The sequence below is a fragment of the Xiphophorus maculatus genome, chromosome 11, assembly GCF_002775205.1.
Source record: "Xiphophorus maculatus strain JP 163 A chromosome 11, X_maculatus-5.0-male, whole genome shotgun sequence".
Classification (NCBI taxonomy): domain Eukaryota; kingdom Metazoa; phylum Chordata; class Actinopteri; order Cyprinodontiformes; family Poeciliidae; genus Xiphophorus; species Xiphophorus maculatus.
This window is the reverse complement of record NC_036453.1, coordinates 28,586,379-28,868,329: the sequence shown is the minus strand read 5'-3', so window position 1 is coordinate 28,868,329 and position 281,951 is coordinate 28,586,379. Positions and strand designations below refer to the sequence as shown.

At 38.0% G+C, this 281,951-nt stretch overlaps 16 protein-coding genes across 28 annotated transcripts; 12 read left to right on the top strand and 4 right to left on the bottom strand.

Moving 5' to 3' along the window:
• The first annotated feature begins 64,052 nt into the window (after positions 1–64,052).
• On the top strand, positions 64,053–71,225 carry cd96 (CD96 molecule). The gene is made up of 7 exons (XM_023342951.1): positions 64,053–64,222; positions 64,461–64,805; positions 65,082–65,191; positions 67,115–67,271; positions 68,988–69,407; positions 69,979–70,081; positions 70,242–71,225. Exons 1-7 carry the CDS (start codon positions 64,150–64,152, stop codon positions 70,375–70,377), a joined length of 1,344 nt encoding a protein of 447 aa, XP_023198719.1. The 5' UTR covers positions 64,053–64,149; the 3' UTR covers positions 70,378–71,225.
• A 2,472-nt stretch (positions 71,226–73,697) lies between these two features.
• Positions 73,698–79,480, top strand: LOC111610158. The gene is made up of 6 exons (XM_023342952.1): positions 73,698–74,001; positions 74,579–74,674; positions 74,762–74,804; positions 74,929–75,053; positions 75,432–75,490; positions 77,371–79,480. Exons 1-6 carry the CDS (start codon positions 73,992–73,994, stop codon positions 77,863–77,865), a joined length of 828 nt encoding a protein of 275 aa, XP_023198720.1. The 5' UTR covers positions 73,698–73,991; the 3' UTR covers positions 77,866–79,480.
• A 4,064-nt stretch (positions 79,481–83,544) lies between these two features.
• Positions 83,545–87,870, top strand: timm10b (translocase of inner mitochondrial membrane 10B). The gene is made up of 3 exons (XM_014471783.2): positions 83,545–83,820; positions 83,896–83,991; positions 84,211–87,870. Exons 1-3 carry the CDS (start codon positions 83,794–83,796, stop codon positions 84,682–84,684), a joined length of 597 nt encoding a protein of 198 aa, XP_014327269.1. The 5' UTR covers positions 83,545–83,793; the 3' UTR covers positions 84,685–87,870.
• A 207-nt stretch (positions 87,871–88,077) lies between these two features.
• LOC102231522 (integrin-linked protein kinase-like) lies at positions 88,078–99,242 on the top strand. Of its 2 annotated transcripts, none has more exons than XM_023341662.1 (13): positions 88,078–88,185; positions 88,598–88,747; positions 92,534–92,699; positions 92,780–92,875; positions 93,043–93,139; positions 93,266–93,349; positions 93,439–93,524; positions 93,614–93,723; positions 95,474–95,601; positions 97,329–97,450; positions 97,909–98,008; positions 98,096–98,226; positions 98,722–99,242. In XM_023341662.1, exons 2-13 carry the CDS (start codon positions 88,659–88,661, stop codon positions 98,869–98,871), a joined length of 1,359 nt encoding a protein of 452 aa, XP_023197430.1. In that variant the 5' UTR covers positions 88,078–88,185; positions 88,598–88,658; the 3' UTR covers positions 98,872–99,242. The 2 variants fall into 2 exon arrangements, with proteins under 2 accessions (XP_023197430.1, XP_005807118.1); XM_005807061.3 differs by having other exon boundaries at positions 88,105–88,185; positions 88,622–88,747; positions 98,722–98,889.
• A 1,365-nt stretch (positions 99,243–100,607) lies between these two features.
• smpd1 (sphingomyelin phosphodiesterase 1) lies at positions 100,608–108,121 on the top strand. Its single transcript, XM_005807095.2, has 9 exons — positions 100,608–100,806; positions 100,958–101,200; positions 102,744–103,064; positions 103,224–103,504; positions 104,547–104,720; positions 104,997–105,168; positions 105,384–105,460; positions 105,783–105,928; positions 106,707–108,121. The coding sequence occupies exons 2-9, from the start codon at positions 100,982–100,984 to the stop codon at positions 107,123–107,125; spliced, it is 1,809 nt and encodes a 602-aa protein (XP_005807152.1). The 5' UTR covers positions 100,608–100,806; positions 100,958–100,981; the 3' UTR covers positions 107,126–108,121.
• A 468-nt stretch (positions 108,122–108,589) lies between these two features.
• Positions 108,590–116,639, bottom strand: LOC102231788 (phosphatidylinositol 3,4,5-trisphosphate 3-phosphatase TPTE2-like). 4 transcript variants are annotated; one of them, XM_023342466.1, is made up of 19 exons: positions 116,311–116,639; positions 115,899–116,057; positions 113,912–113,992; positions 113,762–113,809; positions 113,527–113,670; positions 113,023–113,142; positions 112,553–112,652; positions 112,384–112,447; positions 111,443–111,507; positions 111,290–111,350; positions 111,122–111,203; positions 110,845–110,933; positions 110,691–110,752; positions 110,520–110,600; positions 109,686–109,791; positions 109,500–109,597; positions 109,323–109,418; positions 109,172–109,242; positions 108,725–109,082 (listed from the first exon to the last, which is right to left on the bottom strand). In XM_023342466.1, the coding sequence occupies exons 2-19, from the start codon at positions 115,940–115,942 to the stop codon at positions 108,977–108,979; spliced, it is 1,518 nt and encodes a 505-aa protein (XP_023198234.1). In that variant the 5' UTR covers positions 115,943–116,057; positions 116,311–116,639; the 3' UTR covers positions 108,725–108,976. The 4 variants fall into 4 exon arrangements, with proteins under 4 accessions (XP_014327262.1, XP_023198234.1, XP_023198235.1 ...); XM_023342467.1 differs by having other exon boundaries at positions 115,899–116,052; XM_014471776.2 differs by lacking the exon at positions 116,311–116,639 and having other exon boundaries at positions 108,590–109,082; positions 115,899–116,054.
• A 1,356-nt stretch (positions 116,640–117,995) lies between these two features.
• LOC102217786 (fibrinogen-like protein 1) lies at positions 117,996–120,887 on the top strand. Its single transcript, XM_005807096.3, has 9 exons — positions 117,996–118,048; positions 118,128–118,223; positions 118,365–118,620; positions 118,932–119,091; positions 119,205–119,302; positions 120,027–120,115; positions 120,201–120,326; positions 120,423–120,487; positions 120,578–120,887. The coding sequence occupies exons 1-9, from the start codon at positions 118,013–118,015 to the stop codon at positions 120,756–120,758; spliced, it is 1,107 nt and encodes a 368-aa protein (XP_005807153.2). The 5' UTR covers positions 117,996–118,012; the 3' UTR covers positions 120,759–120,887.
• On the bottom strand, positions 120,887–132,993 carry thsd1 (thrombospondin type 1 domain containing 1). Of its 2 annotated transcripts, XM_023342464.1 has the most exons (8): positions 130,926–132,993; positions 129,462–129,576; positions 128,225–128,619; positions 127,474–128,110; positions 123,898–124,059; positions 122,920–123,331; positions 122,303–122,822; positions 120,887–122,191 (listed from the first exon to the last, which is right to left on the bottom strand). In XM_023342464.1, the coding sequence occupies exons 2-8, from the start codon at positions 129,511–129,513 to the stop codon at positions 121,541–121,543; spliced, it is 2,829 nt and encodes a 942-aa protein (XP_023198232.1). In that variant the 5' UTR covers positions 129,514–129,576; positions 130,926–132,993; the 3' UTR covers positions 120,887–121,540. The 2 variants fall into 2 exon arrangements, with proteins under 2 accessions (XP_023198232.1, XP_005807154.1); XM_005807097.3 differs by lacking the exon at positions 130,926–132,993 and having other exon boundaries at positions 129,462–130,449.
• Positions 132,994–133,087: 94 nt separating this feature from the next.
• Positions 133,088–140,261, bottom strand: vps36 (vacuolar protein sorting 36 homolog). Its single transcript, XM_005807063.3, has 14 exons — positions 140,100–140,261; positions 139,820–139,888; positions 139,368–139,438; positions 138,938–139,052; positions 138,731–138,820; positions 138,248–138,334; positions 137,920–137,952; positions 135,431–135,508; positions 135,120–135,254; positions 134,948–135,013; positions 134,760–134,824; positions 133,874–133,958; positions 133,687–133,763; positions 133,088–133,555 (listed from the first exon to the last, which is right to left on the bottom strand). Exons 1-14 carry the CDS (start codon positions 140,193–140,195, stop codon positions 133,474–133,476), a joined length of 1,149 nt encoding a protein of 382 aa, XP_005807120.1. The 5' UTR covers positions 140,196–140,261; the 3' UTR covers positions 133,088–133,473.
• Positions 140,262–140,481: 220 nt separating this feature from the next.
• proser1 (proline and serine rich 1) lies at positions 140,482–152,721 on the top strand. 2 transcript variants are annotated; one of them, XM_005807098.3, is made up of 12 exons: positions 140,482–141,071; positions 141,146–141,211; positions 142,376–142,444; positions 142,637–142,731; positions 142,841–142,934; positions 143,099–143,209; positions 143,567–143,668; positions 144,402–144,480; positions 144,705–144,797; positions 146,848–148,183; positions 150,445–150,589; positions 150,707–152,721. In XM_005807098.3, the coding sequence occupies exons 1-12, from the start codon at positions 141,027–141,029 to the stop codon at positions 150,818–150,820; spliced, it is 2,349 nt and encodes a 782-aa protein (XP_005807155.1). In that variant the 5' UTR covers positions 140,482–141,026; the 3' UTR covers positions 150,821–152,721. The 2 variants fall into 2 exon arrangements, with proteins under 2 accessions (XP_005807155.1, XP_023198429.1); XM_023342661.1 differs by lacking the exon at positions 144,705–144,797.
• Positions 152,722–155,122: 2,401 nt separating this feature from the next.
• Positions 155,123–160,164, top strand: LOC102232466 (erythrocyte band 7 integral membrane protein-like). The gene is made up of 7 exons (XM_005807065.3): positions 155,123–155,280; positions 156,916–157,022; positions 157,108–157,180; positions 157,272–157,354; positions 157,443–157,646; positions 159,280–159,414; positions 159,519–160,164. Exons 1-7 carry the CDS (start codon positions 155,217–155,219, stop codon positions 159,705–159,707), a joined length of 855 nt encoding a protein of 284 aa, XP_005807122.1. The 5' UTR covers positions 155,123–155,216; the 3' UTR covers positions 159,708–160,164.
• A 1,111-nt stretch (positions 160,165–161,275) lies between these two features.
• On the bottom strand, positions 161,276–208,007 carry LOC102218556 (microtubule-associated tumor suppressor candidate 2-like). 2 transcript variants are annotated; one of them, XM_023342637.1, is made up of 16 exons: positions 207,828–208,007; positions 190,931–193,190; positions 189,747–190,005; positions 185,998–186,255; positions 176,595–176,759; positions 173,774–173,872; positions 170,545–170,732; positions 170,310–170,435; positions 168,667–168,733; positions 168,006–168,220; positions 167,783–167,888; positions 167,614–167,687; positions 167,417–167,515; positions 166,695–166,814; positions 166,455–166,555; positions 161,276–165,862 (listed from the first exon to the last, which is right to left on the bottom strand). In XM_023342637.1, exons 2-16 carry the CDS (start codon positions 192,947–192,949, stop codon positions 165,439–165,441), a joined length of 4,320 nt encoding a protein of 1,439 aa, XP_023198405.1. In that variant the 5' UTR covers positions 192,950–193,190; positions 207,828–208,007; the 3' UTR covers positions 161,276–165,438. The 2 variants fall into 2 exon arrangements, with proteins under 2 accessions (XP_023198405.1, XP_005807156.1); XM_005807099.2 differs by having other exon boundaries at positions 166,455–166,552.
• Positions 208,008–210,498: 2,491 nt separating this feature from the next.
• On the top strand, positions 210,499–217,580 carry kptn (kaptin, actin binding protein). Its single transcript, XM_014471781.2, has 12 exons — positions 210,499–210,918; positions 211,001–211,083; positions 211,883–211,967; positions 212,039–212,093; positions 212,313–212,391; positions 212,792–212,865; positions 213,584–213,690; positions 214,483–214,587; positions 214,665–214,728; positions 214,803–214,938; positions 216,584–216,757; positions 217,127–217,580. Exons 1-12 carry the CDS (start codon positions 210,714–210,716, stop codon positions 217,283–217,285), a joined length of 1,326 nt encoding a protein of 441 aa, XP_014327267.2. The 5' UTR covers positions 210,499–210,713; the 3' UTR covers positions 217,286–217,580.
• A 2,590-nt stretch (positions 217,581–220,170) lies between these two features.
• On the top strand, positions 220,171–254,354 carry LOC102232996 (RNA-binding protein Nova-1-like). Of its 2 annotated transcripts, none has more exons than XM_005807067.3 (4): positions 220,171–220,588; positions 229,372–229,515; positions 244,681–244,847; positions 245,355–254,354. In XM_005807067.3, exons 1-4 carry the CDS (start codon positions 220,396–220,398, stop codon positions 246,372–246,374), a joined length of 1,524 nt encoding a protein of 507 aa, XP_005807124.2. In that variant the 5' UTR covers positions 220,171–220,395; the 3' UTR covers positions 246,375–254,354. The 2 variants fall into 2 exon arrangements, with proteins under 2 accessions (XP_005807124.2, XP_005807125.1); XM_005807068.2 differs by lacking the exon at positions 220,171–220,588 and adding an exon at positions 226,201–226,880.
• A 10,640-nt stretch (positions 254,355–264,994) lies between these two features.
• Positions 264,995–270,431, top strand: LOC102233422 (calpain small subunit 1-like). 2 transcript variants are annotated; one of them, XM_005807069.3, is made up of 11 exons: positions 264,995–265,196; positions 265,877–265,926; positions 266,016–266,052; positions 266,400–266,492; positions 266,582–266,639; positions 266,810–266,874; positions 267,031–267,099; positions 267,406–267,484; positions 268,348–268,464; positions 268,555–268,613; positions 268,688–270,431. In XM_005807069.3, the coding sequence occupies exons 2-11, from the start codon at positions 265,880–265,882 to the stop codon at positions 268,712–268,714; spliced, it is 651 nt and encodes a 216-aa protein (XP_005807126.1). In that variant the 5' UTR covers positions 264,995–265,196; positions 265,877–265,879; the 3' UTR covers positions 268,715–270,431. The 2 variants fall into 2 exon arrangements, with proteins under 2 accessions (XP_005807126.1, XP_023198546.1); XM_023342778.1 differs by having other exon boundaries at positions 265,082–265,196; positions 265,880–265,926.
• Positions 270,432–271,306: 875 nt separating this feature from the next.
• Positions 271,307–276,621, top strand: LOC102233860 (nuclear apoptosis-inducing factor 1-like). 4 transcript variants are annotated; one of them, XM_023341629.1, is made up of 5 exons: positions 271,307–271,414; positions 273,324–273,519; positions 273,627–274,040; positions 275,408–275,461; positions 275,579–276,621. In XM_023341629.1, exons 2-5 carry the CDS (start codon positions 273,384–273,386, stop codon positions 276,034–276,036), a joined length of 1,062 nt encoding a protein of 353 aa, XP_023197397.1. In that variant the 5' UTR covers positions 271,307–271,414; positions 273,324–273,383; the 3' UTR covers positions 276,037–276,621. The 4 variants fall into 4 exon arrangements, with proteins under 4 accessions (XP_023197397.1, XP_023197399.1, XP_005807128.3 ...); XM_005807071.3 differs by having other exon boundaries at positions 271,314–271,414; positions 273,321–273,519; XM_023341630.1 differs by lacking the exon at positions 271,307–271,414 and adding an exon at positions 271,429–271,504.
• The last annotated feature ends 5,330 nt before the right edge of the window (positions 276,622–281,951 follow it).

Below are 281,951 nucleotides of genomic sequence, written 5' to 3'. Positions count from 1 at the left end.
CCAGTGTGCCACTTATCTTATTCCTTCTATCATCCACACAACACTTACTGAATGCTTTATCTTTTTTAAATCATTTTGTTTGAGCTTTAGGGATGGTTGTGTGTGAAAATCGCAATAAATCAAAAGTCTTTTAAATAGTTAAAACAGTCTGTCAAGCATGGCACATTTCACATCACTTACACCCCTTCCATCCTCAATCTAAAGCTCAGTTTAAAATTCAGCAAGCTGCCCAAACCATGTTTAGATTTCTAAATGCATTGAGTTAATGCCATGTGATTGGCTAATTCTCTATCGCTGTTAACAAGCAATTTATTAAACAAGTGTATCTGATAAATTGACTGTCTCAGCTTTAACTTTCAGTCCCAACTGCTTCTCTTAGTAACACTTGTAGAAGATTCCATGTTGGATGGATGAAAGCCACTGGCAGGGACAAGACCTTATTTTCCTCCAGTTTGCCAATGCGTAACTCCTGCTCAACATATTTTACAGTACACCATAGTTATAGTTTTAACAAATCTGAGTTTATTTAAAGCAACAAATACCAATTTTACTGCCTCCATATTTATAAATAAGTTAAAAGACATTCCTTAACAGAAAAACGCTGCAGTCATTTTTGGCATTTTGTATTTGGAAAGTCAAACAGTAGGACAGAGACTTCTCATTAAAGAGCTCTGTGCACTGATGTCAATCACCAACTAAATCTAAATGCAATAACTATCTTTCAATTTCACCAAAAAGCCCAGTGCAGCTGCATGGGCATGATTCTTTATGCACACCAACACATCACTATGCAACTCAAATGCAGTGTTTGTCACAGTTCAAGGGATTCACAGCGGTCGGTGTGAACTGATAACAGAGTCCATCAGCTTAGGACAGCTGTATTTCCAGATGTCACAGCAAATCACAGATTTATCATGAAAAAGATATGAATGATGTTGCTGGTTTCCAGTCTGTGTCATATGAAAAAGAGGTCAAGATTTGTCCTGGTCTACTAAGTTAGTATATATTCCGTACCAAAACAATCAACCGTGCTTAGCAACATCTATATTGGTTTCAGACAGTATATTGGTTTCCTCTGCATTCTACATAATATGCTGCACAATATGTAGACGTCTCTTGCAGTTTGAGTTCTTACTCTTAAGTCTAATACTTATATGCAAAACATTAGGCTTTCATTTTTAAGATATTTTTTTCTTTTCTTTTTTTTAACAAACAAAACCAAACTATATTACCAGGGATGTAATATTTCAATCCTTTCACTGTGGATTTAACACAAAGAAATATGATCAGCTGTTTAAGGAAAAGTGTAAGGAGTTGGTCTCTTTGTACTATTAAATTTGACTAACTGATATTTATCACTTCTTTATCAAAGAGTGATTCAAACAACTTGGATTGTGGAGAACATACAGCTCATATCTGTATTCCCATCTCAGGGTGCCTATTGAATATTTTGTTGTTTTACACACTTGTCCAAACATTCGCAGTTGATCAGCTGCAGCAAAAGGGAGTCTGAAGACATTTAAAAGGAATATTTTGTAAATTAGTGTCAGTGTGGTTTTTAACTGTTGTATATTGCTATTGGAGATGTATTTAAAATGTGCTTTTAAAGAAATATATATATGTATATATATCTATATATAGATACAAATATCTATATATAGATATATATATATAAACTCAGTAATCCCTACGCAGTTAAATGTATGTTCTTGAATATTACTTAACCTCTCCTCCCATTATTGCATTGCATTTGCTAAGTGCATCTAAAACATGTCTTGTACATTCATCGCATTTGTACAATGTAAATTGATTTATATAGAAAAAAAGATATCTCTTAAAATGGAAAGTTTGAAAAGTAAGGAATGGCAAAGTAAGTGTGTAAAACATGTTGTTGTGTTATTTTACTTTAATATGTAAATTGCTTTTGAGAACATCTTACATGCTCTTAAACAGGGTTAACAAAAAGTGCAAGCCATAGGTCAGAATGTTGCTTTGATAAATGCAGAGCTCACAGCCAGTGTTGTAGTACTAGACCATTTTTTGATAGTCTCAGTCTTGTCTCAGACTCGGCCACATTTGGTCTCGGTCTCGGGCGCTGAAGACTCGGGATTTTATTTCAAGACCAGTCAAGACCGCAACTGTGAAAATATCATTAACTTACAGCATGCTGTCCAGTTTATTTGTGAACTTTTTTTTTTCTAATGGATGCAAAACGCACCGATTAAAATCCAAGCAGTAAAGTGACTTACCAATTACGTCATTTTCTGACATAAATGATATGGACAAATGTCCAGACCATTATCTTTTTTAATATTGGTTAAATTTATTTCAGCTTTAAGTATTTAATATCTAGAAGTTTTTATGGTAATGTGAATCTTTCAGATCAATTTGATTAGCAATTTTGATCATATTTCACATTTTATTGTGTCATGTAGCTCTGGGCGCTGGTCTTGGTCTTGACTCGGTCTCGGACCCTAAAAGTCTTGGTCTTGATACAGTCTAGTCTTGGTCTCGGATTAGGTGGTCTTGACTACAACACTGCTCACAGCATTAGTGAAGCAGAAAAGAAGTGAAGCAATTGTAGTTTGGATGAAAACAGTGACTTTTGTGATACACAAATGGCTAAAAACAATCTGTTGGAAAATAATTGCTTTGTTGAAAAGTCGGGAGTAGATCAACATCAGCAGTTACGTCAGAGGTAAGAGAAAATCATTGAAAAAGTGATGTTGCTACTTTACAATGACACATTAAAGCGGCTACAGAATGTTTTAGATGCACTTTGAGGGAGCTAAGAGATCAATCTAAACCAAAGAAATGTGTATAGATAATGGAGATAAGATGTACATACTCTACGTCATGACGTTATGGGGAGAAATCTGAAAAAGAAAATACACATTTACCCCCTAATGTCTGTTTTATTTGTTGTTTTGGGTTTTTTTTTAAGAATACTGCCTTACAATTGATAAAATTGTGCCATAGTTCCTTGTATGTACCAATTTAGCAAGCCTGGTTTGCCTCCATCCTGCTTTTTTGTGACACCCTCAAGACCGTTGTCTATTAAATGTTTTTTCTCTCTGCAGTTTCGTGCAGACACTTATTTGCTGAGCTTACAGGCATGAGATGCAATTAATGAACCAGAGGAAAAACTATTACCTTTTTTCTCTTCTGTTTTTTCTATCTCTGCCCTTTGATAGAATGATGTATTTGTATTTATGTTCCTTTAAAGTGCGTTCTATGTCAGCACGCTTACTTTACTGGATTAATGTATGTCATCTCAACAAATGGTTTGCCAACTCCAATGTTCTGTTTGGCTAGTTGTCACCGAGATGCTGTATCTGACATGTAGTAAAGCACAAGCTTTTCTCAAAAATACATTTTCTCTGCTGCCAGTTCAAATAGATGATTACGTTCCAAAAAGTTAAATAATGCGTCTTTTGTTGATACAGTGCCTTGTAAGTGTATCCGTACCATTTTACTTTTTCCACATCATGTCACATTACAACCTTAAACTTCAATGTATTTTTTGTGGGAAAATTTTCATTGTTCAAATAGAAACAATATAAGTCCCATTTGCAGTTTGGCATAAGCCACAAAGGGACACTGGTCAGAAGAAACCAAAGCTGAGCCTCTAGACCAGTGGTCTTAAATTGCATTCCTCGAGGACCAGAATCCTGCAACTTTTAGATGTGTCCCTTGGCCTGCACACTTTAATTAAATGGTGAAACTGCCTTCTTAGCATGCAGTCAAGCTCTACAGAGCTCTACTAATGGACTTATATTGGAGTCAGGTGTGCTGAAGCAGAGAGACATCTAAAAGTTGCAGGATAACAACCCTTGAGAAATGCAATACGAGTCCACTGTTCTAAACCTACATGCAAAATGCAATGTGTGGTGGAAAATGAACACTGCACTTCTCCCTGAGCAACACTATGCCCATTAGAAAGCATGATTGGCAGCCTCATGCTATTATTCTTTTCTTCACCAGGTACAGGGAAGCTGATTAGTTTATTGGAGGATGGATGGAGCTAAGTATATGGCAGTGCTGAAATACAACTTGTTAGAGACTGAGAAGGACTTGAGATTGGTGCAGAGTTTCACCTTTCAATAGGACCATAACTCTAAAACAGTTTCAATTAAATGGTTTGAATCAAATGCTCAAATGCAAGAATGACCCAGTCAAAGTCCACACATCAACTTATTGCAAAAGCTGTCCAAAGACTTGAAAATTGATGCACACATGTACTTTCTATCAAATCTAAGTGAGCTTAAAAGATTTTGCAAATATCTACGGACAAAACCCTTTAAACTTCTGGATGTACAAATACAGTAGACACTTACCCCAAAACTCTTGCATATATAATTACAGTAAATGGCTATTTTCCAAAGTATTGAGGGGAATAAAATACACAAGCCACAATTTTCAGATTTTTGTTTCTATGATGTATTTTTCTTCCATGTCACAATTAGGTGATACTTTGAGTTGATCTGCCACTTATAATCTCAATTAAATATATGGAAATTTGTGGTTTTAATGTGACAAAATGTAAGATAGCATAATGCTACGTATACTTTCACAAGATACTGCATGACAAGTCTTGGAATTGAGCTGGTTGCACTATAAGTACAATACGTGGTCCCAGTTTCATAAAAAAAAATTACTCCCTTGTATTTAATTAGAGATCTACATTTTGGTTAAAGCCAGTAAAATGGTGCTGCAAAATGTTGTGTTTGGTAACAACTGATATGTTTGCACTGTAACTGTCACAAAATGTAAGCATTTGACTTGCTGATTAAAGTGTCAAACTTAGTTTAGTTTTTGTATTAAGTGAACTGAAAAAGCTATTTTTAATTTACTTAGGAAGGCTGTAAATGCTTCTCTGCCTCCAAGAAGAAGATTAACGGCAACTCTTCAGTATGCAACTACTTCGTTTGAATGGCGTACTTTGTGAGGTCATACACGCCTTGAATGCCTACTAAATTCTGTATTTAATTACAGTTGAGGCAAGCTTTTACTAGATGCTGCATGCAGTACAAATACATTGTTTTGTTCTCCTAAAAGGATTGGACTTTTTTACCTATACCACTTAACAGAATCAACAGATATTCTAACTGAAGTAATCAGAATTTCAGATAACCACGACATAGCACGATCCCATACAGTCAGAGTGCTTTGCAAAGTATTAAAACTCTCAATCTTTCTCACATTTTTTCCAAATTGAAACTACAAATTTCAATGTACCTTACTCTGTCTTTTATCATTGTTGAAGTTTAAGGAAAATTATATATTATTTTCACAAATAAAGCAAGGCTAAGCGACAGGCTTGCATTTGTATACATGTTCTATTTAGTAGAGCCATCATTTCACTGCAGTTAGATCTGCAAGTCTTTTAGGATGTGTCTCTACCAGCTTGACACATTTGGGGCTAAGGTTTTTGCCCATTCATCTTTTTCAAAATGGCTCAAACTAATCCAGTTGGAGGCAGCCATTTTCCAGATTGGCCATAGATTATCATAAATATAATCTATTCCCAATACTCAGATTAAATTACATACATTCAGGCAGTTTGCTGTGCTGGGTTTTATTTAGGGCATGAGATTAAACACGAGGTTAACTCAAATCTTTTCTAATTAGGTGAGAAAACAACATATCCTTTTACCTTCACCTCAGAATTATGTACTAGTTTGTGTTGGTCTATCATAAAATGATCAAAAAATATACTGGAGTTTAAAATATATTACTTTTGCAAGTCATTGTATGTACTAGGCACCAAGCCAGGTACTCTGTTTCAAAGAGGAGACATTTCAGCACTGGAACCTCTGCGCTTTATTGACTGCATGGCATGACAAAACTGAATATGTCACATACCTGGCAAATGATTAACATGTCAGTTGTGAACCATTGCTTTTCGTGTCCTTTATCTTAATAATGAAAGGACATTGTTGCGTGTGTGCTTGAGAGAGACAGAGCCTGTTTGTGTGGGGGTGTCATTAAAGGATTATTTAACAGCATGACAACACCAGCTGACTAGGGAAAACAGCGGAGGGTGCAACACTGATCAAATTATTTGCAACGTACCTTTGCAAAGATGAAAATAAAATGATAAGCCTTGGAAGCATAATTGAATTCTCTGCCGTCAGAAGAGTGACATGAATGGTGAAGTGTTGAAACGCTCCGTACCTCCTGTAGTTTTTCCAAACAAGACACTAATACATGGTACACTCTTCAGGCCTGCAACCATATTAATGAAAGCTAGACTCAAACATCGGCAAAGCACAAGCTCTTCTCTGCTGATGAATATTAACACTCACTGGCCCCCTAATTGTCTGTAGCACATTGCACACAGGTAGCATTTTTTCCTGAAAACTTCTAGGGATGCACTGCTAGAAATGTTTGCCAAGATATCTTGTTCATACCGACCTGATGCTGTTATGAAACATCCACCCAAAAGATGTGGTATCTTTAAGCCCAGTATGTAATTAATTAAATATGGCAACCTGACCTTTATGTCATAAAAGGCTTTTAGGAGTAATTAATTTACAAAATGTCTTTTTACAACCAAAATAAAGAAGAAAGTTGAAATGTTGGAAACTGTTGACTGAATTTGCATTTTCAGCATTTAGTCACCTGACTTTCTGTGTCATGATGCATTTCTTTTGTTTCAGAGGCTGTGTGAATGCTCATGCTTGCTTGGTGTTATTTGCGGCCGTTGGCCGCCGACAAGAATTCTCTAACAAGGCCAGGACGATGCCCGGAGGAGGGTCTGAGTAACCAAAGGGAAAACACTGGAATGTAATGGAATTTAAAATTTCAACACTTGAGAGTCAGTGGTCAGAATGACTCTCATTAAATGAACTATGTGTGTGTGAGAGAGAGAGTGTAAAAATATACATTGTATGTACAGTTTTCCTGAAAAACAGTGTTATGAAAAAATAAAATTGGTACATCATACTCTGTTGGGTTTTATTGGTCAAGCGTTTAGCACATATTTATAGTTATATACTTTAGTTTTCACAATACATTATAACATTCATACAATTTGTGTCATATAATGTAGATTGTGAGGTCCTAATGGTATGGCAATAGTGGAAAAAGGATTTTATAAAGACCTTCAAAACTTTCAAACCCGACATTAGAGAGAACAAGATGTGGTTGACTGTACAGAAAAATCCATTGACAAAACAATGAAAGACAAAGGATTACATACTGAGGTAATGTAGAATAGCTTTGGCAGAATGATAGCAGAAAGTCAGAGGGAGGGATAGACCAACATGGATTAGTATTTACAGCTGCAAGTCTTTTGAACTGCAGAGCTGCAAATATTTCATTCCTGAGAATTAAGTTTTTGCCTGTTCTGATTTGCAAAGTAGCTGAAACTCAGTGTCTATAGACACTGAGTTTCACTTTTTCTCTATAGAGATCCACTTTCATGTCTTGGTCTGAACTTTGACAGGTCCATTCATATATACAAATATGTTTTTTTCTAAACCATTTCATTCTACCGTTGACTGATTGTTTAAGGCCTGCTGGACAGTGAGCCTCTGCATCGGTCTTAAATCTTTTGCAGCATGTAACAGGCTTTCTCTACTAACAAATCCCTTGTTTGCTGCCAGACTTTTAACATGTAACAATGACGGTTCAAGCACTGTTCTATGAGATATTTCAGGCTTAAGGTCTTGTTTATTATAGCCTAGCTCTGATATAAATTGGTGTTCAACTTTTTATATCAGGTAATTTGTTCTCTACTGTTATCTAGCAAACCAGTAATACTTCACAGGTGTAAAATAATTCACACAGATGGACTTTATTTACCAATAGGGTGCTGTAGTTAGCTTAATGAACAGACATCACAAAGTGACATTAATCAAAAATTAAAATGTGCACAGCATTTTGAAAGACGTTGGTTACACTAGATTTAATTTTAAACATTTAGTGTAAAAGGACCAAACACAAATGTGCACCACACTTTTTAGACTTCAACTTGTAGACAAAAAGTGAAAAGTCTGTAACATGCTTCTTTTACCTTGCAATTATGAGCTAATTAGTGCTAGGTTATCAGACAAAATCGGTTTTAAATACATAAATAAACTGTAGTTTTGCAGTCGTAATGTGATTTTGTTTTTTAAAGCAAAGGTTTGGCAGGTTTGAATATTTTTGCTAAGTACTGTGCATATATTACTGCTTTTATGGATAAAGTATAACATTTCACTGTGTGACCTACAACCCCACAATCCAAACACTGACCTATGATAGTTAAATCTCTGAATGAGCTGAAAAGCTTCAGCCAGCAGGTGCATACATTAAGCCCCACAGTGTCATCAGGCACAGCTGCTTTGCTTTAGGAAGCACACATCTGGCTTTTCATACATATGGGACGAAATATGTGAACGGTTTGATTAGGGATGCATGTTTGTCTGGGAAATTTAATTGGGAAGTGAGATGTAAAAGCATGTGCAATGCACTTGAGACAGGATAAAATATTCACCTCTGAATTAGATTGTTTTTTTTAAATAAACCTCTATGTTTCATAATAAGCACTATGTTGTAAAAATGATTTAGCACTAGACAGAATCCATCAGACTGTTCTTTTTTTAGTGTTGGGAGTGAGAAGCAACAGAGCTGCAAGAACATGTGGAAGTAACGTCAGATTAGATTTTATGCAGAGGGAAGGACAGTGACAAGTGGCTGGAGGTGATCCAGCACCAGGGAGCCAATGATTATGATTAAGAATGGTGGGAGTAGTTAAAAGAAGTTGCCCCTTGATCATAATGAATAATTGCAGGGTCTCATCCACATAATCAAATTCACTGCGCAGATCACCATTCCAATCAGCCTCTTCAAAGGTATGAGATAGTCACACAGTGTTTAACATTCAGCTCTCTCTCTCTTTATGACTTTCTGCACATGACGTAGTAATTTTGGGGAAGTTTGCATTTGGGCTGCATGCTTCCAGGATGTGCCCTTTTCATTAAAAGGCGGCCCCTGAAACCGTTGGCTTACCCCGGATTAAAGAGTCATCTGATGTTCAAGTGATTAATGGGAAAGTTTCGTAATTGGGTTCCACTTATTCGCTCTTCAACAAAAAAACGTTGCCCTTTTGACACTGTCTATTAGGAAGTTTAATAGATCAGAAAAGAGTTTCCTTCCCAGATCTGCTTTGAAGATCTGTGATGAGCCATCAATGTGCCAATAAAGACTTTTAATGGAGGCTAATTGATGGATTAACAGACACTCTCTAGTTTATAGTACTTTGTCAATCCAACTAAACAATAATAAATTGCAAATTTTTGGTTAGTGAAATACTGACAGCTGATTAAAGTCGTTACTGTATCATCACTGAAAATATTGAGATAAGATGTCACTTGACGATATATAATTTTGGGCTCAGACAGCCATGATGCATACTGTAGTTTGAGGGGAAAATACGCTCAAGTTCAGTAAGTAAACACGTGCTCTCAACTCGTGTGCCCTTTTGTACTCATGGACCCCTTCACATTTACGACAGGAGCAGTGTGCCTGTTGTGCAGGTCTCAGTGGGCTTCTGGAAAGGAAAGGGATCAAAGGACTTTTGGATTTATTTTCAGTAATATTACAATTTATATGTAAGCTGCATGAGAAAGGAGCTCTGCATGGGTCTTTTATAAAATTCAACCCTAACAATAGCGGCTTAAATTGTGTTTCTACCTGTCTTTGTGTAGCCTTGACACATTTGGCGTCAACTTACAAAACAACTAATGTAGAAATAGTGATAACTGAAATTGTTATTCTTGGATTGTAAATTCTCATCTCTCTTCCCCATATCCCTTACTTTACAACATCTGACTGTATAGTCATGGTTTATGTTTCTGTATCTGATTTTTAAGTACGCTATCTAATATTTATTTTGAATTAGGTGATAAAATCCATGAATGTGGCTGAATGTGAGTTTCAGTTTTACTTTAAAGCACTTTTCAGAGTTTGGGACGCCGACTTAAAAATTGAACAAGGGAGGTAGAAAAATCTGACAATAAAATAAAACAATTCAAAATATGATTTAAATCTCTAAGATGGTTTATATTGCAAGGCTTAAAAATTGAGTCTTTGGTAAGGATTTGTAAATTGTTAAGGATTGGTGTAGATATGATATGAAATAGTAATCCTTTATAAAGCTTACACAAGGACTACTGAAAATGTACAATCACCCTTTGCTTTTTTCAGTTGTATCCTGCTTACAGAAACACAAAAATTCTAAATGTATTTTTTAAAATAAGTCAAATCAAAAAGGTGTTTGGCACCAACTCTACAAACAGACCAAACCATTGGAACATAAAACTATGAAATCTATGAAGTGATACAAGAACACTGAAAGTACATCCTAATCTCTACAAAACCCTCAACTAACTTATCAAGGACGTAGATTTTTCTCAATTCTAATGGAAAACAGGAGAAAGAGTTTTATCTGTTTGTCTAACAACGTCTAGCAGATCCTATATCAATTCAAGGTCTAAGCTGTGTGTCTAACTAAACAGACACATTCTTGGCTGTTTTGAATTGGAAACTGACAATGTGAGTCGACCTGGGAAAAAAAGGAAAAAGAAATGTGTTGCATGTGATGGTTGCTAATGGTCAAGGAAATGGCACTTTTGAATCGTGAAAAATTATAGTCTTGAACCATGAAGATTTGATTGGTGCACACAGATATTTTTCATACTTGTTTGGCAACAAAAACATCTCTATAGACTAAATAATCTAGTCAATGTGATGATACAACCAATAACCTGGATTTTGGAGATGGTTCATTTAGGATTGGAAGGTCATAGCAATTGTCTATCCTTGCCAGTGTTGGCTGTAGAGAAAACCAGTAAACAAATCAGGAAATTGTAGGAAGTGTGCTCTGGACTCTAAAGCTATGTTCACTTTGTGAAAATTTTATCCGTTTCACACAAAGAAACTGTCGTAAAGGAAAGTCCCTTGTCACAAACAAATCAATAAAAAGAGGTATGGCCTTTTTTCCACAACAAGAAATTACTAGAATTATGGTTATTATGGAATTGTACAGTAATCCTTGACTACTGACCTTATAATCCTTCCAACCAGAGTTAGAATATTTTCTTGGAGTAAGTTTTGTTCAACATAAAAATCCATCTAAATCTGTTGACTTTGAGCTGCTCTGTCCAGATTACAGCCTGTGTCCATCTGCCAGTCAGCCTCTATTTGACTTTTGTCAAAAACATATACGGTGTCATTACTACTGCAGTATTTCAGTCTTTACATTACTATTCTTTGTAACTGCAAAAAATAAAAATAAAAAAGTGCAGCAGCAGTTGCCTGCTCTTCGCAGAGGACCATGGGAGCCTGAAGACAGCTGATAGCGGCTGAGACCTCCACTATGGCCCTGTGGTTGTCATGAGAACAGACACCGGGCCCCGCTCTGTCAGCATCAGCTGCCCAAAACAAACAGAAACTTGGCTGTATAGCAGCCAACTTGTCATGCTCCTCTGAGGCTGGCTGAGTGTTCAGCAGCAGTGATTAGGTATTTCACCTCGTATCGCATTTGAAGTCTGTCTTTTTTAAACTCAAAGTAGGCAGATTCAGCTGCTGTCCAATAAAATCATGTTGTTCTATGGCAGATCTTGCCCTGATATTCTGGTAATAAAAAGGTTTGTTAGCTTATCATTAGATGTACCTTTAGCTATGTGTTTTTGAAATCCCCTTTATATCATTACACTTTAAATTTAATGCCGTGTTCGAATCACGAGCCAAAAAATAAATTCTTATAATCAAACAAAATTTAAAATAAGACTAGTGTGATTCCCTTGTGCTATTCACAAAGGTCTACATAAATTAATAAAACTGTTTCTCGTTGAGTGTTGAGGATGAATTTAAGAGCCTCATGGCCTGAGGGGAACAAAGTGCTCTGAATTCAGGAGGTACAGAAGCAAGGTAGATATTATTTTGAACTACTATGAGGTCTCTCAGCAAACAATTCATTTATAACAGATACCACCAGTGTTCCCAGGACATGTACGAAATGATGTTCTCAGCCAGTAATATCACCTGCTGCAGAGCCAAGCTGTCTTGGCTGTGCACCACCTTGTCTTTATGAAGCCAACCGCAACAATCCCTCCCCTGACAAGCCAGAGCAGCTTTTTGTCCCTAGGACTGTATTATTTGTTCTTTACTGTTTCACTGCTAAATCAATTTGCATCAAGTTGTTGCTATCATTAATTTTATGCCTAAATATGCATTAACATCTGTGTGTACTGTGAATTCCTCAGAAATTTGTTTAAAAATGTCAGTGAAAAAACAGCACCACAAAGACCAATCTGTTCATGGGACAAAGACAAGTGAAGGAATCCTTTTAAATTGTTTTGTTCGCTTACATAGAGAAAATTGAATTTTGTTATTGGGTTGATATAAACATTTCACATTCATCTTTGGGATACAGAACCCTTTTTCTTCTTGAGTGGTATGAGAGGTGGACATTCCCATTTTGTTTGTAACTGTGCATAATTCTTTGTACAGATGAACAAAGCACCTTCAGGTATATGGAAATTCCACCCAAGGATGAACCAGACTTGTGTAAGTCCACAATCCTCTTCCTGATTTGTTGGTTGATTTCTTTCAATTTGCCCATGATGTTACATGAGGAAGAAGTGTTTCAGGTGTGCTTTACATTACATCAACATTGTGTGGTTTTAAGCATATATTGATATTTAAATATCCATACAAACCCAAATTATGTTTTTTTTTTATCTTTTTTCACAGATTCATTTCTCTTAACAGTAAATTTCACAAAAGAACATTTAGACCCAGCAAACTGGTGTAATTTAGCTGGAAGTGAAAACAATTATTCTGGTGTTGAAGATACTTTAATGGTTGATAAATTAAATGATGACACATTATGCACTGTGGTTCACACTGAAAAAGCAAGAATACTTAATTTTAAAGAGCAAAACTAATAATGCCAACTGTATCTAAGAAATTAGAAACATCAATAATAACCACAGTGTTGTTAACTCTAGCTCTGATTTACTATTCTACATTATCAACAAGCTGCAGTTAAATTTGTGTTCAATATATTCCCACAGAAAAGTAAAACTAGGGAAGCTATTCTTCAAACTGGCTTGCACTGTGTAAAGTTTATTTTAGAGTTTTTTCCAGAACAGTTTGACTACTTTACTCTGAAAGTGGCAGCAAAGACGATGAAGAAAAAAAAATCTGTATAAAGTATGAAATGTGCACATAATTTAACCCGTGGCATAAAAACAGTTTTAATAGGGCAGCCAAAGTTCACCAATGATCTAATCAAGAATGAAAAGATAATGCAACCTCTACTTTTGTGGGGATATTATGGTCTTTATCCCAACTCCTTAGTCAGGCATTTGACTAATAAATGGCAACTTTCTTGTTGGTTACACATAGGAAATTCTTCAAATATGACTAAATTAAAGCTGAAGCTGTCATTAGAGCTGTTATACATTGGCATGTCTACTTCACCCATTTGCTAAATACCTAATGAAGCATGTGTGTCACTTATGATGTTTTCCATATTGTGTGTTTTGGGATAGGGTTTATTAAATGCATAGTATACTACTGGAACAATATCAGACGTGTGGAAAACTTAATCCGGTGTATTTTTTTATTGTAGTGTTAGATAATTATCTAACCCGTGGCATTGAAACAATGGGCAGTGAACTGTCACTTTCACTGATGTCAAGGCCTAAAATTATCTATGCCAAAATTATATAAAATTTAAAAATACTTATAGATTCACATGCCAAAATTAAAATATATATTCACTGAAAAGTTACTCAGTTGGCAGCAAATGTATTTACACTAACAAGAAATTTCTTGAAATTATGCAATCTGTTTTACTGTTGATACTTCATGTTCTACATATTTCATACATTTCTTGCAAAACTATAAAATAGTCTTGGCATCAGTACAGTCAGCACGTGGGCGCTTTTAGAGTGAATAATTAAGTTTTTTTTCCCCTCTTTCAATTTGCATTGAACATGCAAAATGTTGAGATTTTTTTCAGACATATTTTGATTTCAAATTTAATCCAAAGAATTACACAAAATCAAAATGGTCTACAACTGGTGTGCAGGTTATGATTAATGAATCTGCAATTTGTACTCTTTAATTTATCAAATTTACTTTGATTTCTAAAGCATTTCTTGAATATAACCTGAATGAGTAACTGTTCATTTGCTGAAAAGTCACTGGTGCTGATTGACAGGAAGTTTCAGCTCTGCTGCTCTAAATCTGCTCAGTAGAAGCAGTCCATGAGGTATCTCAGTGTCCTGACTGGAAGGATTAAAGACAACATTGAACAGTAATCTGCAATCTGTTCATTACAGCTCCTCTGATAAAATGGAAATTTGGATAGGGGTTATCCAAGTTGAACAGAAGGGGCTATTTGCTGAAAACTGAGGAAGTAGTCAGATAGTCTGAGCACAATGAGAAATCAAAAACAGCTTCATCAACATATTGTAGGTTAATTTGCCTTCAGTTATGCAGCACATCATAACCCTCATCCTTCGCCACTTTCAAGTATATGTGTAAGACATACTGTATTTTCTATTCATTTATGTCTTACTGACCTTCGCAAGTCTTCATAGCATTTTCTTAGGAATTTGATGCTATTACAAATAAAAATCTGAAAAAAGGTGTGTACAATTGTGGATAATAGTGTTTATTGAAGAATGACTAGATGAAACCCATCGTTACAAGAAAGACAAATTGTCTGAAGTTTGACATATGCTGTAGATGAGACCAAAGCTGTCTTTTTTGGTCCAATGAATACGCATTTCAGAAAAATTGTCCTCTATAGATCATCTTGACTAACCTGAATCACGTGGTGATATTTTTGCTAAGACTACCTTGACATGTACAACCAACATTAATGGACATTGAGATTATTTTGCACTGTATAACAAAAATTGTGCAATTTGCATTTGCTGTAAATTAGTGCTAAAGAGATTAACTGAATTTTAAACTTAATCTCAGCATCTATTCTACTTTTCTATGCATTTCTCTACATTTGAGTCCTATGGCTGCATGTGATTCTTGATTGTACTTGTAGTCACTTCTCCACATCCATGTAAACCTCCTCTTCCTTGCCTCAGCAAAGGATCCCTGGGTCAGATCCCCAGGACAGGTAGCCTGTGCATCACAGTGCAACTGAGAGACACACTGGACAATCAACCCTGCGCACACACACTAAGCACAATTTAGAGAGACCAGGAAATCTAACAGTCAGGTTTTTGGGCTGTAGGAGAAAGCTGGTCTACTCAGAGAGCTCCATGCAGAAAGACCCAGGCTGGGATTCAAGGCCAGGACCTTCTTACTGCCAGGTAAGAAATACTACCAGCTGTATGGGTGTGCAGCCCTAGTCACTTCCTGTTTTAATCTAAACATACATTTGTCTATTTGCATTTAAAAAAATGAAAATTTGCTTCAGTGTTTTTTTTTTATAGCAGAATGCTACACATGCTACTTCTTTTCTCTCAGACATAGTTTTTCATGTAGCTCGGAACGTTTTATCTGACTAGAGCACCATCTCCTACATGTTTCTGTGTCCTTGACATAACTTGTGTCAAACTACAAATCAGATGTCTTGTATGAGCTAATAGCCTTAACCTGGAGCCCTTTTCTATTTTATTGTTGTTTTGAAACCCTCAGCCTTCCTGTATCTCTTTAAACAACTAGTTTTTCTTTAAAGGATTTATGCAAAAATTAACATCTTGGTGTGAATTGATATTTTCTGTAGTTAGCTGGGACAAATTAAACATATTACATACAGTCAGAGATTTGTTAAAACTGCTTCCTCTACTCTGACATTTTCTGAAAAAAAAAATACAGCATGGTACCAAAGTGATAAACATAAAGCAAGAGTTTGGTGGAGTTTTGCTAAAGCATCCATTAACAGTTTATCACAGCAGGAGTACAAAGTAAAATTGATGAGCTGTCACTAGTGTATAAGAAGATAAAATAAGCTTTTTGTAGAATGAAACATGAAGGGTTGTGTTTGTTCAGCAGAACCACAAACAATAAAACACATTCAGGTTTTGGGATAACAAAGCTCCCTGAAGACAGTGTGGTAACAGTCCCTAAAGACTTGGCAAGTTATGTGGAGGGTGTTTTTTTTTTTTAAAACAAAACATAAGGCTGTGAAATGACTTTCTGGAGACAAACAAATATTACTGAGGAAATGTTGCACTGGATTTCAATGTCTTTTTCTGTCACTCGTTCGGTCACAGAACTGCTTAGAATCGTTCATCAGATTAATATAAAATTGATTGTTCCTCTGCTTGTTACTGGTTAAATTGTGTTTAAGATTTAGCGCACCCTTCAGGCACTGCGTGAAATCCAGTTTCGCTGCCTGCCCTGAATCAATTAGCCAATCAGATGGCTTTGTTCTCCAGCCAAGGAGTAGATATATGGGTTACTTTTCTCCTGAGTTATTTAATCAACCATTAAACCCCAAACTTCAAGTCCTTCCTCATAGAGGAGCCAATTACATGAACAGGCACAACTAATTTTCAAACTTGTCAATTGCTTATTGCTAAACCTACTATTTCTGCCAGAGCTCACAAGTGAAAAAGCCCTTCAGTGTTACTGCTGAAGTGGAACGGCATGGGTTTGCTACTTGCTATTTAACAAAGATAAACTCATTTTATATGGGGAGCTGAAAGCAGGGCACAGATTTATCAAGAACAAATTGACTCAAGATATTATTGCATGCAACAATCAAGAGTTGGAGAAATTGAATTTTGGTTAGGAGACTAGCTTAAAGTTTTGCTCGTTTGAGATTCAAATGTCACATAACTGAATTTATTTGACTATAGAAGTTGATATAACCTGTTAAAGATATGCATCTTTTGGCCACACAAACAGCTTTTTAATCAAAGGTGAGATAGAGACTTAGATGGAAAGCTAAGAACGAGAAGTGAAAAAATGTAATTTGTCTTTGTCACTTTTGATCAAATGAGCTGCAAATCAAGTCCACAAATGCCATTAGTGGTATCCTTCCCCTGTGTCCTTTACCTTCAGCTACTAATGTCTGCAAGGTATGGGATACAAAATTGGCATGTACTACACACTGTATGCCTTTTTAAAATACAGTGTCTTGTAAAAGTATTGATACAACCTGAACTTTTACCACATGTCACACAACCTATCATCTATTTTAATGAGACTGTGCTACCATGACCCCATTAAATCAATGCTGTGAATATTTCCCTGCAAGTGTCTTGATGTTTGTCTTTTACACCTACGCCCATTAAAAGTTTCAGATGATTTCCTATTTTTTTTTTCCTTTCAAAATAGCTGTGGTTAAGTCAGATTCAATGGAGGGTTTTAGTGAAAATCGCTTTCCAACTCTTGCAACAGTTTGAATTTTCTTAAAGATTCTTTTGGTTTTAGACTCTAAAATAGTGTCTAATTACAGACAAAGCTTTAAGACTGTATAATGACTTTCATTGATATTGATTTTGAATTGGATTTAACAATGGACAAATACAAATCTCAGAAATGTTCTTCAGTCATTAGCCAGTTTGAACATATTATTGATCAGATTCTTATTCTCTTGGAAGAAATATTTCTAAGTGTGTGGTTGCAAGGCAAATCTTACCTGAACATTTTATAAGCCATTTTCTGACAATAAATCCGTATCAGACGTGGATTTTTAAAATGCACCACCTACTCATGAATATTTTCCCATGACTTAAAATTTGAAAGGCAGTTAACCAGATCCATTGAAAATATTAAAAATGTTCTTCCTCTTCCTGTGCTGCCTTTGCAAAGCTTGATGAAACCCAGGCTGGGAGTTTTTGCATAATCTTGCTGGCACACAGACAAACAAAGAGGACTAGAAGCATACCTGCTTCTCAGCTCTGCTTTAGTGTATTATGTTAAATCAGAGAGCATTTGAGCATGCCTCTCCATAGAGCTGGGAACATAACACAGCCTGCTAGTGTTTCTTCACATGTATACACACACTCAATGTTGCACAGTGTAAAAGCTAAAGTGGAACACAGTTCTTCATCTTTTCCTGTTTTGTTTTTTTTTTACAAAAACCTCCTCATATTCCAAATTCTGTACCTAACACTTTTACGATCTACGTAAACGTTATGGATATTTTTTTGGTGTGTATTCTACTCTGTTGGTTTAAGCGAACAATTTATCAGACAGTAAACATGTGTCAAGCTTTGCCATAAGCATACTTCTGGCAATAGAGCGATAAAGATATTCTTAAAATTATTTATTTTCTTTTTCCACAAGGGTTTTGATTTTTTTTTTCTCCTCTTTATAGGTAGCAATTAAAATTTAACTTCTTTCAATTTGGATTTTATTCATTTTTATGAAATCCATTGATTGGTGTTTGAAGTCCAGTCCATAAAATATGCATTATTGTGAGCAAGATGAAGAAATGTGAAAACCTTGTTCTGAAAGCACAGTGAGGATCTATCCAGCCAGTCAGCAGGCATCAACATCCTGAAGACCTTGGCAGCTCTCATCCTGACTCATAGTCACTTCATATACAGTCTTATCAAAAAGTAATTGTCCCTCTTTCAGATTTCTGTCGTTTTTACTTTTTTTGCTATCTTTGACTATTGCTGTAGGCTAACAGGGGGCTCTCCAATGATCAATGGTCAGAAAAGCCAATTGGTCATCTGTATATCGCAGATGTTTCAAATGATCAAACAAATATTAAAATAAAAAAAATCAAAGCATCTCTAACCCCACAACATCGCATTGGGGATTATGTACTCAGGGTCATTTTATTTGATTTTTTTATCAAAGCACCTTCTTTTTGTGTGGCGTGTGTGCCTTGTTTTGGTCTATCACATGATGTACCAATAAAATAAATTTAAGATTGTAATAAATGTAAGAAAAATAAGAAATTAGGATGCAATAACATTTAAGCAGTTTACATGGCAAACAAATAAGAATGCAGATAAAAGCGTTGCACCACGTTGTTTAATTTAATTTTTTTTTAAATTCATTCGAATTTTTCCATGTGCTTGATGTAATTGTATATTTTTCAGCTAGGTACAAAAACCTTTCCAATTCAATTTACAATAGAAGGCCTCTCTCTAGTAACAAGTTGCATTCAAGTCACCTTCTACTCAAAGTTAATTTTTAGAAAATTAATAACAAGCAAACATTGCTCTGCTCCAGCTCATTTGAATTTCTTTCACGATTTCTGTCTTGTTTGGCTCAGTGTGAAGTAGCATCATAGGTTGAAATCAACACTGCAGATTGCTCCAGGTCAGCCTGAGGTGTTTGAAATGTCTGATGCAGTATTTTTTTTTCCCATAGTGTTTAGAAAAAATCTTTTTTGTTTTGGGAGAGAGCGATACACTGAATCAAGCAGAAAAATGCACATTTGTCTTTAGATATTTTATTTAGAAAATCAGAGTAAATATCAGCATCTGAGAAAAGAAAAGCAAGAGAGAAAAAGGAAGAAGTGAAACTTAACACATACAATTCTACTTTTATATCTTATCAGTCACGTACACAGTGCCTTCCACCCATCTCTCTCCTGTAGGGAGCTTCTCTAAGTTTCTCCCATCTCTGGTTAATTGGTACCTCTGTCCCTAAATCAAACCTGGTACAAAGGAGTTTTGGCTGGACAAGGAAGAAAAACATCTTCACTGAAAACTCCGTTACCAGTTCCATAAGTATAACACTTGCTCAGAAATCTTCATTATCAATTCATTCTTCCCAGTAAATAAGCAAAAGTTAGACGTGACTTACTGAGATTCCATCTAACACTGGGTCCTTGAGAGTTTCAGAGCTGTGAATCTTTCTGGTAACACAAAGAATTTCTATATCACCGTTATAGGGGACCTTGTACCTTGTAAAACTTTCATAAAGAAAATATCATTTTTGAGTTCTCTTTAGTATTTCTGAAGAGAGGCTGGTAACACTTTAAATAACATGTAAATAACAGATTAATGTAAAGGGTGTCTGAAAATATATGTTAGTATTATCCAATTTCCAACACAAAAGAGGTTGCTAACCGGTGGGTACATTGAATCCACCATGGCTTAAAGAGCAAGAGCAATGCTGGTGCTACAATTTTTGAAAATTCTGAGAAAGCTTTGTATTAAAAGCAGAGTAATATTTTTGGTAATTATCTTTTAAAAACACAGTTGTTTTCCATAATAGAGTGGCACCCTGCTCGGTGGTTGCACATCAACTGGATTTTTTAATCCCACAGAGGAGTCAAAAAGTCAAACGCGAATTGGGGTTTTGCTTAGTGTCTTTATACCCGAGGTTGGCTTATTGTGTAAGAATAAAGATGACATATCTCGACGTGATTAAAAATGCTAATGTGGAGAAACCCACCTTGTGCATGTCCGCTACTATGTGTGCTAGCAATTGCAACAACAATGGAGGCTATTTATGCTCCCCCCCCCATCTGTCTTTTTTCCAAACTCCAGCTTGATTAAACTCGACATGTAAGATAAGCAGGTAATTACTGAGAGGACGGATCAGACAGTGCCACATAAAGCACAAACTGCAAATGTTTTGGAAATTCTTTAACTAAATATTTCAATCCATGCTCAGTATTTTTTTGTTTTGTTTTGTTTATTTAGAATTTTTATATTCTAATTGTGAACATGATTTCTACCTTCTTGTATGAAATAGGTACTACCTGGAATTCCATAACTGCAAAGCCAAATATAATTAAGTTTCAATTGAATGTTACTAAACTCGAAGGTTTACTGACAGTCTGTTCACTAAAAAGAAATTCTAATGACTCATGATTTACTCTACATCCATTCATCACTTGACTGATACATACAGTAGGTGTACAATCATCAATCAAGGCTACAAAGTGATGGATTACGATTTTTAAAGCTATATATATATGACTGTCAAATATATACCTTTGTTCCTCAGCTGATAAAGAGTTGCACATTGTTGGCGTTAAGAGATAATATCAAAGTTTTTCTTGGGCTGAAAAGTTTGGATGAAACCCAGTAATAGTGGAAGAACAGAAACAGACGGTCTCTCAACAGGCAGTCATTTAGTAAGACAATATTCAAAGTAAGTATATTAAAATGGTCAATTTGTTATACTTGCTTTAGGTTTTACCATCTTAAATGGTAACTTTAGTTTAAGTCAGAGTTTTGTGATCAGGAAAAATGCCTAAAGCAAGAGATTGCAGGGGGTCTATAAAAAAAGAGGATTCAGTATGGAGTTGGTGAGAAGCATGCTGAACAGACTAAAAAACACTGAGTTTGGTCACACTGGGGGGCAGAGAGACCATTTTGTGCTGGTGCCCTTCCAAATAAACATGAAAATAAAGGCATTTAATTTCAAAGTACTTAATATCAAAACATGCACAGAAAATGGGTCAGTTTAATTTTTTCTTTCAGTAATGGAATTGAAAGAAAATGAAACATGTTTAAAGCCTCAATTGGTTTTTGCTTTCAAGGTTTCATTGCAGGTGAAGTAATTCTCTTCCCTTCAAACTTTTGTTCAGATAATATATTTCACTTTTTTCACCAGGAGGAACGGTGGGCTTTTAAATTATTTAATAATACTAATTAGCAGTGTAACTAATGGTTAATCCAATTGTCAGCTTGAAAAACAATTAACTCAGTTTAAATTTTCCAGTTTATTAAGTTTGTCAATGTACAAAACCCTTGTTTAACTAGTCCCAGTGGAAGACAGATGACCCACTTTTTTTCTTTTACACAGCTGCATGGAAGCAATTTAAGTTGTTTTTTTTTTTCATAACTTTAAATTCCTTCCACCACCCGACTTTCTCACCTTTGCTCTCTGCCTTGCTTCACATCATCCACACATTGTCCTGCAACATCATTCTATGTTGAATTGGACATTAATCGTCTGCTTCAGAAAATGGGCTGCCGCTGTGCCAACTGCTGACCCTGTAATTTTCCATCTGTTCAGGACCAATCAAAAGCACGCTTTCACTCCTCAGTTTTCACCATCGTCACTGACTACTGAACTGATCGACAGAGCTGCTCTCTATTTACCCTTGAGTTGCTGCATGGCCCAATCACTTCTTGTTCCCGTAACTCCTGCTGGAAAAGCAGGGCATCTAATTTAGCAGGGCACATTTTTAATTTAGTTTTGGGTTATTTTTCGGCAAGCTGAATAAACAGCTCATTTCACTTTGGCACCAGCAGCTCTCTAGCCAATGTTGTATCTGTTTTTTCTTGGCTTGTGCAAGCAAGCAGTAAGGTTCAATCAATCACTATCCGTTTTCCTGTTCTTCTTGATTCTTATTAAAACCTCCCAAAACAGGAATATGAAGAGGCTTATACAGAAGGCAGAAGCTATCAATTTAAATTTAGTAAGTTTGTAACATCATTTTAAAAGTGAATACATTATAATTGGAATTATGATCCGCTAAATTGAAACAACCACCACTGAAAATCAATTTAAGCATACTCATCTGCATGCCACTGTCCACTGTCTAAGAAAATCAACAGATTTTGCACTTTTGCATTAATGTTCTATGTGCTATTAATTTGTTTTATTGTTTTTTTGTTTTGTTTTTTACTTTTACCTCAACCTCTCTCTTCATTCCTTCTTGTTTTTCAATGCAGACTCTCACGTGGCTCTGGTTCCTTTATCTCTCCATCTCCTCCTCTGCCTCGTCACTTCCTTCCACCTGCGAACACAGTAATACTACTGTAATATCTTTCAAATATTGTATAAACAATGATTTAAATTAATATTTTTCTAAAACAATATGTTTTTTGTTAAACAATGGTGGTTACCTCAATTTTTATATACTTGCTGAGATCTTTTTTGCACAGATGATTAGAGATTTGTTAAGCTGGGGATATTTTCTTTTTGCAAGCTGATATGTGTACATATAAAAATATATTGTAGGGGTGAACACTTCACAATGCAATGCACTACCCTCCCTGCATTCATTTGGCAAGACTCAATAATAAACAAGGAAGGAATTGCAGCCCATAGCCACTAGAGCACGTGCCAAGTAGAGTCATGAGTGTTGAAGTGGCCAAAGCTACAAGCACCAGCTCCCGTCTTATACAAAATTCATCAACATTTGCCTCTCTCTACTACCCCAGGACTATTTGCAACCCTGCTCAGTGTTACTGTGGAGAGAAAGTTGTTTGTGTCCTCGAACGTCACCACATGTTCAGTAAAACACAGGGTTTCCTTTGTTACAAGAGACATGGAAGGTTTGTGGACCTGAATTCCACTCTTCTATCTCAGAGGAAAAATATCAGGGAGAGAGACTCTTGAATGTAAAGGACATAGCACACAGGAAACACACTGTGTGTTACAACAGTAACAAGACTGGCGTAAAATGCCTAATACACTTGGTCAGAGATGCATCTCATTGACGAGAGAACTTTAACATCGGTGGTTAACACAACTCAAAGAAATTCACTGTGATGCAATCAGTGAGCTGAGCTGTAAAGCACAGTGACCTGTTTTTCTGTAGGTGTTGGTCTGCAAAGTGTCGAAGTCTGTCACATAAACTCACCACACACATACAGCTGTGTTCAAGAGCAGGGGTGTGCATGTAAATGCCAGAAAAGCTTAAAATCTTTATAAAGGATTTTATTTCCATGTGCAAATTCTGATTAGAACTCTGTATATTCTATTCGAAAGCATTACATCCAAAAACAGCTGGCAAGATTGTTTAATCAACAGAGCCTGTTCAGAGCAACATTAAGGTCTACATTTTGCAGAGATCACAATGTAGACTAAAAAATTGTTCTATATTTGGCTTGCCTTTGAGTGTGTAAATAATATTTAGCATCTCCTGTTTCTGAAAACTTCTCAACATCTGTGTTGTATGGACTCGACCAACCTGTGAATGGAGAATAAGTTCACTAGTCTAGCAAAATCAAATATTCCACTAATCCTATCCTATCAATTTTCCAACATGTTTGGTTTCCACTGCATACATTTTGGCACGAATTAAGATTTGGAATTTGTCTGATCATTTATTTTTATATTTTCCCCCAGATATTTCTGACTATGGTTTCAATTTGAATTCCTTTGAGAATATTTTCTGATCTTCATATGTTTTATCTTCTCCAATCAGTGTTTATTTAATGCTAACTGACTAAAATGAGTCATTCTAGGCATTATTCAAAAGTATGTTTTAGTCAGAATTTCAAGGAGAATGCACTACAATTAGCATAAACAACATCTGATGCCTTTGCCCTTAAATACTTGTCACTTGTGTGACAACAGTGTTTTCACAGAATGAGTGACCTCACTTATTGCAATCTGCACTGCTATTGTTTTGAACATGATTCTTCAAATTGATCATTAAAATTAGAAGAATATTCAGAAAGCTTGATAAGGCTAATTATGTTTTACTCTACTATGACGACAAGTAAGTTATTTGTGATGCAGAAAAACAGTGATAGTGATTGTGAGGTTGGGCTGCTATTATTTTAAACACAGCTGATTCTTTCTGTGAGAACTGCTTCACATTAGTATTGCATGGAGTCGACAAAATGATTGCCTTTGTGTGACTGCACTAAAATCATTTGCATGTTTTGTATTCAAATAATCTTTCGTTATCATCTTTGTACTCTTTGTTGTTGAGTTTTACATTTCAAAGTGGTTTTCTGCCTCTTGACTTTGTGTTTGTATGATGAAATAAGGCTCCTCCTCTCTTAATTGCCCCTCCAACAGAGAGAGACATTTATATCTCCAATGGACTAAAATACATAATTGCCACTCAAGCTTCAAAATATGTAATAAATAAGTTTTTTTTCTTACAATTTTGAACTCAAGTACAAAACATCTTTCTGTCTATTGTTGCTCGGATAAAAGCTTGTATCATTTATGGAGGTTAACATGCAGATAAAGATAGCAAACCTAATCTGTTCCTCTATATTTCCATCTACCTTTAGATGAAAACACATATCTACATGCACCAATGAAAATACACACATACTTTCTCACTGTCTAAAGTTAGACAAATGTTTGTTTCTCCTTCATTTTGGCAAATAAATGTACACACATAGTGACAGTGCTAGTGTGATAATTTTATCCTCAGTTGGCCAATATAATTTACAGAAACAATTATGTATACACACACATCACCATTAAAGTATACTATAACATAAAATCTAATGATAAAGAGAACCATGAAATCTTTCGGCCTAGTGGCTGTTTATTGTCTCACTTGGGTCCCAAGAACATAGTATTTTCATTGTGCAAAGTGCAATAAGAAAAATATTTTAATTTTAGAAAAATAAATTACTGCACTTTCCTGGAAACATTCTTATTCCAACTTTTAAGTGCCACTTTCATGTTTTGTAATCTACTTTTTCTGTCATGTTGTGTGGAGGTGGAAGTGAATCAATAGGCAAAGAGGCAGAAACATCAAATGGATGGTGGAGGTTTAATGAAAAAAAATATGATGAAACAAAACTTACAAATAGCCAAATGAACACAGAGCAGGAACAAAACAGGGACCAGGAACATGAGGAGCACAACCAGGGGGAACAAGGAACAAATGGGATTTAACAGGAAGATCCAGCCAGGAATGTGAGCAGGAGAAGAGTTTAAACACTGTGAGAGTGAATGCTGGAAGAACCGACCTGTGCAGATGAGCCAACGGGTTGCAGGTGTGAGGGAAGAGAGCAGAAGGCAGACTGAAGACAAAGAGAAAGAGAGAGAGAAAGAGAAAAAGAGAGAGGGATAGGAAGTGGCACAGATGGGCAAGGGAAAGCACACAGGAAAATAGGAAATAAATCTAATATTAAAGAATGACTAAACATAAGGAACATAATAAAACTACAGTAACCAAGAAAGGGCAAGACACAAGAAATAAACATAATAAACACTAAGGACTGAACCCAAGTGAAATACAAACATGGCTAATCTAATCTAATCAAAAAAAAAGGAACACAGAAATTAACAAAAATCAAAACCAACTCACACAACCCTAGAACTTGACATTTTCCTAAATTTGCAGTTACTCTTGGACTTTTTAGCAACATGTCTTATATGGGTCCAAACGTCTTACATTTACCACTGTTGGAGGCCACTGTGTTTATTTAAAGAGATTATTTTAACACAATTTCGAATAAGTCTGTAGCATAAAAATTTGGAAAACGTGAAGCATTGTGAATACTTTTCAGATGCACTGTACTAGTGTCCCAAGATCACTCATACCAAGAAGAAAGACAGTCTTAACATCTCGATCAGGCTGCATGTATGTGCTTAGTGTGGTTGGCCTTAATGTTTAATTTTTTTATATGCAAGTAAAAAAAATGTGTGACAAAATATGAAAAAGTTTGATGGGTATAAATGATTTTGCAAGGTGCTGTAAATGGTGCCTTGCAAAATCATCATATAATGATATTTTCCTCAGTAGTGATGGAAGAATCCATTATTTTTTATTTTTCCTTGAGTTTGTTTGTGTCCATGAAAAACAGCTTGAAATGGGTTTTTTTTAGTGCCATGGCTATTTTTATGTGGGCATGGTATAAAAAACAATCATCTTGGACTTTCTTTTGAATATTGTTTTCCTATTTCAAATCCCACAACCAACAAAACATCCTTTACTCATGGCTTTTCAGCAGCTCCACTGGCTGTAATTAATATTAATATATGGTCTCTGATGAGGCAGTTTTAACTCATTCTTTACGACACACCAGTCTTCAAAGTACCTGAGTATTTATCTACAGCAATACACTATCTGAAATCCAACTATGTTATACAAGCACTCCAGAACTGGTAAAAGAGGAAGGGAGGAGAAAAGTAAGCCTTTTTAAACTTGCATCCAAATTTGTTTCCTCTGAACATGGCAGCCCTGAGGAGATCACATTTTCCATTTTTAACATGCATAGACATATTTCTTGTGCTGAGACAAAATGGCAATCTGTTTGAGATGGGTTTAGCTTCAAACCAAATAAATGCTTAAGTAGACAAGAGCCCTGAACTGTATGAAAATAAGCAGAAAGTAGGGGGATTAAATTAAAAGTACAGTGTATATCCTGTCCAAGCTGTAGCACTTTCTAAAGAGACGGATCTCCCCACGCAGAGACTCACAATAAAAAAAAATGTCATGTTTTAGAGTAACCGTGTAATCTTTACCAGCACTAAAGCACAGCCTTGTGCCATAAATGTGGTTTCTTTCGTCCTTTAGATATACACAATCATCATAGTCTTTCATGTAATTTTTATCAATAAGGCAGACACAATATGTTTTGTACTCAAAATTGCTCAGATATGCTAGGAAAACAAAAGGATATAATGATGGCATGCAGTCCGTGGATATGAACCTAACTTACTTTGACTGTTTTTTTAAGCGATTTCAAAAGGCATTTACAAACCTCAGAGCAAAGTCAAAACAAGCTTCTTATCCTTGCAGGTGGTAGGATGATCTAAGGATGTTTTGTTCATTGTTATGCTCATTTTTTATTTCTCAGTCCTGTCAAAAATATATTTTTTTAATTAAAAAGTCTTATTTATCTTGATTATGACATCTAACCACTTTTAAATAAACCAGTGATTCATAACAACATGGAATAATGAAGACTGCATTATGCAATGAATGTGAATATGCTGTTTTCCATTTAATGTCCATTGGATACTTAATTATATAAAGGTCTTTCCAAAAAATAAATCTATTTCAAATTATGTGAAGAGTTTTCAGACCCTTACCAGAACACACAGTTGTAGTCCACAGCTTGCTATCAATTGTCAGAAGCAATTTCTGAATTGGTAACAAACTTTCGAACTTTGGACTGACTTGATGAACCAAACCTAGTTCAAATTTGATCAAAAAACACTTTATTAGAACCTCTCATTAGTCCAATCTTATGAAAAGTCCCTGAAAGACTGTTTCTGCATTCTATTGTACTCCTTCACAACCTGCTTAAACAAGCTGGTTTTTCTGTTTCTTCCAGTTGTCACACCAATAACCTGTCCTGATGGGATCCAAAGAGTGATCCATCTAAACATCAAAACCCTTGGCAAGGCAGATCAACCAGTTGCTTCCTCCTTATCTAACAGCTAATTCAGACAGCTGTGAATGCCGACTTCAACTAACTGAGGACAGAGAGCTGATTTCAGGTTCGCTTGCCTGCCAAAGTTCTGCAGCTTCTGTGAGACATAAAAGAGCCAAACTAAACCTAAAGTTCAGGTGTTCTATTTTCTCTTTTGAAGCTGTTCTGATGATGTGAAAGTGGATAAGTTGAAGTGGTTCTGATGGCTGAAATTCCTCTCTCCCATAAGTCACCTAAACCGTTTCCTTCACGGTTTAAAAATCTGAGGCATTCTTCGATTTAAATCCTATCAACCAGGGATCTCAGATACATCTGCAGTTCCAGAATCATATGTGACTCTTAAAATGGCTCTTAAAAACTTTGACTCAAAATTACATGGGACAAATTAAATTTTTGTGGAACAGATGAAAGACGTCTAACCAACACACAATTGTGGTTGAAAATCGAATAGATGTCTACAAAACAATGTCTAGAGATGTCTAATAGAGTTTAAAATGTGGTTTTGGTTCATCTGTAAACAAGCTTCATATTCAGTGTATGTTCTGGCATACTCTTCTATGAATGTTGAGTGATTACAAGACCAGAACAACAATGTTTTTTAGTATGAAATTCTAAAAAATTATTTTAATAGGCTTTAAACTATTTTTAATGAAAAGTATTAAAGTTCCCACACTAATGGTAAAAAAGTTATTAGACTCCTGCTCATCTATGTCCATAAATAATGAATCCTCTGTTAAAAATTACATATTTTTGTAAAGATTTGATATTATAGGTTCTAAAATCTTTAAATAGACGTAAAATCAAGGTTACTTGACCATGGCAAAAACTAATTATATAAGTACTCATCAAACATGGATAAGCATGGAAACATGTTTATGGAGATTTATTCTGCACAGAAGTTTGACCCCAAGGATAAGTAAGGACATCATAATTAATTTTACCACATGTCTTCCCTCCAGTGGAAAATTCATCCCGGTGCTTGTGTGGATTTCATATATTCTATAAAATTAATAGACAATCTAGTTGTATTTTTAAAGTCCCTTGTGGAGGCTTTCTGTGTGTTTTAGCTTTTTCAATTAATCAAGCTTCCCTTTTGCCTTAAAGGACAAACATTTTTAGGTGTTTTCAGCCTGCCAACCAGTTTATATTTGCAAATTGATGCTACTGAACTGTGAAAAGAGCTTTAGTCTGTGGAAATTCCCTCCCTTTGTGATTTTTATTGAAAAAACATTGGTGTTGTTTAAGAGGCATTAATGCATGAGAAGTTTTGTCTGGAAACCAAAAACAAACATGGAGCCATTATAAAAACAAGAGGGTGAAGGTAAAGAATTTAATCTAAACCACTCTCTATTCCATTTGCTGGATTTATGCTGGAATGTCTTAGTGCTCATTTTTAGATTGCTTGTCAAAGGTCATTGTGAAATAAAAAAAATAAATAAATAGTCTATGTAATTCATATGTAAATCCTGGCAACATTTCACACAAATAAGATGAAAGGATGAGGCTTCTCGAGGCCGTGACTGATGAGCAGAAGAGAACTCAAACTGTATTCCCTGTTACATGTTGGTGTATGCTGAATCAGAAATACACACTTACATAGAAACTGTTTTCTGATGGACTCTGAGAGGCAGCACTTCTCATTTACCATCACTGGAACTGAAAGCAATTAACTTTTTGAGGGCACTGGACATCAACTAACTGTAAATTTAAAAAAAATAATTATAACGCAAAATGTCTTACATCAGGTACAATCTGGACAAAACATAACACAGCACCACCTGCAAAATTCTAGAATTTAAAGAAAGCTCTAACCATAAAAAATGAAGCCAAAAATATCAATTGTTTAGCCATCATTTTGGATTTAACCTAAAAAATATGATGTACAGTCCATATCTTTCAGTCTACAAAAGCCTCTATTTTAAAGATGACAAAAAAAAATGAGATTTTTAAATGGTTTGCTTTTTGAGCATTGAGAGAAACCAAATAAAGCCTCAAAATTGATGGAGGCAGGTGTGAAGTTAAATATATTTGTCAATCCCTAAGTAATAAACCAAGAGCACTGGAAGCAAGTCAGAGAACATTAGAGCAAATCAAATCAAGGCGTGAGGCAGTCTTGCGACTCATAGATGGGGAAATAAAAAATGGAGAACATAACATAGCAGGATCCATTGGGGTGAAAGACTATAAATTTAACACAGATCACAACTGTAATTTAACATAGATAAGAAAAAAAAATTACTTCAAACAGAGAACTTAATCTGCACCAAAGAACATACTCTCACCAACTGCTAACTTTCATTAAGAAAAGTTGCATGTTTATTAGGTGCGTGTTGGCACAAATAGCTCTGGTTTGCAGAGAATAAACCAGGTTTATTCCAAAAAACAAAACATGGTTTGGTCTGTTGAATGTCAATGTCAGCTGCAACATTCAGAATCCGGTAGAAACAACCTGAAAGCATGGATCCATACTGTCTTATATCAATGGCTAAGGCTGCTAGTGATTGTGTAATCTTCCTGCCATATATTGAGCCCCTTAGTCCCTAGTAAGCAGTGTTTAAAGCCCTGCAGCCTGCAGGAGTATTGCTGCTGATCATGGCCATCCCTTTATTACTACTGAGCAGTTCTGATAGGTAGTTCACAAAACTCAGATTATCTGACTCTTTAACAAGACGGTATCTTTATTATTCTCTACTTAAATAAGACAATACGGTGGCAGTATGGGGGCTATTGCCACCCTTCCTCATCTGATCGTCTTTCAGCTTAAAAAAAATTGTTTTTCTTTTTGTCCACCAGTCTAATTTGTCTGTCGGAAGAAAAAAACAAATCCAAATTTTGGGCAGAATTTCAAACAAAAAACTATTGCCATTATTATCCCATGAAATACACTAGAGTAACATAATGAGCATGGCAAAAGATTCTCTCAAAACAACTGCAGTTTGTGTCTTGATAGTGTGTTTCATGTCTTCTGTCTTTTTAGCTTTTTTCACCACTTAACGTTTATTAGAAACATTATCAGGACAAGTTGAAACTCATGGGAACAAACAAAATGGGTTTATTGTTGTGGTTACAAAGACATAACAATTTATTTTCAGTTTTATTTTCCTTTTTATGCGTACTGAAACACATAAAAAGGAAATTGTATCACTGTTCTCTAGAGAATTTTGAAGTAGTATCTTCCTTCAGATTAATGGGAGATAAATCAGACCTAAAACCTCAGGTACAACTTCATGTGTCGGATGTCTCAGGAAAATTTGGACATATAGAACTTCCCCTTGATTTTTAATGCTTTCTCTTGAGGCACCCTCTCTATATTTCCTATGTTAAACAGTGGATATCACCACAGATAAATTTTTTTCCAAGTTCAACAAGTTCTAGCAAAAATGTGTGTTCCTAATACAACACAAGCTACAAAGTTTCAACTTATGAAAAGCAATGCACTTTGGGAGGTGGGATCAGTTTTGAACCCACATCAACTGCTTCTAACACCAATTCTGAAGTGTGACTGAATACTAGACCCCAGCTTTGAATAGTTTTATCAAAAGTGTAATACTTCTGAATTGCTGGCTCAAAAGAAAATACCTGGCCGCCCTGCCATGGATCATGGCACAGACCATTTGTGGCCTCTAAGGTTTATTTGCTAGAAAATAACAGTGGCATATATTCTGGCATGTGTTTGGTGCTGCTGATTTGTATTGAGTGTTATTTTTTAGCCATTTATACTCAACCAAGAAAAGGGTTCTGAAAACTAACTGCTACCCTGCTGATCTTCTTGGTTACTGAGAGCCCCTCATGCTATGTGCCAATGTCAGAGATGAACGGACAAAATGAAAGTGTAAGCAGTGGGAAAACTTGTATCAAACTGCTGTCACTTTGCAATTTATGGTGGAATACCGAAAAATTCATGTTTCCTGAGTTTAGGTATAAGTAAATTAGATAGATTTTGTTTACCATCAAATATAATCACTCAAACAATATCAATCAATAAATTTATTCACTCAACAAAACACATTACATCACCAATGAACATAAACATTGTCTTGCAACAACTCATCGACATGAGCGAAAAGGAGCAGGAAGAGGAGAAACCTTATAAAACATGCCTCTTTCTCAAATACTGTCATGCCTTTGACATATTTGTGTCACTTCTGATAACTTCTGTTGTGAATAGTGACTGTTCATTGGGATCAACGGTAAGGGTCCTGCTGCACTAGAAAAGGGTAGATTAGTTAGTTCAGAACATCTATTGTTTTTAATACATATATTCAAGGATCAGCAAGGATCTGATGATGAAATATCCATACAGGTACCTACAAGTTATCAGCTAATTATTATTCAAACTAATCAGAAAGTACAGTGGGTCAAGGCTCAGTTTCAATTTCAGATTTATGCATTCCGTATTCTGATGTTCTATTATAGGGTCATTGCCACGAAATATGAGTCTCACTTCAATTACTTGGTAAATTAGATTTTTCCATGGAAACCTGATTTGAAGTGTGAACAAATCAAAGGCTTAGAGAAGGAAGCATTGGTTTCCTATGCCACTGTCTCCCTGCTCATTTGGAAAAAAGAGAAACTACAAAAAAAGTGTGTCACCACGTTAGAAATCAAATGACACCTTGATTAGTAATGTCTTTCTACTTATCTGTGCCTAATCTCTCCTTAATTGACTACTTCATTAGCCAATCTTTGTAAACAGCCCTGACTGGGTCACTGTTTCCAGATTTTGGTGCTGATATACACACAGTATTTAGGATTTGTTACAATCTGTTTCCTGCAGGTGAACAAGCTGAATATTCACTTACTGCTGTAAACAGTTAAATCTGTTGTCCAAGTGAAGAACATTAGAGAAAGAGAAGAGGGCTCTTCCATTGATGAATATTAGCTGTACGATTTCTCAGCTAAAAGCCCGAATGCCCAATCATCCACTTCCCAATGCATCTCAATTTGTGTTCTCACTTGGTCATAGTTTTCACACATCAAAAAATGTAATTATTATATTCATTGACAACTGAGGAAACCCTGCAAGGAGCCTTCTCTGAAGGCAAAGGAGACTTTTAACTTGTGTTGTGTTTTCTCTAAATCGTTGCTAAACATTTTTATTTACTTTACACCCTCAGTTAGAATTTTCCCCCAAAAAGTCCTGGCTGTTTTTAAAATGTATGTTTTTCCCCCAAAAGATTATGCATATACCAGTGATAATTAGATATCAGAAAAAAAGATGCTTGTTTTGGATAGTATAACCTATTTTACAGAGGAATTTGATGATCCACTTTAAGAATCTCTTAGATAGGAGATTAAGTTATGCTGAATTTTAAATGAAATGTGTGCAATGTTGTTTTTTTGTTCTACCTTTTTAAATTACATATAATGATCAAAAAGATCTCTATGATTAATAAAACTAAACAAACATGTTCACGAGTAAGAAGGTTCCTTACAAGCACCTGCTAAGCAGTTGTCTTTGCATAAAGTCATGCACAGCTGTCACATAGTAGCACCTTAATCCCAGATTAAGCTTTGAAGCAAGATTACTTGGTGATTAATATTTGAAGCTCTACCTCATTACGTTTGTATCCATCAGAGTTTTACTGTCAGGTTGCCAAATGAAGGATGTGGCTCACGAAATGAAAAGCAGTTTGTGTTTGACAAATTCAAGTTCATTAATGATGCTGCATTTTGCCTTCTCTTAAGCGCAAGTCCTTTTCATCATGGTTTATTAGTAGCCCAAATAACTTTTTTGATAAAACCCCTTTAGTTTTGTGAAGCTTTTTAGACAAAATAAAGTATTAGACCTAATTTGCAAAGATCCTTCCATGTAAAAAAGACTCATTAATCAGGGGCAGAGATGACTTAAAGATGGAGGGACACAAATTGAAACATCAGGTCCACCCTAGTTTTGAGATAAATTATAGAGTTGGTTCTACATTTTTCCTTTTATACTCTGTTGATCTACAAAGAGGTTTTGAAATCACAGACGGATCACATTTATTTAGGACTATGTATCCTATCATATGTGTCTTGATCTTTTTTTTTAACCGTCAGTGTGCACTGACTACTGATTAAGTTGTTGCTTAAAAAAGCGGGGGGCTTGCACAGTAGACACACTCACATAGAGAAAACTGCTTACTCACAACAATAGAAAGCTAAAGAGTCCATTTAAGGCTTAAATCAGATTGAATAATACACAAAATAAGCAAACACAATAACACAAATTTAGTAATCTTCCTGGAATTACTCCAGGAAGATTACAGGCCGTCATCAAATGGAAAGCATCTAGACCTCTGATGTCAGGTACTAAAAGGCAGTGCAGACCACCTGGCTGGAGATTTTACAAAGATTTTTAACCTGTCTCTGTTCCTCTCCATTGTTCCACCCTGTCTGAAATCTTCCATGATAGTCTCTCTGGCCAAAAAACAGTCCATCACGAGTCTAAATGAACATAGGCCATTTGCAGTGACCTCTGTGGTTATGAAGTGCTTTGAGAAACTTGTTAGGGACCACATTATGTAATTCATTCCTCCAATGTTTGATCCCTACCAGTTTGTTTAAAGAGTGAACATGTCCACAGAGCTTTAGCTGCTGCTGTCCATGTTGTCTTATCTGAAACAACGGGGGAACTACACTTGGCTGCTCTTCATTGGTTTTAGCTCCGTGTTTAATACTACCTTAACCCACAGATCGGTAACTTAACTGTCAGACGTAGGCCTACCACTTTCCATCTGCCATTGGATCAAGAAATTACAAAGTGGTCACACTCAGTGGGTTAGAGTCGCCTCCAACACTAGCTCCCCTAGTGTTGGAGGGGACCTAGTGTGCTAAGCCCCCTGCTCTATATCTACTCAGAATTGCATTCTGACCTACCACAATAATAGTAATGCCATTGTGAAATTTGCTGATGACACCACTAAGACAGGGCTCGAAGTCTGCCTACAGGGATGAGGTGAAGCACCTGACAGCTAAGACTAAGGAGCTTATCATGAACTTCAGGAAGAAGGTTGACATTATGTTTGCATAAATGGAGATTGGGTGGACAGGGTTTCAAGACTTTTGCTTTTGAGGAGTCAGGGAGGACCTAGGAACCTGGTGTACACACATTGCAGACATGGTGAAGAAGGCCTGCAGGTGCCCGTTCATTGCTGTACCGTGAAGTGTGTCATCACTTACTGTGCGTGGATTCCCAGCTGCACAGTGCATAAAAAAGAGCCTCACAGGGTCATTTAGGTCGTCTGGCAGATAATCAGACGTACAGGGTTAAGTGTTAAGCCTCTGTTTAGAATCTGAATCAGTCAATTACTGCACATTCTTCACAGGACTGCTACAATTTGTCACACAATAAGTGTTATATTATTGCATTAGATTTTATCAGCTGTAGTAGTGAAAGTAGATTGTAAGCATGCAAACAGCCTGTAACAAAGCAAAAGCTGTAATCACGAACAAAATGCATTTCTTGGCTGTGAACGCCTAGTATGCACAGTTAATTGAAATTAATGATCAATAGTTCTACTTCAAATATTTTTGAAAAGCCAATTTTCTTCAGCTCACTTGTAGTTTCCATTTCATCATAATCCATTTCCACTTTAATCAGTTAGAGTTGTATCAGCTCCACTTCATCTCTCAAAACTGTTAAATAATTGAAATGACTGGAGTATTTTTGTGCAGTTTCCTGTTTACTAGTTACTTGAAGGTTGAAGTTGTGAATAATATAAAAATATCTGCAAGAATTTCCCAATTTTTGCAGATGGGCTGGTTATCTGGAATTAAACGTAGTGTGCATCCACAAAAACGTCTTCAAGTAACAGTTTGTTATTAGCAACACAATCATTTCTGAACTTAATGAATTTTGAATATTTCTACTTTGTTTTGCATCTACGCTGAACTCTGAGCAAAGAGTGAGCAACAAAGCAGTGAGATAGCCCTTTTCTTTTTTTAAATCAAATTGAAAATGACCTTTGAGTAAATTCAAAAATATCTTAATTTATCCTCCATTCATCCTGTTTATCACTGACTTTATCACGCAAACTCTCATTTTTCACGCTTGTGTCTTGAAGCACCTCTGCAGTTCACAGCGCAGCAGAGCAGAGAAGGGATGCAAGCAGTGTAAATTAGGGTGCTCCTGAACTGCTGCGATCCGCCTGCGAAGTGCGCAGCAGAGCACAGCAGAAATGGATGAAGTGTAAATTGGGGGTGTCACTACCTCCACTCTAAGCTATTTTGTATTGACAAGTAGGATGTTGCTAATTATTCAGGGACACAACCCATAGAAAAAATTCTGTTTTCTGCAGCACAACCACAAATATATTTCCCTTGCAAATGGTGCACAATTTAACTACCCTCTGAACCACAGCTGTCCAATAACATATTAAACACAACAGCAGTTTATTTTAGAGGTGCCTTATTTAATTGTCATTCTGAAAATAGAAAGCTGTGTATGCCTATTAATATATTATGAATTAGATTTTGATTGTAACTGGTGAGGGACAAATGAAGCACTTACATTAGCATTAGCAGTTCTTAGCTAAACAGCCATGAAGAGAGTGGAACAAATATGACAAAACCGCTCAAATTTAGAAAAAAATATTTTCACTTTTTTACAACCCCAATTCCAATGAAGTTGGGACATTTTGTAAATCATAAAGAAATGGATAATACAATGTTTTGCAAGTCCTTTTCAGTCTATTTTCAATTGAATTCACTACAAATGGAAAATTACATATTGTGTAACCACAATTGTTTGCACATATAATCTTCATTAGTGACATTCATTAAATTATCTGTAATCGTTTTTTTTCTGTAAAATATAAATTTTTGGCTAAAGCTTTAAAAATAACGCTTTCATTGACTCAAGACTTGAATTATTTTTTTTAACAAACACAGCAGAGCAATTGCCTAGTAATTATTCTATTGAAAAGAGGCAGAATAACCACAAAAACTACCCAAAATCAATTTGTTCCTTTTCCATCTCTACACTGCATTAAAATGCAGCCTATCCAAGTAAATAACAGAGTATAACTAGTAGAAATTTGATTTTAAGAAAAATAATAAAAATATGAATAAAAATAACAGAACTGCCAAAGTTAATGCAAAATTTGCTAAAGAGAAAAGTTTATAGTTTGCTTCTTAACATTTAAACATTCTCAGCTTCCCTCTGGTTTCCTGGAAGGCTATCCCAAAGGTGGAGGTATAATAAGAAAATGATGGAAATGGAGAGTTTGATTTTTAACTTTAGGTGCCAACTGAAGACCTTTCTCAAAAGACCTAGAAATTCTGGAGGGCATTTAAAGTGTAGCTTTTAAGGTAACAGTATCAGATAAATAAGTCAGACTAAACCTACCAAAACTTTTAAAAAGAAACATACGCACTTTAAAATCAGTTCTAAAATTCCCAAGTAACCAACGCTGAGAATTTAAGCCCTTTTTCTGGTCCTTATTACAATTCTTGCAGTTGAATTTTGCAGGGCCTGCTTATTAAAAACAGAAAGCACAGCATTGCATTGATCAATATGGTATGCTGTACTAGTCTCTGAAGCAGTATAAGAGAGAAACTGTTCTTCTGATGAGAGAACATGTTTTTTTTGTATCATTTGAATGCTATCCAAGTAAGTAATGTATGTCAGATTGTCAAATTTAATACCTATATCTTTTACATGATCTGAAGTTTTCATTGCCAGTGTTAAAACTTGTGCTGCGGGTTTTCCTCTATGTAGGTTTACCTAAATATTCAATCTTGTCTTGATTGGGCTGAAGAAATTTCCATGACTTGATTTCTAAAATATTGGTAAACAGTACGCCACATTGCCTTTTTAAATGTTTTTAAGTACACTGGATTTTATTTAGGGTTAACAGAGTAAGAGAGATTTGCTGCAATTACAAAGTTCATGTTCAAAATAACTAAGAACCATAGTTTTCCCTTCTACTAAACAATAATGTTTTACTAAGTGTTCGTACTAAGTGTTCTATCACATAAAATCCCAATAAAATATATGAAAGTTTCTACTTTTATGAAAAGTGGAAGAGGTATGATTGCTCTTTCAAGGATTTGTATACTAAAACCTTTTGGAACACATGAGCAAAAACAGCCTCTTGCTCCTTTTCCCCTCTCGGCAAGTTTGTAGTTCTCACATCAGTCATTAAGTTTTCTGCTCCTCTATATGGAATATTGTACGTTTCCTATACACCTGACACTTAGAAGATACATGTACTGCAGCTTCAATGTAAGCTTTCTACAGAGATCTAATAGCATAATAGATGACAATCCTGCAGCTTTTGCGAACAGCCCCGATGTTCCCATTAACATTCAAGCATTTCAGAGATTTTGAGACTAAAAACTGAGTACTGCAGTGAACACATATAAAGGAGAGGGGAAAATGTATGTCAGGTAATTAAAAGTGGCTAGTCTCGAAAATGTCACTCTTGTCACTGTTAATAAAAAAAAAGTTATGTAATTAAGATGCCTAATTAAATCCCATCAACATCTTAATGTAGAGTACTGCCTATAAAACATTTTTCAATTCAACCACAGAGTCTACTATAATTAAAATGAATGACACATGGATCAAATTTATTATAGTCTGCTATGCTGCACTCACCATAAAGGGGAAGATGAATGAAGATGTTGGGTGGATCAAATGAAGTGGGTAAATGAAGTAAGAGGTGTATGAAATGGACCATATAAAAGCTTTTGTTTATGCGTCTTTCTGGCCCTTTTGCATTTGATCAAAGACATCATGGTGCAATGTTCTATCACACTATCAATTAAAGTGTAGCAAACAGCAAATGTTAATACAGCTTAATAAATGCGGTTTTGTTTTAAACTTTTTGGCTAAAACGTGTTGCATAACATCAGAATGAGTGAGTAAAAGTGGGGAAATAAGGGAGAGGAATCGCAGGGTGGTAACAGAAGAGATTTTTTATTTTTTTTGAAAATCAAAAGAGCAGAGAGAAGCATCTTGCTACTGAGCCTGATGGAGAAGCAGTTTTCCAGTCACAGGGGTCAGAAAAGGCAGGGAAGTATAACTCACCATTTGAGCATGACTGAACATGACACTGTACACCGACTAACACGTGCTTGGGGCACAGGTTTCTGCAAGACTTACAATGTCATAAACAGGCTTCATATTTTCAGGGGAAATAAGCCTCCTGGCTGTGCATCAATTTTCTACAAACAAGATAACAGCTGTGTGTAGCGGGACTAAGCTATTTTTTATGACTTTACATTTTTCTAAATTAGTCTCAGAAATATTTAAAATGAATCTAAATTACTGATTATTTTCCTTTTTATCAGGTAGTGCATATTAGATGTGAAAAAAGTAGTGTTGGTGTAAAATGATAACCTAAATAAATGATTATTAAATATATCAATGGTACCCACTAATAAATGTAATCAGAAATTACACCTCTCATTAATCACATTAGTTCCTATTTACTAAAGATTAATTAAGCTAAAACAATCATACAAACATTATTCAAATACAAACAATAAAGACCAACAACATTAATTTTTCTCTGCAACTACAATTAAAAACTTTTTAGTAGTTGTACTTTTTTATTTCAGGTATTTTACACAAAAACCATAACAGAATCAGTTAAAAATAGTTATTATTGATTACTTTGGTTATGTCAGCCTCATATATGGTTAGTGACTGAATAAGTAGTTATAAAAACAAAAATACTGTGCAATTGCTTTGATACAGCCAGCAGCTTCTCAATAAGAAGTCAAATCCAGACCATTTGAAAGCCACTACTTAAGATAGTCAGTAGGAAGAATGGATTTTGTTCATTTTCTAGGCAACATTATCTACATTCAAACACTGAATTACACCTAATCCTTCCACTGAATAGAGACCGCATTCACATTCAAGGTCTAACATTTAAGGTTATGGCTGACTGATTATTTTAAAGCTTTTCAAATTCCTACCCTTATGGAACATGATTATTCATATGAGAAAACATCTCATTCATTGAACGACATTCAGACTATAGTGTCTGACCACACAGGAAGTCCTTTTGAAATATTCAGGAAAATAGTCAGGTCAAAGGTTAAAAGACACAGAGTTTGAAACATAATCTAATCTGTGGATTCCAGGTGCATAAGCAAACAAACCGGCCAGGACTCAAACAAGATGTAAATGTGGAACATATGCATGTGGTAATATGTTTAATTTGGAGAATATGTGTTGGTCAGAGCCCTATAAGAGGGACTCTGTCCAGAGATCAGGGGGACTTCTCTATGATCGGACCAAGGTTTCCTCGAGATTCAGTTGTGCTGACTTCGGCTACAGCATCTTAAAGACACGGACAGAATACACCACAAGACAAAGTTTCATTTGAGCATATGTTTGATGTGTGTGGGTATGAAGTACATACAAATATTTATAAAATGTTGTTTTGCTGGACCTAAAATTCCAATAATTACATTTTTTGTGACTTGCAGAAAAGCAGCTAAAGATGGTGCCAGGTCTGATCAGAGGTGTTCCCGAACAGTACACATGTAATCAATGTGGGTGTTAATGTTGCTAGAAAAAGAAAACATCCTGAAATCTTGTGTTTTTCTAAGTGTTGATTAGTCACTGTTTGTACAATAAAAACAAAAACATAATGCTTGGTTACTTCTTTTTCAGCTACAATAAATATGTGCATCTTTATCGAGTGGAAACAATCACAGCTTTTATCTAGTCAAAGTGTGAAGATGCATTTTCACGCCTCATACTTTAGCTTAAATTAGATGTCGGTGTTTAGCGGGTCAGCATTGCAGAAAGTGTTGACCATAACTTACAGCAAGAGATTCTCACCGTCGGCCTTTAGATTATGTTAACATTCTAAAAATTCTGCCATGAGTACTGAATAATTATATGCCCTTTTTGCAGTCTCAAATTCCTCAGAAATAGCGTATGTTAGATGTCAGGGTTTTCTTGGAAAATTCTTGTTAGACACTTCTGGATGTGTACAATAATTGGTAGCTGACATATCTTAGAAGGCAGTGTATTCCTGAAGGAATCTCAAGATGACACGATCTCCTCAAATGCAAGCCAGAGTTTGTGTCTTCATGTATTTATGACTGCAAAGAGAAATATCATCTATGAAGAAAAGACATGCAGAGCATATGTACTTTTTATGTTCACAATGAAAAACTAACAACTTTTCTTAAAGTGATTGCAAACAAATGTGTGAAAGCAGTGTAGGTGTGATCATATGTGAGAAGTGAAGCACACCAAGCTGCAAGAGAGTTTAAACACAAACTTTAACAGCAGCACAAATAGTCAAAAGAGGAATTACAAAGAAATGAATCTGAAAGAAACAGATCGACAGTCATCACCAGTTCATTAAGACTTATTTTTTGCAGCATGCACAAAGCCGTGTTTTATCGAGGGGGACAGCTCTATCATCCCCTTATGGGAGAGCAGTATAGAGTGCATTTGGAAGCTCTGCAACAGCAAGCTGCTGTCACACTATGACTTGTCACATGATGCTTCGAGGGATTATGAAACCAAAACACAAATGCACGTTAAAGACTTTCAGCAGAGCATGAAAGTTGGTACAGGAGACGTTTTTGTGGATGCACACTACGGCTCTGGGTCACACTGAATATGCATGTATGGAGGTATCAAATTTGCTCCTTGGAATGGGTTTTGCATATTTATCAACTTTGTTTTGCTCAATCTATTAACATAAAATCCATTCAGGTTGCAATTGCTTTACAAGAAATGCAAGTAATACAGTTTTATTGGAAATGCACGTTAGAGAAAGGACAGGAGTTTTGTACTTTAATTTTGAAGGCAGGGCTTTGTATTCTTGACATTTATGAGAGTAGAATTATTTTAAAAAGGGTCTTTTTGTCTGGGTCTACAATTATGCCATTGTTTTGTTGCCTAGAATCAAACACGGTACAACTTAAAGTGCAAGATCAATCTTTGGGTGTGCATGCAAGAACTTCATTCTTTTCTTTTTTGTGCTTTTTTTCCACCTGGACGCACATCATACCTAAGCTTGCCTGTCAGAATAGATTTCTTGATGCTCCAGATGACTTCTCTTGCACTTAAGCAATGAAACAGCAATTTTAAAAATCCATGAAAATAAACCCTATAACAGAAAAGCAACTATCACATTCTGTTTTGCATATTCTGTTATATCTTTGAAGTTTCTTTCCAAATTCTTTATTTTTAAAAAAACACATAGTATACAATGTCTTAACATATCAATAGATCACAAAGGCTATACTTATTCATGTACTTTTTTGTCTGGGGTAATTGTTTAATATGTACTTAATCATAATAATAATTTCTCATAATTTGGCATGAAGGAGAAAAGGATTTATATTTGTAATAGCTACAAATATAAATACAAATATAAAGGGAAGCAAACACAAGGTCCTTAGGAACTTAGTGTTCAGAATATAACCATTTGCTAAGTAAATCACTTGCTCTCAGAGGATTTAAAAAATTGTACATTTGTCTTGAGTCATGGTTTAACACAAAACCCACCCTCTTGATAACTGTTATTAACTGTTGGAGAAATAGTTTAGGATTATTGAGTGAGATTGGATCAAAAAGTAAAAGGGAGATAATATCTCACAATAGTCCACATTTATTATACACCTACATCAGCTGGTCCTAGAGGTTGAAGCTAATGGGTACACGGAGTCAAAGCAGTCTTTCATTGCCTTTAAACGCTTTCAATCTAAAAAAAGCTAAATGTTTTGCAAATGTTTTTTATGAACCTTTAAACCATTCTTATTATTAACATAGCAAATGATCGGAGGAGGCGGTGATCTTTTGGAGTAAAATATGCTGAGAAGAGAAATTGTAAAGTATTTCTGGTCAGAATACCTGCCAAATTTAAATATTTTTAAAGGTGCATAAGGTTGTGTTTGCATAAACCACCGTGATGGTATACATAGGAGTTAATCCATTTTAAGCCTGCTAAAATCCTCTTTAGCGTTAGCCTCTTGGACCAAATAATCTGGATTTATACTATATAAAGACTCTAACACAGTAATAGGTAAGATATTGAGTGAAATAAGCCTCAACTCAAAAATCCATCATGATGTGTGGGACCCAAGTTCTGTGTTGCTCTGGGATTCTGCCTGCCTCCTGCCTGCATTCAGATCTAGTTCAATAACAACTAAACCTTCACATGACAGTATTATCAAGAATGGTAATAAGAATTTGAAATGTTACAAAAACAAAATGGCAAAGTGGGAAATGGACTGAACTCATGTAGCGCTTTTCCAGTTATTTTGACCACCCAAAGTACTTTACACTAGAGCCACATTTACACTCACAAATGTACACCCCAATACACACATCGGTGTATAAATGTGACTGGTAATTGAGACCAACTTTGCCACTGAAATCCTTTAAAATCCAAGTCAATATTTTGGACTTCACTTATTTTAGATAAATGATGAACTGTATAAAAAGCCAGATTAGAATAATATATATACAGTATATATATATATATATATATACACTTTACATTAAACATCAAAATCGGTACTATATAGACACCAACTTTAAAATCAAAACTCAAAATAGAAAGATGTTTGTGGGAGAAAGACATAATAGGTCTCCTACAACATCATCTATTTTGCATTTTGTAATCACACTGCCCTATTGTCCATATGTTGCATTGGCTTGGAGCCTACAGTTCAAATAGGTCAGCCAGCTCACCAGCTGGATAGCAGGAAGCAGATACTGTGACCAGGTTCGTTCTCAGTGTGTGAATATTGGAACTGCTGTTGCTGCTGTGCTTTACAAACTAAGTGACTGGCTGTTTGCCTAAAATAAGGACAGAGGCTGTTGCATAAGAATAGGTGGAAAAAGGAATAGAATGGAAATGTCCTTTATTGACCCACAATTTCTGTTCACCAGCAGCAAAGTGACATGTCATCAAAGCAAGTAGAGTCACACAAATATAAAACATTTGCAATATATAAAAAAAATAAAGGACAAAATATTTTACAGTATTCAACGTGTAATTAAAAAAATAGTGCACTCTGGTGCACTTTGAATGTGCAAGTGAGTAGATTAAGGATGAGATTTGAGGAGCAAAACCAGATAGCAATTAAATCCAAACAAGTATGAAAAGATTTTGTATCTCTGTAACTGGAGTCAAGCAATAGAACGTACTTAATATGGAATGAAAAACAATTTGCAAACATCAACCAGTTCAAAAGTTGTTGTGAAGTGCTAGCTGCATGGTGTTGAATTGTGCGGCGTTTTGTCAAGCTTGTGGGACAAATAAGGATTGTTGAACTTTGCGGTGGGATGGTTAGAGTAAGGCAGGTTTTTTGGTATCGGAATGGAGTTATGACGGTTCTGGAGCGAACGGTGAGAGAGAGAGAGAAAGAGAGAGAGAGAAAGAGAGACCGGAGAGAGAGAGAGATCTGGTTCCTCGGATAATCGTAAAAATATTCTATAGAGTACTCAATTAATAAAATTTTCTTTTACAACAGCCCCAGTCATTATTACTATTATTTTTATGGGTCTGTACATTTTCTTGTCCTGTAATGAGATATATGTTTGTACTCATTTTGTTTTTATGCAATATAACTTATTTGTTGGTTCTTTAGCACAATAAATTGAACAGGCATAGGAATGCCACATGTTTTTAATTACAAATTTCTGATAATTACTGAATCAGTAAGTGATGTACATCATTAAATTGAGAGAAGGGTAAGGATTAAATAAGTGTTCACTTCTTATTCCTTTTCAAACAAAAAAGAGGTAATTATATTGTTCTAGATTATTTCGCACATGTTTTCTTTTGTTCTGAACCTTTGCTGCCTGGAACCCGACTGCAGTGGTTCAAGTAACAACTAGTAACTTTTTTTTCTAAACCTGTTTGAAATAAATAAATAAAAATAATTAATTAAATACTGAGATGTCAAATATGCAATCATCTCCTGATTTTTTTAAAAAAAAAAGATAAATCACGTACTTCTATTTTCCTTAACAATATTTTGAAGGTGTGCATATGTATATAATCTTCAACCTACTTTCTTTGTTGTATTCTCAAACTGATGTCGAAACAAGTAAGAGCAGCAATTTACAGCAACTAGACCATAAGAGTCCTATTACTGAGACTGTATAGAAGGCACATTACCAGTTGTTGATAATTTGTAAAAACAAATTAAAAACAGCTTATCAACACCCTAAACGGTACATATATATCTTTATTTTCAACCTTTTCTTTTCAGCTTTGTTCTACTTTAAAGCTCATGAGAGTTTTTAAGAAGTGTAAAAAAATGTAGCCAGTCCAAGATGCAACAAAAAGTCGCAGAGAATTGATGAAGCTGAGCTTGGAGCATTGTCTTTGGGCATCAGTGCACAACATTATGTCAACTCAAAGCAAACGTAATGATAGCAGAGGCTCCAGTTCTAATTTCAGTTAATTAAGAAAAGATTTATACAGTTATCCAGTAAGAAGGAGGAAGTCAATAGACCTATTGCTTAAGTGCAGTACCTTGGAGATTTAACAAACCTCAGCCTGATGTAGGAATTTGGAAATGCTCAGCCACGGTCCCAGTCTGCATGGAATTCTGCCTGTGGCAAATAGCATCTTATGACAAAATATTTTTTGAAAATATGTCTCCCAACTACTATCACCTGCATACTTTATATACTTTATATAAAGAGACTCACATTCAAAGGTTGTGCAAGTCCAACTTTTCTCCACATAATCAGTCCATGTTTTATTAGGGATTGCCTAGTCTACAGTTATGCAGCTGGAAGAAAAAATGAAAGCACTCAAATGGTATTTGCAATAAAAATGTTTTCTCTTTTAAACCATATTGCCATAATAACTGATAGGGAAATAAAAGTTTTCTGTCTTGAGAAATGTCTGAGAAACAACACGTTGTGGGTTTGGCTCTTGCTGCTGCTCAACTAATTGGTCATAGATGTGGCACAAGCTGTGTTGTGTCCTGTTCTTCAGCTTTGGTTTAGGCGAAGGGGATAATCCTTCCTCTTAAAATCCTGCTTACTTCCAGGGAGCTCACTGACATTCCACACATGGATAATATTAAGTCCCAAAGTTCTTTTTTGTTTCAAAAAATCTTTTCAATTTTGATTTGATTTTTTCAATACCTGTCAATATCAACTGACAGAGACTTATAAGATATATGATAAACTATGGTGATAAAATCACAGTAAATATTATATCAAAAATAATTTCAGGATTTGAAAAGAAAAAAACATTTGGTCATTCAATGGATCTCCCTGCATCACATCACAATCCAAGATGCTATTCCAACTTTTTACAGACTAAATAGACAAACCACTAACAGCAGTTAAGAAGAGAACAATGCAATTAGAATCTGCATGAATAAACTTTGAAAATAGCTCTGCTTATTTTATTACTTACACTGAATAAACAGCAGCTGTGTAATATGGAAAATAGTGAAACTTTCTACAAAGAGGGCATTGGTGGCGTATTCTATATGAATGATGGTGATGATGGAAGAAAAAGCAACTCCACTGTTTCTTTAAATATCATATCGGCCCTGAAGTGGGTAGTTTACTGCACTGCCAGAAATCATATTTTATCCCATTTTTCTGATCTTTCGTGAATCAGTGCAGTGTTCTTCTGTGAGCAATAATCTATGTTCTTTGTGAAAACCTTGTTAAAGGGGCAGTAAGTGAATCAATATCTGAATAGAAATTAAAATAAAATCATCACATTCCTAAAATAATGGCCTAAGTCAATTTTTGCCAAAAGGTTTTTTAGGCACAAAAAATGACTTGGGCCATTATTGTAGGAAGGTGAAAATATGAAGAACTCTTCACATACTGTATGTAGTCCTGTGTTATTTCTCTTCAGGCCCACATTCAAGTTCAAGTATTCACTGTGATATATGCTTCATATCAAAATCCAACAATTATTTCTGTATAGAAAGGAATAAAAGTATTCAACATCTATGTAAATAAAATTAAGTGAATAGATGGATAAAATGTTGCAACTTTATAAAAAGACAAATACACAGATTTCACAAAACACCATAAGCATTGTTACTGAGTTTAGCACGTTTGCCTCCAGATTGAGGGTTCACTACATCTGAGCTATCAATCATTCAATAAATCCAATATGGAGGCACAGAAATCACGAATGTACCTTGCTTGAATGATAAATAGGAAATAATGTTTTCACTGTTCAAATTAAGAGTTGGCATTTTACGCAATTATATAAAACGCCATCATATTTTAAATCAGTCATTAAATGCCCTAGCAATGCTGTTTTACGCATTTCTATCCCTCATTGTTACTTTCAGACACTTTTTTTTTTACAGTGTTTTCACTGTGAAAATTGTTAACAATTAACAATCAACGTTGATCTTTGAGGATCCTAATTATAGCAGTTACCAAGTGTCAAGTAAAGATCTTTTTGTCAGAGGAAGCAGAAGAGGAAAACAATTGTAACTAATTGCTAAAAACATGGACATGCAATTAGTTCCAAGCAGAATAATGAGTCATATCTCAATGTGACTCTGTCAGGTCATGCCAGCACCGCAGCACCTTATGCCACTTCAAACACTGCTGCCCAGTTGGCAACTCTGCTTACTTTTGTAAGTTGGAAAGGACTGCATACACCGTGAAGTAATTGGTCAGCACTTTTAGTGCAGCAAGGATAAATAAGTAACCTTCATCTCTGACTTGAATTTGTCATCTCATCATTTATCAAGTCAAAGCGTATAACAAAACAGGAAAAAAATGCACATACGCAGAATCAAATGTTTTGACACTTTGAACTTTTTTTGAATGATGTCAAGTTATAGACATAAAACCCAAAGTTTGTTTGTTTGTTTGTTTTATTCCTCGGGTTAGATCAACACAAACGAGCACATCAATGTGAAGTGGAAGCAGAGGCAATATGTAATTTTCAAAGTTGTCTATTAAAAATAGCAACAGTCTGAAATGTTTTCATGTTCAGACCACCTGATCTAATATTTTGTAGAATCACATTTTACTGCAGATATAGCTGTAAGCATTTTGAAGTAAATCTCCATTAACTTTTTCTGTACATCTGTGCAGTTTGTGCTTTTTTTCAAAATAGCTCAAGATCATTCTGACTGAATGTAGAGTACCTATAAACATTATTTATGATGTTTTGCCAGTTTACCCAATGTAAATACGGTCTTTACTTTGACTGGGCCTTTCATGCATAATATGCATATATTACCTTTTGGTTTATACCTTCCACTAGAGCTCTGTCTGTGTGATTCTGAAGGAGCAGAGTGTGGAATTTAAGCAGGAGGGCTGCTCTGTGAGATGGAAGCTCGGATGTTTAAAAACTGCAGCTCCAAGGAATAGCTGCATCTTGAAGGCTGTATTCGGTCCACCCAACTGTTTTGCACAGTTAAATGGTTACCAAGTGATCAATCCAGGTAACGCTCCAAGTATGTTTTCGATGAGTGAATAACATTATAACATGGTGAAAAGATCAAAAAAGTTTGATAATTTGATACTTTGCTCTTCCAATCAACTCTAACTAGCTTCTCTATCCTTGCAGAAGAAAAGTTGTCCCACAGCATTATGCTGCCAGCTCCATGCTTCACAGAGAAAATGATTTTTTTTTCCTCTTTCAATTACTTGCTAATAACAGCAGACCAGAAATATGCAAAAATATGTCAACATTTGGAGGAAGGGTTTGATTGCCTTAATGCCATATGATATATTGGGAAGAACATCATTTTTTTTAATATGCCAAGTACTGCAAATATAAATATAACACACTGCTTTGCCAATTATTTTATATGTTTTTTGGGATGCCTTTCCTATCAGAAGCAAACTTTCACTGGAATTGAAAATGTTTTCCATTTACCAGGGGTATGAATATTTCTTGGCTTACGTTTACCTTTACCTTACAGATTTGGGTTAATAACGCCTTAAAACCCAGGGAAGCTTAAAAAGCCCCATCTGCCCTGAAGTTTGGTGTTTTTGAGGAGTCACCAACTTTCTGCATTAACTTTTCCCTTAAAGCACTAGATCAGTTAATTGTGCCAGATATGCTTGGGAGGAATCATGGTTCCTTATTTGTTTAACATCGTATGTCTGTGATAACAAAATGGTAACATTTTGATGTACAGTATCTCCAACAGTTGGAATTTATTCATGCAAAGATGATGTTTAACCATCAGAATTTTTCATCTTTTACTTTCTTAATAGGTCTAAAACTCTCTCATCCTTTAATAGATTTTCATTTACTTCTGCTGTTGCTATTAAAAAAACTAACTATTAAAAATGTTTTTAAGTGTTTAATGTTGCTAAATTGAACTTAAATTGCAAATCAAACTCAAATAATTTTGACAAAATGGGCATTTTTTAAATGTAGGTCAGTTAGTATGGACAAACATACACACAGGCTTTATCTAGGAACTAACTTTAAAATATCTTCACACAGGACAGCGCTACCAAGAGAGCGTCTATGCATTTAAAATAAATAGAAAAAGGCACACTAACTCTACTAAACACTTGTCTTCAATTGAAAAGAAAAGAAAAATTAAAGTGGCTTTCCAAACACAGCTGCCCAGAAGATATTTTCAACTAGATTTTTGGTTTTAGGGGTCACTGTGGTTTTACATAACAGATCTATTTCAATTCCAGAAGCTGGTGGTCAATTTATAAAACTAGACACAGAACACTTAATTAAAGAAGTCTTCTGAATCTAAATCAAGCTCAGCTTGAGGAAACATGAAGCAAATGGTGGTCCTGGGGCTTTCTAAATTGCTTTTTAGTAGCCAGTAGCTATGTTTATGTTGAATCTGCTAAAATAAGTTTCAATTAATTATTTATCCCCTTTAATGAAGTTAGTTAATGCAAAATAACATTTTATGCAGGCTTTTATCCTGTCAAAATGAAGGCATTCCAGAGGACAGGCTGCACCTCTCAAACAGAGAAAGCGTCCTTTTTAAAAACAACCTTGTTGCTGGTAAGGTGGCGAATTCAGAGGACCCAGAGTATTTGATCTGTTGTTAATGTAAGAAAACTGCAGTGGAGGTGTCAAAATTAGCTTAGACCAGTTTTTATTGATATTTGACATAATTTAGCCATCACTAATTAATATTCCATTTATTCTGGTATTTATTTCTTTTCTAAAACAAGTTTTCAAAACTGGTAGCTGTTTAAATCAGTTTAGGCAGACTACCAGAAAACCTAAAATGTTTCCTAGATTGAAGGACTTGATAAAGGTCATTCTGTACATTTATTAAATTTAACATTTTTTTATTTTGTGTAATACACTGTGTGATAACAATGGATGACAGAACAAGTTTTAATAGCACATTTATACTTCTCAGAATGTTTGTGGTTTATCATAAGATTTCAAGCACATCTGACCCTCATCAATCGGTGACAATCACAGCAGTGACAGGACAGTAAAGAAAACATACCAGCTGAAGGAAGGGAGTTGCATGTGGTATCAGTCTTTTTACACAATTCTGTACATTTAACAGAGTCTGAATTTCTAATCTGTTGGATTAGTTCTGCCTCATTGCAATAAAAAGGATTCCCAGGAGTTCTGTGTTCAAGCGAGAAGCCGGGAGAAATGAGAGTAAGGAGTCCGTTAAGCATAAGTAAAGAAATTCCAGTATCCCAGTTTGTGTTTTGTTTAAGGCGCTTTCACATAAGAAGAAAACGGTTGTGCAACAACAAGATAACCTCTATTGACTAAACTACAAAAAAAGCTAATTTAATACATCTTTGTGGCACCAGTGCAGTGTAAATGAAAGAGAGTTTAAAGAAAAAAGATAATCACACTCACTAGAGTGTCTCAATGACAATAGAGGGATTTAAAATAAAAATGGTATGCTTCTCACAAAGAGAAAATCCAAAATGAAGTTTTTGTCTTAGTGGCTTTGTCATCTCAAAAGACAATGTAATGTATATGCATAGATAAACGCCTCTTCACAACTGGAGGGAAGTGGATGGATGCCATTTCTTTTGTTGTGCAGTGAAGCAATGAGGTGGGGAAAAAAATCCTTTTACCATTCAAAATTATAGATATCTGTCACATTCACAGTCATGTACCCTCTGTTTCAAAGCGATATCTTACTCGTATCACAGGCACACTTGAGCATCATCAGCTCTCAGATGGCATTTTAAAAAGAGCAAACAATCGCTGCTCTGAAAAACAAAACAGCATAATTTTGTAGTTCTGTTATTTTCTTATATTTTTCTGTTGTTGGAAAAGAGGAGAGATAGCACGCATAGATAAAACTACAGACAAATAAATCCAGTAATTTTAGGCTTTAAGATGTCTACTCAAATAAGTCTCTGTTATGCAAATGAATATTGTTGTGTTTTTTATTCTTAAGTTGCTTTGCTCCATTAAATTTTGATTACTTTATGCTGCAGTTAGAAACTTCGGGTTTTAAAGACAGATTTGTTTAGCATTCTAAAATTGTTTTTTATGCAGAATTTTGTTACTTTTTTTTGTGTGCCGTTACTTTGATTTGTTTCTTCATGCAACACTGAGCAACATAAGGGCTTAGAATCATGTTGAAGTTTATTGTTGTTCTTGAGTTCTTGAGTTAAAGAAAAACTTTGCGGATCTTTTATTATTGTTACACCAGTAAAGACATTCAATTATGTAGTATTTTTGTCCATTTTGTTTAAACCTTAACCGCTACTTGATATTTTCAGAAATTACTTATGATCATCAGTTGCATTAACTGGACACTTTATTGTTTTCTTTTTGTTTGTTTCTTTTAATGGTGATGGAAAAATTTGAAGGCTGTGTGTGAGCACAGACATTATCAACTTTACTCTCAGTACATCACAGAGGTAACTAAATTTGTTGTTAATCACAATTAATTAACAGCAATCAATGTCATTTTAATCTAAAGTTATATATAGACCAAATAACATATTGAATTCCAAAAATGACTTAACATCTTCAATTCCAAAAATGACTTTGCTGCTAAATTATTGAATAAAAAGACTAAAAACTTCAACAACAAAGTTATGTGTTGTCTTTAATCCGTTATTTAGGTTATTCAATCACATAGGTGCATAGTGATATTAAAGACAAACTATTGTCTGATATAATAACTAGTGTTGTAATATCTTTTATTTTTGAAAAATACTTCTTTAGAGATGTGGGCTGTGGATGCTGACATTAGCGTTGGAGGTGTCTGTGCTTACTGCAGTGTTTTGCATTGAGACAGTATAATAGGACTGAGTAGCTTCAGTGATAGGCCAACAGTAGTCTTTTCCAGAGTCCCATCAGATCGTCACATTGTTTTTGTGAAGGAATAATTAACACCCAGTGGACAAAGAGAAGTGATTTTGTCATCCATCACTGTTATTTGTGGATATTGCTTGTGCATGAGATTTGCAAGCAAATGAGAAAAGCGCAGATACCTTTGTATTTAAAAGAAAATGCAATAAATTGCGTTAACATTTTTACTGATAAAATAAACTAAAACAACAAAAAAGATTATCATGAGAGCATCTAAACAACATTTTAGACCTGGACAATGAACTCAATGCATCTAGCTATCCAGGAGCTAACATGGGGTAGGAGAAATATGGAGGCTTTGGAGCGAGTCTGGCCAAAACAAAACTAGGCCTCTACAGTATTTTCAGTAGTCACTAAGTGACTGGTGGCCTTTTTAAAAACAGCCCCTTGTTCTATGTGTTGCTTCAGAGGGTCTTGACTCAGGTTTGGAGAAATGATTACTTCCTGGAGACACTGACTCTGTTAAAGTTTTAAATTTTACTCAATCACTAACATTTGCCCAGGACGCATGTAATGTGCCAGTTCAATGCTATGAAGCTTACCAGAAATGAAGTCTTGTACAACAACCATCCTCCACTATGAAGAGAGAAGTGCCGATCCGAAAGAGAAGGCCAACACAGACTGAACGGCTTCTTTCACTTCCTCTGCTGCTGTTACCGGCACCAGGTCTAGGGGAATTGGAGCTAGTATCAAGTGGTGCTCAGGCAGATGAATCCTGTGCAAACAATATCTGTGAATCACAGAGGAAGCAAGTTGATACAATGTTACTCTGGCAAGAGCTTGTTTATTCTGACACACAATTTCAATTAAAGAAAAACAAATAAATAAATAAAAAAATACAATTACAATACAATTCAAATTCAATCAACAACATTCGGAGTTTCCACAAAGAAATAAAATAAAACAAAATGCACAAATAAAATAACATACTTGCAAAAAATGAATAAAACCTAATCTTAAATTAACATAACCAAACTGAACAAAACATTCCATCTACAACACACAGTAAACACCAACGTTTGTCAGTTACAACTGTTTTCTTAGTCATTAATGTTTGGCAGTTATAACCGTTACTAAAGAATAGGGATTATAATTGCTGGTGGAAAAGTTCAGATCACTGTGGTGAGTCCGGTTAGAACTCCGCACTCCAATGGGTTTAACTTGCAATTTATTCCTTAACGTGACGTAACGGTGTGGTTCTAGAAAAGATAAACAATACAACGTCAGTGTCAGAATAATCCCAAACAAATGACTGAAATAACATTACACATACTAAATAACTGCAATATTAATAGGCACCAACATTCCGTTTCTAAACAAATACACGATACACAAAACCCACGTTGTTTAGCTTTTAAGTGCACACGTGTACAAGGCATGCTAGCAATTAAGGGCAAAACTTAAATACTCTGCTGAATAAACAACGTCATTAACTTCCAACATTACTTACTCGGATACCCACGCACACACAACAACGGAAGGTGACAATAAATTGCAAACAACAAGTTAAAGTTCACAAGTTACGAACGGTAAACTCTACAGCTCCTTTTTTCCTTCTCTCCCCTTCTTCGTCTGCATGCTGCTCACCTGTGCTCTAAACTCCGCCCCTTAAAGGGCTCAACATAGCAGACTGCCAGGTGACCTTTTTCACAGTTACAGCGGTTACAAAGGAGATCAAGCCTACCACAAATAAATACAGTTTTATGAGAAATAAAAATACTACAACACTACCCAAATACAAACACAACATTGACTAATAAAGCTGTTTAAATAAATCCAAAATCCCAAGGCTCCAATAACGAAAAGCAAGCCATATGTCGACACAGATCAGCGCTAGTATAAAACTGTCCAAATTACACATATAAGTTATACAAAACACTACAAAACTAATCTTTACATATTTACAGAACATTTTAAATGGGTTTATAAAAGTTGCCTTTTATCCTTCCTGTGGATCACAGAGGAAGTAAGTTGATACAATGTTACTCTGGCAAGAGCTCGTTTATTCTGAACTGCGCATGCCCAGAGCCAGGAAACTCGTTCTCCCTGTTACACCCACAGCGGCACGAGAGCGCCCCCACTGGCAAGAAGATACATGCACACAACAAACGCCTCTAAATACATAAGAAAAAAAGAAGAAAAAACGAGGACAAAAGACAAGACCAACTCTGACTCAAAAATAGGGGGTGTATTGATTTTTAATTTTTTTTTTTTTTTACCGTTTCTCAACCCACTACACTGTCATTGCTAAAAATACAGAAAGAGTACAATTATAAAACAGCACAGAAAATTAACGTCATTCAGAATTTCTGCTTTTCACTGATTGACCCAATAACCGTTCTCAAATGACCGTTCTCTTCGCTCCAATAACATTATTCCTCTGCATGTCCCACGCTTTCGAACTGAAAAAGGGAAGCAGGCATTCAGTGTGTTTGGCCCCCACAGCGTGGAATCAGTTGCAGTCTGAACTTAAGATGTCGGAAATGATTTCACTGGACTTATTTCGAGCAGTTCTTAAAGATAGGCAACAATATTCTATGAAACAGTGTCATTGTTTTTAAATTGTTTTTATTGTTTAATACGTATGTATGTGTATGTATTAATTGTTTTTATCTTGTAACCAGGTTGCTATGTATTGCAAATTTTTTGCTCAGGTCCCTCTTGAAAATTAGATCTAGATCTCACCGGGGTTTACCTGATTAAATAAAGGAATATATTAAAAAATATATATATATAAAAATTCCAGTGGAGAAATCCAAGTCAATGGGGGAAAAAAAACAGACTTATCTGTGAAGCAGGACTATAATCAAGCATTATTGCATAGGAAGGCAATGTCCAAACTAAGTGGCTAATGAATTTTACTAAATAAGTTTAGACTTTGCATGGAGTTTGGTGTACATGGTGTTTAAGAAAGTTTGTCTGTTTAACATAATATATTGTCAGATTTCTTGGATAATCTACTTTGCAGTAAAGGGTTTGCTTGTGCTTGCTAGGGCAATCAAAGTATTAATAAATTGCTGCCAGAAGCAATTCAAGTCACCACAGCAGATGAACTTACAGCAACATTGTTAGATCCACACAATAGGCACCTGTAGAATGTGAACTCTTATCTAACAGCATATTCTAAAGCTAATTAAAATGACTTACAAATATCCTTGTACTCCTAGAACACAATAGTCTGACTTCTCAACTGCCTGGACGCACTGTGTTCAGGCTGCAGTATGCAATTTGTCTGATATTAGTAAAAGAATTGCAATTTTCAACATTGTTTACTATGTTGTTCACTGTTTGTGAAAACACTACAAACAATCCTGATGTGAGATGTTCTGCAGACAGAAATTAGATTGTTACATTTTTGTTGATTTAATATCAGCAGTTCCTGGACTTATTTTCAATAGTAAAAAAGTAATCAAATCTATCTTGGGGGAGGTCTATGTTTATTTCACTGGAATTATTATTGGTGTCTGAACCAATGTATATGCAAATTTAGCAAAACCAGGAGTGATTCAATTGCTTTTATTTGATTAAAAGTATCGTCTTGATTCACACAGGTAATCTGACAGGCAGAACCATAAACAGAACAGCTGCAAAAGGAGACATTCTGTGTGAAATAATGAGAATTCACAATTACTCCTACTGTGGTCATTATTATTAATATGATTACTAGGTTAGGTTAAAATAAAACAGGAAGCAGAGCCAACAAAAACAAGGAATGTTTTAGTTTGGTCCACTTCTGGCCCAAATGTTTAATTGTTTGATGTTATGAGATGTCTCCAGGATACTTTTCACGGAATGTGAAACAGATGTTTATGTGTTTGTGTATTTAGTCTAGTATTTTGGTTTTGTTGCTGGTTTTATGCTGCTGCCTTAGCTAAGTCACTCTCAGAAAAGTTCTTTTAATCTTAATGAGGGTTTTTTTCTGATTAAATAAATAAAGATATACAACACTTCAAAACTAGGACAACTTTGAAAATAACTATCATCTGCCACAACAGTCTTTAATAATTTATTTTATTAATAGAACAGATTTAAGCCAATAACTGTAGGAGGCTCTCTCCTACAACAATTGAAAATCTTGAATAAATGTTGTGATTGAAAAATTATAAAAATTTACTTGAACTTGTAAAGATGACATTAGTGAGTTTGTTAGATTTAATATTTTTCTACGTATATATTTTTAGAAATTTAACTTTTAAGTTAGAAAAGAATGCATATTTAACATATTCATCAACTCTTATTAGGTTTCAAAGTAGCTTTTTTTCTGGGGCTGACTCTCACCGAGTCATGTTTGTGAATGAGTCAACAAGCAATTTAGTCTTATATTTCTGAGCTATTCCACCACATTCTGTATTCACCACAATGAATACCTTATTCTGTGGCCCATTGTGTACAGATCTGACAAGTTCCAAAACGTATTTTTTATTGCACGTAATGTCTTTTTGAAATTGTCTTTCCCTTCCTCACTCCAAAGTCCTAAAAATTTCACACTCCCAGAAAGTTTAACATTGCTTAGACTTTCCGGTCGCTTTGTCATTGCTGTACTTATTATCTTTCTCTGTCCGTTCGTCTTTGTAAAGAAAGAGTAAACTTTTTGACACATGTTGGGAAAATTGTAGATCACACAAAAGAGCCCTTTAGGGATGTGTAAAAGGGGTGAAAGCAATCACTGCAAATGTGAGAAAATCACAGAAAGTTGCCATCTTCCCCGTAAACTAAGAGCCAACATAAAGAACCCAAAATATTGTGTCTCAGTATGGCAATCTGTTTTCAGCCCTCTGTTCAATACCTGCCTTTTTGACTTTGATTGCAGCACAAGCTTTGTTGATTATCTTATTCTACAGTACAATTGCCCAACATACTGGGTCATCATGTGATGACTGTGGAGTGAGGCCTGGGCAGAGATTTCAGATTGACATTAGTGGTTTGACTCAGGTTGCGTTTTACAAATAATTTCTAGACGGATTATTGTATTATGTTGGGTCTCGCAGTTGGGGTCAGGAGGACACTGCTATTTTTCAAACACCAGGAGAAAATTAATTAAACAATTTTAAGAAAATGAATTATGCTGAAGCACAAAATGCATATTTAAGGATCACAAAACATATTTTTGCAGCATTGTTTTTAGTTGTGTTTGGAATTATAGCTTACAATATTTTAAATAATTTTCATGTCCAAAATTGGAAAAATATAGAAAATAGCATAAAAGACAAAGGACAAGGGCAAATGCAGCCAAGAACACAGCCACATGTTGCCAAACAGACACAATGCTACATTTTGAACTCAGATGTTGGGAAGCAGCTATGTATTATGTTATGATAGGAAAAGCACCTTCAAGTTCATAAAGCAAAGATCTATTTGGAAATGTATCTTGTGAGGAGGAAGAAGTCAGGAAAACGGTTTTCTGAAAGCAGACGTTTAGAGAGCTAACAATCTGGCACACAGAGGAAATAAACAATGTTTTTTGATGAGTACAGTCTGCCTATAATTCACCCAAGTGCAAAATGACAACTTGAGGCAAAGACTGTAATTCAAAGCAGAACAATCCTGGCAGTGTCTATGTAGATGATGCTGCTCAGTTTCTGCTCCAGTTCTGACCAGCATTTTTGCACACATTATCATAGTAATTAGCAATTCTCTCTCATCCTACAAATGTGTCACCAAAACAGCCTGCAGTAGATTCATGGGTTGTGCAAGTCTCATGATACTTTCAAGGTTTTAATTGCACTACATCATTGTATATCAATATTGAGCTGTCTGTGGAAAATGACAGTAATGCTAGTCAAACTCCACTACATGTACAGTATGTTGACAGTTTTCTCACATTTCATTTTCCCTTAAAATATCCTTTCAAGCGATTGCTGTAAAGTCAAATATCCTCCTCTTTATCTGGCTCAGCCACAAAGAAATTTACAGATAAACCTAACCATAAATTTTAAATAGCAATCTGCGAACACCTTATTAGCATATCAAGAGCTCAAGTAATACCTAAACTATAACGCTAAATTCACAAATACTTTTTTTTTAAATACTTGAATAATTAGGACAGTATTTAATTTCAGTTTTTTGGGTAGACAAAGTATTTTTGGATTGAATTATGACTACAAAATAGTCAACAAAGGAGATGAAATGGAAACAAATGGGTACAAAATGGAGGAAGGAAATGGAAGTATTACACAGGGAAAGACCGAGTTGATCTTCACCAATATGTCTGTCAATTGTGAACAGCAGTTGCCAAGGTCACAAGTCTCTGCTTTACTTATTCTTTTGGTCTTTGTATGAAAAGTTTGATAAACACTGGTTCAGCAGGATATAAAGCCTTCAACTTGACTTACACAATGATAAAATTGTCTGAGTAATACTTACAGATCTTTACATTTTTAAAGTGTGAAGTTGTTAATGGAAATTTATACATCAATAATTCTTTTAAAAGTTGCTTCATACTTTGAACCATCAAGCAAGCTCTTAAAATTTCTAATAGTGGTAAAAGTACTTAATATAAGTCATCACCTACGTACTTTCAATCAGAAAGGGCCTCACACACAGTAAAATATTGCATAATATATCATGCATGCAAACAACTCTGAGGATGATACAGTAAACATACACCTTGTTAGCTGCTCCTCGTCTTTCATTAGGAAATGCAACGACAGGCTTCATCTGACAGCTTGACGGATGCATTCTGAATTTAAATCAAACACTGGGAAAGCAAACTACTTCCTGAACATGTTTGTCAGTTGCCCAGCAACCTAAAGACATCTTGGATGTGATTTGGGAGACAGACAGGTCTCTTTTGCTCACTCTGTGCCATACCTCTACAACATCCATACCTGTGCTGAATGTCATGTGAAAGTATCTTCTCTCAGAGAAAAAGATGTGATCCATGGGACGTGTATAGGGTGCTCACTTATTAGAGTTTGAATTTATAGCATACTTTTACTACATAGGCTTTTCAAGATCTGTTGGAGCAATGATGACAAAACAGATTTGGAAACAGATCTCTTTCCTATGATCAGTTTATGTAGTTTTTGTAAAACGCGTTTTCCTTGAGCAGTTCAGTGAGGATCCTAAGAAATAGCACAATCAGAATACTGTAGCATAATGTAGGTAAGTGAGCATTGTAAAATATGTAGTTTATTTCATTTTGCATAAAAGTTGCATAAGCTCTGAGGTGAAAAACGTTGACGGTGATTAGGTAATTGTTGGTTTGGAATTTATGAAGCTGATGGTACTATCGATGATGGCGGTAGGTTAGTAATAGCAAGATCAGCACAGCGCAGGAAAAAAAATTTAAATAACTCAAAAACACTTGGATCATGGCAAGAGTAGAGCTTGATTACAGAAGCCAAGCTTGGACAAAGCTTCAAGTCCCAGTGAAACTTTACTTTACCATATTTAGCACTCTTATTTTGAAGTCAGAAAGGAATAAATTATTTTCTTGTTGTCCTGCTACATATGAGGAAATCAACTAATAAAAAACGCTAATGAGGTGACTGACAACAATGGGTTGGAGAAACATTGAAGAACCCCTAACCACTTTTGAATTGTTGGCCTGAAAGCATTTTGGCTACCCAGTGAAAAAAAAGACGCAGCAACACAGTGACAGACAAGATTCAAATACAATTTGTAAACATGCCAAAAATGTGGTATGGATTCTTTAAAACAGAGTTTAGATTTATGAAACCTTCACTCCATTTCTGAAAAAGGGAGTGAATCATTTTACAGTGATTATACATTCAGTATTATACAATTATTCACTGCCGTCCCCTGCCATGTTATTCAACCATGATTATGCAATCAGTATTTTGAGATTCTGAACATGATTCTGAGTTTTTCCAACAGTATAAAATTTTGTCTTTTCTTGTTTTGAGCCAAATGTTGGGCATCTTCTCATCACTTTAGCTGGATGTGTTATCGCACCTTTACTAATTACAATGGAATTAAAAAAAAATAGAAACACATGAAAAAAGAAACAGACAAAATAGCAAAGCTGATCATTCTTGGTGGAAATGTTTCATTTAATTATCTTTTACCAGAATCACAGAGAAACAAGTAAAACTTTGTTTTGTAGTAGATCTTAAAGGTGAGATGTCATCCATAAAACAGTGCACTCAGCATACCTGCTTACAACAGAAAAGGGTCCCTAGTATTTAAAAGTGAAGTGACAAGAAAAAGAAAAAGTGAAGGGAAATTTTTAGACAGAGAACTATCTGCAAAGATTCAGCTCTGTACAACAATGTTAGATTTCTATCACTTCAAACATGAAACAAATATTCATATGAAAACTGTTAAGTTACAGTCTGCCTGAGAAATCAGAAAAAGTCAGTTGAAATGTACTGAAACTCTCATAAGTGAATGCACCTGTCCTTGTCCCATTAACCATTTCCACAAATAGAATTAAAAACCTTAATTCCAGTAATCTCACAATCTCAAATTAATGGTTTGAGTAACTTTTAGAGTCAGGAGTCAATGAACTCACAAACAGCTATGTATCCAATGAGCACATAGTGATGCTCGTTGAACATTTACTATTTTTCTGTTTACTATTTACTATTACATTTACTATTCTTCTGTGAAATGACCTTGTAAGACTTCCTCCAACACTATGTTGCATCGGTAAACAAAACAAAATAGGGCAAGACTTAAAGGATAATGCATAACTTGCTATTTTTTCCTTGAGGGTGTAGGTATTTACACTGTTTATCTGCATTTACAAAAAATTATGCCTAACTGTGAAAGCATTGTATTTTTTGTTTTGTCTTTTTCAGGAGAATGGCTGAGAGGCAGAACAGCAGACGAGGTTAAGTATTGAATTCCAATACTGAGTTTTTCATAAGTCTGCAACTTGTGCATGAAAACATTTTCACCACAAGGGTCTGGGAAAACAGTTTGCTTGTTTGTATTTGTATGTAGCTCTGGGTCATTGGTTTGCAGATTAATAACAGAGCTAAGCCTTGTTAAACAGTGAATATTAAATATCATAACCCTGCTACAATTTAATATATCATAGTTATTCACTTTTACATTATTGTAATCTAATGTGTTGAATTGTAAAAACGACTCCAGCAAAAAACGTGCTTGTTATTTTTTTTTTTCCTTATAATCTTGTATAGCACATTGAATTTCCTTGTTGCTGAAAACATGCTAGCCAAACCAAATTACCTTGGTTTACCTAAATGTAGAGAATAAATGTTTCTGTTAGGATCAAGGTTTTACAGAGCCCCTGGCAAAAAATATACAATCACTAATTTAAAAGGGGGCTAAGTCAATTAAAATAATAAAACAGAGGGGAAACAAAAAATCACCAGAGTACAACACAATGATTTGGAACTCACCTCATGTTACCTCCAGAGAAACCTCAGTGTTCACTAGCTACTTCTTTAAAACTTATTTTTATTATTTAAAAAAAATACTTCTTTAAATTTAATCATCTTAAGAATACCTTCCTGGAGATTTACCAGCCTTATCCACTTGTTTAAATCTAACAATCACACAATATTGCCTGGCTGCGATACTGATATCCATCCAAGATATAAGTAAGACAGTTACCTCCAAATGTACCTGCAAATGTCTTAGTTACAGGAACCCAAGACTTTTTAGTTTTTACTCTGCTTGTTTTGTGCAAGTATTCAAACTGCCTACTATAAATCCTTATAATTTGCTTACTTTTTGGGTGTGTCTTGTACTTTGGGGTCACAAAAACAAAACTTAAACATAGTAGAAATTCCACACTGAACATGTAAGCTGAACATTAGGACAGGATTGCTCCATCATGTAAAGCTGACCTGTCAACGTGTTGGAATTCGGTTGAAGAATATTGTTTTTTGTTTATTTAATTCAAGAAGTCAAAAAAGCCTGAGACCCAATATATAGACATGATGATTTTTGATCGTTAGTTGTATATACAGTAATTCATTTGACATTGCATTTCTCAATGTCCTTTGGTAGATGCAATGTAAAACAAATGACTGAACATCCTCAGTGACTAGCGGTTCCATCATTTTTGTCAGGGTTTGTGTTATGAAATCAGAGGAGTTCATGTATCTTGGTAGCTTGATCACAAGTGATGGAGGTGCACCCACATTAAAACTCTCACTGAGGGATGTGAGTATGTTTGTAGCAGCACTAAATCTGTCAGAATAAGCCATGGACAATGTATGAACACATTATGCAGCTTACACACCCCCTTGAGGTCAGACGATGTGCAAATATACACCACATTCTTTCATACACACCTAAATACCTTTACTCAGAGTTGGCAGTCTGGGTGCTCATGTAAAATGCTTCTCAAAGTCTAATTTGCAGCGGCTCTCAGGGATACCTGGGAGCCCTCGAGACTTAAAGAGCCTGTATGAATTCAGTGTTTAACAATTACCTGCAAATGTGTGGAGGATGGTCTGAGTATATCACCTGGTTAGCTCTTACTTTCACAGTACATAAAAAAACAAGAAATAAGGCTAAAACAAAAAGGACTAATTACCCTGTCATTATGCAATAAATCATGAGAATATTCTCCACATTACTTTGTAGTGAGAAATGAAATGGGATTTTTCAGATACTAAGCCAGCTGATACAAAGCTGTATATCTTATCAGGATTTCTCCTGGACAACTGAATGAAGCAGTCTGAGTAATATTACCTCCTGTTAGAAATTTTTGAGAATGCAACGACTCCCAGTGGAAGTGACATTGCCCTTATCTAATGGAGCAGAGCAACAAGGTCCCTCTCTAAATCCTGGCAGAATACTGATAGAAATCTACTAGATGACACTCGCTCTTCTTAGCCCTAATATACAGTAAGTGATAAAGGTCAGACACATTATATGACTTCAAAATGATCAATCATGTGAATGCAGTGTTTGGTCAGAAGTGACTCTTTGTAATGAATGAAGGTGAGTGCTGTGTGAAGAAAGAATCTCATAAAAGTTAATGCTTATCTTTTAGACTCATCTAGATGAAATACAAAATTATGTTGAAAATTATTAATATTATCAATGCAAAATCAGTATGAAAATAGATTGACCTTTCTTATCATTTTTGACCTGCATTTTGCATGTTTTCACATGAATATTGATAATTTATCTTTGGTTATGAAATCTCTGAGGTTGGAAGGCCTCCATGGTATCTCATTAATCTTTTGAGTGCCATACATTGCAAAGAAAATACACTGAAATAATATTTCTTTGTTTCATTGTATTGTTGGGTTTGTTCTGAGCTTGCTCAGTATGTGGTAGGATATTCACAGGGTGATTTTAAGGATGTAGTTTTTTTTGTTTGTTTGAGCCCATCTTGCATTACAAATAACTGTCTAAGTTGTTTTTTTTTTCAGGCATCCTCACTGAAGAAAAATACTTCATGTGCGTCACAACAGCACATGGCACAACATTGGCTGTCTGAAGAGCTAGTAAGCATTTAGGTTCATATGATAGAACCCTCTTGTGGTGACAGTTATAATTGTGGTACAAAAAGGAGCAGGTAACATTATTACAGAGGCTCAAAGGGAAGATGATACTCAAGTCAAGACAATATTGCACTTCAGCACAAGGGAAATGAGCATGTTTGAAGGAATGGAGTTCAGTAAATAAACAAAATTAATTAATTCTTCTGTCTTGTTTGGTTTGTGATTTCCCTTGGTACCATTCTCGAATCATTTCAAATCTATGATTTGCATATTTTTACTTAGCCCTGCTGACAAACAATGAGTAACAGTAAACACTGCAAAGATTTAGAGCAACAGCAAAGTTCTGCTCTGTATGAGAAGTTTCGACCTCAAGGTTTCCGTGCAACGTGCTTCGTTTTTGTGTGGCTTCCTGTTAACATAGGACATCCTGTTCACAGTCTCACAGTCTGCCAGACCCGCTCTTCAACATCAGATGACGATGAACCGTTTCTATCTTTGCTAAATCTCTTTATGGATTCAAAGTGATTGACTGTAATCATGAGTACAAACATGGCTGGATGTATACTGGGGACAGCCTACTCTCTTCTGCTCCTTGCTTCTTTTCTCCAAGGTAATCCAGTGCACTTGCACATGTGCTCTAGTTAATATACCAGCAATGGTAAGATGTTAACCATTTGATTTAAAATGTCTGTTGATGTCTGGAGTCACAGGTTACATCGCTAGCAATGTACTTTATTTGTCTACATCATAGTGCCCAGCAGCCTTTTTTGCTTTAAAATGCAATAGATTTTTGTCTCCTCACTTTTCTTTTTCTTTTTACTTTCAACATTATCTGATCTACTTAACAGGAGCCAAGAATGTTGAGCTGTTTTTTAATGAAACAATGGAAGCTGAGGTGGGTCAGAACATTACCTTACCTTGCTTCGTGAAAGATGGTGCTGATCACATGATTGTCGGAATTAAATGGATGAAAAGTGAAGGAACAAACCTTGCTGTGTATGACCTCAATTATGGACCTCACCAGTATTGGCCTAACGTGACCATCCAACAGAAGAAAAATTATGCAAACAAGTTAATTGGTTCATATCTACACCTTCCTTGGGTGAACAAATGGAACAGTGGAATCTATATCTGTGAGATCTCGACATTTCTTTTAGGTTCTTTTAGGAATAAAACAAAGTTAACAGTGAAAGGTAAGCCTGCTTGCTTATTTGTAAAAAAAAAAAAAAAGAAAAAAAAGAAGCAAAATGCTTGTATCTCAGCACAATGTAAATTATTTCTGTATAAAAAGTTATTGTTTCCCAGACACTATAACAGTTTTTATGAGGAATCTATAACTATGTTAGTGTAGGACAGATCACATTGTCAGTTTTTATGTGGGCTTGGACTGAAGCAACAAATCATTTTATGGCTTTTGCTTCATTGTTGATTTGTACAGATTTCATATTTATCTAAAATTTTCTCCCCAGATGAGCTCAAACTATTGTGCAATACTGATAAACTTGTTGAGGTTCACATTGGAGACAACGCTACAGTTAAATGCACAGTCAACTCCAAAGCACAGTACAAGTGGACCAAGGTAAGTGAAATGTATAGATATAAAAAAGAACTAAACAAAACAAAAAAGATGTAATTTCTTTATGTTACCCTGAATGGAAAGTAATTCATAATCCCTTCATGGCTGTTCTTGTCTGAATTTCCACTGAAGTGAAGTGTAAGTGCAGTGAATAAAAATTAGGTACAAATTTGTTGGAAGAGTTTTGTAGAACATGTTAGAAAAAGGGAAAATTTCATTTTCTACAAAAAAGCTGCAACCACATAATACTTTTATATCAGCTTTTCTCCAAACCATTATGTACTTCGCATCAAAGTCAGTGCAAAGGGATAACTGCAAGAACGTTTAAACAGGGGTTGGAGGGATGTAATGTAAAATGTACTTTTTTTTAGCTTTATATCATGTTTTAATGTTATTCCATTATCAAAAAAACATACCTAGAGTGTTGCCTCAACTGTGTCATACATGTTTGAGGAACACTTGAACCTCCCATGCCAACCATTTAGGCGTGGGAAAAGTGCTGCCTATTTTCCCAAAACTTTGCCCTGGAGTTGCAGTCTCCAGCTGAGCTTTCTTATATTATCTTAAAGCTTAACACCCTGTGCCTACATTTTAGATTTGAATTTTGAATTAAAAAAGGAAGCAGTTTTTGACTTTTTGTCCAGTTGTATGATGGAAGTGACTAATGGAAAAGATCACACTGGCTGACAACATTCAGTTAGGCAAGCAACATTTTTAAATTGCATTATGGCACCATTTTTTGTACCTGGTAGAAAACAGGAACAGCTTAATGATGGAAAAACTTGTTGACCCAAAGTTAAAGGGCTTTGGGTCAACAAGAGAAGAGAAAAAAGAAATCCGGTTCAGGTCGCAGGGGCAGCAGTGTAAGCAGAGAGGTCTAAACTTCCCTCTCCCCAGCCACTTGGGTCAGCTCCTCTGGGAGAATTCCCAGGCATTCCCAAGCCTGCTGAGAAACGTATTCCCTCAAGCGTGTCCTGGCTCTTCCCTTGGTACGTGCTCGGAACACCTCAACAGGGATGCGTCCTGGAAGCATCCTAACCAGATGCCCAATCCTCTGCAACTGGCTCCTCTTGATATGGAGGAGAGGTGGGTCCACTCTGAGCCGCTGGTCCTCCTGGATGACCAGCTTCTTACCCTTTCTCTGAACGACAGCCCGGATGCCCAACAGAGGAAACTTATTGACCGCTTTTATTCGCACTCTTGTTTTTTAGTTACTACCCAGAGCTTGTGACCATAGATGAACATAGACCGGCCAGTAGGGCAAAAGCTTCAACTTTTGACTCAGCTCTCTTTTCACCACAACAGACTGGTACAGCACTAGCATCACTGCAGACACCGCACCTATCTATCTATTGATCTCTTGCTCCATTTTCCCCTCATTCATGAACAAGACCCAGATATACTTAAACTCCTGCATTTGGGGCAGGATTTAGTCCTCAACCTAGAGAGGGCACTCTGCCAAACATAAGTGCCATGGGAAATTCCAGCCATTATACCATTTTGGGAAGACATTTTCTTAAGCAGTTATGAGGCATGGTGGCAAAACCTTAAATGACTGCTGAGCAAATTATGCAACAGGTTGTTGTTAGCTTACACCACAGAGTGAGTGACGTAGTTGATGTCAACCACCTGGCTTAGCTGACCTTGAGAGGTTGAGTGGCCAAAGCCTTTCTCCGTCTATGTTCCCCAGAATGCTATGCAGTTCTGGGTTGATGTTCAGTGAAATGATCAAACAATCTATCTGACGTATTTTCGGTTGATCTTGATAACGTGCCTAATGTGATATAGATTGTTATTGATTTTTTGTCCAGCCTTATGTGTTGCTTTGTATAATGTACTGTGTAAAATGATCTGGTATTAAGTGTAAATGCAAAACTACTTTCACAGCAAGATTTGTATGTTCTAAGCTATCTATTTCTGGCATAGAACAACAAGTTTGTGTCAGACAATGAATCCCTGGAGCTCTGGGAGGTGACAGAAGCCCATGCAGGAATTTACAACCTGACAGTCAACACAGGAGACAAAAGTCTGCATAAAGATTTTATTATCTCTGTGCTGACTACAACCACCATTTTAAGGACAGGTGAGCCTCCCCATTTCTTTGCTCCTAACTGCTTCTTTGTGTCATACTCAATTTCGTCAGATCCTCAGGACTGGATTAACAATCTGACTCTGGGCCAAAGAGATTGAATGTCTTAATAAGCTGTACTGGATCAAAAAGCTGATACTTGAACTTCCATTATTATGCTGTAGCTTACTCATTTTTAATTTTAATTAGCTGAAAGGGATGATAGTGATTCAAAGGATTTAAAGCTGTCATGCAGGTCATGAGGAAGTAACTGTGAATAGATTGAGAATTTAAAAAAATAAAACAAAAAACAGAACCCAACTGTTTTTTCTGCAAATCAGTTGTTCAAAGAGATATGCGTGAAAATTAAACTGAGTTCATGTGATACAGAACTCACGGGATTTAATTCATCCCCAAATCCATCTGTGTCTTTTAACAATACAATTTTACAACTACTGTGAGTTGGCTGTAGTCAAGTGAGAAAATAATGTCTACATGTCAGTCCATATACATGTTTCATAAATAACTACAGGTAAACCATCTAGGTGTCAAAAGTTCTTTCCTCTCCTTCAGCTCCATGTTCAAACCACAGAAATAAACAGAGAAACGGAGTGATGCGAGAGCACAGTCTATTGGTCAGAGTAGAGAAGTACAGCAAGAAGCAGCTAAAACAAACTGAATGGTGCTTCAAAGGAGACTGCTATACCAAACTGCTCAGTTTTCCAACTAACCACCGCAACAGATAAACATCGATCATTAGTAAACATGCGATTATGGGTTATGTCATGTTTGTTTGTTAGAAGATTTTAGCACAACCTTAAAAAGTCTCACCAAGCGTGAAGTTATTCACAGTCTGGATTTTTTTGTACATTTTAATGTGTGGACTATTGAAACAAAAGATGCTAAGTCGCGACCTTCAATGGACCCCCCCCAAATAATAATTATGTTGCCTCTGGACAAAGCCAAATTTCATTGTTAAACATTGTATTCACTCTTAAAGAAATATTCCTCCTTCAAAATGTGTTTTTATTTGCTCTGACTAAACTTGTTTTGGCAAGTAAGTATAGTTTTTGTATGAAATTTCTGAACTGAGAGGATCAGCATCCATCTTCTTCCTTAAATGGCAAATCCTTTTGTCTTTCCAATCTTAAAAAGTGGCTACAAGAACTTTCTCTATGTTATAGTGTATTTATACCTTGGGAAAGGGAGAATTCACAAATTAATATCAAATGTTCCTCGACTCTGATCAAAAAGGCAAAGCCTTAATTGCAAAAAGCTATTTTTAACATGAATTGTTTGGAAGGCAAATTTATCTTTGGTGATTCTGTTAATAACTAAGACATCTTTTTTTTTTTTTTTAAGTATTTGAAAAAAGCCTTTTTTTTATTTGCATGTTTTATTTTTTTTGTGGAAGTTCACCTGTAAGAATCAAGTAACTGACTTTGCAACAATCCCCTCACCTGAAAGACAGTTTGACCACAGTGAACATTTGATTTCATTAAATTGGTGACTTTGTAGCAATATCCCTACTTTGGTTTTTCATGGTACTCCAGTTTCCTCTTACAGAAAAAAAACAAGCATGTTAGGTAAAGTGGCCTAGCTAAATTGCATTTTTTGCACATGGTTCATAGGTTATTACTGCAGTTAATAAGCCTATGTCATGTAACAAACAGAACCTAATTTATCTAAGCCATTGATTTTGATTTTTATTTCTTGTTTTCCCACTTTCAGGTCCAACAGAGTCAACTCAGCATCCAACTAATTCATTGCACACCAGCGCTGCAATATCATTAACCACCACACTTTCAACAGACACACAATGGACCACTCAACCATACTCCAGCACTGTTAGAGTCCCTGCTTCAGGGCATGTAACCCCTCCGGCAACTTTAACATCTGTCAGTGTCCCATCATCCCCTGACACCCAAACCATCACCCATCTCCTACTCAACTCCAGCATGTTGAATAATGACGTGACAGAGCTCACACCAACACAGAGAACGGCTAGTGATGTCACGAAGAATGAATCCAGATTTAACAGACAGCCCACAGAGAACATTTTCTCAATGAGCACCACGGAGTCCGGGATAGCAGGAAGCATAGAAAGTACTGGAACAACTTCAACTGTCCCTATTACCAGCACAAAGACAGGTAATACTCAATCAATCTTGCTTATTTAACTTTAATACTAAAAGGAGTCATTTATTATTATCATTTTATTGCAAGTCTCCATCTGGTAGCTACATTTTCTTTCTATTTGAAACAAGCTATTGTTTTTAAAAAGTTTGAATTCTTCTGTTTGCCTTTGGAGACATTGATTTGCTGTAATCCAGGCCAGGTCAAAGGGTCAGAAGGTAATCCATAAAAACATTTTAAGAACAAGACATGCTTGAAGCAAAATCACACGCACAAAAAATAAACTCCAAAAAGCCACAAATTCCTCAAATATGGGATCTTTATAAACTCTAACTTTCTTAGCCTCATGTTTGATTACTTGTCAGGTGAAATACTCATTAGACGGACCATCCAAAATTAATGGACAACCGAGGGACGGGAATTACAAGTAACACTTTTCAGCCTCAAGGCTAAAAGTTTTGTAATATAGTGTTGCATTTATTAAGAGTGGAATCTGGAGGCAAGATGATCAATATGTCAGGAATTTCTCTGTAGCTGCCTGTATCCTCAAAATAACCAATTCTTATTTATGCAATCTACTCCTTAGAAACCGAACGGCGTCATATCCTGTTGGTGTTCATCATCGTTCTGTTGCTGCTATTGATTCTCGTGGTTGCAATTCTTTACAGGAAACAACTCATAAAAAAGAGGTAAAACTAAAATGTTTGTCTTTTGCCAGTTCCCTGTAGCCAAACTGATTTAACAGACATGAAAAATGCAAACATCTCTCATGCTTTGAACTGTAACTCGTGCATATTTTAATGTCCACCAATGGTGGCAATCAATACTTTTGCTCTCACACTCCTGCAGCATGGACCTACCACCCTCGTTCAAGCCTCCCCCACCTCCTGTCAAGTACACTGCTGCAAGACGAAGCGAGACGCAGCTTTACCCCACTTCAAGGTGCAACTCTTTATCAGCCCCTACGAGACCAATTTTTGTATGATAAACAAATAGTAACTTGTTTTGTATGACAGCAATATCTGTTGTACTTGTTGTGGTCAGCTGAAAGGTGTTTTACGCAGAAAGAAAATATTTGTGCTTTTGCTGCGTGGACGCATGTGCCAGAATTTTTTCATTAGAGCAGGACGGCGTATCTTTATGAGATCACACGCAGACTCAGCCCTCTACCCCACATTTACTGGCACTGCCAATTTGGCACCTTTTGGAAGCATGTGTAAAGAGTCTTGAAATAAATTCCTCTTGATTGCAATTGAATAATCTTCGTTATAAAGGGCTACATCAAAATGAATGAATAAATAAATAAATATAGCTCTGTTGCTATAATTCCCACTGGTGGTGAGATAGCTAATATCCTTATGCATTGCTGCCATGTTTTAAATCAGCTTTATATAAATATAAAAAGAATGTAATTTATGTTTTCCTGTTAGTCAAAGGCTGACTACTTATTTTAATCTTGTAGCTGAAATTGCTTGTAAATCTAGGGTATAAAAGTGCAACAATAGGCGCAAAAGAGTAATACTATCAACAACCATTGTGTTGCCATCATCAGTGGTTCAAATTCAATATTTCTAAAAGATTTGATTTCATTCTACGATTATATTCCATTACTGCCCAATGTTGTAAAAAAGCAACAAACCAAAGAAATGCTAATAACTAAGAGTTTTTGTTACATGTTGCCTACTCAAATATAGCAGTTCTATAAGCTGGTGAATATTTTTAGTGCACAATTACTACAAATTCCTACAATTTATCGAGTTTCCATCCATCCATCCATCCATCCATCTTCTTCCGCTTATCCGAGGTCGGGTCGCGGGGGTAGCAGCTTCAGAAGGGAGGCCCAGACTTCCCTCTCCCCGGCCACTTCTTCCAGCTCTTCCGGGGGAATCCCGAGGCGTTCCCAGGCCAGCCGAGAGACATAGTCCCTCCAGCGTGTCCTGGGTCTTCCCCGGGGCCTCCTCCCGGTGGGACGTGCCCGGAACACCTCACCAGGGAGGCGTCCAGGAGGCATTCTGACCAGATGCCCAAGCCACCTCAACTGGCTCCTCTCGATGTGAAGGAGCAGCGGCTCTACTCTGAGTCCCTCCCGGATGACTGAGCTTCTCACCCTATCTCTAAGGGAGAGCCCAGCCACCCTACGGAGAAAACTCATTTCGGCCGCTTGTATCCGCGATCTCGTTCTTTCGGTCATGACCCAAAGCTCATGACCATAGATGAGGGTGGGAACGTAGATCGACCGGTAAATCGAGAGCTTCGCTTTTTGGCTCAGCTCTTTCTTCACCACGACGGACCGGTACAACGCCCGCTTAACGGCAGACGCTGCACCAATCCGCCTGTCGACCTCCCGCTCCCGCTGATAAACTTTATCGAGTTTATCAGCCAAAATATTTTCAGTTCTCTGAACAAACACTTCCGCCTTTCGAAAACAGATGTAGTTCACACCACACCCACTAGATGGGGTCAAGATACACATTCCTTAATGGGCGACACAACCACCACCATCAGTAGGATAGATGTACACCGTGATCATAGTGGTATCAAGATGATTAAATAAAATATATATATATATTAAGATACACAAGTTGGTTTTATTGTGCGTTTGTATGAAACTGTTCTCTTTGTGTTCTTTTTTTGTACATTTGTATAATGCAGTTTCAGTGTGTTTTGCTAAATGTATCAAATGCAGCAAGTTCATAAAAGTTGTAAATAAAAGGAAAATCATTTTGACTCTGACTGAGACATTTTTAAGGGCTTATTTTATGCCTGTAAATGATAGAAAACCACTGTGTTTTCTTGTGGAAGCTTCGTTTCAGAGTGTGTTTTCTATTTGTTTCCTGCATCCTCTAATGACCGCCCACTGTCATCTGTATAACTATATTTATGATTTTCCATCTTTATAACCAGTGAATTAGGATTTCCTGCCATGAGGCCCATTGGAGCTCTTCTGATGTAGCTGTTTATATGGTTTATATAACCAGAGGTCCAATGTTAATGCCACTTGTAAAGCTAGGCTAAACCCTACAAACCACAGCAAGTTAACATATTCACCACATAGTCCCAAAGACAAGGCACAAATTCTCACTTTTTAGGCAAAATATTCAGCAAGTGATAAAGGTTAGACACGTGCCGTGTCAGTCAGAAGTTTAAATACATGCATCACTGGCATGGAGGCCATGTTATTGGGCTTTTAATGATTTGCCTCAAATTTTCTTCTTTTCAAATCAAGAAATGATTGGCATCTCATTCAGCCACCTTGTGTGAAGCGCTGGTATCTATGGCAGCAAAACAGCCCCATCCACCATGTTTGACTGTTGATAGTGTTCGTGAAAGCTATTGCACTGACTTTAAACTTTTCTCCAGAATTATTAAATAATTGGTTTGACCGTTTATGTTTGATGATAATTTTACAATAAACTTATTGAGAACCATTTTACTCAACTATTGCATTTGCAAATATTTGTCAACAAATTTCCCATTTATACATTTTTCATATTTGTCCTTTTTGGCTCAGGAAATCAGACAATGTATAATTCCTATGTTTTTCTACTTCACATTTGTCAATGACATTGACATTGCATTCCTGGATCCCATTTATGAAACTTATGAATGAGGATTTTCAGCCTGAAAGCCCAGTGAGGCTCTTTGATGTAGCTGTTTTTGTTGTCAATAGACGAGGAGCCCAATATCAAAGACCACTGTTGTCCACAGCTACCACAAATTGACGCTTCTGTTGACAAAGCAGGGCTAAAACCACAAACCACAATGAACGTAAAGGCTAGCAAACAGATTCACCACAAACTATCAAACCTGGTATATTTTTTTCCTTCTTCTTTTGCAATTCATTTTCGTCAATTAAAATTAAAATTGAATGAAAATTAAATGTACTCTACATAAATTCCACCCCCAACTCTCGCAACCTCACCCAAATGTTGTCACAATATACTAACACGGACGTGTGTACAATGTATTCACACACACCGTTTCCTATTTAGTTTTACAGAGAAAAAATTCACGACAGCAGGTTTTTTTTCTGATTTTCCGACCACACTTGCAAAACCACATGCTATTGCGCATGCAAGATATAAATTCGAGATACACCATCTGCGCTGCTTTTCAGTTTTACAACAGTAAAGTGATATTGTACTGTAGAAAAAGAAATTTGGGCAAGTGCTGATAGTTGCATCCTCACCGTGAAAATGCAAATATAATGAATAATCAAAGTAAAAAAAAATGGTTTTGCTGACTGAACAGCTGGTCTTAACATCAACAACAACTATCTGCTCTGGCAACCTAACTTTAATGTCCTCCTTTTACTTCATGTTGATAAAATTTTATGCTAAGCTTAGGTGATATGATGAAATTATATTGTTCCCCCCCAAATGGCATTGAGGCAATCTGCTTCAAAATGAGGTTACATTGTTTCCTGTTTGTAACTGAAAAGCAGCAAGTTTTCAAAGCAATGTGAAAGCAGAGAGGGAGCAGAGGCGGGGTAAAAATAGACGGTGTAGTATACCTCACCAACGGAGCGCAGTGATGCCCCATAGAATGAGGAAAACTGTGACAACGAGACAACCAGCTTAGTTAAGGACAACCGGAGAAATGGGATCAGGTAAGAACATTTGTTTTAAATTTGTACAGCAGAAAGACACAATACGTTTTATAATATATACATAATTCAAGGACATTTTACCGTCAATCTGAATGTCGCAAAGGCCAGATCACGAATTGAGCAAAAAACGTGTCAAGAGAAAAGGTCACAGGAAAGAAAATAGTGGCAATGAAACGTCTTTGTGTTTCTTACACAGGAATATGCACAAAGTCACAACAAAAATCAGATTTTTAAAGAAAGAATCCTAACTTGTCTCCTTGTTTTTTTTTTTTTGTGGTAAATAAGGAGACAAATGATAAAGGAACACAAAAAAAACAGGGGTACAGAAATAACTATTGTTCAGCACTGCATTATTTCTTTCAGTGGCTAAAACGACAAATTGTTTTCAATTTGTCATGAAGAATCTCAGACTGCAATTGTCAGTTGTTGGGTGTTTGTCACAAGCTTAAAAGTATGTTTTCAATATGACACTTCAAAAAGATGTAAAGAAGACGTAAATTTACAAATATTTCAATCTTAATTTCAACACAGATTAAAGTTGTTGGGTTTTTTTTGTCATGTCATGTTTGCTGTTTAGAACATATAGCCCTGGTGGTGGTATCTCTGGCCTTGCTAATCTCTGTGTGTCTGAATATCATCTTCTGCTTAAGACAAAGACACATTTCATGTAAAGGTAAATAAAAGGTTCCCTTTCCCACATGTTTTTGTGATTTTTTCTGTTTAAAATTTGTTACAAATTGTTGCCTTTTTGTTTACTCAGAACCACATAACTGCTGCCATCCACACAGTTCGGAAGAAGAAACGTATGTTTATTTTCAATTCGTTTTGGAATTAGACTTAATTGCGCAAAATACAATGCAATTCAAAATGCATTAAATTCCTATTTAAAACAAAGTGTAAAACTCGTCTTTTCACATCTCATTGCAGCCTATCACAAATCGAAGGGCAATATATTGGTAACGTCAGACATCAAGAGCAGCAGGAAAATCCCCACAATCATCATGAGCGACAGGAAAATCCAATCTATGGCAACATCAGCACAGAAAGACGTGGTAAGCACAAATCTGCTTTCTGACACCTATTAAAAAAAGGGGAAATCTGTGAATCTGTTTATCATTGTATGACTCAACCGAGAAGAAAAAAGAATGGTTTAAAAAAAAAAAGCTGTGAATGGTTCTCCTGTTTTTGAACAAAATTTACCTTCTTCTTCACATTCATTATTTTAAACATTTTGCACTCCAAAATCAGAAAGAAGTTGCACCTTGAATTCCTTTTCTGAGATGTACATCCAGTGAATAGGGTCTGTTAGGGTCTTTAAAACACAAATTGGAATTTAGAATTCTTTATCAGTTTTGTAAAATAGAAAAAAACAAATGTATATATATATATATTTATACAGTCAAGTAATTGACAAATGTGTGTTACGGCAGGTTCTTCAGAGGTTTTCTACGAGACGATGTCCATGCAGCGCAATAGAGATTGTCTTAAGGTAACTGTAGTTTAAGAAATCAGTTTCTTTTTTTTTATAATTCAAAAGTCATCCATTTCAGTTATATGACATAATCCTAATTGACTTTTATCAGTAAAATTTAATATAGTCACAATTTGAGAAGTCAAAATAAGGCTGCAAAGAGTCAGAAATATAAAGCCATTTGACTTTTATCTTCCAGTTTCATTTTGGTTTTTTAGGGGTGGTTTTAATTTTTGATGTTGCTTTCAATTTGTTGGGGCTTTGTTAATTCAAGTGAGCAGCATTAGCACACGGCTGGCACTGCTTTGACTTAAATGCTGCTTTTGCTACAGATGCGCTTTCATGAAAAGACCGACTTTAACTTGCCTCATCAGAGTTTCTTGCACTCAAAGGAGCCTCAAGGTGACCGATGGCTCCGTACCTTTGTAGTTTCTTCACCAGTGGCATTTTGCTGAGACGTGATGAATATTTTATTCTGTTCTGCTAACAAGTTAAGCCAGCATTTAAATGCTGTTGAAGTTCACCTTAGTGGTGATCTTTGCTTTACTGAGAAAACAAAATATGACTTAATTTGCCCTCAGTGGAAATGAAATCATTGGTTCAGAAACTATAAACAAAAATGTACTGTAAACTAACATTTTCAGTGTGAAAGTTTTCTTCTTACACTGTATTAGTTCAACTGTTACAATGAAGACTTAATGTCATGTTTAATCAAATTAGCAAACTGTACATTTTGAATTACGGGCCTTCCACATTCTTCGGCACCTATAATAAAACCTAATAAATAAATCTTATTTCAGAAGCATAATCTCACAATTTTCTTTAACAAAAACCAATCTGTAAATCTAAGTATATTTAAAATTATTTATTTTGTCCTATTTTAAATAAGTATGTCTTATATCAAATTACTAGCACCTTTCACAGTTTTTACAAAATAAGAAAACAATAAATACATTTATTTAAATCTCAAAATGGTATAAATTGGACAAGATGCTCAGCTCCATTTTTCTGAGCCACTAGTCAACATTGGGAGAGAAAAAAAACCAAGAGAACATGGTATAATAATATGTTAATAAGTGTTGAGCTTCATAAATCAAGAAATGGTTACAAGAAAGTTGCTACTCATTTAAACTTCCCCAGAAACTTAAAAACAAATAAAACTGTGACAAAATAAAAACACACAGCATATGCTGTGAGAAAAGTTTATTACTGCACTAAAATATTTTTTTACATTTCTAACACATCTTCACCAAGAGTCCTAATAGGGTTGGGGCTCTGCTTATGATTGATTCAGCTCTTAAATTTTGTTATAATCATACAGCTGATTTGCATGTATTTCACTCAGAAATGCCCTTTGAAATAAATCACATTGATTATTATTTTCAAGAGCTTCGCAGTTGCAATTAAAATTGCCTCGACCACATAATTTCTGGTCGAGGCAAATTATGTGAAAAACAATGCTCTGCGGATGAGACCAAAATTAAACTGTTTGTAAAATATTTGAAGGAAACCTAACCCTGCACATAAAACACTCTCCCTGCTGTGAACCATGGGGGTGGCAGCCATGCTGTGGTAATGCTTTTATATAGCAGAAACCTGAAAGCTGGTTGTATATTTGTCCTTCTGTTCACACAAGAATAAGTTTATCATTGCATTATATTTGTTGGACATGTCACGCAGATCATTTGAGACCATGCTGACAGATTTCGTTTCAGAACGGAAGGCAGCTAGCATCTCTGACACACATTGTGGTCAGCGGAACTGCAAACCAGTGAACACTGTTGAGAAGAAATTGTTCTAAAAATAAACTAGACAAGCTCTACAAAAATAGAAGTGTGTCTGAAGCAAAAAGGAGAAAGAAACTGTCTCACATGTTCATCTGTTCTCTCCAAAACCAGCCTCCAGACTCTGACCTGAATTACGCCTCACTGGATCTGAAGATTGCAAAGAATCGCAAGAAAAACAGACACATGCAAGGCCAGGCACAAGGACGCCACAAGAAGCACGATCCGCTGGCAGACCTCCCGACGTCACCCTTGAACGCTTTCTTAGAGGTGGACATGGAAGTGGACGCTCACCTGCCATCCAGAGACACCAGTGTCATGGTCTCACACAGCAGCATCTATCTCAACAGTCTACAGATAGCCAAGGAGGCAGAGGAGATGGAAAGAGAGAGAGGCATCAACATGGACAAGGACAATGTGGGATGGGATGGCTTACGAGAGAGTGAGGAAGGACGGAGAATAGATTGGGATGAAGATCAAGAAAGTGAGGACAGAAAAGATCATTGTGATGATCGCAATGGGAATATATGTATAGAGCTTTTAGAGGTAGAAAATCCTCAGAGCTGCTCAGATCAAGTACCTGACAGCTTTAGCCATGATTGTGACTAACTATATATTTAAGTATTATATTACTATTCTAAAACTTTTCAACCTGTATTCTAGAAAAATGTGAAACTATTTTCATATTTTCAGGGCAAAAAATGTAACCATCATCTTCGGTTTTCTCTACGCTTCGCAGAGTTGAGCAATTTCCTCCTTGACACAGACAATCTACCTCTTAAAGTCTCCATATTGAGCAATAGGAACATAACTATACTTCTCTGTAATAAACTACTTTAAAAAAGAAAGAGGAAATTCTGCGTGACATTTAGAGGTCAAGAACCATGTGGAAAGTGTAGATTGTTGTGAAACGCAGGGAAAAGATTGAATCATCACAGGACACAGAGGAACTTTCACTCCTTTGATGTCTCTTATTCGTCCATCAGCAGATGTCTCATAAAAAAGTATGAAGGCAGAAAACAAAAGCATTTCTGTTTTCAATGGTGTGGGCGATTGTAGTTTGAATAACTGCACTTTCCTGTTCCACGGGCAAATCATTATAAAAAATTAAGCTAACAGTATAGAAATTGGAAGCAAACAAATAACGATGACAATAAATAGCAGTTTCCTTTTAATCTTCCCCATGGGGAGAATTGTCACACTGTTAAAATTGCAAATGTCGCCCACAATGGATTTTCCATGTAAAAAGCTATGATAAAGGTCATTATGTTTACAGTCTGAGCTAATGCTCCAGCTGTTTAAATGAATGTCTCCCTCGCTGTAATCCCCAATTTGCAGAGTAATTTACTGCCCTGGTGTCTACTGACAGCATAAGCTTGAAGGTGAACTCAGCACTCACAGGTTTTTAAGCACAATGTCTGTTGACAGTTTTTCAAAAGATACGAGTCTATCTCACACTTACAAATTATATGTGACCCCTAAGCATTATGGATAGACAGAAAGCTGCAAAAAAACACAATAACAAGTAGAAGTCCCCTTTTCATAACAGTCACCCTTTTGCATGTAAAATTTTGATTCAATATCTTGTAAAGGGATTCACATCCTCTAAAGTCCAAGATATTTTGTTCCAACACAACTGCAAATTTAAATTGATTTCTTATTCAAGATTGATTTTATATGACAAAGATAAAACCTGCACAAACTAGCCCACGATTGTGAATAGGAAGCAAACGTATTCATGGCTTTCAAAATTTTAAGCAAAAAAACTCTTAAAAGATATGTTCAGCATTTGGATTCACAACTCTTTACTCTGATACACTTTAACAAAATATAAGTCAACCGACTGCTTTCAAAACCAATAAATAGAATTTCTTGCATGTAAAAGTCAATCTCATAATAAGTCTACGTGATTTGTTTCTCAGAGGCTTTTGAGAATATTACCACAACGCATCAGAAAGACCAAGAACCACAGCACACAGGTCCGAGATGTACTAGTAGTTAGAGAGAAGAGTATGTCGCAACTGCAAACCTACCGGCTCATGTCGATGTATCTAAACTGACAGGCCTTGCAAAGATTATCATGAATCCAAGAAAACTCCAAGAGATTTCAGATTTTTCATATTTTAAAACTATAGGTCATTTTTTTTGTTCAACTAATAATTAAGTTTTATTGTACGTTAGCCTATCACGTATAATTACAACAACAAAAAAAAACACATTGAAGTTTGTGGGCATGTAACAGTGCAAAATGTTAAAGTTTAAGCGCTGTAAATACTTTTCCAATGCTCTGTAAATTCAACTTCTAAGAAGTGTCTGATGAGCAACAGTTTGCAACAGATGAAGGCCTACATATACTACTAGAAAAAGACAGCCGCCATTTGAATGAAACTTTGAATTCCGTCAAAGTTTCAGTCATATATGACTTCGCTCCTCGGAAAGGAGGCACAGGATTAATCCCAGCTTCCGTTGGTTGAGCTACAGATTTAAAGTTTCTTGCGACAGCAGATGATTGCACGATGAAAGGTGACAGGAAAATCCTTTCAAGTCCTTTCCTCTTTTTACAAAAAACAAAAGTATGTGTCAGAAAGGTGAGCCACTGACACTTGACAGTGACGGCTTAATGTGCGCAGACGCTCCTCTCTGACGAGACTTGAAAGAGTGATTTATTATAATGAACAGCAGCAGCAAATGTCAAAATTACATTTTTATTCCACTGTGTTGTACAAATTGAGAAATAAATGTTATTTTATTCTTTATAGAAAGAATATCCAATCAATAGTTTTCAACAAATTTTATTACTTGTCCAAGATAAAAGTTTGTCTTTGGCAAGTTTAATATTCTTATATTGTTTAATAATACTGAGTGATTTTCTAAAGATTTCAAGTTATTCATTGTACATAATTTTGTCATGTTGCTACTGATCAAAAGACCAGTTAAAAAATTATGCCACTTTTTTCAGCCAGTCTAATGGGTTCTAGTGATAAAACACCACTGCCACTGTAATGTTCATTTATGATTGTCTTGCTTGTGCCTCTGTGTCATTGAGTTGTTTCTTTTTAAATTACTCTGATGACTTTTTGCATGGCAGCAAAAATGAGTGAATAGTGCTTTACAAAAAGGTTCCCAGTTGATTGTAAATTTAGACACGATTCAATTTTTATTGGTGCTTTAATCCTTTAGTTGTTTCTTAATGAATGTAGCTGCAGCAAGGTTACACATGGATGACTAGTCATGATCGAGGGCCAATAGCACATCTTTAAAACTGCTGCCTTTTCAATAAATGAGAAGACATTTAATCAATTTCATTTAAATTACAGACATGTTATGCAAATAGGACCCAAACCCATTGTGACTATATGTCAGATTTATATCCTATGAGTCCTATGCTCTATAGACTAAGTGCGCTTGTCAGTAATACACACCAATCAAAGAATCTAAGGCAGAGGTGCCCAATATGCAGCCTTTGGAAAGATTTTTATGAGACAGCAGTCCACAATTCAGGAATAGCTCACATTTATCTCACCAGACTGATAATGGTTATTAACTTCAAACAAATTATAGTGAAATGTTCAATAATCAAAAAAAGGTGCAGACAAATTAAAACAGTCTTAAAGTGGAAGACTTAAAGAGGGGGTAATGTGTATTTTCCAAGCACATGCCGTCATTTTGTACCACAATCAAATAATTATTTTACATTCAGGTGATATGAAAAGTCTGTATATTTATCAAAAATAAATATGGAAATCGACGTTAAAACCCAAGTCTTTTGCGAGCCAGCGTAAGAATGAGGGGCACAAAGTATCATTGGAAGTGAGTGTGAAAGTGTGTGTCAGATGCATTTTGCACTTACAAAACGGTTGAGTAATGACTTAAATTACACCGGCTTGTGAAAAGCATCTTCCTGGAGGAAAATGCTTAAAAACAAGTTGCATAAAAAGGTTCTTAAATGTAAACGCCCAGTTTCTGCACCACATGTTTTCATGCTTCTATAGAGCTACCATTGGAATTCACACACATAAAATCAAGCATAACTACTTTCACCTATTGATCTTTGATTTGACAAAAAAAAAAACGGGATGTTTACTACCTTAGCAGTGGTTGTTGATGTCGATGACAGTTTCACTCAACTGGTCATGAGGTCGGCTGCAGGCCTTGATGCATTTCTTGCATTACTCCATACTCTGTTTAGTTGTTGGAAATGTAATCATACCCGTTTTGGCAGGGAAACTGGATATTTTATCTCTTTTCCCCGCCATGCTCGCGTATTAGCATTTTCCCGAAAATTTCCGGTATTATGGTAAATATGTCGCCAAACCGTCAAGGTACAAACGCGAGTCCCAATTGCGAACGCCGATTGGTCAGTTGCTGACGACTCCGCCCCCCCTAGAATGATTGGCAGGTTTTAATTGCTTGCTGCCGCTAAGTTGGGGCTGTATGGTTGAGGAATGGGGAAGCAGAAGATATCAGGTTATATTTGATTTTTTGAAACAGAATAAGTTATATGATAGGATATAGTTGTTTTTTGTTGTTGTTGTTGTTGTTTTTGTTTGTTTTGTCATGTGGTCCACACTCCTTACCAGTTGGTGGCGGTAATGCTCACCCAACGTTTTTTGCCAACCGCCAATATATTTCAACAAGAAGAAGAGGAAGAGGAATGGGGTATTCAGAGTGGGGGGTGGGAGTTTGGCTGAGGAGGGGGTTTTGAGTGGTGGGCAGTGCATTGAATGAGCAAGAGTTTAGGTGTTTAATGCATAGTACCACAAACACCCAGTAACTTTTACTCGAAAGTAGAATATTTAAAACTTAAGTAAAAGTGTTTTTTTAAAAAAAGAGGGACTCGCGTTCTTGTAGCCTAAAATGCATCAACAATGATGTACAGATCATTTCTGCATAGAAATCAGACAAATACTTTTAATTAAAATATTGTGTATATTTGTTTATTTTTACAATAGAATGTTGTTTTTTGGGGGTTTTTTTGCATTTTACATAATATAAGTTATTTAAAAATTATGGCCCACTGCTACTTTTTAGCTTCATAGTTGTGGCTCTTGTTTCAAAAAGTTTGGACACCCGTGATCGAAGGGCACCAAGAAACATGAAAAGAATAGTTCAGGATTTTTGAACAGAGCTTTGGGTAAAAGCTACTGATATCAGTAGAAGTCTTTCTTTAATCTAAATCCAGTGTGACTGATCCAAGAGGATGTTGCAATAGAGCTGTGAAGGAACCAAGACAAAAAGTAGAATTCAACTCTAATTTAAAAATATCAATGTGTTTTACGCTGAGTTCATTTGATCAGTAGTTATCTCATTTACATTTGGCACTGATTTACTGCAGATATATTAACTCTTCATCACCTTACTCAAATATTAAAAAAAAATGTAAGTATATGCTTTAGATCTTTTGAATGGGGAGTTAAGTAATCAAATTCGTAGCCTTCTAACACAAATTGCACCTTCAGTTCCAATAAATAAATAAATAAATAGTCATAGAGAAGTCAAGATTGTTGTCGTGGTAGTTTGATTTAATAAGTCCATAGCAGTGCTAATTTTTGAGCAAAAGGGCCTCGACATTTACCTGTTATTCTTACAGCTGGAAACATAGGAGGATTGTCATTTCTCCTTAAAGCGATTGAAGTAATAGGAAGTCTGCTGAATTTTATTTTCCTGTCCAGCCAATTTTTGAATGCATAATGCTGTATCTTTGACTAAAACAAACATTTATTTCATAAATATTAATTCATACTCATTTATTCTTTCAGTAGAAATTTAGCTTTAAGCAACTTTTAAATAGGGCATTGCCAGCAAGTTTTCAAACTATTAGCCAGGTGCAGGGACACTGGTAATTCAAAAGATGTGTAATTTCTAGGTTTAATGAAGAAAAAAATGCAATAAGGGAATTAATGAATTATTTCATATAGCTCATTAACTCATTAATACAGTGCTCACCTTTAATTGAAATTGAGCACGGTCCGCTAAAGATGATTTAAAGTAGTATTTGATAAGTATAAATATACGACAAATAAAATAAGCTAGACTGAAAAGAGAAACTACTAAAACCACGTTTCAGTTTAATATCTTATTAAAGTTTTTCAAATACTGATTACAGGAGTAGTGATACATAAATACATGATGGATATACGTAAAAAAAAACGATAAACGCTTTCAAAAAACCATAGACTGTACTGTTTTTGCTGTAACACCAACCTTTTTTATTTATTTTTTTTTTTCATTAAAAAAAATAAATAAGCCGCAGAGTGAGACCTCTTCACAAGCAGAGGCGATCTTTGCTCCAAACATGGCCGCTCGCATGTGAATGTCATGCCACTAAAATCCTTCATGTGAATGAGTTCATTTCAGGTGTAACTGGTTAGAGTGGAGGTTTAAACGTAAATCTGATCTAACGGGGTTTTTTGTTTACTTTATCCATTAAAGTTAGTCACGCATTGGTAAGTCCAGAATTTCCTCGGATCCGAAGATCTAGAGACCAGCTTACTGAACACATTAGCAAACCAGTGGCTCGCCACCGAGTCGGTTGAGATGGATCCTGACCAGCAGCTGAGAAACGTAAGTTGATTTTCCTCTCGCCGATTTGTAAATAGAGATGTGGACGGTGATTCTGAATGACTGCATTTCTTCCAGCTGCGGGATTTCCTTTTGGTTTACAACCGCATGACTGAAATCTGCTTCCAGCGCTGCACAAGCAACTTCAACTACAGGAACCTCACAATGGACGAGGTACTGGGAGCAGACATAATCATAACCCCGTTATCTAAGTACACTGACACATGCTATGTTTGTAACATGCATCATCTTGTTACAAACGTAGAGTTGGTATATATTTATAGAAAATACTTTGATTATCTATGAATCACATCATCTATAATGTGACATAGATAACATATCCGTACTGTAATATTTTGTTGTGATTAACATTCCTACTGTCTGTCTGTCAAGGAGCGCTGTGTGGACAACTGTGCTGGGAAGCTGATTCGCACAAACCACCGCTTGATGGGCACGTATGTGCAGCTGATGCCTCGGATGGTGCAGCGAAGGATGGAGGAGATGGAGAGCAAGGCTGCAGAGAATGCAAAGGCAGCCGAGGCTGCAGCTACACCTGGAACCATTGGGACTGGAGCCGAAGCCACACCATCAATTCAGACATCTATAAGTTCATCTCCACCTACTCAGATAACCTCTTCAGTGACTGAAGTAGCATCAGAAGTCCATGACTCACCCTTAAAACCAGCAGCATTAGCAATTCCAGCTAATACAGTAGCCACAGGAATAGGTTTATCAGCCAGCGCACCACTTACACCCAGGACTGATGGTGTAAATGTCTCAGAGCTTAAAGAAACTGGATTAGGATTTCCTCAGCCTGCTGTATCTGGAATCCAGAATGACTTTGGCAGCCCTAAAGCATCACCATGACCAGAAAATGGACCAAAAGGCAGATCCTACAGAGTCTAAATCATGAGGCCTGACAGGCCAAGAGAGTCATGAATCAAAGAAGTCTTACCGGTCAAACTGAAATCTCTGTCCTCAACATCCAGGCAAAACAATCTTTGAAATTTATGAAATGATGAGGATTATTTTGACAGAGTACTATTGTTTTTATTTTTATTTTTTTTTTACTTTTTTAGATTTGTCTTGTGGCTGCAGTCATATACATGTCATCTTTTTTTTATTTTAGATTAATAAATAATTAAAGGATTGCTGACAAGGTTAACATAAAGGTATAGTTCAGGGTTTTTTTTAAAGTTGTTTTCTGATTAAAATCTAAAATGTATATGTTTATGTGCTTTACAGCTGAGGTCCCCAACCCAGGTCCTCACACCCCACTGTCCTGCATGTTTTAGGTGTTTCTCTGCTTCTTTACACCTGGCTTAAATAAATGGGTGATTAACAGACTTCTGCAGCAACTGGAGCTAAGCAAATGAGTAAATGCCACCATTTTTACCATTCTGGAAACATCTAAAATATGCAGGGTAGTGGACCTTGATTACCCAGGTTGGGGGCCTCTGCTTTACAGATGGAAAATAAAAACAAAAAAGGAAAAACATATACATTGCAGTGGTGAAGTAAGGGAAAACAGACTACACGTTACGATGGTCCAGTTATTAATCAAAAGTACCTATAAACAAATGGTCCTTTAGTCTATATTTAAATTAACAGTATTTCAGTATTTTGGGATTTTCTGGAAGTTTATTTTGGTGATTAAGCCCAAATACATCCTAAGAATGAAATATGCCATTCTAAGGCATTTCAGAAGTAGTAATTTATATATTTTTTTGTATAAAAATGCCAACTCAATTAAGTAGCTTCTTTGACTTAAAATCCTCTTACAAGTTCAATTCAGGTTCACATTAAATTCAATTCAGCTTATTTACATAGCACCAATTCACAACATATACTTTCAGTTCAGTCATACATAGCTACTAGTTGATCCTATTTACCAAACAGTGCAATACGTTTTGCTCATTATTAAAATTAGCTTTAAAAGGTTTCTATTGAAGAAAATCATTTACATTTAATTAAGTTATAGATTTGCAGCATTCACTCAAATGAGCACGTAGTGACAGCAGAATCCTTCATACAGCTTCATACTGATGCATGTTGCAACAGTGAAGAGGAAGAACTACCCTTTTATACAGAAAAAAGCTCTGGCAGAACCTGGCTCAGTGCAAGCAAGCATCTCCCACCAATTGGGAGTTTGAGAAGACAGAGCAGATACACAAAAATGAAACAGAAAAACTAATGTAGGCGTACCTTCTATGCAAATAAAAAGTAAAAAGTTAGTAGGAAGTGCTCCACCTCCTACTTCCATTTTCCATATGAAACGGGACAAACATGACGATATAAACTTTAAAGCTACGGTGCTAAAAAGTTATTTCAGAAATCCACCTTGGTCTCACTTTCTGTTGAACTAGCTGCTAGCTTTAGATTTCAAGATAAGATAATGTGGATTTAGAGTTCATACCCATGCCTTTAAATAGTTACTTCTGTTTGCTGTTATTATGTCTGAGAGCTTGGTCAATTTAAAACAGTGGTGAAAGGTAATGAGGTCATGTTGATGCACTATGATGTGCCTAAAAACAGCGCAAGTTATAAAAGAAATAGTTAAAATCCAAATTTTTCATGTAACACATTACGAAATAAAGATTGTTATATATCAACATTTCAGGTTTTCAGTTCTATCAGTCATGAGAGACTTAGACAACCTGAATTACATCTGAAGGGCATCCTGCTGGATGTTCTGACAAAGCTTCAGGTCTGACTGTTATGACTGTGAAACGAGGTTATGACCTTGGTCACATCTGCCTCCTCACATAGTTTCCTTTGTGTTGCTATCAAGATGATCTCACATAGCATTATCTACTACTGTCATCTGTTACACACAACAACTGCAAAATTCAGCAAGAAGTTGATAGGGTTGGCCAAAAAAAATTGTGATGCTTATAATTCTATGGTCAACATCAGTCGGTTGCATTCTAAAAAGCTTGAACAATTGTCTCATCAGTAAATATAATGGGACAAAAATGGATAAAATAAAAGGCTACTTTGTCTCCACTCTTGTGTCATCATAGGGCCTTTTGATGATACAAAAGGCCCTTTAGTGCACATTATTGCATTATTGCACATTGGTGCAATAATGTGCAATAATATATTACACATCGATCCTGGTTCTTGGCAGCCTACTTAGGGGAGGAGTTATTGTGGTTACTGACATTCCTACTAGTTCATGTAAGGATATTTCACATTAAATTTGTTGTGGTTAGTGCAATAAAGAACCAAGGTCGCAACATCTATCTTTATGTCTGTGTTGCACCTCCAGGAAGAGTTTTCTAAAACATGAACCCAAATATATTACACCTTTGGCTATTTTCTTAAATAACTGAATAGTGGCATTGAGAATATCTTTCTAAATGTAATTTAAAAATCAATGTGAACACTGGCCTAAAAAAGCATGCAATTAAGATACTACTATAAAGTTGCGATTTGACTAAACTCATAATGATCAACCCACATTTTTTGGTAGTTTTCTTCCTTGGTCATTACATATCTACCACTGACCATGACCTTTACTATCTCAGATACTGGTTAGGTGGACATTAAGGTGATTTAGAGTACACCCAAAGAGTTGAATATGTTATAAAATTAAACCATAACTCTTATGAATATAATATCCTGCCACATATTGCAGTGCTCTGAGTTTGCTGTATTGCAGAGTCTGATGTCGACATGGTGATTGCTATGCTACATTGTGCAACTCTACTTCTCGAATAAAAGCAGACTCTGGAGAAACACAGTGAAATATTTATATAAACTACAGCTCTTCATTGGCAAGTATTTACCATCTTGTTATTATGTGATTATTTCCTGCTGATTTCTACCTTTTATGCCATTGTTACTTGCATTACATAACTACAATTTTCGGTTTACAAAAAGGTCTGCAATCCGTTTTGTCCCATTATAGCCATTCACAACAGGTGATGGCATATTGATATGTATTAAGTTCAGCACCTTTTTGAGTCTATGCCACAAAAAATAAAGGCAATTACAGAGACAAAAATGTGTCGACTCTACCAAGATATGCCTTCTAAAGGGACCAATGATTGTTTGTGGATCATACTGCAGATAATAAAATATATATATATATATTTTTAAAAACCCTTGTGTATTTTCAAAGTTTTATTTCTCCAAAATTTCAAACATTTATTTCTGACCCAAAGGCAGCCGCAGCGCTGCATTGCCTCCTGCAGGGGGCGTCGCTGTGTCGTTGTCCCAGGACGTGGCTGCCAGGGGGAGATCTGGAGCCCACATCAACTCGGAAAGCGGGGCGTGGACTCAGAGAGACCAGTGGAGAGGAGACGGTGGTGGTTCTGGGGAGGGGGGAAAAAAGGAAAAACGAACTCCTCAAGATCCCAACTGGTAAGACTTTCGACACTTCCTCTCAATTTACGCAGTAATGCTTCATATTTTGTTTATGCTGAAAGTTTTGTGGTGGGTTTAATTCGTTATAAAGCAACAAGGGGTTATGATTCAGAGGGGCCAGCCCATCCGAGCCAACGTAGAAAGAAAAAGCAAGGAGGAAATGTTGGAAAGTCCAACTATTTGTTGACTTCACAATACATTTATTTCTTCCTCTTTCAACTGAAGATAATAGCTCATGGTTGGTTTAAAATATAGGAATTCCAGAATCTATGGCTATGAGATTGATATGATTGAACTTCAAGTTCAGCTCAAACGATTTTCTTCTCTATTTACTTGTAAAAAAAACAAAAACGTGGTGCTTTTCTTGAAGAGAAAAGTGCGCCTAAGGAATTCTCAAACCCTTTTACAGACTCTATGTCCCTGCTTCTTAAAGAGACTGAGAGAACAAACAGCCACTCTACAACACAAGCATGGATGACATCTTCACACAGTGTCGAGAAGGGAACTCAGTGGCTGTCCGTCTGTGGCTGGACAACACAGAGAATGACCTCAACTTAGGGTAGGTTCCTATGTCAGTCCCTAATCTTTGCATTGTGAGGGATTTCTGGTCCATCTGGATGCTGGAATTCATCTGTGAAGTTTGTGCAATGACAGGTAAACACATGTCTTGCAAAAACTGGTGGTCTTTTCATAGGATGGGCAAGAACGTGCATGTCAACATGCACAGCGATTGTTGTTAAAAATACACACATAGTTTACATGGTGGGATATTACTGCTGTATTACACAACTTGCTTTGTTTGTTTTTTTTACTGGTAATGTTGCTAAACTTAACTCATCTGCACAAACAAAACTTTAACTTTCTGATTAAAGCTAAACAATATGAGAAAAATCATTAAATTTGTGATAACATCAGCTATGATATTTCCAAATTTTCCTCATTTCGTGTTTTTCACCTGTCAGTACGGTCATTCCTTCTCCCTTTTTGAACTTCAGCATCGCTGGCACTTCCATCTATGTTAGATGCAGTTTGACTAAATCCCTCTTGCTGAAAATATTGCTGGTACACAAAGTGTGAGTTTGTTACACCTGGAATAGGGAAGTCCAGAAACACCAGGATTTTGTTGTAGTTAACTACTTTTAGCAATACAAAATAATAATAATTTTATTTTGATTTTAGTCGTTAAAACTAAGTGAACGTGCTCCCCATGTTATTTTTCCCCCCCACAGAACTCTGTTCCCCACTGGTTTGAAAACTATAAAACCCACATCTGCTGATAAATAGCTTTTTTATGAACCACTTTTGCTGCCTTTTTTGTAACCGTGGATACCATATTGGATATTAAAATTGTGATTGCTCAGAGAGCTTTGGCTTGCATCGCTGCTTAGATTTTATGAAGAGTTGAATGGTTGAGAAGTTTCTTTAGCTTACTAAAGGGGAACCTAAAATCCTTGTTTATGGCCCCAACAGATTGCTTCTGTTCACAAATTGTTATCATAGCTCTGTTTATGGGGGTATATATTGGCAATTCTAATTTGTTGAATAACATAGTACATAAAACAGTGCATATTAGTACAATTGTAGGAATCAAAAGTCCCAACTTTTTTATTCTGAATTGTTCAATTCTAAAACTCTTGCCTTTTTTCACATTCTCTTCATCAGAAGGAGTAAGAAAACTTCTTAAATAAAGACTCTGGTTATCTCATTCTTGGACCCGGCCATATATGTACAGTTTGCGGAGCTGCTGGCCAACCACGCAGCAGCCAAGTCCATTTCCTCTTCTTAGCTCCATACAGGGCCAAGCCCATCGCTGACAGAACTTCTTAGGCAGCTCCCCTAGAGTCACACATAAACAAATGAATAAGCAGTCATTATGATGAAGGCCTTCTTTGGCTGTTACTCTAAGGAAGCTCAACTATGTGGCGCGGCCGCCTCTGTCCTGCTCAGAGCACCCAGAGCGCTGAATAAACGCTTTATGTGTTGTTGGAATAATAAGTTGGAACCGAAAGAGGCGCCTAAGAGCAGCCAGCGAAGCATTAAATAACTACTCTGCCTCTAGAACCGAGTGACACAGGAAAACACATGAAAAAAAGGCAGACTTAGAAGGAATGTGTAGCTCAGAGTATTTTCCACTCTGTCATTCTTGCATTTTTTTTCCCCCTTGTTACTTTTTTTAGCCCACAGGGTGGTTTAGTCTATGAGTTGTCTGTCCACAGTGCTGCTACATCAGGTCTGACAGAGAATGAACCTCTCTGCTCTTTCACTTCAGTGTGAGCTGAAAGACCCCCTCGAAGTTTATTGTTAAACTAACAGCAGAGTTTGTGGCTTCGCAGGGCATTGTGAGAAACCCCAGCAGCCAGGAGACTCTGGGTTAGTCGGTGTAATGAGCTGACCCGTTGGGCCCACAGTGGAGGTGACAGCCTGGCTCCTCGCAGACTGGAAGTGGTCATGTATACACCGTGACTGTGTGCGTCCTTGGACATGTTAGCAGGCATTCCAGCCTGTGTAGAAGTATTTATCACCGGGCCAATCATCAGATGGGAAGAGGCTGCAGGCACAGAGAGGAAGCATGTGCTGAAATCTAAATAAAGATTAGTAGGAGGTGGGTGCGTGAACCTGTGCCAAAGAGCAAACCTCACAGAGAATGTTTTGTTAGCAGGACGCTCCATAAGATATAGTCTACCTTTTCATTTTAGCCATATTCAGGATATTATACGTATTAAAAATACATCCAGGAAGGCTTTTATACTTAATTTCCCTGGCACCATCTAGGTATGATTATTGCCAAAAGAATCTGTCTGACAACTTGAAGTAAGCAACATATAATTCCTCGTTCTTACACAGTCATCAATGTTATTATGGTTTTGTTAAAATGTGTTTACTACAGGCTGAAGGCTGAATGTAATTTACTCAGCATCAAGTTAGCAGTAAAAATATATTTATAAAAATTAATTCTCTTGTCTATTAGAGAATAGACAATATATAATATATAGACAATATATAATTTTGTTTTATATAAATTTAAACCAAAATTATGTTATTATTATTATTATTATTATTATTTGTCACCTGAAATACTGTGTTTAAAGCATAAGTTCCCATCTGAATAGCTAAAAAAAATTTAATTACAATTCTGCAATGGTCTAGTCAAAATCTTGACTTAAATCTGATTGAGATGCTGTGGCGTGACCTTACGCTGTCTGTTCATGCTGGGAAATCCTCCAATATGACTGAATTAAAACAGTTCTGCAGAGTGGCCAAATATTCACCACAGCGATGTGAAAGACTCACTGACAGTTATTACCAATGCTTGATGACCGGTGTTGCTCCTAAGGATGCCACAAAGAGTTATTAGGTTTAGGGAGCAAATACTTTTTCATATAGGGTCAAGTTAGTACACATATTTTCTCACAGTATTTTTACAGCAGTGACATTTGAAGAAATACATATCAAAATCTTAGGAAGAGCTTAGAGGTAAAAATTTTTGGGATGTAGAGCTGTGCTTTTAAGGGCTGATTCTGGTTGGTATGTGGGGTGTCTTGCTTTCAGCTTGTTCCACAACAAGTGAAGCATATTTCAATTAAGATGAGAGCAAAAGACAAGTTCAGGCATAGAAGCATGTGCTTTTTTTTTTTTTACCTAAAAGGAAAAACAACATTTTTTGTTCTTTTTTTAGGCCACTTACTAATACAGTACAATCACATTTGAGAGAGCAGTGTTTCTCGTTTTCCATGCATCAGAACTCACAATGCTACTTCTGTCTTCTTCCACATCATTAGTAAATATTTAATATGATCATCCCACCACAATGCCTTTGCTTTGGGAGACGTCTTTTCAAAAAAATTACCTTTTTGAAGTTTTCTTTGTACTCGTCTGTTTTTCTGCTAGACGTTGATCTGTTTAAGTTTTGCCAGAGTATTGCTCTGCTCTTTAAAAGGAGACAGTCAAATTTATTCCTATTATTTTTAATATTTTTAAAGTTATTACATTATTTACACTTGTGAGGTGAGGTGAACCTTGATGATTTTTTCTCTTCATTATGGTAGACTGGAATGATCATATGTCTGTCTGAAAGTGTTATTTTCCCTCTTGTAAAAGTTCAGAACTTCTTATCTCTTTATCTGCGAAAGCATTAACCTTTCATATACCTAATTTATTTTAAAAATTAGTTGTTCCTACTACTCATTTGGAAATGTCACTACCTGAATGGAGACTCTCTCCATACTGCAGTAAGCGTTTTACTTGCGTCTCTTTGTGTTTGGATGTTTTGATGACCAGATAAATGTAAAGATGCGGCATCCCGACTCCATTTCCTCTCATATTTTCCATTTGTCTTGTGTGTTAGAGACGACCATGGCTTCAGCCCCCTCCACTGGGCATGCAGGGAAGGGAGGAGTGGCGTTGTTGACATGCTCATCATGAGAGGGGCTCGAATCAACGTGATGAACCGTGGAGATGACACACCTCTACATCTGGCTGCAAGCCACGGACACAGGGACATTGTGGCTAAGGTTCGCTTTCTTAAACAGCTTATATGCTGATATGCTCTCTCTCTCTCATGTGTTTTTGTTGCTCTGTTTTATGATGACAGCTGATTCAGTGCAAAGCGGACCCCAATACAGTCAACGAGCACGGGAACACCCCGCTGCACTACGCCTGCTTCTGGGGCCACGATGAAGTTGCAGAGGTGCATCACTGCACACCAACACACACTTTTCACATCTCTTTTTGGATTCCATCTGTTGGTGAAAAACCGCCCTCTTCTGGGCAGAAACTGCTACTGCAGCAAGACCTGTTTCCTTTATCAGTATATTCTTAATTTTGTTGTAATTCTAGGGTTGTATCTCTTTTTAGGACTTGGTAACCCATGGTGCCCAGGTGTGTATATGTAACAGGTATGGGCAGACACCTCTGGATAAGGCCAAGCCTCACCTAAAACAGCTGCTGCAAGGTCAGAATTTTTTATTTATAGACTTTTAAACATTGCAGCAGATTTTCACTAAGATAAAGAAACTTTAAAGGCAAATTAAGAACATTACGCTTATATTTTAAATGTTTTATTTTTTGCTTATTTTAGAAAAGGCAGAGAAAATGGGCCAGAACATGGCCAAAATCCCATACAAGGAAACGTTCTGGAAGGGTACAATGAGAACGCGACCCCGTGAGTAGGATTTGTCTAATAAAATAAGATCAAAATATGATGCAAAATTAGGATTCATGCTTTTTTTATTCATGTTTTTCATCTCACAGGTAATGGCACCCTCAATAAGCAAGCCGGTATTGATTTTAAGCAGCTCTCGCTTCTGGCAAAGATCAATGAGAACCAGTCCGGAGAGGTCAGCTGCTTTTAATGCTGATTGACAGTATTTTTTTATTTTTTTTTAGCTCCTCCGGCTGATCACTGGAGTGTGTGCTCTTCTTTTAGTTGTGGCAGGGCCGGTGGCAAGGGGATGAGATTGTGGTGAAGGTGCTGCACGTGAGAGACTGGACCACCAGGAAGAGCAGAGACTTTAACGAGGAGCATCCCAAACTCAGGTTATTTATCGTACAACTAGACTGTTGGTGTTTATTATCAGATAAATTTATGGTCACAAGTTTACATACAGTACACCGGCCATTCATTTTCAATTAATCTAGGAATTTTAATTATTTGCTTGAACAGTCGCAAACAACAAAAACAAAATGACTTCAGTCATTTTTGAATTGGTTGCACAAGTGTGAATTTGTGCAAATTCCAGTGTGGTTTTCTCTATTTCACATATGGCCAGAATTATACATACAGATTCAAATATATAGCAGAGAAACTACACACCAGTAAGCCAAACCAATCATCCTGGGTTTGTTCACTCCTCTTGGCAGAATTGGTAAGCGTTTATTTTAAACTTAAACTACAAAAAAGTTAAAATGTTATATGGTCAAATGAGACAAAGTTTAAACGGTAGTTGTGATTGAGAGACATGATAGTGGTTTCAAACCTAAGAATGCTTCTCCAACTGTCAAGCACAATGGTGGTAATATGATGCTGTGGTGCTATTTCATTGAATGGAATAAAAAAGAAGGAAGACTTCATCAAATTCTTGAATATCACCTGAAATCAACACTTAGAAGATCAAAACCTCAACATAGTTGTATGTTCCAGTTGGACAATCACCCCAAACACACATCTAGATGGATTTTGGAATGGATAAAGCAGGATGACATTAAACCATTGGAAACTGTAAGGACTAGGCATAAAAGGCAGATCTGTGACACTACATGACATTTAACCAGTTTGGATGAATATTTGCATTTGAACAATAAAGCTTGTGTACAAAAATCTAGTTTAGAAAAATAATTGAACTTGCCTGTTTTGTAATTATTCCACTTTGTAAGAACAAAATCAGTAATGGAAGAAAATAAATGTTATATTTATGGTGAATAATGAATGAATGTAAATCTATGAAAGGAAAAGTATGCATACAAAATGTGGAGGGTGTGAACATTTGAACTCACAATCATGTTTATGTAAAAACGGTTTTATTTGGAGTCAGTGGTCGACGTTCACTCCAGTTCAGTTGCAGAATGTTTGTGCAACAAAAAAAGGCTAAACACACATCTTTGACACTTTCTTTGACCTCACTAATTGTGATGTCTGGATTTCTTTTGTGCGTTTTTTGCATGGATTTGTTATCATGACATTTAAACATAACTTAAACTTTTAGTGTGCTGACACTAAACCATTCTGACTCAGCTTGCTCAACCCCGAAACACGTCTATAAACCATATTCTCGGCTGTTTGTGCGGCTTGCTTGCATCTGAAAGCAAAGAACACTGCATTCAATTAGCAATGCATAACATAAAATGCATGTTTTACTTTTCACCATCCGGACTGGGTTTAATCAGCGTTTCCCATCTTTGAGACTCATTAGGCTGTAAGGAAAAAAAAAAAAACAGAACAAAAATGAGAGAAGCCTTTAAACTAACCAAGTCAAAGAAACCCCACTGGAGAGACTGAGTAGCGCAGCTGTGTTCTTACTTTAATGTGAGCTTCAGTTCTTTTGCTTTCTTTTGAGAACTTATGTTTAAATAAAAGCACTTTGGCTTAACTTGGGTAGATATTGCAAAAAATGAAAGTGTTTCTGCTAATGAGGTGTAAAACTTAACTTAAAAGGACTCCAGATCATACAAGCGTACTGTTAAATATATCTTTTACAGTTTTGTTCTTATTTCCTTGAGTGAAGTATAATTTTATGTTAACACAGCAGAGTGGAGTTTTAGCTGTTTGTTTCTCTTTTTACCATTACAGAATCTTTTCTCATCCAAATATTCTGCCTGTCCTTGGGGCATGTCAGTCCCCTCCCTCTCCTCATCCGATCATCATCGCCCACTACATGCCATACGGATCTCTGTACACCATCCTCCATCAGGGCACAAGTAAGTCATTTGTTTTTACGTGCAAGTACATAAAAGGAAATTTGCTGTCTTAATTTTCTCAGGTTATAAAACCTCTGCTCAGATTAGCTGGAACACAGTTCAAACCAAACTATTTTCTTACATTTGCATATATCCATCCATCCATCCATTTTCTGTTCACCCTTTGTCCCTAATGGGGTCGGGAGGGTTGCTGGTGCCTATCTCCAGCTACGTTCCGGGCGAGAGGCGGGGTTCACCCTGGACAGGTCGCCAGTCTGTCGCAGGGCAACACAAAGACATACAGGACAAACAACCATTCACACACACTCACTCACCCCTAGGGAGAATTTAGATAGACCAATTAACCTAACAGTCATGTTTTTGGACTGTGGGAGGAAGCCGGAGTACCCGGAGAGAACCCACGCATGCACAGGGAGAACATGCAAACTCCATGCAGAAAGACCCCGGACGGAAATCGAACCCAGGACCTTCTTGCTGCAAGGCAACAGTGCTACCAACTGAGCCACTGTGCAGCCATTTGCATATAAACAAGTATTAATTTCTTCAAAGTGTTTATGTATTTTAGTAGTGAACATAAACATATAAAAGGGAAACAAGATTATTCAAAAAGTGAAACTAGACAATCATGTGGAAGACTGATGACTTGAGCGGTGTCTAGTAGACAGTCATTGACAGTATCCACAAGAAGGGTAAGGCACAAAAAGTCACTGCTAACGAAGCTGTCTGCTCACAGGGTGCTCTGTTCATGCACATTTTAAAAAAGTTGAGTGGAAGGAAAATCTGTGGTAGAAAAAAAGTGCACAAACAACAGTGATAACCCTACATTCAAATCGGGGTGAGCGCTTCAAGAGCCAGCACACACAAATATTCTGGATACAGGTTATTCCTCATCCGGGGCACCAACAGGACTTTATCAGACAGTATGCACAACACCATCACTGCACCTGACCCATATGAACACAACCACATCCCCAACATGCATCCCCAAACAAGCACAAGCCTAACTTCCACAAATACAGGGCACATGAGCATGATGCACTTGCCACAGAGAAACAGTGTACCTAATCAACACAAGGCCCAACATGCACAATGACGCACACACACTTACATGCCTGCATAGCCTATTTTTTTGTAGAAATAATACAGACAGGAATGAAAAAGCCTACCCACTGGAGGAGGAAGACGGAAATTTCCAGTGAAGCGACTTTTGCTTGATTTCCACTTTTTTTTTTTTCTTTGCAAACGTTTTGACTAGACTGAGCTGTTTAAGAATCTGCTTACTCATTTTTTGCTAGCTTCACTGCACAGTCACATTTCGCTTACAGAACGAGCACCAAGCCACCAAATAAACAAAAGTAAACTAACCAATAAAATTCAGGTTTAAGATGTACATGTGCCCACTAAAACCCCACAGAAGCACACAGATGTGCAGGACCGTTTGACACAAAGACATATATATTTTTGTCCCACAATTTTGTTAATAGTCAAAGAGAAAAATAATAAAAAGTCAAATAACAATATATAATTTTTTTTATACTCAAAGGAAAGCTCAAGGTGCGCACAGTACAGCTGCTGTTCGTCTTGTCAATTTATTGAGATACATCTACATACAAATATAACCCTGTTTGCATACACATTACTGACATCCATAACATTTGAATATCAATTTTATTGTTAGTTACTTAGTTTGTTGTTTTACATTTTGTCCCTCGCCTTGTCTTCATCAGCTCTGGTGGTTGACCAAAGCCAAGCGGTCAAGTTTGCCCTGGACATCGCGAGTGGGATGGCGTTCCTCCACACCTTAGAGCCGATGGTTTCCCGGCTTTACCTCAATAGTAAATATATCATGGTAAGGCACCAGATGTCATATGTTTTTGGGGTCATATGACATGACCCCAAAAACAGTCAACAGCTGATTTTCTATTGCCTCTCTGGCACTTGTCATAATAAGTCAGGAAATGGCTTACATAAAATGACTACTCACCTAAACTTACTTATATCCTCAGTCACAACATTAATCATCAATAACTGAAACTGAAATACAAGACTATTACATTGATTTTGTAAAGAACAGTGTGGGAGGTGAGGAAAAATTAAATATCCAAAACTTTCTATTGAACAACTGAAATAAAAAAGGGGCATTTTGGGATTAGCAGCTCTGCATAAAAAACATTAGTGTAGCTGCTTGCACACATTAAATGCGCTAATAATTGTGGTAGGCACAGTGTATAAGCAAACAGGGGAAATCCTGTGTTGTTTGGCACTTTTATGTATGATGAGTCTTTACCCATTGTGTTTAATTTACAGATTGATGAGGATATGACAGCCAGAATAAGCATGGCAGATGCTAAATTCTCCTTCCAGTGTCCTGGGCGCATGTACTCACCAGCCTGGATGGCCCCTGAAGGTATTTATTCCCCCATTGGATCTTCCCAGACCTGTCTCCTTTCTTTTCCATTAATTTTTCTCATATTCTCCTTCCTACCGCTTTCAGCACTGCAGAAAAAGCCAGAAGACATCAACAGAAGATCTGCTGACATGTGGAGCTTCGCAGTGTTACTATGGGAGCTGGTTACCAGAGAGGTTCCGTTTGCTGATCTCTCAAACATGGAGATAGGGATGAAGGTAGCAACACACCAAATGCTCAAACTCTATATTTTTCAGAGTGCATTGCAAAATTATTTACATCCTCTGAAATATAAAATTTTTTACCTCACAGGAACAACAAACTTCCTTGTTTTTCAATGAGACATTTATACAAACACAAACTAGAGCATAATTGTGAAGCTGAAAAAATGCTACGTTGTCTTTAAAATGTTCTTTTATCTGTAGAAAGCGTTCGGTGTTTCATCAGCTGTATTGGGCTTGTCTGAATCAATATTGGCTTCTTATAGAATTGCCCCGTATTTAGCTTCAGCCAACTTCCAATAAACTCTGACTATTATTGCTGAAGAAAAACATCCAACACCTTGATTCTGCCACCCTGAGTTTGGTTCTGGGGATTGTTCTGCCACACATAGTGTAACAAGATGTTAAAAGTTTTGTGACAAGTGTGAAATATTTTTGCAATGCACTGTACATGACACTTAAACAGCACATAATTTTCCTCCCACTGCTCAGATTGCTCTGGAGGGACTCCGGCCAACCATTCCACCAGGCATCTCTCCTCACATCTGCAAGCTGATGAGGCTCTGCATGAACGAAGACCCAGCCAAGAGGCCCAAGTTTGACATGATTGTTCCCATTTTGGAAAAGATGCAAGACAAGTGATTGTCTTAGAGTCAATGTGTCCAAGACTTTTGTTTTGTTTTATTACCCAACCACTCTTTAGCTTCACTCCAGTCATGTATCTGCTACGCCACTGTAAATAAAGCCACAAACCACTGTAGCTGCACGTATTTTAAACACGTAATGCTTGTTTTGTGCAAGTTAATTTGAAGTTTATGTGTTACTTTGCCTGTGTTGTTCTTATATAATCACTCAAATGTTCTTGTTGGAATGTTGAAAATTGTATCTGCAGTGTGAATTACATTTAAGTGATTCACAAGACAGAAGCTGATCCAAAGAAATGTGTATAGAATTATAGCTTTTTATACACGCCTGCTATAGCAGATGAAATAAAATTTTATATTTATGACAAAGACATGTTCTAATGTATTATCTTCCCTTTGCGAAGCACTTAGCACTGTAAGAAGAAATACAGTAGAGTAGATTTCTCATCTACTGTAAATTTTGCAATGGCCTTTTGTTGTCAGATTTCATTACATTTGAGGAAATGATTCTTTGAACCATGGTGTCATTTTGCTAAATTGGCAAATCTAGCAAATGAAAACACCTATCAATTTTGTTCTCTTAAATATATTATATGCAGTTTTTCTGGTCTGTTATAGTCTTTTACCTTACTGGTGGACCTTTTTAGATTTGGGAACGTTAAAACAGACTATTTTTTTGTAAAAATTAATTTAAACATAAAACAACATCAGGGACAAAATGAATGAAAATACGGCATTAAAATTGTTATTTGTGCATGTCTAATTTACCTAATAAACATTGCTATACAAGTAATGAGATCGGAAGACTCATTCATCTTTATGTTTCAAAATAATGTTTAATTTTGAGAACATACTTAAAAGCATGAACTGCAGTTGCATAGCAGTGTTTCTCAACTAATTCTGATTCTCATGGCTTAGTGTCATTCATGTTTTAAATGTCTCTGCCACAGCACCCCTGATTCAAATGAGTGCATTATTTTCTCAATATGCCATCAAGTGCTGCTGAAGAATGCTTATCACCCATTATTTAAGCCAAGTGTATGACAGCAGGAAATTGCCTTAAACATTAAGAACAGTGAGACCTAAGCACCAGGATTGAGATACATTGAATTATCTTTGATGACCAGGACAATGTTTGAATATAGGGAAGGTGGAACATGTAATGAGAGTTCTGATGAGTAGTGCAGATACAACTAAACTTAAACATTTTCTTAATAGCACAAAATGTAGAGCCCTTCTTTGAGATGTTGAATTTGAATAAGTGTTGTGTCAAAAGCAAACAAGCTTCATATGTTTGGAATGTTCTTTTGAAGTCGCAGGAACAATTGATTATTGATCTGCAACATATGCAATAACACGGTTTCTAAATGTTAAAACACCCAGTAAAGAAATTCCTCATATTTTCCATGTAGTTACACTTTACTGGGACCAAAGCTGTTATTCTTATCTACAATGTAGGTAACGATAGGTGTGTGGTTTGATACGGGATCCCACATTTGTGCGGCTTTCTGATTTGCAGTTTGATGTTGCGAGAGAATTAGATTAGAAACAGATTAGAATAACTACAAATATTCTGCAAAATAAAATAAATAAAAAATCCCCATGTCACCAAGGGAGCTCAGTAGAATTATTTCGCATAACATTCTCCCCAGCTATTTGATCAATTAGGAAGAGAAGGAAAAACAAATGACACGTGATCTATCAGCTGACGACCAGACGGTCACGTGACAGCGGGCAGCCTCAGTCGCGAGGACACACACAGTTGCGCATCTGAACAAGCAGATCTGCTCCCAGCTGATCATGTATAAAAGACTTGTCTGACCTGGTCTCAGTTGACTTCCCCGGGGAAGTGGAACTGGAGCTTGGAGTTGCTTTTGTTCACCACACCTGGGAGTCCCTGGAGAAGACAGCGGCACTTTTTCTCTTTTTAGAGGTACTCTATGAGCAATAGTTAGCTCTTAGCTGGCTTTACATTTTTTGTTTGCGGTTGTGAATGACTCATATCGCTTTAGCAAGTTTGAATGTCAGACTGGTGTCATTTCCTTGAAGCAGCAAGTCTCCCCTTCTGCATTTGCTTCTTCCAGCACAGACACGCTACCGTCAGAACAATGAGGCTCCCCACACTGCGCCCCTTCCTGGGACTGACGACCTGTACTTTGCTCCTTATGTCGCCGCTGTTCGGGTCCTGTCATCCAGCTCAGTATCAAGCTCAGACCAGGACCGTGTTGGTGGAGCAGTTCGAAACCCACGGACTCGGCTTCCCCTGGAGAAACCTCACCTGTCCCATTTGCAAAGCGATCTTCACCATTCTTGACATCGCACTTCTGGTAAACCTTCTGCCTCTTACTCAAAGTGGAGTAGAAAATCTATATCTGTTATTGTGACACTGAACACTGCAAACAAGTTGCTTTTCTTGCAACACAAACGGAACACCGGGGTTTGAAAAGAGGAACAAAATTGCAATTATACATCTACTTAATGCTGGATGGCACAACCTAACATTTGCAACATGTTGGGTTACGATATTATTTAGTCTTTAAATTGTGGTAAAAATGTAATATATTTAACTAGGTGAAATCTTTTCTTATTGGCAGACTGCTACAGATGGCAATAGACCCTCAGAATATGCTTGAAGGAAGTTAAAACCTCTTTAAACTGATAACTAACTAGCAAAGATTGTGGTGACTGAACAAATGCAACTTTCGGTGGTCTATTTAGCAAGGAAAGTCTTCGTTAACTTATATTATTAAGTTAATCATATTTATGTGAATAAATGGTTCATTAAAAAGTCATATTTGAATTTTAATTAAATACATTCTGCTGCTTGTGTCTGAGCTGGCTCCTGCTTCTGCTTCATCCCTGTAGACACTTTTGCTTGTTTAAAGAGCTGCATATCACTGTCATTTCCAAAGCTTTGCATTTACATCTAAATAGGCTCTGATACCTATTTGGAAACTGATAGGACCGCAAAATAACTAAGAGTGATCTCCTATAGCATTTGAAGTCGTAGCTAAATGTTACGGAAACAACGTACATTGTAACGTACGTAAGAAAACTTTAAATCTTCAGTTCTCAAAATGGATAAGAAATGTCCCACTGATGGGAACAAACTGATGCATGGTCAGTTTGAAACACTTACATACCCGCTGCAACTGTGAGAAGATCAATTAGTACCTGTATTATCGTAGTTGTCCATGATATAGAAATACTGTTGAAGTTTCCACTTATTTGATCTTTGGTGCTAATTATTAAGTTTACAAATCAATATTAGGCATTGTTACATAATCACACAATATACATTTATGCCTAGATATTAGTCCACACACACAACAACACACATAAAACAAGTTCACCAAGATTGCAGAACAACTTTCACTCCAGTGATCCGTACACTCTAAATAACTTCCCAATGAACTCCTGCTCCTTGCGAAACAGTTTCTGTGTTCTTATTTTTAGAATGAGTTACACAAATTGTTCAAATTCCACCATTAAACACCAATTTAACATCCCAGATAGATGTAGAACAACATTTTTGCTTCATTGTGTGTGTATATTTTTACCTTTTTAGTCTGTACTAAACATAAACTGCTGTCACTTGGCTTTTGTTCTCTGCCTCTACAGTTTTTTTCATTTCCTTAATTAACAAGGAACTTCTAAATATATATGCTGGGTTACTTTAGTTTACCAGTAAAGGTATAATTTGTCCTAAGACATGCATTAGAATTTGTGATTATTAGCCCAAACCAAAGAATTCCCTAAATGCACTATAGATTTGAATAAACTCATTTAAGCTTCACTTATTGTTCAGGAAGTATTTCACATTCAACGTCCTGCTCTAATAGTCTTTTTCTGCTTTATTGCTTCTATTAGAGCAGTGCAAACGAAGAGCGGGTGGCACATGCAGTCAGCGAGGCATGCATCCGTTTGCATCTGGCTGATGAGCAGGTGTGCCGCAACATAACCGAGCTGTTCAGGGACGACTTCATCAGGGCCTTGCAGCAGTCTGTGCTGTGGCCCACCGAAGCATGTGCGGTATTGGTGGGGCCTTCGTGTGGCACATTTGACATTTATGCACCGTGGAACATCACTTTGCCAAAGGTTCCTAAGCCTCCTGTTACACCACCCTCACCTCCTAAACCTGGCTCTCCACAGAGTAGGGTGCTGTTTCTCACAGATATCCACTGGGACAAGGTGAGTGTGTGCAGAATTTAAAAAGTCTAAGTATGATTGGGTTCGATCTTTTCGTGGTCAGTAAAGGGTTCCAGTATCAGTGAAAAATAACGTACAGTACGGCAAAGAAAAGTCTTGAGACACGTCTGCAGTTTACGTTTAAAATCTCTTTGCTGACAGGAATATGAAACTGGCAGCGCTGCTGACTGCAAGGAGCCTCTCTGTTGTCGGGCAGACTCAGGTGTTCCCAAATGGAAGCGGAGAGGGGCTGGTTACTGGGGAACCTACAGCAAGTGTGACCTGCCTCTACGCACGGTGGAGAACCTCCTGGAAAATGCTGCTAAAGTCGGACCTTGGGACTGGGTCTACTGGACTGGAGACATACCAGCACACAATGTCTGGTCTCAGACCAGAAACCAGCAGCTGACAGAGCTCACAGTCATCTCCAAACTCATCCACAAGTAAATATTGCTCAGAGTTCACACACTCTAAAACGATGTTAAGACATTCAACTATAGGCATAGGCTTTTGCTGTGTGTAGTTTCACTGCCAGATATAACTGTGTCTGTGTAAGCTACATTCCTCTTCTCCTTCCTATAACTACTAGCTAAATCAGTGTTGCTTTGAATTGAATCCAGTGACTCCTGCAGCTTCGATGAATTAACATGCTCCAAACCCTTGGCTTAAAAGCATTAGTCTCAGATTGCAGCATAGCAAAACCTTGTATAAATATATCATGATAATTATTCCACAGTCGTGTTCAGACACCACAAAAGAGACTGGGATGAAATTCTGCCCTTTCAAGAATAATAGCTATGATTTTAGCAATAGAATTATGCCCAATTATTCTTGTACGGCGTACAAGAATTCCCCTGACGTATGAGGAAATATGCAACATTAAAAGGTGCGTGATAAATTAAGCCACTGTTAAAACCCCCCCAAAACCTGACAGTCAACATTCTGCATCGGTTGTTTTTAGTTGTGCCTCGTGATTTAAAAAAGGCTGTAAAACAATCCTGCTGAAATAGTTTAGTCAAAGAAAGAGTTTGAGTGGAGGATGGCAAAGGCATCCTCCACTCATCCTCACGATTTTAAATCTGTTGGCATAATTTGCCGTTATTTAGAGAGGGGTTAAAACTGAAATGTTTAATGCTGAGAAAATTCAACTAACTTCAAGTGCTTACCGCACTTCCTCCATAAAACTTCATGCAACGGTTCAGGATACGTCAACTATTTTCTTCAACCAGAGCCAATTTGTGAGGTTAATTTCCACCTGGATAATCTGTTGTACTTTGATAGATTAAGTCCAAATGAATGAGGGTAAAGAATGGCCACAAAAAGCTACTTTTTGTTGGAGAAGTTTCAAAAATGTTGCTTTAAATTTACAGAGACAAATTCTTTAGTTTATGAACTTATTACTTATTTACTTAAACGCAATTACAGATTGCTGTGATCACAGCCTTCTGATCTGAACTGATAAATATTCTCTCTTTTTCTACCCAGGTACCTGGGAGCCAATGTGACTGTTTACCCTGCAGTAGGAAACCATGAGAGTACACCAGTGAACAGCTTCCCGCCACCATTCGTCCACGGCAACCGATCCTCTGCCTGGCTCTATGATAAAATGGCAGAGGAATGGGCGCAGTGGTTGCCAGAGCAGGCGTTGAAGACTTTAAGGTTTATGATAGTTTGTTTACTTTCAGTCATGATTTTTATTGTATTTAGAATGTCTGTTTGATAGTATATAGATAAAGCTTCACAAACAAATTTAATAATTTAGCATTGGTTGTTTTTTTAAACAAAGAGCAGCTCTGTTTGCCGTTGCAGTTTCACTGTGTCTGAATGGCACATCTGACCGCATGAAGAGCAGAAGTGGTGACAGCCCTCAGCACGCTGCTCCTCATATAATATGCTAGTATGAGTCTGAATTAAACCCTCCTGTGTTGCTAACAGATATGGAGGGTTCTACACACTAGAGATTCAGCCCGGGCTGAGGGTGGTCTCCCTCAACATGAACTTCTGCGCACGAGAAAACTTCTGGCTGATGGTGAACTCCACTGACCCTGCTAACCAGCTGCAGTGGCTGGTTCAAGTTCTGCAGGCCAGTGAAGACAGAGGAGAGAAGGTTGGTTTCGTCACTTGGTGTTAAAATATGAAGTGTGAAGTGAGTGTGGTTGAAGCTAATCCCTCCTTCGCCCTCTCTTCCTCCCTCCAGTCAGTAGCTTTCTGTCCTGGTCATGCAGGATGTCTGTTATTTTAATTGCGTCTAATTACAGATACTGTAGGGTAATAAACGTTTGAATAGCCAGTACCGTCAGCTTATTTGCTGCTTGTGTTTAGGTGCATATCATTGGTCATATTCCACCTGGCCTGTGTCTTGGCAGCTGGAGCTGGAACTACTATCACATCGTCAACAGGTAGCTGCTGTTATAATTTACATTGTCAGTGAAATGTATAGTGGTGAAAAAACAGATGCTGTTACACCTTGGGTTTGGAGTGGTCTACCTTTATATTGCTGAGAGGACATTGAAGTTCAACAGATTTTTTTTTTTTAATTGTCAGTGATATATTGCAGATTTCTAATACCAGGAGGCATTGCTAATAAAATTACTACAAGCATCTGTTTCCACTTCCTCTGTTTGTACATTCTAAGACTGTCATTGTACTGTAGTTTTGTATCTGAGTGACTATTGGAGGTGCCAGAGTTTTGCTGTTTTAACAAAAATGTCTTGTTTTCAGATATGAAAGCACAATTACTGGGCAGTTTTTTGGGCATACCCATCTGGACGAGTTTCAAATGTTTTACGATGAGGAAACCATGACCCGGCCTTTAGGAGTGGCTTTCATTGCCCCCAGTGCCACCACTTATGTCAATCTTAATCCAGGTGAGTCGGTGAACCAGCTGAGTGACCTAACATTATTTTGAGGTGTATTTTCACTAAATCAAAGTCCATGGATAAAATTTTCTCCAGAAAACAGCCATGATAGGGAGGTGCCATATTGTTGTAGATCTCAATCTAGTGGTTTTACTAGGAATATTTAATGAAGCATAAAGTTCTGCTTCCAGTGTGTGTGGGGGTAAACACTCCTCAAGGCAATATTTAGGAGATTTTTACTGGTAACATTAGAATTTTTTTCACATTTTTGTTAAGATACACAACAGTTTTTGTTTTTTTAAACAGAAACACAAATTGTTAAGAGGAAGTTTCCAACTAATTTGTTACAGCTTACTCCGTTCCATAAAGAGAGGAGTGACTTTTTTTTATTATTTAACAGCACTACTACTACGACAGAATGAGTTTTATTGCTGAAAATTCCAGCTGCTTGATTTTATAGTCAGGCGCACCAAGCTTAGCAGCAGAATAAGTCGTCAGTATGTGTACTGCTGCAATAGGATTTACTATTAGAATCAACAAGTGTAATTTCCATAAGTATCTCTGTGTGATGCACAACAATGGGCACACAGGAATTAAGGGTAAAATCAGAAGGCAAGGACAGTGAGTTGTGTTTTCTATGATAGATTTTGCTATGCTGAGAGCTACTTTAAGCCCAGAGGGTGTTTTTGGTTTTTACACAGAAATAAAAATATTTTATTTTGTTGTGATTCTGTGGTGCTTTTCTAAATAAAAGTAAACCACATATTAAACTTCACCTCATTTTCAGGGTACCGCATCTATTATGTCGATGGAAATTACAAAAACAGCTCTCGGCTTGTGCTTGACCATGAAACCTACATCCTCAACCTCACAGAGGCAAATCACGACGCAAAGTCACCAGACAATCCAGAGCAGAACCCCAAATGGAGCCTCCTGTACCGGGCCACTGAAGCTTACGGCCTTTCCAGTCTGTTCCCGTCTGATTACAACACACTGCTGCGAACCTTTATCAACGACGACCGCACCTTCCAGAAGTTCTGGTACCTCAGACATAAAGGACATGTATCAGAGTCCTGCAGAGAGGCATGCAAAACCACAATGCTCTGCTTTTTGCGAAGTGGACGCTCTGACGAGCTGGACGAGTGTGACCATCTCAATGGTTTTGCAGGAAACTTGGCTCGGGCTGCAAGAAAAACTCTTTGTTGACCTGATGGAGGCTAGATTTTTAAACTAGATCAGGAGTGGATAGCAACATGACCAAATATGAGCCAAAACAGGTGTTGCAAAATAATTAATAACAATTGCACACATTTTAAAAGTTAAGCTAATATTCCATTTTGGAAATCCTATAAGAGTGCTGTTTTCAATCAGCCCCTTAGCCAAGTTGAAATTAGGCTTTTAGTTCAAGATTGTTAAGGAGGATGTCTGGATTTACTGAATATTCAGATGCACCCATTATGCAAAGTCTGCATAATAACACCCTGAAACATTTTTTGTTACTTGAAATGGACAAAGCAGTTGCATTACTGTACTGCGATTATTGTTCTAGCTGTTCAAATGAAATGGGTGCCTTTTATCAGGGAATGAGTAAACATGCTAATAATTTGCTGCTGTACAGCTGCTTAAATTTTTTTACATTTCCTCGTATTTTCTTTTCAGAGTGTGAGATGCAGCTGAGAAAGCCTGCATACAAACTGAGGATGGGACATTGTAGCAGTATTAGCATTACCTAAGATTTAAGGATTGTAAAAAGGCTTTTAAGTCCGACACTGGCAAATACAGATTAAACTTTTGTAATTTTCAGTTTTGTGTTACAAAGCCGTCCATAATTTTAACATTATTTTGTTTGTTTCCTTAGCTTGCACTTTATTTGATTAGAAAAAATTCTAATGAATCAATGCAAGGACATGTCTTCTTTTCAGAACTGGCTTAATGTGAGAATATCTAGCAATTATGATACAATTTGAAAAACAAGCCAAAAACATGCTTGTCTGCATGACTGCAAAAATAAATCTTTGGTCTACGGTTTACTTTGTGTTAATGCAAGTTAATACCTCCATATTTACTTCTAAAGGTCATAATCATGAAGATCAAGTTTTAGGGGTTTAGTTTTATGTAAATGTATAACAAAAGTACAAACCAGCTATTTGTATTCTCTGCGTCTTCACCGAAATTAAAAGAATGCCCTTGAACACACTGAAATTCTTATTGGCTCATTCATGATTTGGTCATCAACAGTTCCCCCACAATAAAAATGTTATGGTTGATTTTGGAATTAACATACACTGTAGATCAACACCAGCAGATGGCATGGCCTCCTATATGATCATTGACAATAGAAACAAGTTGCTTGAATTTTGTGCCTCTCCACTTGAGTCTGAAAGTTTGATTTCCAAGTTTGATGCAGATCTAGTTTTTAGTAAAAATTGGTGGCTAAAACTTTGAGCCACGCTCAAATCCTTTATTCATCAAGAACTATTGTGAAAACATCTGATTCAAGAACATTTTAAAAGGTATCTGGTAGATGTAGCCCATGTTCTAGATTAGATTTATGTGGTGGCTCTTAAACGCAAAGTTTTACTTAACTGTAATGAACTAGGTTGTCAATATTCATATTTGTTAATATGTAGAGCTAGTCACTTTCTCAGAAGCAGGCCTTCGATAAAAGCAAACTGATTACTGCAACTTTAATTTTGTTCTAGTCAAAGACTGAATACAAACAAAGGTTACATGCAAATGTTTTCCTGATGCCTAAATGAAAAACATTGTATAAACAAGTTGCGTATAGGAAAGAGTTTGATTCACTAGAGGTTTGCATCACTTGTTTAATCATCAGTGTTCCAACATTTCATAGTCAAGTGCCATACATACATCAGAGCAATACCTTTGTTATTTTAATCACAGGTGCATCCAGCTCTAATCAGAATAATCATCTAAATGGAAGATCTGGGCATTTGGAAGATTATAGCAAATACTTTAGTGTTGAATGCATTCATTTCTTCACAGCTTTTTCCAAAATTACATGTTTTTTTTTCCTCTTTTCTTTCTAAAGCTACTTCAGTCAGAATCTGAGAAGAACATGGTGACACCAAAGTCCTCTTTGTATATGTTCCAGGTTTTAGATTTATGTGGGTTATCCAACTCTTCTCTGGACAAAAACAGCCTAAATGGAAGAAAAAAAAGGTCAGATGTTGCTAAGGTCTGAGAAGAATGTAAAGGCTTTAGAAATAATATTGTCCGAAAGAAACTTACTTGTTTTCTGTTATAAAAGACGTATTAAACCAAAAGTAAAACGGAACGTCTTCATATCCTTTCGGAAGGCACTGGTGAAAGACAAAAACGCAACAGTCAGGATAAACACCAACTTTTAACATTTGCAGGTTAAAGTTCTAAAAGGACTCACTGCACTTGATTCAAACATAACCTTCACGTCGCCTTCAACCATAGGCCCATTCTGCAGGCTGATTACTGCAGCATTGCTGCCTGCATCAGGAAACACCTGGAAAAACAACCAAGAATGAATAAAGTTACACACCTGTTAAATGATGATGCACAACCAAATGAGTCTAATGAAGCCCACCTTGCAGTTCTCCTGTGTGCTGCAAACACACTGAAACACCAAGTTTTTCTTCATTATTATTTTCACTCTCAGATCACTGCCATCCCCTTTACCCACACCTGGGCAGGAACAAGAAAACACACATGTACTAAAAACCCTGTGCTGCTGAAGCAGTTGATCTGAGTAGACTTAGGTTTTCTGGGTCACCTGCTATAGAGTGAATCCGGATGCTTTTAATCCTCAGGCTTATAGATGGAGGCAAATTTCGGTTGTACTTGGTCTTCATGATCTCGTAGTAGCCCACATAGCGGCTCTGTGGTGCAAACAGAACAAATACTTAAGCAACTAGAATTTTTTTTTAATGATTGGGAAGAAAACAAATTTAAAAAAAAAAACAAACGTCACACTCTACTTTGTACACAAAATACGTTTAAAACCTTATTTTCAGTATTTTTATTCTATTTAACCTAGATGAGGAGAATTCTGCTGCTTGTCTCAATCTTTAAAATGTTTTGTCATAACTGAATAACATTTTTGTGATGCAACAATGAATTGTGGTGCATTTTGTGATAACAAAACTTAAATTGTGTTTTCTAATATGCTGCTGGTGAGCTGAAGATTATTGCCATTTATTCATTGTAAGCCTGCCCCCATTACTAATCTGACATGCTCAACAAAAACCGCCAGAATTTCCTGCTATTTTGTAGTTTTAAGTCATAATTTTTAAATGGTGCAATTGTGTACCCTGGCAGCTTATAAATGTCTTTTATTTTACTTATGAATAAAAGTATTGCAAATAATTCTAAACATATAAAAAAGATCAATTGAAAAAATTGTATGTGTTGTGAGCACCAAATTAGGAAGAAAAGTAATCCTGAAACAATCAAATGTGGGAAATGTATATTCATTTGTCATTCCTTATATCCAACACAAGGAAATGTTATTCAGGCGTGAAACAAAAAGGCCAGATTTCAGTAAAACCCTTTGAACCAAGTTCAATTTAAATAAATGCACCAGATAAACATGTCTTGCTTTTCTCACCTGAGAGGGAGTCTCCACTCCCTGAAACTTGGCGCTCCGACTCTTGTCTGTCCTCCTCTCACCAAAATACTCCAGACTGTCCTGGTGCACAAACACACAATAGGAAGTGGCTCTGTATTTAAAATATTCACCTCATTCATTAACCCTGCTTTGAACAATTCAGAAACTAACCTCCGCATTCTCAAACTGGTCACTGTCAATGAGCCATGTGCACACCATGGTTCCAGTGCGTCCTGTGGGACAGCAGTATGGTAAATGGTGGGTATAAAGACACTCAGACACAGCTAACTCCAAGATAGTCAAACAAGTAGGATTCATTTATCACCTTTCCCTCCTTTGCAGTGAATAGCAATAATATTTTTGGGATCAGCAGACATCCAAGTCCTGACACTTTCTGTGTATTTCAGCATGTCTCTGGTAAAATTCAATAGGAAGAAACCATGATAAACTACCAGGCTGTTAAACATAAAATAGTCTATACATTCCTATGTTTATCAACTAGACGTTACTTAAAAAGGTACCTTGAGTGGGCAAACACTTCCAAGATGAGATCAACATAAAAGAAAACCTGCAACCCAAATATCAAACTGAAAATTACTTACGTTAAGGTGGGCACATTGTGGTCATCAATAAAAATCCGTTCAACTCTGTAGTGGAAGAACTTGGGGTCGTACCCTTTTTCACCTGAAAATAAAAAGTATCACTTGACATGGTTGACGTGGTTCATAAAGAAGAAATGCGGAATGAGATGAGCGCACAGTCCAACTCACTGCATAGGTTGTAAACTTTGTAGTGCCCTCCGTGTTTAGTGTCCAGGAACCTCGCAACCTCCTGCAGAAACATTTTTTTATGGTGAGCATAAAATGTGGCCAAGGACTTATTTACTGTATTTCAATAGTTTTGTTCATGGCCATTTTACTTACATGGATTGGGTTCCTGTAGAAAGCCTGTTTCCCAGAGGAGGGGAAAGACATAGCAATGACACGATCTAGAGAGATGGGCAAAGAAAGTATTTCACCTGAAATTTTCTTCCAAAGTTCACATAAACAAATTAACACACCCTATGATAACATGAACAAATTAACACACCCTATGATGACCTGCATGTTTTTCTAATATATTTGGACATATGGATATTTACATTCATCTTAGTAAAACTGACACATACAAATATATGGGCTAGATACTAAAAGAAGTCTCTAAAACGTTCCTCGTCTTACAGCAGTCTCTTGCTATATTTAATATGAGAGAGCATATTGATGCGTCACAAAAAGACACCACAGGTTTATTTGTCATAGGGGGCGTACAAGGTCAAAACATTAAAAGTCTAAGGAATAAAAAAACATGAAGGCCAAACAATAGCTTGCCAGAAAGAACCTGTGGAAAAAGTAAGGAACTAATGTTCAAAGAATGCACAACTTTTTCAAAATTAGATTTCTCAATAACTGTGTGGATATGTGCACTGCCCAGAAGTAACTGTGTAAATGTGTTGGCACATTTCAACACCAATTAGCCTCTTTGGTGACATCTAGAGGGGAATAGTAGGTGTGGTGAGGACATTCTTTTGTCTTTATGGCTTAATTTCTTGTCAGTGGTTAAACTGAGTGGTTTCCTGTTGTTCTTGGTTAGACTAAAGTTTCTGAGAATTTTACTGGCCCCTGAATGCCTTACGGTTAACAAGGTTCTTTTTTCTGCAATAAATTTGGTTTCCTTTCCACATATATAAAAAGGATGGTTAGACATCAGCAACTAACTAAATATTTAATGGGATTTAAAGTATTTTTTTCAATTACTGTATATTAATGTAAAAAAAAGGATGCTAAATAAGTTTAATACATATTTCTGAAACATACATCACTCGTACCTGTGACATATGTAAGATCAAGATCAAATCCATCCCTCTGATAACGTCTCTTGTTCTCGGATACCTGGATGAAAAAAATATTCTCTGAAGGCTAAATACAACAGTTATCAACACAGGGACAGTACATAAGTGTGTCATTTATTTCTTTTCTGGCTTTCAGAAAACATACCATCCTCCTAGTGACCTTCTCCAGCTCTTTCTTCTGAGATGCCAATCTGAAAATCCTCACCAAAATTATTATTCTCAAGAAGCGCAAGAATGTCAGAGCCCTGTCAAACAAGGATTAAAAACAATATGAAATATTTTTCTCACATTGACAAATGGCAAGCCTCTTTTGTCCTGCGTCCTTATACAATTAAAAATGCTTCTCAGCAAGATAAAAACGATGTAAACAAAATTACATCACACCTAATACATGTAACATTTAACCATCTTAAAAGCAGTAAAATGCTAATCTTGCATTTTTAGAACATGAAACAATGACTGCCACTCGTTTGTAATATGGACAAATTGACAAAAAGATTGTAAAGCTTTAAATGCAATTTTTAGGAGTTTTTTTTCTTTTCTTTTTACAATATTTTACATGCAAAATAGCTAAAAATGTTTCATAGTAATTAGCTAAGGAGGGATAACACCCACCTGGGAATGAGACTGGGCCCTGTAAGGTCGGTGAAAGTATAGACTATGGTGACAATCAGCGTGATGACGACAACACACGCATCCATAATGTTCAACTTCGAGCTGAAGTAAACTTTGAAGCTAAAAGAGAGCCAAAAGAGATTAATAGTCAACAAAAAAGCATAAGCTGTACATTTGAGTTGTTTGTTGATAAAACGGACTGGATGTACTGAGTGACTCTGCACTAGTATTCCAAAGAATCAGCCCAAGACATGCCACACATTTCCTGTACAGCTTCCTTTTCACAATTTCCTGCTTAACAGCTAAACACACTGTTCTGCTGACACAGGAGCTTGGGAAAGCTCACTCTTGAACATTCTCTGTTCCCACATTCATAGGAAAGCACTTTAATGATGAAAGTTTTTATGAAATCATTCATATAGAGAAGGTAGAAACAAGTAACTGATTCTAATCATGAGTCCTTACTTTGACTACAAAGGTTAATTCTAATGCTTTTCTTCTCACCCTTCCACATAGACACGCATGAGAACATCACCAAGAAAGAAGAAGGAGATGACGAGTGACACAACTTCTATAATATTAGTGTGCAGCGTGAAGTCCACAATGACGAGAACAATGTCCACAATAATCAGGATCATTCCAAATACACTGAAGAAAAACATAATTAGGGAAAGATTAGCACTTCTTTCAACAAGAATGCAGTAAAACATTCATTACAATTCACTGCAAAATAACTCACCGAAACCCAAAGGACATAACAAATGGAGTGATTATTTTCCGAATCTTCCTATAAAACAAGGAGTGGGGAGAGAGGGGAAGCAGGATTTTCATCAAATGTAATTCTGTGCAAATCTGACCACTAATTTTCAGAATGCTGCAAATTACTTACTGGTACATCGTGACTGGCTCCAAACTCTTCTCCTTTCCATCATCAATCTCTACTTTAGCATCTTCCATCTTCGTAATGTTTCTGACAAACAGAAAGGAAAAAAAATATGGAGAATGAATAAAGTCTGAAAAAGTCTAAAGTTGGAAGTCAGAGCTACCATATAATCAAGAAATTTCAGATCACATGTACTAAAACTTTTTGAACATGCAGATTTCATTTTATATTAAGAATTGGCACCGCCTCATACTTTTAAGAATACCAATACCTACTTTACAGACCCTGTCATCATTATACCTGATTGGTGAAAACAAAATCTTGATTGTACAGCATAAAGATTCAAATGAACTGTAGGAAAATGACTGCAATTCCACAATAATAGAACATCATTGATACAGCAAAATAAAGAGTTAAATAAGTTAAAAGTTTAAATAATTTACTTATTAAATTAGTGTCAACAGCTAATACTGAATCAACTACTAACATTAACCCCCAAATCAGAAGGACTTATTCAGGATCTGCTAACCCACAAAACCAAGCAAACCCCCGGATCTATCTGGCAATCAGAAAAACTCAGCAAAATATAAAAAATGAATAGTAATACATCTGAGTCACCAAAAGACACTTGCCAAACAAAAGGATATAAACCAAACATTAGCATTATAAGAGCAGCAGCATCAATGTTAAAAATAAAAAAAGAGAAATCTTAGTATTTATCTAGAGCAGCTGGTTAGCATTATGCTAACCAGAGTAATATGAGCATAAATGCTACGTCAATAACTGATCATCAGCAATGAACACATAGTAGCATCTGTTTAGTTTTTCTGTCTTTCAGACAGTAGGTTGCTAAAACTAATTAAAAAAATACAGGGGAACAGAAGCTGAAGCTTACCAGCCGTCAGTAAAACCCTCCCCTCGGCTGCCATCGTCGCCATTATCCACTTTAACACCATAGCAACGCAGAACTGTGCGCCCCAATCAGCGATGCCGATTGGTTAAATGTTTATTATTTTGCCCTAGTAACCACAAACTATTGGCTAGTTAGCTTTATTTCTGGGACGCCCCCAGAATTTGACTATTTGTCAGGAGGAGTGGGGGGCGGGGGTGGAGGAATCACTGTTATACCTTTTATAAAGATATGGTTTCTACATATTTGTTTAAACTGTCACCTGTCATGACTACGCTGTGAGACAGATAATGGATGAAAATATAGATCTCCGCCTCCTCCTCCTCCCTGAGCTACTGATTAATGCCCTGAACTATTTTGAGCCTCTTCGACCACAAACAACCAATCAGAGCCAAGAGGAATAAAACTGTCACTCAGCTTCATGTGCTCATCGGTGGCTATGCTAACTAGCTTGAGCATTCATAACAGGATCTGATGAAACGAAAAGCTGTGGCGGTAGCAGAGAGCAGAAGGATGACGGGAACGGGAGTTTTTATGAGCAGCGCCACACGAGATTGTAACTGACAGCTCGACCCTGTTCTGATTGTTTCTAGTTAGCGATGGGAGACAGAGGAGCTTGATTCTTTTTCACAGATAAACCGTCTTATTCCATAATGTTAGACAATGACAGTTTCAACAAATGTATAAAAAAATATATAAAAGTTACTGCAGACTTAGACTAATACATTTTTTAAAATCATGTTCATAGATCATTTTTAGATACCCACAACTCCGACATCAGGTAGGGCAGCGCCCCCTATGGACCAGCCGCCACTGCTTGACTGGTCATTTAAAAAAAAAAAAAAGACCAAGTAATGTTCAATATTTATGAGAAACTATATTATATCAAAAGGTCTATGCCATAATTCTCATAATTAGCAGAATAAAACCCATCACTTTGGGTTAAGGATATGAGTTACTTTCCGATTTTTTATTGCACCTGTCAGTTAACCACAATCACACCTTCTGTTTTTTTTTCTTTAAATCAGAAAAAGAAAAAGCAGAACCCACCAAGAACATATGAAATAAATTATGCTCTCTTACCCATTTACTTCTGGATCTGGTCCTGGGTCGAAGTAGACGGACATGATGAATGTATTCCTGGAGTTGTCTGGACCGGGGAGTTTCTGATTTGGACTGAAGTCGTGCCAAACCACATTCAATTCGGTTTCTGCAACGCGGTTACAGAAGCTCCTTTCTGCTCTAAAACAAAACAAATATATGCATCGCATTCATTTACGTCGCATCTATTTATTTATCCACTGATGCTCAAGACGGTCAGTGTGGTCCTTTTCATGCCAAAACAAATAAGTTATGCTAAAAAGAAAGATACGCAAAATTAAAATTAAAATTTCTAGCCACCATTTGTTTAGCACCCAACCTTTGACTTTAAATGTCAACACTTAAACAGCAGATTAAACCCTGGAAAACAAGCTGAATTGCACCGCTTGCTTACCGTTAGGAGTGTCATCCGTGAAATTATACGACAGTTCGTCTTGTGACTTCTTGTGAGCACAAAGAAAGACAGCTCAAAGGTTAACAGGGCAGATTCTTTTTTTTTTTTCATCCACTATACCTCATCATTTTTTTGCAAGCCTTGTAGTTTCTGACTTCCTGGACTTCACTAGAAAAAAAAAGTTCAGCCCCTTTGTCAGTTATGAGTCATCGTTCCCTCTCTGCTTACTTTTTCGTTAAAAACAGACTGAACTTGCCCATAAATCTACCCCACAAAGCTATTTACACCACCTGAAACTTCAAAAAGTAGGCCAACAAATAGACCACGATCCTCTCGCTTCTCCCTGCTCTCTGACACATCTGGTTCTAATTAAGTGCATTCCCAAACACACGGAGTTTTTTCATGGTCATATTTTCAGTATTCCTCGTTTGCTTCTTCAGCTGAATGCAACATATGTTGGTAGTTTTTGCAAAACAAAACAAAATATTAGCATGAATTAAAACTGAAACTTAAACACTCTTCTTATGCTATTTTTGACATATTTTTGTATTACTAAAAATAATACTGGTTTGTAGCCTAAACAAAATAAAAAGATTAGGCTACATGTGTTTGAAATAAAATGTGTTCCATAACATTTACTCCTACCTATATCAATGCACCCCAAAACCTTATACACATTACATGACATATGGGAGCTACATACACACCTTACATACCACCGGTATACATATTTTTGGGACGAATGGAACCCCATAATCAACAAGTACTAACATTAAAGGCCACTAACCTTTTGGGCATTATAAATAAAATCTATTATTATCTTCTGCAGGCTGAAAATTTGCCTGATAGCAAGTGTTCATATATTGCACAGGTTATCTGACCCAAATTATACAATCACAAAATGGTGACACTTTTAACAAAAATGGGAAAATATATATATATATTTTTGTAAGTTATGTACTGCGGCTTTAAGAGGACATTTACTTGCAGGTAAAATGACTGACCACTGAATTAAACTCGACGGAGTGTGGCAGTAGAGAGCACTCTAGTGGCTGATATGACGTTCTATCACAGAAATAATATTATTTAGAAAAATGGCTTCTCAATACATGTGCACTACAGTGTGCCAAAGATAATTTGCAGTAGAGTTGGAATCATTTTAAGCACTACTGTATATCTTTTAACCTTTAGATCTTCACACAAGTAAACAACAATGAGAACAACACCTGTAGTTTGAAATTTTAGAAACTCCAGTGGGCTACATACATTTTGTTTGTGTATTTCCATTGACTTTCCCATGTTTTTATGGTAATATTAATGTTCCTTATATGTGCAGAATTTTAAATAACACTGTTTTGAGACTGAATTGTTTTGTGCTATTACATCCCTTTCCAAAATGTAACAATCTTGACTGTATTTTAATTGAATGCCTGCTTGATAATAAAAAAAACTCCCTCCCTAGAACAGCATGTGAAGAATTTTCAGTACTTCATGTCCAATAGGACATGGTGAATTCTTGGATTAGGCATGATTTAGAACCACTGCCATTTTTGAGTAACAAAATGAAAAAAAGAAATCAAGCTGGTCCAAGTTCAGCATTTGTATGGAATGTTCAGGTCTGATTTACCTAATGTGATCCATGCAGAACCAACTCAGCCTATAAATAAGACTGACATGTTTTAGAGATGAAAGAACATATGGTATGGAGAAAACAAAAGGGAAGTGTTGTGAAATGAAGGTAGGCTTGAAGCAGTTTTGTTTCATAAAAAGTGTTTGAATCTGTTAGATGTGGTCAATAATTTGTAATTTTATTTTAGACAAATATTACTGGAAGCGTGTTATTGGTGAGTACCATAGCAGTGTTGCTACTGCATCTGGTCTGCTCAACTATAGCAGCTCCTGGGCAGCTTTTCGTAAGTACTTCACATCATTTTTCAGAAGGGATATACCTCCTCTTCTGACCATAAACGATGTTATGAATCAACAACAGAACAGACAAATGTCTGCATCTTGAAAACATTTGTAATTTCTAACTGTAAAATTTCTTATTTCAGGAAACTGATCCATGCGGACCAGAGGCTGCAGCTCTCAAGACTAACATAAGGAAACTAGAGAATAAATTGCTGATCACAACTTGGATGACCGAGCATCTCCAAATGTACAGATACTTCAAACCGCTTGAGTTTTCTGCATCCGACAGTAAACCTCAGACTGACCCGGCACCCGATGTAAACAAAAACAACAACACCTTGGACAACAAAATGATGAAACCAATTCCTCCAGCTGGAAATTTGATTGTCCATGACAAAGGTAAGAAAGGAATTAATATCAGTTATATTACTCGATTCTAAACATATAACCTGCACACATGGAAAGAATAATTAACTACAGCACACAGAAACAAACAAAATGACATGAAAAATTATACTTTTATAATAATAACAGTAACTGACTAACCAATATCTATTTCATTTCATATTTTCTTTAATTAACACTTGTTTTTCACTTATACTTGTTTTCTTCCCTTTGTTACAATATTTTACAAAAATCATATTTTTTCATTGTTTTTATCTATTCATTTTCATCATTATATTAAAATCTTTTCAATCTTGTTTTCCTAGACTGCTCCGAACTTTATGATAGGCTGAGATCACCAAGCGGCTTTTACCGCATCAGACCCAAGTTACACCAGGAGCCGTTTTTAGTCTACTGTGACATGGAGGACGGAGGAGGATGGACAGTGTTTCAGAGGCGTCGGCATGGAAAAGTTGACTTTAACAGGTACTATTTACCTTACCAGATAAATAGCTGATATTCTCCAGTTACAAAAGAAGAAAATCTTCACAGGCAGCAGATCTGTCTGAAGTAAAATATCAATTCAATCCTTCTTTTAGAGACTGGGTGGACTACAGAGATGGGTTTGGAGAATTCAAACTGTGGAATGATGAGTTTTGGTTGGGGAATGAGCACATGAATGCTCTACTGTCAGAAGGTTAGAAACAATGGTAATTATGTTATTGAGACAGTGATTCTCTAATTTTTATACACTTCTATTGAGATATCAGCTTTTGTAAAAAAGCTGGTATCTGTAAAAATCTGGTATCTGTGATGTAAAAAGAATATTAAACTATATAAAGAATATAAAGAAAACATCTTTCACATGAGATATATCTTTTACTATTCAACTGACACAAACCAATTTCTTCAGAAAAAAAAAGAGAAGCTGTAAGACCTAGTTGCATAAGTGTGCACACAAGTATTTTTAAGATTAAATTAGAGGTTTAGGTCTTGCAAAGTGGGTATGTAAATTAGCTAAATAAGGCATAATGTATATAAACTTAGGTAAGTATTGTTCTTCTTTAGCAGTCACGAGTGGCAGGTCATAAGCCACTTTAGCTATGTGCTTCTTTGAGGCAAAATTGTGACAGCATTAAGCTAGGGGTTAGGAGTGTGCACCTCCATGCTGCCAGGTTATTGTAGCTTTCTTATTTTAGTTTTCTTTTTACCCCTTAAAAGATTATTCTTTCAAGTGGATTATACACACTACCTGCACATTTTAGTGTGAATTTTTTTTTAAATATCTTTTTTTTTTAAATCACGCAAACTTTGAGGTATAGCAGGGTTATGCACACTTTTGAGATCCATTGTATTCCCGTAAATGCCTAATGATATGTATATAAAAAAAAAATTAATTTCCCTTTTTTGTCTCCCTGCAGATAAAAACCTGGTGAAGATTGATCTCATGGACTGGGATGGAAAGAGAAGTTTTGCATTTTATGAGAACTTCAGGATCACAGATGAAGCTGTAATCACAAAACCATTGTTAAGTAACTATACTTTCTGGAGAAACACTATAATATAACTGAGCCTTTTACAAATTCTCCCTCCAGGATAAGTATCGTCTCCAGTACGGGCAGTACAGTGGGAAAGCTGGTGATGCTCTGACTGGTGGTGGAGGAATGGTGGAGCAGTGGTCTTCCAGCCTTAGTGGGATGCAGTTCAGCACTGGAGATCAGGTCAGCCATCTGCACTCCTTTGTTTTAGGTTTCAGGTGCTACTGATTGTATTTTTTATGGTGCACAAATCATGTTGATGAAAATTGTTATTTTCAGGATAATGACCGCTTCCTTCAGGGAAGCTGTGCCAAAGAGAATCAGGCTGGTTGGTGGTTCAACAGGTATTGTCTTCAGTTTCTATTCACATAAAAATGCGTCTCAGAAGATATTAAACTGTTCGTTTAAGATTGTAAACTGCCTTCTATCTGCAGGTGTCATGCAGCCAACCTAAATGGCAAGTTCTATGGGAGGGGGAAATACAAGGCTGAGTATGACAATGGTGTGGTGTGGGGGACTTGGAAAGGCCTCTGGTACTCTCTTAGACACACCACTATGAAGGTGCGCCCCCTGGTTTTTTTGGATAGTGCAGGAAGTGGAGCAGGGGACATTTAAAAATCCTAGATTTCTGTCTAAAATTAAAGAAAACAAGGTATTTAAAAAGAAAATGTATTCATTGTATTTTAATTACTTCCTTTGCTTCAACTTCAAATTATAGCTAAAATCAACAAAACATAATTTTATTTTTTTTCCAGTGAGCATTTCTGAGAATGTAAAATTGCCAGATTTTTAAACAAACAGTATTTTAGCTTCATTGTTTCACCAGTGTTCCTACTCTTGCAAAAGAGTTCATGCCCCTCAACTTTTTTCACATTTTATGTTAAAACCCCATACTTCATGTATTTCAATGTGATTTTATGTGATGAAGACATTAATTATAGCATACTTAGGAAATGGAAGAAAATGATATGTGGTTCTCAAAAATGTATGAATTTGAAAATGTATTTGTCTTCAGCCCTCTTAACCCCAATCAAAGGCACTGTGTCAGCTGTTGAACACAATTGCAGTTCAATACTGCATATGTACTACTACACAAATTGGAATACAAAATCCCTGCCTGAACAACAGCACACCCCAATTGTTACTGTAATAAGCATTGAGACTTCACAGCATTGCTGAAACTGTAGATTTACAGTTGATATAAACCTTTTTTTTATTGCATCTTGAAATCTATCACCAATCTAACTGGTGTTTAACCTTGCAGAAGGGTGAATGTGCTCATTATACCATGGAAATATTAAAAGTAATGCATTAAAAATGTTAAAGAGTTAGTTGTTCTATTTGTTCTTTCAACATATACAAATTGTTAACATAATATTGTAAAAATAAATGACTTTCTACTGCTTCTCCTGTACAAAATTTGGGGATAGATCCAAGTCCAGCATCCTTTGTTCCACCTCACTTAGCCTATAGGGGGAGCCACCGCTGCTGCTCTGGTCTCTAGACATTGGCAGAGAGTTGCACCAATCTTTCCTTCGATCAGATGATGAGACGTTAAAGCTGGAACTGCGCTGGCGTCCCTTGGCTCCAGAGCAGGACTGAGCCTCTTTCAGTTTCCGGGCCAGGATGTTCCTTTGGATAGGTGATGGGCCACGGCGGTTCCAGTTCTGCTCAGCCCGCTCAGCTCGGTCTACACCCAGCTGTTTCACCTCATGAGACCAAGGATGTGTAAGGGATGGACCACCAATCCCTGAGACCAACTCTCCACCTCTGCCGTCAGGGTCGGCAAGCCTCTTTCTTTCACCTCTGCCACTAAAGTCTTTAGCATTTTTCTCAGATGTTGAAATATTGTTAGTGTTTGTTCCAGTGTGCTTGACTTGACTATTATGTGCTGTCCCCATCCAAACCTTCCTCTGCTCATTACTCTGGGGTTTGGTAGTACTCCAGTCTGAGACTCTATGTTCTGGGATGGGATACGACGGGTGAGGCTGTCTCTCCCATCTTTCTTTGGTCCAAGAACTTCCTTCTGGAAGCGTCCGCGATCCCACCTGAAAAGGACAATGTGGAATCACATCTTTATTGATCTTGAGTCAATATATTTTAGAGTATATAAACTGGATAAAAATTGAAGTAAAAAGTAATAAAAATGAGTGGATGACCTGGGTCATGCTCCTTTCTCTAAACTGCGTGGACTGAGCTGAAGAAGTTGAAAGGAGTTTGGTGTCACTAAAACTGGAGGTCCGTCTGAAGTTTGGATTCTTGTGGAAACTATTTGCTGATGCTTCATCTCCTTCTCCCCTAAGACTGGGCATCTTGCTCCTCTCTACCATCTCCACCCAGTCAGCTGTGCGGTCACGCCATTTAGAGCTCCTCCCAGAGACAGGAGGAGGACCCAAAACTATCTCCACCCTTGGACTCAGTCTGTCTGATGTGACCCCCAATGTCCCAGATAAGGGAGTCGATGTACAAAAATGGCTGTGGTTGGCATTGTCCTGCAAACCCAAGGGAAGGGCAGAACAAGCAAACTCAGTAGGTGAAGGAATTGGTGAGGTGGTGGGTGAGGCGCAGGTCTCTACCACAGTATCATGGACAGGGCTTGAAGAGACATGGTACATCTGTGTGGCCTCTTTTAACCCTTGTTTCTTCATCTCTTTCAGCTGCTGCTGAGCCAAACGATAGCTACAAAGAATATGGTATCTTGTTTACTAAAGCTAGATGGGACAAACATAATTAAACACTGATAAAAAATATTGATAGAAAAAATATGTAAACATACCCAAATATTGGTGGTAGCACCTTCTGACCTGTGGGAGATAGTCTTTCTGGATCCTGTGAAAGTGATTTCAGTGCCTGTGGTGAGAGAGGCTGCACTCCGAGCGAGGGTCTCTCTTTTTGGGGAACAACTGCCCCCGATGGGCAATGACCATCAGAGAGGCTGGGCCTTTGGAGGCTATGGCCACAGATGGAGGCCTCATCTGAAAGTTTGCGCCCACCAGGGGAATGAATGGAGCCTCTGTGGACTGAGCTACACTGAGGGGTTTGGCAAAGCTTCCTCCACACAGTCACAACAACTGTTGCCATGATCACTGCCAAGCAGAGGGAAATACCTAACACCACAATCATGTTTCCACCAAGCTGGGATGCTCTCACAGGTACAGAGGGAAGAGATGGAGATGGAGAAGATAGCACTAAGGAGTAAAAGGAAATAATGTAATATTTAAATTAGTTACAAGGATATAATCTAATATATTAAATTCAACTCTATAACCACCCTGGACTCCAGGACAGCGGTTACCAAAGTTGGGGTCAGGACACATAAAAAATATGTTTTTTATATAATTGTTACAGTAGTAAAAAAAAAATAAGAAAGAAAAAAAAGATAAAAATATGTTTGCTTCTTGACCCCTTCTTTTCCACAAGCAACCATTCTGTGCTCATTTACTCAAGTCATTGCATTTCACGTTTTTGTGAAAAGTATTTTCATGAATTATTAAGATAATTAATTAAAAATGTTTAAACCTTACAGGCAATATAATTTAATTTTGTATTATAGCTGAGAAGTCTTATTTTATTTTTGCTCTATTTTCAATTTGATTCCAGTTTTGGTAACTCCAATAAAATATAGGAGATGTAACCTTAATGTAACTAAAATAGCTCCAGGCAATTTTCTGTCAATAGGATATTATAGAAAACATGGGAACCACTGCTCTAGAGAATACATATTTGTATAAAAAATTGATTTAACAGCACTTACTATCACAGTCTTCCAGGGAGCATAGAGATTGTTCCTTCATCATGCCAGTGCACTGCGTGCCTCGCACACCAGAGGGCAGCAAACACTCTCGAACTCTTTCCCTCACTGCCTCTCCACAAGTCGCACTGCAAACACTCCATGGGTGCCAGGGTCCCCAAGATTCTGCAACGCAAAATTAAACACACATATAGTGTAATTAGGCCCGAGCAGCAAAGCGCTGCGAAGGCCTATTGTTTCTGTACTGTTTCTTATTATTATTATTACGATTCTGCCCCCCCAAAGAGGCGCCTTTTTGGGGGCTTTATCATATTCAAAAACTCACCAAACTTGGCGGTGGCGACTAGAAAATTTAAAAATTTTGAATTTTAAGGTTGTCGCAAAAATCGCAAAAAAAATTGCTGAACGGCGGCAACTAGCAATTTTCTGTTGACACAATGGTATGAACGTACTTCATCGTAGAGACATGAAATTTGGTACACTTGTAGAGCTCACCAAAAGACTCAGAACTTACATTTAATGTTATAAGCCAACTATCACAGAAAGTCGGCCATTTTGTATTGAACGTCCATTTTTTACCTCGATTTTGACGTTTACAGCCTTCGTATTTGATCGAACTCCTCCTAGGGATTTCGATTGATCGACTTCAAACTCGGTCAGTCTGATCATAAGGCATGTTTGATTTAAAGTTATCAAATTGGTGAGTTTTGGAGCATGTTGAAGGGGGGTTAGCAGGGGTCAAAGTTCACCTACTCGCCATGAAACACGAAACTCTTATATTTCCTATATAAAAACACATAGAGGGACCAAACTTTCAGTGATTGATCGGCATCAGGTGCCCTACAATACCCTATGGTGAAATGATGACATCACTTAGGCCACGCCCCCTGAGAACAGGAAGTGTCATGTTTTACTGTGAACGGTCGCTATCTTAGCCCTTTGACCTAATCAACATGAAACTGTGTCCAGAGACAGAAGACATGTTGGTGTGTTGTGGATTCCAACCCCGACCGGCTTTGACATAGCAGGTGGGCGTGGCGGTGTGGCGAAGTGACCTGTAACGCCGTTGCCATACGTTTGGCTCTGAATTCCACAATTTCGGGCCCAGCTGCTCCAAACTCACTAGGATGGATCATTATCGACCCACCGACAGGAATTCATAACAAAATGTGGTGGGCGTGGCCTAATTTCTCTATAGCGACCCCTAGAGTATTTTAAATGAACAGCCCTAAGCCATGCTTTAACCTAGAATTACGAAACTTGGTACACATGTGTATCTTGTCAGGACGTACAAAAACGTCTATTACAGCCATGGTCGAAACCCAACAGGAAGTCGGCCATTTTAGATTGAAGTTCATTTGACCTCGATTTTGACGTTTACAGCCTTTGCATTTGATCGAACTCCTCCTAGGGATTTCGATTGATCGGCTTCAAACTCGGTCAGTCTGATCATAAGGCGTGTCTGATTTAAAGTTATCAAATTGGTGACTGTCTGAGATTGCTGAAGGGGGGTTACCAGGGGTCAAAGTTCACCTACTCGCCATGAAACACGAAACTCTTATATTTCCTATATAAAAACACATAGAGGGACCAAACTTTCAGTGATTGATCATCATCAGGTGGCCTACAATACCATATGGTCAAATGATGACATCACTTAGGCCACGCCCCCTGAGAACAGGAAGTGTCATGTTTTACTGTGAACGGTCGCTCTCTTAGCCCTTTGACCTAATCAACATGAAACTGTGTCCAGACACAGAAGACATGTTGGTGTGTTGAGGATTCCAACCCCGACCGGCTTTGAGATAGCAGCTGGGCGTGGCGGCGTGGCGAAGTGACCTGTAACGCCGATGCCATACGTTTGCTTCTAGATTCCACATGTTTCGACCGAGCTGCACCAAACTTGGCCTGAGTGATCCTGGAGGCTTGCCCATCAATCCTACGTCATCACATTATGACGTCATCTAAGCCCCGCCCCCTCGGAACCGGAAGTGCCGTTTTTTTCCTTGGAAAGCTCTGTTTATGGCTCTCTTGACCTAATCAAGTTGATTCTGTGTTGGATGACAGATAGGAAGTTGATCTCGCTTGCTTTAAAGTGCCAAGAGTTTTCAATGGCGGCAACGCCGTTCGTATACGTTTGCCTCTACATTCCACATATTTTGACCGAGCCGCATCAAACTTGACCTGAGTGATTCTGGTGGGATGCCCGTCGATCCTACGTCATCATATTATGACGTCATCTAAGCCCCGCCCCCTCGGAACCGGAAGTGCCGTTTTTTTCCTTGGAAAGCTCCGTTTATGGCTCTCTTGACCTAATCAAGATGATTCGGATGATAAGCTCTGTCAATGCTCGCTGCTGGCTGAACCGTGTGGGCGTGGCCACATGGCCAATATCAGTCCCTCGCCATATGCATACGTTTGGCTCTTACTCACGCATAGATCATCCGATTGACGCCAAACTGGATATGTATGACCTTTGTTCACCTCTAAAGAGCCCAACGAGGTTGAGATGTAATTTGGCTCCACTGCGCCCCCTAAGTTAATACATCGGCCGTATGTCCTCGACGCATCGACCGATCTGCACCAGATTTTTCGACAGTCGTCGGGGTGCGCCGCCGAACGCATTCACGCGTGTCGACCGGTGGACGGGCGGGGAAAATGCGCGACAGCTCCTGCGGCGGCTAGCGGGCGGCGGTGCTGGAAACTGCGGCGGAGCTTCCGCGGTGGGGAGCGGGCTGCGGCTCTGGAAACCGCGCGAGAGCTTCTGCGGTGGCCGGAACCCCCGCGGTGGCCAATAGGCCGGAGCGGCGCTTGCTGCGAGGGCCGCCCGAGGCTGCTTGCAGCTTTAATTATGGTATTATACCCCTTAACCTCCTCCGCCTTTTGTCATGTTGCAAACACAGTTTTTAATGTATGTTATTTGGATTTTATGTGCTCAACCAACACAAATAAAGTCAACATTTTTTCAAAACCACCTTTCCCTCTAAATCTAACCATAATTTGTTTGTCCTATGTCTCTGTCAGATTTCACCATCATAAGATTAATTTGCTTTTTAAAATTGTTTTTTTACGTATCTTATAATCAGTCAAACTGGATGGAAATCATCTATTTTTAAAGCTTGTCACAGATTCTGAATCAAATCTAGTTCTGGACTAGATTTGATTCTAGTCCAGGCAAAAAAAGAGAAAGTTTTCATCTAAACTCTTTTATTGCAGTTTTGGGTTTATGTGGGGGCATGGCTCAATAGGAAAGGTGAACCTCTGTCCTGTGTTCAGCCATAGAAAGCTCTAACAGGTCTTCTTCCTTGATTATCCTGTATTTAGGTACCATCAACTCTAACCAGATTCTCAGTCCATGCTAGAGAAAAACCTCCACACAGTATACTGCATCATAATACACTTTCAGCACATTCACATTTAAGATGATTACAAAGTTTTAGAATGGTAGCTTAGTTTTATGAACTAAGCTAAATATTTGCTAAATATATATTTGCCTTTCACTGACACTGTGGATCTATAAAAATCAAATTAGCCTATTTATATTTCATATGGAAACAAAACTAATCAACTAAATCTCACCTGCTCTTCTGTAAACCACCAGACATGTCTGTGCTGGACTATGGGATTGACTGATGTTGAAAACATAGCGGAAGCAATACTTATTTCTTCCTGGGTAAAAAACAGAGCAGTTGAATTCAGTCTCATTCTTCCCTTGTGTGAGCCAATTAGATGCAATCAAAGAAGAAGATTGTTCCTCTGGTCTAAACTCCATCAACAGGGAAGTTAAGTCACTCAGCCTTGCGAGGCCTGCATTATATAGCAGTATTTTCCCATTGGCATGAGTGCAAGGTGGGGATATCATCTTAACAGTCATTGTGCCCATGCAGCCACTTTTATAGGCACTGGCGTTTTCCACCAGTAGTTTGTAGGAAAAAATACGGGACAGATAGAGAGGAACAGAGTCCTTCACTTCTTGTACTGTGTGAGGGGATCGCAGAGCCACTCGTAAGAAGTCTCTCTCAGTGAATGGGAAAGCACAGGGCAGCTCAACGCTCTGCGAACGAAGCGGCTTGATTGGTTTCCGTGTTTGAGCTCGAACTTTGTCAACGGTACTTTGTCCGATCTGGTTGTACTCCATATAACTCACTTCTAAGAAGAGGGCAGAGTCAGTGCCTCTGGAGCAAGCCTGAAAGTGTTCATTAGAGGATAACACAACCTGCGAATAACCAACAAAAGAGAGGTATGGAAATTATTGGGGTTTTTATCTGACTGTACAACAGTAAACAGGCAAAAAAAAATGCTTGATGCACTAAATTTCTGTTTGTTTTACCTGAAAATATTCAGAGTAGTTTCGTGCTTTCGCCACAGAAATGTGAAAAGTGGGCCACTGCACTTGCAGTTCAGAGCTCCACCAGGAGGCTGAGCTTTCTGTGCTGCTGACATCTGTTCTGTTAGCATGAAAAACAGTGGTGATGCTTGTCTGCCTCAGCAGGAACCGGAAAGTTCCTGCATACAGGAAGCAGGAACAATCAAACTCCTCCCTACCAACCAGTTGGTTGCTGGGGAGGGTCCGGGAAAGAATTGAAGTATTGGTTTCCATGTTGACTAGAGAGAGGCTCATGTTGATGATGGTGCTGTTATTTGATGTTGTGCTAAAGTCCACAAATACACTTCCATTGCTAAGGGCCTCATGGAAAGAGGGCCAAATACTGAGCCCTGCAAAAGCTGAAAAAGAGAAAAAGAGCAAAGAAAAAGATATTTAGAATTATTCTCTCTACCTCTGCATTGTTGGTAAAATAACTTTTAGTTATGCATTCTAAAGATAAAAAGATTCTGTAAGATTCAACTGGACAAGCCAAAAGTCTTCTCCTGGAAAATGTGACAATCGGATGAGAAAAAGAATTAACTAGTTGGTCACAACAGCAAGAAATATGTTTGGAGGAGTCAATAAAAGGCTTCAAACCCCAGAACAAAAAAACATAGCTACAAAGTACGGTAGAAGCATCATTCTGAGGTTTGGTTACACTGCTAGAGGTCCTTGTGTATTGATGGTGATTGCCTACAAAGAGCAAGAAATAAGGGAAAATTTGGATTATGCCATGAACCTTTACATCTACAAATAAATGCAAATAGCAAACTTATACCCAATCAATCCAATCTAGCACATGTTAGAAAGTTTCATAAAAAATAAATAAACAGAATTCTATAATTTTTGTAGCTTTTCGTGGGCATCAAAATTTTTAAGATAGACATTACATCACTTTTTGATTATTTAATGACAGTATGTCCCTCATTGTTTCTCTAACCACAATATCACATAGTAACTTTCAACGAAATAAAGACGGAGCGGGTAGAAGCTATCTCCTCATTGTAGTGCATCACTTTATCATCACAATCTGTTTTAAGCTCAACTTTCTTTTCCGCCTTATTAAATGATAGTCTCAGGGACAGAACATTTGTACTATGGTATTTAGAAGCCATGCATTCTTTGCATTTTAGACAAAGAAATGACATTGCATTTTCAAATACACACTAAAGATAAAGATGAAAGTCTTTGCGACACTCACCATATCCTATGAGCACAAGAAGGAAGGGCAGCAGCAAGACAGGCTGTGGCATTCCGATGTCTGTTTCTCCTCTTACTTCCACACTAAAAGACTGTCTCACATCTATCGTTCACATCTATAAATCACAGATCAAAAATTTAATTGTTTAAAAAAAAACCCACACACAACCATTCATAAAGGCTACAATCTCAAATGGACAAAGACATTGACAAGAGGTTTTCTTTCTACTGAGCTATGGAAAACAGGAAGCTCATAGTACGAAACAACAAACACCAGTTTTCTGGTTTTTTAGGTTGGTCCTCCTCTTCCTTTTAAACTCACAATGGGAATAAGGAGTTGTCGTCACAACTTAGCTTAAGTTCCTTCGGAGGGCTTTGTTCAAAACGAAGATAAAGTTCTATTTATGGGCGATTGCACATATTTTTGATTGGTCTCTATTGCTTAAATAAAGTAGTTTATCTCAGGCACAAGTAGTGATTTTAAGCCCCAGTTAAAAATAAAGGTCACATATAGTAGGAAGCAAAGATTGAGAAAAAAGAAAGCAGGTACGGTATATATCAAAACTGATATTGTCATCGCAATATTTATTGATATTATCGCCATCACATGATTTTCCAATATGGTGCAGCCCTAAATGATGGTATTATAGAATGCATCATTTTGCAAGGTAATAGAAGAAAGAAAAAAATATTTTAGCAGAATTCAATGGGGCACATTAACTGTGTAGTGAGCTATGTGGAACTATATAAAAAAATACTAAATCTATATTTTTGCTAACCTTTGAGATATCCAAGATTTTTATCACCACAAAACTTTAGGATTAGGATTAAAATGTCTTAAATGCCATATAAGCTCACAGTACTATGGCAGTTAGTTCAGGTCCCTTTACTGATATCCTTAGGTACACTTTTTAATCAATTAAAAGAGCAGGTAGAGTCTGTTAAGAACAGACAATGGACAGTAAACTCTCAGACAAAAATATTACCTAAAAGATTAAACAGATAAACACATAGAAAAATAAATTTACAAATAAAAGTAGAAAACAATAGCTGCACAATATGTGCACTTTTACTGCGACTACACGTGCAATTAACTAACTAACTTGGGTGTTGTGAGAATAAAACAAAAAAGAAAAGCATTGACTAAAAGATATAATAGAGAATTAAGTAAAATACTGCAATATTATAGAGTTTTTTTTATTCAAAACGCGTGTAGTTTTTCTTATGGAAACAGAATAAAAGGTTATAAAATGTACAACATTAATAAAAAAAAATATTTAGCCGACACACATTAAATTCCAGGAGTTTTTTTAGACAGACTGCCGTCAAACCAAATAACATGCAGCTTTAGGTCTTTTAAACACACGACTATCGCTTATTTATAAATGCAAGTCATACTATTACGCGTGAGCTGTGGTAAACACAGTACGCAGTGCTCGAATATAGTAAATAATGTTGTACTTACGTATCCAACCCATTATTTCGTTCCAATTTCTTACGTACAGCAGGAACTGCGGTAAAATAACGCTCCCCTTCAGCCTGATGAAATGTTTCACCGACATCCAGCGATACTGAAGCACGAGAGCGTTTGGGTTGAAGAGCGCGTGCCATCTGCCCTCAGTCACTCTACAGTTAGCAGACCGCATTCATTTGATCTTCTCCCGGATTTTATTTCCATTAAAAATAAAACGAATTACTGTCCTTAACTCCAGTCCAACCATACTTGAAATGTTATGTTAATAACCGATAATTACCGGATGAGACCATAGTGCCACAATCCAACTTATTTAAATAAACTCTTTTAGGATAAGGATAAGTGCCATGAAATTAAAATAAATAAATAAACAAATGTATTCAGAGGTCAGTTTACAAATAATTACACTTAGACATTTCTCAAAATGTGAACATGTTGTGTAGTTATTTCATCATCTAACAATTTCATAGTTTCAATCAATACATGAAATAGTTTAAACTACTGTGGCTCATCGGATACTAATCTTACCTTCAGTCCAAACATCTGTAATCATACCAGTAACAGCCCTGCCAGTTATCTATTAGACTATTTTTATGGGCTAAAGGTGTTGTGTAGTGTGCCACCAGAGAAATAGAGAAATTAATAAAGTAAAATGGCAAAACTTTGCTAGAGAAAGCATTATTTCTGAATCTATTCACCAAATAGACTAAAAAGACTTCAAACAATGCCACAAAGATATAGAAGAATGTATCTACAACTGGCATAGAGCTGAAACTAAAAAAGCTGTCCTCCTGCTTATCAAATGTCCCTTATTTGACCACATATATAATGGTTATATACAATACTTTAAAAAAAATCATGCATTTATTTATTTTTCCACAAAAGTGAATCAACAACTTGAGAGATGTGAACTGGATGATACATTACTTTAAAACTTTATGACAAAATTGAGCCCTGGAGATTAAAAAAATCCCAATATATCTGAATGTGTCTAGAGTCAATGGCCTATTAAAATTTTGCCTCAGCCTAACCTTCACACTCCTCAACATGCACAGAATCCATTGATTTGAAAATTGTTCTCATCATTTTGTCTTCTTCTAAAATAAAACTAGAATAGCTCACTATTCCACAGAAAAACAGGAAACCCCCTGTTCAAGAAAACAATGGCCAATACTAAAAATTATTCAAGGCATGTGTAGCACATAAGTGGTTAAAGTAACAAAACATTTCAATAAAAGAGTCTTGTCAGATTCTGCATATGCATTTTGACAAGTGATAAATAGTAAGAAAATTACCACGGTATATTACCAGACCTTTATTACATTTGTCATATCATAGAATAGTTCTATCAGTCCACCTTGCACTGATAAAGCAGAACAAGCAATATCTTAAAATTTAAACAAATTTGTATTGACCTACTTGCCTCAAGCCAGATTTCCTGAATGAATTGAGCTCAACTATTATCAATAAGTGGACCACATGGCAAGCTAATCTAATCAGTTTCACCGACCTTCATTTTTCCTTCAGTGAGAGTGGGAAAAAACAAAACAGGAAGCTTCTCTGGGGATGAAACAGTTTACTAATCAGCTCAGTTCACAGCGGGGACAAAGAGTGATCTGATTCTGAGTTTCAAAAACTCCACACAGATCAAAGCTAAAAAGATCTGACAGATTAAAGCTAAAAAGATCTGACCATTCTGACCAGTATTGCTTTACTGGTACAGTTTGGATAATATGCACCAGTATAGCAATATACTGGTACATATTGCTAAATGCTCATATTTTACAAATGTATTAGTTTCTCTGCAGTTAGTTGATGTAGGACATATTGTAAAATGGCAGCTTCCACTGCTAGATAATAAAATGCTTTGATTTATGTTTAGTCATAAGTCTGTTTAGTTACAGGTCATAAGGGGTACATACAGAAACATCTCGACAGGTCATTTGGAACTGACGCCTGTTTTGCTAGGAAATAAGCCAAATTGGAAGGAAATTTTGCAGCGGTTTTATTAAATTTTGACCTGTAATGAAAATGATGGAACAGAACTAACTTCTTCTGATATACAAGACAGAAAGACAAAATACCAAAGACGAAGTCAGGTGACATGGTTCGCTGAAATGCTTGCACATTGCTCAACAAACAGGACAACAGCAAAAGTTTCCAACTATTTATTATAAAAATGTGTGGCTTACTTTGGAACAATGGATCCAGATACTAGAGGCTGCAAGAGTTTCATAACAGTGTGCTAGCTTCAAATAAGCCTGCAGGTAAATCACAAAGACAAGAAAGTGGAAAACATACATCAAATAAACAGAGAGCATTAAGTGCATTCTGTAAAATAATGTAGAATCTTTTCCTTACATACAGTATTTAAAAGTAATTTAGAAAAACGACAATTAAGACAAGAACTTTGCCTCAGATTAGGTAATCTATAGCAACGAAGAAGACCCACACTAACAGCCAAGTGTCTTCACCAGATAGACTTTATCATGTATAGTTTTTATGTTCATCTTATATTCTTAGCATTTATTTAAACAGATCAAAAAGAGTTTGGATAAAATCTTAAACCCTCAACAGAGTCATCCCTACAAAGGTGGCCCATCTTCTCGGCAAGCAGCAACCTGAGAATGAAAAGCAAACAGAACACATATAAAGAAGAGCAAATGTGCAAAACTGAGGAAAAAAACCCGTTAAAAACACTATTAATTGTCAAACATAAGACATAGATGATAACTATTTTATGTTAGCTTACCGCTCCTTAGACAGAAGAACAGAAAGACCCAAGAGCTTTGCAAACTCCTCTGCTGTCAGGGAACCTTTTTCTGTCACCTGCAATTAAATCACAAATCACAATGGCAAATAATAAGGGTAAATACCTCAAATATTTAGCAGATAGTGGAACAAGCCAGGGTATGACATTCATGAAGGTTGAAACTCACATTGTCCAGAGCTGAGGCTATCATTTCCTCTTCACTGTGAGACTGCAGCTGGACCACCATCACACCGCTGTCAAATACACGCAGCCTACACACAAGACAAGACACCAAAACAACAAAAAAACTGAAGCAAGGACATCGGTCAGGCATTGAGAGCAAAGCTAAAACAAACACAGACATCAATACATAAAAAATATATACATAAAATATGCAAGAAAGGCACTGTTTATTAATCAGTGCAACTGGATGTGTGAAAATGTGGATCATCTTATAACTAGTTGAAAAGAAGTGATTGATCAGGACTGATATACAGAATTTAGACATATGACCTAAAGGGATAAAACATGGCAACAACTGAAACAAGACCAACAAAAAGAAGCTAATGAGACACAAATATCCTTTGGTTTTATTTCAAGACATCAGACTAAAAGGGATTTTACACATATGGATTTCACACTCCAACTTAAGAAAATAACAATTTTGAAACCCATGTTTTATCTTCCTTAACTTCACCAGTCCTCTGTCAAATAAAATCCCAGTAATATGCATAGAGGTTTGTGGTTGCAGCACAATGTTTTTTTTTTAAAAAAGGTCCATGATTACTTTATTGAAATATAAAGTTTAGGTTCACAAGGACCAGTTACCCAAAACCAATATGGGAAAACTTGGCTTTTGTTATTTAAAAAAAAAAGAAACGACAAAAAAAACACAAGAAGTAACAGGAAATGACAGCTGCGGAAGCCTGGACAGACATTCTCACAACAGGAAGCCAGGCAGGAAGAGCCTGGTCAGTTTCCTGCAATGCTAAACACTTAACCTGCTCAGCATCTAAAGGAATGTAACGCACATAGATAATTTAAACAATGCAATACAAACAAGTCAAACTCACCTCAAGGGTAGTTTCAAGGACTCAAACATTTTGCAGGCGTTTAGCAAATCTTCAGGAGATAAAAGCTGGGGGGAAAAAGGAAAGAAAAAAAAACATAAGCATTGATGTTTGTCTGGGGTGTAACTGTACAAATTACCAACTTATGTCACATGAAGCATCAGCTGACACGATCAACATGTGAGCATCACCTCCATCCCCCTGGCACGGTTGACGAGACAATACACCTCTGTGAGAGCCATCATACCGCCACGCTCCTGAGATGGCAGCATAGAGAGAGTATGAAATTTATGCAAGAGTCGCAAGAATAAAACCTGAATTTGTTTTATTCTTGTGTAGATAGCAGACAGACGAGACACCCACCTCTAGAGGAGCCTGCAGCATGTCTCCCAGTTGCTTAGCCAGCTGCATATGATAATGAGTACCAGATCCGTGTGTTTCCCTCGTAACAGGGTTAGCAATGCCCATGCTCAAGAGGTAAGACTTAAAGCGAATTGTCTATGAAAAGAAACACAACTGTGGATTCAAAAACTGTTGCTAATCTTTGAGCATCAATGAGTTAATACCAAGCAATACGGTATCCGATTCATACTTTAGTAAAATTGAAGAACGAAGGCAAAAACTTTAATTTTTAAGAGTGTTACTGTATCTGACGTTGTTGCTGGTATTCTTACCTCATCTTCTGTTATGTCTCCCTGTTTGTCTTTGATCTTGCTTGCAATAGATCTGGACAACTCCACCATCTCTTTGGCCTGCCAGTTAGAGGGTCATTTAGAATATCACACTGGAGCTTGATATTGGTCAAGAATATGAGGTCTTTTCACTTGTGACTGAACATATGCACATCAAAAATATTAATACCCCTTTAACCTCTTCAGAATGTGTCATCTAACCAAAAATGTATTTTATTGGGACATAACAGGATTGTAACCAACACAAAGGAGTGTTTACCTATATAGAGAAAGAAAAATGATACATGCTAATATGCATATACATGCATTTAGCCCCCTTTAATCTAATACCCCTTAATAAAATACACGGCAACAACTGCTTTCAGAGGTGATCTAATTAGTATAATATGCTAGAATATGCCCGGACATGTCAGGGTTGTGGAGTTAAAAAGAAGGTTTTGGAAAGGAGTCATATGATGCCTCTTTTCCAGTTTGCTACAAGCTTCACAGGGACCATAACAAACATGTGGAAGAAGGTACTGTGGTCTAGGGGTTGAATGACTACATATTTTTTAAGGTCGACTACATCATGATAATAGTCGAGTCGATGTCGACTAGTCGCGGTGACGTCATAGTGACGTAAGCGCAAAAACCCTTCACAACTACTTGAAGGCTTTATTAGCTATTTTCACGGCAAATATTGACACCCCCCCGACCCCCCCAACACACACACACACTCTCCCCTTCTCCTGCTTTTACTAAGTCTATTATGGAGATTCTTCGTGAGCAGCTGGGAAAAGTTTGTTGCACAAAGTCGGGTCTGACTTTTTTTTTTCTAAACACCGGCTGATGCTGATGATCTCTGGATAGTTACTATAGGAGTCAAATGATCACACTGACTACATGGTGCTTTTGGAACATCACAAGCCGAACTTGTTATGAACGGATCCCGTTTGGTTACAGCTGAATTCAACGAAACCACCTGCTTCTCCTCCGCCCGATGCGCGGCAGGAAGCTCTGCTGACTCAGCAGATTGAACGATTTAAGATATTTTCTAGTCAACGTCAACATGATAAAAGTCGAGTCGATGTCGAGTTGACTAGTCATTGTGACGTCATAGCAACGCAAGACGCAAAGCTTTGGAGTAACGTACAGGCTTTATTACCCGTTTTCACGGAAAAATACGGCATTTACACAGAACAGCAACAAGTGAAACAACAAAACATCGGGATAGTTTATGATAAATAATAAGTTGCTGGGAAACCAACATTCAAAAGGAAACGCACATCTTTTAGATGGCATGTAAAAACAATAAAAAGAGGTGGCAGGGGGGCGGTGGTAAATAAAGTTCACTCGCTGTCAATATTCTCTTCGCTAAGAGTTCGCTAAGAGCACATTGTCATACAAGGACCCAGTAATTTCTACCTGTTTGACAAGATGTGGGCTTGTCCTCGATCTGTTTTGAAGACGCCATTTTGTAGCCAGTGTTCTGTCAGATCTGCTGTCAGAGTGTTATACACTTCTGACAGCAGATCTGATGACACTTCTTAGCACGAACTCACGGCTAATATATGTCAGACAAGTATACACTGTCATTACCACAGATCTTTATTTAATCAGCAACATAACATCATAATGTATTAGTTAGATCGTCGTGACAAAGACACTCGCGAGCCGGCTAAGTGACATCCTTAGCGGGAAGGGGGCGAGTTTTAGACGGCTCGTGTTTTGTAGTGGACTGCAGCTGCAACTCCATCTCCTTTTAAAAACACTGTAAAACCACAAATATGCATCCATCTACATATCATTTAAACTAATGTATTAACTTATTTTTCTTCTGTCTTGTGACGTATACTGTGCTGTCAGATCAGCACAGGCTGTCACCACCGGCAATCACATGACTGCGACTAGTCGACATGAAATGTAAAAACTCGCAAGACCTCCTAGAGTCGACTAGTCGACTAGTCGACTAATTGGTTCAACCCCTACTGTGGTCAGATAATATCTTCAGGCAAGATTACATCCTGGGAAAAACTGACAATAAATGTAACTCTGAACACATCAATCACATGGTGAAATATGATATTCAATTCCTGAGGGAGTCTTCCCAAAGGATCAATAAAGTACAAGTCTAAGTCTAATAGCATGGTAAATTTAGCTAAATAGCCCGGTTATTTTACAGAAAAAAGTCCCCTAAAAATAACTACTCACTCTCTAAATGTGCAAAACTGAAAAAGACATACCCAAAACAGACTTGTTCCTGACCATTGCCTCAAAAGATGGTTCTACAAACTATTTACTCAGGATGGCTGAAATCAAATGCATGGAATATTTTCATTTGTAAAAATTGTCGCAATTGTTTTTGTCCAATAAAATCCTAATAAAATACATTGACAGGTGTGAAATTCAAGGGGTATGAATACTTTTGCAAGGTACTTGCAGATAACTTCCATTATATATTGGCAGGAAAACACAATAAAAGCTTCCTTTACCTTCACCATAAGCTTACTGAGGTCCTCAAAGGCCTAAACACAAATATGAAAAGTTGTTGAAGCTTCAGATGTTTAGAAAATTTAATAGTAAAATACAAATATTTTACAGAACACTCTATCCATGACTATAAGACAGATAAAATGCAACTTTCATGTTAGCTTTTAAATTACTATTCCTCCATATCATTTCCTTTAGTAGCTTTGATATTTTATGTGATGTCAGGATTTCATTTCTTCCTTCTGAGATATTTTCACAAAACAGCTGAAAATACAGGATCTCAATACCGTCATTCCTTTTCTTTTTTTCTTTTTTGTTTCCAGAAATTACCTCAGAAATGTTCTTGTCTGTTTCTTTCCTCTTCTCCTCTATCTTCCTTTCAATGCCAACAATTCCCACTGCGCGTGTCCTTCCTGTCTACATGACCACAAAGGGAAAGAAAAACACACGCGGTTAAACAGTAAATTCAACAGCTGAATTACTACAATCAAAGGACAAAGAGAAAACTCCCTGTATTTAAAAATGTTAAGGGAAAATGGTGGACTTTATTTAACTTTACTGGATAATGACTAATCTAACTACGTTTAAAAAAAAAACTATGTTTAATTAGCTCAACTAACATAAAAAATGTGGAAAAAAAAAATAAAAAGACTGCCACCCAGTGGATAACAATTAAACTGGTCACAAATGTCTGATTGAATCTTTAAAGCCATAAATTTGCAGCAGGACAATCCTCTAGCTCTTATATTGCAGTCTGGAACAGAGTTGTGATTAAGATACATTGAGAAGGATGTTGTTTGTTCAAATTCTAACCTGAGGACCAGTTCCTGTTGAGATGGGTTGTGAAACTGGCGTATTCTCCCACCTTTTCTGGGTAATCTCTTCTGTCAGTCTCCTGTAAAACTGCAATTAAATGGTATGGTGTCAGTTCCAGCCAGGTAATCAAGAATAGAAAATCAAGAAGACAGTGCAAAGATTAAAAAAGAACAAGCTCTGAAAACTGTGTGCATGTGGAAATACCTCAATCTGCCCATGTTCTTTAAAAGACAGCTTGATGAAAGAGTACTTGCTGTTCTGATATGGACCAGGCTCCTTGTTGACAGGTGATGGATGCAGGTGGATTACTATTTTTGCACTTTAAGGCAAAAATAAATCAGTTAATCATTGCTTTTTTGAATAGATTTAAGTTGTGTGACACTACTGAAACAGGAAATATTACTTATGATTAGTGATAATCTTTTTATCACTATCTTTAATACTTTTTTTTCATTATTTTCTTAATGACATTGCCCCCACCACTCCTCAAGAGTCTATCAGTCATTAAAATAGGGTTAGAGATAGGGCCAAAAGTATTATTATACCTTACTATAAAACTACAGTTTTGACAATGGGAACAGTTTTACAGTAAGATAATAGAAACTAGCTAACTAACTATCCGACTTCTGTGTACCTCTTTCCTATTCCTGCAGCCTGCTCCTCAAAGAAAATAATCTGAGACAGGGGCATGGCCATGCAGCAGTCCTGACAAATGGAAAAAAGAAATGCACAAGTCATAATTAGAGAAATCATAGAAAAAGTACTTAACTATAATGTGTTATAAAACAATCACCTTAAACGTTAAAGCAAGAACAAAAACTAGCAATATGAATAAATTATTTTAATTTAGGATGAATGTTGACCAAAGTTTTGGTTTCATGTTGGAAGTTACATGGCAACAATCATAAGTTACTGTTTACAATAAAAGGAGTCTACCATAAGTAATAGCACTATAACTGCACATCTCATATCCGCAGACAATGCTGCATGTGTAAACTGTTATTTTATGGCTCATCTTTGAGTCAAAGATCAATTTAAGATGAGAATGAATAACCTTTGCTTTATTTGTATTTAAGATTTCCTTACGTGATTCTTTCCGTCCCTCCAGATCAACCGATGTGTACTCAACAAGGCGACTCCAACATCCAATTTTGCCTTGTAGTAATACAGGAAGTAATTTTTCATTATGGCAATAATCTTAACATGTTTCGAGTATGAACAGTTTTATAGAAGTTTTTTTTTTATGCTTGTATGTATAATGAACAGTGCCTGGACTCACTACAATCTAATTTACAGAATTTCTTACTTAATTTTGCGTCTCTGTTTTGGTAGCAATAAAATCTGCTAATAAATAATAAATCTTTACCTTATCATCACCGTCATACAGTCTGACACCTCTCTGCTGTATCACTAAAGTTTCGTTTATTTCTAAGAGCCCATTTGACCACGAAAACCGGTCCATTTTTCTATTCTAAGAAGGAAAAGACCAAAAACACTATATTGCTCCTTTGCAAATACCCGTTCTGTATTTACTTCCTGTAAGCTGTTTAAAAGTCGCCTGCATAGAATCACTAACATAGCATTAAGTGTAAAATTTAAATGTTGCAGAATCCATGTTAAATATGTATAAATTATATTATGGGGTGTTTTTTTCTCTTATTAATTGTTAGCTACTGTTTTTAAAAAAATCTACATCAAATGTTTGCGATCAGGTCCCTCACGGGTGTCCTTTCGTTGTTGACGTCCTAGCGCCAGCTGTCAGCAGCGCCAGCTAGCTGAACTTGTGCCGTTTCTTGCACTCTTCATTCAGATTTTAACGATTTCAGTAAATGTGCTTGCAACGGTTGAAATTTTATTACGAGCCTGTTTGAACCAAACTTGACTGTACGACCGGTCGCATATTTGTTTGAGTATTTTTTATTGTGTCTTTTTGTCGCGTCGTCGTCTCGATTTGAATAACTGTAGCACGCTAGCTTGTTGTTAGCTACAGCCACATTTGGTTCTGCAATGCAGACATATCTCCTATTTGGAACTCATTGTTTACTGTCCAAGAGCTAAGTTACTTAAGGAGTACTTTAACCATGCGATTATTAAATATTTCACTTCACTCGTATAATGTCTTAAATCTTGGTTTTAGTAAAAAATGAGTTTATGTTACAAGTCGAGGAACAGAAAATAGATTTTAACCTAATCGTATCCGAATGCCTTTTATTTTATTTGACCTCACTTGTTGTATTTTAAATATTACATTGACCTTTGTAGTTGTATTGTAATCAATAACAAATAATCAAACATGGATAAGAAATCTTTTGACATCGTCTTGGATGAGATAAGAAAGGTATTAAATATATGTCTGATTTGTAATTGTTATTACTTCGTCTACAATATTGTTTACGGTCTACGTTCTTTCAGTGCGTCCTTACGGACCAGCGGATCAGAGCCATAGAGCAGGTTCATGGATATTTCTCCAGTGAGCAGGTAGGGTACCGCCCAGACTCCTTCGTCTTTTTGAGTATGCCATAGTTACTTACTCTCATACACTTTGTGTTGTATTTTACTGGCAGGCTGATTTTAATAGGATGGATATAGGGTGATGTTGTTTAAAGATTTGAGAGGTTTGTCAGGGAACAAACAGCATTAAGAAACAGATTAAACCACATAGAGGAAAGAGTTGTGGAAAAGTTTAAAGCAGAATATAAATGGCTTAAACAATATCTTAAGCTTTGAACATCTCAGGAGACAAGTTAATACATAATCTAAACATAGAAACAATATTGCATGATTGCAAACTTACCAAGATGTGGCCATTTACCTAAGTGCACAGGCCCCAGCACAGTTAATCTCCATTATGGAAGAGTAGCAAAACGATAGACAGTCGAACTCCAGTTTCAACTTTGACACATGCAATGTAGGAGAGAGTATACACACTGGAAGAATGTGCTCTGGTCAGATAAAACCAGAAAAACTTTCTGGCCTCATGTCACCCTTAACGCACCATCCCTATCGTAAAACATTGTAGTGGTAGTGTCATCAAGATGTGCTTTTCCTCTGTAGGGATAAGGAATCTAGTCAGAAAAATTGGGAAGGTAGATGTCTAAATACATGACAACTGTAGAAGGCCTGTTAGAGATCATACAGATGCTAAATTATATGTATATGTTAGAATGACAGAGATGTGAATCCAACTGAGAATCTGTGGTAACACTTGGACATTACTGCATGTCCAATAAGTTCCGGATACACGTATCCAATCTGACTGAGCATGAGCTATTTTTGCAAAGAATGGGCAAAAAGTGCAGTTGATGTGTAAAGTTGGTACAGAAATGCCCTAATGACGTGGAGCTATGATAATAGTTAAAGCTGGTTCTAAAAAGGATTGACCCATTGACTGAGGGAGGGATAAATATGTAACACTCCAGCCATTTCAGACATTTGTTAGAAAGTTTGAAAACCATTTCACAATTTCCTTCTGTGTAACAGAATCCATTTAGGTTGTAGTTGTAACAAAATGTGCTAAAGTTCCTGTGGTATGAATACTTTGCAAAGCATTATTTTTCACAGAAAGTATTATATTTTTTTGTTTTGTTGTTGCAGAGCTCTCTTTAACTTCATTAGTTCTAATAAGCTACTTAATGTGTGCAGGTGATGGAAATCCTGAAGTACTTCTCATGGGCAGAACCGCAGATCAAAGCAGTTAAAGCACTGCAGCATGTAAGTAGGAGCACTTTTGACTAAATCAGGCTGTGCCACTCATTTTCACTGATCAGCCTCACATCCCGCATGGTCACAGTGCTCCCTCTACTATAGCAATCTCTCATCACCAGAGTAGCAAGGCATGTCTTAAAAACTCTTTACAAAATGGAGGCATAATATTGTATCTGTTCCTCTTTCTGTTGTCTTTAGAAAATGGTTGCAATCCCTACAACCAAAGTTGCAAACATTCTGAACTGCTTCACTTTCTCCAAGGATAGACTTGTTGTCCTGGAATTAATAGCTTTGTGAGTACAGTTTAAAATGACATTTAATGTGGTCAAATGTCGTTTGTAAATTAGTGTGATTTTTCAGTTGTTTGATGGTTTATCAGTAGGCATGTCTGTTTCCATACAGGAATATTTTGGATGCTCAGAATTATCGACCGGTGGAGGATCTGTTCCGGATACACGCATCCGAGAAGAAGCGCGCTCGCAGGATATTAGAGCAGGTGAGTACAGAGATAAATAAAAAACAAAACAGTTCATACAAGAATTACTTGTTTTAAGAAGAAAAGTGGTAGATGCTTTGAGAGCTAAATGAGTTAGGTAATTTATCATTTTAAAAATATTAAATCAAAAATTGAATCAAAAACGCATGTCTTTGTCTTGTTAGGTTTGTAAGGTTGGTTGCAAGGCTCCTGTAGCCATGATCTCATCCTGTGGAATGATTCCGGGAAATCCATACCCTAAAGGCAGGCCCAGCTTGGTCACTGGCACTTTTCCTGTGAGTATAAACAATATTTAATAACTAACTTATTTGCATATAATTTATATGAAATGTCTGTATTTATATTAAACTTAAGTGACAGCAGTTCTGCTACAATCTTCTCAATGCACAGTATAGTCTTGTTTTGTTTTTCCTCACATATGGAGATTGTTATAAAATGCCATTGATATGAAACACTCTTGCTGATTAAATTTTTTGATTGGATTAATTATACATTAAAAAGAAGAGGTAAACTTCTTTTACCTCTTCTTTCAACCTCATTCAACCTCAGAAATCTGTTTGTCTGAGGTTGAATGTTTATGCTTTTCTTAAGAATGATCATTTTGAAATGACAGATTTTGCTTCTAATCTCAGGGAATCCTTCCAATTAAAAAAGACAGTGAGAAAAAAGAAGATGGCTCCAACAGTATGGAGGGGAAAGGAATTGCTTCCAGGATTATAGGACCTTTCAAACCTGTAAGTCCAGAGCTGATAATGAGATGTGTGTATGTATGTATGTGTCAGAATACAACACATTTTCTAATGCGGTGAAATCTGATTGCGCAACAAGTTTTCATGTTCAAAAACTGTGTTGCCTGAGCTAACAATTGATGAGAGCCCTAAAAAGACACACCTTCTTTTTATTATTTTTACTGGACGTCTATATGATGTAAGATTTGTGGGGATTGATATTGACCTATGACGATATGCCGAAATTCGTCGAAATTCCAAAATTGAAAAAAAAAAAAAATTTTCAACTTTGTTTCATTTTTTTAAATAAAGGAGATCACCTGACTTCTATTTTCAGTGCATCACGAAGTATGCTGGAACTTTCAATCTGTCACATTGCATTCACAAAATTCTATGTATTTTATTGTGAATTTTTAGACACATATCAACACAAGGTTGTGACTAATTGTGAAGTAGTATGTGTGTGAAGTAGTAGTGATAGGACAAGGGGTTTTTAGACTTTGGTTTTTTTTTACAAATCGAAAAAATGTGGGCATTTGTATTGAACAAACATAAAAAAAAACATTAAAATAAACTGATTTGCAACACTTAATACGCTACAGTATTTACCAATTTGGTGACTTCTGAAGGTTGCCACAATCTCAAACCAGAATCTCAATAAAGTGCATCATACAGTACAAGGTTTGGTTTGTATTATAGACTTTTATAAGTGTTTAATTTTTTTGTTTTTTGTTTTTAGTTTCCCTCAACTTACAACCCTCATCGACCTGTTCCTTACCCTATCCCACCCTGCCGGCCTCATGCCACCATCGCACCAAGTAAGAAACAACAAAGCAAAGCACACATCTCTTCAGTGTAACCTACTTTAGAATTACTTTGAACATCATGCAGCCTACCTGTAATTTAAAAACAGAATGCAGTCACAGGGTGTGTTTTCTGACTGTTACTCTTGTATTGATTCTGGTCCATTAGGAAGCTTATTCTGTAAGTTTGTGTCACACTTGTAATGCAGACAACTTTAATATCTGCAACTGCTACTTAGGTGCATACAACAACGCAGGCCTTGTTTCTGTGGGAGGGGTCATAACAGCCAACGTGCCCCCTCCCCCCTACCACTCTTCTCACAAAATAGCAGGTATGATTCCTTTAAGGCAAGTTGTGCCTAGACTCTTTCTGAAGCTTGCAGCTTACCTTGCTGGCATGCTGCTCACCTGTTGCTTCTTCAGTTTATCAGGTAACTGATTTCAGTTTAACTTTGGTTGGAGCACATTGATTGACCAGAAAAATACTACAAATTGCAACAAGTTGCAATTGCAGTTTACTATTATTGTGACATTGTTCTTATCTATATATTGTGAGTAAATGCTAAGGATGGGTCAGTAATATCTTATACTAGATAACATTCTAGAGCATTTATGGCTATAACAGAAATAATAAAAGTGATTATAAAAATATATATATATAAATATATGATAATATATACAGTATTATGAAAAAAAAAAAATCCACTGTAGTGTTTCTGGCTTTGACTGCAAATCAAAGCCAAAACCTTCACAGTTTTTAACTTGATTTGTAGTTCTAAAACTGTTTAGATGGTAAAAACACTCCTATTTTTTATTTTTTTTTGCAAGCATATTAAACATATTATTGATGACAAACTGCCATCCTAAGACTTCATTGTAAGATTACTGAAGTGCTTTGGAACTAAGCTTATTCAAGATTGTTCAGATGTCAAAAAACCTTTACCACATTTTTAAATAGGAAGCCCGACTTCCAACATTGCTGTTTCATAATTTCAGAAACATAAACATGTAATTAAATGTCCCAAAACATCCATGAGTCTTAGTCAGAATTTTTGAGTAGAAAATGTATGCTTCCTGTAAGGAAATGGATTTATTTTGAATTGTCTTTAATTATATGTACTGCAACATTAGTAATGTCTGCGACAGACTGGCGACCTGTCCAGGGTGACCCCTCCTCTCACCGGGAACGTTAGCTGGAGATAAGCACCAGCACCAATCCCAACCCCGCTAGGGACCAGGGTGTTAGAAAATGGATGGATGGATGGAACATTAGTTATGTTAGGTTTTGAAAGCACCATTAAGGAAATATCAAGGCTCGCACACACAAACACAAAAGAGGAAGCATTTTGGCTACAGTGCTCCATTTTCAGATTCTGTGCCTTGCAGAATATCAGAGTTATCTGTTATCTGGTCAGAGTATACATTTTTTCTTGTGAGAATAGGTTTGGGATTCTAAAGACAAAAATATATTTAAAGATTTAAACTTGGACACTTAATATTTTACTCTCTAGAAGTATCCTTTCTATTTCCATTTAACATTCATTGCTTGGGGTAGTTTTTTTTAATTGCAATATTATTTTTTATAATGGAACTACAGCTGGGTTTCCAAAACAGTTGGTCTGTTTTGTGAGATGCAAAAGATAAAGGTTTGAGATCCTGTATTTCAATGAAATGACACTTTTGATATAATCAAGTAATGATGATAAAGTATAATGGTAAATAAAAGAAACAAGTTTTTATTTTTTTTGACTGCTCTAGTTTGTAATTTTGTTTCATAATCAAAAGTTAACAGCTGATGATCAGTCTGTTTGGACATGCACTGTTGGTGATTTTCAAGATCCCACCTCTCACTTAATGACATTTAAAATAGACTGCCCATTCCCTGCATAAGAGTAATGGGAGATTTGAAGAGTTCAGTGATGGCTTTGCTTTTATTTCGATTTAACAAGACATTCCAACGTTCTTGAAAATACAGCTGTATATTCTCCAAACCCTTTGGGGAGATCTCTTGCTACCAAATTTCTCTCATTTGGTTTAACTGAAGCATTTAAGGTTAAAACCACAGATGAGAAAAGTTATTAGCTGTGATACAAGTTAATTTAAGCACAAACCAACCTGAAATCATGCTGCAGACATTTCCCCAAAAGTAAGATGGAGATGCCTTTTAAAACTATTATTTCAAATACCCATAAAAAGCTGCATGTAGGAATGCTTCTTTGCTATTCCTCCTTGTTTTTCTCTTCTTTTATACACATTATGCAAATGATTTGGCTTATTTTAATCTTAATTAAATATATCACAACATAACTGACAATAGTTATTTTTCAGAGATCTTAATTATAAATTGAATATAATTTTTGACAACCTCTATGTTATTTTCAGGTTACACCAAACCTGGGAATCCACAGAACACCACACCTGGAGTCAACAGTGGGCCACTTCTCATTCCTCATGGGTCCACTCCTTCCAACCCTGCCCCACCTCAGGCTTCACCTTCTCAGCCACCTCCCCCAACCACCCCAATTACACCAGTTTTTCCTGGGATGGTACCTTCCCACAATTTGAATGCCCCCTCTCCTTCCCCAGCTCCATCTCCATCTGTGATCAAAGCTGGACCACATACCCCCAGTGGTCAAGTCACACCTACACCTTCGTCTGTCATTAAAGCCCACACCCCCTCGGGGACTCCTTGTGGAACTCCTGTTCCAAGCAATGGGGGTTTTTCCTCTTCCCCCTTCCATGGCCTTTCTCGACCAGGGACCCCTGCTGCCTCCCGTAGTGGCCAAGACTCCCAGTCGCAGTCAAATTCCATCGGTTCAGCTCAGCAGAGGGCCTATTCCCAGTCTACGGACCAGCAGTCAGGGCCCAGCTTCTCCGGCATGCACCCACAAGGAGGTAACCCATCTGGTTCGGTGATCCGAAGTTATACCTCTTCCCCTCTCACTCCTGGATCTTCTACTCCAGTTATCCCAAACTGTTCCACCCCGGGACCCAGTCCAAAACCCTCCCCTGTCCACCCAGGCCAGGCTCAAACACAGGGTGTTGTGGCTGGAAACCTGAACAGACATTCTGGGGGCAGCAACAGTGGCAGTAACAGCCCCGTACCCTCAGCCTTTAAAGGCACATCACGTTCTGGTACGCCATCGGTCAGCCCACTGGTGACACCTAGTTCGGCTCAGGCTGCCCTTGCACGTTCTTTGGGCCTGACACACCCCTCAGGTTCTCCTCAAGTGTCTCTCCCTACTCAGGTTGCTATCACTGGCCTACAAGCAATATCTGCCAGCCCCGCTGCAACTCATTATCCAGGTCTGTCCCCTTTTCCGGCGCTGTCTTCTTCTCTTCCCTCTGCCACCATTCCTACATCAGTGCCTACAGTGCCTCCCTCCACCAACCATCCACCATCTTCTGTCTACCAGGGCTTAGCCCCTGGCGCTGCTCCCTCTGTAGCTTCACCTTTTGCTCTAGGCCTCACCTCTGCCCCTTCTATATTCCCAGGCCTTTCTCCTGGGCCTAACCCCACAAGCTTTCCTGGACTGACTGTATCAGGTGGGGGTGGCACCAGGAGCCCTGTGTTGCCTTCATTCATGGGCCTATCAGGAGCCACTCCATCCTCAGTTGCATCTGTGGCCCCGCTGCAGGCAGCCGCAGTTGGGGTTCCCTCTTCATCACCAGTGTTACCAGGGTTTGCATCTGCCTTCAGCTCCAATTTCCAGCCAGGGTATGTGAACTTGATTTTTGCTCAGATGTTCACACTACAATATTTTGGGTTGTTAAAGGTATACCAAGGTTTTAACAAAATACAATTTAAATTTACAGTTTTACTCCCAGTTTGCTGACTGAAATAAGGCTCACACACTTGTTACACAGAGTGTATAGAGGACAAATTCCCTGCTGGAGCAGATTCATAGTACTCATATATATTTTAAAGATTTAAAATTTTACATCATCCATTTTTTGAGGTTTAAAGTATTTTTATTGAGATGACCTAACAATTGCTGGAGTAAGCAGAATATTCTTTTATTCTTATGTTTTAAGTAAAGCTAAAGGCATTATAATTACAGGTAAATTGTAATCCTAGAGGAAAGGCAAACATTATGAGTATTGTGTCCCAGCCAACACTGTAAAGCCCCTGGTGCTTGCATGCACCATGGCACATGCAAGCACCCATGATGCTTACATGCTCTATGCTTAAAACATTGCTGGTCTTCTCTGTAAAATAAAATATTCAAAAGTTGCTTCATCTTTCATCCATTCCAAGATGGAGTGCCCAGAAATGACGTCAAGATGCTTTGTGTTCACTTCATGTTAATCATCACAAAAATTACATTATTTAACTCAAAGTTCTCATAAAAATGATTTTCATTTAACAACAGTAGCTATGAATATTTAAATAAAATCATTTGGATCACATTATATATTGTTGTTTGTGTAAAAGCAGTAAAACATTAAAAGCCTATTACTTTTAATCATACTGCGATAATCTCTGACTGACCTACACCAAACTAGAATATGTTCATTATGTCATATGAGTGTAATAATCTTATTCAGTTTGCCAGGTAATACGCCATTAAGTTCATTTAGTTTAAACAAACATAAAGTTCAAGATTCAGACTTTGAATGGCGGTTATATTTGCTTTTTCATCCATTCTTTTTCTAATAATGACACAGCACAGTAAACAGCGGGTAGAATTACCACACAATGAGTGGGAAAATGTGACATTGATTTCCACTTGCTTGTAAAGTCAAAACGCACGGGTATCATAAATCCTGCCTATTAATTTTCCACCGCTGTTGTGCATGACGAACCTAATGCTTCCCCTATTCTGTGCAAACTCCTCTTGTGCTTTTACTCTAGGATTTCAAGCGTAGACTTTGTCTATGTTCTTTGCCAGCTCGGCAGAATAATGACTGCCAGTTATTTTTAATCTCGGAGGCAGAAGCGTAACCTTTTGATGCCATTTCATGTGCTGAAAGGGCAGGTGTTCCCTCAGGAGAGAGAGAATAGAAGCCAGCAATTAATATGAAAAAAACTAAAAAGAAAAAAATGTACTACTATTATCAATATTCAAAAATACCACATTATCCCATCATATAAAAATGTTATGGTTGCATTGTAATTCATGATCTAATTGGGGAAAAGATAGGTTTACATCATGTTATAATGATATTCCCTCATCAGAAACACACCTAGAGTGTTTACTTCAAATTTTTCATGCATATTTGAGAAATCTTTAAACCTCCCTTGGTATCCATTCGGGTTTGTAAAATCCCTGGGGGAACCAAGCACTCTTCCCATTCGCCTTTCTCACTCATCTCCTTCAAACTAGCAGCAGCAAAATGGCAAACACCTAGTGGAACTGTGCTGTGCTTATTATATGAACTTTTTGTCCAGTGCTCCAATGAACATTTGTAAATGCTTGATAGAGGAATATAAATGTGGTGACGTTCTGGATGCAGAGTTTCAGAAAGAGCAGAAACCTTTTAAAGAGACAGAGGCCAAATTTTAAGGCAATTGCAAAGTCAAATTTCTTTTTAGTCATATTTGATATATTTAAAGCTACTTGTTTGTGCTATAAAATTATACTATGTGGCTGGAAAACTCATAACTCTTTAAACACAGCTGAAACTTTTAGTGAAACGATGCAGTGCAGATTGAGGGGTGTTTCACTGAAGCGGAGAATTAATGTCAGTAGTCTGGTTATGTTTTTTCCTTCATGTTAAAAGGGAAATATATATACAATACCGGTAAACAGCCATAACAGCATTAGGTATTGATCGGCCCTAAGTTTTCATATTGCACATTTATAAATTACACCCAGGTGGAGTCTGTGTATTATTATTAAGCTGTGTTTATGTGATAGAAAACAAAACATGGTTAAAAAAAACTTTAACACACTATAATAGAGTTCAGCTATAACACTTCTGAGGAAATTGCAAGCTTTTCCCATCAAGCACTCATGAAGTATTTATGCATTCCAGTTTGAGCGGCGCGCTCCAGGCTCCTGGAGGTAGCGGATTCCCTGGCTTGCTCTCCTTCCCTCCAGTACCAGGCTTCCCTCCCTCTGCCTCCGCTGCTGCTCTCAGCGGCCTCCACAACCCGTCGATGCCGTCTGCTCTACTTCAGGCATGTTCCATAAAAACAGTATGCTGAAGTATTTATGCATTCAGCTGATGGTCTAAAGTATTTGACTATCATTTTAATTGACTGTTATAAAAACTCAGCTACTTTCTTGTGTTTCAGGCTCATCCTACATCTGCACTAGAGAACTTTCCTCCTCAACCCAACTACCATCCTGGTCCTGGAAACCCCTTCTCTCTCCAGCCAGGACTACATCCCCAGTTGGGCTGGCAGTGAAACATGCAGTTCAACACATTCAAACTTAGACCCTGAACCCGATGCTTTGTCCCTCCCTGTCCTCCTAGGAGGTAATGTGTCACTGGCCTTGAACCCTCAGGACTACAAAACAGCACTGTTGCATTTCTGTGTGTGTTACAAAAGGAGCGTCTAAATTGAAGAAACACTAGTCTGGATATGTATGTCATACTTGGAATAACTAGTAGGTAGGAGTTGTAAATATCAGCAACAAAGTTGTGACGTTTAACACATAGATTGTGACTAGTTGAAACAATAGCTTTGACTTGCCTGTTTTTAATAATTATTATGAACATTTATTACAGAATTATGCAAAATATGACAAATGTAAAATTATAGCTATCATTATCATGATTAACTGTTTTATATGATTCAGCAGGAAAGGACATATAAATTATGTTGTTTACCTGTTATCACAATGTGAACTTACCACTGACCTGCTGCTTATGAAATGGATTTTTACAGGAATAATTATGATGTTTGTGCAGTTTTGGTCAGTGTAATGTCCAAGGTCATTCTGATCTGGAAAGAATGTGTTTGTGTGATACGAAATATCCCAGGCCTGAAAAGTCAGGAAGAGATATGAAATAACATTTGCAACTAAGTATTGAAATGCCTCAGCTGTGGACAGTTCCTGAACACACTCATAGGAATCCAGCATGAAATGAGCCAAGAGATCTGCACAAGTGGAAGAAAAGGATGCCATTTTATAAAACATCCAAATAGACACCAGTATATATAAAATCCTATAAAAGGCCCTGTGACCATTAAAAAGGAGCAGACCTTCTGTAATGGATCTTGTGATGAGTACACAGATGTGCTGAATAAATCTCCTCCCGGTTGGCCTGATTGGAGCAGAGAGATTCGGGTCCTGTGTGATGATTTTTATTTTATAAGTTTGCTACTTTTTCACTCTTCAACAGAATCAGTCTTGTAAATATTTTCTGTTGTGTGAAGAGTGGGAGTGTTCCATCTTAAAAATTGATTTTTGGCAGCTTTGGTCAAATTTTGGACTTTTGATGTATATATCTGTGAGTATTTTACTGTCATTCACTCTTTTATTTTATTTTTTTTACAAACTTCGTCTGACTATTCCTGTACTGTAACAGTAGTATTTGACCAGATATACAGCTACATTACATAATGTAGAATACCAATGAAATGCTAATTTATCTCAATAATTGAATTAAATGTGATTGGATTGAATTAAATGATTTTCAAATGAAAGACATTTACTTTCAAATGAAGAAACGAGTAGCTCTTTAGCGTTGGCAGGATGCTGTCATCATTGTCCCTGATTCAGGGATGATGATGCTACAGTTGTAGCCCATGATTGGCTGTATCTGTCTGTGTGTCGCAGCTGTTGAAGGACTTACTCAAACCCAACTGTCTGTATGAATATCACCTAAACGTTTAAGTGAGTTTTGATTCACAACCACCTCAAGGCTTCCAGCTGAGTTTCACTTTTTGATTTGATTAAATAATTTCACTTTATGATCATCAGATTGAGAGGAAGATGAACAGTGATGTTTATGTTCTTCACACACCTGGTAACACAAGGCTGATTGATGTGTTTATGAATTGTTCATACCATATATTTTTTTAAATTAAAGGAACAAATTATGTTTATTGACTTTGCCATGCACGTACACAGTTGACAGATTGTTTTAAATGATAAACATTTTATTTTGGATTTGTCATATTTGTATTTGCATAGGTTCCACATTTTCTCAGTGATCTGGTTTCTGTAGTTTCTGTTTGTGTTGCATTGACTGTCAGGGCACCCTTTAAATAAAATTACCCAACCTAGATGAAATGTAAAGTACAATATATGTTTTTTTTATCTGAAATAAGAACCTGTTGGACATACATATACATCTATATCTATATCTCTCTGTCTTTCTATCTATTTACTTATTTTTTATTTCGAACTTGATAGTGAAAAATCACACACATGAACAAGGAATGCGAGATATTTTTTGTTCCACAATAATCTTAACATGCTCAAAAAGGAGTAGGAAGAAGCAAAATACTCCTTCCCCATAAACTCATGCCATATTTTCATATGGACCCTCATTATTGAATCAAACTAGAAAATAAACATAGGTTAATTAATTTTCCATTTTATCTGGGTTTATATATGTCTAAATATGTACACACTCATATGTGTTGGCCTCAATTTACATATTCAAATTTGTGTTCTCACCCTTATTTCTGTCTTGTGAAAAATGATGTCCTTATATTTCCTTTTAAACTATTGAATTTTGACATTGTTTTAACTCCTCATTTAACTTGTTCTATAATTTTACACCATTTACCATTTTAATTCATTTACCATGAATTAAAATACAAAAACTCTTACTTGTTGTGCATATGCTATGAATCCTTAAGTTTGAGTAACTCCTTAAGTTGTATCCCCCTTTCCTTTCAAAAAACATGTTCTGTGTGTGCTTAGGCAACAGTTTATTTGATGCCTTAAACATAATTGGAGTAATTTTAAATTCTACCATATTTTCAAACTTAAGAATTCTTGATTTTAAGAACTTTGGGATTATGTGCTCATAAAAACTGACATTATGGTTGATTCTAATGGCTGGTTTCTGTAGGATACTCAGTGGTTGTAAGGAGCTTTTGTAATTAATTCCCTTAGCGCTATTTTCATTCATCTATATATATATATATATATATATATATATGCACAGTACTCATAATTTTATGGCACACTTACAGTCAACCTTTATCATACTTATCAACATCAGTGCTATTGCTCAATACAGGTGACCAGTCAGGTGTCGATTAGTCACAAGGATTGCCGGTCATAATATTCCTTTAGCGCTATTTTCATTCATCTCTATTTTCCACTGACTCACCTTTTCCAAACAAGTGAAAGATTGTAAACGCTAAACATTTTCTCCCACAGATAAGTATATGCATACAGTTCTCTCAAAAGCTTCATAGAATTAGGATTTTCATCTGAAATTGTTATTGTCATTTCACAAATATTTTAAATTGAGAACTATGACATTTTTATTAACTTTTTAAATGACAGATTTAATGTACACTTTAGACACAAAAAACTAGTGCAATACAGAGAACATGGACACAACTATTTGCTACTCACCTTAGAAGTCAAGGCTGTATCTGTAGTTAACATTTACCAGAATTTTATTGAGTGTGTTGTCACTATGTTTGTTTTTGATAGAGTTGATTATACTTATATATACTTGTACATTTAAAAAGGGTTTTAGTAAACTAAACTAAACTTAAACTAAAAAAACATGAACAGTTCAGAAAAGGTAAATGTTAATAGGAAAAGGAAAATATGATGTGTTTCAGATCGTCTTCCTCTATCAGCCGTTATGTTTCTTCAAAATCCTCAACAGTATAACTGTGAAGAGGATCTGAAATACGTCATATTTTCTTTTCTCTATTAATGTTTACCTTTTTCTGAATAGTTAAAATTTTTTTAGAAATATTTTCAGAAAAGGTTTCTAAAACCTTTTCTAAATGTTCAAATATATTTGAACATAATCAACTTTATTCAAAATGTACAGTTTATTTTGACTCCATTATCTCCTGGGAAGTTATTAAAAAATAGTGGAAGTTACAATTTAAATGGTTTCCTCTTTTAATTTGAATGGGCAGATGCCATCCAGTCTGTCAAAAGAACATTAAAAATATTAAATTCTTTTCTATCCAGACCCCTCAGAAATTCTGCTGTTGTATAAATTGTAAAAAAAACATGGCTATTTTTATTCATTGTACATAGTTATGCCAATATAATAACTACAGGAGTGAATGAAGGAAATCTTCATTTTAGCACATAAATACTCAAAAATATATGTTAAAGAAAGCTTGTTCACACAGCTCCATAATTCAGATTACATAATTTAAATAAAATCTTGCATTGTCTGAAAAGGTGTGAGAGAAAGCAAATGCTTATTACTGAAAATGTTTAAGCTATCCTTTATGCACACCAAGACAGAGTGAACACTACTTGGGAATATTGTGCTTATACAATTAACTTGTTAATATTATGGATATACAATTCCCAGTCATTGTATCTATATAAATAACTCAAAAGATTATTTGTATGTAACACTTACAGTATATCATAAAAAACTATTTTTCTGTGCTCTCTCAGCCCCGCCCCACAAGATATATTATTTTACAACAAAATTATGTTTGAACCTGGGTGAAGTTTTATGATTCCACTCTGTTGATGATCAGCTCACAGTCAAAGCCACGCCTCCACATTAAGAAATATGATACTAGTGTGGCAGCTTTAAAAGGCTGGATCCCTTCCTGCTGGTTAGAGGCACTTTTACAACCCTTTCAGCATATTTTTCTAGTGAATTCACTCAAGTCTGGGCAGCACATGGAAATGGAGGACCAAATGGAAAGCCAGAAGAGGAGAGGAGTGAGCAGAGATACGCTAATATGTAAGCCAAATATTTTTTTTGTTTGTTTCATATGCATGCTTAAACATGACTCGACAGTCTGTGTCATGTGGTATAGCAATTATCACTACTTAAATTTATTTATTAAAGACTTTATGTAGTCCTGACCAGGTGTCCTCCATGTTACATGATGGTTTTTCACTGTTAATTATGACATTAGGAGTTAAATGTAGTTCATGAATAGATGAGAACACAACTGTGCTGATAAAAAGCTGCGACACAACAAAGAGGAGAGCAGACCTCTATCAGCGTAGAGACAGAAATCACATGTCATTAAGATAAACAGTCACTGAATCATGTGACTGAGAATTATTTGCTTCTTTAGCTTCTCTAGCATTTTCTACACTGTATTAAGCCAAGCAAAAAGAAACCCTGTTTTTCAGAGCTTTGACCACAAGTATGTAAATTGTCTACGATTTGGTTTTTTTTAGATAAGTGCTTCTTTCCATAAAACACAATAGAGCGATATTTGAAAATGCACAAAACACTTATCTATAAAACTGAAACTGATTACAACATGACCCTGCTTTCTTTCCTTTTTGATCATGTGAAAGCAGTTTATGCTAAAGAAAAGGGTTTGCTGCGTTTGTTGACATTCACAAATACAACATGTGTTGCAGGGCAACATTTCATTTTAGACCCTTGCAGCTTTTTTGTATTTGCTTCGAAAGATCTTGAGAGGCCTTAAAGAAATAACTGTCCCTTAGATTATTTTTTTTAATTTGCAGCTGGGAAATTTTCTTAGGTTGAACAACAGGAAGCTTTTTCTGTTTGTTCAACTGATTTCCTGTGACCTAGTATATTGTGGTTTTGGTTTAAATGTGTCTGTGTGGGCGCTGACAATTACAGCAAAAGCCACAAAAGATAAAACTTTCCATCAAAATGTGATTGCGTTTTCTCTGATAACAAATATAAAAGGAAATATCCTCATGGCTTTTCATCTGGAAATACATTTATCACTTCAAGTTGGAAGCAGCGTTAGTTGGGTGTTATTACTTTCCTTTCTCCACAAAGCTTTACTCCAGAGATCATGTTGCATAAGCCAACATTTTAATAATTGATCTTTCCAAATATGTTTTTGTTTGGGGGTGCTCTGTCATGATCTCAATGATAATATAAAATAAACCTTCGACACACCTTTTAACTGTCGGTGGCATTTAGGATCACAAGTAAACAAAAGATACATGTTGTGAAATAAAGCATTAACTTTTCTTTGGTGTACAGTCCAAACAAAAATGTAATGCTTTAATGTTTAATGCTAAAGTTCAACTTCTAACATTACTTTTGTATATCGGCAGTTGTCCAGGGATTCAGATTTTGTTAAAATAGGCATTTCACAGGTGGCACTTGATGTAGCAGAAGCACCCCATGTATGGAGGCTATGAATCCTCAACACAGCCATCCAGGGTTTGAAGACTAATCTTTATACTCAAGCTGCATTTCTTACCCTCCTTATCTTTATCTGTTTCATATGTAATTACTACTAATGCAGCATACTTGTGCCACAAAACAAAAAAACAGAACCAAAAAACAGGCATTGCTTTACGATCAAGAAATGTGTCAAATCATTTTCTGTTTCTTAACACGTTTTATAGACTTTGTTTTCTCTTTCACTAGCTGAAGGGCCGATTGGATCTCTGGGATGTTGCGGCTGGGTGCTGGTCATTCTCTCAGGGATTTTTGTTTTTTTTACCTTCCCAATAACAATCTGGGTTTGCTTTAAGGTGAGTGAGCTGAACACCAGAAAGCACCCATTTCGTTTCAGTGCAAACGAGAACATGAACTGATTGTTTGTGGCCAATACTGCAGATTGTTCAGGAGTACGAGCGGGCCGTCATCTTCAGACTTGGTCGCATCACCGACCGAAAGGCAAAAGGACCAGGTGTAGTAATCATGTCTATTCTATTTATGTCCTACTTTTTTTTAGCTTTAGCCAAACACTCATACCTGCACCTTTTTCTGTGTATCGACAGGAATTTTCTTCATTTTGCCATGCACTGATTCTATTGTGAAAGTGGATCTGAGAACTGTGTCATTTGACATCCCACCACAAGAGGCAAGAGGCACACAGCAACACACTTTTAGAGGAATTTCATGTAAAAGTCAGATTAATATCATGTCTATAATGTGTATTCTTGCTCTAGATTCTCACTAAGGATTCAGTCACTGTGAGTGTGGACGGTGTTGTGTACTTCAGAGTAAGTGACCCCATCGCCTCTGTGGCCAACGTGACTAACGCTGACTTCTCCACTCGCCTGCTGGCACAAACCACCCTCAGAAATGTTCTTGGCACCAAGAACCTCGCAGAGGTCTTGTCTGATCGCGAGGGCATCGCCCACAGCATGCAGGTATAGAAGCTGAAAGGGTTCCTACATACTCCCTTTGACTTTTGTTCCCTCCTTCCTGATTCATATACAATCAATGTGTTTGCCAAAGGCCTAGAAAGTTCAAGTTCACCCCAAGGGTCATTATTATTGTGTATGTATATGGGACAGGTTTCTGAACCAGAGTACTTCACAGCAAGGGCGCTGTTAGGATTTTTAGACTTGGGGGGGGGGACTAATTAGTCAGACTTTTCAAATGCGGCTAGATTAAACTAGATTAATGTCTGCACTTTGACAAATCAAATAAAGGTTTCAGAAACCACAAATTGTGTTAGGATTTGGGGTTTATTAGGTTTTAGATATTCTGCAAGTAGTATAAAATAATGAAGTCCAGGTTTGAGAAAGAGTCTGAGTTTTTTAGTGTTTTAGCTAGAGCAGATTAAAGATGCTAGTAACAAATTTGGTGAAATCATCCGTTATTCTTCTGCATTCACCATATACAAATCACACAAACCAATACAAATCAGTTTGGTGTTCTCAATCCATGCGTAGTTCCTTATATTTTCTGTTTCAAAATAAAATGAGAGAAAAGGAATGTATTTTTATTTATTTATTTATTTATTCATTTAAAAGCTGACTTAGAAAAACGACAATACCAAAAATTTTAAAGGGCAGAATTTTTCACATTTCTCATTGTAATGTGTTTATGGTTAAATAAAAGGGAAACTTTATATTTTGTTAGTGCACCAGTTGCAGTGATACTGTGTGTCCTCTTGACTTACTGCTCAGAGCAATGCGCTGCTGTCAGCTGTCCTCATCTGCTCAGTCTCACATAAAAAACTGTTTTATGTGGAGAGTTTTTCCCACAGAGCAGAATTTTCCCACTGAACAGCTTATCACTTTTATTCCACACTGAGTCCCCCTGAGAACAAGTCAAGTACGCCCTGCTCTGTGGGAGTTTATACAGAGTGAAGCTATTTATGTCACTAGTAACACTTATGTTTCTGTAGTACACTGTGCACCACAGAAAAACAACATTTGTCTTCACAAAAACACTGGTCTCTTAAAACAAGCTGCAATAAAAATCTATCAAGTTAACTGATTATTAAGCGTCAATTTTACCAGTGATGTAAATTCGGGGTTGTACGGAAAGGGCCGGATAGGTTTGGACTAGGTCACTATGAATCTTAGGCTTTGGGGGGTCATGTTCTCCCCATACCCTGGACCATCTGAACCCATGCTATACAAAATAGATTTCCCTTTTGATATGTATATTCAGTTATTTTCAATAAATATGTTTTTTTAAGATGTTCATTTATTTCAATTACTTGGTTAACAATGTGAAACACACAATACACATTATTTACACAGAGACTGATATTTACGAGCCTTTATTTCTGTTAAATAGGATGATTTTCTGATTACAGCTAATGAAAACCTGGCATTTAAGATTAGAATATTATATCAGACCAATAAAAAACATTTGGGCTTAATTAAAAGTATGCTTTTAATTAAGGTAATTATTTTCAAAAGGTACTTTCAAACTTTTTTGAAGATTTTTTGTTAAATATAATGCTGCCTTTTGTTTTCTTCAAATGAACAACACATAATATTAGTTTCAAATATGAGGTAATGATCCTCTTTCTCTATTTTCCAGTCAAGTCTGGATGAAGCCACGGACAACTGGGGCATCAAGGTGGAACGTGTGGAGATCAAAGATGTGAAACTGCCTCTTCAGCTGCAGAGAGCCATGGCTGCCGAAGCTGAAGCATCTCGAGAGGCCAGGGCAAAGGTCAGGACACTGAACATGATAAAACAAAAAAAAAAGAGAAGTGCATCACATAAAACCTGATCATTTGGTTGTGTTTTTGCTTTAATATCCGTCTCTTGCTACAGGTGATTGCAGCTGAAGGTGAAATGAATGCCTCCCGGGCCCTGAAGGAGGCGTCCCTTGTTATTGCAGAGTCTCCATCAGCCCTGCAGCTCCGCTATCTGCAGACTCTCAACACCATTGCAGCGGAGAAGAACTCCACCATCATCTTCCCACTGCCTATGGATGTCATATCTCACTTCATGCGCAAGTGAGGCTGCTGAAGCTATCATTTGGAGTATAAGGAAGTAGTTGGGCTGCAGTTATTGACTCACTTCTCTAATGTAAACATACAACCCTTACCACCCTTCATATTTTGATACAGCTAAAATGTAAAAGGTGTGCGGTCCATATATGATTAACAAAATCCTTTCCTTTTGCTTCACAATTATTCCCTACATTTTTATAATATATAAGCTAAATTCCATCAAAATACATTATATTTGCAACTACAACATAAAAAAGCATATGCTAGAGAAAAAAACTGCCAGAAATCATTGCCAATCCTTCATGGCTTAGTGATTGTTAGCTTTGATCAAACAAAGTCTTTCTTATGGATGTGATATAAATAGAAAATGAATGCCAAATGTAATGCGGTTTTTTTAATTTTGTGTCTGTAATGATGTTATACAAGTAACTAAATGTTTTAATAAATGTGTTTGTTTCATTGTGTCGAAAAACTCCAAAAGTTTCTTTCGTATCTTAATTCTGGAAACTCCCAAATGAAATGCTAATGTGGCGTTACAAAGAAACTAAATGTGTTTTTGAAAAGTCATGTTTTGGTTTCATAAACTCTTATAATGACACAGTTTTGAAAAGGTCAAACTAAAACTCTTGGCTTTTTCAACCTTTTTTTTTTTTTTACAATAAAACTCTGAAAAGTGTGTTGTGCATTTGTATTGGGGCACTCTGGCGCAAAGCTTCTGTGCCAATAGTTGTGTTCAGAAGTCAAATAAGCAGTAAACAATCATGTGTGTAATTTAATTTCAGTATGTAAAGGACTCTAAAGTTTAATGAAGAAAAAAAACATACACAAAGAAACAACTTCCTTAAAGGGACAGTGTGTGTTTTTATATGGTGCCATTTTATACCATAGCAAAGTTACTAAGTTACCTTCAGTTATTCTGAAGCTGAGCAGAATTGGCAAGAAGGTGGTAGAGACTAAACACAGGGCAATCTGGAAAAAAAATTAAAATCTGTTATGGGCTATAAACCACTTGAGAGAGAGGCAGAGGTTAATCTTCCAGGATGATAACAAATCATACATAACAATAAGCCTTAAGATGCAACAGCTTAGAATCAAGCATGTTTATGTGCCACAGGGCCCAGTCAAAGTCCACACCAAAATCTCTTCTGAGAAACTATGGTGAGATTGAGAAATTGCCGTTTAGAGATATTGTCCGTCAATCTTGACTCACTTCCCTAATGCAAGCGTACAACGCACCCTTCATATTTTGATACAGCTAAAATGTAAAAGGTGTGAGGTCCATATATGATTAACAAAATCCTTTCCTTTCACTTCACAATTATTCACTACATTTTTATAATATATAAACTAAATTCCATCAAAATACATTATATTTGCAGCTACAACATAAAAATGTATATTAAAAAAATTCAAGGAATGTCAACACCTAAAACACACTCTATATCTCTTCTCATATAAGTAGTGCCATATGAGAGAATATCCACTTGCAGTTGGATATCATAAGGAATATAATTTGCAGTTGGATAAAGGTTCTTGAATGGCACAAGTCATTCTGAAAAGATAGCACAAACACTGTTACCTTTTCTTAAACACTTTAATATTGTCCTCTCCCCCCGTAAATGACAAACAAAGGCATCAACATACTGTGTTCACATTACATTGATGAATGATTTTATTCCTTCTCTTGTACGTCTCCCCACGCTACAGTTACAACCTAACCATGGACAATGCAAAGAGGTCAAAGAAGAGAAAAGTAGAACAAGGACAGCAAAGGCTGAGAAAACATGCTTCTATTTCTGTCGGTGCACTAAGACACACAACTCATGTTGTAAATGTATTTACATTCAAACATACAATCAGCACCGAAAAGCTCGTCTCAGGATCAAAATCCATAGGAGCTAAAGTTTTAAAGATCACCTCTATAAATTTTAGTAATTGAATTGAAGGTTGACAAGCCACATGTGCTACAGCAGCATTTAGAAACCAACATGTGTTAAAAACATTGCCAAATATATTAAATTATCCACGCTGTTCTGTGAGTAGTTTTGTCCAAATGCTACATATTCAATAGCTGCTACAAAATGATCACAAAAGAGGTCTTTCTTTAGTAAACAAAATGGCATGAAAGAGTTTTACAAAATGCAATCATTACAATTTTGACATTCAAAGTGAGACACAAATGTCCACGGGACACATTGCAGGGTCTTTACAATACCAGTTTAGGGTTTAGAAACTGTAGTCCATGCAAAAGACTTATTTCGAAATTCGGAACTGTATGCTGCCATTTGTAAACAATAGATTTGTTGCATCTTTGTAGACTGTAGTTTTTGCACCTGAGGTGAACCTTTAGGAGGAATCTTTTAGTGTTGTAAGTGAGGAAAAATAATCCAAAACAATCTGAAAACACAGTTTTTGACTGGTATTTTTTTCCCTCATTCTTTTTGTGTGGGTATTTTTGTTTTGTTTAGTTTTTTTGTTGTTTTATTTTTTCCTTTTTACAATTGCGCAGACATTCTTAAAATCATCAGTGTAGAAAAAAGACATAAAAGAATTGTGACCGTTTCAATACATTTCTCGAACACTGCATTTGACATTCTTCTGCTAGGAGCATTCAACCCTGTGTCCACATCATACAAAAAGTCGAAGTGTAATGAAAAGAGTTCTTTTCAAGACCATCAAAAAGTGCTGGTAAAGAAGTTACAGACCAACATCTCCCATAGCTTTTTTTCACCCCCAGTAAAGATGTGTAAAAAGCATTATAATAAATATTTATTTTATTGCTGCAGCAATCCATCATTTAAATTAAATAAGGGGGTAGGAGGATTAATTTAACCGCATTTCTAAAATACTTCTCAATATCCAGAAGCAGTTTTTTAATTTGAACAATAATCATTGAATTCAGCCGTGGTGAAAAACTTTTAATGGGTAATCCATGACACAAGGGCCAATATTTGCTAGTAACTCTTCTGCATGGGAAAGACAAGAGAAAATGCATTAAAGTTAGGCTGAAGTATAGCTTTACCTTCCAAAACTTTCTGTCAGAAAACCATTGAGGAAAAAAAAAGAATTTATTATCTATTTTAAAGGCTTTTGCACACATCTTTACTGGAGAATTGTTGTTACTGAAAGCCTGGTCCAATAACGTTTAAATGAAGCTCACCTGCTGAGGTGTAAACATTCAAATCAAGTGTGCTGGTAAATATCTTTTTACATTTTCTTTGCAGAGTAAGTATTCAAGAGAGTTTTTTAATGACCAGCACCGGATCTCCACATTAAAACCCCATTAAACCCGACTACTTCAATTCCCAAATATCGCTTTATTTACCAATAAATACGACTACAATAACTACTAATCCAAATGCATGCTCCCCTTGGTAGTAAAACTGTTGACACCGACTCTCTAGATCTATCTATTTACAGTGGCTAAAGTTTAAACTGTTTCAATTTTGCGGATAAAGATCTGTAGCTTACAGTATATTATTTTAAGCCAGGAAAAAGACCATGAGAAGCAGACATAACATAGTTGGCTTGTGGTGTGCTCTGCCGTTTTGTAAAATAATTTTGGGGGAAAACTTTTAAAATTGTTTTTACAGGGCAGCTGTACAAAGAAAGAAAGAAAATCTTTTCAATTACAACTCAGATTTCCCTGAATGAGATATTCTACGATGCTGTGGTTTTCTTTACTATGCAAAAGTATAAATGAATTACCAATTGTAAATTAAGGTGTATTACCAAAAAGGGGATGAAGAGGTACTACAAATACAGGTTCTACAAGTTCTACACTAATTAAGCACATCACAAAAGGTAAACAAAGTTTTTCTGTTTTACCTACATAATTTAGAAGCATTTTACACAAGACAGTCCCCTCGAAGTTTAATCTAAAATTTTCTGCAGCCATGGACAAATCCAATAATTTGTGCCCTGTTTGTTCTAAACTTGTCCTCTGTTCACTCAATGAAATAAAACACTATGCATTCATGCACCACAGATACCGAGAATCCATGCCCCTCGAACTCTTTGTCACACTACAGCAACAAACTTTAGTGTATTTTATTAGGATTTTTGTGATAGACCAAACACAAAGTTAGGCGAAATGGAACAAAACTGATCTTTTCAACTTCAAAAAATCTTAAATACAAAGCACACCTCACAGAATACTGTTTTGTTGATCATCTCAAAATGGAAAAAGTAAGGACAAGGACTTTAAACATTGGGGGTGGAATGATGTAGATCAAAGCGTATAATCATGTGCTAGAATGGTGCAATCAAAGTCCAGACCTAAATCCATACGAGTCTGTGGTGAGACTTGAAAGTGGGTGTTCACAATTGCATCCTTGCTGATTTAGAGCTATAATGCAATTTTATAAAAAAATAATAAAATGGACAACTACTTGCAATGGATGAGAGTAAATCTGGCTACTTGATGTTGGTCTATAACATACAATCCTTATAAAAACAAAGAAGTTTTGATGCCATAAAATGTGAAAATATTTAAGGGATGTGAATACTTTTGCATATTCAAACCAGAGTAATGTACAATATAGTTGGGATCTCCAGATTATCTGCTCTATTGGGATCATATATCTGTATTCCACTTCTGTCCCATGACAAATATTTTTAAACTTACAAACACACAAATATTTTCTAAACATTTCAGCATCGATAAATAGATAACAGCAATAATCATTTTTACGTTAAAACTGGAAGACTTTCACAGTACATGCTTGCTTAATTAGCAAAAGACATGTAATAAATAAATCAGTTAAACATTGTACTATAAAGTAATAGACAACAATTAAAACAATAAATCCTGTGCGAGGTTTCCTTTAGCTCCAAGCGCTTCGTTAACTGTTGTGTTGTGATTGCTGTTGTTGAGACACAACAGACTGCACATTCCCACTGAGGTACGTAGAAAACAGCAAACACAGATTTTGCAAGTTGACCTGAGGGACCTGAAGTAAAGAGGAGCTTGTCTTGTAAAGGAAGACCTGGCAAGGCTGTAAAAAATACACAAAGTTCTCAGTATTTTGCAGGTAACATGGCTCCGAGGAGGTTAAACTATCAGCACTGAGCTAATTAGAAACACTCAAATAGAACTCGAGGAGGCAATTTGCTTCGATTTACAAACCAATTCTTGAACCGAAGTTCTTTATAAATAAAACATTGGTCACTCTCTGCTGGTGAGGTGGTAGGACCAAGTTTAAGGCGCTTTGTTTAGTCCAGATGAAAGGAGAGAACTGACTCTCCTTCCACTTTTTATTCTAATGGAGAACAGCTTATTTTACTGAGGATGCATGTGTGTGTTGACGTGTGTGTGTGTGCGTGTGAATGCGTATTTGCCACACCAAAGTATCATATTCTGGTGGATTGAATGCGTAATTTCCATCTCTACATTTTGCACTATGCAGGACACATGCATGGGAGGTTTATCTATCAACAACACCTGTTCTAATTTTAACAATATTTACAGTGTGCAATTAAAAAGACATGAACACACATAGAACAGTCAGAAGCTCTGACTGGAAAATTCAGTGGTAGCCAGCATTTTTTTGTGTTTGTATATCTAACTTATAGAATCTCTGCATCACGAACACCACCGTCAGAGTGGTTCACAGTGTCTGTACAGTATTATGGTAACTGGTTCTAGTTGCTTTTTTGTAACACCATACATGCCTACAAAGAAAAGATTTGGAGTGCTGGAGAAAAAACGGGAAATGTGTGAGCTTTGGAAGCTGCTTTTAATTATGCAAAGAGGTGTTTGAGTTACAGCAACCTGACGACGCCCTGTGAGTGGGAGTGTTCGGGCCGGAGGAGTAGTTGTGATTGAAAGCCGCCCTGTGTGTGGGCGTGGCAGGTCCGGGAGAGAGGTTTTGATTGACGGCAGCTCTGTGCGATGGGGAGCTGTACTGAGCTTGCCTGGGACAGCCGTGACAGTGGGTGGGTGAGTCGCACCCTGCCAAGGGCGAGGAGGAGAACAGAGGGGAGGAGGGAACAGGGGAGGTGGAGAAGGAGGAGCGGTGGAGCGGGGACGAGGCCGGGGACATGAGGGGGCTGGTCTGGAGAAGCCACAGCAGCTCCTCGTTGTTGCGGCTCAGGCGCTTCTTCTCAGTGCTCTCCTTCTCCACAGAGTCATGCAGGTTGGCGTTCTCCTCTGTCAGTTGCCTGTATGGGGAAGGATAAATGACTGCATGAAACAGGAAATACAATGTAATCTTAGAACTAACCGTGAACTAGTTGTTCTCCTCCTCGCCCTTGCTGCAGAATGAAACCAAAAAAACCACAAAAACCAACCCCTTAAAAGACGGTCATGGACGTCTTTTATATTGCCACGTTAGCTTGGTTCGTCATGGTTCCAATGTTGAAGCCCAGAAAATTATATTGGAAATTGGACTTTTAGTGCTTTCTTAAATAAATTTAATCTAGACATGAATGCTGAAAGTCAGCCTATTTTAACACCAGTGTTAGTGAGCCATACTGAGTCTGGATCAGAAGTCAAACTTATTCTACTCACCGTAACCTTCAATGTTTCACAAGAATAGTTTAGATAGCACTTCAAATAACAGACTCAATTCAAATAAAAAAAATGTTGTGTTAATATCAGCAGATCCTGCACTACAAGATCTGCGACTTCTCATTTCCAGAAGCCGCTGAAACAACATACATTTCCATAAAGTCGTATAACACAGAGGCTCTTCTGCCCAATTTTGTAAATATCTGTAAAAGTGATTCACAATGCTTTCCAGATGTGTCTTACCTAGACGCAGCGAGGTTCATCTCAATACGAGCCTTCATATCTTCATTCTGCTGCTGCAGAACCTGGATCTTCTCTTCGAGAAACACGTTCTTTTGAGCCTGCTCAAATTCAGAATGCAACAGAGGTGCAACCTTTAATTAACCAAACACTCAGCATCATCGGAATCCAGAAAGCTCTTCATCTGTCATTTGCATTCAAAGGTTGATAGATTGTGCCTAGAGAAGGTCTATTTGAGCCTACCACTTTCTCCAGGTCTGAGATCTTCTTCTCCTGCTGGTGAATCTGCTGATTTTTCATCTCAACAACCTCTTTCAAACTCTTCAGATCTTTCTCAATATGCTGGTATGGAGCTAAAGCATCCTGTTAAAAACAATAATAATAATAATAATAAGAAGAAGAAGAAAAGGCTTTAATATAATGTGCATTATAAATGATAAATCAAAACAAAGTGAATTATTGTGAAATGGAATGAAAAAAAACAACAACATTGTTTTCATACAATACCAAGGAACACATAAGGCAATGCAGAGCAAAAGCTATTGTGTATTCCAACTCCCTTTAGATAATTGTTCAGATATTGCCTCTATCTGCTTTTGGTATTACTGAGTGGTTGATGGACTTTATATTTTATTTGTACCAAGGGTGGCATTGAAAGTACTTTCCCACCATCTAGTGGCCAGAGAGTGAATGATAACTAAGCTAAGCTTTATTTGATTTTCTACTATCAATAATAAATTGGGTTTGCTAAATTAAAATAATCTCTTATTTAAGCAATTTTAACATCTGCAAAACATCTATTGATTTCAGTGGATATAAGACATAAGATAAGATATAAGATATAAAATTTTTATTTAACTTTGAAGTATTTATAAAGAAGCCAAACTGAAGTGGACTCATTTTGGAGACATCCTTGAGGAGTGAGACAGATGGTTCTGTTTAGGAAAACTTAGACTTATACTCACAATGATTTGTTCATCCGTACTCCTTCTCAAAGCTTCCTCGAAGCGTTTGGCCTTGTCCTTTAGACTCTGGTTTTGAAATGTGAGCGTATCTACTTGATCCTAATCAAAGACACACAGCAGAAACTGAACATCATACATCCAAGCTGCCAAGCAGGTATAAGGAATCCATAAAGTACTATCTTCCTCAGATATAATACCTGTAAAGACAGCCTGAGTTTCTCAAAATCTTCCTCTAGGAGGAGCTTCTGTTGCTCATGAGCTTTTCTCAAGTCTGCACGCAAACACAGCAACACAACAAAATGAGAAGTCAGTTTTAGCAGTTTATGCATCACAGTTTTGTTTTTTATTTCACATCTAAAAACATACCTCTCATGGTACGAGCATGCTCCTCATGCAGTGTTGCCATGGTGATATTATGCATGTCTCTAAGCTCCTGCATAGCTGCCTGGTGGTTAACTGTCACCTCCTCCATCTAACACATCCACAAACATATATAAATATATATATATATATATACAAATACAAGAAACTAGACAGTTCACATTGGACATGAAAGACCGGATCCCATCCCCTGATTCCTCTCTGTCACCTGCTCCTGCTGCTGAGTCGTCAACTCCTCCATCTCCAACCGATGCTCCGCCTTCAGGTGCTCCACCTCAGCAGCGTGACACTTCCTGAGGCCTTCTTCCACCGCAGCCAGCTCTGCCTCCTGCTGCACCTGGAGCTCCTGCAGCTCGCGCTCAAATGCCACCTCCAGCGCTGTTTTGTCCTGCTGGAGCCTCTCCCAGCGCACCGAGTGGGAAGCTGCACATCAAGCAGATTAAAAAACGAAATGAAAATTTTCAACTTCAACAGAGAATCTTTGATTTTGAGTAGCTAAAACGTGTTCAAGCCTAACAGAATTTCATGGAGAAAAAATAAATAAACGTAAGAATTCTGATGATATCTGTAGAAAGACAAATAAATATGTGAATAAATTACTTTTTTTTGGCTTATATGCTAACCAGAACTCAGAGTAATTTTGATATTCAGTCACTGAGTCTGTGAGATAAATTTATGAGAGCCAAAGATGTATTTTAAATGCTTAGGGAAAGAAACAGCTAAAAATGAAAAATATTGCATTTTTAATAATTAAGTGAATTACTGTTTAATATCTGTGAAAGTAATTGACAAATACACTCTTGGGAATTATACAATAAAGCAAGAGAAAATGTCTACATCAATATTCAGTCATATCTATTCTCACTTACTCATTTCCTCTCTAGCTTTCTTCAACTCCAGGGACAATTCGCTTTGACCTTCCTCAGCAGTTTTGTTCTGCAAATTACAGAAAAAACAACTACATATTTTTGACATTGTGAAAAATCTAAAAATAATTATCAGTAAAACGTTTGCATTCTTTATAGCAGTAGCAAGACTTTGCAAGAGTATACAGCAGGTCACAATGAGCTTACATGTGGACTTCATAAGCAAACACTGAGACTAAGTTGCAAATCTTAAGTATGTATTCATGTGACTTGAATATTTTCACATTTTGCCAAAGATCAACATAAGGCAAAATAAACAGAAAATTAGGATACACACTTTTCCAAAAATTCCTAAGAATTAAGACATAAAATGAGTTTAGAATAAGCATACTTGTTAATAACTTAATCTGAATATAAATGCAGCAGTTCTGTAAAGTCCTCAGGGTGAATGACACAGCCACAAAACAATAGTTGATTATTCCAATTTGAATAAGGCTATTTTTTTAAGCTGGGACATAGAATATGGTGAGAGTTGATGAGAAGTGTGTGGCACATTAAGTGTGTGAGCTACATCCTGGAAGACGACCTTTCAGAGGCCGCAACAGACTAAGGGAGAGAGGGGTCAACATCTGTCAGAATACAGCCAGAGCTACAACAAAATAGATTAGATCACTCATACTCATTTGTTAAAATGAGACCAATCAAAGTGTAAATCTGTGCATTTAAAAATTTGTATTCACACACACCTTCCATCCAGTCTGGCTGAGTACATATGTAAAATAAATTTTTTCCATTTTTATCAACAAAAATTTTGAAGACCATGTAACATTTTGCTTGGGTTCTACTGATATTTGCTATTTTTTCCCTGACTAGTACACTACTAGTCCATTCGTCCTTGTTCTTACAGGGTTCAATGTCACTTTCAATTAATTTTGTTTTTCGGAAGGGTGCATTTGCCCTGCAAGGGGGGAGTGTACGTGACCTGCATGAGCAGCACAGCAAAAACACGTCAGTTCAAATGAGGCATATATCATTTACAATAGTTGCTCTGTGCAGTTTGGATCAGCAGGGGGTGCTCAAACCATCTCTGCTGCCCAAGTCTTTTGCATTTCTGTGCTGTGTGCCGATCGAATGCAGCGCTCAGACAATGACTATAAAGGAGTGAGACAGATACAGACAGGATCACTGCTTTCCTGTCTCAGCGCCTTAAACACATCATCAGGCAGGGTGAAACCAGTTCGGACACACTAACGTAGAGCCCGTCTTCACACAGTCACTCTAACTCATCATCCAGAATCTCACCTCATGGTGGGAAATTATCCATCCGTCCTTATTCATGTTCACAGTTTGCACAGGCATTGCACATGTGTTTGCTACAATCAAAGGTCAAATAAAAATGGTAGGAGGAAACATCATGTGGAAAGTGTATGGAGGAGAAGAGATGAATTCCACTGATAATCAAAAGTCGTGCCACAGGAAATCAGAGGGAAAGATAAAAATCACAACATTGATCATCAGTTCTACTCTCCACTGAGAATTATTTGGCTGCTTTATGACGTGTGAAGTCATAGTTAATTGGGAATAGGGCCACTGTTGTGGAACAGGCACAAGGTCATACTTTCATTATATCATTTCATTTTGGCTACCTTGAGGCAATAATGCTGAGTGGTGATGATAAAGGCATCAAGACCTAGAGAAGTTCTCTGCAGCTCATCCCTCAGAGCCTTTAGCTGCCTTTCCTGATGGTTGCAGTACCTCTGTAGCCTGTGAACCTGAGCGACAAAAAGAACAAAAAAAACAACAAAAAAACAAATAAGTGTAGATAAATGCAATAGAAGAAAGCAAACTTTAAGTAGTAAGGCTGACACTCTTATTACTGACCTCCTCCATTTGTTCCATCTTTTCCTTTTCATCTGCTTGCCTTTCTTGCTCTTTCTGCTGAGCCTCTTCTTTCTCTTTCTGCAGGTTCTCCTGGTGTTCCTGCTGCGGCCTCAGGGGAGCCACACGCCGAGGTGACCCTGAAGGAGTGGAACCCCGCACCGCCGCTGCAGGTCGCTGCCCGGGCTGGACTTTAGAGCGAAGAAAAGCAAGCAGAGGCTATAAATTGGTCGAAGTCAAGTTTATTTTGTATAACACATTTCAACAACAATGCAGTTCAGACGCAGTTATGTGTTTCACAAGGGGGGGAAACGTAATATAAAGCTTTCTTTATCTTAATATGTTTTTATGTGTTTTACATGTGTTTTCAGTCCCTAAATTAAGTCAGAAGTTACCTAATAAACAAATAGAGTGCAACTATCTTGGAAGGAGACTTAACATGCAGCCGAGGATAGAAATCAGTTCAAAGTGTATCAAAGTCTGCATGTACTCCAGATATAAATCAAAATCAAGAATCTGTGCCAAGACTTCAAAATTGATGATCTTAGAAAGACTTTGTTCAATATGACTAAACTTGTGCTTTTTGGTGAAGAACAATCAGCAACAACATCAATTTCCAGTTATACAAAAGACATTCTGCTGTAATTGCAGCAAAAGGTAGTTCCACTGACCACAGACTATAAATACACACCACACTTTCCAGACTTTCATTTGTAAAATGTGAATACCATGTATGATGTTTATTTTATTTTACAGTTATTCACTGTTGGTCAACCTAAAATTTATGGTTGCAATTCCACAAAATGTGAAACAGTTGAAAGGGTGTGCAAACTTTTGCAATACACTGGATATATCTTCATGATCTAATTTTTAATTCTCTGTACCAATGAAACTGACCGCTGTTAAATTAGGAGAGATCTGACCTGACCCTCTGCTAATGATCGCTTCATGAGATAAATGATTGGAACTTAATGAAATCTTTTCTGCAAAGGAAGCTTTGTGGTTGCCCCTAATCTGATATACCCGCCTCTAATTTTATGATAAATGGGACTAATATCTGCTCTGTACACGAATTAATCCACAGAGAGTGTCACTGTGAACATCTAGGGTTTTTAATAACTTGTGCAAGTATTTACTTGTTAACTATCAATCTAAATAAAGGTTTCATCCACTAATGATGAGAGCAATTTGAAAGCTGGGCAACCATGCTCACCTCGTCATTTATCCCAATAGGGAGACCACCACTATGTGTCAGCTGACATACAGACAAGTCCATTAACCTGTGTGAGCTCCACCTTGTCAATGGTTGTGAACAAAGGTGCACAACATTTTTTAGTTTTGAAATGTCAATGTTTTAAAACAGTTATTGTAATTTTTAAATCCCTCCTATAAACCAAAGAACTAAATGTCTGCACCTCTGCATCCCCAGCCTGAGCCAGATTATTCGGACCTACTGAAGCAAGAGGGAGCGGTTTCCATGACAACGTGAGGCAGAGATTGGGGTGCAGGGTCCCAGGTAATGGGAAAGAATCGGTTGGAGGAAGGTGGGGTGGGATGGGGGATAAAATAAGAGAAAGAGCTGTGAGATAAAAGAGAGAAAAGAGTTGCAAGGCAATATTGAGCAGGGGGGGGGAGGGGATGAGGAGCTGAATCACTGTAATAATGATAAATTTCTAAAGCCCATTTAGATGAGTGAGAAAGAAAGCTGATAAGAAAAGTACATCACTTTTTCCCTGAAAGAGAAAGTGAATAAGGTTGAGAAAAAGACTTTGCTTTTCAAAAACCATACCATTTAGCAGATCTTGGAGCATTTATCCACATGATTATTCCTTGTTGTGACTCTAAATTATTTCCACCCTACTTTTCCTGACAAGCACACATGTGCACACATACCTGCAGACATCTGTAGTTTCCATCTGAAAGGTTACAGAGAGGATACTGAATACTAAATGAGTGTGATGCAGATGGGAGCAGGGAGAACGGATTTGGAATATTAACACGAGCAACAATGATGAAAACTTGAGGAAAGATCTTGCTGACAGCAGAGATTAGATTTTTTTTTTTTTGGTTGGGTTGTTGTTAAAATATTGAAAAGACTGCAAACAGTATGTAATTCTAAATGTATTTATTACAACCTGGATTTTCACGGATGCCTGGAAATATCACTGAATAATAAATCTATGTCAATACATGCAAATTTCATTGGGCAGAAGGAAATTCTTTGTCTGATTATAGAGGTAAAGGTAAAATTAGGTGAAGTGCAAGGAGGAAAGTAAGGACCAGTAACACTGCAGTGGAAATATTAAACAGAAGAAAAAAACAAAGCCTGGGGAGACTTTTTTTTTATAAGGAGACATTTGGATGTTTGCTGCAATCCCATGACAAAAAATTTTTTTTCACCACTGCAGAACTGGAAGAAGGAAAAGCTCTGCATTTTATGGACTAAATCAAATCATAGATGGAGCTGTGTGCTCAGCTCAGCACGACATACTTGGAATAACGACATACCATCCAAACTGCAATTGGTTGTGGGTAAATTTCATAGTTTAAAATATTTCAAAAGGCTGAGCTGGAGGAAAGGAGTAAAGAACCACATGGAGCTGAAATGTAGTTTTGGAATGGAAACATGAGGATCAAACTATGTATTAAGAAAATCTTTATATGAAGAACCAGACAAAGACAAAGGTATTTGCATTTATATTTACTGTAAAGGTAGAGGTAATAATATAGTTACCAGGATATTTGACTAAATTAAAATATCATCAAGACCCTAAATTACTTCAGTAATTCTATTCAAAAGGAGAAATATATACATTCTATAAAAATTATATAGACTGATTTCATACAGTCAGATTTTCGGCTTTGTTTATGTTTTCATGAAAATGTTAATTTTCGTGAAATACTTTCAAAGTAGTTTTTACAACCTTTGTTGAACCTTTTCATTTATAAGTCATATGCTGGCCCCAGAATAGTTATTCCTTTTATTCTGAATCTTTCACTGATATTTCTATCAGTGCTATCATGAGTGATAGCAGAGAACGTTCTTATTTTCAGTTCTACAGGCGCAGTCTGCAAGTTTTTACTCCCAAAGTCCAAATCAAATTGCTTATTACAATAAACAGTCCATATGAGTGAGTTTATGCATTATCGCTTTTTTTCATGCAGTCCTGAAATGAAACTGTTAATGGATATACAAAACAGGCTTTAATGAGTACTCAACTAAAGAACTTACCTGGGGACTGGAGTTTCGGGGGAACCACTGCCAACCTTTTTGGCGAAGAAGGAAGAGAACGTGTGACCTCTGAACTCCGCTGAAACTCCTTTCTGCCAACTGTCAAAACACAAGTTTGATAAATCAGTGGGTGGTTTCATCCTTAGGAAATCATACAAAATTTAAAAATCCATAAAGGGAAGCATCTGGCAAAAGTGTTCATTTTTTTATCAAGGCATGTTTAGCTGGATAGTATATGTATATGGGTATGTGTGCATGTGTCACAATCATGAAACTTGCTCTTTACTTTTTTCAGTCTTTTTCTACTTTTCCCTTTTATCTCCTGCTTTCCCAAATGCTGTGTGCTATAAATATCTTTCAGTACCATCTGTCAAACATGAACAGGGCATTCAAGGGTCTACATAAGCATCACCTTCATGCTCCTAGTAACATTCCACGCTTTCTAGGCCAGAATAGGTTCCAAATAGGGATTTCTAATCTTTTTTTCTATTTTGTGCTTGCGCATTTGCTTGTATTACACCTTTTACACAGCTGGAGGTATGTGAGGTGGAAAGCGAGCAGCAGGTTTTACAGAATGACGTTAGATGTGTTGCACTGGAGTGCTACGGATGAAACTGTGTGAAGTTAAAACGGTAACGGGAGGAAAGTGAGAAGAAAGGAAGTTTGAAGAGGTTTGTAGAGAGTCTGTCATGAGGCAGAGAGGAGAGGGAAAAGAGAAGCTTTGAAAAGAAACTAATTAGACCTGTTATGGGAGAGAAGCCTCTGATCCTGAGCAAATCCCCATATAACCCTAGAGAGATACTCTGGGCCTCTGGAGAGATCATTTATGGGTTCACTGTATGTATGTTCACTCCTCATGCTCTTCTGCTGTCATTCAAATGTTGCTCTCAGAGTGGCTAATAATTTTGGTGCGCATATCACAGATCAATTCATATTGCTGTAATAGTTTGAGTTTGTATTAAAAAACATCAGCGTCACAAGTGAGCGAAAGATTTACAATTCTCTTTATGGGAGCAGAACCATTTGACGTTAAGATAGTACAGTGCTTAGCAAAAATATTCATACCTATAGAGTAGCGTTAACAATGTAGCTGTCATACATTTTATTTTAGAGGAGTGGGATCAAAGATCTGCTGTAGATCTACATAACATAGCGCTGAAACATACTTAAATTAAATCAACATTTTATGGTAGCAACAGATACAATCTTTATTACTAGATCTTTGCCGTTCAGATTTAGTCAAACGCGATCAAAGCTAAAATTTAGCCGACATTTTAAAATGTCCTCATGTATGCAAGTATATGACAAGCCTTATTGAAAACTGAGTTTGAACTGATGCTAATTATTTTTTCATTGAAATATTTCTTAAAATTCTAGCATAAGAATTGATTTCATAGGGTAATACTGCAGAGTTATGAAAAACAAGCCACAGACGTGTGAGGCTGGCTGGATTACAGCGTCCGTCATGTTTTCACTCCACAGGCATTCTGACATTTTGTGGTTTTCAAAAGACTCTTTGGTTTCTCAAATCAATGAAGATAAAAGCCTTTGGTGGCAGCTGCATACCAGCTAAACACTCAAACTGTTTTATCTTGTGTACTGGTGAATTTGATGCAACTTATTTACTTAGCACATTTCTTAAAGTCAAAGGAAACTTAATTAATGGAAAAGACTAAACTAGAGAATAATAAATTAATTAATGAATAAATTAAACAAGATTCCAGGCTTTTGACATATACCACTGTAATAACTCAGGACAGCTAAAAACATATGCAGGCTCTGCTTTTTAGGTTTTTATTTGACAATACAGTATTTTCCCAGAGCATTTGTATTTTTCCTTCCAATTTACAGTTAAGCATTACATAATGTTCATCTATATCACATAACTACTCATCTCACCCCAACCCTGAAATTTCAGGATATATAGTGAAAAAAAAAACGTCCAAAGGACGAATAGATTTGCAATAGACTGGTGAATATTTAAGATGTCCAAGAAAAAACATCACCACTATAAATGTAATAAGTAAGATAACAAAGCAGAAAAGTAGAGATAATGTGAACAACAGTTTCAAGCTAGATGTTCAAGGAATAAGAGTCCTGCAAAACTCTGCCAAATCTGAGTTTTATCACACTACACAGATAATAACTGATTCTAATGTTCATATTAAAAAGTGTTGTCTGTAGTTGTAGTTTGACTGGGGGGTGAGAAAAAGTTCAGCAACTGCAAATGTGCTGTTATTCCTCCATAAATCACATGTTACTCAAACCAGATCACATAAAACATACATAAATTTAGTGTTCATTGTTCAATAATATCCTATAAAGAATAAAAACAATACATTTCACATTTTATTCTACATGGTATCTAGTGTTAACTCTACGAGTGAAAATCCTGTTGTGTGTGAAAAGCATCACAGCCATGTCTGTTGCTAGTGTTACTGGTGCTAACAAAGTCAGGTGTGATCCTGCATGAATTTCACATTTTTATTTCAGCTTGAAAAGCTAAACTAGCTCATAGAAGGTTGTTTATAGCTGTTTAATATTTCAGCAGAAAACCAAAATAAAAAAACAACCCTTGCCATCTAAACAGCGAGGTGCCCAGGTTGGTGCAAAGCAAGCAAACAATAGTCTGAAAATAGCATATTACCCTTTCTGACAGCACTGCAGCACTCAACTATCAGTTTCTGACTCTTTTGGGGGTAAAACTGCTCATGTAAGAGTTGTTTACGACAACACTTAAAAATAAAATAAAAACAGCTCACCTGAGCCTTTAATTATATATTTGGGAAGACTAGTTGTTTTTTCTTTATGGTCTACTGACCTCCAGGTGAGCTTCTTGGCTGGGGTGGCAGGTAGCGTCGTGGTAACGCTGGGGTAGAAGGGGGCTGGAGGCTGCTGCTGCGACATGGCGGATCCCTCTGTTGATCTGTTGATGGTGGGCTCGTTGTCACTCTGTGGAGCGGAGGCTCCTCACTCACACTCAGACCTGGAACACATCAAATACAATTTTACTTCTCTGAGCTTTAATTTTCAATCAAATGTTTAATCTCAAATGAGTTGTTTCTCTAAACCCATCTATCCCAACCTTTCATGAATACAACCTTTTTCCTTGCCTGGCTGTGCGACCCTGGTGTTACGTCTAAATTTGGACTCACTGGACTGAGAAATGGTTTGTTACTTGAGGGTCTTGCTGCTGCCCTCAATCTTCCTTTTCTAACCTGGATCACAGCATTTGTTCTTCAGATGCACACACACACACACCCCCACACCCCTTCTTTCACACAAATTGAGACACACCGACTCATGTCGACTCGCACATAATACTGATGATTGCTTGTTCCAGTCTTTAGCACTGCTATCTTGTCTACTATGTACCTTTAACCAGCTATGATACATCATCTCCCAAGCTCATCTCTGCAAAATTGATCAGTAATAGCACAGCAGAGCAAGCCAAATAATGACTCGTTTAATTTAAGGCTGCTGCAAAGAAGCTTTAAGATTATGATTTAGTCAAGTAGAACAACTTGCTTCTCTCTGTGCCACCAGAAGACTGAAGGTTTGTCTCATGTTGTGCCAAAACCCCCTCAGGTTTCTGGGATTAGAATAGCTCACTGCAGGGTGCCTCATGTTTTCAGAGCAGTTATGCAAGAGAACATTGTTTCAATCTTCCCATCAAGAAGATTGAGACAAAAACCTGTACAGAAACATTTACAAAATAAGACATAATTCCAAACAAATAATTAAGAAATTCATCACTTTTTTAACACTAGCTTCATTGTGCTACTTTTTGAAATCTAAAGAATGAAAAAGATCTCCAAACAGAACCCTCTGTCCATGCATCACTTCACTGCTTGACTCTAGACACGTCTGCATCATTGACTTGAAATTTTTATTGTGGCTTAAGATGATGTATTGTGAATTGGTGCCATGTGCTATAAATAAACTGAATTGAACTGAATTAAATTTATTAATCAAAATTTTCTCCAAACAATCCTCCTGCATGTTTAACCATATCAAATACACTTTAACCAAAGAACGAATTATGTGGCGAAAAGTGAGACTTGTTCAAGCTATACGAGGATCACTATTATAAAACTTATTCTGGTGACAGTTGTTTAGACAAAAATGCTTTTGTGAACATCATAGTATTGTGCAGAATAAGTCCCCTTTAAGTCGACTTCACTAAATAATTGCACTTTCTGTCAGGCGTTTATTATTTTAAAAATAGGTTAACAAAGCTTTCAATTTTTGTCCTCATTAATATTATGGTTTAGCTCCCATAATCTGGTTGGTGCACTAAACCAAAGTCTTGCTCTAAAATAGCTACAGATGACTCTGGTATAACTGATGCCTATTTCAAATGGTCATTGGGTGAGGGGCCGGTTACAACCTGCACTAGTTGCTATTCCATCACATGGGAATTCAGAAATATTAATATCTACTAAAGTAAATATTTGATCAAAAGACAGTTGACTGATGCTCTCAAAGGTCTTGTAAACATATAAATAGCAGAGCCATTATAAGACTGATACCTTGGATAAAATAAATTATTTATGATAAAACATAGTGATTGACAAAGTACACCATAGGACAAATGACAAGAAGAGGAAGGAAGAGATTTAAATAAGGGGGAAGCTGATCAAGTAAGTAGACTGGCAAAAAAGCAATGAAAAGAAATAAATGAAAGACAGAGGAAGACCCAGGCCTTTTCTGAGAGTGCATGAGAAATCTTATGCAAATTTAACAGAAATCATGAAAATGTGGAAACAGCTGGGGATGAGGTAGGGAGCATTCTTTACACCTCAGCAGGAGGCCATTCTCTAGGAGAAATTTCTTGAACATTCCTGCAAAAACTAAACTAATGCAGATTTTTTGTTTGTTTGTTTTGTTTTAGTCAAAGTAGATGAATAGATAAAAATCCCACATACAGCCTCACAGTTTGCCTGTTGTGAAAAATACAATTCTGATTATTTAAAGTGATAAGAAATGGCTCTAAAAGACTTTTCATTGGACTTAAAATCTCGTTTATTTTTGATGAACTCAGCTTAATTGGAGCCTTCCCCATCAGCAAAAAAACCCTCAAATGCTGTCCTAAAGGAACTGATCCATTCCATCTCAGCTGAATTTACAGGAAGCTGCCCTCTCCAGGTGCTCACACAAACACATTAAGTGTTGACAGGGAATAAAGCTGCACAGCTGGCACTGCTGACTTGCCAAAGAAAAAAAATCCTAGTCAACAATGCATTCTCCTTCTGGAAGTAACTAAACATTTCACGCTATAGTATGACCATAAAACAAACTGGTGAAGTTGATGTACACTTTGGTTTGTTTATATTGATTTAGTTTATCTTCACTAGGGAACATAAATCATATCTGATGTTCTTCAGTGAAATAACAAGTGTCTTTGATATTCTCAAATAGTTTAAATCAAAATAACAGTTTTTCAACACTATTAAGTGAGTAAAATTACAAAATATCAGCTTTACATTTACAATGTAAATGAAAACAACTTCAATATTTGTAAGTTTTCAGGAAACGACAAAGTTTTGATTGCCTTTAAATATAGGATTTAACATCTGATAATCTTTGGAAATATATTTAAATCATACCTCATCAGTTTTCTTTTAATTAAGCAACATGTTCCCTCTGACAGATGCACACTACAGTCAGTTTAGTGGGTGTAATTAAGTATGAAGAGTAAATCCATCAGAGACTGATGTTTGTTCTGCCTGTCAACTGCTGCTTCCTCTCCTCTGTGTGAGGTTCATGTAGGAAATGTCTGTCATTCTTCCACCGTCATTCAGAATATCCTATTAAAGCTACTGCTCTGCCTGGAAGATCTTTCAGATCTCCACTCTGCCTACAGTCTATGCACACACTAAGTACACATTATGATCTCAAGAAAAAAAATAAGTCTGTCTGACAAGTAAAGGAACATTTTTCACAATGTAGAAAAACCTTTCTCATGTGATAAGTTTCCCTGTATCTGTTTCTAATGTTGCTACATGATATTAGTCTCACATGTCGAACACATGTGGAATAATGTTTCCTATATGGAAGATTTCCTATGGATTGCATATTATATAATTTCCACATGTAAAATATATTGCAGGGTTATCTCATGATTTTTAGACGCTGCTTGGTATTAATTCAACATGTGAAACTCGTGGTAGATCATACATATGTTTCATCCGTCACTACATGATGTAATTAAAATATTTTAAATGGATTTCAGCCTTTTCCTTATGAATTTGTTGTTATATGTCATTTACAGATTCAAACGCATGTAAAAGATTTCACACACCTTTTCACAAGTTTCTACAAGATAGACTTTCCACCTTCATGTGGGGTTTTTAATCAGCTGTGCTATTTTGAGCTTTTATACAAACTGATTTTATTTAAGGAGCTGTGACATTAAGTGCAGAATCTTTTTACCTGAAGCTATTCTGAAAAATAAAGGGGTTGTATGGCAAATGACTGTAATTGTCAGCAAAAAAAAACATCATTTAGTAACAATAATAAATAATTGATTTTCATTATAGTGCCCTTTAAGATTCCTCTGCTTTGTAAATAAGATTTGTATGCAATTTAAGATGTAAGCAAGTGCACCAAAACACATACAAAATCAGGTCTTGTAGCATTTTAAAATGTAAATTAGAGAGCACTTGAACAGCACACAATGGTCCTGTAACATATAGACAGGGCAGAGAAGGACCTATGGAGATGACCATCTGTTAGCTGCACTGGACTCAAAAACCAACAAGAACCAGATTCAAGCCCGCTGAAATGTTCATCTACACACCTCCGAGACGTGATTTACAGACAGCAGCATGAAAGATTTATTTTTTCTAGTTTTGGTTTACTGCCAGCCTGACACACAACAATCATTTCATTGAGGCAATAATCGCATACAAAAGAGCTGAGTACATCCAGGGTGCATTTGTTGTTTGTAACGTGCTCACTCTTTCCTCACTCAGTATAGATTAGGTCAATTTTCCACTGCAGTTTAGTAGGCAGTATACATTTGTGCCTGCTGTTTACAGACTTTGTCACACACTTTCACTCACAAAGAGTAAGTAGAACTGTAGTAAATAAAGGGGAAAAAAGCACCGTCACTAAAGCTCAAGGCAGAACAATAAAACCTGCATTTTATCTTAGAAAAAGGTCAAAACATAGCCAGCAAATGTTAAAGAAAGATAATACAAAAGTGTTAGGAAAAAAAGTCCTTAGCATAACTTATGTTTAATATTTAACTGCCGCAGGCTGCACTGCAGGGCCATGTAAACCAGCACTATAAATTTAGTCAAATGAAGAAAAAAAAACAAAACTGTACACTTTAAAAAGTTATGTGAATGCTAAAACTAAAAATAATTCAAACAATTTTATGTAAAAGAAATGGCATTTCTCAATTTTCCATACTTATGACACCATATGATAAGAGATGATTTTAAAAAGTACAAAGAATAAAATCGAGAACATATACTAAAAATCAGTTAACAAAAATATTTTGCAAGAAATCTTAAAAACTTATTACACAAATAATCATATCAGCATTCATTTAATACTTCATGTTTACCTTTAGCACATAATGCAGGAAACACTCAAGTTTAGCTGCTATAGATCCAGGAGTTTTTTTCCAGCGTGAAATGGCCGGTTCAGTCATAAAGCCAAGTTAACAGTGAGCTGGATGAAATGCACTTTGAAGCTGTCAGTGAACGAACAGGCTTGATGAGACTATCTTCCCTGTCACAGCTCTGATGCTTTAAGAAGTGTCAGCCATGTTAGTTTTATTCTCCTTATCCACAGAATAGCATCCATATCTAATTGGCCCATCTAATTTGCTGCTCTCTGGGTGAGAACTTGTGTGCATGTGTGCATGCGTGCTTGTGTGTGTGTGCATGCACCACAGAAACCATCTGTTCGCAGTGAGCTGGCATGAGTCTCAGACCAGATCTAAGCCTTGTGTGGCATCTGGGGTTTGACATCCTCTCCTCCATCTACACTGATGCTTCTCTTTCCGCTCATTTTCCCCCTCCATCCCATTTTCCCATTCTCTATGCTTGCTGCTCATTTTGACTCATTGGATTAGTGTTTACAGCCACATCGCTCTTCACCTTCTTCCTTCTGCGCCCTAGATTCATTTTGATTTCTTGCGTTATTAGATTATTCTTTTCATTTAAAAAAAAAGTACAGATAAGAGTGATAGCACTCTATTTTAGGATTTGAGTTTTCAGTCACAGGCTTCATCAGCCTCCTTCTGCTGCTTTCACTTTTCAGCGCTTTATGTTGGCCGGAGTGGATAACCTGAAGCCTGATGCTCCCTCTCTAATACACCAACAAAGACAACCATGCAACAACTGAGGAGGCCTGAGTGACAACCCTAATGCCTGGATTTTGTTAATGGTGTATTGATTTCATACAGAGAAACCTAAAGCTCCCAAGATGCTCGGCTACTCCGCTCTTATTTACAAGCCTCTTATATGCAAACAATTGATAAGAATCAATTAAGGTCATCACTGAAACTTTGGATCAAAATGACCTTGCTTACATTAGTTTGTGTGTGAAAAATATTTCTAAATATATTGTCACATTGCCTTGCCAATGTGTTCGTTTCCCTTGACATTTTTATATTTAGTCAGATTACAGATCAAACCTCCATATAGTTTGGTGGTATTTTGAATGATAAATGCAAAGTAAGCTTCAAAGTGGAAAGAAAACAATACAACTTCCACAGATCTGACGCAAGAATCTGTTAACAGGACGACTTTTAATTGGTGACGTCCCAGTTATAACTTTTATATTAAAGTGAAAAGGAGAAAAGCCACTGGTAAAAGAAAGCACAAAACAACCCATGTGAGCAAAAAACATATTGTGACCTTCCTAACATAATGGATTAAATCGCTTTTACCAAAAGTCTTGTTTTGTTTTTGCCTAAAACATTTTTTGGAAAGAGATCTTTATTTATTTACTTTTCCTAAAATCACGTTAGCCAAAAATGACTTAGGCCATTATTTTAAGAAGGTGATTATACGAAAAAAGGGGAAGATTACACCAAAATGGATGATTTTGACCAAAGTACAAAATACAATATGTGGCAAAACACTTACATCACCCACAGCTCACCATCCTAACAGTATTAAAGAGCTTTTCTTCAGTAGGTGCTGGTCACAATAAAGGGGAAGATGAATGGAGCTAAATATAGATCAGTCCTGGATCAAAAACAGATGGAGGGTGCTTGAGACTGGGGCATATGTTCACCTTCCACATGGATGCAAACCTGAAACCTACATCCAGAGCTGCAGATCAGAACAAACATATACTTATGAGTTACAATAAAATTTGGAAAGGCAAAACTTTACAACTGATGTTTCACATACGAGAAAAATATCCAAAGATTTGAATCTTAAGATGTGCAGTGGTAACAGAAAGATTGCACCAAGAGACTTGCAGCTATAACTTCGGCAATATATGTTTCTACAAAATATTGACTCGGGGGACTGAGTACAAATGAACTCCACACTTTACAAAAGTTCATTTGTAAAGATTTTAAAACAATTTATGATTATCCTTCTGCTTCACAATTATATGCTATGCTATGTTCGTCTGTCATAAATTCCAATAAAACACCTTAAAGTGTCAAAAAACACTTAGCAAGATGTTGTACTCATGAATACAAATGGTTTTTCATCTGATTTTTATTATTTTGTATAGACTAATTAATTTATTACAGCTGGATAATGCACAACCTCATCCACTGTTTAGAGCAGTCTGATGCTCAAGTGTTTTACTTTTCTGACCTCCTTTACTGAAGAGCTAAAAATCCCCTCATTATTTTGCCTATATCCTTAATGATTTATTTGGTCTGCATCCTCCAGAGATCTACATTTCCATCTTTAGATTGGGAATCAATGGGGGAAAGGAGCAACCGAGAACCGAGGCTTTACTCTTACTGCACAAATGGAAAGTGGAAAGCTGAATGAAGAGTGTGTAAAACCTCAGCTGTCAGCATGGGTGTGCTGTTATTCAAGTTGAAGTATAGTGACATGGAGGACAAAATACCCAAGATATAACAATCCTACATTCTTTGGAGGAAAACGTTATAAAGATATTAGATATGAAAAGTGTTTGGAAATGTTGAGAGGCACTGGGATTTATATACAGTTATGTGATCAAATGAATAGAACTAGAAATCTGAAACACAGAATGGCTCAACTGTAAATTCATGCCGATTTCCTCAAGTGTTCAAAATCAACAATAGTTGAATGCTGCTTTAGGTTTCAGTGATCAAACTCTCAACGACGACGTGTAAAACCGTTGAATCCAGGTCCAAAAAATAGAGAAGCTACTATGATCATAAAACTGTTCCCAGTATAAAAGCATGAAAAAGACATAAGACGCCCATTTATGTTACACAGAAGGATTGAAAGAATGAGTTTGGCTCATTTTAAACCTAAATAGAGAAAGGAGTTCAAACACCTCACAAACAAAGGTCACGTAAAAAACGCACAATCAAAATCAAAAGCAAACCCACCTACATTCTCATCAAAGGCCCCCAGTATTTTACCTCTCATGACTGTCATCCTTGATCTTCTTTTATCTCCTCCCAACCTTCTGAAGTTCATTGCAAATTAGAGAGACTGGTGCACATGCGGCTTTTGAGATCTTCTGAATATATACTCTGATGTTCAGAAGTTTACACGTGCAATAATAAACAATACTGTTGTCTGAATGCTGAAATAACCAACTAAACATGAACATTTCCTTCCAGACAGTGTCAAAGAAAAATTTAGTCCGTCTCTCAAATTAAGCAAATAGTACAGATGCCCATGTGAAGAGAAAATGGTTAAATGAGTGCAGCTTTAAGTGCAATGTAATGAAAAACTCAGATCAAAAGCAACTGAAACTTAAGGGGAAAATCTAAAGAAATCTTAAGCATTCCCTTCGTACACAAATCCATGTGTATCATGTTCATTATTTTTTAAATGATTGTGCTTTTGTCTCTATCTGAACCTCCTAGCTCAACAAAGAAGCTTTCTTGTAGGAAAGAAACTCTTACTTCTTCTGAAAGAGATCACCATGCTGATTTAAGTGTATGTGTAAGATGATGAACTCTTTATTTTTCTTCTTTTTTTTTAATTAGAGAAAAAAATCATGAAAACAATATGCTTGAAAGGGAGGAAGTGAGGAAAGGGGGGATGACATAACAGGGGGCCTGATGTGCGTGAGGCGAGAACGCAGGCGCTTACGTCAACTGTAACTGGGAGAAGAGGAGCAAGCCTTCTTATGTAGGTCACATTAAATAGACATGCTGCTACCTCAAAACTCAGCCAAGTAACCAAGCAGCCATGAAATCACAACTGGAAAAACTCAGAGTTTCACACCATGAATTGAGAAAATTTACACAGTTCATCCAGCAGCACGTTTGATATATTCTTATCATTCTGATTGCTCAGAATCTGTGGCACAGACCTAGTTTGGAGCCTTCTGAATTACGATAATCTTTAAATTACTGCTACTGTTTTCATTTGAAACAGTCTGTGCAATACTTTAATCTGGAACGTGCAGCATCCCGTCTAAGATCGTATGACTCACCACAACTCAAGACCAAACAAGATGTTAGTGACAATATTCTGAAATGTGGCTTTCATTGGCTTAAATTACAGTAGTTATTTTTTGTGAATAATTTTTTAAACATGGTTGTGTCAGAATCATGGTGTGGGCGGTTCTGAAAACTTGATAGCGGCTGTAGAACATAAAACATACTGCGTGTTTATAGATTATAAACATTCAAAGATGCTATTTATATCATTTGACTCAATGTAAGTTATTTGCAAGGAGTTTACAAATGAGTTATAGATTATAAAGAAGATTGTCAAGATGAGCAAGTCTGGGAGATGTGTATTACCAAAAGATTTGTAATGAAATGTCGTAAAAAGTATCGATTTAGGGTGATGGGGTATAGATTTATGCCACACATTTAAGATTTGGATTTTATGCCACTTTAGAACTATGTGTTACTTTGTATTGGTCTAAAATGAGGTGAAAATAAAAGGATTTTCTACAAAGCATTGTAAATTGAAGCAACAAACAATGTGCTCAAAATAGAGCTAATGTTTTGATTAAGATGTTCATTGAAAAAAAATAATGTTTAGTTTCACAAATGCAAATTTCACACTTGGTAAAAAAAAAAAAAGCATCATTATTTTTGTTTAGAGGGAACTCACGGTGTGCTGTCCTGCCGGGATCACTCTGCACGCTGTCAGCGGAGTGGGCTGAGGACGCTGAGGAGACGCTGGAACTCCTGACGAAACCAAAGGCTGCCAGGCGGCTTGCCGGGAGACGGTTGGAGGAGAAACCTGGAGCCCGCAACCCAGACTGACTGACTTTGGGAAGCAGAGATCTGGAGGCTGTAGACGGGGGCTGAGACGCTGCTGTGGAAGCAGGAGGAGCCACAGGAGCCTGATGGCTGAAAACCTGGTCATCTAGTGATGAAACAGCAATTTGACATTGAATTGTTTATCAATCTTTAGAAAGACTGCATTTTTCAAGGGGCAAGATGTAAATAAATATGGCAGTTGTTTCATTTTATTCAAAAAACAAGGTACACCATTGCTGGATCACTCATCATGAGTTGTTAACAAAGCTCTCTCAGTAGGGAGCATGAGCTTTACTTTGTGGTGACTCTGGTTGTTCCAGCAAGCAAACAAAATAACTGTGTACAATTAAACTGCAAATAGCTGTTTGGCTCTAACAGGCTGGACTAATGGCCAAAATGTTTTTAATGCAATTATGGTATTCAATTCAACACTGACAAAATAGCACAGGGGAAAGTTATTTTTCTTTTGATACAGTGCTTTGAAAAAGCACTCTAATTGGAATTTCATGTAATAAACCAACCCAAAGTAAAGCATAATTGTGATGTGAACAGAAGTTAGAACGCTTTTTGATGTTTTTATACAAATACAAAACTGACAGGGGTGATGTGCCTTTAGTCCCCCTCAAACAAGACTTTATAATTGCCCCTTTAGCTGTAATTGACATGAAGCAAGATCGCCTGATAGGGAAGCAGAGTAAATATCACAAAAACTTCACAAACAAACACATTAATAAGGTGAAGGTAGTGAAGGTCACTGCATTCCTCGAGACATTTGGAGAGATATTTTTGCCTAATCAGCCAACATTAAGGCAAAAATATTTCTATATGAGTTATGTATCAGGTCCATGAAATGATTTGTGGAAACCAAGGATCTGACGAGCGCTAAATCTTTTATGTAAAAGTGTTTTATACGAGTCTGTAAAGGAACTGAGGAGGGCAATTCTTTTATTTGTTATATATTCAATATCCTTTTGGCTAAGTGATGGTTTTCTGCTCTTCGTTGACTGTTAATGTTCATTTTTGTTTGTTAAATAACATGGCACAATAATTAAAGTTTAATCATGATGGGTTTTTTTGTTTTGTTTTTATTGTATAAATATTGTCAGCAGTCCTGCTGCTCTAATCTGTCCCACTCAGACATTTTCTGCCCGCACAATTTGTGGAGGATGCAGCAATAATCTATGGCACCATTTTGTCCATAGTACAAGTTATTGTCAAAAAGCAGTGGGTTATAGTCCTGCCTGTATGGATTCTATTGTCTCTCACAGCAAAAGAAAAGTTAGGATGTGCAGACATTAACAATTTAGGCTTTGTACAGAGACACACAGAATTCAGTGGTCAAATCTCAAGACTTTGGATAAAAACCCCATTTTGGCTTCAATGGTCTGCAAAAACAAGGTCAAGATCCTGCACAGAAGAAGAGCATTATCCCCTGCTGGCTACAGAGATAAGGTACGCGACTCTCCTTTCCTTTCCATTTGGCACAACTGTGTGCTTCAGTGGAGCCCAGAGGATAACTACTACATCAGAAGACAAAACATGTTTCACAGGGAGAAACAGATGCCTGATGTTAGAGAGAGGAAAAAGTGGAATGGGAACAAAATGGAAAAGTCCACCCCCTCCAGCATCAGTAGAGATGCAACTCATGCTTATCACATATTTCCTCCACCACTAATATCTGTGTGCCATGAGGTCTGCTTATGAGTTTGGAGCTTCTTCCTCTTGAGTGAGAATGTCATGATCATTAAGGATAAATTTTAATTTGCATCCTGGCTTTCCCACCCCCACTCCTTATCCTATTTATCACCTCTGAGAGACCGGGAGGAGAAATTATAAATTAGTATAACAAACATCCACTTATCCCCGATTTAAATAGCTTATGTTGCTTACTTTTTATTTTTGCGTGTATGTTCTATTTCTGTTCCTAACAGAGAATTCCTTCTACAATTCAGGTCAAACTTAAAAATGCAGAATATATCATAAATCTTTTGAATAAAGCCAAAGTGTGCTACGGTCTTTGAGTGAAACAAGGCCATTCTCACTTTGGATAAATTATGTAAATAAGGCCAGGAAAAATCAATAGGACATGCAGCTGGCACAAGCACTAATGATTTTAATCACAATCCAAAGTGAGAGGCGACAGTGTGTATAGATTTCCACCTCCAGGCTTAAGCTGCATGTTATTAAATGTAATAACATTGCATTTGCAGTGTAGTCCCAGCAGTGCTACTGAAAGGAAGCATGGAGAAGCACGCATGAAGGAATCCACTGGCAGTAATAGCTCATTGCATTTCACTGTCTTACCTTATAAGTGGACTTTCCTCATTATCATAACAATACAGACGTTAAACTATGCACTGCAATCATGTGACACAACTGTCACAAATTATATAATTGCTATAATTAGAAGGTGTCAGACATTTTCATTTACAAAATACAGAAAAAGTCATAATTGCAATTAGTGCATAAGAATAAAAGGAAACTAACCCGAGAATGGATGGCTGAAGGGAACTCTGAGGAAAATGATACATGCGTTTTAAATTTTTTCATACATACAAAATCTAAATTATATGTATTTGGATTCTGCCCTTCTTTGCCGTCTGATTTAGATTGAGTTATTTTGAACATCAGAATGACCAAAATGATTCAACTTGCAGATGTTCGAAGATGGTGGTGACACACCACAAAGTAATAGCAGCAAAAATCAATTCTAAAAAAAAGCATTGATTCAAGGAGCGCTGAATGTAAATGCATGTCACACATTTAAGATTTCAACTGGCAGTGCGAATTGACAATCATTTACCATTTTTCTTTCGCTTTACAACTATGCAACCTTTAAATGGGTGTGTAGCATCAAATCCCACTAAACCGATTTAAATTTGTGGTTTTAATGTCACAAAATGTCCAAAGAGTATGAACACTTTTGCAAGACACTGTACTCATAACAGACAAATGTTCTGTGTCAACATTTAATTAGGTGTTTATCAAATCTAGTGCACATGAGCTAAGAAAAATTCCAGAGGACAAACAGTCCAAGAAGACTGATATGCCTTAGATATGCATTAGTAAGAAATATAAGATAAACCATAAAACTATGCTGATCATTTTTTTACGTTATGTCTAAGTTATTACTAAGGGAAAAAGCAAATGAAATACACTACGCAAGCAAAGAATGAAGGAATGAGAACATGCCATACTTCAATATTTTATTGACAGATGAGCTGAAGTAGAAATCTGATTTCAGCAGTCAGAGGCGCAGTCAGAGGCTATCATTAAAATTAGAAATTCACTGAGGAGAAGATTTGAGTGGCTTATTATTTATTTATTATTTTTACATTTCAGTTTGTAGATTGCTGCCTTCTGGTACAGAATGCGTCCCCTCCTACAGCCATCCAATCAGGACTGCCAAAATTAATCTCAGAGAGAATGCATTTTAATGAACTACCTTCATCTCAAGCCAAGCTGAGGGATGCACAGGTCCCACAACTGCTAGCTGTTGCATGGCAGCAAGAAGACCAAGCTGTACTCAGTCAAAGTTTGGGCTGATGAAGTCATTTTCAGTTGGCATTCCGGAGGTGAACGTGTAGAGTATCCTACCTGAATTATCTTGGTTTTTCTGGCTGATCGCTGGGCTAACGGTTTGGATTGGCTGGCTGAAGATCGACGCCGACCTCTGTCCTTGACTGGGTCCATGGGTCTTGACGGAAACCGCAGTTGTCCTGGTGACAGCTCCAAGACCCAAACGGAGGCCTCTGCCAGAACGAATGAGACTTCCACTTCCCTCAGCCTGTGTAACTGTCCTGCCCTGCAATGCATCTTCAGAGGAGATGCCTTTTAAACTGTTGGATCGCCCCACCTAAAAATCAGAATCACTACATTTACTGAAGGGACTAAAACATGACAGACTCATGACATTTCCTGACTTCCGCAGCACATATTCTAATGCACAGACATCATTATGAATAGAAGAAACAAACATCAGCATAGCAGTTGAAAGATCAGCTTCTGCTTGTTTTCCCTTCTTATGTTTGGAAATGAATTAATGGGGACAAACCTTTCATACACATTGCACTGAGAGTTAGCCTATACCTCTTCGATGTTAGTGCCAGATAAGGCTGTTTAATACAAATTAATAAAAATGTTCATGTTAAGGCGATAATGATCAGCGCTTGGACTTTGAAAAAGATACAGAGGATCTATTATCAACTATGTGTCAGCAATACATGCGTAGTAAATAAAATTTGCCAAATATGTCAATCATGGCACATAACATTTTTTTTATTATTTGATGGCAAAAGGTAGCATAGAAAAGAATAGAAAAAAAATCTTTATTGTCTGCCCGGGGAAAACTGCCTTTGGCTCACCAGTACTCAAGACAAACTGAAAAGAAAATTAAAAATTATCAGACACACTCAAAAGCAAACAAAAAGAAATGTTGATTAAAAATGTATTAGCTGCTATTAGACATCCTTTCCATTAACTTCATATTTCTGTATTAAAAAGTTCTTTTTTTTATTGGGCTGATGTAATACTCTAATCTTAAATGTGTTTTTATTTACTATTTAAAAAATCATCATAAAATTAACAACAATAAAGGCTTGAAAATACCAGTCTGAATTTTTCTTAAATATTCCAACTTATTCCATATGACTATAAAAATGCATGCCACACAGTACCCAATTTAGTTACTGTGGACAAATCACTGCAGCGAATTGAGAATAGATACTTGAAAATCAATCTCAGTGCAAAGATATAGAGTACATCGCATATATCTAACTCACCTCAGATGATGTCCCATAGTAGTTCTCCACCCTTCCGCTCAGTTTCGGGGATGCATTGTGGCTGTGTGCATGTGCTGGGGGAACTGTGTTTGTGTTTCCAGGAGTCCTAATGCTCCTGTTTGGCAGCCCTGGTGGGAAACTATTCACCTGCATCTCTTGGCGATATTTATCGTAAAGTGGGTTGGAGGCACTAAGTACAGGGGTTCCTCGGGTTTCAGCGTCAGGGTTTCTGCGCGGGTCTTTAGATGGGTCCTTAAAGGCCGCTGGTGGTTGGCTGTGAGTGTAAGTCGAGAGTCTGGATGGCAGAGATGAGACCTGATAAGGTCCATCAGCAGCTTGGAGTTTAAACTGAGGATTCTTTCGAACAGACGTTATGATCTTGGGGCGGATTCCTTTAGGTTTAAGTTTAGGTGATGGAGAGTTCTCTTTGGGGTTAGAGTTAGAGGAGCTCTGCTGGATGTTAAGAGGCGCTTTTGGGATTCCACTTGTGCTTATGTTTGTTTTCACTGGAGCTCTCAAACAACTGTTGCCATAGCCCTGAGCTGAGGTTGGTACAGCTGGGTTGCATCCTGATGGGATGTGCCTAGAAGCTCCAGAGACATTCCTGGAAATGAGGTACATAGAGGGCTGCCTGCGTGGTGAGCCCTGTGGTGTCCTGAGAGGGGATTGAGGAGGGGTAGATGACCTGGATTCAACTCCAGTCCTGTTGGGACTGGAGCAGTTCCTTCGATAAGTGAGCTGAGCCTGAGGTTTGTTTTCCAGAGTGGGTATGTTAGAGGGACCAGATAGATGTTGTGCAGTTGTAGTTGTCTGTTTTTCCATGGGTGGAACCTCCCTATGGGATGCCTGGTTAGTCTGTCTTAGCTGGGAGACAGCACTCATGTTGTAAAGGTGGGAGAAGTCTGACGGTTCCCGTAAAGCAGATTTTGTAAGCTTTCTGCTTGACCTGCTGCTGTGTGACTCTGGTGATGCATTGTTGGAGGAATGTAGCACTGTCCCAGTTTGCTGAGTTTTAGGCTCTGGCAAGTTCCTGTCTCTTATCATCTCTGTCTGGCAGAGGGGTCTGACGAGCTGTTGCCGTCGAGGTGGCAGTACCCTCTCCTCAAATCCAGTCCTTCTCCTTTGGCCCAGTTCTCCATCACAGGACCTTCCGTTTCTATGATGACTCCTTTCCTCCAGTCTCTGTTCCTGGCCATAGTATTGTTGACAGTCATATCTCCCTTGAGGACGAAATGGTGGGGAATTCTGATTGGTGTCTAGGGAAGCTGTCCTTCTGCTGGTCTGGGCTGAGGTAGAACAGTTGGTGTTGGGAAAAAGGTTTGTCTTGGGGTTGGGTAGGGAAATAAGAGATGCTTCACCACTGGAATCCAGAGCACTAGACAGACTTCCACCAAGAGCAACAGCTGACAGACTGGAAACAAACACATTTGTCTCAGACTTGGATTCCTTCAGACCCCCTGTCAGTCTATCCCTGCCTGTTCTGGTGTCTCTTTTCTCTACTGAGCCTGTCACATATGTATCCAGCTCTTCAGTACTGTGACAGGCAATGCGTTTCTCTTTGCTCCTCTGTATTCTGCTCTCTTCCCTGTTGTGGTGGTAGTTTCGCCTGACACCGGTTGAAGCAGAACTGGCCGTTGAACTTGAGGATATGGACATGGGACCCTCATCCTTACCATCTCTCATGCTTTCTCCATCATCTTCCTCTTCATTATGCTCCTCCTGACTTTGGTTTCCTAAGAATGTGTGGATTTCAAATTCTCTGAGCTCAGGCTCCATACATTGCTGCTCAGATCCCCAGATTACAATTTTGTCTGGAGAGTCACTCTGACGAACCAGTGGAGGAATAGAGCTTGTGTTGTACCCTGTAACCTCAACCAGACCCCCTCCTTCTTGGTCAGTGGCTGAAGTTATTTGATTGGCATTATCATCTCCTGATGAGGTGAAATGGGTTTTGTTTCCAATCTTCTCTCCTCTTTCAACACTGACCCTCAATCCATGAAAATTAGTTGGAATGCTCATCTTTGACTTTTTTATTAAGCACGTTCAGGGGTTGAGGCCATTTACAGAGTTTTAAGAGTTACTTTAATTTTTGCTCTTCCTTATCAGGGTCAGTGTTTTTAGAGTCATTTGGCAGAATTATCCAGGAGTTGGTTATCATCTCAAGAAGTTTCTCTCTTTCTTTCAGGTTGCCGCACAACTTTAGATTGAGTTATTTAAGTTGATGTTAATGGATTTAAGTGAAGATAGCAGTCTGATAAATCTGGAAAAAGAAGAAACACAAAGGAAACTATAAGAAAGAGCAAATAAGTTCATAAACTTCTGATAAAATCATCAGATTTTGTCCCTATAGAGTTCCAGAAATAGTTTATGTCCCCAGTGTATTTGTAGAATAACAGATGTTAATTTGCCCACAGTGCTACTTTCTTTATATTTGTAAGTTATGTCGTTAGAAGGTTCTTTGACACAAAACCTCTCTACACAAGGGAATGTGGGGAGTCATCAATCAATGTGTCCATAAATGTATAAAGAAATAAAATCAGAACTTCAGTACTAACACAGTTTTTGTCAAAATGATTACTTCACTGCAATAAAATGGCGGCGCGCATAGACGCAGCGGCTTTGTGCTCTCCGACTCAAAGTTTGTCTTTTCCACTTTGCGCGGTTAAAAACACCTACAACGGACAGAATTTACTGGCCATTGGTCAAGCAATCGGGGAAAGTCTGTCACAGGAGCTTTTCCGTGTCCACAACAACATTCCGGTCAATATTGCACGGACACCGGGCTCTCCCTGGATTACAATCCCAGTATCTACGACAGGGCGACGGCGCAGAGATCGTAAACAAAACAGGGGGCGTCGCAGCGGCGTGTTAGTTAGCGAGGCTCAGGAAACAGCCACACAAACCACCACTACCAAGCATTTTTCTCTCCAACGTGAGGTCTCTCGCTAACAAACTGGACGAATGGAAGCTGTGGATTGCAACTGACAACCTCATCCGGGAATGCTGCGTTCTGGTGATCACGGAGACGTGGTGAAATCCAACCATACCGGAGCCGGAGACCGAGCTAGCAGGCTACACAGCACACCGACAGGACCGATCAGCGAGCACCGGTAAGAAAAGAGGAGGTGGACTATGCGTTTATGTAAATAACAGCTGGTGTACGAACCCCACAGTAGTTGTTAGCCAATGTTCTCCCGGCGTGGAGTTCATCACAATTAAATGCAGACCCCGATAACGCCATTCTACTCACTGCGGTTCACATAGCACCGGATGCTAACGCTAGCTCGGCCGTGGGACTCCTGCATGATACTATCAGCAACAACCAGAACAAGAACCCCGAGGCTGTTCACATCGTCTCTGGGGACTTTAATCACGCTGATCTGAAATCAGTCCTCCCCAAATTCCATCAACAGGTAAAGTGCACAACCAGGGGTGATGAAACTCTGGACAAGCTGTACACAAACATCAGACAAGCATACAGGGCTAAACCTTTAGCACACCTTGGCCAGTCTGATCACGTGTCCCTGCTACTGATCCCTGCTTACACCCCCTGAAATGTGTCCCCAGTACAACCCGGACTGTCACCATCTGGCCTGAGGATGCCTCTCTCAACCAGCCATGCACGGAGGGAACCACTTCCCTGGCAGAGGAGATGAATATCTTCTTTGCCCGCTTTGAGGCGACACCTACCACAGCTCCATCACAGCTGCCTGTCCACAGCAGCTCTGCTCTCACAGTAGAGGAGTATGAGGTGAGGCAGGTGATGAGGAAGGTGAACCCAAGGAAGGCTGCGGGACCTGACGGTGTGTCGGGACAGGTGCTTAAAGACTGTGCAGACCAACTGGCTGGAATCTTCACAAAGATTTTTAACCAGTCCCTGTCTCAAGCCACTGTCCCTCCCTGCCTAAAGTCCTCTACCATTGTCCCCCTGCCGGAAAGAACCAACATTAACACCCTGAACGACTACCGTCCAGTGGCACTCACACCAATCATCATGAAGTGCTTCGAGAGACTGGTGCGGAGTCACATCCTTGCTGGCCTGCCTGCTGAGCTGGACCCTCTCCAATTTGCCTACAAAGCAAAGAGGTCCACAGAGGACGCTGTATCCACAGCACTTCATGCCGCCCTGACCCACTTAGAGAAGCAGGGGAGCTATGTCAGAATGCTCTTTGTGGACTTCAGCTCAGCATTTAATACTATACTTCCCCAACGTCTGGTGTCCAAGCTGGTAAACCTTGGGCTCTCATCAGCCACCTGCAGTTGGATCCTGGACTTCCTAACAGGTCGCTCCCAGAGGGTCAGACTGGGCCCCCACACCTCCACTGCTCTGAGCCTGAACACCGGATCGCCACAGGGTTTCGTGCTCAGCCCACTTCTCTACACCCTCTACACTCATGACTGTGTCTCCAACCACCTCAGCAACAAGATCATTCAGGCGGGAAGGGGGAGCTGGAGTACAGGGATGAGGTGAAGCGGCTGTCAGAGTGGTGCAAAGTCAATAACGTGCTCCTCAACATCTCCAAAACAAAGGAGCTGGTGATCGACTTCAGGAAGAACAAAACGAACATCCAGCCTCTCACCATCAGTGGGACCTGTGTGGAGAGGGTCCCAGTGTTCAGGTTTCTGGGCATGGAGTTGGAGGACAAGCTAACCTGGAGCACCAACACCAAGGAGCTGTTGAAGAAGGCACAGCAGAGACTGTACTTTCTGAGAATACTCAAGAAGAACCGTCTCCCCTCAGTCCTGCTGCAGGCCTTCTATCACTGCTCCATAGAGAGTGTGCTCACGTACAGTCTGTGTGTCTGGTACGGCAGCAGCACATCCGCAGACAAGAAGGCGCTCCAGAGGGTTGTTAGGGCAGCAGAGAGAACCATAGGCTGCCCCCTCCCCACTATGGAACAGATTTATATTTCCAGGCTCCACAAGAAGGCTTTGGACATTTTAAATGACTCTTCACACCCTGGCCTTGGTCTCTTCCAGCTGCTGCCATCAGGCAAGAGATACAGAGCAATAAAAACCAGGACAAATCGCCTAAAAAACAGTTTTTACCCGATGGCAATCATGGCACTAAATTCAAAGGCATAAGAACTTCTGCTCTTGAGACCACTTTGTTAAAAATGTAAATTCTGTTGCGACACCTCCAGTCGCTGCAACCATCTTCTGATGTCTAAGTTTATTTCTCATTTTGTACTATTTATTTCTTTATCTTTTTTATGTATGTATGTATATGTACAGTACAGACCAAAAGTTTGGACACACCTTCTAATTAAAATGGGTTTTCTTTATTTTCATGACTATTTATAAGGCAAGAAATCCCACTTATTAACCTGACAGGGCACACCTATGAAGTGAAAACCATTTCAGGTGACGACCTCTTGAAGCTCATCAAGAAAATGCAGAGTGTTTGCAAAGCAGTAATCACAGCAAAAGGTTACTACTTTGAAGAAACTAGAATATAAGGGCTATTTTCAGTTGTTTTACACTTTTTTGTTTAGTGCATATTTCCACATGTGTTATTCATAGTCTTGATGCCTTCAGTGTGAATCTACAATGTCATTAGTCATGAAAATAAAGGAAACTCATTGAATTAAAAGGTGTGTCCAAACTTTTGGTCTGTACTGTATATTGTATATTATGTATATACACATAACCTGCATTTTAACTTCGAGTCGAGCAAATCTCAATCTCGTTGTAATCTGTTGATGACAATGGCAAATAAATCTTATCTTATCTTACTTGTATTTGATTTGGCAACTGCAGAGTTGATCAACAGTAATAGTAGTTAAATTCAATCATACTTGAAAAGCGTAGAAAAGGTTTCTACCAGACTAATTCCAACTGTATCATTTATACAATTTACATGAAATCAAATCTTGATGCAAGTATAAAATACACAGTAGCACAATACATTCAAGGAGAAATAATGTTCAAATATACTGTACATGTACCCATTTATACTATAAACCCAAAGAAAGATTTTTTTTTCTAGATAATTTATGAATATTTTATATTAGTAAAATCTATATTTTGTTGTGGGGTTGGCGGCTTAGGACAGAAGAAAATGGCAGCAAAGGTAACCTCTTTGGGAGAATGCAATGACGGTTAGCACATCAGACGGGTGTTAATGCCTTTGCCTGACACAACATCTCCAAAACAAAATGCCTTATCCATGCTATGAACACAATGAAAATCAAATACTATGTATATATTGTCTGAATCAGAAGTGGTACCAGGAGGTCTATTTTTAGCACCACAAATTGCGTACAGTAATGGAAAATGACAAAATGTTATGGCTACAGAACAACATCTCTTTCATACAGATTCTTCTTCTCCCTTGAGCTGAGTAATCTTGCATACAGTATACAAAGACGGTGCAAAAAAGTAAGTAAAAATACAGCAGCACAGGGAAAGCCATTTAGTTTCAATCTTTACATGAATTATAGCATGTTATGCCTTTGAGTATGTACTTTTTTATGAGCAGTGGGGCTGTGGGAGCAGAAAGAGCCATGTGAGTTGATTATGAGCGCAGTGTCTGTGCTTGAATTTAATGAAAGGTTTGAGTAGGCAGTGGGTGACTTTGGAAGGATGTATTTTCTGAATCATCCAATACAGATTTTTCCAAAGGAGTGAGAAGGTACTGGCACAACAATAATGCCGACATTGTGGGTTTGTTTTGTTGTTTTTTGTTGCAGGCTGTTGATAATAGCTTACATTCAGATACACAATTACTGGCCACATACAATTTTCTTTGAACACAGTCTGCATCTGTATAATTTTATTGTCTTCTTTAACAATTAAACTGAAACAAATATGGTGAAAGCATTTTTTAGTGCAGGATGAATTATCCGTGTACTGAAATGCACACAAAAGAAAAACTGACAATGCATACAGAATAAATCTGACACTTTTATGCTATTCCAATTTCATGTATAGTTATTAAAACATAGCCTGCTGATGGATCCAGATAGTGCAACATATTGTTTTAAATCTTTATCAAATAGTATAAAACATATTGAGCCAATTAGTTTATGTTGGTTTTTTTCTCCATCAACTGTCTTTGTACACCTCATCATGTGTCTTCCTTCACTTTCCATTCTGTTTGCATCATTTCAGAAATTCAAGTTGAGCCCTCACATAATTATTTTTCCAGCAGAGGTGTCTGTTCTCATTAGCAGGTCCTTTCTTCATGTATCTGATGGCAGGCATTTTAGCGAACTCACTGCTAAGATGGCAGCTCACTCTGCCTGTGGCTTATTTGTGAATTTTTTTTCCAAGTGCACAAGAAAGGAAAGCATCAAACAGAATATGTTTTCCTGATGATCAGTTGGTTTTGTGAATTTGGTACTGAGCTAAGAACGATCTATTTGAAAAAGATAAGAAAATGTGCACGTTCTTTTATCATACGTAAAGATTGCAGTTAAGTATTTGTTGACTTCTCTGTAGTTTTCTGTTTTGCATCAAAAAGAGAAACAGAACCCTAATTTGCGTTACATACAAATAACAACAACAGGCAATCTGCCCACTGCCTGTCCTACTCTGCTTCTGTGTATGTTGCTCGCTATCAAATAATTAGCTGGTTACAAAACACACATGGGAAACTCAAAGTGGTAGGGAAAGGAGGAGGAGGCTGAATTCTCCGAGAGGACATGGTGCCAGATTGATTACAGCGCTGATGTAGCGCCGAAGCGTGTGCTGGTGACAGCAATCTGAGGGAGGCTGAGTGCTCTGCTCAGTCATAGCTCCTGTACCTCAATAAACTGCATTTCAACAAACAACCAGGCTGACAATGCCAATTTGGTACAAAACAAAATAAAAGTATTTCAGTGCAAAACATTAAATGAAAAATGTGAGAAAAATAAAATACACTTGGCTCCCTTTCTTTTTTGACATAAAGAATGCAGTTTATTAGGCAACTAGGGCATATGTGCTAACTAGGAGCCAATATGTTATTTTCTTTCAGTATAAACAGGGATGGTACCAAATTTTGCAGAACGTAGCCCAGTCTGACAATCAAATGTGTTTGGCACACCTTCATGTGGAAACAAATATGCACAATGATGGATGGACACTCACTAGAAACTAACAAGATGAGGGAGGTACATCCCCCCTACTACAAATGGATGCATGCATAACATGATGAAAGCATGACCCAGGAAGAGCTGGTACTTTGATGTTAATCAAGTTCTGTTCCAGATTTTGGAACAGAACTTTTTGTGACCCCTTATGTGATTTTAAAACAAACCAATTAAGTCGCTCATGACATGAACAAGATCTCAACATAATGTGAGCTGAAAATATAAAAGAAACCGAGAAAAGACTCATCTTAATTTGACTATGAGGATTCAGTCTGAGTGGGTGAGAGACTGAGACATAATCTGACGTGGGAGGGATAAGACTTGCACACCGGTGAAAGAAAGAAGTTGCTGAAGATTTCTAATTAGGCGGACGGTGGGGAATGTGTAATGAGAGCCGCTATATGAGCTTTACGGCCCCGTTTATGATGTGACTTACCGATTCAAGCCCAAGAGAGGGGAGCAGAGCCATTATTGGAAATCCCTGACCACAAATAAGGCTCATTAGTAATGAAATGCTCACACTGATGAAACTGGGAACCTGTACTTCCGCTTTAATAAAATTCTTCTCTCCAGACAGATGTAAGTGAATCTCAAGATAAAAGCACTTACAGAGAGTATAAGAGACTACCAAAGCATTTTTTTTTTTATTTAAAACTACTGGCAAAATCATGGTGTAATCAAATACAGTTTGAAGGAACAGGAAATTAGTGATTAGTTAATGAGGGTTTTTTTTTTCTTCCTTTTAACCACGGACAAATCTCCTAAGTGACTGTTTTATTTTTTTAATAATTTTTTATGATGTGAAGGAGATGTTCCAGAGTGCCTGGTAAAAGTATTCATATCCCATGAACGATTTATTTATATTTTGTCTGGTTACTATCACTAAATACATTAACTTTAAGGGGTAGAGCAACATAACTGAGTTCACAACTGTGAATTGGAAGGATATGTGTTTTTTTTTTCTTTTTTACAAATTGACCTCTTGAATTTGTCATCTAATATTAATAAAATTCAGTGCAACCTCTTAATCCCTTTTAACCATTTTAATCTCAGTTTAAATACAGCTGTTCGCTGAAGGAGTACAGCAGCCAGGTCAAGGACAAAGCTGTGGAGAAGTTTAAAGCAGGGCTAGATTAGAAAACAATCTAAACCTTCAATCCACCAAAGTGGTGGCAACATAATGCTGTGGAAATGCTTCTCTTAAGAACGTATTTAATGTCAGCTTAAATATGACTTATTTCATGTCTGTCAATCCCAAAATTCCAATAAAATACAAGTTTGATGTTGTAAACTTACAAAATATGAAAAAGATCAAGTGGTATGAATACTTGCATGAGACAGTAAAAAGATGCTTCTTTCTCGTGATTGGGCAATAGGCTCGAGTGATTTGACATGTTTTAAGTTATTTCTTTCTTTCCTATGCACAGAGGTTGTTCTGAGAAAAACAGTCTACAGTCATAAAAAAGGTTAATCAAAGCCAAGTGGCAAACTTTTGCATTGTTTTATCTAAAAGTCCAAAAATTCTTTGAATTGAGCCCCGTGCTCTCTTTCCTATTTTGTTATTTTGCAGCATTTGTTTCCATTTTCAAACACACACAACCACTAAGACAATACAAAGCCAATCGAATGTTCAGGCGCACACTTGTGCCCAACATGCATTTCCCTGGTATCTTTGTTGTTCGTCCAGCAGCACAAGCGGCTTTCAGGAAAGCCATTTGTCTTTGGCACTTTGCTTTACTCTACTCCTCCCCCCACTGGCTAGCAGACAGGTTTTATAGCTCTGTGGTCCCCAAGGGGGACACCAGCAACACTCTCACACATGTATTCCCCCTTCCCATCTCTTTCATCCACACTTGTGCTGAGATGTGAATTCCAGCACTTAAAATAGAAACAAACGAGACGGCACAGAACAATGACGTCTGTTTGTGTGTATCACCATAAATCGTGACTCCTGAATATTTATACATGACATGATCTGATTTAGCACCTGGTTTGCATTAAAACTGGTTGCCCAGAAAGGTGGAACTTGTGCCAATGCACTTAATGCTATATTTATTGCATAGAGGTAATAAATCTAATACTTTGCTGGTCAGCACATTAAAACAGACATAACAAACAAAAACAGAACATTCCATGAAAGTCATCCAATATGTAAAAGCTCAGACAATCCTTGCCTGCTCCTCCTATATCTGTCTGCAGCATAATACGGGCAGAAATAGCAGTGGAATGAGCTAAATGCTTCATTATCACAGTGCACAATAGACACCCCGTCTGCAGAATCTCACAAGACGATTCACTGAGCGTTAAGTCAAGGGATAACTCATGGGATTTACCATCACATACAAAAAAGAAGCAAAGCAGCTCAGGAAACAACATATAAATAGTCTTGCAGTTTTTGTCTTTATTGATTTGAACTGGTTTTCCTTTTCTGCATCTAAAAACAACAAATGTTCCACTTTGCTTCTGTAGTCTGTGGTTCACACCATATTCAGACAAGCTTTGTCCCTACAGTGATCCCATCTGTTTTATGAGAATTTTGTAAGTTTCTGCCATGCTGGCCCAGCCAATCAAATCTTTCATCTTATTAATGAAGTGTTTATAAGAGCAGGGTGAGGCAATCAATCCCATTTCCATCGTTCTAAGGTGACACATCAGTAGTCTGCAGCTTTGCTATCTGTCTCTCTGCACTCCCACATCGCAGGGGGGACAGTAACAGGATTTATTGAGAATCTTGGGTCAGAGTGGGTGGTCATAGCTAAGTGAATAAGGGGGATATGGGAATAAGATCATCGCCAATAAAAGCTGATTTATCTCCTTACCGTGTGCAGGCATGCTGTGTTTGCTACCTGCTCTGAAACTGACAGAAACTCACAAAATGCCACTAATGGGATTCATCAGATGAGTCAGAAATGGCCAAATGCAATCAGACATGGAAACATTTTCATGCTTTGTCTCTGTGCTGCTCTCACAACCAAGAGATTACTGCAGTAAAATCTGCAACAAGCTCTGAAGTATTCTAAAAAGGCAACAAGAAACTCGACATGCATCATTTTCTGAATTTGTTTCTATGCAGAAGAAGAAGAAAAGGGACATTTTAGTAACTCCATTATACAACCACACGTAGCTCAGTCTGTAGCTACAATGCAACTTTCTCTCATTTTATCATGTATTCAATGTATTTTTCTGAACTTGTATGTAACCCAAAGTAGAACATAATTGAGTGAGTGGAAGAAAGATTTTTAATTGCCCTCTGGGATAAATAAGTATTTTTGAATTTTTTTTTTTATTGCAAACAATACAACTTCAATTCATCTTTTTTGTCATGAAATTCAAGCAGTTTTTTAACCTCTTCATTGTTGAGATTTTCATTGTTTAAAAACTTAATAAAAGAGAAGTTCTAGTTCTGACTTCTTTTTTCCTAATTTTACATCATAAGCATTATATGGAAGAAAGACCTTTGTCTTTTGCAGCATCTATAATCCTGCGTTTAGCTCCGTCCATCTTCCCATCAATGATCAGCATCACTGTTCCTTCGGAAGAAAAGCATCCCAACAGTATGATGCTGCCATCATCATTTCTCATCAAAGAATTAGTGTGCATGGTTCAATATTTGTATTTTTTACTCATACATCACTGAATTTGTTCAAAAAACAACTAGATTTATACTACTTATAAAGTAAAAAAGTGTTTTTGCTAATAAATTCCTTTATGGTTACGGCTGAATGTGTAAAAATGTGTAAAAGTTCAAGGCACGAGAATACTCCTACACACAGCATCCCTGTAGCCAGATTTGATGAAAAAAAAAAAAGCTGTCACTCGCAAGTACAGGTTTATGGCAAACAGGCGATGTTTGTGCTATGTACTTCATATTTTTTCATTCTTGCCTTTGGCAATCACCAGGAATCAATTTTCACTTCGTAAGGCAGGTTTTTTTTCTTCACCGTCTTATTTTGCTGTGCTGCACACCTTGCAACGTGATGAAATGCAGACAGAGCCAAAAGAGTAGAGAAAATTAAATTGGGGTTTAAGTTATTAAGATGGGACAAACTGATATTGGTCAAGCGACCGACGTTGGTGTAAACGAGCAGAATCGCCCCATTTGTCATAATACTGTGAAAAAGGAGATTGTGAGAGAGCAGTCAAAACACAGACTAGCATCTATCGCACTGGTGGCAGCTTGAAAGAGGCGTGAAATGAGGCTGCCTGTCCACACCGGTAGCTGGTAGCTCTGCATTATTATTAACAAAGCCCCTCCACCCTCTACCCTAATGCCTGTCGCAGAGTGAGAAATGTTAACTCTTGCATGCCTGAAACTGTATGGGACAAAGAGAGGAAAAAAATGTGCCTTACATTCAAGCTGTGAAGAGTACAAATAAAGAGAAGCATTCTTTGTTGGACTCTGCGGAGGCTGCAGACATTCAGAGCCAGACATTAAGATGGAAGGGCAAGAGGCTGAGTCACCTTTGTTTATTTTAAGAAAATACAGACTGAATGATGAAGCACAGAGGAAGTACGATTGATTTGAACTAGTGGGGGTGAGAGAGGATTCTAGATAGCACTGCTATGTGTAAATGTGAAATGTGTTGTAATGTGCAAACCCTTGATGTGTGGGGGAGGGAAGATGGTGAGGAGTGAGTAAAAAAATTGCAAAACATGGGTTCAGGAGGGACAGAGGGAAAGAATATATTAAGAAAAGAAGTGACTATTTTCATATTGGGAGAAAAGTGCTTAACAGAGCCATGAACTCCTTTGGGGTTGGGGGCGACATCTCACATGCACAACTGTTCTGGCGAACAGTTTTATTTTTAGCAACACGGACAAGGCTGAAAAACAGAAGTGGATAGATGCAGAATATGAAGAGGGCTCTTTAAATATTGATCATGTGGATTTCTGTCATCTTGCTGATTTGTGAAACGGGCTTTCAAGGATCTCTGCACATGAAAAGAATTGTTCAAGTAGCGGCTCCAGCTTACTTGCTCTTGTTACCCAAATGAGCTGACTCTGTGCCCTTGAACTGACTGCTGACATTCTGTAAAAGGTTGCACACAAGTGAAACAATGGCTTTCATGCTGACTCTCCACAGCATAGGGACGTGCATGTGTGTATGCGAGGAGGCGTGTCTCTCCCCCGCTCACCCCTCATGTCTTGGCCATGACTGCAGGGGAGGAGCCATGGCGGACTCATTGCCACCTTCCAGACAAAAGCAGCGTGGATTTGAAAACGTGGATTTGAGTGTGATTACTCACATGCAAACATAACACGCTGAGATTTATATACATACTGACAAAAGTGGGCTAGGAGGTGGCTGCAACAATACAGTTGTCAAACTAACTAGAGTCTCTCTATGGTTTCCTAAATTGTTAAGACTCTTCTATTCAAAACGTAACTACTGTAACTAGAGGTGCACCAATTAATCTTTCAGAGCTCAGAGTTGTTGGGAGTTTTTTGTTCACATGTGTTTTAAACAATGTTTGGTGTGTTCAGAGAAAGCAAATATTCAGCGAGTTCAAAGCCAGTGGGATTACTTGGTATTATTGTTGATATAATGCAGTTAATTTTACTTTAACTGTATATAATTAATCTTTTTCCCCCTTTTTGTTTGTTCTCTTTTTGTGCTGTAATCCTTTGGCGACAAAGCAACAAAAAAAAAACAGATAAAGTCAAAATCAGTATTGGTAAAAAAAAACAGATTGATTGGTGCATATTTAATTCAAGTAAACTTTATAGCATGCACTAAGAGTCACACTGACACACTTTCTGTGTTTCTTCTTAATTTTCTCAACTGAACTGTTTCCCATCCTACTTCTCCTTGTTTGCCCTTTACAATATCCTTGAAGGTTGCACTAGTGTGCAACACTCCTGGGCTTTTCAACAAGCGTTCTTACCCGCAGAAACACACACATGCATGTATATGATATCTGAAACCGATGGCTTCTGTAAAACACACACTCACACACACACACACGTTCGCAGCAGTGCACGCTGTGTTCTTACTGAATTGATCGCAGCTGAGATATAGCTGAGGTCAGACATAATGTATCAATCATGCAAACGTCAGCATCCAGAAAGGCACCGACAGCAGACAGTTCAAAGGTCACTCACTGGCAGCGTCGTGTCAGCCTACGCGTTAACATGACAGGAAGGATTTGCTGAGGTTTAATAAAATGAACTGGATGATCCATAAATGTGGAAAGTTTGTGGTACTGGAATCAATAAACACTATGAAGAGCATTTATCAGACACATTTTAGCAAAATGCTCTTAGTTTAACCAGTACCACCAGGCTTTAATCAATGCAAAATCCTAAAGATGCCAATACAAAAACTGGGGTGAAGTTGGTCTCAAATTGCTCTTCACAATCTCAAGGACAACATTATTATCAGAAACAACTATTAACCAGCATTATTAAGGTGCGAAACATATTCAATTAACCTTTGTTTGATGCTTCATTTCACACCTCAGGTTCTCAGGGTCTCCAAGCAACATGATGGAGAGACTGAAAACAGTTTTGCAAAAGTGTCAGAAAAATCCAATAACCATAGCTTGGATTTTTTTCTGGCAAAAAAAGAAAGGTATCAGACAGGAAGATGAGGTCTTAATTAATGTCCTCCCAACAGAGCTGGATCAAGGTTGTATGAGGCCCTGGGCAGAATTTTGTTAACCTTCATTTAAGGTGAGCAGCTCACCCAGAACAGCTCAACCGATCTCCCATTTGTATTGCCTTTGCTTTCTTTGTTTTGTGCATTCTCCAGCATAATATCCACAGAAAATGTTTTCCTGGCCCAAAGAGCTATAAATTTCAGTAGTTTCCAAATAGTGAAGGTTTAATTTCCAAATAGGGTTAGTATAGAGATGGGGGTCAATCCGATCCAGTATTGATACACTAAACAGATGGTTGTTGTCAGATATGGGAGATTGCTTTGTTTAAGATTCATTTTAAATATAGGGGCAGAACTTGTTACAGAAAAGCTATCTCAACGCAGTCTGCTGCTGCTACAGAGTGAGCACGCTGATGCTCAGCATGATCTTTTTTAGAGGTATTGTAATGTTGAATTGACAAAAATATAATATGAATATATATGGGTTTGTGCAAACATTTAGATTAATATAAACTGGGAGAAAACACATCTTTTACTTTACAACATAAAGGACTTGGAAAATTTGAGCTGCCTGTTAGGCTATGTTCACACTGTAGCCTGAAGTGACCCAAATACTTTTTTTTTTGCCCTTGTGCGACCTGTATCTGATCTTTTAATGAGAGTCTGAACAGCACAAATCCAATTTTTACAAATGCGACTCACTTGGTTCTAAATCTGATACGTATCTGATCTTTTCAAAATATGACCTGCGTTTATGTGGAAGAAAGCAGGAAGAAAAATGTGGATTAAGTTGTTAATGTGCTGGCTCCAGTTGGGCAACACCTTTAAAATTTAAAGATATTGTCCACTATTGGCAGACATGTTTACTTCCGCAAACATTCAGCATAGTCTACATGTGACACTACTGCTTCCTCTACTGCGCATGCTGCACACTTTTAGGTTGTTTGCAGTTCACACAGAACATCACTTGCAAGTCGAATATATTTGGAAATGTGAACAACTACGCAAAAATGTTTCAGAATCCACAAAAAAATCTGAATTGAGCATTAAGGCTCGCAGTGTGAAGGTGGCCTTAGAAAACTTTGACACGTGATAAGAACATTTGTAATGCAGAAAATATTGGGAAAGATTGCACTTATCTATGTACACCAATTGTACTATTTGCAAATACATGTTGCTAAAAATCAAATGTCAAATCAAATGCTTTATTTGATTAAAACAGAAAACTATTATGTTAATGGGTTGCTTTGTGTGACTTCTCTCAATGTTTTTTTTTCCATTAACAGTCACAGCGCACATAAAGGCATTCAAGAATTGTTCTGAGACTCATGATACAATCATCAGACTTATAGATATTATTGCAAATAAAGGTATGAGCACAAAGTCCAGCAGTATAACTGATATATTCTTGAGAGTGTCAGTGTTTTTCTATTTAATATTTGATTATGAATATTTGCAGATTTTGAGAATGAGAACACCAAAAGTCCTGAATCAGATCATCTGCAGATTAATGTGTTTTGTCACATGTACAGTTGAACCCAATTTCTTTGATAAGCAACGGTTGGAAAATTCACTTACACCCAGGGCCGAAGCTTTAAAAATGAAAAATTTCAACATGTAATCGCACTCTATCCAGACAAATAAGGTTGGACCAATCATAACTGTAAATTAAGAAGGTAATTAAATAATACTGTCATCGAGTCATAACCCAGAATTATATAAATGTCAGGATGTTTTTCTGATCCTACACATAAAAAATAAGGTAAAAATTAATAGAATCTGTTTTTTATTAACAACTTATCAGCACGTAACACTCCTGTTGAATTCCATACAAATTTAATGCAAGTGGCAATTACCTCTCTGTCCAGTGGGTGATAGCTCTAGTCTGCAATTTATACAAGATCACAAGCAACACACACGCTCAGATATCTCACCTGCTCCATCCATCTCATCAACCTGCATGACCTCACTTTTTCCTCCAATCCCGCCTGTATTATTTAACACTCATAAAAGAGCAGTCTTCTTTATGCAAACGTGCTAAATGTTTTTCCTCCTTCCTTTTTTAATAAACAAAACAATGACATTAATATTTAGCTGCGAACGAATCAATTCGGTAGAAGAAGAAAAAAAAACACAACAAGCAAATACATGTGCGACACATCTTAAAACCGCAACTGGCCTCTGCAAAAACCATGCGTCGGATGTTTTCAGTGTCGCCACTTACTTGCAGGGTTTTCTGGTGCTGATTCACGGAGGAGGCTGGCGGAAAACACAGGAGCTGCTATTGGAAACAAAGCCGCGTGGCTCTGCTGCTTCCTCTGCTCTCGCTCAGGTTTAGGATGGCATGAACGGTGCAGGACGAGAGAGGTATGCTGCAGACTGGAGGAAAAGGAGGAGGAGAAGAAGGGAGGGATCTGGAGGAGGAGTGGTGCTGATGCTGCAGCCCACAGCAGGTGTGTTTATACACACACGCTCTCGTTTCATTTTCTCTATTCACTTCCGCCCTCTGCTGGATCTTTACTGGAATATCCCTCGGTGCTCTGAATGAGATGAAATACTGTGCCTTCCAACGCATACAGACCCATTTAAATTCATGGGTTTGTATGAATTGCAAATTTAAATTGTATTAAAAATTAAATATTTGCATTTTTGCTGAGACAGATTCTAAATTAAGCAGATGTTAAATTCATAGCTCAAGTGGGAGAATCTGTCTTAAGATCTCTAATCCTGCACTCAACAAAGCTGGTTTTATTAAAAAGAAAAAAGGCAAAAATTATTTTTAAAAAGAATATTGTAAGAAATTTAGTAGATGTCCAAATCAAAGTTTCCCACAAGTGATGTCGAGGAATCGGTGAACACGAAGCACGAGGGGATCTAGCCAGGAAGACCAAAATTAAATGTTTTGACCTACATGTAAATTATGCACAAAATATACTAGTATTTGACAAAAAATAAATAAATAAATAATCAAGTGAGAAAGTGAACCATGCACAAGATTTCTTCATTGGCTTTGATAGTTGGAACTGTAGAGATACCATATTTGAAGCTGGAAAGTATCCATGTATGTGTGAGCCAGGAATTAGCCTGCTTTTTACTGTTAGTCCCATCTTTACAGAAAACTGCTTTAAAATGACAGTAAGATGAAATGATAAGAAAGCTGCGATTCTGTGCGTCAGTACAGTAAACTGAACTACAGCCACACCGAACCACAGTAAAGAAAACAACCCTTCCATAAAATAAGAATGAAATCAGCAAGAACTGCTCACTGTCACATCACATACTCCCTTTCTTGCATGGATAATACATTTTGAAATATTGCTGTGTTCAAATGACCTTCCAAGCAACAGTGAGGTGTCTCACTCCCAGTGAAAAGCTGTGCCTACCAGGAGCAGCAGTAGTTTTGGGCATATGAGGCTCTGAGTAATTATGCTGATGAAAGAAAAAAGACATTTTTAGTTTATACCAAGGATACAAGGTTTTATTTGCAGGGATCTGCTTATTACAGGAATAAAATCAGTTTATGAGAGCATAGAAGCTATAGAATCCACACGTTATGCAACTGCTCTTTTTCAACAAAAAAAGAACATATATATATATATATATATTTGTAATATATTTGTAATATTAGTCCACCGTTTCATTTTTAAAATTCGTTTTATGTAACAAGTTACCTGAAAAATGGAATTTTGTGTTTTCATTACTTATTATAATAATAACCATCTAATCATCTAAAACAGAAATAATCACTAAAAATGAAACTCTGACTGAAATATGTGATTTTACATTTACAATTGATTTACTAATATAAATCAACATTGCAATGATATTCTAACTTGTTAAGAGTTCACAAAAAGGTAACCATGGTGACTCAGGCAGCATATTCATGAAAGTTGTAAGTAAAGTGTATATATATATATATATATATATATATATATATATATATATATATATATATATATATATATATATATATATATATATATATATATATATATACACACACACACTGGTCCTTGAAGAAAAGAATCGCTAACTGTTCATGGGAAAATAAAAATTCCCATTGTATCATTATACTGCAATTGCTTGTAATTTACAAAAGATGGAGCCAGAGACCAGCTCATTTGCTGCTTGGTCAGCTGACACCTGTATATCTGTATAGGCGTCATTATTATTCTGTGCTTTAATTAATTAATTAAAATTATTTTTGCAGCGCCACAGAGTTGCTGCGCGAAGCTGTGCCAATCTATTCTTTCTGGCGCTTATTTAAAAAATCATCAAAACGGAAAGTCTACAGAAAGAATTGCTGCACAGATATAGAGTTGTTGGATATGTTTAACCCAATAAAATATTTTCCCAGGCTTAATCATTATGAAATATAAATGAAATTGTCCTTGAGAGCCTTTTAAGCCAAGTAAACAACAAAACAATATAGCCTACTATGTTTCCCCGACATAATATAAAACATTAATGTTCACAAAAAAGAATATGTAGTGTCCTTAGCCTTTCAGCATAAACAGCTTTACTTTTTCAAAAAATAAACAAACAACGTTGTTTATAAGAACTGCTTCTTACATAAAGAAATAATCTTACTTATCACAAAACACTGCTGCGCATATTTTCATTCTGCTTTCCAAGAGGGCTCTTTTAAAGATTTCCTTCTGTTTTTTATAGGATCTCAAGCTGTCTCTGCGCAAGTAGAGCAAACAGAGAGCTTTCTGCGTACTTCTAAATCTACTCCTTAGTTGCAACTTTTCGGGTCTACTACTAAAGATGAAGACGAAGATTTATCACAGATTTAAAAAGAAATGAAAAACGGGAGACCGAGGATGATATAGGAAATAGCGCCCCCTTCACTTCCGGAGTGCAGCAGTTCCACTTCCGCCAGTGGTCACCGCCCCTTTCTGCTTGCTGCAGCGAGATCCTTCTCGCTAGACGAGAAGGCGGCGTTTCGGCTTTATTTTTTAAATTAACCTCCGGAAGTGGTGTGTCTTCCGTGACCTAACTTGACTCTCTGTGATTGTATTTGAGTATATGAGGAACCGCTGAAACATAAACAACCAGGCTCCATTAATCCCATGTTTAGCATTGAAAGGGCTTGTTTTTGTCCTGTATGATGCTCCGGGAGTCCTACCCCTTCGTGGAAGACAGCTTCAGCCGCTTCCCGTCGCAGAGCAACATTTACGGGCTGTGTCAGGCCGGGGAGCAGGAGCTGCTCGCGGCCACTCTCAAAGGGAAGGTGGTGTGTTTCAGGTACCAGGAGCTGCAGCATAAAGTCCGTCCGGTGGCTAAGGAGGTCCAGTTCACCTACATACCAGGTACTGGGACTACTAAAGAAGCATGTGTTTTCTGCTAATGGCTGCTTGGTGTTGCAGACTAAGTCCTAACTTCTTTATGCAGTTGATGCAGAAATCGTATCAATTGATGCATTCAACAAGTCTTCACCCAAAAGAGGCCTGGTAGTGGGGATCACCTTCATAAAGGTATGAAATATTGATATACATCTTTCTCCCCGAGCTGTCTGCTGTGTTTCTCTGTATTCAGAATATGGTTTGTTCACTAACATCTGAGGACTTCACAAAACACCTGTGTCTATATACTGAGATGCAGTATCACAATTCAGTTATATCTGCTATAAAGTGACTTCTGAAGCCATTTTATTGATCTGTATTGTATTAATTGTATCTCAGTTAAATAGATTTGAATATTATTATGGCATATTAGGGCCATTGTGATTTTCATCCAAAAAAACTCAGAAATTTTGAGATTATACTTGGAAATATTCTAGTGAAAACAATGACATTTCTGAGCTTCTTAAATAAAATATTTTTGCGTGAAAACTCAGAAATCTTCTGAAAAAAAACATGGAACTGTCTGAGTTTTAAAAGAGTAAACTTTTCAACTTAACCTCAAAATTATTTGAGTTGGTTTTTTTTTCTAAAATTTTCTACTTTGGAAGCTCACAAACTTCCTTGTTACTTGAATATTTCTGATATTATCCTCAAAATTTCAGTGTTTTTTGCTAGAAACCTACTCCTCCTTTTTTTTCTATTTATAGTGGCCCTAAAACGACGTCATAAAATACAAATACATGCCACACTTTCCAGATTTTTATTTGTAATTTTTTTTTTAAATCAACCACCTATCCTTTTCTTTCCACAATTATGCAACTATATGTTGGTTTATTACATCACGTCTTAATAAACCCTTCTGAAGTATGTAGTTGTCATGTCAGAAAATGTTCCAGTGGTTTGAACAGTTCCTGTATCTGACCTACTGCAGGACTCCGGTGACAAAGCCACGCCCTTCCTGAACATCTACTGCGACTATGAGCCCGGTTCCGAGTTCAACCTGGAGTCCATTGCGCGTGAGTGAAGCTGTGTCCGTATGAAAACGACACTTGTCCTGGCGGTGACGTGAACGTGTTCCTCTGAACAGAAAGCTGTTTGAATCTGGAGCTGCAGTTCACCCCATTCCAGCTCTACCACACAGAGTGAGTTTATCCCCATATAGGACAAGAGGTGATGAGTTCAATTACCATGGTAACAGATGATGTTGGGTTTCTTTTTAAGCTAAAGTCAGGATTATGTGTTGACACCTAAACACTGTTTTCTGTCCATGAATTGGACTAAATAGAAATTTGCTATTACTACTCAGTTCGTGCTCTGTGATTGGGTGTCTGATTGGGAGTGTGTTTTTCTCTCTCTGTCAGAGTGCAGTGTCCTGATGAAGGCCTGGAGACGGTTTTTCTACTCAGTGGTCATGACCAGAGGATCCACCTGTACAAGGAGGTTGGCACAGATTTCATATCAAACTGGAAAACCTTTGCTTAGTGGTCCAATTTGACCCATTTCTTGAAAAAGGATGCATTTTGCATTTTAGATAAATCCAAAGCAATTTACAAATAAAGTTGTTTTTTTTTGTGTTTTTTTTTAATGGAGCATTATAGCAAAAGCTGCAATACTCCCACTTGTGAAAGTAAAACTGTTGGGCTTCGCCTTGGCACTCGGACAACAATTCAGTTGCCAAGGAGAATATTACATCAGACCAATTATAAAAATGAAAAGTATGTTTGATACCTACATTTAGGATGTTATTTCCTGACAAACATTCCTCATCTGAACACATATTCTAATGCAGTTATTGAGTGTGACTGTACTTGTTGAAGCCTGACTTCTGGTTCCTCCACAGAATGCCTCCCTACACCAGTTTGAAGAGCAACCAGTAGAGAAACTGTTCCCTGAACTACAGCAGCTGCCCAGCAAGTTGGTTATTCTGAGCCTCTCACCTCCATTACTACCTATGTCATGTTGCTTTTTGTGTATATAATGCATGCACTGCTCTTTATTACCGATCTATTCAGCTTTTCTGATATCTAGTTTATTTTATTCACTATTTGATAATTAGATGCACCATTAGGCTTTTGTGGAAACACATTTTTGACCTGTGGTTTCTGTCAAATCGGTAATTGATTAAATTTTAGTCAATTCTGATGGGTCTTTAGGAACCATAGTATGAAAAGACATAAAGACCCCATTCATTTATTTTCTAGCCTCCCTCCTATTAGATGTCACTAATTATTTATATTGGGAGGTACATCTTGTATGTGAGAAGGCAGTTGGTAGAGAAAATAATTTTACTGTTTTAAAACAAAGACAGCATGATTACAGAGTTGACACATTTTAATATTTCTTCAGCATCTTATTTTAGAAGTTAGCATGATTAGCAATGCTAACTAAACATTCATCTTTAGTTTTGAATGGAAAATAGAGATTCGTACAATAAATCAGGTTTCCATAAAAACTGCGAATGTTCAGAATGAATCAGATTATCTTGACGGTACTGCCTTCCTGTTTTTTCCTGAAAGTCTTGCTCTCTCTTACTATTTTGCAGCCTTAACATCTGAGCTAAAAACAAGCTGATGCAACTCTTTGAGTGTTTGTGTTCACTTTTTTTTTTTTCCTGCTCTCTCCCTCTGTGCAGTGTGTTGTGGTTGGATATGGCGAGTGTAGCTGGTGGAAAGAGGCTCTCGGTATATGGCTGTCAGAACGGCTGCATTGGACTTGCTTTGGTCAACCAGAAGGGACCAGGTGAGAAGAAATGAGTCGTAAATGCAGATCAGAAACATGCAGCTCTGAATCACTTAAGCGCAAAAAGACCCTAGCCCCGAAGGATTACTCTGTTATCTGGATCTACAATAAAACAGGTTCCTCCTTACTGTGCTTCTTTAGGCACTTTGCAAATAGCACTCTGCTGTGAAGACACAGGGACACGTCCACCATCCACATGTTGTGTCTCTGCTGTGTGGTATCTGATTTACAAAGCAAATAGAACTAATGATATACTGATGGAAACATGCCCAAGTCTAAAACAGCAATATGAACGGTGTGTACTTGTATTTTTCTTCTTCTTCACATTTACGTGACTCTCTACTAGAAATGCACAGAAATGACAAAAGGAGAGAAATATTTTTCTGGCAGACCTAAATATGTACAGTACTTTGCTCATTTGTAAGCAGCTCAAAAAACATAAGGCATGTTCAACTGAAAGTTGGTCCTGTGTGAATTGCATTATTATTATTTTTTTTTAAAGTTATACATTTCAAATACTGTTCATCTTCCAGGTATTTTTCTTTATCCTTCATTTGTCCCCTTTGTTCAGATTATTAAAAGATATACATGAGATAATATAAACTTTAGGCAGTTCCACATAAACTTCAGTGTATACTTATACAGTTAGGTTGGTCATTCCAAGGCATTCACAGTTTGATTTAGTCTGGCTTCACTTGCCATAATTACTTTTGCAGCATTAGAAGTGTGACACACCTACCTGAAGCTGGGCGCTCAGTCGCTCATGAGTATTTTATTGTGTGTTTCAATAAGAGGTCCTGCAGAAATGGCGGGTGCAGTTTGACAGCCCGATTTCCACCGTGCTTCTGTTTCCACTCAGCTGCCAAACCAAGTCCAGTGAGGCCAGCGGCGAGAGAAGTATGGATTTAGTCTCGCTAAATCCACAGTGTTTCTCAGGGTTGTTGCTGTTTATTTTATTTTATTTTTTTTCCCAGGTGAAGAACTTAATGGCTACAACCTTTTGATAACCAGCACCATAGAGATGGCAGTGGTCTACAGGTTTGTGTCAGGAAACTTGGGAATTTCCTGAGTTAATCGATTTTACTGAGACAATCCGGTATGTGTTTCCTCAGAGACGTCCAGGAGTGTGGTTTGTCGCGCTCCACATGTCTCTCAGGGAGTGACCAGTGGGATGCCGTCCTCTGTGCTCTGGTCATTGACCTGGACTTTGATGGGCAGAAGGAGGTGCTGTTGGGAACATACGGACAGGTCAGAACCACTGACGACTGAGAGATGATTTTCTGGTGGCCATTAAATCCAGTCATTGCAGAACCACAATTATTTTGCCAGCTCCTTTCTCTCATACTTTGTCTTTAGGCAAACAGCTTGACTGAATTATGAATTATAGTTCTTGTAGTGATGAAGAACCATTTCGAACACCACAACGGTTAATCAGCAATATGTAATTCTAGAACAGTGCCGCACATGGTGGCAGCTTATTGGAGTGGCTCTTGTACAATCCTTGTAATTTGCTCATTTAAAAATGTTCCTCTCATTTTTCTGATTGATTTATTGAGTCTTCAAAATATATATGTTGTTTTTTTTTATTTTATTTTGGATACTCAGCAGCTGGAAAGATTTTTTTCCTACTTCTTTTTATTTTAGATAGTTGTGATATGTAACGCCATGAAACAAAGCGGAAGAGGTTCAAATAATAAAGCCAGTGTAGACAGTGGAGATCTCACATTCCTAATAATTCATAATTGGGAATGTGAGATCTCCAGTATGAAAATGGGTTAACTTCAAACACTGACAAACATCCAGACAGCGTATCAGGAGGATGTTTCACTGAGCTGTGGCTATAGGATGATATTACAAACTGCAATGTTGCTGAGGTTGGTTTTCCAACCATACAAGAAGAAAAAGATCTAAAGAAGTAGCAACACGAGGTGGTTTATTAGTGCTTGTGATGTCAGGTGATTTTAATCACACCTTACTCTCTCCTGTTATTAGTGTTTCAATCGTTTCTCAGCTACTATGTCAGAAATAATGTGTTTAATTTGTTTTATACAATGTCAGGTATGAATGCACCTCTGTTGCAAGACCTACTCTTGGCAAATCAGATCACAAATTGGTTTTCTAAAATAATTTTAGAGGCAACGTGTAATAAAAAAGAACTATGAGAAAAGGTCACAGGAAGCTGAAGAAGCTCTGAGGGGATGTTTTTACGCTACAGATCGGATTGCTCTGTGCCAGCCACTCGTAGAGAGGCCTGAGTGTGTGACCGACCATATAAACTTTTATGTAGACAACACCATCCTCACCATAACAGTGAGATGCTTTAATAACAAACCCTGTATCACCATTGATCTAAAAGGAACTGTTGAAAAGGGAAAAAAAAAGAACCTTCAGGGAAGGGGACAATGAATTACTGGAGAGTATTTAGCTCGAAGTTCAGCAAGCTCTGCATCCTCTGTTTCTGCTCCCAGCCAAACTGACATCGCATCCCTCCTTTGGCCCACTGCGTTCCTGTCACACTTAAATCATGGCTGTAACTCAGTCTGAAGAGTAGTTGTCTTATACATGAGACAATTTCATTGTAAAGTGATCCTACCTGTACACTTTTCTCTAAACTAGAAATACAAATAAGTAAATTAAGCAAATTCCTTGAAGACCTACGATGATCAAATTTACATCTGATCACACTACAGTACAAAAACACTTGTTAAAAGCTTGAGCCGTGAGATCAAAAGGCTCTTTTGATTTTGGGTGATGTTTTGACATTAAGAATTCAAAGTCATATCTGATTAATCTGAACAGTACGAGATAAAACAGGACATGTTATCATCTTTTGTATTCACCAGATAAGAACAGTGAGCTCCTCATTATAAAGCTCTCCGTCTCTATCTTGAAGGAACTTCTTTGTTACAAATTCCGGCCAGCAGGCAGCGGACAAGACGGAGAGTTCCAGCTTCAGTGGAGGCGGAGCTTCAAGAGTCCCTTGCTGTCCGTCATCTATCTCGACTTGACCGGGGACGGGTTGAGAGAGCTGGCTGTCCTCACTCTGAAAGGACTGCACATCCTACAGGTAGCACAATGTTGTCAAGGACACCATCTCTCTATCAGGCTCCATGTGACCATAGAGCTGAGTGTCAAATATCTTGTTGCACAAGTGATAATTGCTGACCTCTACTGTCTGGAAAGAGAAATTGCAGCGTAGTTGAATATATATATTTTTTTCAGTTTGACCATATTTCTGCTAAAATATATATCTGCTTTTTGCTTATTAGACTATTTCTTAAAGATGAAGGAAGTCCTTTTGTTCTACCTTGAATTGATCACTGCAAATGCTTAGCTTTCTCAGTCTCGCTTATTTAACCCCAGCAAAGCTGCATGACTGAAAGCACTTGTCTCCTACGTTATGGTTCTGACCTGTTGTTGTGGGTCATCTCTTCAGCACAGCCTCACCTGCACTGCTGATTTGGTTCTGGAGAGGCTCACACAGAGGGTATCGGCACTGGCTGCCAACCCTGAGCCAGATGAAGCGGCAGACGCTGAGAACAGCAGTGCTCCAGCTCAGAGCCAGGAAGGTGGCGATCAGATGTCTACATGTTAAAGATCCAGCATTTATTTACCCGTTAGTCCCAGTGGACCGCACCGGAATGCTTCATCCTAATTAAAGTGCAGTTTAAGGGATTATCTCAGGGGTGTACTGCATTTAGGACTGATTAGATCATAGAACATCACATTGGTATTCAGTAGGCAAACCATCAGTATGTTGGTTTCTGTAGCTGCAGGTAGGCTGAAAAACAAACAAGGGAGCACTGTTCAAGTTGAATAAAGTGATGTGATCTTGAGATCGTTATAGTGTACGGTTTTTACAGAAAATAAATAACATATTTGGATTCGTGGATGTGTGGTCTTTTTTTGTGTGTTTTCTGTGAGAACGCTGATTGTTGTTGGAGATAGGAAAATACCAAAATTAAACAACTGTCAGTATGAGATTCCAAAGCAATGTTTCTGTCCTCATTTGGTTTGGCTCTTTACTAAAAGCATAAGGTCAGACACTGATGTTGGAACAGGAAGCTTTCGTCCCCAGACTGTTCTCACAAAGTCTGCAGCACATTATTGTCTGGGATTTCTTGGTATGCTGAAGGTTTAAGGATTCATTTCACTGGAACTAAGGAGCTGAAACCAACTCCTGAAAAGAAACCCCACACCATTTTCTTATCTGCGCCAAACTTTACTCTGACACAATAATTAATGATAGGTATTGTGCATGGAATTAAGATACAATCTGGTGAACTATAGAGTTATTAACAACCAAACTATTGGGGAATTAAATATTTTTATGGGTGTGACTTCCTTTTTATAATTGCTGATTTGCATTAACCCTTATTATTAACCATTTTTTTGTAATTCAGAGCACATAAACTGCTATGAATTATATGTTCTGTGTGTTTGTCCGTTTGTGTCGATTGTTTTTCTTCATTCTGCCATTGGGGATTACGTATTATGGATGTTTCACTTTAATTTCCTACTTTTAAAAAGTGCCTTAAACGCATCTAGCGAGCTGCTCCGCCTCAGGACCTGCTGTACAAATTCAGCTACCGATTTATCAAAAATGCCCGCAACAGGGGGGTCTGTATTGGCAGGACTGACAGAATTATCAGCCAATAATTTTGACTGACAGAACCGCCTGTCGTCCCACAGGCTCTGCTGTAAGGCAAGAGCTTCCCCTGAATTCGTCACTGTAGTGATCTTGGTATTTACAAAATGGCGGCCGCATCCGCTTCCATTCCGTTTGACCTAGTTGCAGACTTATCAAAATTGCCTTTTTCAAGACGCTCTTTAACGGGTAAAAAATAAATAACTAAAAATTTAAAATCCACACCAAACCTGGATTCACTAACACGGACAAGTCAGAACTTAGTAAGGTACTTGTAAGGTATTTTAGCTATGAGCGCTAGGAGTTTCTAACAGCTAGCACTGAGCGCACAACAACCTGTGGATCCTATTTACAAGTGATGGGTGAGTGTTGCTTTTCTATTACATTCTCATACAAACTTTGCTTAGTATTTTTTTTTCTTTTAATTGTTCACATGTGCTATTTGAGCAGTTTGGATTGATGTTGAGCTTAACTGGGAAACAAAGAAAAGTTTTGCTAAATTGCTGGCTGTTCAATTATGTGCGATGTTGCCTGTGTATTTTGTTAAAATACACTTTGATATATTGCTTGATATATGCATTATTGCTTTACTTGGCGTATTTTTATTTATTTGCATGTTATTAGATGCCTGTTGCTTGGTGTGGTGCATAGTTTTTGCATTGTTCTGGTATTGTTCAGGTATAGTTGATGTCTGTTGAAGGCCCTGATTGAAACCCCACAGCACCCAACTGGGGATTACATATGTGTTGATGGCTAAATCTGGCATATCTTCATGGTTGTTTCAGTGTACTCATGTTGATTATTAATATGGACTATCCTTTATGAAACCAATTCAAATATAGCTGGCTAAGATGGAGGTAGTGAAACCTGTTTCACAAACACTAAAAAGGTGTTTGCACTGTGACTTCTTTTTCTTCCATTTCCTCAGTTGTTATAAAAATGTTTATATATAAAATATGACTCAATATACAATTTAATTCATAATTTAACACCTTGAAATTGGGCTTCTGTCTCTGTAAAACTCCCAGCTCTTTCTGAAACGCCTCACAAGCTCTTCTGCCTACACTTTAGCAGCATTTTTACCAGAATTACACTGAGCAGTCAGCCAGATCCATGCTAATTTCTGCTGGCTAGTCTGAAGGAGATGAGTGAGGGAGTGGTCTGTGAGGCGGAAGCTTGGAAACTGCAGCTCTCTGAGGAGGAGCCGCTGCGCTCGGTCCAGCCAAGCATTTTGCACAGCTGAATGGTTTGCCAACAGGAGATTGAAAGATTTCTCAAGCATGCACGTAAAAAGCAAAGCAACACTCTGGGTACGTTTTTGATGACGAAATAACTTTAGAACTTATTTTAAAAAGTCAATTTTACATAGAGTTCCTCTTTTAAGCTTAAAAGAATAAACCGAAATTATTTTCTAACAGCTGATGGGGAAAAAAATAAAATAAAACTTATAGAATCAGTTTGTATAGTTGGATGCAGAGTTAAAGCAGCTAATGGAGCTGGGTCCCTCTTATTTTGGTTCTGTGGATAGTTCGGCCGGTCAGCGGCACAGTAGTATCTCTGGAGCCCCCCCTCCCAAAACTATTTTCTCCCCTCTTGCACTACAAAGGCAACAATAATAGCAGCTGCGCTCATCACACCGGACTTACAAGAGAAATGTGTCGTGAAGAAGAGTTTAAAAAGCTGTTGTTGTCTCCCCCCAATCCCCTTACTCCTCGCTGAGTGGATCTCTTTCCCCCTCCGCGCTTCTGCTTTATTTCACGTGAAGGCGCAACAATACGGGATCAGCGAGCGGCACCTTGAACTCAATTGGCTTTTATATTTAGCCCGTGAGGGGAGCAGGAGCAGCAGCGGCGTGGCGGGTAGAGGAGACCCTGATCCCGGTGTTGTTTAACATCCGAACCCCCACAGAGACCTAGCGCCGGGGCCGCGGTGCAGCGGCTGGGGGGGATGTGGTGGTGAGAGCGCTGCGTGTTCCGTCTGTGTCAGAGAGAGAGGGAGAGGAAGAGAGCGAGAGGGGAGAAGGAGAGAGGCAGGGGGAACAGTTTATCGGTGGAAACATGATGATGGCCGGTGGTGGAGATGGTGGTGGAGCAGCAGCTATGGACCACAACGGGATATACACGAACCCGAACCTCCACAACCTGCAGCAGCAACAGAGTCAAATGGAGGCGGATAACCCGGATTCCCGCAAACGGCCGCTGGAAACTCCGGCTGAAGAGGCCGGCTGTACCAAGCGCACCAACACCGGAGGTAAGAGCGCCGCAACACGAAATCAGCTAGTCCTCCGCGTCTCCTCCACATGAAGCCGCAGGTTGGTGTCGGAATCCGTGCCAAGAAACAAAAAACAAAACAAACAAACAACAAAACGGTCTGTCAGTATCAGCTGTCTGCGTGCAGCCAGAGCGCATGGAAGCCCAGAGAACAGGCTCAGGCTGACTGTTGGCGTTTCCAGCGCAGCACCTGTGCGCTTTGGAAGGCTCCCCAGTGTTTATGGCTGTTACTTCATATCCCAATAGGGAAGGCAGGCTGCCTGACTCACTGAACGGCCTCCTTAGCTCAGGTCGGCTTTGAATGTGAATCCAAAGAAACTCTCTGCTCCACATCTGGAGCTGGAGATATGCAGAGAAGCAGAGAGCTGATTGGTTAAACCTTCTAGCTTTGTTTATTAGTCTGCTCTCTGTTATAGGCTCGGATTTATTAGACTCACAAAAATCTTTGTTGTACTTCTTTTTTTCTTTTTTCCACCCTCAAAGCAAGAAACAAACAGTGTTTATGGCAGGGATAATTGGAACTGTAGAGAAAACAGATCACAGCAGATTCAGGTACTTAGAAAGAGGCGGTTCTTGCACAGGAGTCCTCCACACAAATAAAAACACATCCAAGGAAGTGGCTAAAACCAAAACATATTCTCATTATGAAATGTAGAACTAAAATAAAATTGACTAATCAACGTGTCTTTGAGGTCATTATTAAGCCATTTAATGTTACTATTAGAGGCACGTAAGGCATGTTTTGATATTGATCCGATACCAAGTATGAGCGGTTCCGATACCCATTCAGAAACTTTTTTTATTCAGGTTTAATGTATCATCAGGCTTCTGACCGTTAGGTGTTTTTGTGGGTTTTCCTTTATTTTTTTTCTTGTTAAAACCTAAAACAGAATTTTGCAAAGTTTGTAGGTTTATACTTCAGTAGAAAAACAAAATATATTTGTGTGAATCGTTTCCTGCATAAACAAAGCAGACAAAAAAAAAAATTTGTAAACAAATCAAAAGAAAGTCTTTTTTGAGGTGGAGTTGAGAAACTCCATTACAAAATTAAAATAAAATTTTAGGAGAGATTCTTAAACTAAAGCAATGATCATACCGCTGATACCAACTTATTGGTCTTATTGAACTTTGTTGTTAGTATACAAAAACCTAACAAAGTCTCTGTTGTGATTAATTATTTATAGGGGGCCTTGTCGCTATGTGTGCAGGATTTTTCTAAAATTTCAATACAAAGACTAAATGATTACAGAATTGACTTTTTGAATTGGTTTTAGCATTTTATTTTGGCGATTAGCATTGTCAGCATTACTAATTAGCTACCTTGGAGACAAGATCCATTCCTTAACTGAATGCTTTCCAAAGCACATCCAGCATGTGTTATGACAGAAATAATTCAACTCTTAAAAAGGATAAACACAGTAACTTTACTGTAATATTTTAATCTTCGTTTTATCTGCTGATGTCTGACTCCTCTTTGTAGCCGTTTGAAGAAACCGTAGAAAATACAGCCTCCTTTACTGAAGCTTTATACAGTTTTTGTACTTTCACTGACCCTGTGGATGGTGGAAGCATCTGAGTCAATCACTTGGTAATAGCTTCCACACCAAAGAGTGTTATTGTCGGCTTAAAGAGTGAGAACTCACATGTTGTGTTCACTGATTGGAAAAGAAAAAAATATTCTGGTTACCAGACCATTTCTAGGAGCATCTCTGCTCCTGTCAGCATCTGTCCTGGTTGTTATTCCGTTACTCTATGAATATAATTGCTAAACAACTATGTTCATCCATCACCAAATGAGCTTCTTTCTGGATGTTTTTCTATGAACATTGATGAGGAACAGCGGAGGTCTGGTGGATCCTTGTTTTTGTGTGTTTCAGTGTTGCTCTTAGTGCTGTGGCTCTCTCAAAATGTTAAACTTAAATCATAAGGTAGCTAAACAGGAAAACCAATAGGTAAAATTCATACAAGCCTCCAGGGTGAACACTCATCGCCGGTCGTAGTGCAGATCTCTATCTAACCACGGTTATTTATAGGTTTGCTGATGAGGCCAATCAGGCTGGAGGGTAAAATTCCAATCAGAAATCTTGGAATGCTTGTTAAAAAAGATGTAAGAGAAGACGTGTTACAAGATAAACATAGGATATTAAAAATGGGGAATTATTTGCTGCACTGTCAGATAACGGTTGGGTTTAGTGGTGACGAAGAACCACTGCATGAGTCCTGATTTTTCTGCAAGATGTTAGAGAGCCGCAGTCAGAGGATGATGGCTGATTCCAGCTACTGTACGTCTTACTCCGGCGTAGGGCTGTTATGCTCCGCAGCTCACAGCGAACACTTACTCAACAACTTAAGGTTAATTAGATGTCTGCAGAGAAACACTGTTTTTTTTGTTGTTGTTTTTTTTCACCATATGTTACTAAGATTTCTCCCTTTGTGCACCAGCAGCACCTCATTCGGTGACAGCAGCATTATATCATATTTTCTGACAGCGTGAGCGCATCCTTTCTGCACTTCACTGCTCCTCAGAAATGAAATTTCAGCAAGGCACGAAGGGAGCCCTGACGGCACCAGGCAGTGTTTTAGAACATTTCCAAACCCCATATGTCATCCATTAACACCTCGAAAACAGCTGCAGAAGAAGAACTAATGTGACGTTCCTGCTTCTCGGAGGGAGTTTTTCACCGTTTGCCTGCAAGCACCAACACCTGGCTCGGATTTTCTCATTCAATTACCGGCTGATGCGAGTGTTGGAGGAGCTTGACGAACGTTTCAATTCGCACATATGTTATTGGCTTTTTATGGCTGCCACTTCCATAATTTCACAATCTGATGCTGGATAATTGTGATGTAGTGACTCTGGGGAAAGAGCAGCTTCAAGAACAGGGTTTTTATATCTTAAGTAATACAGGATAGGTCAAGGAGCCTGGCACCTGTCCCAGGGGACACTGAGGGACAACAGGTACACTCTGGAAGGTTCGCTAGTCCATCAGAAGACCATCCATTTTTATTTACGTATATCAGAGATGTTCCGAGTCAAAACATCAGACAACTCTAGTTATTGACATCTCCTACCAGCTTAGCATCACCTACCCCGCTGTGTGTGTCTTTGAAATGTATGTAGGGGAAGAGGAATGGCTTAGTTACCCACATATTCATATTTTATGAAGCTACTGTTTCAAAACTGCCATTGTGACGCTGGGTGGCTCAGTCAGTAGAGCAGAGGCTGTAGTCCTCGACGCGGCTGTCCTGGGTTCCCCTTTCTCTCCTTCCTGTGTCCTGTCCAGTTATTGTGCCTAATAGGTATTAAAAGATAAAACAAAAAAAATGTTCCACCTTACCATTCCTACTATTTAATGTTTGCTATAGAAAGTTTCAAGATTTCTCTGACTGTTGCCACCTCCCCAGCTATTGCTGCGCACTGTCAGTCAGCTGGCAGAAGGAAAAGACTAGACTTGCTCATTTACAAGAAAGTGGGTGTTTAAACATGTTTTCAGTCACATAAATCACAGTCAGTCATTATGGAGCATCATGTCAGTTACAGGATCAGAGATGGCGACCTGACTAGTCAACCAGCTATCAGATTGTTATATTTGTATCATATTAATTATTTTGAAGGATTTTTTTGGCTCTAGTGGCCTCTATTTGAGAGGTAGTTGTCAGGAAAGTGGACTGTGAGAGAGGGGAATACATGCGGCAAAGGTCAGCGGGCCTGGACTCAAACCCGTGACGAATGTGTCGTTCTGAGGCCTTCGTACATGGGTTGCACGTTTCACCCCTGTGCCACCGCCATGCCTATACAGCACGTGCATTACTTGACGTGTCAAAATCAGAATAGCAATAAATCACAGCTGTAGCTGACACTAAAACTGGGGGAAAAAATGTAATTTGATATTCAACCTACAGAAGAAATTTGGTGCTTATATACATTTTTCCCAGGTACTCCAGTTTCCTTCTGTTATCCAAAATCTTGTAAGTCTAAGTTGCCCCTAGGTGTGAATGGTTGTCTTGTATGTCCCTGCATTGCGCTGTGACAGACTGAAACCCTGTCTATAGCCAGCTCCCCCCACCCCTGTGCCCACTGTCTGCTGCAGCCCCTCTGAGAAGCCAGTCAGGACGATGGGTGGACATTAGTTGGAATATAAATTTGGAATAGATTCAAATTTCTAAAAACTATTTAAATTGACATTGATTAGTATTTATTTTACTTCATCTTGCTATTTATTGATCAGGAAATGTATTTCTTGTGCTCAAGTGCCAGAAATTGGTGGAACTTTATCCTGCTCTCTTTTAACATCTAAGCTAATTCATGTTTCAGGTGGTTGCCTAAATTTATGATTTGCGTATAGACTAAGGTTAACAGTACAGCAAGGAGGTATGCAGAACAGCCTCAAAGCCATTTCTGAAATGCGTAATTATTTACTGGAATTTGATATTGAGGGAAAAATTAAAACAAATGCAGAAAAGCAAATCATTTTCATCCAGTGATCTTTGTATTGTCTCTTCTGCAGCCTGTCTGACAACAGTGTTAGACAGCCTGCTAATCCTCAGCCACCCCTGTAATCACCAGCCCCAAGACTACGTCTGATATTGATCACGTTATTCCAACCCAACTGATCATTAACATGACTGGCAGTTACAACAAAGAGAAGAAAGCCTTGGCTCTTTCAAAGCCGAGAGCCCCCCCTCGCTGTGCATTAGGAGCCATGGACACTGAATGAGGGAAATGACTACTCTTTTATCAGCTACGCCCTTCTCTCCTCAAAATGAGCAATCTTTCATTCACTCTTTTTCTTTCTAAATTATCCATACTGTGAACCCACGTTGTTGGCAAGCACACGTCTTCCAAAAGGTTGTTTGCTGGGGGGGGTTACGATCTTGTTATGTTGCTAATGGAAAGGCTGGCACAGGAATGTGAACCGTGTTTTTATTTGTTTATTTATTTATTAGATTTTTTTTTTATTTGGAGGGAAGGACACAGGTGCCCTTGCAGAGCGATGTGACGTGAGCGGACTGTGAATTTGCCAGGTGGCAGCGAAACAGAGAATAGGAGGAAGCGAAAGTAATGAGGAGACGGAGAGAAAAGAGGAGCCAGATAGACCCTGAGAGTCAGTGGAGTCTACAGGGAAGCTGAGGCTATATAGTGGAGCATCTCTCTGCTAGAATCATCTGGAAGTGGCTTGTTTCAACAGCAAAAAAATAAATAAATAAAAAATAAAGGAAAAATGTTAGAGTTTGATCAAACTGATCAACATCCAGGAGGGAGAGAGTTCATTGTGTGCAGGTTTCCTGGAATGCGCCGTTAAATGAAGCTGGACCCCCGTGTCCACTAACAGGTACTTGCACACAAGCACACTGCAGTTTTCAACACTCATTCGGTCACTTAAGATACCTCTCGGTGTAAGATTTATAGGCGTAGTGATTGGCTTCATCACCCCCCTCCACCATTCTGCGGCACTGCCATTTGCAATGGTTGATGAGCCCCTCCGCCCTCTCAAACATGGCCGTCTCAGGGATTGGGGGTGGGGGAAAAGAGGAAAGGAGGGTGGGTGGCGTAAAGCGCGCCGTCTCCGATCACTCCTCCTCCACCTCCTCCATCATCTGGCTATGTTCTCCATGCACCTCTCCTGCTTCTACTGAAGGTCATTGTGCGAAGCTCCTCGTCCGACGCTGCCGTCCGCTCCTTCAGCCACTTCACCTTTGTCACTTTTCTCTGAAAAGAGTGAGTGAATGGACTGCCGTACTTTATAGTGCTGCGTCAAAAGAGGCGGAGTAGGGGAGAAAATTCAATTTTTTGGGGACCGGCGTCGGAGGGGGTGGGAACGTGACGTCCTGAGGAGAGGAGGCCGGCCATTGGCGGCGCTGGCTGCCAGTCCTGCGTGCTGCTGCAGACGGACAGGCCACTCGATGAATATGGATGAGAGCAGTGAAAAGGGTGATGCGGCAGGGAAGACCCCCCCCCCTTCAAACCGATGCAGGCTTGAACAATGCGTGCCGTCTTTCACTGAAAACACTCAGAGCCTGCATTAGCATTTTCTCAGACAATTGAGGCTCGGGCCAGCTGCAGGCATGGCTCGGATGCTGCGGTGAAATCTCTTTTTCTGCACCCCACTGATGAATAAGACCTCGGTGAAAAAAAAGGTCGACTGGCCGCATTCCTCAACACTACCGTTGCACCTATGCCTAGGCTAATGTCAGGAGCCCCTTTAGAGATTGCGCCCTGGCATTGATGGCGATCTGACAGAGGACTTGAGAAGCAGCAGATCTCAGAATGGGTAAGCTTCAAACTCTGATTGTCTGACTTGTTGAATTTATCCATCACGCTGCACCATGAGTACTTTCATACATCGTAAGGCGGATTTGTTCGTTGCGGCTCATTTTTGTTCCATCGTCCTTGCTCCCCCGTCAGGAGCAGGTTGGTCCATTGAAATGCAGAAAGGGTACTTGGAAGGGTTGTGAGAAGGAGGGGAGGACGGTCACAAGGCATTTCCTCCTGACCCACCCCCCTTGAGTGACTTAACTAAACGCATTTGGCTCAGAGACCATGTCTCTCCTCCAAGCCATCCTTCCAGTACTGGAAGCAAGGGTTTGAACTAACACCCCACTGGCTCAACCTCCCAATGTGCCCCACTGCTCCCGTTCCCTGGCGACAGATTGCCATGTTTACTCTACCACATGACGCCATTAAAACCTGTTACTGTGATCTCAGACACTGGGATGGAATTAATTATTGACTAATGACACCAAACGTGGCTGTGAGGGCGACAAGAGGGGAATCTTAGCGGCTTTCTCCCCTGCTGGGTTCACTCCCGGCTGAAGATGAGCAGAAAGTTACGCAGTGGGTTTGGGCTCGTCTGACAACAACAGGTCTCGGAATATTAGGATCCAGTAAAAAGAAATCATTCTGTGAAATGTTTTTCTACTGGCATGCTGTTGGTTATCAGGCGGTAGGTAGTTTAGTGGCTCGGGAGGTTTTTGGCAACGGTGTTATTTTATTTTTTCCATCAAGGTCATTTTGTGTTTCACGTTAACAGAAAAGCAGAGAGCTGACTGCAACCCTGCACAAGATTCAGATATCCAAAAAGGAGATGGAGAATAAAGAGCATTGAATCTAATCGTTTTTCTTTTTCTACTTAAAAGATACGTCAGCTTTTATCCTCACTTGAAATATTCCGAAAATGTGGTGTTTTTTTTAATTGTGAAATTGAGATTAGTGAGTTTTAATAGAGCCAAACTAAAAATTCCACCACTAATAATGGCACCAAATATGTGGATGTTTGTCAGAGTCATTGGTTACGAGTGATGTTGAGCAAACCGAGCCTACGTCTGAATGGAACATGAGGGGCATATTAATGCAACAAGAGGAAGAGCTACCCTGTGGGCTGTGAAATTCCCCTATGTCACAGTGCCATGTTCATTCACATCTCAATCTAATGAGTGTATTATCGAGGCAACAGGTTGGTCTCAGTCCACCTGCAGCCCCCCTCCCCACCGCCCCGTCCTCCATGTCTTCAGCACGCAGGTTGCATCTCCGCGTTCCATGTCTTCAACAAAGTACAAAACACGGTGACAGGCTGCGACGGCTGACAGTCTGACGGCACACTTTAGAGAAAGGTAGAAGAACCGTGGCCAGAAAGCTTTTACGGCGCTTTGTAACATCCCTGCCCCGTTCTACTGACGTCACCCCTATTGGCAGTTGAGAGGGATCGAACATGACGTCATTGCATCCATATCAGCATGCAGAGGAGATTGTTTGTGCCCGTGCTTAAGTTCAAGTGTGCACCTGTGTCAAATGTTCACCGTGACATCATCACAACGTTGTCAGGTCAATCAATAACGCACGGGCACAAGCACCAAATGTGGCTGATTGCTCCGTCGCAGTTTGCACTTAGTGCCATGAGGGCTTTCTTGGTTTTGACTGATTTCTAAGTAGAACTGCAGAAAATCGAGCTCTACCAAGCTAAGAGGAGAAACACATTCTGCTGCACAGTGACACTCTGTCAATCAGTGACTACTAAAAGCCACTTTAAACCACAAAAGCCCCTCCAAAATGGAGGAGATTTAAACCATTTTGGCTCTATACCCTTTGAACAAATCTGCAGGATTGCTTCCCATATGTTCTCCACACATCGGTTAATTACAACGGATAATTCTTTGTGGCTATTCATGAGCTGCTTGGATGAAGAGTTGGATGTGATTGTGTTTTGTCCTGATAGTCTGCGTCTTGAGGTTCTTTTTTTTTTTTCTTTCCTTACATTTTGACTTGTTTTGATTTCTGGCATTTCCAGCGTGAAGCAGGATTATTTGACACCGAGCATTGACGGGTATTTATTCAGAGTGTTGCTAAAACTCCTTGAAAATGGTTAAAATTAGACCTCTGCAAACTGGAAAGGAGGTCATCATTTACTCTACATGAAAATCTGGGCCAGGACACAGAACATGCCTCCAATCGCTAATAGAATGTGAAAGCTACAAATATTCCTACCCAAAATACCTGAAAATGTTTCCCCTTCAGAAAAATATTAGCAAAAATATATTACCAACCTTTCTCCTTGCTCTATCTTAAACACATATTAATGATGTTATGTTTTTATAATTTATTTCTTTAATATTTTGCTTTTTGAGGTCATTTATATATATGCATATATATATATATATATGTATATATATAAATATATATATACATACATATGTATGTCGTATATGATGTGTAGTGCTGCTGTACATGATGTGGCCTTTTTCCCACTTTGTGTGTCTTTCCCCCAGAGGAGGGTGAGTACTTCCTGAAGGTGCTGATCCCCAGCTATGCAGCCGGCTCTATAATTGGCAAGGGTGGCCAGACCATCGTACAACTGCAGAAAGAGACGGGTGCCACCATTAAGCTGTCCAAATCCAAAGACTTCTACCCCGGTAAGAAGGGACACTCACTCACTCACTCAATCAGACTGACAAATCAGAACGGCTCATAAACATCATTAGGCAGCTGGGCGAGAGATGCTTTGGCAAAAAAGGGTATATGTTCTTTTTTTTTTTTATTCCCCCGTTTAGCTTCTCAGCAATATTTTCTATCCACACTGTGAACTCAAGCATCTTCGAGAATAAAACCGGATCTGGATGCGTTGCTTCTCCAAAGCACGTCTGCTCTCTACTAATCTGGTGTCAACTCAACGTGTTGGTGTCATTCCAAGAATTTGCAATTGCGATCTGACCTGATGGAACCTTGAAGCAAATATGTGTCGCTTTCAAAATGGCGGCTCTCTGAGCTACTGCGGTAACATTACCGGACCCACAGCAGAGGTTGGTTAATTTGACTTCTAATCAGCTGCTCAGGGGGAATCTGACAGGCCGCTTCATCCCGCTCTCCTTGCTTCCACTGGTGACAGTTCGTTGTGGCGCCGGGGCGTTTTTCTAGCATCTGAGCTAAATGAAGGAGACTGATTGAAAGTCTGGAGCTGAGTTTCACTTCTCTCTCTCATTACATATTGATGTTTCTAACTTCTTCCAGCCACCGCTGTGTTGCGAAATCCTTCTGAGCTTTAACAGACATTATAGAATAACAATAACAGGCTTTAATATAGCAAGCTGTCATTCTGGAAGATCTGACAGAGTTTGACTTGGTTGCCATATGGTGGTGACAGAAGAGATGCGCGTATGTTGCCCTCAGGTGAAATAACAGATATACCGACGCTATGTTGGTGTCATTTAGTGATCTGTTCTGGAAGAATAGGTGGAGAAGTAATTATTTCAGCTGAACCAGTTGTTCAACCCTTCAGAAAAATTACAGCTTACATGTAATTGCCTTACTTGGAAAGGAGGAACGCGAATTCTTTGGCTAATGTTGCGAAAATGACATCTGAACTTTGTATGGTAAAAGATTCTTCAAGTATGATTACTTTAGATCAGGGCTGTCAGTCATTTTTATTTTGAGCCAAATCAAATATCTGAATGTTCTTAAAGGGCCAGTTGTGCCACAATATATTGTTAAAACCAATTCAATTGTTAAAATATCAATAAATCGCTGTTCCTCCAGGAGTTTGTGATATTTTTTTTTTGTGTTTTTTGCAATCAAAATTACAGATTTTGTGGTGCCAATTTAGAAATGTTTGTAGGGAATTTTTATATTTGCGCTAATGTATGATGTTAAATTTGACTTTTTATTACAGACAATATTTATGTTTTTGAACAGTCGGAGCAGAGAACCCACAAACTCCATGCATGCTGGGATTTGAATCATGCAGCCCCATATCACAACTATTTCACTTTTTCTTCTTATTACTGCTTTTTATGAGGTAAAACAAAAATATCAAGCTAATATTGTTAGCTGACATAGCTAAAATTATTTAGCTGAGTTATCTATTTGTTTAACCAGTCAGCAGATATAAAATAGCATTGTCTTAGTAATAGTGATAGGTGGCAATTCTTTACTTTGCACACACTTACGTTTTTGTACATGTCTACAAATATTTTTAAGCCGCCATCTTTTTTTATGTTTTTCCATGTCAGGAAAAAATGTGGACACTATGACTGTTGTAAATGAATATCTTAGTAATCAAGTAATCTATTGATTATTCTTACGACTAATCGAGTAATCAATAAAACAATTTATTAAAAAAACAATATTGGTAAATCTGGCATAACACCGGTGTTTCTATCGGATATCAATATCAGTCCAGTTTTTCATTTTTGAGCATCCCTAACAGTTATCTTTCTATAGTTTAGTAAACTAACCTGTAACTATAATAGCTCACTTTCTAAGTTAACCTGAAGTAATACAAAAATCTGAAATTATGTTCAATTTAATAATAAAGAGGGAGGCTCACAAAATGTTTCTGATCGAGCTTTTAGTTTATGTACTCATCTTCAGTCAGTTTAATGGATGAATTCTCACCTTGCCCCATATCTGTCAAGCTTTGGGTTTGAGAATACGGGAAATGTCGCCTGGAGTGAGGATGGAGAGCAGGAAATAGACCAGGGGGAAGACTAACGCAAGTCTAGGAACCGGTAGACCAGGGGACGAAAGTAAGAACGGGGGCAGAGGAGAAACGGGATATTTACGTCACCTTCGTTCGTCACGCTCAGAAACTCATCTACCAGCCATGTGCCGCCACAATGATTTCCACCACCCATTTGTTCAGACCTGGATAATATGAAATGTATTGTGCGGTTCGTCCGTAAAGCTACACTTACATTGTAACCTTCAACTACTCAGCCGTCCGCCCTGTTAAGTCTATCCGCTCACCTGTATAAATACTCCTGCAGCGCTCTTCCCGCCGTTCGCTTTCAACCAGCAGCTCCCGGAGGAGAAAAGCTGCCGTACTCCAGGCATCGCGCCAGTCATTTTAAGGATTCTTACTGGTCCCCCGAAAACAACGAAAATTCGGACATTATCATTTATCAATAAAATCCCCATTATGAACTTGAAAATTGGACTTTATGATAACACTTACTTTCGTTAACAAGTCAAAGGTGGAAGTCAGAGCTCTGCGCAACGCAAATAATGTCCCGGCCAGAACCCGGTGCGCTAAATAATAAAACATAATTTAACGAAGCTTCGAGGCAGATACATTTTCCTCGAGGAATTTTAATAATCGAGGTATTCGAATCATTTGAGGAATTGTTTCAGCCCTAGTGGACACCTTTATTGGTAATGTGCAGCAAGAGGTGCGGGAGGGGCAGCACGGCATTGCTCTATGCTCCATGCAGCCAGAGAAAACTCTGTCTGGAGTATCATAAACCTTGGTCTGCCATCAGTTCAAGTAATGGACCTTGATTTTATAAAGTGAACCTGGAAGGCTGCACATGTACCTCATCGTTAGCCTGCAGGTGGTTGGATATTTTACAGACAGACTATGTTTGTTGCTAGCATGTGTTCAAGAACGTTTTACAAGATGGAGTCGTGTCAGGAGTTGAAATATTAGCCAACCTGATTTTTCTTTAAACGAGATAAAGCTTTGGAGATATGAGCTGACAGCTCACCGCAACAAGTGGGGGAGGGGGATGATGTACCACTGCTACATTCAACCAAAAACACTCATATGTTCTACTCAAACAAAAACAAAATGTAAAACATAGTTTTTATTTAAAACAGAAAAACAACAACTGTTCCTTAGGTGGCGTTACCATTTGATTATTACTGATAACAGTCATCTCTATAAAGGTATTTAGAGTTTGATACATTGACTACTGAAGCTGAAAGCTGTAATTAAGACCCGCTAAAATTAGACACACACACACCCACACAAAAAACATTTTCGATAGAGTGACAGAAGCATAACAAGCTGATGTTACTAGATAATTAATTGGGCTTCTCAGTGAGGTAGAAAGCCTGCAGTCGGCAGCCTCATACATGTGCCTCTTGTACCTCACCAGGATTGTTTGTGTATTTTGCAACCAGAAATATCTCAGAACTGTGTTTGCTGTTAGGAAGGGAGAAGTTCAGGAGCAGTCCTCCAGCCTGTTGACTGGCAGTAAGCAGCAACTATATATATATATATATATATATATATATATATATATATATATATATATATATAAATATATATATATAAAACAGAAACAAATATGACTTAAAACCTTTGACTTTGTAATTTAATGCCTTGAAATTGGGCCTCTGCCTCTTTAAAAACTTCTGCTCTGTCTGAAACTCTGCCTTCAAGATGCCATCCCAACATTGCTCCTCTATGAACCTTTAAAAAACTTTTTTACCAGCATTTCCCTGAGAAGTAGCTCGTACAAAGAGCTCAGCAGATGCACATTTCCAGCAGGTGTTTGCTAATTGCTGCTGGCTAGTCTGAAGGAGCTGAGTGGGGGAGTCAGGAGGAAAGGATTCTCTGTGAGGCGAAAGATTGGAAGCTTGGAAACTGCAACTGAATAAATAAAAGGAGGAGCTGCATCTTGAAGGCAGCTCTCGGTCCAACCAGGCGTTTTGCTATGGGAGGTTAAAAGACTTCTCAAACATGCATGAAAGAATCAAAGCAACACTCCGGGTGTTGATGAGGGAATAACATTATAACATGACTTAAAGCTCAAAGAAGTTTATTTTACATAATCAACTTTAATAATTTCCCAGAAAGGTTGCAGATTTTATTTCAAAAGCTGCCTGATAATCCCCACAAAAGTCTATACCTGGCTGCTGTCGTGCACTTCTCCCTTAAAATAATTGTCCCCGTTTGGATATGCAGAGGTGTACGCATTCATTTTACCAAAGAGTATCGCTCAAATATGGCAATAGGAGAACGTTGCACATGCAGCTCAGTGACCCCTGTCAGCGTGGAGGTCAGCGCCGATACATCTTACCATCCAAACACCAAACGCTTGATTCATAGAGGAGCCTGCCGCTTTGTCCTTCATGCTTCAGAGGAGGTTTGTGAGCCGGCTGCAAATAACAGGTGCTAGGCGTCTCTCTGCTTATTAGGTCCAGATGTTCTCCGTAGAACCAATATGAGCAAATAATCCTTATGTTGTTGTAGACATTTTATCAACTAAAGGTACTTTTAGAAAGCAAGATTGGTGCTTAAAGTAAGAAATAAGCAGTTGTAATTTGTTAACATGCTCAAAAATGAACTATTTATTCAGGTGATAATCCAGATGTTTTCATATTTTGAATTTGCTACTGCTATTGGGTCACAAAGGCAGAAAAACACTGTTTCCCAGAATACAATCTGAGTTATAAATGACTTCACTGAGCCTCTGTAGTAGGAATGGGCTGGTATGAGATTCTAACCATATGATATAAAACAGGAAAACGGCAATTATTCCCATTAAAAACAAATAGCACATTAATTATTACATTAAAAATAAGACTATCCTTTAAATTTAATAAACATTCTGGAACCTTAGTAAATATGTTGTTGCGATAGAGACAGACCTGTTCAATAAATTAGAATAGTTTTGAAAAGTCTATTTATTTTAGGAGCTTTATTACTCAGTGAAACATATTATATAGATTAATTACACCCAGATGGGTGTTTGACAGCTCTTATTTTTGGTTGTAATAATGATTTTTCACTTACAGATAATAAAAACCATGAGTTTGAAATTAGAATATTACATTGGAAAAAAACCCAAACATTTTTAATAGAATTGTGGACTTAATAAAAAGTATGTTTAATACCTGCTTGAAGGATATTATTTTCAAGAGGTACTTTTAATCTGACAAATTGGTCTCATCCGAATGTTGAATCTAATTTACTGAACATGACTCACTTAATGTCCACTATTTGTGTTATTTGTGACCATAATAATTCACAAACAAAGTAATTTGTCTGTATCGGAAGCAAGGGAAAACTGTAGCTGCCTCCTATCAGAGAGCTGACTGGCAGTGTACAGCTTCATGAATTTAGCTGTGGCACTTTCTCTTTAATTTCTCTAAAATTACTTTTTACTGTCAGAACAATAGGAAATTATATACATTGGCCCATCCCCACTGCATAGTAACATTTGGAGGAAAAGAATATAACAGTAAATGTTGGATTAAAAAAAACCATAGAATATAAGTTAGATCTGCCCTGTTCTTGTGTGTTATCTCTTCAAGTGAACTGCAGTAAGGAATCACTGAGGGCAGGACAAGAAGGGCTTGTGCTTGCAAATATTTTTCTAAAAATTTATCTTACACCCTGTTTCTGCTAGCCATGATGAAGGGCGCTGCGTGCATGGGAGGACAGCTATGTTTGAGGGAATGTTCTGCAGATACCGAACACATAAAACGAGTCATATGTATCTTTTTTTCTCACTTTAAACCATGAATGTGTTCATAGGCCACCACCTGCTCGCCACCATCCCCCCTAACTCATTATTGTGATGAGTGAGAAGAGGAGTTCAGGGAGAGGGTGCTGGCAGGAATTTGATTGGGTGGTTACTCTGGCCCACACAAGTAAAACGAAGCAGCTGCTGTTGTACAGTAAAGCCCCGCTTTGTGGAAGTTGGTGCAGCCGAAACTTTTTTTTGTTTCAAGTATCGACAGATTGAAAGGTCTGTGATGACAAAACATTACAAATTTAAGAGTTTCAAGGATAGTTCTGGGTTTTTAAAATGAGTTTCTGTTAAAGTGTTAGAATCTTACTCGCAGCCAATAGCTCTTTTTGTTTTGTATAAATACAGATTACTTGGAGGCTAAAGCCAAAGTCTAGTCAAAGAGTGACCAAGAACATGAGAGACCACCACTCAGTTTACATCAATATGCAGCATTTAAGAAAAATACATGGTTCAGGTATTTTTAAAGGTGAATTTAAATGCAACAGAATATTAACTAATACAAGAGAATCCCACAAACACATTTCCTTCACCATTATCTGATTAATTTTTTTTATTAAACTTTAAAAAGTGCATCAAAATACATGCTGTTATTTGGTGTCTTAACAGACTGGACAGTGTGAGAGTTCTGTCTTTATCAGTCCGCCACCTCAATGCATTCATTTCAGTTCATTAATTAGATAGTTTTAAATTATTAGCATTTAGTTTTAATATGCAAAAGTTCATGCCAGAATCTTTCTATTTGTGTGTTTCTGGTACATCCTGTTAATGTGACACAAAAGCGACATCCGCAAACAACAGCGACGCACAACAATGTAGCGATCTGATGAGATGCTGGAAACAACTGTTGTTTTGTGCAAGTTGTGCTAAAACCATTGAGCCCACCAGCGAAGCTCTTCAAGCCTAAAATAGCATCTCGATGCTAAACATGTTGCAGCAGCACAGACGTCCCCAACGCTAATGTCAGCGTCCACTTTTCTAAATAAGGGTCTTTTCAAAGAATTTGTCAATGAATGAGCAGAGATTCCAGAAAACCCTGATTGCTGAATGGTTATAATAGCACTTTGCACCAATCTGATAGTTGAATAACCTAGATAACAGATTAAGAACATTTAATATCTTTGTTGTGGAGCTCACATGTGTATTAACTCAATAATTTAGCAGCAAAAAGGGTTTTTGAATTGAAAATGTTGCTTATTTTGTTGATGTATAGTTTTTTATTAGAATGCGTATAATTACAGGGTCTGTAATTAACTCAGACAATTTTTAACCGAGTTCCACCACTAATTATATATAAACATTCTGCTGATTAACGATTATCAAAGGAACATATTCCAATCGGATGGGTGCATCTCCGGCCTTAAAACAAAACATTCTAACAATGTTCCACCGAGTTCAGACCACAGAACAATCACACTCATGACAGCAGACCGAACCAATCAAGGGTCAATAAGCAATGCAGCCATTTTGTCCTGAAATCTCTCCGTGACGGCTCACAGTTAGCCTCCCACCCTCCTTGTATCGCCCAGCCGCCCGGCAGAAGAAATCAAACCTGAATTGAATGTCATAATGGGGAAGTGTACAACTGGGTCCTGCAGTTACTGAGATGGATGAGTGGACAGAATGAAGGGAGTGGATGATGCATGATTGCAGGAGAGTAAGGGGACAAGGGGCAGGCCCAGAAATAGCCTCTCCCAGCTGTATTCAAGCTGCTCGAACACACGCCAAGTTTCCTCTTTCCTCCTTGCCGATCATTGTTGTGCTTAGATTTGGTTCCTGGTAGTTAGGAGAGTTTGGGCCAAGTGCGATGATGTCATGCTTCATTTTTAATCTATTTCTTCTTTTTTTTTTTTTTTTTCTGCATGGTTTCTGCACCTAGCTGCTGATTTTGATTTCTTCTCATTATCTGGCTTGAGCCCATGTTCTGTGGTGCATTGTTGAGTTGCTAGAGATATGATAAACATGACACACTACGCATTCACCCACTTGCACTTTGCGTTTTGCTCATGCAGGCGCCTACACACACCTACTAACACACATGCGCATATTTAAGTAGCTGCAAAAAGGTGGGAGTTCTCCGTTTGGACTTAAACATAGAAACAAAACTTCGGCCTTTTGCCTTCTGCAGCTTGCCACCAGCCAAATACATGCACACACTGTTTGCAGCATAACACTCTGTTGGAATGTCATAAAAAACACTTAATTAAACAGTGAAGTTCTGTGAAAGAAAACAGAGTAAAAGGAAAGCTATTTAGAAATGTCAGCAAGCACAGATACAAGAGCTTTTCCAAACATTTCATGTCTCGATGCTGATTTCAGGGCAGTATCCCTTCTAAGATGACATCATGGGTGGGATTGTCAACGGACTGAAACTCGAGCTTTTACTTCCCCACATTTGTCTGGGCCTCTCTGGTGAATCACGGCTCAACTTTGATCTAAAACAGTTGTTATGATGTTCATCGTTCTATTGTTCATCTGATATACGCTAACATCTTGTTGAAGATGTTACTATTGACTGTCTGCTGACCTGGCGTATGAGCCTGATGCTGTACTCAACACGGCAACAACTGCTGGGATTTGTTTAGTTCTTGATATTTGTAAAGGTCTGCTGATTAGAGCAACACAACACCAATGTTTCTGAAATAATAATTGGCAGAATATTAATATCGCATATTAACTCTTGTCTTTGCATAGCAACAGGCAGGTTAAATAACCAAAAATTGACTACTTCTATATTTTGCCTTTTCAATGACGCCATCTTGTAGACCCCCCCCCCCCCCCCACACACACACACACACACAAAGTCTCAAAGGCAAGAAATATAATATTTTAAATGATGCAGTTATTTCCCATAAGTGTGAGGTAAATCAATAAATTATTAGTTGGCTTTTACTATAACAGTGACTTCCAAGAAAGATAATTGAATCTTTAATTGCAATAATTTGCACGACAATTAATTGTCTACTAAAAATGATATCATTGTGACAGGCTTAAGCAGAGGCAGCTGTAATCCCCCTGGGAAATTATTCAGCTTCGACCTGACGACGTTATAACAGAACATTTCTGAAAAGATTTTATAATGGTGGAGCTAGAAACAGACATTAATTTAAACCTGAAGTTCGAACATCTTGACTTTTGCTGCTTTAGTCCTGTTTCCCATTAAGACATTCAGGAAGGCTCATTTACGATTAGCTGCTTTGCTGAAGGAGGAAGAAAAGATGTGGGGAAGTGATCGTTTAGTAAAGAATACAGCTTTATTTACCGGGTTTTACTATGTTTGCTTTGCAGAAGAAGTTGAAACCCAGGTCACAGAGTGACATCATACTCTGCTTAACCATGTCAGGAAGCCTGTGGGATTTGCTAGCATTTGTAATCAGTGAGCTGGCTGTTAGCAACACAAATCCATAGCAAGATATTTCTCAACTTTTTGGACAAACCAAAGCTAAGCCAATATATTTACAGATAAAGACAGCACAATACTCTCCGGGTTGACTGCTTTAGCAAGAAATAAAAGTAAGAGCTACAGTAAAAACGGATAATTACTAAATCTGTGTTTTATATGTCCTGCAGCCATATTGTACTGAGGAACTTCTTGCTTCTCATGTTGGAATTAAATCATCAGGTTGAATTCCAGTTTGGTGTTGTGAGAAAATTTCAATCACACTCACTGAATATACCTTAACTCTTGTTCTGTGTTCCAAGTCAGAAACATTAACTCACATAGCATTCAGAAGTAGTTCAGGCATAAACAAAAACAGTTGTATTCTTGCAGTAGAGATGCATCAGAGATCTGTGGCCGATTTCTGATCCCTGTTTTTGTCAAAACTTTGACCTGCTGGTGTCTATTTAACTCATTTCTGTTTGTTCTGGGAAACTAATTAACAGCAGTCAACATTCTTTTATTCTAGCCCTCCTGCCACAAGAGGTCACTGATTATTTATACAAGGAGCAGAGGTGATGATCCACTGTGTGGGGGGGAGGAGTCACTGTTAAATTGTGTTTAATTCATTTAAAACAATGGCATTATGATTTGAAGTTTTTAAATGTTAGCATGTTAACATTTAACATGTCCTAATAAAGCAATTAGCACAGTGGGCATATTCTACTGTCACCAACATCAGTCTCTGTGCGTATTCCCAAGGGAATCTACATTCCTACCTTAACTCTGAGTTTTCCAGAATGCTGATAGAACTCCCTCCATGTTTCACACCATAAAAGAAAGCAGCTATGCTCTAAGATTTTCAGCCTTTCTGGGATCTCCTCTGGGCTAACTCATCTTTTGCAAATTCAATGGAATCTCCAAAAACAAGAATGAATTGATGACTTGACATAATGTGGAAGACAGCTCTCTTCTGTACCTGAAAAAGTCAGGTACAAAATGACCAAAACTACAAAGGTTTAAAATGGCGAAGGGATGAGAAGCCGTCAAAGTCTGGCTCTCTGTTGTAGCAGTCTGAAAGAGCAGCTACCGACGAGCATCGGTAGGAAGAACAGCTTCATTTAAGTGAGTTTACATAACTGAATGAACAGTTTGCTGCACTGCATGGCTTGCTGTGGAGAAGTTTTAACTGCTTTATGTTTAGGCCAAACATTTAGAAGGTAGAAGGTTTTGCACAGTGATAACTTGAGTGACAGATGAGCTACATGGAGCTTCACCAGACAACCAGAAGCTTATCTGTATTACAGAAAGTTGCTTTTGCTTTTGTGCTTTCCTCTGTCTATCATGGAATATGCAGGATCTGGAAATATTAGTTTGCTTATAAGACAAAAAAGTCTTGAAAGGAAAATTTCAAGACCTGGAGAGGAGAGACTGCTGCTACTAGTGATGCTAGCAGCCCTAATAGCGCTAATCACTAATAAAGTTATTTAAAAAAACCAAGAGAAACAAAATTATGTATTTGGCTTTGTTGTTGGAGTCTTACACCTCTGTGGTGTGGTGCCATTTTCTGAAGTTTGTTGTGCCTGTAAGAAGCAAAGCGTAGAACAGGAGGCTGGTTTTTACCAGGCTGGTGCACTTCTTGACCAGACATCGTTATTATCTGTCCTGGAGGATCAAAGTCCTCCAAAGTGGAACTTTGACAATTTCCTTACCATTTATGGAGGAAAACATTTGACATAAAGCAAATCCATCTGTGCTTTAGAGACCTATCTCACTAAACCACATGATGGCAAATGTTCACGGTGAACATGCTGTTATATGCTTGATTTTCATACAAGGTCACACGGATTGTCTGAACCTCTGGCTGGGATGTGATGTAATCCACAACTGTTTCTGGTTAGCTTTGTGAAAATGGAAGATTACAATAAGGTCTCACGTTTTGAAGTGACTGCTTACATTTTACAGACATCCCATATGGCAACAATGTGACATGATAAATATATTCAGCTTTGACATTTGCAATAAAAATGTTTCAGCTCAGTTTGTAGCGGGGATAATATCATCGGAAAGCTGCTGATGTGTTGACAGTAATTATGGAGGTATTTTATGTGTGGCAGTGTGAACAGTCCTAATAAATCAAACAAAGCTCATTCTGTGCTAGATTTTCATCTCAAAAACTGTCTGCCAGCTGCCTGAGAAGTGCTGGAACTTTTGCACTTTGTTATCAAGATGGAGAACGTGAGAGGCTTCGGTCTTGTGGGGAAAGCTAGAGATGTGTGCTCTCTGGGGCCCTGACACATTTTTTTTCTCCCCTCATGACAGCAGTAGGACGAGCAAACTCTGAGCAGGACTCAATGCGCGCACACCTATCACCACAAAACTCCTCACTGTTGCAGACAAAAGCAAGGCAAAAGCTGATGCAAACATTTCAGGAAGTGAAAAAGCGGACAGAGATTATTGTGAGATCCAGAGAGTTTCATGTCCTCTTTGTCTCATCAACAGCAAGAGGTCTCTGCTTCAGCATTTAAACACCTTTGCTGTCGGGGAGATGTAATGTCAGTCTTTGAAAGCCTTTGGGTTGCGTAGATGTGTAACTCAAAATTACTGTTCCAAGCAAAGCAACTTCCTCACTCAGCATTTAGTGTTGGAAAACCGAGGAAAAAGCAATAAGCAAGATTACTCAGGGCTATGCATCTTCTAAGTGTGTTCTGCTTAGCTGAAGATGACCCAATTCATATTCTTCTGCATCTAAGGCAGCATGGAGAGAGGCCGACTTTGTGCATTTTGTTTTTACCTACAATAATGGAGGCTGTAAAAGGCCTCCATATATACTCTTAAACAAGTATATATCTTGTTTTACCATTTTCTGCAGTAATTCCTTTAATATAAACAGCCTGCATGATGGAACAGTTAGTAGCACTGGTGCCTTGCAGCAAGTAGGTTCTGGGTTCAAATCCTAGCCTGGGGTCTTTCTGCATGGAGTTTGCGTGTTCTTATGCTTTCATGAGTTCTTTCCTGGTACTCTGGCTCGTCCCATTGTCCAAAAACATGCCAGGTTAATTGGTCTGTGTAAATTGCCCTTAGATATGAGAGTACAAGCATAGTTCTGTGTGTCTCTTTCTTTGTGATGGACTGGTCACCTTTCAAGGGTGTACCTCTCGCCCAACCACCAATGAGAATAGACACATTCTGCTCAACCCTGCAAGGACAAGCGCGTATAGACAATGGATCAAACTCCATTCATTTTCCGAAAATATAGCATCCATACTTTCCTTTAGCACTTTAAAACCTAGAACCCTTACCATGTTTAACAGGTTGATGTTAAAGAAAAGGCCAGATTTAAAGAGCTTCCTGTGTTTCATTTAGAGGATGAAATTGAAAGTCCCCAATTTTTACTTGTAGTGACAGAAAGGCAGATATATGTCAAAGTGTGCAAGTCTGCTTGTTTCATAAAGCTCCAAAAGAACGCTAGAACACAAACAAAAAAAATATTGTGGCAGTCAGTAAGTATTCTGGATTTATTTTAACTCGCTTGTGTTTGCTTCTGGATATAGAAGCTACGCTTAACTGAAATTCTACACTTAAATAAAACAGCAGTGAGGAACACGACAGTTATATCCAGGTATTTACTTGCCTGAATATGCCGTGTCCACCCGCATTATACAGGATTACAGCGGAAAGATCATGGGAATGTCAAACTGTTTAGGAAGGAGATGGATTCTGTGTCCCAGGTATACGTATGTTTTAGTGCAATATGTGAATATCAACCCCAAAACAAATGCAAAATATCTTATGAAGATGCTGGTTGATGCTGATAAGAGTTATTATGAGTCCTGCATTGATATGGGGCAACAGGAAGCTATTGCTTCAAAAGCTACGTAAAACATCAGATTACATTTTGCAAATGTATTTAAGAACAGAGTTTTGAAGTGTTTGACTAAGAAAACCTAAGAATAGTATGAAGTACGAGGACGGCATCATCATGTTACGTGTATTTTACTTCAAAAAGCACTTGTGTATTTCATAAAACACATGACTCCATGATGAAAGAACATCATGGATGGAAATAATGAAGCACCATCGTAAGCCATCAAGTCAAGCTTGAGCATATATGAGTCTTGCAAATATCCAACGACCTTAAGCAAAACAGCAAATTAGTTTCAAAGACATCAAAGTCAATGTTTAGGAGTGGTTGTGCAAGAGTCCTGATCTCAATCCCACAGAAAATTTGTGGAGAAGAGTTGAAAAAATGTGTGCCAAGAAGGTAACCTACAAACTTGACTAATTGCACAACTTCTGCCTGGAGGAATGGGCCAATATTCCAGTAAACTGTTGTGAAAAGCTTATGGAGTGAAATCCAAAATATTTTACCCAAATTCTTCCAAAAGCTAAGGAAATATATAATATATATTTCATATTATAATCCTTCCTGTAGGGAATTAGTTTCCCAGAAATATATTTTGTGTCATCCTCTCTCTCAACATTCAGGCCTTTAGAAACAGAAATAAGTTTGGTGACCCTTACAAAGCTAAAACAGGAAAAGTTCAGTCTGACTTAACCTCAGACAGTTTTTATACAGTATGTGTCTATTTTTGCTAATGCGACGGAAAACAGATCTCCATTTTTTGCTTATATTACAGCCAACATTATCACTGACGCTCTGCCACAAGAAGTTAGAAAAGTTTGAAAACTTTGCCATTGCAGAGTGACTCGTGGGTGTGTTCAGTCATGCCTATTGATTTCTCCAAGGTAACCATTTGCCAGATAATTATTGTACACAGCGTATTCATTGGTGTTGCTGAGGATGTTGTGTTTAAATTGGCTATTAATTTCCTCTGTGATAAATGTTTCTTTGGTAAGGAGTCCTAAGCTCCCAGTGAGCCGGCATATTGAAAATCAAGTCTACTCTCACTATGTGAGAGAAAGCAATAGAAAAGACTCTCCACAGATCCTACAGGAAGGATTATTTTAAGAAATATAATGTTCTTCTTGCCATCTAGAACAGAACGAGGAAATAAACTCAAATACGCCTTGTGTTGTTTCCAATTTCAGAGAACAGAGAATTTCTTCTCAGTTCTTGTGATGCTTAAACTGACCAACAGTCTGTCCACATCCATTATTCAACATTTCTGTAGCATAACACAAATTAAATCTGACAAATGCATTTTCTCCCTATTCATTTTAGGCTGTCCTGAGTGCATGTAAATTGGTAGACGATAGACGCAGACTTGTACAGCAGACCTGTTAAATATCATCTCATCAGGTAGTCTTTTTGCATATTGTACTCAGAGTAGGGATCCAAACTTTTCTCTCGGGTTGCGCACAGATATATGTCAAGTCGACACACACACACGCACACACACACACACACACACACACAAAAAAAATCTGTAGACGTCCTCCATTCTTCCAAAGGACAGGCAAATGTTGCCAAGAGCAAGATGGATACATAAAAAGGAGAGTGTTGTAAAAATTGTGCAAGCCAGTATAAAAGACTTAGTGTTGCATCACCTGTTTCCAAGGCTTGGGTACTTTACCATGGCAACAGAATGCCAGTTGGGTCGTCAATGTGGGCGTAGAAAGAAGCCTGGAGGAAGAACAAATGTGTGTTTAGTCTATTAACGCTGCAAGGCAAGGACAGGCTCAGGATTACAGCACTGTAAGTGTTACATCATCGAAGAGGAATCCTTCGCCCCCCCGTGGCTCGCTAACTAAGCAGTGTTCACTCTTTCAGCTGTTTCTCAGTTGATTGTGTAAATTGAGAGAGTGAAGAATAGCTCCATTTAACGTAGAGAACCATTCATTATATCCAAGACTTATTATAAATGTAGATCTTAGTTTAGCCACAAGCAAAGCCCTCAAATCTGCTTGCCAAGTATCCACTCAGAGGACTGTAATTGTTGCCCATTGATCATGTTTGTCCTCTTCTGCCTTTTTTATCACAGGAACAACTGAAAGAGTCTGTCTGATACAGGGTACTGTCGAAGCCCTCAATAGTGTCCACAACTTCATTGCGGAGAAAGTCCGCGAGATGCCCCAGAGTGCCCAGAAACCAGAACCTGTCAGCATATTGCAACCACAGACGACGGTTAACCCTGACCGCGTTAAACAGGTAAGAGTCTGTTGAGTTAGCAACTAGATCCTTCAAAAGAAATAAACAGTTGCGAACCTAATCTGGTATCTCCAATACAGTAGTTGTCTATAGTTTAGTTTGGGAACACAAATGAAGTTTTTAAAGCAGCTGTCCTTTTCCAAGGGTTTCAATACTTAATATCTCTAACAAATAGGAGTATTAAGGTGTGAAGCAGGTCCTGAACACTTTGGTTGCTACCTATCGTACTTGTTCTGTGGTCTGTGACCTACAGTGTGGTAGGGTCAGGAAAATGTGAGTGTATGGGGTTATTTTTACCTGCAGTCTTCCATAGCTAGACAGAACCATGTGGCCGTGTGGCAGCTGCAGCCTAAACCCCAGGGATTAACAAACTGCTGAGTAGAGTGAGGGCTGGTGTAGTACTCTGACTCAGTTAGAGAAACTCCTCTTATCTGTTTACCATTAATGCTGTGCAATCTTCCTCATATTTCTTGCTTTTGCTACCACAATCTTTCTATTTCTCTGCAGGCCAAATTGATTGTACCCAATAGTACCGCTGGGCTGATCATTGGCAAGGGTGGTGCCACAGTGAAAGCGGTGATGGAGCAGTCGGGAGCTTGGGTGCAGCTCTCTCAGAAGCCGGAGGGCATCAACTTGCAGGAGCGGGTGGTGACCATCAGTGGAGAACCAGAACAGAACCGTAAGGCTGTGGAAATCATTGTACAGAAAATCCAGGAGGACCCTCAGAGCAGCAGTTGCCTGAATATCAGCTACTCCAACGTCTCGGGCCCAGTGGCCAACTCCAACCCCACCGGCTCCCCTTACGCCAACACAGCCGAGGTGCTGCCCAACGCAGCCGCAGCAGCTGCCACTGCCTCCAGCCTTCTGGGTCAGGCCGGATTGACAGGAATGGGTGCCTTCCCTGCCGCCATGTCCAGTTTCTCTGGCAACGATCTGCTGGCCATCACCTCAGCCCTGAATACACTGGCCAGCTACGGCTACAACACTAACACCCTGGGCCTGGGTCTCAACCCCGCAGCTGCCTCTGGAGTCCTCGCTGCAGTGGCAGCTAGTGCCAACCCAGCTGCTGCTGCTGCAGCTAACCTATTAGCCTCCTACGCTAATGATGCCTCCAGCAGTGCCGGCCACCCCGCTACAGGCCTCGGTGGGTTCTCCCTGGGCTCACTAGCAGCTGCTACTGGAGCTTCCAATGGTTACCTAAATGCTTCATCCCCATTGATGGCTTCCTCCCTGTTGGCAACAGAAAAGTTAGCAGACGGAGCCAAGGACGTGGTTGAAATTGCTGTGCCCGAGAATCTGGTGGGTGCCATTTTGGGGAAAGGAGGGAAAACACTGGTAGAGTACCAGGAGCTGACAGGAGCCCGCATCCAGATCTCCAAAAAAGGAGAGTTCATTCCAGGTACTCGGAACCGTAAAGTTACAATAACAGGGTCGCCGGCCGCTACACAAGCAGCGCAGTATCTGATCAGCCAGCGGATCACGTACGAGCAGGGCGTGCGCGCTACCAACCCACAGAAGGTGGGCTAAAACGAAGACAAGAGAGGGAAAGGATGAAGACAGAGATAGAAAGGAATTGAGAGAGTCAAGAAGAATAGAAAAAAAGAAATGTCCAAATATATGTTCAATATTTCAGTATCAAACGAGAGAATTACAGAGAAGGCGGGGGAGACAACCAAGATAAGTGTGTGTGATTTGTGAGTGTGTTTTTTGGACAGAAGTCCTGATGTTTTTTAAAAGTTTGTGTCAAGTCCTTTTGACAATGGTGATCAGAGTAAGCTGAACTGGTCCACTGCCAAGTTGCAGATTCAGGAGTGAGGCTGCGGAGTCTCACCCTCCTCTAAAACCTCATTACTGTTTTCATTTTGTTCTTCTTTTTATTGTTGTTGTTGTTTTTGTTGGATTTACGTCGGTTTGAGACCTCAGCTCCCGGTGAGCTGAGCGTATCAGATAAAGATCCGGCCAGCTAATCGAGCTGTTTTATAAACCTTGCTCTTTGTGTTCAATGCAGAAGGCATTGTTAACAGGGGAGAGGTTTTATGACAAGCACCTGAGCTCATCTCAGCTATTTAGGGCAACAATCCAAGTATAATTTCTTTACAAGCAAACAAAAGCGCATCTATGTTGACGTGTGTCGAATTCTAGCTCATTTCATAATTGAAATGACAAAATTTGGGTATCTTATATTTTCATCCTTTAACTTATTGACATAGTCTCATTCAAACACAAGTAGATTATTTAAACCTGTAAATGCAGGTTGATCTGAATGTAAAAACAATTTTAGCCTGTTGCTATTTTTTTCTTTCCAGGGATCAAACATTGTGTTGCAGTGAAAGAAATGTATAACTCAAACCCAGTCTGAACTGTGCGCTTGCCGTCTGCAGGTATAGTTCAGGGGTTGAAGAATCAATGTGAGAGGACAGAGGAGACACACAGGAATGTATATCTATATTTTAACACAGACACATAGAGAACGCTCCCACAAATGCACAAACACTAGAACATCATTTCATATTCAGCCACTGCTACAAACACAAAGAAATATGTTGTTGACAAACCCTTTCTTGGTGCTATAGGCTTAGATTTGTACCTCCTGTACCGTGGAATTCAAACGTTTCCACAACTTGAGTTTTTACTTGATTTGAAGTAGCTGATGTGTCGTCCAGCCATTGGTAGCCCACTGGATCTGACCCGGCTTCTTACCTAATGACAATTGATTGATTTCAGAATTTTGTGAATAAAAGCAGTCCGGCTGTTCTAATATAAGTCCATTATTTTATAATACAAGCCGAACATCCTGCAGTAGATAACACCAGACATACTTTTTTGCCTTAGCCAGACATTTGTAACACCCAAGAATTATCTAAAGACTCAGACTTCCTGAAAGCAGTGGCAGTTTGCAAAGAGAACAAAAGTACTACAAAAGCATTTTTGATAAGAAGAGCTGTAAGAACCTATATCTGTGAACAAAGAAACTATTGCCTTTTCTGTAAGGGTACCAAATAGTCCAACATGGAGCAGAAAACGTAGTTTTGGAGTCACTTTTCTGTGAGAAATGCTTCCTAATTGACATGACGACAAACGAGAAATTTCTGCAGTTCACCTAAGCAGAATATTATTGTTCCCAACGTACGTTAATGCTCGAGTGGAGCATATAATGAAACATGACATGTTTTTGATTGTTGTCTTTTTTTGCCACTTGTTTGTCTTGACGGTGGCAGGCCAAATGTCTGAAGCACTCCAAGATTACCTTGCGTCCTCCTGTGTGCTGCTATCCATAGCATTCATCCTGAGTCTGCTGGCTCTAAAGACTGCACTGTGAGGCATTTAGACCACAATGTAAAGTGTGTCTGTCCTGCTAGGGGTGTGAATACATCTTTATATGCACATTTATGTCACAAGATCAAAACCAATCTGCAGAGCCGGCCCAACGCTCCAAACATGACCATCTTTTACGGTTGTCTTTATTAGGTTAGCATATCAAGGACATGTCAAATTTTTTTTTTAAAAAGTTAGCATTTAGCCTCCATCCCAAGTTTTGTTAACAAACCTTTGTCCAAGGGCATAAAATAAGTAAACTACTTAGAGCTCCAAGGCCAGCAGGAGACCCCAGAGAGCACTTGACTTCCCAAAGCGTCAAATATATATCAGTGTTTAGAAAGCATAAGTTTATCTTCAACGTTGCTCTGAAGATTTTGTTTTTAAGTAGCAATTTCTAAAAGAATTTTAAATTCTTTAAAAGTTAAAATGAAATATTGTCTTTAAAAAATTTATCTATTTTTAAGATCTGACAAATGTAGTAATTGAAGTCATGTAGAGAGAAATGTTCTTCATTTGATTCCAACAGTAGTTGTGGAATGCAATTATTCAAATTAATTGGAAATTTTCTAATTAATATTGATTAATCTATTTTTTTAATCAGCAATACTTGGCAAGTTTGTCAATTCTAATTAATTTTGGCTTATGACTGAATCAGTGAGTAGATTTCTACATGTTTTAAATGATCAGGTCAGATATAGATTTGCTTTACTTGGCTCTGAAGTCTAGGTGTAGGCAGCAAGTTGCACACAACCATGTTTTTATTTTAGCTGCCCTTGTGTTGCAAAAAAAAAAACATTTCCGCCCAACAAGCCAAGCCAAGACCTCCATCACTGTTCACCAAGCTCAGACATGTCCTGTTCATTGACTTTAGACTTAAGGTGCATCACTGCCTCCTACTGGGCTGGAGGGTGTGCAACAGTGTTACCAATGTGCCAAAAACTTAAGAGAACTTTTAAATCCGCAATTAATGCATTGTCATTTTTTTACCCACAATTTTATCTACATTTAATCAGAATTAATATGATTAAGTTCTAGTCAGTGGTCTTGATTCTAGTCTTTTTGTCTATTTTTTCTTTGTCCTGGTTTTGTCTACGCTGGTGCCTAACAGACAAATAATGTGAATAAAGTAAATAATTTGCAGGTCGAGCGAAACACACTCTGTGATTAAGAAGTAATTGTTGTCTTATTACTAAAGAATGAACAAGAAAACAATCAAGCTTGGGCAGTTTAAAGAGGTGTTATTGGTGCCTTGGTGGACGGGCTTAACTGGAATTGGGACCCAAATGAAATTCTGCTTGGGGCCCCATACGGTCTTGGGCCGGCTCTGCCTGACTGTACCAACAGAGAGGATTTCTCCACACGTATTTATTACACCTGCGTCTTTTGACTTTTTCCCTTTACTAAATTTACCCACCTACCGACCCAAACTAAACCTCCCCGGTTCTCGTACGTCCACCTCCCTGTTGCTCTAAGGGACATTTCCAATATAGTCACCATCAACCCAAGCTCTATGATCAGCTTCCTTAATGCAAAGCTGTGAGGGTTGGTGCTGCCAGTTTTCAGGAGAATCTGACGAATGGACGTTTTGTTTTTTGACAAATCGTGTGTGTGTTAAAAAAAAAGAAAGAAGTAAGCAGATTTCAAACTACTTTCAAGCAACTCTTTGTGTGTCAACATTCTGTGTGGCAATACAAGCAGTGGGCCTTTCTTCCCAGCTCAAGTCTCTTCCTTTCACTCTGTGCTTGGAAGGCCTCACAGTCATCCATAACTACAATCTGGCCACCTGTGAAATCATTGCATAAGAGAACCTTTTACTGCCCAAGATTTTAGCATATAATAAGATAAAAGCACAAAACAAGGGGGTGTTTTATCAATGCAACTGGACTGTTGGACTCCAGAGAGCTTCTCCTTCAGAACTCTCTGATCCATACATTGTGCCAAATCTGTTTCCTCTCCCTCTCATTAATTTTCCTCTTCCTCCCGATGTTTTCGTTCCCCTACATGTCCTCTGTCTGCGTTCTGAGACTCCTCCTGCGTCCCCAAGCCGCTCCGTCTGTCCTCTTTCCCTCCTACCCCCTTCCCTCCTGTATTCTCCCCCTCTTTCTCCTTCCTCTTGTCTTGTCGTCTCATGGGCGATGTGTCGGACGTGCCGTGGGTGGGAGTTATGCACTACGGGTCGTAGGGGTATGAAAATGTTTTCCCGGGCCGCAGAGTTCACAAGGCTAAAAATGCACAGAAAACACCTGCCTCCAAAACTGTGACACCCACTGAGACCAACCAGCAAACGTTAGCTCATAAGTGTCAAATTTTTCCTCAGCGGGAAGAACGAAGGAAGATTTGGGGGATAGGTTTGGCCTTTTAAAAGGACGGAAAAATTTTTAGTTTGTTGTTTGTTTATTTATTTTTTTTTTTTTTCAAAACTAAAAGGCAAATCTTGGCAGAATGAATATTAATCCGATGGCCGAGCTCGAGCTCTAAACAAAATATTTCGGACAGAATGCATAAGACACATGAGAGAGAGCAACGTGGGAACTTGTTTGTGACCTCAAGCCGAAACAGTGACATCCTTTATGCATATCCTGTTATCTGAAAAATGACTAGAGCTCATTTCTGTGGAATACAATATGTCACGTCATATGATCTATATGTACTTTATTGTAGCTATTCTAGTTTGTAGTCCAAATGCAGTCCAGCGTTGTCAATACAATGTGAAACTATGTTATATTTGTGTGGATGATGAGAGTGCCAACTAAGCCTGACTAAGATTAGCTTCGCAGTTTGTTTGTGCATTATGATGCCTCATCATCGAGCGGTGGTGTCCATATTTCTGTCACTGATGATTTAGTTTGACAGTAAGAAAAATGTTAAGAATATTGGAAGCAATATAGTAGCATGTTGTCCTGTTTTGTGTTTTATGTCTGTTGTATGAACCTTTGAAATTACTAAGATTTTGAATGAATAGGTTTACATGTACTTCTTTTTGTAAGTTATGAAAATGCTGCTATTTGATAAGTAAACTATACAAAAATATTTTAGTGGAAAAGATGTCTGGTCTGTTGATTAGAGACGTGCTCCGATGGGGTGGAGCATTAAGCCGAGGTGTATAGAAGGCTATACAGTATTGGTAAGATAGTAAAAGTAATAAATAATAGACTCCATAGTATGACCTGTGCCAAACTAGACCTCCGCAGCTTCTGAATTTGTAGATGTGCGATCAAATGTTAGATATCAATAACTTGTTTAGAAGTGCTGATCAAGTGCCAATCAAACACTTATCTTTTAAGTTAAGAAAAGATAATCAAACACATTACTTAAGAAAACAAAGGACAAAGAACTTTTTTGTGCATTGTTTTATCCCATAGGTACATAGAGTAAGAGTTAAAGATTGTGATTTTTATGGATCCATGTTGTTTTACACTCCATGCATCCCTTGTGTGTTCGTTTGACCTGTGGCTTAAGTACCGCTGTTTTCTCACAAATGTCTCTATAGGCCAGCATGGACTAAGCATAACATGTTATAAGCATCCATAACATAGCCATTAACAATCAAACGATGTGTTTGTGGAGTTCGGTGTTATCTTTTTGCACGTCTTCTATTGCATGGTATCAAAGTAAAATTATGGAGGAAAAAAAAATGGGAAAAAAAAAAGTCAAAAAATTTTGCGAGGAGTCTCGCAACATTCAGAGACATAAACGCTGCATGCAGTCAAATGTATATCTCTTTGAGTTGAACTCACCTCATGTTAAAACTGTTTATCTTTATGTTGTGAGTTGGGAGGGAGCTCATTATCGTCATGTTGGCCCGAAAAGAAAAAAAAAAGACACAAACATGAACACGCATCTGAGATTGGATTTCTCATGGGTCGAATTCATCTCTCTAACATCATCTGAGAAGATTTTGTTTTTATAATTTTTTTCTTTCTTCCTTTCTTAGATCCAGAGGAGGATTACAAATGTGAAACAAGCAAACGTGAAAATGTTACTCAGTGCATTGGCTCCTTGTGTTTTTTTATTTTATTTTATCACAGCTTGAAAGCCCAGATCTAATCTAATGAATGTACTCATTTCTTCTTGTTTTCTTTTGATTAATTTTTGTTAAAAAAAAAAATTTTTTAATTTTTTTTTGAGGAGTTTTGTTGAATGTCTAACTGTCTTTAATGTAAATTCACGGCAGGAATGTCAACTACATGTAAAGTTAATGCGTTTAAACAGCTCCGGTCAGGTAGGCCTCAGACGGCCGCAGTCATGAACCAGATATGCGAACACAACTTCCGATTCGCTGTCAACATTTTCCTGTTTGTTTGGTGTTGCATAAATGCACTTTATTGATGGGTGGGTGGGAAATGAGGCAAACCGTGTTGGCTTTCCACAACCATGTTGTTGTCATCCTTTGTTCTGATTTAAGTTTTTCTGTTTTTCTTTTTCCGTGTTGGGTCTCGAGAATGACGGGAAGGGCTGGAATCTCAGACAAAATAGAAAAGTAGCACCTGTTTCCTCTCTCTAAGGCTTTTCTGCCACATTCCCAGAGGACTGATCTCTACACTCGCGTCCACTTTGGTTTTAAATCTCAAATTAGGATTTTTTTGTTTTGTTTTGGGTTTTTTTTTTCATGTTTTGCCAGAAGATTTGAAGTGAAGGGTGAAACATCTTAGCTGATGTTACAATCAGATCTGAGAGACATCTTTGGCACCAGCAACACGAAGAGCGACTCTGCCGCCCCAAACGGAGGAAAACTACAAAGGAAAAGCTGTGATTGGTTAAGGCCTGCTTGTATCAATGATTTATCCGTTTCATCATTGGGTGTTTCGCATCTGAGCGCCAGACCAATTGGCAGCGTCATTCCAAAGGTGATTTTTGTCGGTTTTGATTTTCACTCCAAACGTGTTCTGGACATTCATCCCCCTTCACAAGAAGGCCAGGACTGATTTTGAAACGCTACAAAACTGGCTACGGCTGCTCACTCCTCCCTTTGAACCAATTCTACCTGAGTCTCTCTCTCTTGCTCAGTCTGCACGATACCACGACTTGTTTCATTACATCGAGAACCTGCAACTGTGACCACCCTTTAAACGGGTTAAGGCTTTTCTGGGGGGGAAAAGAAAAAAGAAAAAAAATGGATTCTTTGCCAACCAGACATGAGGCCATTTCTGTGTTTGACCCTCAGAACCTCCCATGGACTTTGTTGACCTTCTACATCCTCAGAACTCATGAGTGTGTGGAGATTGAACTCTCAAACTCTGGAAGACTGTTCTGTTTTGTTTAGTTTTTTTTCCTTTGACTGAACGCTTGCTTATGTGTCAACGTAAGGGAAGCACATTTGTACTTTGCAAAAGTTCTCATGTCTTTAGGTTTTGGGATTTGCTTTGATGTTTAACCTCCGTTCACTCCATCTCAGACAAAAATGGACTGACAGCATAAGATCAAATATTTCCGGCTTGAGCAGAGTGATGTTTCGTTCATTGGGTATATTTCTCTTCGATACTACAAGCGAGAACGATTCCGTCTTTTCTGTTGTGACAAACGAGGAGAATCTGTGAAGGTCCGCAGTGTAAGACTACCTAAAGGGCTTTCTCTGAGAGCATTTATACGAGTCTCTTGAACGTGGTTTGGAAAGAAAATGCCTTCTTGTGCCATTTTAAGGGGAAAACAAAATGAGAAAGCTTTTTGTCAATAAGAGTGCCAAATAATTCCACACTGAGCCAAAAGGCAGCCAGCCGTCGTAACTGTTGGATCTGCGGGACGATCCCGTCCCGGTTCCGCTCCCCTATAAAAGGAAAAAAAACAAACAACATAAAAAAAAAAAAACATCACCCTATTTGTGCAATGTTGGAGCTGACGTACCATTATTGTTATGCTGCCAGTCTGTTTTCTGCTTTGGTCAGAAACATCTCAGAAGCAGGATATTTTCTATAAAAAGACAACAGCTACTACGGTGAGGGAATGAGAGGATTAATTACTCGTCATTATTTCTGTTTGTTTCTTTGAGCATCACTCATAATAGATTTAACGGTAATGACTATTTAATGTAACTGTAGTACTGTGTTTGTAAAAGAAATTCAGTGAGTTGTGTTCTATGACTCGTGGACTACCAGTGAAGTCAGCATTTCAGTGTTAATAATTGAATTGTTTTTTAAAGATTATTTTTGCGACGGCAACAAAGAGTCATTATAAATGTTCATTTTAACATCACTTGTCTTCTGCTTCCTTTTTTTCCTCCACCTCGGCCTCAGGTTGGTCGGACTTGCGCAGCAGCAACCAACACGTTTTATGCAACGCCGCTCTGACTCCGTCGCTGCTGACATGACATGAAATAAAAGGAGAGGGCAAAAATCTAAATGGCAAACATTTATTTTATACCTGGTTTTTATACAGTGCCTTGGGAAAAGGATTCACATGCATTTCACAATTTTTGCATCGTCTCACCTTTGCCCGTCACGACGGCAAATTTCGCTGGACCATAAATTGTCCCAGAAGTTAATTTGTTGCTTATTGCGACAGGCCTGGTTACAACCAAAAGTTTAATGGAATTTATTGGGGGTCACAAAATGGCTCATAATTCTGAAGAACATCAATGGCTTTTCGGGTTTTTTGCTTCTTTTTTTTTTTTACATAAATCAGAAAACTAGTTTAAAAACATGAAAACATGTGTAAAACCAGCCTCTCTGAAGTTACAGTTTGTTTTGACTAGGCCATCCTAACCGATGTGGCCCTTAAAATGAGCTTGATCAGTCCACCAACTCAAAAAGAGTAAAAATTTGGCCAACAAAACAGAAAACAACTGATGACCCTAAACGTGGAAATTGTTTTCCTTTTAGTAAGGCAACAGTTTGAAGCCTTTCTTGTGTTTTTTATATTTAAGAATTTATTGATCAACTGAACCAAACTACAAAACAATAGAATAATTGCAGTACACTCAATTTTGGATCTTTAATTTGCCCAGGTGGATGTGTATGGTCAGTTATTTTTTTTGTTGTTTTTTTGCCACAGATTTTGCATTTAGATCAGAAAGTTTATCTTTGGTCTCAGCACCTTCTCCCACATGTTTGCTGTGTTCGCCTGTGTGACAAACAGGACGTATCGCTTTCTTTCTTTTCCATTTCAACTTTTCCTGTCCTGCCAGCGGACGGCCGTGTTTCACCTTGGCGCACAGTCGCTCATACTCAATCCTTGTTCAGATCACAGTTTAAGCAGAACTGCAGGAGATGCTCAAAGCTCAGGGTCATGCTTTATAAGCTAAACCTTCTGTAAATTTCTTGACAAATTTCTCACCAGGAGAGTTTCTATTTTCCTCCACAGGTTGTCTGGTCTGGCTAAAACTACATGTTACATTTTTAATAGGCTCTAAAAAAATGTCCTAAAGAAATTAGAAACTAATAAGACATTTAAAAATACTACAGAGATTTCCAAAATGGAATAAATACATTTAAAGCATTTAAAAAACAGTTTGTTCCATAGTCAACGTATGAGTTAATAAAGTGAATATTTACCCATTAAAGCAGGTCAGATAGGAGATTTGCTGGCAATTAGTGCTTAAATATAAAAAATTTTAACATCAGTGTAATTTGGTCCTGTACATATAAAAACTGATTTAATTTCATAAAATAATATTTAAAGCTACGTCATGTAACTTTTGTAAAGAATGTTGTTTTTTTTACATATTTATTAAAACTTTCATGATGTCATTATAGCATAATATGACACATAAAATGTGAAATAGTCAATCACCTTCACTTGCTCCCTAAGTTATTGTTACCATCTGAAGAAATGCACTATTCCTGACCAAAAACGACCAATCAGAGCCAGGAGGTGGGTCTTAGCACTGTCAATCACCCTCATGTACAGGCTTCTAATTGTGCAAATGGCAAACATGCTACTGTTACAGGAAAACCGTTTATCTGCCGTCATCAGTGGCCATGCTGACTAGCCTGAGCATTCACAACAGCCTCTGCCAGCTGCAGCTTAGAGAGCAAAGAGGTGAAGGGATGAGCAGTGCCACATGAGATTGTGATTGACAGCACTAAGATCCTGCTCCTGGCTCTGATTGGTTGTTTGTAGTCGCCACTGGGAGAAGACAGTTTTTTACAGATCATCTGTCTCATGCCATACAGTTACTGTACAACATAGTAATAGTTTTAACCAGTATGTAAAGGATTGTTTTTATATGCTTTGAGCACAAAACTGTTACGCTAAAATTCAATTTATGTGGTCCTGTAGTGTCTAGAGGGCCACAGGAATAGCTATGGCGGACCGGAATTGGTCCACGGGCCTTGGGTTTTACACCTGTGACTTAAACTTCGAGAGTTGCTCAAGTTACACTTGTCCTTTTTCTAGCACATAATTTCAAGAAACATTTGGGAAGCCTGATTTAAAAACTCTCAAAATAATGTTATTCAGACTAAAACGCTCCTTTGTAAACGCGGAGTCTTTCTGAACAGCAAAGGCCCGAGGTTTCCCTCTGACTGCCGCCCGTCCCCTCCAGGTAAACAGACTTTGGAAGATAATGAGACAACAAGATGCTGTTTTCCTATCGTGCTTCACGTAGCACTTAAGCTCGTCTGATACAGTCACGGCTAAAAGTAAGCATGGCTACCCGGACCACCCTGTCTGCTGTGTACGCGGCGATATACAACAAACTGCCCTACATTATTTTCTGCTCTCTTCTAATTGGACCCATAAAAACCCCGCCTGTAATCTGAGCTGTCTTCACTCTTTTATTAGCTGGACCAGCACCAGCCAGGGCTTTGCTTCCCACCTACATCATGAGGCTGAGCTGCCCATATGTTTAGCACAATTTTAATAGTTTTTCTATTCTTACCTCTGTAAGACCACGAGAACTGCAGCTGTGGAGATTCTGTGATTGAGGCGTCTAATCACCTCCTGAGTGGTGATTAGATGCTTCAGCTCGCCCAGTTTCTCAACTCATCAGACAGAACTTTAGCTTGCTCTGGAAAAGCATTTGCACTCCGAGTTAGGTTTGAGACATTTCCAAAAATGTATCAGTCAACGACTTGGTAGAGTGACCATTTTGTACATTCATTTCAGCTTGGAGGCAAATTTTATTTATTTATTATTTTTTTTTTAAGAGTTTAATGATCCAGTTAGAGATTAAAAAATTATATAGCCCAAAAACATTGATGCCATCCTCTCAAACATAATGTAATAACGGGAAGAACTCCAAGAACTACATCTGCAGAGCATAAATCTCTGAGTAAGACCTCCTCAGACTTTCAAACTCTCAAGCAACACCCTGCAGTGTAAAGACACATGTTGATGTAAAAAAAAAAAAAAGCCTTTTACAACTGGGTTATCCTCTTATAAACGTGTTCTACAAACTAATAAACCTTTATTGTCTTAATCAAGGTGAAACCTTCCCCAGTGCAACAGTTTGGGTATAGTTGCAATTGCAAGTCAATACTGGCACAATAAATCTTAGCCTGACTAGATTTAGTAGCAATAAAATTAACATTAATGGGATGATCAATGGAGACCAACAATGCTGGCAGACATTCAGTTGGTTGGCTTTTTTTTCACTTTAGTAGGTTTTCCTATTTTAGAAAGTTAGGTTAGGTTAGCTTTAGTTAGCTTACTTTTGTTTATACCCAAAGGTAGATGCAAGGCAGGCACATCCATGCAAACACACACCGTAAAATGGAGAAACATGTGTTTTGCATTTACTTATTTATTTCAAAACAGGTTTTTATCAACAAAACAAATAAGTGCATACATAACCAAGAACAAAATCATTAGTTTTACTTCTCTGTTTGAACACACTAATTTAATCCTGCCCCTTATCTCAGTTTAATGAAATATATCTCTAACCAACTTAATGATCAGAAATTTGTAATTAAAAACATGTTGTGGTGTTCATATGCCAGTTCAATTTATTTACAAATAAGTTACTGTACATAAAAACACAAATAATTACAAGTTACCTCTCAAAACAGGACAGGAAAATGTACTGACCCATAATAATAATAATTATGATAATAATTATAATGACAACTGTAAATAGCAACTGGACATGCACCATCAGCACCTCATAATCATACTATAACAAACACAATTTTTTTTAAAAACTAATGCTTATAATGATGATAGTAAAATAACAATAATAATCTACTAATAATTGTAAAAGTAACACAGAAAGAAGGAAGGAAGAAACACGTTATAACTTCTTCCCTCTACAGAGTGAGTAATACAGTTTCTTATTTATCTGTAAACTGGTTGATGCTGGAACATCAACATAACCAGTACCTTTCACATTTAATGGTGCTTAATCCTCCACAAGTCAAATTCACATCAAAGAAGGGCATAAAATAGAAGAGTAAACTGAAGCGTTAATGTCACTTCAGTTTGTTCATTTCAAAAACAGCAGTAGGAAAAATGCTGCTTTTAAAAGTATCTTGTCCTACATTGTTGGCTCATACACCGAACCATGACACCATGGCAAAGGATAAAACAGACTCAATAAAATCCTGGTAAAATGTGGTCGTTATGATTCAGTCAATATTAAAACGAGAAAGTTTCCTTAGACAGAAAAGGCACCGATGGACCTTTTTGCACAAAGTGTTGAAATTAGTTTCAAAGTTTAGATGACCTGAATGACTGAGAGTAAAACCAACACACTCATGAATTATTCAGTGTCTCGTCTGATATGAGCATCATTCACACGAAGATTGCCTGCCTCTGATGCTACATCTGGATCGATTTGTAAGGAGTGGACATGAAAAGGTGTCAGGAGGGCATGTGTGGCCTCATAATCAGTACAGGCAGTTACTGAAGCAACCGACAGTCAGTCCAAATAGTGACGGAAGGTCACCAGGCACACATAGACTGTGTGTGATTGCTTAACATGCGGGGTGCAGAAATGTCACAGTGACTGGAAACTGGAACCAGTACTGAGTACATGACTCAGAGTCAGTGACATACATGATCCCGGTTATCAAACAATACAGTTAGGTTCACCTTTTTATTCAAGCTGGTTAAACGTTTTCTACCTGAGGAAGAACGTAACGTGTCTAACCATCTGCAGCAACTGCACTGTGTGCATTCACAAACTGTAATCAGTCTTTTTACGTTGCTAACTGAGTAAAGTCTTCTTCCCATCAGAGTGGCTCTTCAGCCCATGCTGGAAATCTTTTCACGGTGGATAACAACGCTCTCTTAGTAGCCTCAGCTAGTATCTAGCTAGCTGAGGCTAGCAACAAAGCTCTGTTGCTTTTTTCATCTCCAGGACACTATGGGACTTGTATGTCCCATAAAATATTTAAATATTTAAGCAGATAGGCATTGCAATTTTTTACCCTTGAATGAGCCAGACTTATGAAATTGTTCTGTGTCTTTGTGGTTGAGTTGTTGCCCTAAAATACATTCAGTGGTGTGTCTTCATTCAACTCAGATGATATCAGATACTTAGAAATACTCTATGTATCTACTAATCCTACTCTATGTAAGCTAGGGTTATAATAGATTTGGGTTTTTTATTGTAGTTTATTTTTATAAAACTCAACTAACTGAATTAGCCACTTGTTTGTCTAATTCAAACGTCCCAGTTTGTTTTTATTAGTTATAGTCGTAGTTTAGTTGTTTCACACTTTGGTTAATATTTTATGTGCTGAATTCAAAAAGGTCAAGGTATTATTGTATTGTGATTATGTATCCATTGAGTGGGTAATGAAGACTCAACAGAAGATATTATTCACAAAAAATTTATTCAATTATACAACTGACTGGTGTTTTCTCCCGACTTTTGCTGTCGCATTTAGTGAACTAGCATTGTGCTGCAAGGGGGAGCAGACAGCTGATGTAAGGGGGGGAGTAAAAAAAAACTATTTCACGTCAGTTTGAAAGGACAATAAATAAATTTACAAACATGAACGCAACGGGCATCATATCTATATTTTAACTATGTTTTAGTTAGTTTTACAAACAGACAACATAGTTACTGTAGTTCTAGTTGTTCCCGTTGTTATTTATTTCGGTTAAATGCAAAAATGCGTTCTCAATCTCAGTTTTTATTTTCCCGCTAGTTTTAGTTTACTACAACAACCTCAATGTAAACCTCTGAATTTGAAAAGGGTCCAGAAGAAAACGTGATCTTGCTTATTATTCGGAGCATTTAGCAAATGGAAATTATGGTGGTGATGGCGACTGACAGTGAGGACTAAAAGGTTTATCTGGCTTCAACAATACAATGGAAATGACTTCATAATTACTCTAATCCCTACGTCCTCATCTCACTCCAAGCTCCACTCAAAACTGAGCAACTCTAAGTCATCTTTTGTGCCAAAACAGCATGTAAATCTAAGCATCTTCCCTGGATACTTAAGTTTTAGTCACACAACCTGCATTTATGTATACATATAGAGTTTTAAATCCTCTAACCATCAGAAATGTGTCAATTCAATTCACTGACATTTAAACAGCCTGATTTGCTAAAACATGTTCAGTAAAATTCAGTCCTTCCTCTGGCAACCAGAGATGTTTGTTTGTAACCACAGGCGTGCTTCTGTGTAGGAAGCTTGGGTTGAAATCTAACAGGGCATGTTCCCAGTGTGGCTGAGCTGGTCCAGTTCAAGTTTGTCTACACGACTCTCACATACTGACAGCCATGAGCCATCCTGCACCCAGCTCTTCCTCCCACACGGTTTGACCTTGTTCATTATCGAATGCGTTCCTAATCTTCTGAGCTCGGCTGCACAAACCATGAGGAGCGCATCGCGCATTTATAAAGAAACGACGACGGCCTTGGTGTTTTTGCTTTTGCAATTATGATATTATCTAGAAGAAAAACGGTGGGATCTGAATTCTGATGCTGATTTACAGGAAGGATAGGAAATAAAAACAGGTTCTGGCTGGAATAGGTGCTGAAAACATCTTTTATTAATCAGGCTCTCAGAATATCCAGTTCCGATTAATATCTATAGCATTATATATATTATTTATTTCTATCTGTTTATTTTTGTTTAGTTCCTTTCTGTTTGCTTGTGAAATCCTGTATCAGAGAAAGAGTGGCACATGGACTGGGAAACAAAAAACTTTGCATGTCCCTGCATGACAGCTATTGAAATGAATAATTAAATTGCAAATATAAACTGGTGTTTTCATATAACTGGATGGAAAAGTGACCATAAACAGCAGCAAACGTGAGATGACTGTTGTTTAGTTAATGACAGCACCTGTTGAACTATTTGCTACTTTGCAATTTTATAATCCTAAGTGTTTTCCAGCCACCCCCACCAGAGTTTGTTCATGTCATTTAATCTATAGATTAACGGGTCAAAACTCGAGGCCTGAGACTACAGATCAGCTAATATTGAAGTATATAAAATAGTTTGCCTGCCCCTTTTTTTATTTCACGTCCCGTTCCGCACTCCATGCCAGTAGATGACAGAAACTGCCATTATAATTGTTTGTTGCTGTTAATTCTTTCCAGGTCTTTTTTTTTTTGGGAAAAAAAGAAAGATGCAAATACATAAGATTATAGCCAAGTGGATAATTTCCATCTCCACTCCCATTGGCAGGTTGATGTATATGATGTTAGGTAATAATAATTAAAAGTAACCTCAGATTACTGCACACACACACCCACGCACACACACACCCACGCACACACACAAATCTTCATGAAAGGAGATAAGGAGGTAAGTAAACAGTTATTTGCAATTTAATTTATGATGGTTCAAAAATGTAGCAACTAACATTTTTTGTGTAACAGCACTAGTAATAGTTATATACAGTTAAACTATACTAAACTAGACAGACTAATCACATGACTGAGAGAAATTAGACACTTTTCCAAACAAGTTCACTGTATAATAGTCCCTCACAACAGATCCACAACTTTTTTTTGTTTTTTGGGGGCCAGGGGTTTTGGGGTAAATAAATATTCAAGTTTGAATCTAAGACTGCGGTGCATTTAGATGAAATGTATTTCTAGTTTTTCTCTTGTGAAGGCAGCTGTTTGTGATGTGTATCAGAAAGAAGTTAGTACAAATGCACACCATAATTTCTTTAAAAAAAAAACCAGAACATTTCTGAAACCATGCACAATTTTCTTTCCAATTCACAATATTATGCTGCTTTGTATTTGAAATGGGATATTATAATGTTTTATAATATCAAACATTATAAAAGCTTTTTCAGTTGTTCTTTTAAATAAATATTCTCCCTGCTGCTCACGTTTTAGGGGTTTAGTGAAATATCAGCTTCAGTATCTAGTTTACCTTTCAGAATCTGACAAAAATCTTATCTGATTCAATGTTTTATGAGTTTCCTCCCACGAAAAAAAAGAAACACACACACGCACACACACACCCACGCACACACGCACACACACACACACACACAGCTGAAGTCTTTTAAAGGACAAAAAAAAATAAATAATAATTGCAGAACTCTGACTGTGCAACACTGGGTCAGGATTTGTCCTCTGTCCTCCCTTGAAACGAGGAGTAAAAAAAAAAACAAAACCTGCATCAGTATACGTTTAAGGCACATTTGATTCCTGCTGTGGGAGAAGGTAGCAGTGGGCTTGAATGATAAAATTGCGTTGTCAAGGTAACAGGTTGTTCTGAAGACTGCAAATATGTCATGTTGGTGGTTGGTGATGCTCCTATACTATATACCACCCCACACCCCAATTGCTGGAGCGAACCACACGGGCTCTGCTGTCTCACAGTCGGCCAGGTGACTGCAGATGTAATGTCCTTTGCATTCATAATTCACAGCTCTCTAATAGCCGCTCCATCTTCATCAACATCGCTGAGATTATTCTCTGCAGATCTCATTTGCAAAAGCCAAATTGTGGCTGTCGGAAACCTTCAGGTGGCTCGGCGATTTCTCTCGAGTGATGAATGAGAGAAGAGGTGGAAAGTGCTGGAGAATAGAGATGCACCGAGGCACCCTTTAACATGGCTCCTGAAGTAACCATGGATACCTCTATTTCATGGATGGAGTAATTTTAGCTGGAGTGGGATCTGAGGGAAACGTATCACTGTTCTCTCCATGTCAGCTATTATCATGTCTTTCAGCTCGACGTCATGTCGCACGCTGTATGTTTTTTGTTTTTTTTAGCACAAACATTCTGGACGTGTCACAGTTTGGAGGATTTGCTCATGTGCATTGTTTTGTAAAAGCAGACTGCAATAGCAACAGACATGCACGCTCATATTTGAGGTTGTGTTGTTCCACAAAACCAAAAGTGAGATTTGGGATGAAGAAAGAAAATCCCAGCCGCAGCAATCGTCATTTTATATGCAAAACATTGTCTGACAGCCATGTTTCTGTGGGGAGTTTGAGGTGTTTTAACAAGAGATGGGAGACGAGGATGCAACCATCACATCATCGAGCGAGAGGAGTCAAGAGGGGATGTATATATGATTTAAAAGACAGAGTTGTTCTCTTTCAAAGCACAAGAGGCTTGACTTTTAGTGAATCTGAAAGGCAGAACACTTATCTAGATAAACGCAGCAGACTGATAAATACTGGTGAATTATATTTTGGTTTTGTTTTATTTTTTTTTTGTTTTTTGTTTGTTTTATTGGAGATGGGATTCAAAACGTGAGATGAAAGTGATGCCACTGCTCAAGACTAACGAACTCCCAATTCTGGTACATTTGGAAGATTGTTTTATTTGTCAAAAAAAAAAAAAGTAATGCAAAGTATATATGGAGTTTGTTTCTTTTGAATTGTAATTTTACATTCCAGCATCCAAATCGTAATAAGAATAAGAATATTTGAAATATTTAAATGCTCGTGTTTTCAGGCGTGTGTGTTAATGTATGGGTACATCTGCATTCATGCTGCACAAAATATTTACATAGCGGATACGGATGATGAATGTCTCCTTCTGCCATAACTCAGCCCTGTCCGATGCTCTCTGGCTCCATCTACCGGCTGAATTTAGCACCTACACGCGCAAACAAAGTTCACGTGTGAACTGCAGCAAAAGTTCAGCGGCAGCACCAAACTCTCAGGACTGTGTGGATTCACTGACATTCAGTTTGATCTAATATATATATATATATATATATATTGTTTGTTTGTTTGTTTGTTTGTTTGTTTGTTTGTTTGTTTGTTTGTTTTGTTGGAAAAGTTGGAGCAAAAGTTGGAGCAAAAATCCTTCCAGCTGCTCAGAACCCAAGACAAGAGGTGACTGAGGAGCTGTTTAAAAAAAAACCTGAAAAAAAATCTGCAAAGAGAGAAAATAAGAACCAACACAAAAGAGCTTTTCTATGTGGCAGCATGTAGTGCCTTTGTCAATTTGTTTTTTTCTTTCTTTTTAAAAACTTTTTCCTCTCTGACAAACACTATCACTATGTTGGATCAGTGTTCTTTGGTTTTGAATGCTGTGCAGCTGGAAGGATTTTTGTTGATACTTTTTCCATTTTGGGGCTTTTGTTATGATGCATAACCAGGGCAACCAGGTGGTTTACAACTGGGAGCAGCTGGTTAACATCACAAAAGTTCAAATGACATCTTAACTGCACCCATAAACCCCAGATGAGTTGAAAAGGTGGTGCTGCGAATCCGAAGCAGGAATAAAGAGGAGAGAAAGAAGGGGAAATTCAAACTGTGTCTTCTGATACAAGAATGCTATTAAACAAGCTGGATTCATAGAATCAAGAAAATTAAAGAGTATCCCTAACCTTCAGACTGTGATACAACAAGTGTCCTCAGTCAGAGGCTTCTGCAGATGTGTAGCAATACACACTGCTACACGAGAATATTCCTGTTCACAGTCATCAGAATCTACAACAAAATTTTGAAGAAACTTGGGTAATGTTCAAGGACCCAAGGATTCAAGGATTTTTTGTTGTCATATCAGCTCACATTTGGATGTTTCTGCTGCATTTTATTTTGTAAGAAGGAAAGCGGAAGTTGCCTTGAGCGTTTCCTGTCTCCTCCCTTATTTTCATCCCTGCTGCGTCAGTTAAGGCGTGTTCACGGATCTTGGTTCTCACTGACATTGTTGGAAGTCACGCAAAGGCTCGGACACAGGACAAGTTTGTAAACCTCCCCAGCCACACGGTAACCACATCTTAAACACGGAGGTTACTGCTGTTAACTCCTGTTTTTCCAGGTTTCCTTAATAAGACCTCGGAGTTGGTGCGTTAGCTGAAGCTAAACTTAATTAGCTGCTTTGCGTCGGAACACTGTGTCTTAAACTTACAGTTTCTCATTTGCAACTTTTTTTCCTTTAAGTGTGGACGGTTACGTAAACCTCCGTGAAGGATATTTTTGGCTAGCTCAAAAGCACCGTCTAGTCAGGCAATGCCTAACTTTTAGCCCAAACAAAACGTAACACCGTGTACATATTTGACTTGTGTTTAAGTGGCTTGTTTAGTTGCATTTTTCCCCCCCTCCGTGTGCGTGAGATGTAGTGTTTGCTCCCATAACAGGAAGTGTTTGAAGGGGGCTGCGGGGCGTGTCTGTGGCTAATTTACTATCAGGAAGGCAGAGGAAATTCTAGTTGTGACCAACAAGACCAACTGGTGGGACTGAGAAGCTCAAACCCGTTACTGTTCTGTTGGCATTCTGTAAAGCGAAAATGTTCAAACAAGCACAAGAGTTGATTTGATGTAGTTTGTCGGGGGGCTTTAATTACATCTTGTATTGATTACTTCGCTCACTCCTTTGTTTTCAAACCCAACCGAGGCCTTAAGTTTATGATCTGCTGTTCTTTTTTTTGTTGTTGTTGTTGTTGACAGAAGATGTTCTTTCTCAAAAAAGTTGTCGGTGGCATCGTTGACGTTGTCAGGTGAGAATCTGAGCGATTCATAAGCGTGATGTAAATCTAAGCGCCGTTTGCGGTGTTAATGGGCGTCTTCATCTCTGGTCTTTTTGCAGCAACATTGACCCTGAGCAGTTTGCGCCTTCAAATCCTGTGAGTGAATCATCCACAACAATTTCCATGTCTTTTCTCATTCTTAAGGACTTTAATGTATAAAAGAAAATATTATGTGTTGTAGGTTTTTTTTAATAAAGGTGAAGAGGTTTATGCATCAAAATGTGCAAAACCTTTGCCTAATTTATTTTTATTTTTTTTGGGTTTTTTTTCACTCAAAGTACACAATGTTTATAGATAGAAATTGTGAGTTTTAGCTCACAAAGTGAAGAAAATAATTATTCTGTATTTGACCTGCTGGTCACTGATCAGAGCCAATCAGGGGAGCCGATTTCTGGCTGCCCGATTGGTACATTTCTAACCTGCGGCATGTCTCCGTCCCACAGCCTCCTGCGCGCCAGCCAGCCGTTTACGCAGAGAAGCATGAAAACGACGAGGAGAAACAGTTCCGCAAAGTCTTCCAGCAGCTCGCTGGAGACGTGAGCGTCTCATCTTTCTTTCTCGTTTATTTTCTTTTTTTTTTTCTTTGTTACACCTTGACAACACTGCCTCCTTCTGTTTCTCACAGGACATGGAGGTGAGCCCAAATGAGCTGATGAACATCCTGAACCGGATCATCTCAAAGCGTAAGCGCCGCTTCCATTTGTTGCATGCAAAGCTCTCATCTCTCTCATGTTCTTGTTCACTTTAGCTTTTCAGACCCCTGTGGTAACGATGTTCTGAACAGTTCATTTGTGCGTCAGAGAATCCGTCCCTTAAAAGATTTTTTTCCAACGATCATTTACTCTTGTTTTAGATGGAGACCTGAAGACGGATGGCTTCAGCATCGAATCCTGCAGGAGCATGGTGGCTGTCATGGACGTATCCTTTCTGTCACGTGTCATCTGTAAATATTAATGGATGTAGTTTGTTTTCTATAAATGCAACTTGGACTAATAAGAAGTCTTAAGGTAGGAAGTAAGGTTGAAGCTAGAGAACGTTTGGACTTTTTACTTGATTTCCTTAACACGGTTTCAGTCGGACAGCACCGGGAAACTTGGCTTCCATGAATTCAAACACCTGTGGAACAACGTAAAGAAATGGCAGGTCGGTGCAGCACAGCTTGTTGGACACAAAGGAATGCAGCAGAGATGCACTTTGTCATCTGATTTGAATGAATGGCGTGCCAAAATCATTAATTTAAATATGTTTTGAATACAGAGCTGAGATGATTCCAGCTACCAGAACAGACGGCTGCATTTCCTAGATATGTCTGGATTAAAGCAATTGCGTCTAATTACCGTTTTGGTTCCGAGACATCTTTTGATGGTTCTGCTCTTTCTAGGTTGAGCCGACTGACCAGGGAACTTCGCTGGCATAACTGCTCTAAATATTTGCGTTGTTTCTGTTTAGGGCGTGTACAAGCAGTATGACGCAGACCACTCGGGTGTCATCGGTGCAGATGAGCTGCCGAATGCGTTCAAAGCTGCAGGTGAGATTCTCCTTCCTTATCGTATAGTGACATGAAAACATGCATACACCTCATTGCTTTCCTCTGTCTTGGGATTTTTTGTTTTGTTTTGTTTTTCGTCCCTTCTTGAGGCATAAATGTGTAACAATTTTTAGACTTGAAAATAACTTTCATGAACACAAAATGAAGATGTTTTTTTTTTTTTAAATGTTAATTTAGTTTATTCGGGGGGAAAAAAAATCCAAAGCAACCTGGCTCTGTGGAGAACTGGTTGTTCCACTCTGGGTGGCAACAACCAGTTGCAGTTGATTATAGCAACAATCTGTCTTTTGAGAATGAATGATCTGTTTAAGGTCAGACCACAACCCTAGAGTCAAGTCCAAACTTTGACTGGAGAACCCCCAGAACAAAACCGGTTAGAGGCTCATAAAATTTGACTATGAAGGTTCAGCTTCCAGTACGATCCTATGCATACAGCAATGGAAGGCCTTGCATTTAAGGATTTTAATTTTAGAATGGCCTAGTCAAAGTCTAGACCTAAATCCAGTAGAGAATATGCCAAGTTGATTTTATGTTGCTGAACTCATGTTTCAAAGAAATTTGAACAAACGCTTCACCCTGCAGATGTCTCCAAAAGTGTATCTTAAGAGACAATCTGTGGGGAAAAAAATGGAGCTCCAGTGCTAACTAGAAACAACCAATCAGAGCCAGGAGGAGGGTCTCAGCACTGTCGATCATGCTTGTGCAGTGCTGCTCACCAACGCTGATGCATAAAATATATAAAACAAATGAACAGCAGAGGCTTTATGTGAGATTCCCGTGCGTTCGTCGTGTCGCTGCAGTGCCATGGTAACAGACTGGTTTAATCTGTGCGTCTTTTGCAGGGTTCCCCCTCAACGATCAGCTGTTCCAGATGATCATCCGCAGGTATAGCGACGAAAGCGGCAACATGGACTTTGACAACTACATCGGCTGCCTCGTGAGGCTGGATGCGATGTGTCGTAAGTGGATCTGAGCCGTTCGTCTGACTGTTTAGTGGCTTTATCGGGGCAATGAGTCGTCATGTTGAAGCTTTATTTAATCTGCTGCAGGGGCCTTCCAAACCCTGGACAAAGACAGAAACGGGACTATTAAAGTGAATGTTCAAGAGGTAATCGAATCAAAAATATCAGTGGATTCAAGTTTTGCAGTGACTTCATTACGTGTTGGTTGTTGTCATTGCAGTGGCTTCAGTTGACCATGTACTCCTGAGTCCTGGTGATGCTGCCCTCTTCCTCCCTGGCTGGTTTTCTGAAATGACTCCACTCTTTATCTAAGCAATCCAAAAATATTTTATCTAGACGTCCCCACAGCTTCCTGTGTTCCTCAGAAGTTAGGAGCGCATGCATGCAGTTTTTTTTCTCTAAGTAACACATGTAGGTCAAACCTGCAATGCATTGTTCTGAGACTGACCTTTGGTGGAGGGTTGGCAGTCATGCTTTGAAAAATTGACATTTTGCAAGATAATTGTGCACTTTTTTTTTCAATCATATTTCCTTTTTCATATCCATAAAAGCTTTCTATCACGTCTCTGGTGCTGTGTTGATGAAAATAAGTGAGCAAGGTGAAGTGACGGCGTCGCCCGCTTATTTCTACCAGTTTCACCTGTTTGGATTCTTCTTTGTGCTCCCTGGGCGTGTATCAGCCTGAGTGACAATCCCGTGTCTACCGCCACTGCTTTACTTTATGTTGTTGGACCATTCTGGGTGTGGGAGGGTATTCCTTCAGCGGTTGAATGAATACCGCAACCTTGACCTGGCAAATTCCCAAAAATGCTCTGTAGAACCTCACCCTTGGCACAATAGCCAACAACTTCCACTACTGAGGCCATGTGTACAGCATGCAGGTCTGTAAGAACACTGGTTTTTGTGTAAACTCAGATTTCTTAGAACCCTGCATTTGCGAAACCGTCTTTAAGTGCAGTAACCACCAATTTGTAGTTCAACAACAGCGAGATGATGAAATTAAAATCTTTTAATCTATGCCAAACTTACCTTAAAACCCTTTAACTATGAAGACAACGATGTCGTCATTAACCCATTGACTTTTTTAGTCCAACAGTTCAACTTTTTATTGTAAATATTTGCTGAAACTGTCCTGTTATGATAGTAAGGAATGAGACAATCTGTGAAAAAAATCAAGCTCCTCTGTCTTCTCCCAGTGCAATCTAAAAACAACCAATCAGAGCCTGGAGGAGGGTCTCAGTGCTGTCTACCACTCCTCCCTGTACCACCGCTCTCCATTATGCTGCAAGCTAGCACATGCTGTTGTGAATGCTTATGTTAGCTAGCATGGCCACCAACGATGTTGGATAAACAGTTTTCCTGTAACGGGAAGTTGTTTCTCTGCCAGCAGCAAGTATGCGATGCTGATTGACAGTGCTAAGACACTCCTCCTGGCTCTGATTGGTTGTTTTGTTTTTTTTACTTGACCACAGATAGCAATAGAAGCTCAGGGAGGAGAGCAATCTTTCTCATAACGTACTGTCATGCCATGGTGACAGTTTTAACAAATATGTAAACATTTTTCATAATTTACATACTGCACCTGTAAGGCGTTGAAAGAAATTGGTGAAAGCTAACACATTCTGAATGTGAAATACAATGTTCTAATTTTCCTTCCTCTAAAGTGAGCTAATCTAGTATCGCACGCCTTGGTACGCAGGGTTTTAAACGTCAGTTCGGTTGGAATAGCTCACTAATGGCATACTTACTTTCTGCTTCCTCTCACTTTACGCATTTACAACTGTGGTCAAATGTGCACCAGGTTTTTTCAGCACAAGGAATTATGTGAGTCAATTATGTGCCTCTAATGCATGCTAAAAGGTTGTTGCCATAGTTAGAATCCCGCTCATTTAACTGTTACTGAATGTGCTCATGTCAAATAAATGCCTGTGCCATGTTTGGAATAAAACTTGCATTTCATAGTCTCCTTTCTTTATGGTGGATGAGTGCATTGTAGATTGAATTCTCATGCTCAGCCACTGAGAGTTATACAATTTCAAAATAAGCATTATTGAATTAGAACTCGGTTCACTTTTATATAATGTTTATAATATGATGGGCAGTTGAAACTTTTTTGTAATTAGATGTTTATATAAAAATGAACAAAAAAAACATTTAAGAGCAGAATCTGGGTAAATATCTCTTTCAGTCACCACAATCCATTTAACTTGCTTCCAAAAAAAACAAAAACAACTCCTTAGCCTGCATGTCATTTCCTCTTCCTGGTCATCCATGCAACACTAGTGAAGAATTAAACACGTTTCCTCCAACCAGCAATTTACACTTAATTTGAACTCCTGTGCTAAGATGTATTGATGTTGCTTGCTCTGTATTTTAGCAATAGCGTCCTAAGAATATTCCCATCCCCTTCAGTTCAGTGAGGTTTGAAATGCTTTTTATTGTTTGCATGTTGCAGCTTTTTTGTTGGGGATGAGCTATTGGCGAATCAAAAGTCGCCAATAGCTCATCTAGGTATTTTTTTCCCTTTTATTTTCTGTACTTTAGTTTAATTATCATCATTGACAAACTTCAAATATACTACTGATTTTGAATGAAAATCCCCCAGATTATTCATAGCCAAGAGGAAGCTTAGTTGAATTCTGAGCGCTCCTTCAAAATATAACACTCCAAAGCAGTGGATAAAATAGATTTTACTGGACAAAAAAACATAATTAGGAACAATAAAAAAACACGGGGCTGTATATATCATCAAATTCACAGTAAATGCTATAACATTGTCGGGTTTATGTTAGAATTTCATAAAGCTTTACTTTGGAAGCCGCTGATGTTAACCGGAAGTAATTTATACAACGTTAGTGTCATGCAGACTAACTTGACTTCCTATCCAGTAGAAAAGGAAGTTTTTTCCTCACGTTTCTTAATAAATTGTACCTTCTTTATCTTGAAGGTAAGTCCATCGCTCAGTCAGTTATGCTTGCGACAAGAATACGACGTGTAAACTGTGGTTGCATGCGGAAACTACATCATTAGCTGTCAGGTAAGGTAGCTAGCCTACAGTGCAGGGAGCTAGCTTCGTGGGTTGTTGTTGTGCAACAGAAAATGAACGCCTGCTAGGTATTTATTGTTGTTTTGAAAGAAGCTCAATAAGCCTCAGCGCTTCTAATCACGAAAAATAAAGACGTTTTTTTGAAACCAACCCGAGGTCTGGATGGATGTCGCACGTTTAAACACACCGTCTATTGTTCTGAGCTAACGACAATGTTCAACACCCCCGTGGTTTATTTGTGCTGTCCATTAATGCATGTAAGCTTATTTAGTTAGCCGCTTGCTTTTTCACTGAGCATTTAAGCAATCACCGGCTGGTTGCCGTGCATCCATATATCACTGCAGCTCTGTGGTGAAAATCAATCAGCTCTGCAGAATGGTTGCTCCATAAAGCTGCCCTGAAAACCAGCCAACCGTTTCTGCTCCTTCAATCCAGTTACCAAGCCGTTTCTATGCTATTTTACGAAAAATGACGGTCTCTATATACACGACATTTAATTTAACATGCAGCCTGTAAGAGAAAAAACGTGTCTGTCTTATGGGGGGAAATGTTCTATAACCCGACTATGGTGTGTAAGCCATGTTGAAGCATCTTTTTAGCTAGTTCGCCTTTGAGTTACCACCATTATAGTGAATCCGAAGACTACAAACTGCCCCTTTCACACTAAAGAGCGTCGTTTACAACAAGCATACAAAGGAGAACTTTCCCCTTTAATGCTGCGTTCCGGTTACCTCGGAAGTCAGAACTCGGAGCTGGTTTGACGTCGCACCCGCAGTAACGACGTCCCGGTTAAAAAGTCGGGATTTCGACATGGCGACGCCCATACATTGTTCGCAATAACTCTTACGAGCATCATTTTAAAGTTGACATTCCATAAACAAGCACAACTTGTAGTTGTCAACTGTAGAGTTGTAGGAGCTACACGTAGCATTGACTTTATACGCACTCTTACAAGTGTTTCTTGAACTAAAGATGTTTCCATCACAGCTTACTACTGTGGATTCGGGGAGCGGCCATATTGAAACGCGAAGCTGGACTGACGAGTCGTAACTGTGGCTTACTGTAGTTTGAGTTGCTCCCACTTTCCCAGTGGGAAGTCTTCCAACTTCAGAGGATGTTACAATCGATTTTTCTGACTTTGAAATGCAACTGGAACGCAACATTAGAAATCGATTTGTATGGAAGACAATAAGCGTCAATAATAAAAAAAAAGAAAAGAATTCTGACTTTAACCTCATAATATTAATTCTGATAAAGATTGACACTTTGGAGCAACCAGTGACAGAGATTTGAGTTGTGCAGGAGGAGAAATAGCTTTCTGGTGGGTGATTAAGGTCAGAATTGATTTTCTTTTATTGGCCCTATTCCTTTTCCATACTTCTGTTACCACAGTCTTTCATAACAGGACAATGATGCTTTTAGGTACGGGGATTTCCCACACTGTATGTAACCACATGTCTGGACATATGCTTGCAGAGCAACTGTGGCACAAAAACAACTCTTTGCAGGCAAAGGCTCTGGGATCTGCTCAGATGGAACAGGGATTGAAATTATGAACAGTTCAAAGTTGATGTCAGTTTTTGTAAGAAACTTTCAGCTGTATCTTAGAAAGCTGAAGATCAAGGGGCATCGAAATGTTTCATCGTCACAATGAGTCGAAGCATATGCATCCAAACCCAGAGACAGATTTGATAGTTTCTTTTTAAGTGTGAATTGTTCAGAATATGTCACATTAAAGGTTTCTAATTTTATATAAATCACAAAGCGGATGCACTTTTCTGGCATTTTCTTCTCGTTGGCTGTCCAGCAGACTGTAGCCGCTGGGGAAGCCTTACAAAGGCCAAGCAGCAGCTGGAGTTATTAGGACTGGATGGACAGGATGTCTTCTCCGGTGTACTACAGCCACGACAGCGCTGTCCGCTTCAAGAAGAGAAAAGCTCGTTTTTCTTTCAGTGAAGTCCACGTCCTGCTGGATGAAGTGAGGAAGAACCGTTCGGTTGTTGTAGGTACGTGTGTATTTGCGTTCTCCATTTTGTGACGAGGGCGTGTTTTCAGGTTCTGAAACGGCTTCGAAGCTAACGCGAATCTGCCATTTTTTTTCTCTTTTTCAAAGGCAAATTCAACCGAGGAATACCGACCGACTCAAAGAAGCGCACCTGGGCGGAGATTACGGCACGCGTCAACGATATTGGGGAGTGCCAACGGGAGGTCATAGAGGTCATCAAAAAATGGTCCGACCTGAAGTGCGACACCAAACGCAAAGTGGCGGCCATGAGGTCGGGGACCGTGCCCAACCGGGGACTCAACTCGCGTCTCTCCCGAGACCTCACTCAGACGGAAAAGATAGTCCTTCAAATACTGGAGATGGACGAAGACGACCAGAGCACTGGAGAGTGCGGTCCGCTGGGGGACGACGACGACGTTCCCGAGGAAGAGGAGGAGATGGAAGAGGAGGACATGATGGGAATGCAGAGTTCTCCTAACGGCGGGGGGGACATGTCGTCCATGCCGCCACCAACTTCCTACGGTATGAACGACCTGAGGAGTTCAGCTGGACAAGATTACATTTATGCAGGAAAAAAAAACAAAACAAAAGAAAAGTCCAAACTTTTTCACGTCACCTTCATCAGAAAGTGTTCAAGTCACGGCTGAAGGGTTTGGCAGACCCACAAACACTTTGTGATTTGAGATTTTCAGGAAACTTTTAAAACGTTTCTATGATATATCTGAGGAACGATTAAAGCATTTGAAAAAAGTTGAGACTTTTATCAACACATCAAAGTTATGAGAGCAGTCAACAATTAAAATATAATTAATTTATGCGTATTTGATTCTAGTCTCTGTAAATCTCTCTATTATGTTTAATGGTGACCGATATTTGTTATTTTGATCCTTGGAATCTGATCAGTTTACTGTTTTCTTGTTCTCCATGTCATTATCTAGTGATTATTTTAGTAATTCATTATTCTAGTGACTAATCGGATAAAAAATTGGCACATTTTGCAGATTTTTCATTTAACCACTTTTTTTATACATCTTTGCAAATATATGAAAACATTCAATTAGACAAGTAATTTTATTTGTTTTTTAAATTAAAAAAGTAATATTTTACTGCCAAAACACATAATTGCTTTACAGTCTAGGGCTGATCTGGTGATTATTTTTCCTATTAACTGATTAATAATTGGATTGCAAAAGGAGTAGGAATAGATTTTTTTCTATTTGCAAAATTTTAATCGACTGAAGCTAAAATTGCCACTTGAGTTCTGGGTAGAATATATTTACAGAAAGGTTTCCCTTTTTTTTTATTTCAAATACAAAATGTGTACATTTGTACAGTTTTGGCTTACTACTCTGGGTGTGTTCTTTCAGCAAATGGCTTTGTTTTTTTTAATCTGATTACCAAATTAGTAGATTATTTCAATACAGTTAATACGATTAATCGTTTCAGCCATAGTTTATTGTGGATTCTCAAATAAGCTGGGTGTCTGCTGAGTTCAATATATGAGCTGCTTCTCGGTGAAGGTAGAGCAGCGATGCTGCGATGACTCCCTGAAGCCGGAGATTCAGAAAGAGCAGGAGTTTTTAAAGAGACAGAGGCCCAATTTCAAGGCATTAAATTGAGAAGTAACATTTCTTTAAAGCCATGTATGAGATGTAGCATTTTTATAATAGCTGAAGTTAGCAGAGTTACTTGATTGTGCTATAAAGTGGCACTATGTGTCTGGAGAACGCATAATACTGCCCCTTTAAGGCAAGCTGTCAGCACAAAACCTTCAACAGTGACTGCTATAACTGTTATCCATGACTTTACTTCTTTGTGAAGATGGGACTTGTTATTGGATTTTCAGCTGCTTGTTTTAAAATGCATGACAGCTGCTTTAAACCTTCTAGGGGACTCATCACAGCCAGCTTATGATATGCAGTATGAGATCCCCCCAACAGAAGGTGATTAGGATTTCTCTCTTCTCTTAAACATTTAGACAACATTCAAATATGTTTTCATAATCTCCCGCTAATGAAAGGACTAACGTCTCTCATTTTTTTGTTTCCTTTGCAATCAAGATACCGAAATCCCATTCGGAGATTCAGATGACGACCAGAGAGAAGACGCGCTTCCCTCCAATCAGCCAGGAAAATCCGCCGAAGTGCCCCAAGTGAACAACGGCATTCATAAACACGTCCAGCCACCGATGTCTGCCGGCGCTCCGGCCCTGGCCCCGGCTCCGGCTCCGTCGCCAGCGGTCACGCTCCCTGCGCCGGCGCACAACTCCAGGGACAGCCTGCTGCAGAACGCCGCCCTGAGCCTGCAGGAGCAGCACGCCACCAACATGCTGCTGGAGACGGTGTCGCGCTCCCTGGAGCTGCTGGCCGAGTCGGTGCAGCAGCTGGCGGAGACGCAGCAGGAGTTTGTGCGCGAGTCGCTCCAGCTGCAGCGGGAGACGGTGCAGGTGCTCAGAGACTTCACGGGCGGAGCCATCGCCCTCATGCATGACAAACTGAATGGACGGCCGGCTTTATAACACGACCCGGAGAGGTTGGCGAGCCGCGACACTGACTTTGTGCTTGGCCCTCAGGTGCAGGAACATGAAGTTCTGTTGGTTGGCAGGTCTGCTTACTGTACTTTATTTTGAAACTTTATTGGTACAAACAGAAATAGGACCATAGAGTTTTTGTTTTGTTTTGTTTTTCTTTTTCTTTTTAATTTGCTACTGAAGGTGGGATTCCTCCTGCCTCGTTTTTCTAAATTAAGCCCCTCTTTTGAAACTTCTACTTTAACATGATAATGGTAAAAAAAAAAGAGAAAAGCTTGATTTCTTTTAAGAAAAATCTTCTCGTCATTTTGTGTGCTGTTTTGCTGTAACCTTCCTTTGCCTCGGTGTCTAGAGATTACCACATGTACTGTAATGGTTGAGTGGCCGTCTGCACCTGACCATCATATGGTCCTTATGTCTTGGAGCCGAATAAGCTGGTATTAGATGCATTGAAAAGAACTATATGTTAAGAGTTTGTGGCTGTCTGTTTTTTATATTACACAAACACTTGAATTGAAAGGTTCCGATGAGTTCTTTTGAATATGAAATAAACCCAACATGTAGAAAACTGAACCAGCGCTTGTTTTTTTTCTTCTTCTTGTTCGTTTCAGGTGTGTTGACACACAGGGACATCTAAAACATTCACAGAACTGGCGTTATTTTCTGGTCAAAGCTAACAAGAAAGCTCTCAACACGATGAGAGAGTTTGCTGTAAACTCTCTCTTCGCAGACATTTTGCCTGCGGAGAGTTTCATCCCTAGAACCCAACCACACAGCTGGGCCTCCGAGACATGCTGCTTCATGACAAGGAGCGGGGAAGCTGCAGCTCAAGTTTGGATTTATCGCCAACTAATCCTGTTGGATCTCTTTCTGTTGCTGCACTCAGGTAAAACCGTCCACAACACAGAACTTTCACAACCCTTTCTATCAAAATGCAACATGAAATACAGAGTAAGGATGAGCAAGAAGAAGTACTCAATAGATTTGGAGACGTGTGAATCACGTGCAGACCTTCAGACAGATTTATAATGTCAGATATATGCCAGTAGGGGGAGCTGCAGCTCAGCTTTGCTGACATGAAACCCGAAGCACAGCTTCTGTTTAACACACACAACTTTATTTACACTAAAAGGCCTCATGTAGTTTGATAAGTCAGGCCATAAATCTGTTGCTTGTAGCAGATTTAGCTTCTCTTTCACCAGAGATGCTGAAGTTGGAAAGATTCACGGAGGAATAACGATCCTGTTTTAACTTGTGCTGTTAGACTCAGTCATGTTGAGCTTCTGGAATGTGTTACATGATTAAGCACGACTGACGAGTCAGCTCAACGCTGATGTTAAAGACCGCAAGACTACATACAAAGATGTGATATGTAATGAAGTAGAAGACTACTATGTATTCACACTGCAGACAATATGAGTTCTGTTCAACTTTTACTGCTCTAATTTTAAGCCTGCAACACAATTTTTTGAATAATAAAATAACTTTTTTAGGGAAACCTATTCTGACCGTGTGAGTAGCGCTGGCCATCATATTGTAACTATGGTAACACAATAATCAAACAATGACGCTAAGTAAGCTTGCCAATTCTTTTAAATCTTATATCTAACCTTCAAATCAGGTTTGATTGTGTTATCATTGTGAATAATCAAATATATCTATCAATTGTTTAAGTTAAAATTTCAGCATTCATAGGAGGCTCCTGATTGGTCAGGGGCAACTTTGTTCACATGTGCCTTGAGCAAGCTTCTCCATAAAGGCTTTTGTTGCCGTTTCATTTAGTGTAAACCCAGAACGATTGGTCCTAAAGGGAAAAGTTAATAGATATTCCAAGAGGCACCAAGACCAAAGTAGAGTCGTATCCAATTAAAACACATCCGGTCTTAAAATATCAGAGGGGTTCATATGAATACCATGAGATTTGTTGTGAATTCCATGAAGTAAAACATGAAAACAATTTAAATAAATAAAATTATATATATATATATATATACATTGCCTATATGGATGGTTGATTGCTGATTGGTTGCTTATGGTATGGTGAATTGACTTTTTAGAAAAGACCATACAAGATTTATTTTTTCTTCCAGCTGCTCCATTTCATTCAAAACTTTTGTTTATGTCAACATGATCATTTTAAACTGTAAATGAATTAAATAAACAAACAAACAAGTAAATCAGCCCTTACTCTCGCGTTAAGAGAGTTAGAGAGTAAGAGCTGGCAGCTGGCACTCACTGAGAGCGTCTGTAATCAGAACTGTAACTATAATAATAATAATAATAATAATAATAATAATAATAATAATAATGGAGGAAGTGGGTTGCATTTTAAGAGAGAAATTCAAATGATGGACTTTTTGGTCAATCATTTGGTCAACCACGCCATGGTTTCCATGGCTTTACCATGTAAACCAGAATGCTGGTTTCCATGGTAACGCCATAAGCAACAACATCTCCGAGCTTTTTGCTGAAACATTGAGCGATAACATGCAGCAGAAGCAAGCTGAGTGTGTCTTTGTTTACTGAACAGCTCAACGAAGAAGCTTATCTTGAGCTGCACTCATATTGTTCTCTCAGAGGATGAGACGCATAATAATGTCTGAATAAATAACAGAAAACATGAAAAACAAATCCTGGGTTCACACTCTCTGTAAAGATGTAAAACTCAGCAAAATAAATCGTTGTATTACAGTTCAGTTTGTAGTTGATTATTTTATTTTATTTTAGTTTTTTTGGACACTTTGAATCTTTCTGCTTGTAAAACTGATAGGAAATGCTCCACCTTTGGTTGGAGTGATCAAAACAGAGCAGAAACCAGAAAACAAAGTGAAAACACACATACACACACACGCACACACACGCACACACACACACACACACACACACACACACACACACACACACACACACACACACACACACACACACACACACACACACACACACACACACACACACACACACACACACGCACGCACGCACACCTACACACACACACACACACACACGCACATACATACCCAGACACATGTTTGCATGGCTATCTTTGTGGGGACTTTCCATTGACTTCCATTAATTTCTACAGCCTAAACCCAACCCTATCCATTACATACCTAACCCTAACCAAAACTCAATTCACACCTCAGTCCTAAATCTAACCCCTGACCCAAAAACAACGTTTCACCTGTGAGGACCAGGCTTTGGTCCCCACAAGGAGCAGCGGGTCCCCACAACGTAGTACATGCCAGGAAAATGGTCCCCACAAGGTATTACAAACAAACTCACACACACAGGAAAGAAAGAGTCGTAGTTAAATCGAATTGCATTGTCCATCTGCAGCCCCTTCTGCCTCTGTTAGTTAAACAGCTGTCAGGGTTGGGTCGGCGTGCCGCAGCAGGGGAGGGAGTGGGGGTCTCTAGCAGAAGTTCAACAATCTGCTGGGGTTTCCTCTCAGGCTCGGAGGCAGGAGGCTGCATTATAGTGTCTGGGCAGTGGGGGGTGTGAACAGGGGCCCTGAAACGGCAGCTGTATTCACATTGTGAGCAGGTCTTTTACCTTCAATTCTTTCCACAGCCCTTAAACCTGAGCCTAAAGCCTTTCTGAAAGGGCCTTCTTCGCTGGGACTGCCTGTAAAACTGTATTTCACTCCATTCAACCTCTCATACTCTGTTCAGATTAAAATGAACTGTGCTTTGAAAATAAAACCCGAACCGCTCACACTGAAATGCCTTTATATGCTGAAGTTCTGTGGCCTGTTTTATGTTATCATAAAACACAATCTGTTGCTGACAGAACAAATATTAAAGACTCTCTTTAGTTCCACCCAGATAAAGTTAGATGGCTCAGCGGAGATACTGTTTCTCCCCCATCTTGCTTACATTTTATTACGTTCCTTTAGGACTAAAGCGCATATGGTGAAAGGTGGAAGGCTTTAGACACACAATGAAAGGGGGAAAAATCGATCCATCGATCTTTTCCTCAACAAGTCCTCATGTATGTTTCGTCCCCCTTCCTACTGACCTCCTGACCCCTGTGGCCTTTCATTTCTTCAGTTTTCACCCCCACCTGTTCCCATTCCCTCGTTCCTCCAGCTCCCTCTTTCATATCCCATCTGCCACTGGGGCTGCAGGAGGATAGAGCCCGGAAAGGTGGACTGAAAGCGAGGCAATCAACTTGGACGGGATTAAATTATTGTTACGGCTCCTTTAGTGCCCCAGCAGCAGCAGCGGAGTAAATATGTGTCTGCTGTCCAGGCAGTGAGTTCAGATTTACTTACCTCATTGTTTTAGGATCAAAACAATGGAAAAGAAACGTATTTGCTAAAATGTTAATCATTTTGGACCTCACAGAAAACTGCCAAGAAACCAGCATATATGTTCTCTTAAAGAGACAGGAAGTAAGAAACAACATGGTTATTTTCCAGGGCTTTATTGTGGTTGCTAAAAGAAAATGCTTCACAGTAGGATGATGTTCAGTTGTGCTGCTCTGTGAGTCATGAGACAAACAAAACCATCTGGAGACTCAAAAATGTGCAGTTTGTGAGTGTAACCATACTTCACACAAAGCACAGGGTCTTGAAGCCTGGTCGATTATTTTATCCTTGTAATAAAGCTTCTTATATACTGTTGTAAAGACGATTATTTCTCCTTAAAGGGGCAGTAGTATGTATTTTCTGGACACATAGTGCCATTTTATAGCACAATCAAGTAATTATGTGTTCTTCAGTTGTTATAAAAATGCAGTATATATCAAATAGGATTTAACACACACACAATTTCAAGGCATAATTTAGCACCTTGAAATTGGGCCTCTGTTTCTTTAAGAACCTCCTGCTCTTTCTAGAACTTCAGGAAGAAGAACAACATTGTTCTTCTACTGACCCTTTAAAGTTTTGGGCTCCGAAGTAGTTTGATTAATAAGTAGTTTGTATTATAATAATATAATAGTTTGTATAATAAGCTCAGCAGATGCGCAGGTCCACCAGATGTTTGCTAATTGATGCTGGCTAGTCTGAAGGAGCAGAGAGGATGGTGGGCTTCTCTGTGAGGTGGAAGCACAGATGCTTGGAAACTGCAGTTCTTCTGGAAAATCGGTTACGGCGATTTCCCCGGAACGCTGCATAAGTAGCCGCTACCAAGCATAAGAGGCTTGTCGGTAAACTGGCTGAATTATGAATATTCATATACGTCGTCGCCGTGATTTTTAATGACTTGTTGCGTGAACAAACTTATTGACGTGTGATTTTAATTTCATTTTTTTATTTAATGGAAATGCTGCGATTGCAAAATGTTGGGTTTTGTTTTGTTGAATATCGACAAAAATTTGCGCACATTTGTAGCGAAAACGCAACCGCAGTCTTGTTGTGCTGTTTTTACTGTTAGCTTTAATAGGAAGAATAAAAAAAATATTCAGGTGATTGTGTAATTAAGACAGCCTGGAGGAAAAGAAATACATGTTACTGGTCTAAAAGGGTTTAGAACAGATTTATTTATGTGCTAAAGGCAGAAAAGAGGTAAAAGTTCCAGTGCCCACGCTGGTATTGTTTGAGAATAATTTAGATGCTGGCCTTCTCACCCACACCACTTTGACCAAAACCAAACATTTCCTCTGTGTCAGTGGAAGCATCCAGAATCTTAATGAGATAAACCAATCAACCAAATTGCCTGCATGAATTATTTGAGTCTTTACATCCGCACCCACCACCCGCACCAGACACCCACTCCTCTCCTCCTTTTGTCCCACAGGCAGACGGCCGGCCCAGCCTGCAGAAGCGGTCACAACAGCCCGACTTCTGTCGGGGCCCGCGGGGGTCAGATCTGCAGGAGATACCCCTCTCATTCTGCCCCGGGGTCCTTGGGGAGAAGGATCTCCAAGCTGCTGTGCGGCTGTGGAGGAGGCAGATG

What these genes read in the sequence shown, in the direction of transcription:
- cd96 (XM_023342951.1), top strand. Translation starts at nt 64,150, where the DNA reads ATGAGTACAAACATGGCTGGATGTATACTGGGGACAGCCTACTCTCTT. An exon ending in AACAAAGTTAACAGTGAAAG is followed by an intron (nt 64,806 to 65,081) that starts GTAAGCCTGCTT and finishes TTTTCTCCCCAG; the next exon opens with ATGAGCTCAAACTATTGTGC. An exon ending in CACAGTACAAGTGGACCAAG is followed by an intron (nt 65,192 to 67,114) that starts GTAAGTGAAATG and finishes TTTCTGGCATAG; the next exon opens with AACAACAAGTTTGTGTCAGA.
- LOC102231522 (XM_023341662.1), top strand. Translation starts at nt 88,659, where the DNA reads ATGGATGACATCTTCACACAGTGTCGAGAAGGGAACTCAGTGGCTGTC. An exon ending in GCCACGATGAAGTTGCAGAG is followed by an intron (nt 92,876 to 93,042) that starts GTGCATCACTGC and finishes ATCTCTTTTTAG; the next exon opens with GACTTGGTAACCCATGGTGC. An exon ending in TCAATAGTAAATATATCATG is followed by an intron (nt 97,451 to 97,908) that starts GTAAGGCACCAG and finishes TTTAATTTACAG; the next exon opens with ATTGATGAGGATATGACAGC.
- proser1 (XM_005807098.3), top strand. Translation starts at nt 141,027, where the DNA reads ATGGATAAGAAATCTTTTGACATCGTCTTGGATGAGATAAGAAAG. An exon ending in CTCGCAGGATATTAGAGCAG is followed by an intron (nt 142,935 to 143,098) that starts GTGAGTACAGAG and finishes TTGTCTTGTTAG; the next exon opens with GTTTGTAAGGTTGGTTGCAA. An exon ending in TCATGCCACCATCGCACCAA is followed by an intron (nt 144,481 to 144,704) that starts GTAAGAAACAAC and finishes ACTGCTACTTAG; the next exon opens with GTGCATACAACAACGCAGGC.
- thsd1 (XM_023342464.1), bottom strand. Translation starts at nt 129,513, where the DNA reads ATGCCACAGCCTGTCTTGCTGCTGCCCTTCCTTCTTGTGCTCATAGGA. An exon ending in GGTGGTTTACAGAAGAGCAG is followed by an intron (nt 124,060 to 127,473) that starts GTGAGATTTAGT and finishes TTTGCGTTGCAG; the next exon opens with AATCTTGGGGACCCTGGCAC. An exon ending in GTGCTACCACCAATATTTGG is followed by an intron (nt 122,823 to 122,919) that starts GTATGTTTACAT and finishes TATTCTTTGTAG; the next exon opens with CTATCGTTTGGCTCAGCAGC.
- LOC111610158 (XM_023342952.1), top strand. An exon ending in CATCAGCACAGAAAGACGTG is followed by an intron (nt 75,054 to 75,431) that starts GTAAGCACAAAT and finishes GTGTTACGGCAG; the next exon opens with GTTCTTCAGAGGTTTTCTAC. An exon ending in GCAATAGAGATTGTCTTAAG is followed by an intron (nt 75,491 to 77,370) that starts GTAACTGTAGTT and finishes CTCCAAAACCAG; the next exon opens with CCTCCAGACTCTGACCTGAA.
- LOC102217786 (XM_005807096.3), top strand. Translation starts at nt 118,013, where the DNA reads ATGGAGAAAACAAAAGGGAAGTGTTGTGAAATGAAG. An exon ending in TCAGGATCACAGATGAAGCT is followed by an intron (nt 120,116 to 120,200) that starts GTAATCACAAAA and finishes TTCTCCCTCCAG; the next exon opens with GATAAGTATCGTCTCCAGTA. An exon ending in GCTGGTTGGTGGTTCAACAG is followed by an intron (nt 120,488 to 120,577) that starts GTATTGTCTTCA and finishes TTCTATCTGCAG; the next exon opens with GTGTCATGCAGCCAACCTAA.
- LOC102233422 (XM_005807069.3), top strand. Translation starts at nt 265,880, where the DNA reads ATGTTCTTTCTCAAAAAAGTTGTCGGTGGCATCGTTGACGTTGTCAG. An exon ending in GGCATCGTTGACGTTGTCAG is followed by an intron (nt 265,927 to 266,015) that starts GTGAGAATCTGA and finishes GTCTTTTTGCAG; the next exon opens with CAACATTGACCCTGAGCAGT. An exon ending in TTAAAGTGAATGTTCAAGAG is followed by an intron (nt 268,614 to 268,687) that starts GTAATCGAATCA and finishes TTGTCATTGCAG; the next exon opens with TGGCTTCAGTTGACCATGTA.
- LOC102232996 (XM_005807067.3), top strand. Translation starts at nt 220,396, where the DNA reads ATGATGATGGCCGGTGGTGGAGATGGTGGTGGAGCAGCAGCTATGGAC. An exon ending in CAAGCGCACCAACACCGGAG is followed by an intron (nt 220,589 to 229,371) that starts GTAAGAGCGCCG and finishes TCTTTCCCCCAG; the next exon opens with AGGAGGGTGAGTACTTCCTG. An exon ending in ACCCTGACCGCGTTAAACAG is followed by an intron (nt 244,848 to 245,354) that starts GTAAGAGTCTGT and finishes ATTTCTCTGCAG; the next exon opens with GCCAAATTGATTGTACCCAA.
- kptn (XM_014471781.2), top strand. Translation starts at nt 210,714, where the DNA reads ATGATGCTCCGGGAGTCCTACCCCTTCGTGGAAGACAGCTTCAGCCGC. An exon ending in GGTCAACCAGAAGGGACCAG is followed by an intron (nt 213,691 to 214,482) that starts GTGAGAAGAAAT and finishes TGTTTCAATAAG; the next exon opens with AGGTCCTGCAGAAATGGCGG. An exon ending in TGTTGGGAACATACGGACAG is followed by an intron (nt 214,939 to 216,583) that starts GTCAGAACCACT and finishes TCTATCTTGAAG; the next exon opens with GAACTTCTTTGTTACAAATT.
- LOC102232466 (XM_005807065.3), top strand. Translation starts at nt 155,217, where the DNA reads ATGGAAATGGAGGACCAAATGGAAAGCCAGAAGAGGAGAGGAGTGAGC. An exon ending in CAATCTGGGTTTGCTTTAAG is followed by an intron (nt 157,023 to 157,107) that starts GTGAGTGAGCTG and finishes CCAATACTGCAG; the next exon opens with ATTGTTCAGGAGTACGAGCG. An exon ending in CTCGAGAGGCCAGGGCAAAG is followed by an intron (nt 159,415 to 159,518) that starts GTCAGGACACTG and finishes CTCTTGCTACAG; the next exon opens with GTGATTGCAGCTGAAGGTGA.
- smpd1 (XM_005807095.2), top strand. Translation starts at nt 100,982, where the DNA reads ATGAGGCTCCCCACACTGCGCCCCTTCCTGGGACTGACGACCTGTACT. An exon ending in CAGGCGTTGAAGACTTTAAG is followed by an intron (nt 104,721 to 104,996) that starts GTTTATGATAGT and finishes TGTTGCTAACAG; the next exon opens with ATATGGAGGGTTCTACACAC. An exon ending in GTGAAGACAGAGGAGAGAAG is followed by an intron (nt 105,169 to 105,383) that starts GTTGGTTTCGTC and finishes GCTTGTGTTTAG; the next exon opens with GTGCATATCATTGGTCATAT.
- LOC102218556 (XM_023342637.1), bottom strand. Translation starts at nt 192,949, where the DNA reads ATGAGCATTCCAACTAATTTTCATGGATTGAGGGTCAGTGTTGAAAGA. An exon ending in TCCCGGCAGGACAGCACACC is followed by an intron (nt 176,760 to 185,997) that starts GTGAGTTCCCTC and finishes GATGTGTTCCAG; the next exon opens with GTCTGAGTGTGAGTGAGGAG. An exon ending in AACTCAGGCTGTCTTTACAG is followed by an intron (nt 167,516 to 167,613) that starts GTATTATATCTG and finishes GTCTTTGATTAG; the next exon opens with GATCAAGTAGATACGCTCAC.
- timm10b (XM_014471783.2), top strand. Translation starts at nt 83,794, where the DNA reads ATGGATCCTGACCAGCAGCTGAGAAAC. An exon ending in CTGACCAGCAGCTGAGAAAC is followed by an intron (nt 83,821 to 83,895) that starts GTAAGTTGATTT and finishes CATTTCTTCCAG; the next exon opens with CTGCGGGATTTCCTTTTGGT. An exon ending in GGAACCTCACAATGGACGAG is followed by an intron (nt 83,992 to 84,210) that starts GTACTGGGAGCA and finishes CTGTCTGTCAAG; the next exon opens with GAGCGCTGTGTGGACAACTG.
- vps36 (XM_005807063.3), bottom strand. Translation starts at nt 140,195, where the DNA reads ATGGACCGGTTTTCGTGGTCAAATGGGCTCTTAGAAATAAACGAAACT. An exon ending in AAGAACATGGGCAGATTGAG is followed by an intron (nt 138,821 to 138,937) that starts GTATTTCCACAT and finishes ATTTAATTGCAG; the next exon opens with TTTTACAGGAGACTGACAGA. An exon ending in CAGACAAGAACATTTCTGAG is followed by an intron (nt 137,953 to 138,247) that starts GTAATTTCTGGA and finishes ATTTGTGTTTAG; the next exon opens with GCCTTTGAGGACCTCAGTAA.
- LOC102231788 (XM_023342466.1), bottom strand. Translation starts at nt 115,942, where the DNA reads ATGTCCGTCTACTTCGACCCAGGACCAGATCCAGAAGTAAATGG. An exon ending in CAAAGTTTACAACCTATGCA is followed by an intron (nt 111,204 to 111,289) that starts GTGAGTTGGACT and finishes TTTTATTTTCAG; the next exon opens with GTGAAAAAGGGTACGACCCC. An exon ending in CACAATGTGCCCACCTTAAC is followed by an intron (nt 110,934 to 111,121) that starts GTAAGTAATTTT and finishes GAATTTTACCAG; the next exon opens with AGACATGCTGAAATACACAG.
- LOC102233860 (XM_023341629.1), top strand. Translation starts at nt 273,384, where the DNA reads ATGGACAGGATGTCTTCTCCGGTGTACTACAGCCACGACAGCGCTGTC. An exon ending in GAACCGTTCGGTTGTTGTAG is followed by an intron (nt 273,520 to 273,626) that starts GTACGTGTGTAT and finishes TCTTTTTCAAAG; the next exon opens with GCAAATTCAACCGAGGAATA. An exon ending in TGAGATCCCCCCAACAGAAG is followed by an intron (nt 275,462 to 275,578) that starts GTGATTAGGATT and finishes TTTGCAATCAAG; the next exon opens with ATACCGAAATCCCATTCGGA.